Source organism: Canis aureus, chromosome X (genome assembly GCF_053574225.1).
Source record: "Canis aureus isolate CA01 chromosome X, VMU_Caureus_v.1.0, whole genome shotgun sequence".
NCBI classification, from domain to species: domain Eukaryota; kingdom Metazoa; phylum Chordata; class Mammalia; order Carnivora; family Canidae; genus Canis; species Canis aureus.
In genome coordinates, this window is record NC_135649.1 from 101833910 (window position 1) to 102122267 (window position 288358).

General features: G+C 40.0%; 2 long non-coding RNA genes and 1 pseudogene across 2 annotated transcripts; 1 reads left to right on the forward strand and 2 right to left on the reverse strand.

The window, feature by feature from the left end:
- Positions 1-61115: 61115 nt before the first annotated feature.
- Positions 61116-64454, reverse strand: LOC144308418 (uncharacterized). The gene is made up of 3 exons (XR_013374887.1): positions 64185-64454; positions 63364-63464; positions 61116-61386 (listed from the first exon to the last, which is right to left on the reverse strand). It is a non-coding gene; the product is annotated as an uncharacterized LOC144308418 (long non-coding RNA).
- A 2389-nt stretch (positions 64455-66843) lies between these two features.
- LOC144308341 (uncharacterized) lies at positions 66844-217921 on the forward strand. Its single transcript, XR_013374824.1, has 5 exons — positions 66844-67013; positions 86717-86798; positions 147219-147342; positions 199099-199193; positions 216912-217921. It is a non-coding gene; the product is annotated as an uncharacterized LOC144308341 (long non-coding RNA).
- Positions 195327-195710, reverse strand: LOC144308279 (nuclear transport factor 2 pseudogene; annotated as a pseudogene).
- Positions 217922-288358: the final 70437 nt, after the last annotated feature.

Sequence of the window (288358 nt, forward strand, 5' to 3'; positions counted from 1 at the left end):
ATGATATGAATACATTTTTATAATGACTTATAAGGTTTAAGACTCATTTAGAGATTGTCTTGCTCCCTACTGTCAAATCTGATTCTCATAGCAATGCTTATGGGTAGGTAAGCAAATATTATCAATGTTTTAAATGTGAACTGACTGAAGTTCTGAAAGGTTAGATACGTTGCCTAAGGTTACAAAAAAGGCATGAAAATATGAAAAATGAAAACCAAATTTCTGACCCATAGGCCCAAAGCTCTTTCTATCATAGAACTGACTTCCAAGCGCTGGAAGGGATTTCAACATTACTTAATTCCGTATCTCTAGCTTAACAGATGAGTAGTGCAGATCCAGATAAGATAGATGCCTTGCCCTTTCCCTCTCTCAGCCTCTCTATATATTAAAATAAATCATTTGGAAGCTTATTTTCTCCCTCTGGATATTATTTCTTAATGTTCACTCTTTTTTTAAAACTTATTTTTTCATGTTTTGGGACTCAAAAATGTTAAATCTTCTTATTATTTTCTTTCTTCTTCCCCTTCCAATTTTTCTTTGCAGTCATCATCCCTGTATTTATCACATTCCTATTCTTCGACTATGCATCCTAATACTACTTGTAATTGAGATCTACTTAATCCCTGGTTGCTATCTGAAATATAAACTTGTGCATCTGTTTCTTTTATTAAATCTGTTAAGCTTGAATTGTTACTTAAACTTCTTAAACTAGTTTTAATTTGGTTATAAGAAAAAATATTATTTTTTAAAAAGAAAAATGACAACTGCAGCATTTTGCTCTAATAAATGAAAATTTCCATCAAAGTTTAACAAGCATACAAAAAAGTACACAAGTCAGAAGTTATAGATTGATTAATTTTCACAAATAACACCCATGTGACTAGCATGCAGAGGAAGAAATTTAACATCATTAGAAATGATGGGATTTTAATTGGGATTATATTGAATTTGTGACTCAGTGTGGGGAAATTAAAAATATTGAATCTTTTAAATCATAAAAATACTATACCATTCCAATTGTTCGTGTCTTCATTATATTTTGCAATAATTTTCCGCACTTTACAGTGTATAGATCTTGCACATTTTTCATTAAACTTAAACTTTGGATTCTGATATTCTTTGATGCTGTCTTTGGTTTTTTTTTTCTTTGATGCTGTCTTTGGGTTTTTTGTTTTTGTTTTTGTTTTTAATTTAAGTAGTCTCTACACCCAATGTGGGGCTCAAACCCACGACCCCGAGATCAGTAGTTACTTGCTCTTCTAACTGAGGCAGCCAGGTGCTCCTTTGATGCTGTTTTTTAATTTAATTTTTTTCAATGCTGTTTAAAATGGCATTTTTACAGTAATGTAATTTTTTAATTACTCGTTTGTGGCATCTAGGGTTTTTTTTCTTGAGGTTACACAAAGTAATCTTGCTAAACTGGCTAATTTATTCTAGCACAGTAGCTATAGGTCACTTTCAAATGATATAACCACATAAATGTGCAACCTCTGAATATGGCAATTACATTCTTTCCTTTCCTGTCCATATGCCTTTGTTTTTATCTTTTTCATACATTATTGCCCTGTCTAGGGCCTTTCTAAAATTTTGAATAAAACTGGTGATGATAAAACAGACTTGTCTTGTTCCTTATCTCAAGGGGGTAGGTTTTCAATATTTCACCAGTAGTTATTATATTTGCTTCAGTTTTCTTAGTTTCTTTTTTTATCACGTGTGCTAAATTTTGTCCAATGGCATTTCTGCCATACTTTGGGATAATCCTATGATTTTATTCTTTTATTCTGTTAACTTTGTTTGATTTCCAAATGATATAAACTGTGACTTTATTCTTTGATTAAACACTATTTGTTCATGTGTATTACAGTTGATATGTCTTAGACTCAGTTTGTTAAGCATCCTATTTCTTTTGCATTTGGTCATTAAAGAGAAACTTTTGATTTTACTTTCCTGTAAAATTCTTGTCAGCTTGGTGTTTCAAGTAGGTCAAATTAAACTTTACTGGAAGTTTTTTATTGCTTTTATTTTCTGGAAGAGGTCACACAAGATAGGCATTATTTCTTTCCCATCTATATGGAAAAGTTCACAACTTTAGGTACTAGTACCAGGGTATGGGATTCATTTACACGAGGATTTCTCTTTACAGACTCAATTTATTTTTTTTAATTATTTTTTATTTATTTATGATAGTCAGAGAGAGAGAGAGAGAGAGAGGCAGAGACACAGGCAGAGGGAGAAGCAGGTTCCATGCACCGGGAGCCCGACGTGGGATTCGATCCCGGGTCTCCAGGATCGCGCTCTGGGCCAAAGGCAGGCGCCAAACCACTGTGCCACCCAGGGATCCCAGACTCAATTTATTTAATAAATATATGATTAATAAGATTTCCTTTCCTAAGTTTTCCTTTTTAAAGTGTGTTTTCCTTGGAATTTTATCATTTCATCTCATGTCAAAATTTTTTAGTACAACTGCTTTTAATTCCATGTCTGTGCCTCTAGAAACTATAGTGATGATTGCTTTTATATTCTAAAAATAGATTATGTGTGCCTTCTCTTTTTCCTAGATCAGTTCCTAGGTGTTGATCAATTTCGTTAACCTTTACAAAAAAGAAAACTTGGTTTTGTTGACATTCTCTTTGCAAATTTTTTAAATTCATTAAATTTTGTTTTTAATTGTATTGTTTTCTTTTACTTATTTCACTTTACATTACCATTATTTTTTCTTTTCTCTTTTTTTTTAAGATTTTATTTATTTACTCATGAGAGACACAGAGAAAGAGAGGCAGAGACACAGCAGAGGGAGAAGCAGGTTCCATGCAGGGAGCCCGACGTGGGACTCCATCCTGGGTCTCCAGGATCATGCCTCAGGCTGAAGGCAAGCACTAAACCACTGAGCCAACCGGGCTGCCCATCATTATTTTTTCTAAAGCCTTGTGAGGAATAACCAGACCCTCAATTTTCCAGCATGTTCTCTTATGCGTTTAATGTAGGAAATTTACTTTAGACATATGTTTTGGCCTATCCTATACATGAGAAAAGATTTATTGAGGTATAATTGATATACAATAAACTGTACAACTTTAAAATGTATGATATGATCTGATTTGTATATATGTATATATTCATGAAACAAGATAATGACTATATCTGTTACCTGCCAAAATTTCCATATAGAGCTGTATAATCACTCTTCTGACTCCCCTCATGGCTCCCTTTCTAGGCAATGAATACTTTTATACAAATGTCTGTATAGACATATGCTTTAATCACATCTTAAGTAAGATAAAGTAAATGAATTTTTCCTAATAATTGAATTGAGAGTTTAATGCTCTCCTAGTAGTGTATGAAAGTCACAGTAGCTCTGTAGCCTTACCAACCCCTGTAATGGTTAGTCTTTTTAATTGTACTCCTTCTAGTAGATATACAGTGATAGCTCACTGTCACTCTAAATTGTATGGGTGTAACCAATTCATTGATCTTTCTGTCCCAGGCATCCCCAGTAAATGGAGAAAATGTAATCTAGACCTATCTTAATCCTTTTCTTCCATTCATTTTTGGATGTAAGTTATTTATTATTGCAAACTAGGTTTTCTGTACAAAATACTGTGGGGATAATTGGAGGCCAGGGAGCATTTTATTTTGCTTTCAAAGAGCAGTTAGTGTGGGAGCAATTCATCTCCTAACAATGAAGAATTGAGTCCTTTGGAAGCTGGGTGTCAGATTTGGTGAGTTTTGTATTTCTGGTTCATGTTACATTTAGGATTTATCTTCTCAGAGATGTCAAATGATTTGTTGGATTGTTTTCCAGAGGCTTCCCTGCCTGGTGTGTATCAGGTCCAATCTGTATTCTTTGGGCTGGTGAGATTGCTGGAAGCCTCAGTCAGCTGTATAGCTTTTCAGCTACAACTTTCTGCGTTGCATTTTGCATCCTCAATTACCTCTTTTGAATCAGTAAAAGGACTTAAAGGAGAAAGGTGGTACCAAAATTGGGTCTCACCACTTGGGCTTCTCATTTCTCTGAATTCCTGTCTCTTCCTTGGCATTTTGGTGCCTTTGAATAATATCTGTGAAATCTTCTATTTTTTCTGGTTTTTCTCAGCAGGGTGATTGGGCTGAAATGGCTGTTCTGCCATTACTGGAAACAGACATCAGTACAAATACTATCTTCTTAAAAATATGTATTAATTTGTAATAACTTTGCTTCCTAAAGCCAAGTAATCCAAGCTAGATATTAAGGTGAACAAATTCCTTCAAGGCAAATATTATTCTTGAGGATTCAATCCTTTTTATTATCATTTACTTAATTTCCCTCTAATTTTTTTTGCTGAATCCATCAATGTAGCTGAAAGAGAACAGGTATGTACGTGCTCTTACACTCGCATAAATTAATGACGCTCTGTCATATATTAACTCTCAAAATATGTATTAAGGATATCAAAAAAGTTTTACCAAACAAATTATAATCTCTGACCAAGTCAATTGGCCTATCTATTTATCTATCTGATAAAAACAACCTGAATGTCCATCATTTGAAAATTAACGAACCAGAATTGCACATGTCAACATGGATGAATCTCAAAAACATAATTTTGAACCAAAAAAAAAAGAAAAAGTCAGTGGCATGATATGTATTCATTTATATATTTGACATGCTTGATGGATCAATGCTGACTAGGTAAATCAGACCACCTGTAAACTTGAAACACTGGAAGAGAGAGAGACTGAAGAACTAACAAAGGGCAATGAATGGTCTGCCAGAAATTTTTCAAAGTGAACATTCATAGAATTCAGTTGAGCATTTTTTTTAAAGATTTTATTTATTTATTCATGAGAGAGAGAGAGAGAGAGAGGCAGAGACACAGGCAGACAGAGAAGCAGGCTCCATGCAAGGAGCCTGATGTGGGACTTGAACCTGGGAATCCAGGATCACACCTTGAGCCAAAGGCAGGCACTCAACCACTGAGCCACCCAAGCGTCCCTCAGTTGAGCATTTGTAACTCTTTCCCCTCAAGGGATCTATAGGTTCAGGTACTTTACTTAGAGGCCGAACAATGAACAGAGCTTCCAATAAAATCACCAGGCCACGGGGTAAACCAGATTTCAGGATTTGCTAATCATTGTCTATGTACAGTGAACAGCAGAACAAGAGGCTATAAATTCTGCTGGGTTTGGATGGGATATCGAGGGTTATGGTTTGAAAGCAACAGTGAATCTGAAATTGACCAATTTTTACCAGGCTTAACTTTGAATCATTTGAATCTCTGGATTAATTAGATCTGAAAATAATAGTGCTGGTAGTTGCTCAGCGAGAGTGAAATTAAATTTGGATTGTCTCTAAGATTTTCATATATAGTTTCAGCATACAGTTAAAAATGAGGAATTTAAGTAGGACAAAGGAACGTGTTACCAAAATGCATTGAAATAATAGAGAAAAGGGGCACCTGGGCAGCTCAGTGGTTGAGCATCTGCCTTGGCTCAGAACGTGATCCCAGGGTACTGGGATCAAGTCCTGCATTGGGCTCCCTGCAGGGAGTCAGCTTCTCCCTCTATGTCTCTGCCTTTGTCTTTCATGAATGAATAAATAAAATCTTTAAAAAATGAAAGAAACAATAGATAATGGAAATAGAAACAAAAGGTAATCAGGTAAAAGATCTGTCAGATATGCATTAAAATGCCTAACAGTGGGCTGCCTGGGTGGCTCAGTCGGTTAAGTATCTGGCTTAGGCTCAGGTCATGATCCCAGGGTCCTGGGATGGAGCCCTGCATCCAGCTTCCGGTTCAGCAGGAATTCAGCTTCTCCCTCTCCTTCTGCTCCTCCTGCTCCATTCGTGCTCTCTCTCTCTCAATAAAATAAAGAAATAAAATCTTAAAAAAAAGAAAAAAAGAATACCTAACATGTTCAAACAGAAGAAAAAATTAAGAATTTTAGCAAAGAACTGAAAATTATTTTTAAAAAGTAGGATCTTGTTTCATGTACTTTGATGTAAAATGTCCTTTTATATATCCAGCTATATTGTTTATTGAAGTCAGCTTCGTTGGCATTAATGTACCAAATCAAGCTTTCTTATGCTTAATTTCACATGATATATTATTTTTTATATTATTACTTGTCTTATACTTCAAATTACTTCACATGTAAACACATAATTGAGACTTGCTTTTTTTCTAGTCTGAAAACTGCATTTTAATTGGGATGATTAGGTCTTCTTAATTTTAATTATTAATTATTTTTAATACAGTTTACTTTTTTTTTACAGTTTGCTTTAAAATTGACCAACTTGCCCTATTCTATTTTCCTATTTTGTTTATTACTCTGTTCCCCTCTTTGTGCCAGCTTTTCTGTTTATTGAATTTTTTGAATTGTTCAATTTATATTCCTCTTGTGATTTCTATCTGTGAGGGTTTAAAAACATGTTCACACATTCTTTAACACCCGTTCCTTCAAGAGATGGGTCTTATGGCTCCTCCCAGGATTCTGGACCAAGCTTACCAAAGCTTTGTAACCAATACAACCCAACAGTTGTAATGGTACATTAATTCCTGGGCTGACACGGCCACCAACTGACATTACCAATTACCACCAGCAGAGGGCGACATCTTGGCCCTCCGCTGGGCGCTCTTCACGCATTTCTGCATTTCCGGTGTTCTCACTTTCCATCAGGTGCCCTTTCCCTTCAACCTGTAGAACTTCCGGTAGCAACGTAAATTGCAGGTTGTCAACAAATTGTCTTAGGTCTATTTATGTGATTGAGTCTTAATTCACTCTCGTGTCTTGATTCTCTCTCGCATCTTAATTCTCTCTCAGTTTACTAAGACAATTTTGCTGGATATAGAATGTTACTGGGAATCTCATTATTTTGGAATTGAAAAGATTCGGCTCTGTTATCTCCAGTTCTCTGTGCATTCTGTTGAGAAGGCAGCCATCTTTTAAATCATGGTTCCTGCTGAGGTAATGTATCTTCTCAGAGGTTTCGACTTTGTACAGTTCTTTAATATTCTTTGTATTTCATATGAGTACCTACTATTTAGTTTACCACTAAAATATTTTAAGACTTAAATTTCTATTTTGTCAATCCAAACTTTTTCATCAGTATAAATAAAAGGATAATTTATTGTATTGACCATAGCAAAATAATAATAATAATAAAGCCAAAGCAAAAAACAAAAGCAAACCTCGTATGAAAATGAAAAATAGAAAAAGCCAAAATATATTTTTCTTATTAAAATACATACAAATACCTATGTAGATTATACACAACACAATTTAAGCATTTTCTTAAGCAAAGTATAAAAATGGTTTGTCCCAATAATTATTATGATACTAATCCGAACTGAATGAAAAACTGTAAGATAAGACTCTTAATAAAAAATAAGGAAGTGGACACGTATTACCTAGAGCAAGATATTTATATCTATCATAGTTATGTATTTAATAAAATCCTGCTTTGGAAAACATACTCTGTTGGTGAAATGATTTATATAAATAGAGACATATCAGAACCAATTCAGTAACACGGAGTATATAGAATGTGAGTGAAAGTAACAAGTTTATGCATATACATACACATTTATGCATGTACTTAATATGTAATAATTTTGGTATTCAAATAGTTATGAAAGTATATACTCTAAGAAATTGTATTAATAAAATGCATATCTGATATGTACAAAAATCAGTATTAATTGGCAATTAGTATATAATAAGCTTAATACCTAGTGGAAATTAAATACCAAGATATAAACATTTCTATACATTGATACCAGAGTTTGAGGGGTGTATAAAATGGTACTTAGTTTTTGGAAATGAATTTGCTATTTTTTACAGATATTTTAAATTTGCCTCCCCTTTTCTACAGTAATTGCCTTTCTGTGACAGAACTTGTCAAACATGTACATAAAAATATAGATATAAAAAGGCAAAACAGCTATTTTCAATAGACTCTATTGTGTTCATACTATAAATGCTTTGCAAATTTTACATTCAATCAGACAGATTGTAAATAATTACAGAAGATATCTCCAGGACTTATTTTTAATAAAAAAGCAAGCAAATTGTAATTTCTTTCACATGTGTTCATAAGTATTAATTATGTAAATACATAGTTGTATGTATATTTGTTAAATTATACTCTTCATTGCTTATCATAGTTACTATTGTGAAAAGATATGTATCTGCATTTTTTGGAAATTTTACAATGAATGCACACCTTATTTGTAATCAATAGAATAAAATAAATTGTCAAGTGATAGCGTATTACTAATGATTCTTTTGAACTATGTACTTTTTTCATTTTTAAAAGTAGTACAGGATAGTAATAAGTTATGCTTAAAGCCAGAATTAGAACAGAGCTACTAGATAAGAAAGAAATAATAAGATGAAATACTGAAATTTTACATGGAGAAATAATTTAACTTAGTTGTGAAGCATTTATAAGAAGGTGACCTGTAATTAGTCATTAAAATCATTAAACTGAGGACCATAAGTGAAATTGTCACAAAGAATGTTCTTTTAACTGTCCTACTAGGATTAAATGTCAAGTGTAATGTAGACTTTATTTAATATTCAGGGGACTTTGTTGCCATGATATCAGAAAAAATGACAACAATAATTAGGGTTAAAATCCTCTCAATTTTTATCTGATCAGTGTATGTAAAAAGACTTAAAACTATAATCTTGCTGTACAGGGTTTTCATATTAATATGATGTGTATAAAATAGTGAGTATTGCTGTTCTCAGAAAAATGTGTAGATTTTACTGTATAGGACCCAGCAATATTGCTAAATGAAGTTATTTCTAATTTATTACATATAGATTGTTTTTAGACCTTCTGGAAACATAAACATACAGTCTGTGAATAAGGATAGGTTCATTTATTTCTTTCCAATCATTTGAGCATTTTTAAACTTTTCCCTGCGTTAATGGCCTCTGACTTCCATAAAGCGTTGAATAGAACAAGTGATAGTAAGTATCCTTGCCCTCCATCCTGATCACAGGTTCTGGTTTTCAGTACTACATCACTAATGCTGATATTTGCTATAGTTTTCTGAGATTTTTAAAAACCAGTTAACTGGAAAGAAATTTTACCAAATGGTTTCTCTCTGTATCTGTTGTGATAGTGCCATGATTTTGTCTTTTGTTAAAGAGATTTGATTTTAAAATAATAAGCCAGTAAGAATTTATTATTGGATTAAACCCAATTTGTTCATGGGGTTTTATAATTGAAGGGTATTTCAATTCCATTTTTCAAAAATGAGGGTTTTTTCTTAATTTGTTATGATGCATACCAACATTGATTTTTTTTAAAAAAAAGATTTTATTTATTTATTTGAGAGAGAACGAGAGCATGAGCAGGGAGCACACATTGGGGCTGGATCTCAGGGTCCTGGGATCATGACTTAAGCAGAAGGCTGACGCTTAACTGACTGAGCCACCCAGGCACCCCAACTATGGATTTTTTTTTTCAGTTTATTGTAAAATTTATAGGGATCACATTCAATATTTGGCTGAGTGTTTTCACTATTTCTGTTGTGAGGAAGAGACTGTGAAAGATTGTGCAAAAAGCATATTTGCTATTTGTTTATGCATTTTATGGAAAAGGTCACACAATTCATCATCAGACCATGGAAATCATTTGTAGGAATGATTTAAATTATGGATACAATTTAACTATAACATCTAGGATTTTCTAAATATCTTGTTTTGTGAACCTATGTTCTGGAATTTTGTCATGTTGTATGACTTAAAATATTATGCAAGGATCTGAAGCATATGTAGTGATACTCTACATTCCTCTACTCTATATTCCTGGTATTGATAAGGTGTGTGTGTGTGAGAGAGAGAGAGAGAGATCAGTTTTGCCAGGATTTATTATCTTTGAAACTACCCCCCACACACACACAAAATTAACAACTTTCGAATTTGTCGATCTTAACTGAAGTTTTTTCTGAATTTCATTAACTGATTTTAATTTTCTCTTATTTCTATTATTCTTTTGGTTCAAATCAACTCGTGTTCTGTTTCTTTGTGTGTGTGTGTGTGTGTGTGTGTGCTCATTTTCTAAAGTGGATTATCAGATCTTAAATTTTCAGGATTTCTTGTTTCACTTTTAATGCTACAGTGTTTCTTTAGACACGTTTTGGCAGATCCCACAACTTTTTAATATTTTTTTCCGGTATGGTTGAATTAAACTGCACAACATTAAAATAATGCAAGTTTTGAGAAATGTATGTATTTTTGAAACCATTGCCACAATTACAGTGATGAACATATTCATCCTCCTCTCAGGTTTCCATTTGCATCTTTGGATTTCCCACCTTCTGACCCCTCCCAAACCCTTCCCTGTTTTCCATATTATTGATGTTTTATATAATTATGTGCATGTTGACTTTCACTTTTCTTGGATAAACAACAAGGAATTGAATGGTTGAGTCACATGATATGTGTATCTTTAAGATACTTTAGAAAATGCCAAAATGATCTGTAATCTGGTTACATCAGTTTACATCCTACTAGCAGTATATGAGTGGCACTGTTGTTCTATATTGTTGGTACTTGTTACAGTTAGTATTTTTAACGGTAGTGCTTCTGATACATGTGCAGTGGTATCCCATGTCACTCTAAATTTTGCGGTGTCTGTGCCATGAATCTCTAGTAAATGGAAAAGATGGGTTGCAGGCCTAATGCTACTGATCCTTTTAGTTTCCATTCATATTTTGCATGTATAGTGGGGTTTTTTTGGCATGCAGGTATTTATATATAAAATACCATAGAAGTAATTGGAGGTTCTGGGTGATTGTATCTTCCTCCAGAGAGCATTATCTTTTGCTTCTGGGAGACAGTTGGGTAGGGAAGTTCATCTCATTACAATCTGTGATTGCAGCTTTTGAAGCTGGGCCTCAGGTTTTGTGAGTAGTTTCTACTTCAGGCTCATACTGATATTGAGAGACTAGACCTTTATGGTTGTTAAATCAACACCCGGTTATTTTCCAGACCCTGTGTGCCGTAGTGCGCCTTAAACCCAATCTGTGACTCATGGGTTGGTGAGACAACAGGAAGCACTAATTGCCTGTTTGCCTGCGGGTTGTCAGTGTTCTTTTGGCATCACGTGTTCTCAATGACCTCCTTTAAATCAGCAAAAGGCTTGTGCGTAAAAGGGGTAGCAAAGAGGTGCCTGGGTGGCTCAGTCAGTTAAGCATCTGCCTGCAGCTCAGGTCATGATCTCAGGGTCCTGGTATCCACCTATGTGGCTTGTGTAGGGCTACCTGCTCAGTGGGGAGCCTGCTTCTCCCTCTCTCTCACCCCTTTCCAATTCCCCCCCCCCAACTCATACTTTGTGCTCTCTCAAATAAATAAAAATCTTTTAAAAAAGAAAGGAGGTAGGGTGTCTGGGTGGTTCAGTTAAGCGTCTGCCTTTGGCTCAGGTCATGATACTAGGATCAAGTCCCACATGGGGCTCTCTGCTCAGTGAGGAGTCGGCTTGTCCCTCTCCCTCTGTCGCTCCTCCTGCTTGTGTGCTCATGCTCTCTGTCAAATAAATACAATCTTAAAGAAAAAGAAAGAAAACAAAACAAAAAAGAAAAGAAAAGAAAAGAGAAAAGAAAGAAAAGAAAAGAAAGGGAAGTGGGTAAGAGATTCGTGTTTCATCACCTGGGCTTCTCCTCTAGGTCCAGTTTCTTCAAATGCTTGCTTCTTGGGGTTTGTGGTACCTTTGAATAAAATGCTTTATATCTTCCAGCTTTCTTAGTTTTTCTCAGTGGGATGGCTGGGCAGAAATGGTTAGTGTTGCATTCCTAGAGGAAGACAGCTCTGCAAATACCTTTTTTGAAATATATTTTAGTTTTATTTTTTTTATTTTTTTTAAATTTTTATTTATTTATGATAGCCACACACAGAGAGAGAGAGGCAGAGACATAGGCAGAGGGAGAAGCAGGCTCCATGCACCGGGAGCCTGACGTGGGATTCGATCCCGGGTCTCCAGGATCACGCCCTGGGCCAAAGGCAGGCGCTAAACCACTGCGCCACCCAGGGATCCCTATATTTTAGTTTTAGTTATTCTTCCTCCTAGAGCCAAATACCCAGTGTTTCACCAAAATGTTTCTTTAGTTTCCTACCTGTACCAGACCGATAGATGTAGGCACTTGCAGATATATTACTGAAGTATAAATGGAAAACAGACAAGTATGGAGTAAATTATAGAAGATAAGTTTTGTGCTAATTTTTTATCCATAATAATAACCAGAATGTTACCTACATCTGGTTTCTAATTGTATTTACTGATTACTGAAAGGATTGGCATTTGAAATCTTTAAATGATCTTGAAGTTAGAGTTAAGATAGTATCCATTTGTGTATATGTAACATGACAACAATATGAATCCATTCATTCTCTATGCATTTTTGTCAAATATTTTGTTCAAGTATTCTTATTTGAAAACTTAAATTGATTATATGTAATTTAGTTTTGCCCTTTAATTTTCTTAGATTAAGTATATTATATATTCAGTTAAAAGCAAAAATCTTAAGCTTACACTTTAATTTTGTAAATTATGTCTTTTACATCAGAAATACTATTTATCATTTTTACTTCAAGGAATCAGCTTTTTAAAAGGGTGTAAGAAAGAGAAGTAGTCTTTTCTATTTATCCACGTATTTCTCCTCTCCCCTGCTCTTCTCTCCCTTCTGTAGTTTCTATTGGTTTTTTTTTTCTTCCATTTGGCCTGAAAAGCTTTCTGTAGCATTATGTATTATTTTTTTGGACAGAAACAAATTGTCTCAAGTCTTTTTATGTGTCTTTGTCTTATTTCACTCTTAGTTTGGAAGGATGGTTTGGTGGATAAAGAATTCTGGGTTCATAGTTTTATTTTTTTTTCTTTCAGCATTGGAAACATGCTGCTCCATTTTCACCATTTCTCCAAGGATCCTTTTGAGAACACAGCCATCTTTTAAGTCATCGTTCTTGGTAGGTAAGGTGCTTTATTTTTCAGTTTTTGCTGGTATACATTTGTATACTTCACTAGTACCTGTATATTTCACTTTGATGTCTAATATATACTTTACTGATAAAATGTTTTAAAAAATCAATAGCTATTATATCAATCCAAATTTTTCCATTCAAATAAAGAAAGATAACTTATCAGATTAACAATAGCAACAAAAGCCAAAAAAGAAAGAGCTCATGTGAAAAAATACTTAAAAAAAGCCAAATATCCAATTTTTATTTCTTATTAAAATGCATAAAATAAGTTCACATATATATAAATTAAAATGAGCTATGCAAATTCCCATGCAAAATATTAAAAAGCATCATTTTTATTTCTAACTTGATGCTAATATTGACATGTACGAGAAATTGTATAAGAGCAAATAAAACTCTTGATAAATAATAATGAAATCACACATACTACTTAAGGCAAAATATTTTGCATTTATAGCAACTGTGTGATATACAGTAATATTCAATTTGGCAGATGTAGTCTTTATCTGAAAAGATTTACATAAATACATATCAGAATAAGTTCTTAACAGGCAATATATATGTAAGTGAAAGTAACAAGGATATATCTGTATATATATGATTAATATAGGATAATTTTGGTATGTCAAATAGATGATAGACTAATGAATGGAATAATAAAATAATCAAGCAATTCTGGAAAATAAATGGAGACCGTCCAAAGGAGGACAAGAAAACGTTACTTATTCAGAGCATGCTATAGCACGGGAGTCAGCCAGTATCACTTATATTTGGCAGAGACTCAAAGGCAGGCAGTGGAGTGTGAAAGCTTATAGTAGGAAAAAGGGAAGACCTTGAGTATGTTCTGATTGAAGGTTGTTGGCTTAGGGAAGGTAGAGACAGGCTAACTAGAAGTGGTATATTGTATATATTTGGTTAGGGGATCATATTTGCCTTCTTATTCATCCTAAATTGGAAGCAGGGACAAAACTTAAGGATATTGGCAGAGTGAGAAAGGGAAAATACAACAAAAAATATAAGGAAGCTTTGTAGAGAGAATAATTTGTGATCCCCTTAAAAACAAAAGCTGAGGGACGCCTGGGTGGCTCAGAAGTTGAGGGTCTGCCTTTGACTCAGGGCATGATCCCGGAGTCCCGGGGTCAAGTCCCACATTGGGCTTCCTGCATGAAGCCTGCTTCTCCTTCTATGTCTCTGCCTCCCTCTCTCTTTGTCTCTCGTGAATGGATGAATAAAATCTTTAAAAAAAAATGAAAGGTGAAATTTAATCTCTAATTGGTCTGCAAGCTCAATAAACTAGAGGCCATAAGTAAACTTCACAAAGAATACTTCTTTTCAGTATTCCTTTGGAGTAAATTTCAAGTGTATCAAAATGACAACTGTAATCAAGGTTATAATGACTCTTAAAGATTATCTGGTAATTATATTTGGAAAACATTAAAAAAATAGAATTTGTCCTGTAGGGTTTCATGCCATTTCTTAAAATATGTATAGAAAATTTACTAGGAATTGCTATCCTCAGAAAAATATGTTTATGTTTAACTCTATGGTATCCATCAATCTTGAGAAATCTGCTTATTAATTGTAACAGCAGATAATAGATTGTTTTCAACAGTAGCCATTAATGGGTCAGAATAGGTTATTGAAGATAAGTTTTGTGGTAATTAGTCTGGAAGCATAAACAAGCAATTTGTGAAAAAAAGTCAAATTAATTTCTTCCTTTTCAATATTATTCCTTTCTTTTCTCTTTTTCTTGCATTATGAACCTAGCTAGTACCTTCCTAAAATGTTGAATAAAACAGGTGATAACAAGCATCCTTTTCTGAGTTTTTTTCTCAGGGATGGGTTTTCAGCATTTCACCAGCAGGTAGGGTATGTGCTGTAGCTTTCTGAGTGTTTTTTTTTTAATTAATAAATGAGTGGTAGATTATGTCAAGTGATTTCTCTGTATCTGTCGTGATAGTAACATAATTTTATTTCTCTGTTTGGCATGATGGTTTGATTTCAAAATGATTACACAATAATCTTTTCTTGGATGAAATCCCATTTGTTCATAGCTTACTGTAATTGAAACATCTCTGATTTGTTTGCAAGGCAAAAAGCTTTATATTTTATTTATTTAGTTTTTGTGTTTTGCCATGAGACATACAAACTTTTAATAGTCTTCATGTATAATATCCTTATCAGTTTGGTATAAACTTTATAAGTATCTCCTGAAACACTTGAGAGTGCTATGACTGTTAGAAATCTATGGAAGAGGTTGTGCAAGTTTGCCATTTATCTTTAAAAAATGAGAAGATCAGGAATTGAGACATCAGGGTATGGAATTAATTTGTAGGGAGGTTCTCAATACGGATGCATTTTATGTAGTAAGTATAGAATTTTTAAGGTCTTCTAGTTTACCCATTTGTTAAGTGTTTTCTTTCTTGTAATTTCATGATTTCATGTGATTTGAAATTTATTGGCATAAATTTGATTATAATATAATGTATGTGTCTCCAGGACCTATAATGATAATTCCCCCTACATTCTTGTTGTCAGTAATATGTCTCTTCTTGTTCTCATTGTCGTGATCATTGTCTTCTTCCTCCTCCTTTTCTTCTTCTAGTTCTTCCCTCTGCCTCTTCCTCTCTCCCATTCCTCCTCCTTCTTGATCAGTCGTGCCAGGGTTTCTCAATTTTTTTAACCACCAAAAAAAATAATAATAATAATAACAACTCCGACACCTGAGTAGCCTGGTTGGTTAAGCATCTGCCTTTGACTTGGGTTATGATCCCAGGGGTCCAAGCCCGTCATCGGGCTCTCTGCTCAGCAGGGATTCTGCTTCTCCCTCTCCCTCTCCTCTCTCTCTCCCTCTCCCCTTCCCCCTCCCTCTCCCTCTGCCCGCCACTCCCCCTGCTTGTTCTCTCTCTCTCTGTCAAATAAATAAATAAAATCTTAAATAACAACTCTTTAGTATTGTTGACCATTTAATTTTTTTCAGTTTGACTAACTGATCATAATTTAATATCTTTTAATGTTTCAGGCTTTGGCCTATATTCCTGCTTTATTTTCTAATTTTGTGAAGTATATTATCAAATTTTAAATTTTCAAGGTTTAGGCTTTTATATTAATGCTATAAATTTTCCCTTAGGTGTATGTTTTGATGCATCTACATAATTTTTAATAGCTTCAGTGAGGTATAGATTTAAAATAAACTGCAAAATTATAAAATAGTGTTTTGAGGTATGTATTTATGAAGCCATCACCACAGTTAAGATAATTTAAATATCCATCCCCTCTCACCCAACTTTTTTGTTCTTTGTTATATTTTCCCTCCTTGTTTCTGCTCAAGCTGTCTCCCCAATCATATCTATGAACACTTGTGCAGAAGTCTGTGTGTGAATATATACTTTTCTGTTTGTTTGTTGGAAAAAAATTTAAAAAGGAATGACTGGAACCCATAAGAAATGTATATTTAATTCTTTCTAGAACGTGTCAGTGTGTCCTAAAATATGATTGTACTATTTTACATCCTACCGGCAGTGTGTGTTGCATTTGTTCTACATCTGCCAGCACTTGTTATGATTAGTATTTTCAGTTCGAGCCTTCTAATCAGTGCGCAGTAGAATCTCACTGTCACTCTGAATTGCATGGCTATGACCAAGTCTTAGCTCTTTCTGTCCCAAGTATTCAGTAAATGGAGAAAATGGGTCACAACTCTGAACCTAAACTCTTTCCTTCCTATTATATTTTGCACGTATAGTTATTTTTTATGGAATGCTAGATTTTCAGTGTGAAATACCATAGAGATGATTGGAGGCTCTGGATGATTCTATTTTGTTCTAGGAGCATTTTCTTTTTGTTTTTAAAGTCAAGGTGGGCAGTTCATCATATTTCAGTCAGTAAGTGAGTCCCTTTGAAGCTATATGTAATATTTTGTAAGGAATTTTCTATTTCTGGTTCATATTAGCACCAAGAGCATAGGCCATCAGGGATGCCAAATCAATCCTTGGATTATTTTCCAGATCCTGTCTGTCATCGGCTGTTGGGCCATTCATGGTCATTGGGCCATTCATGGTCACTGTGCCATGAACCCAATTTATATACACTGAGTTTGTGAGATTGTTGGAAGCCCTGGTCAGCTGCTTAACTTCTGAGTTAAAGTTTTCTACTTAGTACCTGGGGTTTTCAGTTCATTTGAATCAATGAAAAAGTCTTGAGAGAAAAGGGGTAACAAATTGAGGTTTTACCATCTGGGCTTCTCTTCTAATTCAGATCCAGATTCTTTGAATGCTTGCTTCCTTGCGTTTGTGATGCCTTCAAACAAAATATTTAATATCTTCCAGCTTACCTTGTTTTTCTCAGCAAGGATAATTGGACAGAAATGGCTGGTTTGCCATTAATGGAAGCAGACAGTTTCATACAAGCTATTTTTGAAATATCTTTTTGTTTTCAGTGGTTTTTCCTTCTTTTTTTTCTTTTTTCTTTTTGTTTTTTCCTTCTATAGACAATCTATTTCTATATCAATAAGATAAAGCAAATTTTATGGCATTTATCTGCCCAAGCAGTGGAGCTTCTCTATCTTTACTTGGTTAACATATTCCAATTACATTTTTTTATTGATTGCCTAAATTTTTCCCTAGTTCCCACCATGTGCCAGGTATGCATTATGTGTAGAGGTACGTCACTGACGTATAGCCTAGTGGAAAACAAACCAGCAAATAAGAATATATTGTATATTATAGGGACGCCTAGGTGGTTCAGTCATTTCAGCATCCCACTCTTGGTTTTGGCTCAGGTATGATCTCAGGGTTGTGAGATCAAGCCCTGTATTGGGCTCCTTTCTCAGCACAGAGTTTCCTTCACGTTCTCACTTGCTCTCCCCCTGCCCTACCCACTCATGCTCTCTCTCTCTCTCTCAAATAAATAAATCTTTTAAAAAAGAGTATATATTATATATTATAGATATGCTGTTGATATTTTGTTATATAGCAATAGCATCAGAATATCATTTCTGCCACTTTTTATTATGTTAAGTAGTTGCTCTAGGGACTGGTGTGTGAATTCTTCACTTATTTTGGCCTGCTTCCAGGTAGGATTCCACCACATAGTGTAAATGTAATTTCATAACAGTACAATCCATTTATCCCCCCTTTCCTTTGTTCTCTTTTTGTCATATATTTTAATTAAATATTTTATTGAAACTATTAATTATAATTTCTACTTGCCTTGTAATTTTGGTTAAGGGATTAAAACATTCAGTTAAATAAATCTTCTCATTTGATGCATTTTGCATATGATTTCATCTACAGTTCTACTTAACATTTTTGTTTCGAGAGTCCTTTGTCTTAGAAATAATTGAAAATACTACTTTAATATTTCTCTAAATATTTTTCCTCTGAAGACCTCTCTCCTCCTCCCTGTAGCTCTGTTTCTATCAGATTTCACTTTCCCTCTGCCTGAGGAACTTAGTGTAGTATTATTTATATTACAGGTTGGCCAGGGACAAATTAATCTCAACTTTGTTTATGTGGCTGTGTTGTCTTATTTCAGTCTCAATTTGGAAGGATCACTTTGCTGGACATAGAATTCTAGCTTGAGTCTTTCTTCTTTAAGCCCTGGAAAAGTGCTGGTATGTTTTGTCTGATTCTCCTTGGGTTCTTTTTTTTTTTTTTTTTTTTTAAAGATTTTATTTATTTATTCATGAGAATACACAGAGAGGAGAGAGAGAGAGAGAGACACAGGCAGAGGGAGAAGCAGGCTCCATGCAGGGAGCCCGATGTGGGACTTGATCCCAGGTCTCCAGGATCACGCCCCGGGCTGAAGGCAGCACTAAACCGCTGAGCCACCCAGGCTGCCCTCTCCTTGGGTTCTGTTGAGAAAGATACCATCATTTAAATCATCATGTCTGGGTATGTGTGCAATGTATTATTATTTCTTGGAAGTTTTTGGAAATTATTAGAAGTTGATTGTTATACGTTTGTTCACTTAACTACTATTCCTTATACTTCATATATAGCTTACTAATAACATTTAAAACTTCAATAGCTATTCTGTCATTCCAGAATTTTCTATTTAAGTAAATGAAAAGATAACTGATTAGATGGATAAGAGCAAAAAAAATAAAGTCAAAATAAAAAGTAGCTGATGTTAAAAATACAAAAGCCCTCAAAAAAATAACAAATAAAAAGCCCAAAAGTCCAATTTTTCCAATTAAGATAGTGAAATGTTGGCACAGAGTATATATAAATTAAAGTAATTAAAACACAATTATAAGCAAAATATCAAAATAATTGTTATAATTGCTGATGTATTGGTAATGTTGGCATGCATAAAATAATGTACAAGAACACATTAAAACTCTTGATAGAAAATAATGAAGTGGCATTGGTAGTACCTATAGTCAAATATTTTTTTAAGATTTTATTTATATATTTATTTTAGAGAAAGAAAGAGCAAGAGAGAGCATGCTTGTGAGCAGGGGGAGGTTCAGAGGGAGAAAGAAAGGGAGAGAATCCCAAGGAGACTCTGAGCTGAGTGTGGAGCCCAACAGGGGCTTGATATTGTGACCCTGAGATAATGACCTGAGCCAAAACCAAGAGTCAGATGCTTAATTGACTGAGCCACCCAGATGTCCCATAGTAAAATATTTTATTTATACTATGATTGTGTATAATAAAATATAGTTCTTTTTTGACAAAACATTTTACAGGTGAAATGATTTATATATGATACATATCAGAATCATTTCACTAACAGGAAATGTGTAGAACATATTAATAGTATAATATGCTTAATACTTAGTAGAAATTATATAGTGATTGTCTTTCTATGACCGTATCTGACAGTTTGTTAAACATGTGAAAAAAATATTATACAAAAAGGCAAAATAGCTATTTTTAAAATAACTTACATTGTGTTAATACTGTATAATTTTTAGAGAGTTTTAAAAAATAATTTATTTATTCATGAGAGATAGAGAGAGGCAGAGACATAGGCAGAGGGAGAAGCAGGCTCCCTGCAGGGAACCTGATGCTGGACTTGATCCCGGAACTTTGGGACCACGCCCTGAGTCAAAGGCAGACACTCAACTACTAAGCCACCCAGGCATCCCTCATCCCCATTTCATTCCCTTCCATAGAGAATAGCTGAAGACAGTTACTCAACCATTGAGCCACCCCGTTGCCCCAATACTGAATAATTTTTATACTCAATCAGGCAGATCTTCTATTACTACAGAAGATATATCAAAAATATATTGCTAATAAAGAAAGCAAATTGTACTTTGTAGGTACAAGTATATGAATGTATTACTTATGTAAATATTTCTCTGTATGTTTGCTCATATGCACACTTCACTACTAATCACGGTAACTTCTGTGAAACAATATACATTTCTAGTTTGTGGGAATTTTACCCTGAGCATGTGCCAAATTGATACTTAGAAGAAGAAAATACTCATGTGAAATCATACCACTAATGATTTTTTGAAAGATACACTCTTTTTTTTTTTTAAGGTAGTACAGAACAGATCAAAAGTTGTGTTTAAAACCATAAATAGGGGACAGCCTAGGTGGCTCAGCGGTTTAGCGCTGCCTTCAGCCCAGGGTGTGATCCTGGAGACATAGGATCGAGTCCCATGTCGGGCTCCCTGCATGGAGCCTGCTTCTCCCTCTGCCTGTGTCTCTGCCTCTCTGTCTCTCTCTGTGTCTCTCGTGAATAAATAAATAAATAAAATTTTTAAAAAAACATAAATAGAACAGTTAGGGAAAGAAGAAAATACATGAATAATTGATGTAAAGAAAATAATATAATTTAGTAAACTATTTAGATGTAGCTCACCTCTAATTAGTTGATGAGATCATTAACGTAGGCATCCTAAGTAGACTGGGCATAAGGAATGCTCTTGAAGTTGTTCCCTGAGGATTACATAGCAAGTATAAAAAAAAAAATAGCAAGTATATTGGGAGGTTTGTCATGTATTTGGAGGCCTCTATTACAATAGTAGTAGAAAAAAATGAAACAATAATGAGAGAATGACTCTTGAATTTTCTGATAAATATATAGAAAAAAATATTCCAAATATGACCTTATCTTGTAGGGTTTTGTACTATTTCTTACGAGATGCATAATAAAGTTTAGTAAGAGTTGTTATTCTCAGAGAAATGTGGGTGTAGCTCTATGGAATTGTGCCATCTTGCTAAATTCACTTATCAATTCTAATATATTACTTATAGATTGCTTTTCCATGGCCTGGAAACATGATTGTCTGATCTGCTAACAAAGGTGGCTTCTTTTCTTTCATTTTTTACAGTTTTTATACATTTTCTCTTTTTCTTGCATTTTTTTTCCTGGCTCTGACTGTTCTAAAATATTGAATGGTGATGGTAGGCATTCTTAGTTCTTGTTATCATCTCAGGGGGAAGGTTTTCAAATTTCACTATTAATTATATTTGCTGCAGTTTTCTTTAACAAAACTAAATGGAAAATTTTGTCGTGTGGTTTTTCAACATCTGTGGTGATGGCAACAATATTCTGTCTTTTGATTTACTGAAGTATGTAGTTTCATGCCAAAATGTTAACACAAAAATAATTCATGATTGGATTCTACCAATTTGTTCATGGGCTTAGTAGTGGCAGTATCTTTGGGTTCTGTTTGTCAATTGTAAGTTGTTACGTTTTTGTTTTTGTTTTTCCAGCCAGTGAATGGTGTGGTTTCATGAGGATTATAAATACTTATTTTTACCTTCTTGTAATATCTTTATCATTGTGGTGTAAAATTGTAAAGTTCACATGAAACATTTCGGGATGCATTTGTACTTGGAAGAGCTTATGCAAGACTGGTGTCATTTTATTATTATTATATGCAAGGTGCATGACTTCAGGCACCAGCACTTGGAATTCATTTGTAAGAAATATTTTTTTTCATATGGGCATTTTATTTATGACATGCAAGACAGCTGAGATTTCCTAAGGTTTTTATTTGTTAAGCTGTGTTTTTTTAGAATATTCTCATTTGTATAATACCAAACATATTAGCATAAATTTTCTTATATAATTATGTATGTGTATCTAGGATTTGGAATGAGGATTTCCTTTACAGTGCTGATATCAATTATATTTTTTCCTCCCTCAATAAATATGGCTGTGGGGTTATCAATTATTTTTTAAACCTTTATGAAAATAAATAGCTTCAGATGTGTCCATTTCTACTTATAATTTGTAAAATATAATTCTCTCTGACCTTAATTTTATTGTTTCATATTGTCACCTTTTTCCATTAGAGCTCTTAGCTTATTAAGAACTTACAATCAGGGCAGCCCCAGCGGTTTGGCGCCGCCTTCAGCCTAGGGTATGATCCTGGAGACCTGGGATCGAGTCCCACGTCAGGCTCCCTGTATGGAGCCTGCTTCTCCCTCTGACTGTGTCTCTGCCTCTCTCTCTCTGTGTCTGTCATGAATAAGTAAATAAAAATCTTAAAAAAAAAAGAGAGAACTTACAATCATAGTTGTTAAAAATTCCTGGTCTGTTAATTCTCAAGTACCTGCCATATCTGAATCTAGGTTTCATGCTTTTTGATGCTCTGCCTCATCAACTGAATTTTTTTTTTGTTTTTTTTTTTTTTGTTTTTTTTTTTGCCTTCAGCATGTCTTGTACTTTTCTTTTGAAAGGCAGACACAGTGTATTGGGTTAAAACAACAACAACAACACTGGAGTAAATAGACCTTTAGTGTAAGGCTTTATGTTTCTCTAGTAAAGAGGTAGACTGTTAATTCTTAGCTATAGCTGTAGGTGTCATAGGCTAAAATTTCCTCTGGTGCCCTTGTTTTTTGTTTCCCTTGTCTGAGTTGCCCTAGAGACTTCTTTAATAAAATCTGGAACATTCAGGTCTTTCCACTGTAAAATACCCTTGCTGCTGGCTCTAGTGATGGACTTCTGCTTCTAGACGTCTGCTCCAGTAAGCTGTGATTCTCAATATTTGCCTGTCTCCTCAGTATGTGATAGGTATCATGTGGTCCTGCAAAACCAATTTTCTGATGATTAAGAATTGTTGATTTTCACTTTGTTCAGCTCTTTTCTTGTGAGAATGAGAGTAAGGACAACATTCAAGCTTCTTAACATGTCAACTAGAAACTGGAAGTCTTCAATGTTTATTTCTATATGTTTTTGTATTAAGTCACTGCTTTTTAAACAAAATATTGAGATATACTATCAAATCATAGATTTTCAAGAGTACATTTTGTATTTATTGGTTATAAATGTCCTTTTAAGATATGTATTGGTATATCTTACACTTTACCACAGATTCATTGGAGTATAATTGAGTTTAAAAAGATCTTACAAAAAATAAATAAATAAATAAAAATTAAGAAAATAAAAAGATTTTACAACTTTAAACAAATGTATTTTTTCATGTACATATGTATATTTATATATGTATATATGTATAAACATATATATATATACTTGTAAAACCATTTCCAAAAGCAAGGTAATATACATATCCATGGCTACATTCAAGGTTTGTTGTGAAGTTTTGGATTTCCTTTCCTGATTCGGCCCCATGATGTTTATATCATTGTAGAAATCTTTTCTGTTTTTTTTTTTTTTTTTTTTTTTTTTTTTTTTTTAATGAGAGACCCAGAGAGAGAGCGAGAGAGAGGCAGAGACAGGTGGAGGGAGAAGCAGGCCCCATGCTGGGAACCCGACATGGGACTCGATTCCGGATCTCCAGGATCAGGCCCTGGGCTGAAGCAGCGCTAAACCGCTGAGCCACCCGGGCTGCCCGAAATCTTTGTATATATTTACATCTCCTTAAATAAACATCCAAGGAATGGTATGTCTGCATTACCCAGTTTGTATCTTTCAACTGTTTTAGAAAATGTCAAAGTGTTTTGCATCTTGATTGCACTGTTTTATTCTCTATTAACAGTGTATGAGAGCCATAGGTGCTCTGTATCCTTGCCAGGACTTGTTATGGTCATTATTTTTCATTGCTGCCCTTCTCATGGGAGGTGGTGGTGTCTCAGTTTGGTTCAGTTTGTAAACCAGTAGTCCTCTGTTACATAGACCTTTGTGTCTGTCCATTTACCAATGCTGCATTTTCTTGATTACTGTAGCTATATACACATTTTGAAATTGTGTATTGTGCTTCTGCCAAATTTATTTTTAATTTCCAAAGCTGTTTTACCTATACTAGTTCCTTTATCTTTCCATATAAATATTAAATGGAAATCTGTCTTACATCCTGTCTTACATCTTTAAAAAAATCATCTGATAATTTTGTTAGTAATTAGATTAAACCAGCATATTGATTTGAGGAGAAATGAAATATTGCTGTGTCTTCTCATCCATGAACATGGCCTATCTCTGCATTGGTTTAGATTTGCTTTGGGATTTTTTTACCATTGCCACGAACTTTTTAGCATAGAAGGCCATTACATGTTTCATCTGATTTATATTCAAGTATTTTACTTTGTTTACCAATTAAAAATGTTGTTGTATTTTAATGATGTCTTACATATTCATTGCCAATATATGAAAATATAATTTTATAATTTCATCTAATAGCTTGTGCCCTTAATGAACTCAGTTATTACTTGTAGAAGCTTTTTATATCTTCCATTCAGATTTGTCTACCTTTTAGCATTTTTTCTTTTTTCATTCTGTTTTTTTTTCTTTACATCCCTAATTTTCAGTATTAAGTAACAGTAGGGAAAGCAGACCTACTTGCTCTGTTCCTGAACTTAGGCAGAGAGCATTTAGTTTTTCACCAGTATATAGCTTAAGTTAAATGTTAGTTATAGGTTTCTTATGGATGTTCTCTATAAAGTTTAAGAAGGCTTCTTCTGGGGGTGCCTGGATGGCTCAGTCAGTTAAGCATACAAGTCTTGATCTCAGCTCAGGTCTTCATCTCAGGATTGTGAGTTCAAGCCCCATGTTGGGCTCCATTCTGGGTGTGGAGCCTACTTAAAACTTAAAAAAAAAAAAAAAAAAAGATTTACTCTGTATTTTTCAGTGGGTTTTTTAAAATCATGAATGGCTATTGAATATAGTTAATTGTTTCTCTTCGTAAATTAATAAGATCATGTTATTTTTTCTTTGGGATGTTAGTATGTAGACTACATTGATTTTCAAATATTGAACCAGGCTGATAATCCTGAAATTAAAACCACTTAGTCATGGTGGATAATCTTTTTATATATGACAGAATTCTGTTTAATAATAGTTTATTAAGGACTTTGTGCCTGTATTCAAGGTATATTAGTCTGTTGTTTTCTTTTTTGTGTGTAATTATGTCCCAGTATATGGCCTATTTTGGTTCATGTTTCATGGATTTGAAAAATACGGATATTCTATAGCTGTTGAGGGGGTGGCTCTATTAATCTTGATTAGGTCTTGATGGTTGATGGTATTGTCGAGTCTTTTTTATTATTGCTGATTCTACCTAGTTATTCCATAACTGTTGCAAAAGGGCACTTGACATTTCCGGTAGTAATTACAGATTTTATATTTCTCCTTCCATGTTCATCAGTTTAGATTTACATATTTTTCAGAAAGATTGTTTGGAGCATACACATTTAGGATTGCTATGTCCTCTTATAGGATTGACCCTTTTATCATTAGGTAGTGTTCTTTTCTGTCTCTGAAAATTTTCTTTGTTCAGAGGTTTACTTTATCTGATGTCAATAGAGCCATTTTGCTTATTTTTATTGTTACTAGCATGCATATTTACCCATCCTTTTCCTTTCAGTCTGCCTTTATCATTTTATTTAAAATGAGGTTGTTGTAGACAGCAAATAGTCAAGTCATGATTTTTTAATCCAGTCTGCCCATGTCTGTCTTTAGTTTGTGTATATATACTATTTATATTCATGTTATTATCTATATGCCAGCTTAAGTCTACCATTTTTTCCTTGTTTGTTCTCTCTCTTTTTCTTTTTTCCTTTTTCTGTCTTCGTATGGGCTGTGATGAAAGGTATTGTTTGGGCAGCTTGGGCTGCTGTAACAAAGTCGTGTTGACTAGGTGGCTTAAACAACAGAAATTTATTTTCTCACAGTTCTGGAGGCTAAAAGCCCAAAATCAGGGTGCCAGCATGATTGAGTTCTGGTGAGAATTCTGTTCCTGGCTTTCAGATGACCACCTCCTCATTGTGTACTCACATGGGAAAGAAATGGGGAGAGGGAGGGGAAAGAGGAGAGAGGCAGAAAGAGAAGGAGGAAAATAATGGGAGGGAGGAAGGGAAGGAAAGAGGGAAGGACGGGGAGGAGAGGCATGTAGAGGGAAGGTGAGAGAGTAATGCCTCTCATGTTTTTTTCTTATAAGGGCACTAATTAATCTCATGAGGACCTCACCCTCATAATTTCATCTAAACCCAATTATCTCCCAAAGGCCCTATCTTCAAGTACCATCACATTGGGGTTTAGGGCTTCAACATACATATTTTGGGAAGACACAATTCAGGCCACAGCAGCCATTAATCTCTGCCAAACCTCTTGTGTCACCACTCCACCAAGGAGGGGAGAAGAGCTTCGTGACTTTGCAAGGAGTGGTTGAAATGCTATCCATTAACTCATCGTTGAGGGGAGTGCTCTCTATCATCCATCAAAGATGAAAGCCCCTGTTGTATATTGAGCCATCTCTGATGACTTTGGAGGTCATTTTGGGGTGATTCCTTATGTCCTGGTAAGGCTGAAAATCTAGGCATCTTGCCAGGCATTTGCTGGCATGGATAAGAATGTTGTTTAGCTGTAGTTACATAGCTGTTGATTTAAGTTTTCTGTATTGTTAGGTGGTGCCTTTCCTAGCTCTTTATCTGCAGAAAGGAGGCTTTTGTTGTGGCTTTTTGTGTCTGATCCTTTTGGAATTTCCAGGTTGCCAGATTTCTCAGCTCATTGCACTGTAGTATATAAGGCAAAACCAAAACAAATCAAAACAGGGGGAGAAAAGGGGAAAACACTGTTGAATTGTTCATTGAGTCCTGAGGTCCCTAGCAGTCTCTCATCTTCTCTCCACCTTTCAGAGCTTTCATATGTTTTTTTAGCATGTAATATTTAGTTTTTTTAACATGTAACATTTAGTTGTACCTAGGAGAAATAGGGAAAGTATGTATATTCCACCTCCTTAGAAGCAGATTCCCAAAAATTTTGTGTTTTTTTTTTTTTTTTACCTAGTGATTTTCATAAGTAATAGATTCCCTTTTGCCATCATTTGCTTAAGTTTTTCCAGTCCGGTGATTTCATTTATCCTGTAAATGTTTCTTCAGTTCCCAATACATGCCAGGCATGGGCCATGTGTTGCACTTACATTATTGAGAGACAGCCTCATGGGAAAACAGATAAGTTAATATGGAGTTATATTATAGAATATATATTATAGAAGATAAGTTTTGTAGTAATTTGTTATGTATTACTACACTATTACACTATTTTGTGTTATTTTAGGTGGCTTATCAAAGGATTGGCATTCCTGGGGAATTTGAATTCCTTACTTTTGGTGTTATACCCCTATAGTATCATTTTCTGTAATACATATGCCATTTTGTCTTAACAACATATATTTTAAATTCAAAATGATTTTTATAAACATAATACATATCATCATTAATTAGGTACCATGCAATGTAGAGAACATAAGCAAAAGCAATGAGTGTTTGTGTATCTCTCTATGTATCTATCTATGAGCTTAATATATAATAATTTTGGTGATCAAATAATTAGGAAATGATACAGTACTTTAAAAAGCAGAATTAGTAACATCTATCAAAGGATATACAAAAAATAATATAAATGGGCAACTAGCTATTAAGTACACTTTATACTTGATGTAAATTATTTAAGTAATAAGTAAATTATTTTTATCTTGATAGCAAGTTATTGAAGGAGTATAAAATGATAATGAGCTTTTAGAAAATATTTTGTTTTTTTTAGCAAAATTACACATTTGTCTATAGTTTACATAGTATTTGCCTTATATGACTTTATCAGACAGAGGTACTCACACATGTGCATTAAACTGTGGATGCATAAAATTCAAAACAGATTTTTTTTATAAATTACACTGTGTGTATACTGTGGTTACTATGCAGTTTTTACAAACAGTTAGATGTAGATGTTACATATTGAGTAGATATTATAAAAGACACTTCAAGGTATATTGCTAATATGAAAAAAAACAGAGGGTAAATTACATGTAAATATGTGTACAGTTATGTAAATATATTCATGTTAATATAGTACATCTGTTTATATACACGCTTCTCAGCTATTTATAGTTACTTCTAGAAAGGGTAATGTGTCATTTTTTAAAATTTTATACAGTATATGTACCACATATATGTATGTTACTGACTAAATATTCATGTCCTCCCAAGTGTTTATATGTTGAAACCTAACCCCCCAGTGTGATAGCATTAGGAGGTGGGGACCTTGGGAGGTGATTAGGTCATGAGGGTGGAGCCCTCTGGAATAGAACTCATGCTATTACAAGCAGAGGCCTCAGTGAGCTACTTCATCTTTTCTACCATGTGACATTACAGGCAGAAAATAACCATCATGAATCAGGAAAGTATGCTCTCACCAGATACCGAATCTGATAGTGCCTTGATCTTGGAATGCCCAGCCTCCAGAACTATGAAAAATAAATTTCCATTGTTTATAAGCTCCCCAGTCTATGGTATTTAGTTATAGCAGCCTGAAAGGACTGAGACAATGTGCATAATTAAAGATACAAGCAAAAAAAAAACATTTTACGATGACATGTTAGTAATAATTTTTAAAGGATCTACACTTTGCTTTCTTTTGTTTAGGTAGTATGGAATGAGATAAGACATTAGGAAGAAATACAGGAGATTTACAAAAGAGAAAGGAAAAATAATAAAAATAGAAACAACATGAGGAAAAAATTAATTTATGATGTTGAACTCCTAGTAACATTAGGAAATAAGTTACAAAGAATGATCTTTTTCTCTTTTTTAAAAAGATTTTTAATTTATTTGACAGAGAGAGAGAGAGCGCACGCACAAACAGGGGGAGCAGCAGGCAGAGGAAGACAGAGAAGCAGGCTCCCTGGGGAGCAGGGAGCCCGATGTGGGACTTGATCCCAGTATTCTGGGTTAGCCCCTAGTTAGATGTCTAATCAGCTGAGCCACCCAGGCACCCCTATTTTTTCTGCTGGAATTATATGTTGTGTGTTGTTAAGTTGATCTTACATTTTCAGGTTGCTATTACCATAATAGAATTTTTTTAAAATGACAAGGGTAAGGGTTAAAATCTCAAGTTTTATCTGATCAGTATGTGAAAAAGAACTTTAAAAATATAACCTTGGAGTATAGGGGTTTTGTGCCCTATCTAATAATGTATATAATAAGGTTTATAACAATTTCTGTTATGAGAAGAATGTATTAATACTTAACTGTATGGAATCCAAAACTCTAGCTAAATTTATGGCTTAATTTCAGAGGGAAGTTTTCAGTATTTTATCAGTAGGTATGGCATTTTCTGTAGTTTTATTAGCTTTTTTAAAAGTCGTGAGTTGATGGGAAATCTGGTCATATTGTTTTTATTGTAGAATACTATTTTCCCTTTTCGGTGGATGGTTGCTTGATACTGATAATTTTCTCTCACTAGAACTGATTCTTGGTTTATTTTTTTTTTTATCAGAGTTCAATTTGCCAACATATGGCCTAACACCCAGTGCTCATCCCATCAAGTGCCCCCCTCAGTGCCCGTCACCCAGTCACCCAAACCCACCGTCCACCTCCCTTTCCACCACCCCTTATTTGTTTCCCAGAGTTAGGAGTTTCTTATGTTCTGTCTCCCTTTCTGATATTTCTCACTCATTTTCTCTCTTTTCGCCTTTATTCCCTTTCACTATTTTTTATATTCCCTAAATGAATGAGACCATATGATGTTTGTCCTTCTCTGATTGAGTTATTTCACTCAGTATAATACCCTCCAGTTCCATCCACCTCGAATCAAATGGTGGGTATTTGTTGTTTCTAATGGCTGAGTAATATTCCATCGTATACATAGACCACATCTTCTTTATCCATTCATCTTTCGATGGACACCAAGGCTCCTTCCACAGTTTGGCCATTGGACATTGCTGCTATAAACATCGGGGTGCAGGTGTCCCGGCGTTTCACTGCATCTGTATCTTTGGGGTAAATCCCCAACAGTGCAATTGCTGGGTCGTAGGGCAGGTCTATTTTTAACTCTGAGGAACCTCCACACAGTTTTCCAGAGTGGCTGCACCAGTTCACATTCCCACCAACAGTGCAAGAGGGTTCCCCTTTCTCCACATCCTCTCCAACATTTGTTGTTACCTGCCTTGTTAATTTTCCCCATTCTCACTGGTGTGAGGTGGTATCTCATTGTGGTTTTGATTTGTATTTCCCTGATGGCCAGTGATACGGAGTCTTTTCTCATGTGCTTGTTGGCCATGTCTATGTCTTCCTCTGTGAGATTTCTGTTCATGTCTTTTGCCCATTTCATGATTGGATCGTTTGTTTCTTTGCTGTTGAGTTTCATAAGTTCTTTATAGATCTTGGATACTAGCCCTTTATCTGATAGGTCATTTGCAAATATCTTCTCCCATTCTGTAGGTTGTCTTTTAGTTTTGTTGGCTGTTTCTTTTGCTGTGCAAAAGCTTTTTATCTTGATGAAATCCCAATGATTCATTTTTGCTTTTGATACTCTTGCCTTCATGGATGTATCTTGTAAGAAGTTGCTGTGGCCGAGTTCAAAAAGGGTGTTGCCTGTGTTCTCTAGGATTTTGATGGAATCTTGTCTCACATTTAGAACTTTCATCCATTTTGAGTTTATCTTTGTGTATGGTGAAAGAGAGTGGTCTAGTTTCATTCTTCTGCATGTGGATGCCCAATTTTCCCAGCACCATTTATTGAAGAGACTGTCTTTTTTACAGTGGATGGTCTTTCCTCCTTTGTCGAATATTAGTTGACCATAAAGTTGAGGGTCCACTTCTGGATTCTCTATCTGTTCCACTGATCTATGTGTCTTTTTTTGTGCCAGTACCACACTGTCTTGATGACCACAGCTTTGTAGCACAATCTGAAATCTGGCATTGTGATGCCCCCAGCTATGGTTGTCTTTTTTAATATTCCCCTGGCTATTCGGGGTCTTTTCTGATTCCACACAAATCTTAAGATGATTTGTTCTAACTCTCTGAAAAAAGTCCATGGTATTTTGATAGGGATAGCATTAAATGTGTAAATTGCCCTGGGTAACATTGACATTTTCACAATATTCTTCCAATCCACGAGCATGGAATATTTTTCCATCTCTTTGTGTCTTCCTCAAAATCTTTCAGAAGTGTTCTATAGTTTTTAGGGTATTGATACTTTACCTCTTTGGTTAGGTTTATTCCTAGGTATCCTATGCTTTTTGGTCAACTGTAAATGGGATTGACTCCTTACTTTCTCTTTCTTCAGTCTCATTGTTACTGTATTGAAATGCCACTGACTCTATGTACACAATGGAATATTCCTCAGCCATTAGAAAAGACAAATACCCACCATTTGCTTTGACGTGGATGGAACTGGAGGGTATTTATGCTGAGTGAAATAAGTCAGTCGGAGAAGGAAAACATTATATGGTCTCATTCATTTGGGGAATATAAAAAAAATAGTGAAAGGGAATAAAGGGGAAAGGAGAAAAAATGAGTGGGAAATATCAGAAAGGGAGACAGAACATGAGAGACTCCTAACTCTGGGAAACGAACAAGGGGTGGTGGAAAAGGAGGTGGGCGGGGGGTGGGGGTGACTGGGTGACAGGCACTGAGGAGAGCACTTGATGGGATGAGCACTGAGTATTATTCTATATGTTGGCAAATTGAACACCAATAAAAAATTTAAAAAATAAAAGAAATTAAAAAAAGAAATGCCACTGACTTCTGGGCATTTATTTTGTATCCTGCCACACTGCCGAATTGCTGTATGAGTTCTAGCAATCTTGGGGTGGAGTCTTTTGGGTTCTCTACGTCCAGTATCATGTCATCTGCAAAGAGGGAGAGTTTGACTTCTTCTTTGCCAATTTGATGCCTTTTATTTCTTTTTGTTGCCTGACTGCTGAGGCTAGGACTTCTAGTACTATGCTGAATAGCAGTGGTGAGAGTGAACATCCCTGTCTTGTTCCTGATCTTAGGGGAAAGGCTCCCAGTGTTTCCCCATTGAGAATGATATTTGCTGTGGGCTTTTCGTAGATGGCTTTTAAGATGCTGAGGAGTGTTCCCTCTACACTCTCAAGAGTTTTGATCAGGAATGGATGCTGTATTTTGCCAAATGCTTTCTCTGCATCTGTTGAGAGGATCATATGATTCTTGTTTTTTCTTTTGCTGATACGATCAATCACGTTGATTGCTTTATGAGTGTTGAACCAGCCTTGCATCCCGGGGATAAATCCCACTTGGTCATGGTGAATAATCTTCATAATGTATTGTTGGATCCTATTGGCTAGTATCTTGTTGAGAATTTTTGGATCCATGTTTGTCAGGGATATTGGTCTATAATTCTCCTTTTTGGTGGGGTGTTTGGTTTTGGAATTAAGGTGATGCTGGCCTCACAGAGTGAGTTTTGAAGTACTCCATCCCTTTCTATCTTTCAGAACAGCTTTAGTATAATAGGTATGGTTTCTTCTTTAAACATTTGACAGAATTCCCCTGGGAAGCCATCTGGCCCTGGACTTTTGTGTCTTGGGAGGTTTTTGATGACTGCTTCAATTTCCTCCCTGGTTATTGGCCTGTTCAGGTTTTCTATTTCTTCCTGTTCCAGTTTTGGTAGTTTGTGGTTTTCTAGAAATGTGTCCATTTCTTCTAGATTGCCTAATTTATTGGCGTAAAGCTGCTCATAATAAGTTTTTAAGATCCTTTGTATTTTCTTGGTATTGGTGGTGATCTCTCCTTTTTCATTCATGATTTTATTAATTTGAGTCTTTTCTCTCTTCTTTTTAATAAGGCTGGCTAATGGTTTATCTATCTCATTAATGCTTTCAAAGAACCAACTCCTGGTTTTGGTGATCTCTACCACACTTCTTTTGGTCTCTATTTCATTGAGTTCTGCTCGAATCTTTATTAACTCTCTTCTTATACTGGGAGTAGGATCTATTTGCTGTTTTTTCTTCAGCTCCTTTAGGTGCAAGGTTAGCTTTTGTATTTGAGTTCTTTCTAGTTTTTGGATGGACGCTTGTATTGCGATGTATTTTCCCCTCAGGACTGCTTTTGCCGTATCCCAAAGATTTTGAACGGTTCTATCTTCATTCTCATTAGTTTCCATGAATCTTTTTAATTCTTCCCTAATTTCCTGGTTGACCCTTTCATCTTTTAGCAGGATGGTCCTTAACCTCCACGTGCTTGAAATCCTTCCAAACTTCTTCTTGTGGTTTACTTCTAATTTCAAGGCATTGTGGTCTGAAAATATGCAGGGGATGATCCCAATCTTTTGGTATCGGTTAAGAGCTGATTTGTGACCCAGTATGTGGTCTATTCTGGAGAAAGTTCCATGTGCACTTGAGAAGAATGTGTATTCACTTGCTTTTGGATGTAAAGTTCTGTAAATATCTGTGAAACCCATCTGGTCCAGTGTATCATTTAAAGCTCTTGTTTCTTTGGAGATGTTGTACTTAGAATATCTGTCGATAAACATTATATGTTCTCATTCATTTGGGGAATATAAATAATAGTGAAAGGGAAAATAAGGGAAGGTAGAAGAAATGTGTGGGAAATATCAGAAAGGGAGACAGAACGTAAAGACTGCTAACTCTGGGAAACGAACTAGGGGTGGTAGAAGGGGAGGAGGGCGGGGGGTGGGAGTGAATGGGTGACGGGCACTGGGGGTTATTCTGTATGTTAGTAAATTGAACACCAATAAAAAAAAAAAAAAGAATATCTGTCGATTATAGAAAGCGCTACATTCAGGTCACCAAGTGTATTATTATCTAAGTATGTCTTAACTTTGGTTATTAATTGATTGATATACTTGGCAACTCCCACATTCGGGGCATAAATACTCATGATTGTTAGGTCCTCTTGTTGGATAGATCCTTTAATTATGATATAGTGTACCTCTTCACCTCTTACTACAGTCTTTGGGATAAAGTTTAATTTATCTGATATAAGGATGGCTACCCCTGCTTTCTTTTGAGGACCATTTGAATGGTAAATGGTTCTCCAACCTTTTGTTTTCAGACTGTAGGTGTCCTTATGTCTAAAATTAGTCTCTTGTAAAGAGAAAATTGATGGGTCTTGCTTTTTTATCCAGTCTGAAACCCTGCGCCTTTTGATGGGGTCATTAAGCCCGTTCACGTTCAGAGTTACTATTGAAAGATATGAATTTAGTGTCATCATGATACCTATTCAGTCCCTGTTTTTGTGGATTGTTTCCTTGGACTTCCTCTTTCTATTACAGAGTCCCCCTTAGTATTTCTTGGAGAGCCGGGTTGGTGGTCACATATTCTTTCAGTTTCTGCCTATCTCGGAAACTCTTTTTCTCTCCTTCTATTCTGAATGAGAGCCTTGCTGGATAAAGTATTGTTGGCTGCAGGTTCTTCTCATTTAGGACCCTGACTATATCCTGCCAGCCCTTTCTGGCTGCCAGGTCTCTGTGGAGAGGTCTGCTGTTATCCTAATGCTTCTCCCCATAAAAGCTAGAGATTTCTTGTCTCTTGCTGCTTTAAGGATCTTCTCTTTATCTTTGGAATTTCCAAGTTTCACTATTAAATGTCGAGGTGTTGAGCGGTTTTTATTGATTTAGGGGGGGGATCTCTCTTTCTCCTGGATCTGAATGCCTGTTTCCCTTCCCAAATTAGGGAAGTTCTTAGCTATGATTTGTTCAATATATTCTGGACCTCTGTCCCTTTCGGTGCCCTCGGGAACCCCAACTAAATGTAGATTTTTCCTTCTGAGGCTGTCATTTATTTCCTTTAACCTATCCTCATGATCTTAATTGCTTTTCTCTTTTTTCCTCAGTTTCCCTCCTTGCCATCAACTTGTCTTCTATGTCACTCACTTGTTCTTCTACCTCGTTAACCCTCGTCGTTTGGACCTCCAATTTGGATTGCATCTCATTTAATTGATTTTTAATTTCTGTGTGATTAGATCTAAATTCTGCAGTCATGAAGTCTCTTGAGTCCTTTAGGCTTTTTTCTAGAGCCACCAGTAGTTTTATAATTTTGCTTCTGGATTGGGTTTCTGACATTGAATTGTAATCCGAATTTTGTAACTGTGGGAAAGAGGACTGTTTCTGATTCTTTCTTTTGAGGTGAGTTTTTCTTCTAGTCATTTTGCTCAGTGCAGAGTGGCCAAAAACAAGTTGTACTGGAAAAAGGAGAAAAAGCGAGAAAAAAAAAAAAAGAAAAAAGAAAAAAGGGGGGGGTAAAGAAACAGAAAACAAAAAACAAGGGGGAATATCCTCTGATTCTATGTACTGTAAATCCCTCGACTTCCCCTGGAACTTTCCAGCGCTGCTTGGTCAATAACTTGCTTTTCCCCTGTCCTTCCTGCTGGTCTTCTGGGGGAGGGGCCTGCTGTGGTGTTTCTCAGGTGTGTGCACCTGCCACATGCACGGCTCAGTGGGAGTTGTTTATCCTGTGAGACCCCTGCTCAGTCCCAGGTACAAGGTGACGCCAGGAGGAACAACAACATCGGCGGGGGCCAGCTGTCGAGCTCTGGAGTCAGCTCCCGCAGTAACTACCACAGCTCCCATTCTGCAGGGGCCTGGATGCTGGGGTGGCGGGGGTGCCGATCTGCACAGCTCGGGGTAGCGTCCTCGCTGTCCTGTGACCTCCCCGCGTCTGCTTGTCCCGGGGGGAGCGCCAGATCCCGGGCTGTGTCCCCTGGCGCCCTGGGCTTCGGGGCCTGCGCCGCTGGACTCGCGCTCCCAGCTCCGCGCAGCCCCCTCCGCGGGGAGCCGCCGCCTGAGCCGCTTGAGCTGCTCCCGCGTCCAGCCGTGCTCGGCCGCGGGCTGTGGGGCTCACCCCCGGGGCGCAGGTGTCTGTTAGTGACCCCGGGAGCCTGAGGGCATCCCCGCCCTCCTGGGTCCTGCTCCAACTCCCCGCGAGCCCCTTTCCGCCCGGGAAGGTCGGTGCAGCTCCTGCTTCTCCGGGACGGGGCTTTCCTGTCCTGGGGACACTCGCCCCGGCCTTAGCCCGGCTCCTGGGGGGCCCCTCCCCCTTGGATGCTTTTTTATTTCTTTATTTTTTTTCCGTCTTTCTACTTTGGTAGAAGCACGAACTCTTCTCACTGTAGCATTCCAGCTGTTCTCTCTTTAAATCTCAGACCGAATTCGTAGGTTTTCAGGATGGTTTGAAAGTTATCTAGGTAATTTGGTGGGGACCGGTGACTCGGGGACCCTACTCTTCTGCCGTCTTGCTCCCTTTTTTCTTGACTCTTGGTTTAAACCCAGTATGTGCATGGGGTGCTACAGTTGAAGTGCCTTTTTTTGTTTGTTGAATTGTAACGTTTTTGGGGAGAAGCAGGCACTTTGGTGATTTGATGTGGGAACTATGCCACTGATTTTCCTTATCATTTTGGTGTAAGGTTTATAGGACTCTCACAAACCATTTTGATAAGCATTTTTATTATTTTTATTATTTGGAAACACTTGTACAAGATTAGTGTTACTTCTTTTTCCATCATATGGAAAAGTTCATTACTTTAGGTACCAGCATGTGGGCTTCATTTATAGGAAGAGATGTCATTTATAGACAGTTTATTTGCACAGTATAAGACAATTGAAATTTTGTAAGTTTTATTGTTCATTAGGGTATGTTTTCCTTGGTATTTTTCTCTTTTCATCTATCAAACTTTTTAGGATAAAGTTGCTTACATAATTATGTATGTGTCACCAGGACAGGACATGAAAATTTCCTTTTTGCATCATTGATAGTAGTGAATATATGCTTATGTGTCTTCATCTTTGTTTTCCCATAATCATTCCAGCCAGAGTTTATATAACTCTTCGAAAAATCTAAAACTTCTTTAAAAAAATATTCTCTTTCTGCTATTTAAGATTTTATTTATTTATTCATGAGAGACACAGAGAGAGAGGAGGAGACATAGGCAGAGGGAGAAGCGGGCTTCCTACAGGGAGACTGATGCGGGATTCAATCCTAGGACCCTGGGATCCTGACCAAGCCAAAGGTGTAGATGCTTAACCACAGAGCCATCCAGGTGCCCCCTCTCTTTCTTTTAGTATCACCTACAAACTTCCATTTTGTTTCATTTCTACTGGTTCATTATTAAGTTATGGAGTTTTCCTTAGCATTTTGAGATGGATTTCTCAATCACAAATTTCAGGATTTTTGCATTTATTGGTATAAATGTTCCTTTAGCCCCAAATATTCTTGTATCTCACACTTTACAACAACTTCATGGAAATACAATTGAATTTAAATAAAAGTTGCAGGGCAGCCCTGGTGGCCCAGCAGTTTAGCGCCACCTTCAGCCCAGGGCATGATCCTGGAGACCCGGGATTGAGTCCCGCGTCGGGCTCCCTGCAAGGAGCCTGCTTCTCCCTCTGCCTGTGTCTTTGCCTCTTCCTGTGTCTCTCATGAATAAATAAATAAATAAGTAAATAAATAAATAAATGTTGCAAATTTAAATTGAATGATGTCAGTTTTGACACGTGTGTGTATATTTGCAAAACTATCGCCAGAAGCAAAATACTGTACATATTCATGCCTGCTCTTGAGTTTTCTTGTACAATTTTGTCTTTTCCCCTCCTGTTTCTGTGCACACCTTCCTTCCTTTCCCATGGGATGTACATTATTGTACAAGTCTTAGTGTGGACATCTAATTTTATTTTCCTTGGATGAATATGAAAGAATGGTGTAGCTATATTACATGTTGGGTGTGCCCTAAGTAAGTTACTTAGAATATGTCAGGAGGCTTCCAGGGTGACAGTGCTCTTATCCATCCTGCCAGCTATGTGTGAGAGTCTCAGTTGCACTGCATTCTTACTGCCATTTCTTAGGGTCATTGTGTTGTAGCCCTTCTAATAAACGTTTGGTGGCATCTCAATATCTGTCTAAATCGCATAGATGTAACCAAGTCCTACTTTTTTTGCATGCCTAGTAAATGGGAAAAAAATAGATGACTATGAGGTGGGACAGTTTGGGTGAGTCTTTACAGCCTAGTAATGGTGAACATCTGTCTTCTCCACTGGTCCTCAGCTGTGGTGGATGAGGTTGGTGTTTGGCATAGAACATTTATTGTCTGCAAATATCCCATCTTGTTTGCCTACATCTTTCCTAATCCTTTGTCTGGAGATAACAGGGTTTTTTGTTTGTTTGTTTGTTTTTTGAGGCATGTGGGTTTTTTGTTTGTTTGGTTTTGTGTTGTTTTTGTCTGCACCCTTTGGCATTTTCAGGTTGCCTGATGTTTTTCAGTCCAGATCTAGGATATATGAGGTCAAAAGAAAATAAAACATACAAAAGAAAACAAGGAAACCACCATAGTGTTGTTCCTTGGCTTCTGAGGTTCTTACTCAGTTTTCATTAGTCTCTCTACCTTTCAGACTACTTTTAAGTTTGTTTTTTATATGTACTGTCAAGGAATTTTAGTTTAACTTGGGGAGAGAAATGAGGAAAGTATAACTACATCTTCTAGAAAATAGATATCCAGCTTCTTTTTTTTTAGCTAGGTAACCTTTCCAAGTAGTGGATTCTTTTTTATTTTATTTTTTGCCATCGTTGCCTTAATTTCTTTTAATATAATTATTTCATTTTCCCCAATTTCAAACATGTGCTAAGTACAGGAGATGTACGACAGTTGAAATTTGGGGGAAAGCTTGGTGAGAAATCAAGCAAGTAAGTAGGGATTATAGTGGGGAAAATCAGTTTTGTGATAGTTATCCGGTATTATTGGTTATCTAGTAGTAGTAACTATAATATTATCTGTACATTTTTTGTGCTATGTGTACTGGTTGCTCAAGGGATTTATATTTAAATTCTTTACTTTTGGGATACCTGGGTGGCTCAGTGGTTGAGCATCTGCCTTTGGCTCAGAGCATGATCCCATGGTCCCAGGATCGAGTCCCACATCAGGCTCCCTGCATGAAGCCTGCTTATCCCTCTGCCTCTGTCTCTGCCTCTCTCTCTCTCTTTCTCTCTCTCTCTCTCTCTGTGTGTGTGTCTCATGAATAAATAAAATCTTTTTAAAAAATTCTTTACTTTTCATCATTTCTATGGAAGTACATAGTACCACTTCCTGTAAATGTAACCTCACTACCCCATAACGCTTTGTATGCTACCTTTCCTTTGTGTTTGTTCTCTAGTTTATATCAGTAATATCATTTATCATTTTTTTTGGCTCTAAGGAGTCAGAGGTCAATAATAAAAAGTAGTGAAAGGTAATAGAGGGAAGGGAGAAGAAATGGGTAGGAAATATCAGAAAGGGAGACAGAACATGGAAGACTCCTAACTCTGGGAAATGAACTAGGGGTGGTGGAAGGGGAGGAGGGCGGGGGGTGGGGGTGACTTGGTGGTAGGCACGGAGGGGGGCACTTGATGGGATGAGCACTGGTGTTATTCTGAATGTTGGCAAAATGAACACCAATAAAAAATAAATTTATTATTTAAAAAAAATCTAGAAAAAAAGAAAAAAAAAGTCAAAAGTCTCTCAAAAAATAGTAGAAAATACTAGTCTTTTATGTTTATTTATTTTCCCTATCAGCATTCTTTACGCTTTATTGTAGCCCCATAGTTCTTAATTTCCATCAGTTGTCCTTTCTCTTCAGCTTGAAGAAATTACTTATTGTTGTACTGTGTCACCCTAACAAGTCCTAATTTCCAGTACCTCAGAATGTGCTTTATTTGGAAATAGGGTCTTTGCAGATATAGTCAAGTTAAGATGAGGTCATTAGGATAGGCACTCATTCTGTATGACTAGGGTCCTTAAAAAGGGAGGAGGATGGAATTTGGATACATACATACAGATATGTATGGAGGGAAGACTGTGAAGATATGCTGAGGGAGAGTGCCACGTGAATATAGAGGATTTACAGTAATGATGTTCAAAGGAATGCCACAGATTGCTGGGAAGAGACCAAGAAAGATGCTCCTACAGGTTTTAGAGGGATGCATAGTCCTGCCTACTGCTTGATTTCAGATTTCTAGCCTCAAGAACTGTGAGACAATAAATTTCTCCTTTTTTAAGCAATCCAGTTTAATGTAATTTGTTATGACGATCTTAGGAAACTAATATATTCCTTAAGCATGATTTGTATTACAGTTTGGCCAGCAGATAATTGTCTCAAGTTTTTTTATCTGGATGTATCTTATTTCACTTTCAGGTTAGAAGGGTGATTTTATTGAATATTAAATTCAGGGTTGAAAGTTCTATCTTTTCATTCGTCATTGGAAGAATGCTCCATTTTTCACTGATTATCCATGTATTGTGTGGAGAAGACAGTCAACATTTAAATAATTCCTGGAGAGGTAATCAACAATAGCAAAAAAAAGAAAAAAAAAGCTGCAGGAAAGTACAATACCCAAAAAAAGAACCAATTCCTTCTTATTATAATATATAAATATATCTGTAGTATTTGTATACAACTAAGATTAATTTCAGTACATTTACAAGTACAATGTCAAGAACATTTTAATTATTTCTGATCTGATGCTAACGTTGACCTAAATGTGACAGTGAATAAGAAAGACCAGGCAAAATGTCTTGATAACAACTGATAGAATGACACTTGTATTACATATTTTATATCTTCCATGCTTATATATGATGTATTTTACAGGTAGAATGATTTAAATAATAAAGATAATACACATCAGAATCAATTTGGTACCAAGCAGTGTGTAGAATGTAATTGAAAGCAATAAGAATTTATGTGTAATTATGTGTATGTGTGTATACATATAAATGTTGCCATATAATTTTGTTAATGATTATGAAATGATAAGGTGTGCCAAATGGGATTAATAATATGTATTAAAGAATATATGAATAATAACAAATATATTTGGGTAATTACGGGGTATGCTTAATATTTGGTGTAAATAATTTAAGTAACAAGGTACCTTTTTAAAATCTTGATACCTAGGTTATCAAGGGAATACAAAATGGCAATGAGTTTCGAGAAGTAGTATTTTTTGACAAAGTTGTGAATTTTCTTACTGTTTTACACAGTAGTTTGCCTTTTATAACTATCTGACATAGCTACTCACACATATACATTAAAAGTATGGACACAAAATAGTCAAAACAACTTTTTTGGTAAATTATACTATGTCCATAATATGCTGTGCAGCTTTTACAACTAATCAGGTAGATGTTAAATACTTAAAGAGGACATCTCTAAGATATATTATTGATTAAAAAGAAACTAAATATAATTTATGTATAGATATGTGTATAATTATATAAATATATTATTCATGTATATAAATGTTTATGTTTACAGCTATTTATATACATACTTTACTGCTCATCACAATTACTTCTGAAGAGGGATATATATATATATATATCAGTTTTGTTGAAAATTTTACATCATGTACATGCAATATATCTATGTCATAGAATATATACATCAAAAATTAATCACATGATAATGAAATCCTTCTAATAATTTTTAAAAGCTATACTCTTTGGGTTTTTATTTTCAAGTGTAGAATGGAATCAGAAGTTAGATATACTCTTTGCTTTTTTATTTTAAAGTCAGAGTGAAATAAGAAGTCAATCTTACAGATAGAAGGTTTAGAAAAGGGAAGGGACAAATTAAAATATAAAGAAGATATGAGGAGAAATTATTTAATTGTGAGTCCTTTATATGAAGCTAATCTCTAATTAGTCAATGAGATCATTAAACTAGAGACCATAGTTAAAACTGTCACAGATAATGCTCTTTTTATTGTTCCATCAGAATTAAATGTCAACTGTATTGGTAAAGAGCTCTATTGTCATGATAGCAGAAACATTGAAACAATAATCAAGGTTAAAACCCTTACAGATTTTGCCGACTCATATATGGAAAGAGTCTAAAAACTAACTTTGTAATGTAGATTTTTTGTGCCATTTATTGTGTTGTGTATAAGAACCTTAGTAACAATCACCATTAGAAAATGTTTACTATTAGAAAATGCTGATGTTTAACTGTATGGAATCCAGAAGTTTTCCTAAATTTTCTGTTTAATCCTATGTATTATCTCTAGAATGCTTTTATGTAATCTGGAAATGAAAACAGGAAATCTGTGATTAAAGGTGATTTAGTATCTTCCTGTCCATTTGTTAATACTTTTTTAAAAATTGAAATTTATCTTTTTTTTTATTGCCTTGGCTCTCTTTAGAATGTTGAATAGAACTGGTGATAGTAGGTGATTCCTCATCTCTTTTCTGATGGCAATGGCTTTTCCATTGTTAGTCTTCTTATCATCTGGTATCAGGTTAATAGGGGTTTCATAAAACACTTTCAGGGAACATTTTTACTGAACCCTTTTGTGTCCCACGGGCTGGTGAGTCTACTAGAAACATTACTCAGTTGCCTAGCTTCTAGCTACACCTTTCTACTTATTAGCTTTTTGGGTTTTCATTCTCATTTGAGGAAGAATATCATGTAGGGAAAAGAATCAGTTTTGCTTCTCACCCTCTTTGTTATTTTTTTCCCTGAGATCTATCTTTTCAATGCTTGATTATTTGGGTTTATGGTATTTTTCAAACAGATGTCTTATATTTTTGCATCTTTCAGTTTTCTCACCAGAATGCTTGACCTGAAATGTCTGGTCTGCCATAACTAGAAGCAAGTATCTTCAAAACTATTTTTGAAATACATTTTAATATGTATATACTTTGCCACTTCTATACACTTAATTCAATCTGTATATTAAGAATATACACTATTTTAGTTAACCTTTCTTCTTTGGGATAATTGGGCATTGATTAATAGATGCAAAATATGAGACAGAGATGCCCCGTGTACCCTACCCATTTCCAACCTGTTTAACATATTGCAAAATTGTAGTAAAATATCCCAATCAGAATATTCCTATTGATACAGTCAAGGCATAGGTAACATTTCAATTACCACAAAGACCCTTGTGTTGCACTTCGAGGCACACCCACTTCCTCATCCCTTCCTGTCCCCAAATTCTGGCAGCAACTGTTCTTTTCTAAAATTTTTCATTTCAAGATTGTCATATAGATAGAATCATACTGTATGTGACATTTGGGATTGGCTTATTTCAGAATGTGTAGTTCTCCATAGATTCATCAAAGTTACTGTGTGTATCAGCAGTTCTTTCCAGGTAGTATTTTATACTGTGGATGTACCACATTCTGTTCAGCAATTCTCTCTTTGAAGACTATCTGGTTGTTTCCAGTTTTTGGCTGATACTGATAAATCTGCCATAAACATTTATTTACACACTTCTGTGTAAACATCATCTTCATTCTCTGATATTAATATCCAAGAGTGCAATTTCTGTATCATATACCATTTCCAAGTTTAGTTTTTTAAGAACCTACCTGTTTTCCAGAATGGCTGTAACACTTTACATTCCTATAAGCAATATGTGAGTGATCCAGCTTACTTCTGTCTTGCCAGCATTTGTTTATGTGACTATTTTTTATTTTAGATATTCTGATAAATGTAATGATATCTCACTGTGGTTTTAATTTGCGTTTACCTGGTGGCTGTGATATTGAACATCCTCTTATGTGCTTACTTGACATCTGCACATGCTCTTTGGTAAAATTTTTGTTTGTATCTTTCACTCATTTTTCAAGTTGAATTGTTTATCTTATATTGTTGGGTTTAGAAAGTTCTTTATATATTCTAGATACTACTTCTTTATGAATACATGACTTGAAAATATTTTCTCCAAACCTATAGCTTGTCTGTTCATACTCTTAACATAGGATAAAACCTTTTTAATAGCACAATCTTTAAATATTATGGAGTTCAAATTATCAAATTTACCTTGATGGGTCATGTTTTTCTAACATCATGGCGTGGGCAGTTTGGAGTGATTAGTTAACATCCTGGCAAATAAGGGAGGCCCCCACAAGGCCTTTGCTGGCAAGGGTGAAGATGGCATCTCCATTCTGTCTGTCATGCTGGCTGGAGGAAGATGCTTGTTGTCTTAAACTTTTCTGTCTTGTTAAGCTGTTCTTTTCCTACTTCTTCTCTAACGCTTTTTTGGGAAGGTGGTGTGTGTGTGTGTGTGTGTGTTGTTGTTGTTGTTGTTATTGTTGTTGTTGTTTGTTTTTGTCTAAAGTCTTTGGTGTTTACAGGTTACTGGATTCTTCAGCCGAAAACAGTGACCACCAAGCCCCCAAAAAGAGACATAACAAGGAGTTTACCATCATGTTCTTTTCTGGTTTGTGATGTCCCTAATAAGTCTTGCTTCTCTCCGTAATTGAATCTTGTTATGTTTGTTTTATATATAAGATCAAGATTTTCAGTTGTTTTTAGGAGTTGTGAAAAGGAAAAGTATGTGTATTCCTTTTCCTTGGAAGCCAAGGTCCAGCAATTTTTTTCTCCTAATGTTCACAAATACAGGATTTTTTTCATCATGTGCTTAATTTCTTTCAGATAAATTATTATTCATCCCATAAATGTTTCTTCAGTTCTCAGCATGTATACATGTACTGTGAACTGGAGTTACATTATTGATGGAAAGCCTAGTGAGAAAACAGAAAAGTAAACGTGTGTATCATAGGATTTTTTAAAAAGATTTTTATTTATTTATTCGAGAGAGAGAGAGAGAGAGAGAGAGGCAGAGACACAGGCAGAGGGAGAAGCAGGCTCCATGCAGGGAGCCAGACGTGGGACTTGATCCCAGGTCTCCGGGATCACACCCTGGGCTGAAGGCGGCGCTAAACCGCTGAGCCACTTGGGCTGCCCTATATCATAGGATTTTAATGGTATATAATTTTAGTGTTGATTTGTTAGGCGGTAACAGTAACTAGAATATCGCCTGCATATTTTTGTGTTATTTTTAGTGATTTATCCGGGGCTCAATATTTGAATTCTTTACTCTTCATGTTCTAAGAGTACATCCCCTCCTGTAATAAGCAATACTATTCTGCTTTGGCAAAATATATTTTACATGCAAAATTACTTATGTGAACATAACATATATCAGAAGCAACGATGTACCAAGCAATATATAGACCATATATACAAGTATTTATGCACCTATAGCTATCTGTCAGTATTTCTGTGTGTGTACATGCTTAATTACATATAATGTGTGTGTGTGTATGCTTAATGTATTATAATTTTGGTAATTAGATAATTATGAAATGATAAAAGAGTACTTAATGGAATTTGTAACACCTATCAAAGGATAAATATAAATGGGTAATTACCTCTTAAGTATGCTATATGTTTAATGTAAATGTATTATAGTTATACTAAGTAGGATATTATCCACATTTTTTTCTGGGAATTTTTAAAAGGTTTTATTTATTTATTTATTTATTTATTTATTTATTTATTTGAGAGAGGGAGAGCACATGAACTGGGGGAGGAGCAGAGAGAGAGGGAGAAGCCAATTCCCCCACTGAGCAGCGAGTCTGACTGTGTGGGGCTCAATTCCAGGACCCTGAGATCATGACCTGAGCCAAAGGCAGATGCTTAACTGATTTGAGCCACCCAGGTTCCCCTTCTCCATATATTTTTGTGGTATGTTTGGTGCTTAGTCAAAGGCTTGGTATTTGACTCCTTTACTTTTCATGGTCTATTTAGTTTTACACACTATCGTTTCTTGTAAATATAACCTTACAACAGGACATTTCCATTTATTCCCACTTCCTTTGTGTTTTTGTTGTATTGTTTGCATCTATAATATAGTTTATTACTTTTCTGTAAATAGTTGTCTTTTAAGAAATAATAGAGAATATTAACCTTTTATAATTATCCACATATTTGCCCTATCTACTGCTCTTCATCCATAGCTATATATTTTAGTTTTTATCAGGTTTCCTTTCTCTTCAGCTTGAAGAAATTCCTTGAACATCATTTCTGTTACAGGTTAACCAGAGATAAATTGTCTCAGGTTTGGTTATGACTGTGTCTACTTTCCCTCTAAGTTTGGAAGGATAATTTTGCTGGATAGAAAATATGGTTTGAAAGTTCTGTCTTTTCTTTTGTTGTTGGAAGGATGCTGCCCCATTTTCTTTGGTTCTTCTTGAATTCTGTTGAGAAGGCAGTCCTTATTTAAATCATCATTCCCTGGTAGGTAATGTATCTTTAGTTCTTTGAAGTTTTTGGTAGATATACATTTGTTCAATTCCCTACTATAATTTATATTTCATATATCTAATAAATAGCTCATTAATATATTTTAAAATGTAACTAGCTCCTTTATCCATGAAAATTATTCCACTTATATAAGAAAATAACAACTTTAATTGACAACAGCAAAAAATATCAAAACCTGAAAAGCACTAAAATAGAATAAAATTATTACTTAATAACATTTGCACAGTAATTTTCCTTCCAGGACTATCTCTGACAAAGTTACTTATACATGTGCATTTAATATACAATACAAAAAGGGCGAAACAAATGCCACCAAATTATTTACTTTCAAGTCGCTTATTTTATATGATTTTTATTGTAATATTATGAAACTAAGAAAAGAAGGGAATGAAAGGCAGAACAGCTTTTTAAAAAAATTATACTGTTCCTATACTTTTATTCCTTTGTAGCTTTTATAGTCACTCATTTAAATATTAAATATTTATAGTATTCATCTCCAAGATTTATTACTAATAAAAAGAAAGCAAATTGTAATTTACTTAAGACATGCATACAAATACATAAATATATGATTCACTACAGTACATGTATATTTATATACACAGTTTTGTGCCAATCATTATCATTTCATTATCATTTCTTCTTTTAGAGAGAGAGCACCAGCAGGGGCATGGAGGGAGGGGCAGAGGGAGAGGGGCTGGATCTCACCACCCTGAAATCACGACCTGCACTAAAATCAAGAGTTGGATGCCCAACAGACTAAGCCACCCAAGGCCACCCACATATCATTTATTATAGGGATATGTATTGGCATTTTGTGAAAATTTTACACTGCTTAATATTCAATAAAAGATACATATAAAAATAGTCACATGACAAGCTATTATTAATAATTGTTTTTGAAAGGTATACACTGTCTCTTTTTCTAAGTAGTATAGAATACCATAAGAAGTTAGGCTTATAGACAGATTTAGAAGAGTTTAAAAAGAAAAAATACTCTGAAAATGTAAAAGATACATGAAGAAAATAATTTAACTATGAACCCCTTAAAATAAGGTGAGCTCTGGTTAATGAGATTATTAAACTGTGGGTCATAAGTAAAATTATCACAAAGAATGCTCTTTTTTTATTGTTCCATTTGGATTAAATATCAAATGTATTGCAAATTTTATCTTATTTACTGGAGTCTTACTATGATATCAGAAAAATATGACAAAAATGTTCAGGATTATAACTAGCTTCATCTGATAAATGTAGAGCAAAAGCCTTAAAATATAATATTAGCATGCAGGGTATTTGTGCCATTTCTTATGTATAAAAAATTTATCAAGAACTGATGTTATTAGGAAAATATATGTTTTAACTGAGTGGAATTTAGCAAATCTAATAAATTTGCTAAGCAATCCTTTTTTAAAAAATTTGTTTTTATTGAAGTTCGATTTGCCAACATACAGTATAACACCCAGTGCTCATCCCATCAAGTGCCCTCCTCAATGTCCATCACCTAGTTACCTCTCTCTAAGCAATCCTAATAATATACAGATTGCTTTTAGTCTATAAACATAATTATGCTCTTGAATAAAGTTGTTTTCATTTCTCCCCTTTGTACCTTTTTTCCCTTTAATGTTTAAACAAAAACAGTTTTTGTTTTTTGAGGTTTGTTTTGTTTTCCTGTGTTATTGCCCTGGCTAAGACCTCTGTAAAATGTTTACTACAACTGGTGATAGAAGGCATGCTTTTCTCAGTCCTCATTTCAAGGGGAATATTCTCAATATTTCAACACTAATCATGATATTCTTCAGCTTTCTGAGTTATTATTCTTAATTATAAGTGTATAATAAATTTTGTCAAATCATTTCTCATCATAAGACATGTTTTTGTTTCTTAGTTTTGTTAAAGTTACCATAATATTATATCCATAATAATTCATTATTGGCTTAAACCCAAATTGTTCATGCTGTATTAGGTATTTGAGTATTTTAGCATTCTATTTTCAGAAAAAAAAGATTTGTTGTTGTTTGCTGTAGGCGATATATCATGATCCTCCTTCATGATAATATCCTTAATTAGTTTATGTAAGGTTTATACCGATCCTACAAAAGATTTTTGGAGAGTGTCTTTATTCTTTTTATTCTGTGGAAGAGTTCATACAAAACTCTATTTCTTTCTCAATTATATGGGAGAATTGATGGCTCAGGGCAACAGGCATGGAAATCATTTGTAGGTAGTTTTGTTAGACAAAATTTTCATGATGGATATAGGATTATTGATATTTCCTAAGATTTTTTAGATACATATGTACTTCCCTTTGACTTTTGTCATTTTATATAATTTCAAATGTATTAAAATGAATTTCCTTATAACATGCATCTGTTTTCAGGATCTGTAGGATATGATCCTATCTGTTTTCATATCTGTAATCATATGATCCTATCTGTTTTCAGGATCAGCATATAATAATATGCTCCACATGCTTGGTATTGATAATATGGACCTACGCTTTTTCTTGATCTGTCTTCTCATGAATTTATCACTTTTAACCATTTTAACAAAAAATGAAAACCAACTTGGGAATTTATTGATATTCTCTGTAATTTTGTTCAGTATTTCTCTGATCTTAATATTATCATTTTATTTCTATTATTTTTACTGCTAAATTACTGGGTTTTTTTTCATTTTCTTGAACTACATTATCAGCTCTTAAATTTTCCAGATTTTCACTCTTGAATTTAATGTTCTATAGTTTCTTTTAGACACATCTTTTCATACATCCTACACATTTCATAACAGCTTCACTGAGATTGACTTAAAATAATCTGCACAACAATAAAATTAACAATGTAAGTTTAGAAATATGTATACATTTGTGAAATCATCACACAGTCAATAAGATGTAAATATCCATCCAGTGTGTCCTAGTTTCCTTCTATATCTTTGTATTTCCTCCCTCTTAGTCCTGCTCTCAAGACCTCTCCTCTTTGCCACAAAATAAACATTCTTGTAAATGTCTTTGGGTGGACACAATTTTTCATTTTTTTTAGATAAGCTTCAAAGAATGGAATGACTGGATCATATGATTGATGTGTCTAAGTTATTTTAGAAAATATCAAAGTGGTTTGCAATTTGTTTATCCCATTGTATAGCAACCCAGCAGTGTGTGAGACTTGCAGTTGCTCTACACCGGTATCAACACTTGGAGTGGTCACTATTTTTTTATGACCCCTTTCTGCTCTTGATATGTAGTAATTTTATTTATTTATTTGAAGTGTAATTAATACACAGTGTTTTATTAGTTTCAGGTGTAGCTATGTAATGATTCAACATTTCTATACATTATTCAGTGTTCATCAAGATAGATATACTCTTAATCCCCTTTATTTAACAACAACCTATTCTCTGGCAACTACCAGTTTGTTCTCTGTATTTCAGAGACTTGTTGTTTATCTCTTTTTTCCTTTATTTATTTTGTTTCTTAAATTCCACATATGAGTAAAATCATGATACTTGATTTTCCTTTCTTTATTTTAAAGATTTTATTTATGTATTCATGAGAGACACAAAGAGAGGCAGAGACATAGGCAGAGGGAGAAGCAGGCTCCCTGTGGGGAGCCTGATGCGAGACTTGATCCCAGGACCCCAGGATCACACCCTGAGCCGAAGGCAGAGGGTCAACCACTGAGCCACTTGGTTCTTGATTTTCTTTGATTTATTTCACTTAGCAGTATACCCTCTAGGTTGATCCATGTTGTTGCAAATGGCAAGATTTCATTCTTTCATATGACTGAGTAATATTCCTTGTGTGTGTGTGTGTGTCTGAGTAATATTCCTCTGTGTGTGTGTGTGTGTCCGTGTCCATTCATTTATGGTTGGACATGTGGGTTACTTCCATATCTTGACTATTATAAATAATGCTGCAAGAAACATAGGAGTGCATATATCTTTTTGAATTAGTGTTTTTGTGACTTTAAATAGTAGTGGAATTACTAGATCATGTAATTCTATTTTTATTTTTATTTTTAATTAAAAAAATGTTTTTCACAGTGGCTATACCAGGTTGCATTCCCACCAAGAGTGCAAAATGGTATTTTTTTCTCTACATCCATGCCAACACTTTTTATTTGCTGTATTTTTTATTTTAGCAACCTGACAGGTATAAAGTGACATCTCATTGTGGTTTTGGTTTGCATTTATCTGATGATTAATGATGTTGAGCATCTTTTCACGTGGATGTCGGCCATCTGTATTGTCTTCTTTGGCAAAATGTCTATTCAGGTCTTCTGCCCACTTTGATTACATTATTGGATTTTTTTATGGTGAATTGTTTAAAATCTTTATATATTTTGGATATTAACTTCTGATCAAATACATCATTTACAGATATCTTCTCCCATTCAGTAGGTTGCCTCTTTGTTTATTGTTGATTTCCTTCACTGTGCAGAAGCTTTTTATTTTTATTTTTTTTTATTTTTTTTTAATTTATTTTTTATTGGTGTTCAATTTACTAACATACAGAATAACACCCAGTGCCCGTCACCCATTCACTCCCACCCCCCACCCTCCTCCCCTTCTACCACCCCTAGTTCGTTTCCCAGAGTTAGAAGTCTTTACGTTCTGTCTCCCTTTCTGATATTTCCCACACATTTCTTCTCCCTTCCCTTATATTCCCTTTCACTATTATTTATATTCCCCAAATGAATGAGAACATATAATGTTTGTCCTTCTCTGACTGACTTACTTCACTCAGCATAATACCCTCCAGTTCCATCCACGTTGAAGCAAATGGTGGGTATTTGTCATTTCTAATAGCTGAGTAATATTCCATTGTATACATAAACCACATCTTCTTTATCCATTCATCTTTCGATGGACACCGAGGCTCCTTCCACAGTTTGGCTATCGTGGCCATTGCTGCTATAAACATCGGGGTGCAGGTGTCCCGGCGTTTCATTGCATTTGTATCTTTGGGGTAAATCCCCAACAGTGCAATTGCTGGGTCGTGGGGCAGGTATATTTTTAACTGTTTGAGGAACCTCCACACAGTTTTCCAGAGTGGCTGCACCAGTTCACATTCCCACCAACAGTGTAAGAGGGTTCCCTTTTCTCCGCATCCTCTCCAACATTTGTTGTTTCCTGCCTTGTTAATTTTCCCCATTCTCACTGGTGTGAGGTGGTATCTCATTGTAGTTTTGATTTGTATTTCCCTGATGGCAAGTGATGCAGAACATTTTCTCATGTGCATGTTGGCCATGTCTATGTCTTCCTCTGTGAGATTTCTGTTCATGTCTTTTGCCCATTTCATGATTGGATTGTTTGTTTCTTTGGTGTTGAGTTTAATAAGTTCTTTATAGATCTTGGAAACTAGCCCTTTATCTGATATGTCATTTGCAAATATCTTCTCCCATTCTGTAGGTTGTCTTTGAGTTTTGTTGACTGTATCCTTTGCTGTGCAAAAGCTTCTTATCTTGATGAAGTCCCAATAGTTCATTTTTGCTTTTGTTTCTTTTGCCTTCGCGGATGTATCTTGCAAGAAGTTACTATGGCCGAGTTCAAAAAGGGTGTTGCCTGTGTTCTTCTCTAGGATTTTGATGGAATCTTGTCTCACATTTAGATCTTTCATCCATTTTGAGTTTATCTTCGTGTATGGTGAAAGAGAGTGGTCTAGTTTCATTCTTCTGCATGTGGATGTCCAATTTTCCCAGCACCATTTATTGAAGAGACTGTCTTTCTTCCAATGGATAGTCTTTCCTCCTTTATCGAATATTAGTTGCCCATAAAGTTCAGGGTCCACTTCTGGATTCTCTATTCTGTTCCACTGATCTATGTGTCTGTTTTTGTGCCAGTACCACACTGTCTTGATGACCACAGCTTTGTAGTACAACCTGAAATCTGGCATTGTGATGCCCCCAGATATGGTTTTCTTTTTTAAAATTCCCCTGGCTATTCGGGGTCTTTTCTGATTCCACACAAATCTTAAAATAATTTGTTCTAACTCTCTGAAGAAAGTCCATGGTATTTTGATAGGGATTGCATTAAACATGTATATTGCCCTGGGTAACATTGACATTTTCACAATATTAATTCTGCCAATCCATGAGCATGGAATATTTTTCCATCTCTTTGTGTCCTCCTCAATTTCTTTCAGAAGTGTTCTATAGTTTTGAGGGTATAGATCCTTTACATCTTTGGTTAGGTTTATTCCTAGGTATCTTATGCTTTTGGGTGCAATTGTAAATGGGATTGACTCCTTAATTTCTCTTTCTTCAGTCTCATTGTTAGTGTATAGAAATGCCACTGACTTCTGGGCATTGATTTTGTATCCTGCCATGCTACCGAATTGCTGTATGAGTTCTAGCAATCTTGGGGTGGAGACTTTTGGGTTTTCTATGTAGAGTATCATGTCATCGGCAAAGAGGGAGAGTTTGACTTCTTCTTTGCCAATTTGAATGCCTTTAATGTCTTTTTGTTGTCTGATTGCTGAGGCTAGGACTTCCAGTACTATGTTGAACAGCAGTGGTGAGAGTGGACATCCCTGTCTTGTTCCTGATCTTAGGGGAAAGGCTCCTAGTGCTTCCCCATTGAGAATGATATTTGCTGTGGGCTTTTCATAGATGGCTTTTAAGATGTCGAGGAATGTTCCCTCTATCCCTACACTCTGAAGAGTTTTGATCAGGAATGGATGCTGTATTTTGTCAAATGCTTTCTCTGCATCCAATGAGAGGATCATATGGTTCTTGGTTTTTCTCTTGCTGATATGATGAATCACATTGATTGTTTTACGGGTGTTGAACCAGCCTTGTGTCCCAGGGATAAATCCTACTTGGTCATGGTGAATAATTTTCTTAATGTATTGTTGGATCCTATTGGCCAGTATCTTGTTGAGAATTTTTGCATCCATGTTCATCAGGGATATTGGTCTGTAATTCTCCTTTTTGGTGGGGTCTTTGTCTGGCTTTAGAATTAAGGTGATGCTGGCTTCATAGAACGAATTTGGAAGTACTCCATCTCTTTCTATCTTTCCAAACAGCTTTAGGAGAATAGGTATGATTTCTTCTTTAAACGTTTGACAGAATTCCCCTGGGAAGCCATCTGGCCCTGGACTCTTGTGTCTTGGGAGGTTTTTGATGACTGCTTCAATTTCCTCCCTGGTTATTGGCCTGTTCAGGTTTTCTATTTCTTCCTGTTCCAGTTTTGGTAGTTTGTGGCTTTCCAGGAATGCGTCCATTTCTTCTAGATTGCCTAATTTATTGGCGTATAGCTGTCCATAATATGTTTTTAAAATCGTTTGTATTTCCTTGGTGTTGGTAGTGATCTCTCCTTTCTCATTCATGATTTTATTAATTTGAGTCTTCTCTCTCTTCTTTTTAATAAGGCTGGCTAATGGTTTATCTATCTTATTAATTCTTTCAAAGAACCAACTCCTGGTTCTGTTGATCTGTTCCACAGTTCTTCTGGTCTCGATTTCGTTGAGTTCTGCTCGAATCTTTATTAACTCCCTTCTTCTCTTGGGTGTAGGATCTATTTGCTGTTTTTTCTCTAGCTCCTTTATGTGTAAGGTTAGCTTTTGTATTTGAGTTCTTTCCAGTTTTTGAATGGATGCTTGTATTGCGATGTATTTCCCCCTTAGGACTGCTTTTGCTGCATCCCAAAGATTTTGAACGGTTGTATCTTCATTCTCATTAGTTTCCATGAATCTTTTTAATTCTTCCTTAATTTCCTGGTTGACCCTTTCATCTTTTAGCAGGATGGTCCTTAACCTCCACGTGTTTGAGGTCCTTCCAAACTTCTTGTTGTGATTTAGTTCTAATTTCAAGGCATTGTGGTCCGAGAATATGCAGGGGACAATCCCAATCCTTTGGTATCGGTTCAGACCCGATTTGTGTCCCAATATGTGGTCTATTCTGGAGAAAGTTCCATGTGCGCTTGAGAAGAATGTGTATTCAGTTGAGTTTGGATGTAAAGTTCTGTAGATATCTGTGAAATCCATCTGGTCCAGTGTATCATTTAAAGCTCTCGTTTCTTTGGAGATGTTGTGCTTAGAAGACCTATCGAGTATAGAAAGAGCTAGATTGAAGTCACCAAGTATAAGTGTATTATTATCTAAGTATTTCCTCACTTTGGTTAATAATTGATTTATATATTTGGCAGCTCCCACATTCGGAGCATATATATTGAGGATTGTTAAGTCCTCTTGTTGAATAGATCCTTTAAGTATGATATAGTGTCCCTCTTCATCTCTCACTACAGTCTTTGGGGTAAATTTTAGTTTATCTGATATAAGGATGGCTACCCCTGCTTTCTTTTGAGGACCATTCGAATGGTAAATGGTTCTCCAACCTTTTATTTTCAGGCTGTAGGTGTCCTTCTGTCTAAAATGAGTCTCTTGTAGACAGCAAATAGATGGGTCCTGCTTTTTTATCCAGTCTGAAACCCTGCGCCTTTTGATGGGGTCATTAAGCCCGTTCACATTCAGAGTTACTATTGAGAGATATGAGTTTAGTGTCATCATGATATCTATTCAGTCTTTGTTTTTGTGGACTGTTCCACTGAACTTCTTCTTAAAGGGGAATTTTAAGAGTCCCCCTTAAAATTTCTTGCAGAGCTGGTTTGGAGGTCACATATTCTTTTAGTTGCTGCCTGTCTTGGAAGCTCTTTATCTCTCCTTCCATTTTGAATGAGAGCCTTGCTGGATAAAGTATTCTTGGTTGCATGTTCTTCTCATTGAGGACCCTGAATATATCCTGCCAGCCCTTTCTGGCCTGCCAGGTCTCTGTGGAGAGGTCTGCTGTTACCCTAATACTCCTCCCCATAAAAGTCAGGGATTTCTTGTCTCTTGCTGCTTTAAGGATCTTCTCTTTATCTTTGGAATTTGCAAGCTTCACTATTAAATGTCGAGGTGTTGAACGGTTTTTATTGATTTTAGGGGGGGATCTCTCTATTTCCTGGATCTGAATGCCTGTTTCCCTTCCCAGATTAGGAAAGTTTTCAGCTAGAATTTGTTCAAATACATATTCTGGCCCTCTGTCCCTTTCGGCGCCCTCGGGAACCCCAATTAAACGTAGGTTTTTCTTCCTCAGGCTGTCGTTTATTTCCCTTAATCTATCTTCATGGTCTTTTAATTGTTTGTCTCTTTTTTCCTCAATTTCCCTCTTTGCTATCAACTTGTCTTCTAGGTCACTCACTCGTTCTTCCACCTCGTTAACCCTCGTCGTTAGGACTTCTAGTTTGGATTGCATCTCATTCAATTGATTTTTAATTTCTGCCTGATTAGCTCTAAATTCTGCAGTCATGAAGTCTCTTGAGTCCTTTATACTTTTTTCTAGAGCCACCAGTAGCTGTATAATAGTGCTTCTGAATTGGCTTTCTGACATTGAATTGTAATCCAGATTTTGTAACTCTGTGGGAGAGAGGACTGTTTCTGATTCTTTCTTTTGAGGTGAGGTTTTCCTTCTAGTCATTTTGCTCAGTGCAGAGTGGCCAAAAGCAAGTTGTAATGGGAAAAGGGGAAAAAGAGAGGAGAGAAAGAAGGAAAGAAAAGAGAAAGAGAAAAAAAGGGAAGAGAAAAAAAACGAAAGAAAAAAAAAAGAAGAAAAAGAGAAAGAAAAAGAAAGGAGAAAAAAAAAGGGGGGTGGGGGAAGGAAACAAATCAAAAAGCAAAACAAAACAAAAAACAAACAAACAAACAAACAAAAAAAAAAAAACCAAAAAAAAAAAAAAAAGAACCACCGGGGAGTATCTTCTGATTCTGTATACTTTAAGTCCCTTGGCTTCTCCTGGAAGTTGTCAGTCTAGCTGGTGTTCTGGGGGAGGGACCTGTTGTGCTGATTCTCAGGTGTTCGCAGTTGGGGGAGCTGCTGTGCCCCTGCCTGGTGCAGGGCTCAGTGGGGGTTGTTTACCCCGTGAGGCCGCAGGAGGAACAGCCCCAGTGGCGGGGCAGCTCTGGAGCCCTGGATTCAGCTCCGGCAGGAACTCCGTCTGCAGGGCCTGGAGGCTCCGGGGCGGGGCCGCTGATCTGCTCAGCTGGGGCAGGAGCGTCCTCGCTGTCCTGGGCCCTCCCGGCCTCTGCCTGTCCCGGGGGAGGCCGGATCCTGGGTTGTGTCCCGGCGCCCTGTGCTCCGGGGCCTGCGCTGGTGGATTCGCGCTCCCGGGCCGCCGCCGCGCAACCCCCTCCGCGGAGCCGCCGCCCGAGCCCCTCCGAGCTGCTCCTGGAACCGCGCAGCCCCCTCCGCACGGAGCCTCTTCCTCTGCCCGAGCCCGGCCGAGCTGCTCCCGGGGCCGCGCAGCCCCCTCCGCGGAGCCGCCGCCCGAGCCCCTCCAGCTGCTTTGGGTCCCGCCGGGTCCCGCCGTGCGCGCTGCAGCCCTTAGGGAGCTCGGCGCACTCTCCTGGGCGCGGAGTTGCTGTTACTGTCCCGGGGAGCCCGAGGGCATCCCCGCCCTCCTGGGTCCTGCTCCAACTCCCCACGAGCCCCTTTCCGCCCGGGAAGGTCGGTGCAGCTCCTGCGTCTCCGGGACGGGGCTCTCCTGTCCTGGGGACACTCGCCCCGGCCTCAGCCCGGCTCCTCGCGGGGCCCCTCCCCCTCGGAGGCCTTTGTTCCTTTATTCCTTTTTCCCCGTCTTCCTACCTTGATAGAAGCGCGAACTCTTCTCACTGTAGCATTCCAGCTGGTCTCTCTTTAAATCTCAGGCCGAATTCATAGATTTTCAGGATAATTTGAAGGTTTTCTAGGTAGTTTCGTGGAGACAGGTGATTTGGGGACCCTACTCTTCCGCCATCTTCGGAAATCATTAGAAGCTTTTTATTTTGATGTAGTTTTAGTAGTTTAATTTTGCTTTTCTTTCCCCATCCGGAAGACACATATCTAGAAGACTTGCTAATACTGATGTCATAAAAATTACTGCCTATGTTTTCTTCTAGTTTTATGGTTTCAGGTCTCACAGTTGGGTCTTTAATCCATTTTGAGTTTATTTTTGTGCATGGTATAAGAAAGAGGTTCAGTTTCATTCTTTTGCATATAGCCGTCCATTTTTCCCAGAACCATTTATTGAAGAGATTGTCTTTTCCCTGTTGTATATTCGTGGCTTCTTCATCTTAGATTGATTGACCATATAAACATGGGTTTATTTCTGGGCTCTCTATTCTATTCCTTAATCTATGGGTCTGCTTTTGTGCCATACCATGCTGTTTTGATTACTATAGCCTTGTAGTGTATCTTGAAATCTGGGATTGTGATACCTGGGATTGTGAAAAGAAAAAGTTTTCTTCTTTTTTTTTTCAAGCTCACTTTGACTATTTGGGGTCTTCTGTAGCCATACAAATTTTAGGATTATTTGTTCTAGTTCTGTGAAAAATGCTGTTGGTATTTTGATAGGGATTGCATTGAATCAGTAGATTGCTTTAGGTACTGTGGACATTTAACAATATTGATTCTTCCAAATAGTTGCAATTTTTAATTGTAGCTCTTCTAGTAGGTATGCAGTGATATTTCAGTGTCACTCTAAATTGCATAGATGTAGCCAAGTCATTGTTCTTTTTTCCTAAGCATCCTAGTAAATGGCAATAGTTGATCACATTTCCATTCATATTTTGCTTATATGGTTCTTTTGTATTGCAAGCCAGATTTTCTGTGTGAAATACTATGGAGGTAGGGACGGCTGGGTGGTTCAGCAGTTTGGCTCCTGCCTTTGGCTCAGGGCATGATCCTGGATTCCCGGGATTGAGTCCCTTGTCGGGCTCCCTGCATAGAGCCTGCTTCTCCCTCTGCCTGTGTATCCGTCTCTCTCTCTCTGTGTCTCTCATGGATAAATAAATAAAATCTTAAAAAAAAAAAAAAAGAAATACTATGGAGGTAATTAAAGGTCAGGGAGCATTCAAAAAAACTTTTTTTTTATGTTATTAGTATAGTTCATCTCATAACTATCAAGGATTGAGAAGCTAGGTCACAGATTTTGTCAGTTTGGTCTGTCCAGTTTGTATTGACGTTTATAATAGCCCTTTAGGTATGTTGAACGAAGCCCTGGTGTGTTTCATAGAGCCTCTCCTCTTTGGTGCAGCCTGAGGTCCAATTTGTTTCTCCTGGGTTGCTGAGACTGCTAGAAGCCCCAGTCAGTTGCTTAGCCTCTCTGTTTCTCAGTCACCTGCTGTGAATCAATGAAAGCCTGGTGGGAAAGGAGGTACCAAATTTGGGTCTTAACCACCTGGGATTCTTTTCTAATTGATGTCCTGTTTCTTCAAGAACTTGTTTCCTTGGGTTTGTGATGCTTTCAAACACAAATTTTTAATATGCCTCCAAGCTTTCCTAATTTTTAGCAGCAGCATGGTTAGGTTGTAAAGTCTGAACTGTTATTACTAAAAAAGTCTTTTTCTACAAACACTACTTTAAAAAATATTTTTGAGTTTTTAGCTGGTAGTTTTTTGGCAATAGCCAATTATTCTAATCTATATATCAATTTATTTCAGACAAATGGTGTTCTTAAGAAGTATTTACATTTTACTGAATTTATTTTAATTACATATTCATTGATTAAAGTTAATCTTTCTTTAGTTCACAAAGTGTGCCAAGTACTGGGCCAGGAGATGTAGGTACTTTATTGATGGTAAGTGGGAAAAATTTGAATAAATAGGAGTATATTATAATAGATAAATTCAGTGGTAATTGGTGATTCAGTCATAATACCAGATTATTACTTAATGTCTTCTTATATCATATTTAATTATTGCTCTAGGGATTGGCATATGAATCTTTATTTTATCTTCATGTACAGTGAATTATGATAGCACTACCCCATGTAAATATAATCTCCCAACATTATATTTTCATTTAATACCCTTTGCTTTGTGTCTTGGCATATATTTTACATATATAATACTATTTACCACTTTCTGTTCATGGAATCAGACATATTTCAAAAATAAGGACAAGTTGTCTCTTATATTTATGTGCATATTTTCCCTCTCTGGTCTTTACTCCTCCAGAGTTCTTAATATCCATGAGGTATCTTTTTCTTTAGTCTAAAGAACTTGTAGTATTACTTGTATTACAGGTGGTCCAGCAACAAATGGCCTCAAGTTTGTGTGGTCATGTCTTACTTCATTGTCAGTTTGGAGGGATAATTTTGGATATATGATTCTGAGTTGACAGCTTTATTTTTTCTTTCAACTTTGGAAAAACACTGCTCCATATTCTCCAGTCTCAGTGGATTCTTTTGAGAAGGCAGACATCATTTAAATCATCAGTTTCAAGTAGGAAATTCGTTTATATTCTTCTGAAAATGTTAATTTAAAAAAAAAAGTCTTTGAATCATAGCAGTTTAAGTATGATGTATGCCCGTGAATAACTATTTCTATTTAACCTGACTTGGTTCCATTGATCTTGAATCTGTAATTTGACATACTTCTAAAAAGTTGGGAAGTTTTGCCCACTTTTTTATAAAACTTTTTTTTTTTTTCTGATCCATTTTGGTCCCTCTTCACATCAGATATCTAGGCTAGAAACCTCCCCTGCCCAACACTAGTCTTTGGGCGCTGCAAGATAACTGGTATCTCTGTTCTTCTCTTACTTAGCCTCACATCCACTGTCTGCTAGACCTTGATATGTCTTCTGTACATGTGCAGCCCAACCTTTGACTAAAGACCTGTTGTGAACTCCCACACAGACTTCTGCCCTGGTCCTGTATAGAATTCCTTCATCTACAATAAACCCAGCTGCATTAGCAGCCCTGATTTCAATCTCTACCTTGTCACCTCAGCAACACTTCCACATTGGCCTGGTTTCAAAATTCCTGCAACAGAGGAGTTTGCCCCATGCAGAGGGCCTGGGCAAATAAGGCTGTCTCCTGACAATACCTTGTGTTGATGAGGAACTCTCATATACTGCTTATAGGAGAGGAAATTGCAGCAAAAACTCTGGCAAAGTTTTGGCAGGTTCTTTTAAGCTGAACGTATCTATACAGTATGATGTAGTAATTCTGCTCTGGCTTATGTACATGTGTGCCTAAAGGAATTTAGAAACCCTAAATTCCTAATTCCTAATTGCCCCCAACTGGAAACAATTTGAAAGTCCACCATCTCTAAAAATGAGTAAAAAGTGCTCCATCATACAATATAATATACACCAATGAACATGAACAAACTTTTGCATTCCACATGGATAAGTCCCATGAACATGTTTTTGAGCAAAGGAATCCAGACTCTCCTAAAATCATACCTTTTGAAACTATAGATTTCTAAAACAGCAATTTGTCATGAGTTGAATTGTGAAATCAGGTATGTAAATGTCGACTTTAACCAAATTTTAATTACTCTAAGAATAGAGGCAAGCATTCAGCCAAAATGCACAATATATGAGGGAACAAGAAAGCATCAAACAAAGCCCCTAGTAGTGCTACCCTTATTCCACATCAGGATATGTTTCAGTTTCACAAGTAAAGATGAGTTGTGATGTTGAGTAATGTTCGTAAAAATATTATTTACCAAAGGGATTTGTTTAGTTTTTCTGGCTTATTCATTTTACACTTTTAATTGCATAAAGTCTGTTAATAACACTACTGCCATTCTCCAGATTCCTAACCTCCGAGGTAGTTTGCAGTGAACAACCTAGACAGATAAGGTACACCCTGGTAAAACAATAGCATCTATTAGCACATTTAGAAGGAGTTACTGTCAGTGTCATTAGCAAATTTACTAGGAGTTATTTACTCTTGTCATTAGCACATTTACTAGGAGTTATTTACTCTTATCAGATATTAGGGAATAGTTACAGGTCTGCTCTCACTCCTTTTCTTCACAACAGGCAACATGAGCCTAAGATATTAGGAGTCAGGAAAATGATTACTTGGGGAAACGGAAGACATGATGATGGGAGGTGGAAAAAAGAATTTGCCTTCTTTTTTTTTAATTTATTTATTTATGATAGTCACAGATTGAGAGAGAGAGAGAGGCAGAGACATAGGCAGAGGGAGAAGCAGGCTCCATGCACCAGGAGCCCGACGTGGGATTCGATCCCGGGTCTCCAGGATCACGCCCTGGGCCAAAGGCAGGCGCTAAACCACTGCGCCACCCAGGGATCCCTGCCTTCTTTATTCTTCTGGAAGTCTGAGTATTTTATTCTTCACCTGAATAGTGGTTTACACAGTTGTATTTTCTTTTGCTAATTTCATGTCACTGCTCAGTTAGTGTATGGTACTCTTCTCCATTCATGCCATGCTTTGAGTGACCTACAAATACAATAAATATAACCTCAATAAGCAAGCAAATGATCAACACCAGATTTTTGAGGAGTTTGTGCATATGGGGGTGTGTGCACACCTATGTTTTTCTAGGAGGAGACAGAGTGATAGAATTGGGGAAATGTATATATGGGGACCCAAGGGCATTAGATCTGTTTTCTTTCAGGTGGTTATAGTTTGTCTCCTTTATAAATAATCTTTTTATTTCACATATATGTCAAATATGTAGTTTCTAATAAAATAATTTAAAATTTTCTGAAGATTTGTTTTCAATTAAAATTATTTCCTATATAGGAAGGAAAGCATACCTAATTTGCCTGACAGTAGAAGCAAAATGAAATAAAAAAAATAAAAGGTAAACTATCATGAAAGCCAAAAAAATCCAAGTTAAAAAATTATATTAAGATAACCAAAAAGATATGAATAAGCTACACACAAATTAAAATAATTTAAGCATATTCCTAAGGAAAATTCCAAGAGGAAATGTTCTCATAATTGATGACTCAAATCTAATATTAACCGAGATGAAAAATTACATGAGAACTGGCAAGTTCTTTTGATAAAGTAAAATAACACCTGTGTTATATCAAAATATTTAATTTTTTACGGTAATATACAGTAACATTCAATTCTGGGAAAACATTTTATATCTATAATAATTTATATAGCCTTATTAAGAACATTAAACTTAAAATATAGTACTTTTAATCTGGTCCTAGATTTTGTAAAAAGTATAAAATGGTACTGGATTTTTAGAAAGCTATTTGACATTTTGTAGCAAAATTTGAGTCATAATCCTTTACACAATAATTCTACTTCTAGGACTATATAGCTACTGAGGGAAGTGCACTAAAGCATGGGTACCAAAAAAGAGAACAATTTTTAAATAAATTATGATGTTTCTGTACTATGACTACGGTTCAACTTTTACAGTTAATAAGGTATGTCTGTATATATTCACATAAAACATCTCCAAGTCATATTGTTAAGGGGAAAAAAGTGCACTGTACTTTAATTTCACTTGTGTGCACCAATATATAAATATGTATGTTAATGTATAGTTATGTGTGTATCTGTTCATATATAGACTTTGTTAATCATGGTTACTTCTGAGAAGGAATAAGTATCTGCAGTTTTTCAAAATTTTACTCCGAGCATGCTCTGTATTTCTCACTAATAAAAGAAAAAACATAGGAGCGACTGGCTGGCTTGGTCAGTAGAGCATGTGACTTTGAACTTGTGGTCGTGAGTTCAAGCGCCAGGTTGGGCATGGAGCTTACTTTAAAAAGCAATGTAGAATGTAGTATCACTAATGATTATTTTGGTAAATCTGCTTTCTACTTTTTCTTTTTTTATAAGTAGTACAGAACAGGATAAGATGTTATACTTAAAGTACAATTAGAAAAGAGATACAGGGCAGCCCAGGTGGCTCAGCGGTTTAGCGCCACCTTCAGCCCAGGGTGTGGTCCTGGGGACCTGGGATCGAGTCCCGCATCGGGCTCCCTGCATGGAGCCTGCTTCTCCCTCTGCCTGTGTCTCTGCCTCTCTCTGTGTCTCTCATGAATAAATAAATAAAATCTTAAAAAAAAAAAGAAAAGAGATACAAAGAAAAGAAATGCTAAGAACATATATAAATAAGCTATGTGCAGAAAATAATTTATTTGTGAACCACTTAAAAGAAGCTGGTCTCTATTTAGTCAGTGAGATCATTAAGTGAGGCATCAAAAATGAAATTTTTACTTGGAATAATTTTTTACTCCGCTAGAAGAGGATTAAATGCCATGTTTATTAGGAGGTTTATCTTATATTAAGGGTCTCTGTTCCCACAACAGCAGAAAAATGACAATAAGGGTCAGGATTCTAGTGACTCTTAAATTTTATATGGTAAGTATATAGAAGAAAGCATTAAAGTATAACGTTGTCCTGTTGAGTTGTTGTGCCATTTCTTGTGACATGTATAAATACCTTATGAAGGATTGTTATTCTCAGAAGACTGCATTTATGTTGTAACTGTATGATAGGATCATGGCCAAGTGCAGAGGACCACTTAGGTGTTGTCAAAATCACTGGATAATTCAACATGTTTTGAAAGAAGAGAATATAATGTATAAGAACAACCAGTTCCCAGAAGTAATTTCTTAAAACACAGTTCTTGTTTGTATGTGATTATATATCATAAGAATTGAAAAAATAATTCATTGTGACTCAGACCAAAAGAGAGTCCAGTTCTAGCGTATATTCAAAATTGAGGAAATGATTCTGATGGTCCTGAATTTGCCTGCCTCCTATTAAAAGGTAGGCATGCTTTAAAGGTATTAAAAGGTAAATGCCCACTTATGGAAACTCAGCTTTAAACAGGGTTACAAGAGGTGCACTCCTAGATTCAGTTGTGCCATTGTCTCTTCATGAGCTTGAGAACATCACTCTGACCTTAGTGTCTTTTTTCGTAAACAAGGGAATCAAAATCTCTTAAGTGCTAAAATCTACAGGATATGTATACCCAAGTGCATAGCACAAACATGAACATAACCTACAGCATTTCACAGTGATGGTAACATTTAGATGTTCAGCAAATTACACATCTCGCCTTCTCTATGAGCACGCCATTTTAAAGTAATCATTAAAGTACAGAATCTGCCCCCATGGTTTCAAAGATTCACGCAGAATACTAGGCTACAGAAAATTCAGTAGTTGAGTTATCAGATACCCAAACACTCATAAATGATAGAATCATATGAACTCAGATTTTACCATATAAAGTTAGCTGTCACAGGCCATCAACCTACCTTTAATTTCCCAGTAGAGTATCTTCACCCAGGGTACTCTACAGATTCTACTGGAACTTTTGGGGCAGGAAGCCACAATTTTCAGAACTGTTCTTAACATTCAACAGTAGGTTTTTCCTTCTTTTGTTTGAACTGGAATCTAACTTCGTATTCATTCCCCCCCCAGCCCAATTTTTTATTTATGCCTTTACAGAACATACTAAATTATTGGATATGCTGGGACTTGACTTGGGTTCACACATGTGCTTCAAAGTGGAAAAGTTGATCACCTGAAAAAAAGAATCTTCTGTTAATAAACTTCGGATTCCATTCCAGTTATTCATGTCTTCATTAATTCCTATCCATAATTTTTTATTGTTTGCCATGTAAAGAAATTGCAAATTGCAAATTTCTTTGAAATTTTACTTGGGAGTTTGATAATCTTCAGAGTTATTGTAAATGGTATTTATAACATATTTAGTCTTCTAATTATGTGTTCCTGGCATTTGGAATGACAATTATAATTGATTTCTTTGTTAATCATGTGTTTAGCCATCTTGCTAGATTCACTTATTAATTCTAATATATTGTATGTAGATTGATATTAGTCTATATATACAGTCATCCATTATGAATAATGACACTGCCATTTCTTCCTTTCCCATCCTTATGTCTTTTTGTTTGTTTGTTTTTAATGTTTTATTACAGTATAATTGACATATAGCCATCATATTAGTTTTAGGTATACAACATAAGTGATTCAACCTTTTTTTTTTTCTTTTTCATCTATTGCCCTGCATAAATAATAAATTGAAATGGTGTTAGGAATCCTTCTCTTATTCCTGATCTCAGGGGAAGATTTAAATATTTCAGCACTTGTTATATTAGCTACAGTTTATGAATTTTTAACAATCCTAAGTGGGTGATAAGTTATATCTTTTTTTGTATTAAAATAATCACACTATTTTGTTCCTTTGTTTTATTGAAATGATTTTATTTCAGTGTTAATTCAACACGAATTTATTACTGGATAAAACCCAATTTGTTCATAGTATATCAGACTTGATTCACTGTGTTAAACATACTTCTTTTATTTTTGCATTAGGTCGTAAGAGATAAAAGCCTTTGATTTTCCTCTTTAGGCAATATTCTTCTCAGTTCATTGTAAAGTTTTTATGGCACTCTTGAAAAATTTAGAGGGGCTGCCTGCTATTTATGTTCTCTGTATGTCTTGTGTAACACTGGTGTCATTTCTTTCTCAATTGTAGAGGAAAATTTACTAATTCAATCACCAAAGCATGGGACTCACTTATAGAAGATTTTTCATTATAGTTTCAATTTATTTAATAAACATAGGATAGTGCAGATCTTCTAAGTCTTATTTTTTTGTTAAGCTGGGCTTGACATTTAATATTTAATAGCATAAAAATTTATTTAGCATAAAATCACTTGTACTTTGTCTATTTCCAGTTTCTGTAATGATGACATTTCTCATTTAAGTAATGTGTTTCTTCCATTCCTGAAGAATGAATCCTTTAGTCATAATGAAATGTCCCTCTTTATCTCTAGTTATCCTTTTTTCCTGGAAATCTAGTTTATTTGGCATTGATTTACCTGTCTTACTTGTCTTATGCTTAATTCTGCATTGTATATCACTTTCTGTGCTATTACTTTCAATGTTACTGTATCTTTCAATTTAAATTGCCTTTCACGTAAACAGCATATATTTGGGATCTGCTTTTTTTCTAACCTGAAAAATTTTACATTTTAATTGAAATGTTTAACTCGAAAAAAATTAATGTTTTTCTTACTATAGATTGATTTATAATTGGCCATCTTGTCCCTCATCTTCTGTTTTCTCCCTCTCTTTTTATTTCTTCTTTTTGTGCCTCCTTTATTTATTGAATAATTTTTGTTATTCAATTTAAATGCTTCTTTTGGATTTTTACTTGTGGCAATATAAAAACATGTCTACAGGGCACCTGGGTGGCTCAGTCAGTTAAGCATCTGCTTTCCACTCAGGTCATGAGCCTAGGGTCTTGGATTCGAGTCCCGCATCAGGCTCCCTGCTGAGCGAGGAACCTGCTTCTCCCTCTCCCATTCCTCCTACTTGTGCACGTGCACTATCTCAGTCAAATAAATAAAATATTTCTTTAAAAATACATGCCTACAAATTGTTTGACACTCTCTTTCTTCGAAAAAATGGAGTTTATGCCCCTCCCAGAATTCTGGGCCAACCAAAGTCATTCTTTTGTAAACAAAATGTAGTGGTTGGCAGCTACGTAAATTGTTAGCTTAAATTCTAATCAGCTGACGTTACCAACTGTCAACAGTGGAAGGCGCCATATTGGCTCACCAGTCCTTGCTCTTCGTACCGGGGTCCTGTTTTCACCGCGTGCTGAATCATCACGTGGTGAATCATTCACGTTTCACCGCAACAGGAATTACAATTTTTACGCAGTAAATTGTCTCAGGTTTGTTTATGTGGCTGTGTCTTATTTAACCCTTAGTTTGGAAAGATAATTTTGATAGATATAGAATTCTGGGTTGAGAGTTTTAATTTTTCTTTCAGCATTAGGAAGATTCTTACTTTTCTCCTGTTCTTTATGGATTCTCCTGAAAAGACAGCCATCTTTTATTTATTTTTTTAAAATATTTTATCTATTTATTCATAGACACAGAGAGAAGCAGAGACACAGGGAGAGGGAGAAGCAGGCTCCATGCAGGGAGCCCGACGTGGGACTCCATCCCGAGGTCCCCAGGATCCCACCCCAGGCTGCAGGCGGCGCCAAACCGCTGCGCCACCAGGGCTGCCCGACAGCCATCTTTTAAATCATCTATGTGGGATAGGTAATGTATCTTTATTTCTCAGATGTTTTTGTCTATTTCATTGATATTCTTTATATTTCATATAGATGCTATTCTAGTATATAATAAAATATTTCAGAATTTCAGTATATTTATGGTCACTCCAAATTACTCCGTTTTTCTAAATAAAAGTAAAAATTTATTTGATTGACAATAGCAACAAAATGTAGCAAAGGAAAATCTCTCACAGAAAAAAATACTTAATTTTTATTTCTTATTGAATATGTATCATACCTCCAAATCATATACAAAATAAAATAATTTAAGCGTGTTTTAAGTAAAGTATCAAAATGGTTTTTATAATTGCTCATCTATGGCTAATGTTGACATGCATGAGAAAATATATGGGAAAAAATTAAAAATCCTTTATAAGAGTAATAAAGTAACTCTTGTATTACCTGCATCAAAACACTTGTTTTGGCAAATCATATTCTATATCTGAAGCTATCTATTTAATGCAATACATGTAGTACTATAAATATAGTAATATTAATTCAATAAAGGCAATATATAGAACATAAGGGAAAGCAACAGCATATGCTTATTTTTTAAATATATAAAATGTTTCTTATTTTGAAGAATTATAAAGTGATAAACTAACAAATGGAATAGTAAAATACAACAAACAATTTATACAAACATAAATGTAAATTGTCATTAAATAGGCTTATTAATGAGTGCAAATTAAATAGATAAGAAGATAGTCTTTATCTAAAAGGCAGATTATCAAGGCATTATGAAATGGTACCAGGCTTTTGAAAATTTAGCATTTTTAGCAACTTTTTTTTTTTTTTAATTTATTTATGATAGTCACACAGAGAGAAAGAGAGAGAGGCAGAGACACAGGCAGAAGGAGAAGCAGGCTCCATGCACCGGGAGCCCGATGTGGGATTCGATCCCGGGTCTCCAGGATCGCGCCCTGGGCCAAAGGCAGGCGCCAAACCGCTGCGCCACCCAGGGATCCCCAGCAACTTATTTTTTTTAATGTACTTTTTAAAATACTAATTTGCCCCTTAGGACTGTATCCAGCACAGCTACTCACAATTGAACATAAACATATGTTTACAAAATTGGTAAAGGAGCTATTTTTAAATAAATTATGTTGTATTCATTCCATGGATATTAAACTTAACAACAAATCAGGTAGATCTAATATATTACAAATGATTACTCCATGACCTATTGCTAATAAAAAAGAAAACAACTTATAATTTCACGTGTACATATACATACAAAATATATTTTTATGTAAATACATACTTAGGTGAACATCTGTTTTTATACACCTTATTGATATCCATTGTTATTTCTGAGAAAGAATATGCATCTGCATTTTTTTGAAAAATGTACACTGAGCATACACTGAATTTACAAGTAGGAAAAGAAAATTTTAAAAATAGTCACGTGATGGTATATCACTAGTGATTATTTTTTAACACCTGCTATTTACTTTTTTCTTTTAATAGAGTATAATAGGTAAGAAATTATGCTGAAAACATGTTAGAAACAAAAAAAAATAAAAATGTAAAAAGTTTTGTGGAGAAAATATTTAATGATGGTCCAATTTAAAGAAGCTGATCTCTAGTAATTGAGATAGTTGAACTAGGCAAAATTGTCACAAATAATGCTCTTTTTATTGTTTAGTAAATAAAGTTCAGTAGTATAGTAAAGTTTATCTTATATTTTGGGATGTCTGACACCATAGTATCAGGAAACAAATGACAACAGTACTCCGAGTTATAATGATTGGAAGTTTACCTGAAAAAGTAAATAGAAAATGCCTTAAAAATGTAGCCTTGTCCTGAGGAGTTTTTGTGCCATTTCTTATTATGTATGTGAAAAGTTTATTAGTTGCTATTCTCAGAAAAATGTGTTCATGTTTAACTCTTTGGTATCCATCAGTCTTGGTCAATTAACTTATTAATTCTAATGCATGACCTGCAGGTTGCTTTACATTGTCTGGAAACATATAATCTGTGAATAAAGGCGAGTTCATTTTGTTGTTTCTAAACTTGGTGCCTTTCTTCTTTTTCCTGTGTCATCGCCCTGACTAAATTTTCCCTAAAATGGTGAATAGAAGGAAGTGGTGATAATAGACATCCTTCTTGTTATTTTGATCTCAAGGAGTTTTTCAGTATTTTACCACTAATTATATGTGCTGCAGTTTTTAAGCTGTTTTAAACAAAGTAGGTGGTTAATTATATCAAATAGTTTTTCTGGATCTCTTGACATAATGACATGATTTTACTCTTTTGTTTGTCAAGGTTGTTTCATTTGAAAATGTTAAACCAAGAATCCATTCTTATATTAAACCCAATTTGTGCCTTGTATATTATACTTGAATTCTCTTTGGATTCTGTTTGTCAAGCATCAGGTTTTAACTTATTCTTTAATGTTTGTTGTGAGGCATAAAAACTTTGATTTTCTTTTCCTAAAATGATCCTATTGGTTTGGTGTCAAGTTTATAGGGGTTTCAGAAAACATTTTGGTTAGAGGTTTTACCATTTCTCTCTTGTGAAAGAGGTTGTTCAAGACTGGTTATTGATTTCTCAATTACGTGGGGAAACATCAAGAATTGAAGCATTTGGACATGGAACTCATTTGTAGGAAGGTTTTTCTATACAGATGCAGTTTATTGACTAGATACAGAATCCTTGAGATTTCCTATTTTGCTATAAAAATTTCATCATTTTATGCATTTCAAATCTGTTGACATATATTTCCTTATAACATAATGTATATGTCTTCAGGATCCTAATGATGATCCCTTCTACATTCCTGCTACTGCTAACATGTCTCCTTTATTCACTTGATTTTGAATTTGTCATTCATTTATTTTTCTCATAATTGATATTAATTTTTCAGGTTCAGAATTTTGTTTTAAATTCCCACTCTTGGGGCCCCTGGGAGGCTCAGTCGGTTAAGCGGCTGCCTTCTGCTCAGTCATGATCTCAAGGTCCTGAGACTGAGCCCTTTGTCAGGCTCCCTGCACAGTGGGGAGTCTGCTTCTCTCTCTTCCTGTGCTCCTCCCAGACTTGTGCTTTCTTTCTCCCAAATAATAAGTAAAAGCTTTAAAAATAAATAAATTCCTTCTCTGTTTTCTAATTGTATGAAGTGCATTTTCAAATCTTAACATTCTTGTCAGCTCAACTTGTTATGGTCAGTGTTTTTAATCAGAGCTCTTCTAACTAATATGCAGTGCTATCTCACTGTAGGTCCACTTCATATGGGTAGGCAAAAGGTGTCATTCCCCATAAGTGGAGAAAATGGATCACAAGCCTGATGGTAATTCTTTCCTTCCCATTTGTGCTTTTGCGTGTATGGCTATTCTTTACCATGTGCTGGATTTTTGTTTGAAATATCGCTAAAGTAACTGGAGGTTCTGAATGAATTTTCCTTCCTCTAGTGAGCATTTGTTTTTGCTTCTGAGAGACAGTGAGTATGGGGGCAATTCATGTCATAGCAGTCAGAGAATTCATTCTTATGAAGCTTGATCTCAGATTTTATGAGAGGTTTTTCTCTGTTGGGTTCATACAGATATTTAGGGTAGAGCTTCCCAGGGATGCCACATGGACCCCTGGGTTGTCATTCAGAGGCTTTCTCCTTGGTGCACCTGCAGTTCCAGCCTATTCCCTGAGCTGGTGAGAATGCTAGAAGCCCTACTGAGCTGCTTAGAGTCTCAGCCATAACTTTCTGCTGAGCATTTCGGCTTCTTGATCACCCCTTTTAGAAAAGCATATACCTGGAGGGGGAGAGAGGTACCACAATTGGATCTCATCCCTTGGGTATCTTTTCTGAGATCTTGTCTCTTCAAATGCTTGCCTCCTTGGAATATTTTTAATATCTCCCAGCTTTCCTAAGGTGGTTGGTTGGTTGGTTGTTGTTGTTGTTGTTGTTTTTTCTTAGCAGAATACTTGGCTTGATAGAGCTTCTTGGTTGCTACTGAAAGCAGACAGCTACATATGTGTTATTTTTTTGGAATAAATTTTTCTAGTTGTTTTTCCTCCCAGATCTTATTAATTCAATCTTTATACCAATAGAATAAAAATATTCTTTTAAGACAAATGATCTTCCAAAGAGTGGATCTCTTCTATCCTTACTTGGTTAATGTACTCCAGTTAAAATTTTTCATTGCCTAAATATTTCCCTAGTTCCTAACATGTGCCAGGTATGAATTATGTAGTAGAGGTTCATAAGTTTAGTAGGTATAGCCCAGTGAAACACAAGCAAGTAAATATGGATTATATTATAAAAGGCAACTTTTATGGCAATGTTTTAAGCTACTCTAGTCTAAAATGTTACCTGTACCACTTTGTATTTTGTTTATTGGTCCATCTAGAGGTTGGCATATGAAACCTTTACTTATCTTGGTCTACTTAAAGTTAACAAAATACCAAGTTATGTACATGCAATCTCACAACAAGGAAATGTCTCTTGTTCCCCTTTTCTTTGTGGTCTTTTTATCATTTTTTTATTTACAATGTTACTAAAAAGTGGTTATTGGTTATTATAATTTTTCTTTTAATTTTCTTAAATGAAGTAAACTTTATGTTCAGTTAAATACATGAATCTTGAGCTTACATTTCGGTGAATTTTGCAAGTCGTATATTTTACATACAGAGTGGTATTTAACATTTTTGCTTAAAAAATGATCTTTTTCATTTTTTGATTTCCTATTTGAATTCTTCTTTGACATATTGTTTATGTGGTCTACAGCAGTTTAATTTCCTCCTATTTTTAAATTTTCCAAACTTCTCTCAGTTAGTTTCTCTTGACAGCTTTCTTGAGGTATAATTGATAATCAAAAACCTGCATAAATTTAATGTATAGAATTTGGTGCATTTGAACATATGCGTGTATCTATGAAACCGTCACCACAATCAAGGTAATAAGCAAAATCATCTAATTTCAGTCCATTATGTCAGAAAGCTTACTTTGTATTGTTTTAGTCCTTTTAAGACTATTGAAGTTCTGTAGCCTAGTGTTATATTTTTGTGTCATTACCTTAGTGAGTTCTCTATGATTTAAAATATAAATCTTAATTTATTATAATCTACTTCAAATTTACATTAAATTAATTACAGTAAAATGTAGAACATCAATTCCTATATAGCTCCCTGATTTTTCTAATACTGTTATATATATTATGTTGAAATATGTTATACACCCACCATTACATTGTTATATAGTATAATAATTGTTTTATTTAGTTTTATATCTGTTAAAGAAGCTAGAGGAAAGATTAAATTGTGTTCATAGATTTTTTATATTAAACTTTTTACTTTTTACGTTCCTGAATCTGTTCATTTCTTCCTATGAATTGGTGATACCATATGGTTTTCCTTCTTTACTCCAATATAGATTCATTTACAACTCCCTCTTTTGTGTTCCTTTGTCAAATATATTACATTTGTATATACTATATGACCATATAACAATTTTATAATTATAAAATTATAATTTTATAGATACTGTTTTGTGATGTTGGCTTTTAAATCAGTTATGCTAGGAAAAGAACATCAATGTTTAATTATACTTGGTATTATCCTTACCTACATAATTATTTTACTGGAGGTCTTTCTCTTTTCTGTATGGATTTTAATTGCTGTCTGGTATCACTTTTTTTTCATGCTGAAGAACTTCCTTTAGAATTTCTTATATTGCAGCAGTTGTAACAACACATTTTCTTTGCACATCTCAGAGTTTTGGTTGTTGTTAAAAACAGATCATGTTAGATAATATTAATGGAGGAAAGCTGGAGACTGATTCCCCACTTCCCTTGTTGTTGTTGTTTGTTTTGTTGTTTGATGACAAGGCTGGACTAATTATGTATTTTGTTTCTGCTGCATTCTGTAGTTTCTGGTATGATTGCTTAGATTTTCCCTTATTAAAAAAAAAAAAAAAGAAACAAAAAGAAAAGAAAAGAAAAGACCTGTCAGCTTGGCTTCATAGGTGTCCTCCTCTAATCAGATAAGACATTTACTGGTCAAACGTTGTATACTTAGGTCCCTGTACCAAAAAAGACTTGTGGCTTAGAATACTGCTTTCACAGTTCTGGGTTTAAAATTATGTCTTTTCCTTGAGCATTAAAGAGTCTGCCCCATTTTTCTGGTTCTCTATGAATCCTGTTGAGAAAGTAGCCCATCATTTAAGTCACTGTTTGTGGATTAGTGATGTGCATTTATTTCTCAGGTTTTAGTGGGCATACATTTGTTCACCTCACTAATACTATTTATATTTGATGTAGAATGTCAAATACAATGTTTACCAATAAAAGTTCAAAAACTTTAGTAGCTTTTATGTCAATCCAAATTATTCCATTTGTGTAAATAAAAGGATAATTCATTTGATCCTAGAAATAAAGCAAAAATTATAGCTGGTATGAAAAATAAGAAAAGCCAGAAATTAAAATATATATATTTAATTCATAAAGATATCTGCCCATACACACAAATTAAAATAAAGCACATTCCTCCCAAAAATATCAAAATGGTTTGTTACTGCTAATTGGTTACTACTTGTGACTTGGATGAGAAGTTGAATGAGAACAGCCAGTCTCAATAAAGTGATTCTGTATTGCCTATTGCAAAATATTTTATATCTACAATTATATAATACCATCACGCTTTGGCAAAACAAAATCTGTTAGAAGTGATTTATATAAATATGGTAAATATCAGAACCAGTCACTGACAAGTAATATATAGAAAATAAAGAAAATAATGAGAAGATATATTTAAGAATATCTATAGGTTTAATATATAGTGTTTTTAGTATTCAAATAATTATATAATAGCTGGTTAACAAATGTACTTAGCAGTTGCATCTTGATATATACATAATATAAATGGGCAATGACTCTATTAAATATGCTTAATATTTAAAGCATGTAAATTCATATTACAGTACTTCTTTGTCTTGGTTTTGGCTTATGGAAGAAGTACAAAATTACCCTGGATTCTTGATAGTAATTTGGCCTTTAAAATTTTTTTTCTACTAGTTTTAATATTTACCTACACTTTAACTTTATTAACTACACAGTAATTTGCCTTCTAGTACTGCATCTGACACACTGACTCATACATGTGTGTGAAAGGATGGGTGCAAAAGAGGCAAAACCGCAGTTTCAGAATAAATCATGCTTTGTACCATGAATACTGGGCTGCTTTGCAATAGATCAGGAAGCACTATATATATTTACAGAAGGCAATTTTGAGATCAGTTGCTAAACAGAGAAAGCAGAGTATAAGTTACTTTCAGATATGTTAAAATTTATAAATACATGATTTCTGTGAATACATATTTATGTGTATATCTGCTAATATATGCACTTGGTTGCTAATCATGGTTACTTCTGAGAGGGAATGATGTCTGCATTTTTGAAGATTTTTCACTGAGCATACAATATATGTGTCATTAATAAATGATACATCAAAGAAATAGAAACCAGATGGCTTGCATTTTGCTTTTTTGCCCTTTCTTGAGTTAGTGCACAACAGTAGGAAGTTATACTTAAAAACAAAAGAGTTAGAAAAGAGTTGTACTGGCATTAAATGTCAAGTGTGGAGGCGCCTGAGTGGCTCAGTGGTTGAGCGTCTTTCTGCCTTTGGCTCAGATGGTAATCCCAGAATCCTGGGATTGAGTCCTGCATTGGACTCCCCGTAGGGAGCCTGCTTCTGTCTCTGCCTATATCTCTGCCTCTCTCTGTGTGTCTCTTATGAATAAATAAATAAAATCTTTAAAAAAATTAATGTCAAGTGTTATAAAGTCTGTCTTCTATTCAGTGGGTTCTGTTACCATGCTATCAGAGGAAATGACAACAATAATTAGGGTTAGAGTGGCTCTCAAAGCTTATCTGGTGTTTATAGAATAAACCTCAAAAATAAAACCTTATCCTGTGGAGTTTGAGTGCCCTTTCTAATGATAAACAGAAAAAGCTTATTTAGGATTGTTTTTCTCAGTAATATGTGTTTATGTTTCATTGTTAATGGTATTCATCAATCTTGCTGAAACTTTTAGCTTATTAGTTTTACTATATTGCCTACAGGTTACTTTTAGATAGTCTGAAAACAAACATATCATTTATGAAAAATGGCAGTTTCATTTCTTCCTTTCCAGTTTAAGATCTTTTGAATATTTTCTTGTATATCCCTGGCTAGGACCACCATAAAATGTTAATAGAACTAATGACAGTGGAAATCTTTGTGTCTTTTCTGATATCAGGAGTTCAGTTTTTCAGTATTTCATCACTAAGTATGATGTTTGCTGTGGTGTTCTCAGTTTTCAGTTTTGGGTTTGTTTGTTTTTTAAGTGAGTGGTAAATTATGTCACATGGTTTCTTTGTATCTATTGCAATAGTACATGATTTTCTTCCTTTCTCTTCCTTTGTTTTCTTAAAGTGGTTTGATTTCAGAATGTTAAATCCCCAAGAATTCATTCTTGAATTAACCTTAATTTGTACATTATTATTGATGCATTTTTTATTCCATTTGTCAAACATACGTTTTCTACATTTGATCATATGAGACCTAAACCTTATTCTTACATTATCTTTAGTTTGGTATAAAGTTTATAAGGGTCTCCTAGAACCCTCCTAGAACATTTGGAGGAATGTTTTTGCATTTTGTGAGAGGGTTTATTTTTAAGATTTTATTTATTTATTTGAGAGAGAAAGTGAGAGAGCTCACAGAGGGAGAGGAAGAAGCAAACTTGCCATTGAGCAGAGACAATGAGGAGCTCAGTCCCAGGACTCTGAGATCAAGACCTGAGCCAAAGGCAGACATTTAACAAACTGAGCCACCCAGGCCCCCTGTGAGAGAGTTTATGCAAGATAGTTGTTATTTCTTTCTTATTATGTAGAAAAGTTCAGGAATCCAGACACTAGGCCATGGCATTCGTTTTTTAAGAAGGATTTTCATTATAGACACAGTTTATTTAATAATTACAGGGCTACTGAGATTTCTTAAGATTGTAAAAAATTTTTGGGATGCCTGGGTGGCTCAGCAGTTGAGTGTCTGTCTTTGACTCAGGAAGTGATCCTGGAGTCCCAAAATCAATTCCCACATCAGGCTTCCTGCATGGAGCCTGCTTCTCCCTTGCCTGTGTGTCTGCCTCTCTCACTGTGTCTTTCATAAATAAATTTTTAAAAAGCTTAAAAAAAAGATTGTAAAATTTTTTCATTATTTCATATAATTTCAAATTTATTAGTATGTTTTTAAAAATAATATTATGTATTTGTCTCCAGGATCTGTGTGATGATCCCTTCTACATTTATTTTTATCAATAATATATCTTTAATTTTCTTGATAAATCTTGCGGGGAGTTTTTAAATTTTTATTCCATATTTTTGAGATATAATTGACACAAGTGTCTATATTTAAGGTGTACAATATCACCATTTGACACATATGAGCATTGTGAAATGATTACCACAATCAAGTTAGTTATTCTATTCAAAAAATCCCTTCTGGATTTGTCAGTCTTCTCTTTGCAATCATTCAGAATCTGTTAACAGATCTTCATCTTATTGTTTCATATTTTTAATTATTAGTTAAAAATTTAAACTTTTAAAAAAACTCCTTGAGATGGATTATCAGGTCTTAAGTTTTTGGCATTTCCACTTGGGCAGTTGATGGTATAAATTTTTCCTTTAGACACATACTTTGTTGCAGCTCATATTTTAATAGCTTTATGAAAGTATATAGTTAATTTAAAATAAACTGCACGACTTTAAAATAAATGGTATACATTATGAAATCCATACATATTTGTGAAGCAAGCAACATAATCAAGATGACGTAAATATCCATGTAACCTACCTTTCTAAGTTTCCTTGCAGCACAGTCATATTCCCTTCCTGCTGATGCTGCCCAGGTGCTCCCCTTTTGTGCATGCTGTGTACATTCTTGGACAGGTCTTTATAAGATCATGTATTTTCATGTGTTTGCATCAACTTCAAAGAATGGATGGCTGGATCGCATGATTAGGATTTCTGTAGGTTATTTTACAAGGTGACAAACGCTTTGCAATATGGTGCCCTATCAGCAGTGTGAATCTCAGTCACCTTACATCGTAGTCAGCATTTGTTGTAGTCAGTATTTTCAGCTATAGCCCTTCTGGGAAGTGCACAGTGGTATCTCACTATCACTCTGAACTGCTTGGGTATAACCAAGTCTTAACCCTTTCTTTTCCAGGCACCCTCAGTAAATGGAGAAAACATTTGAAAGGCCTGATGTTAATCCTTTACATTTATACTTTTGTTATGTATGGTTACTTTTATTGCTTGATAGACTTTCTGTATGAAATACTACAGAAATAACTGTAGGTTCTGGGTGATATTTTTCTTCCTCTAAGGACAATTTCTTTGACTGCAGGAAGTCACCTGCAGGAAGTTCTTTTCTTCCTTGAGACCTTTAAAACTGGGTCTCAAGTTTTACAAGGTGTTTTGCATTTCTGGTTCATATGGACATTTAAGGTGTAGACCCTTAGGGAAATTAAAAGAACCCATGAAGTGTGTTTTGTTTCTTTAGCCTTCTGCCTCTCCGGGCCCTAAGTTCAGCATGTGTCCCCTGACATGGTGAGGGTATAAGAAGACCTACCTGCCCAAGGTGCTTAGCTGCTTAGTGTTTTGAATGTTCAGTACTCTCTTTTGAATTAGCAAATCGTTTGTAGATGAAAGTGGTCCTAAATTTGGATCTCACTACCTAGGATTTTCTTCTTTCTGAGGTCCTAGGCCTTCCATGCTTGTTTCCTTGAGTTTGTGGTTATCTTGAAGAGATCTCTTTTATATACTTCCAGCTGTCCCAGTTTTTCTCAGTAAGATGTTTTGAATAGTTGACTGTTTCAAAAAAAAAAAAAAGGTATCTCCTCTCAAACTGCTTTTTGAAATAAGTTTCAATTAACAGGTATTTTCCCCCCCCATTGCCAGTGAATTCCAACTGTATATCAAGATTATAGGTAATACTTTAGCTTTCTCTTTAGGTGACTGTACATTCATTTGCAGTTATAAGAAATGATACAGAGACATTCTTGTACCATTTGCCCAGTTTCACCCAGTTTTAAAATCTTATAAAACTGTATGCAATATCTCAACCAAGATATTAACACTTACACAGGCAAGACATGGAACATTTTAGTTACCGCAAGAATCTCGGTGTTTCCATTTTATAGGTAAACACTACCCTCCCTGCCCCTGTGCCCATCTCTGACTTCTGGCAACTATTCTGTTCTTCATTTCTATAATTTTTCACTTAATGAATACTTTATAAATGGAATCATTCTTTATTTGACCTTTGGGATTGGCTTTTTTTCACTCAGCATAATTATCTAGAAATTCATCACCGTTGTTGAGTGTATAAATAGTTTTTATTATTGTTGTGTTTACTGAGAATTCCATGGTATGGATGTACCACATTTTGTTTAATCATTCACTCTTAAAGACATCTGGGTGTTTCCAATTTTTGGCTCTTACAAAAAAAAAGCTGTGATAAACATTTCAGTACATGTTTCCTTGTGAACATGAGTCTTCATTTCTCTGGGATAAATACTCAGAAATACTATTTCTGTATCATATGGTATTTGCATGTTCAGTTTTTATGGGAACTGCCTAATTTTTTCAGAATAGCTGCATTACATTATAATAAGCCATATATGAGTTTATCTGCATCCTTGCCAGCATTTTGCAGTGTAACTATTTTTTATTTTAGCCATTCTAATAGATGTGTAGTGGTATCTCATTGTGATTTTAATTTGAGCTTGCCTAGTGGCTCTGATGTTAAACATATTTTTGTGTAATTATTTGCCATATGTATATCCTCTTTGGTGAAATTTCTGTTCATTTCTTTTGACTCTTTTCCAATTGGAGTTTTAAAACTTTATGTTATAGGTCAGACCCCGTGGCTCAGCGGTTTAGTGCCTGCCTTTGGCCCAGGGCCTGATCCTGGAGACCGGGGATCGAGTCCCACGTCGGGCTTCCCGCATGGAGCCTGCTTCTCCCTCTGCCTGTGTCTCTGCCTCTCTCTCTGTGTGTGTCTCTCATGCATAAATAAATAAAATCTTTAAAAAAAAACTTTATGTTATATATTATAGATATCTGTCTTTGGTCAGATACATGGCTTGTAAAGGATTTCTTCTAGTATGCGACATGTTTCCAGTTACTTAACAGAAGATAGAACTGTTAGCACAGCAGAAGTTTTAACTTTTGATGAAGTCTAATTTATTAATTTTCCCTCATATGGATTGTACATTTGGTGTCAGATCTGTTGACTCTTCGCTTAGCCATAGGACCTGAATGTTTCTATCCTATTTCTTTTCTATATGTTTTATAGATTTTGTTTTACATTTTGATCTATGATACATTTTAAGTTGACTTTTTATATGAGGTGTGAAGTTTAAATTGCAGCTCTATTTTGGGCTAGGTGTATCCAATTACGATAGCACAGTTTTTGAAAAGATCATTATTTCTCTACGGAATTGCTTCTGCAGCTTTATAAAAAATAAACCAGCCATACTGCATGTGGCTATTACTAGGTTCCCATTCTGTTTTATTGATCTATGTGTCTAGTCCTCTAGTAATACCACAGTATCTTGAGTATTGTACCTGTATAATACATCTTGAAATTGGGTGGAGTGAGTCCTCCAACTTTATTCTACTATTTCAAAATTTTCTTAGGTGTTCTAGTTCCATTTTGTGTTCATTTCAATTTTAGAATGCTCTTGTTAATCTCTACAAAATATACTTTTTTTGTATACTTTAAATTACTTTAAAACTGTATATCATTGTGGGAAGTATTCAAATCTTTCATAAATCTTAAATCTTCCAATCCATGAGCATGGTATGTGTCTCCTTTGTTTAAATATTCTTTGGTTTCTTCCATCAGTGTTATGTAGTTTTTGTATATAAGGTCTATACATATTTTGTTAGATTTGCCTCTATTTAATTTTTGAAGCACTTGTAAGTTCTTTTTTTAATTTCAGTGCACATAAGATCATTGCTAAAATATAGAAATACATTTGAACTTGTATGTTCATCTTGTGTCATATATAGCCTTGCTGATCTTACTTATTTAAGAAATTTGAATAGATTCCTTGGGATTTTCTGTGTAGACATTTATCATCTGCTGATAATAATAGTTTTATTTCTTCTTTTCAGGCTTATACTCCTCTTATTTCCTTTCCTTGCCTTATTGTCCTGTCTCACCTTCCAGCACTATTTTGAATAAACGTGAAAGTGAGCATACTTGCCTTTTATTCTTGAATTTAGCAGGAAAGTATTCAACTTTTAACTATTATGCATAACATATATTTTAGATCTTTTGTATATGCTCTTTATCGAGATTAGGAAGTTCTCCATATTCTTATTTCTCTGAGTTTTTATCATGAATAACTAGATATTGAATTGGTTAATGGCTTTTTTACTTCATCAGCTGATAAGTTTATGTCATTTTTCTTCTTCTTTTTCTTTTTTTTCTTCAAAGATTTCATTTATCTATTCATGAGACACACACAGAGAGAGGCAGAGACACAGGCAGAGGGAAAAGCAGGCTCCATGCAGGGAGCCCAGTGCGGGACTTGATCCCAGGACCCTGGACCACACCCCAAGCCGAAGGCAGATGCCCAACCACTGAGCCACCCAGGTGCCCCTCATTCTTTAGCATGTTAATATGGTACAATACAATGATGGGTTTTCAAATACTGCACCAGCCTTGGATGCCTGGATTGATTGATTGATTGATTTTATTCATAAGAGACACACACAGAGAGAGAGGTGGAGACATAGGTAGAGGGAGATGCAGGCTCCATGCAGGGAACCCGATGTAGGACTCAATCCCGGGACTCCAAGATCATGCCCTGAGCCAAAGTCAGATGCTTTGCATCCCAGGCGTCCCAGGATGCCTGGATTTAAACTCACTTGTTCATGGTGCATAAATCTTTTTCTATGCTTCTGGGGTCTAGTTGCTAATATTATGTTAAGGATTTTGTGTTTGTATTCAAGGAATATTAATTAATCTGTCCTGGGGTTTTTTTGTTTGTCTAATTTTAATATCTTAGTAATACTAGCTTCATAAAATGAATTGGGAAATGTTTCCTCTTTTATTTGCTATTTCTCTATTTCTGTCTTTGATCTCAAATTTTAACATGTTGGGTTTTTTTTTTTCATTTATTTCAGTGATTATTTTTTTTTCCTGTGATCCTTCTTTGACCCAGGGATTTTTTACAAGTGTGTTGTTTTGTGTGCAAAATTTTGAAGATTTCCTGTTATGTTTCTGTTATTGATTTCCCATTTGATTCCATTATGATCAGAGGACATACTCTTAGGATTTAAATTATTTTCAATTTGTGGAACTTTCTTTTTAGCCCCGGCATATATTTTATCTTGGTACATACTCCATGGACACTTGTAAAGAATTTGTATTTTGTCATTATTTGTCACAATGTTATATAAGTACCAGTTAGGTACTGTCAGTTAATGGTGTTGATTTCTTCAGCATCCTGACTGTCTCTGGACATTTGTTCTATCAATTAGAGAGAGTAGGGTTGACATTTCCAGTTATAATTATTGATTCATCTATTTCTCCTTTCAGTTGTATCAGTTTTGCTTCTCAGGTTATAGCTCTATTTGTTGGGTACAGATAACATTTAGGATTACTGTATCTTCTTGTTGAATTGAGCCTATATCCTTGTGTGGTATCCATTTCTGTCTCTGATAATTTTGTTTGCTCTGAATTTTGTTTATCTGATATTAATATTGCCTTGCTTGCTTTCATTTGATTATTGTTGGCATGATGTATCTTTTCCCATCCTTTGCTTTGAGTCCACCTAAATCATATCTAAAGTGAGTTTGCAGTAGGCAGAAAATCGTTGAGCTTTTTTTTTTTTTTTTTTGGAGTTTACTCAGCCAGTTTCTATCTTTTAGTTGGTGTATGTAGGCTATTTTCATTTAAAGTTATCATCTATATATTAGGATCTGCGTGTCTTTTTTTCCCATTCATTCACCCTATTTTTAATTTTTCTGTTTTCTTTTGTCAACCTTCCCATGGATACTTGAACTGTTTTTTAGAACCCAAATTTTATTTATGTATACTGTATTTGAGTGTATCTTTTTGCATTAGTCTTTTTTACTGATTACTCTGGATGTATTATATATCTGCTGTCAATCAGTTAATCAGTTGATTTTTTTATCATTATGAAAATCTGTTATCATTTTGTCACTTCTAATGAAGTGTAGAAATCTTACCTCCTAAAGCACTCCTTTTACTCTCCTCCTGCTTTTAATATAATCGTTTTAAATATTTCTTCTATATACTTTGAGAATCTATATCAAACAATGTTAGAATTTTTGTTTCAGCTGAAAAGATAATACAGTAAACTCAAAAGGAGAAAGAACATTTATTGTATTCATCTATGTATTTGCTTATCTTGTTCTGTCTTCTTTTTTGATGTTTCCGGATTGTTTCTTTTATCATTCCCTTCTATATAGAAAACTTCCCTTAGCAATTCTTTTGGGGTATTTTGCTGGAAATCAGTTCTTTTAGTGTTCCTTGATACAAGAATATCTTCATTTTCACTTCAGGCCTCAGATAATTTGACTGTAGGGTTCTGCGTTGACAGTTGTTTCCTTTCAGCACTTAAAAAATGTGCCACTATTTCCTGGCTTCTTTGGTTTCTGATGGAAAAAGAGACTTAATTTGAATGTTTTTCCCTATAGGTAAGGTGTTGCTTCTGTCTTGCGGCTTTCATGAACCTTTTACTGTCATTAGTTTTTAGAGGTTTGACTCTGATGTTTCTTGGTGTGAGTATCTTCAAGTTTATCCTCATAGGGCTTTGTTAAGCTTCTTGAATCTGCTTAGGTCCATGTCTTTTGAAAAAATTGAGGTTTTAGGCATTATTTCTTAGAGCATTTTTTCAGTCCCATGCTTTATTCAGTCTTTATGGGATTCCACTAACAGATTTGTTAGAATGTTTCTTATGGACCCACAGGTTCCCGAGCCTTAGTTTTTGGGTTTTTTAACCTCCCTCCATCTGTTTCCTCTCTATTGTTTTGACTGGGTAATTTCTGTTTCCTCCTTCAAGATCAGTTATTCTTTCCTCTGGTATTATACATGAAGGGAAAGGTGAAGGCACTGCCTCTATTGCTGGGTTACTGTAGTAGTCTTTGTTCCATCCTTGATCTCTGCTTACTCATGGATGGGGGATGTTTTTGGTTATTGCCAGGTAGCATTGGGAGTTGTGGCTCCCTACTAGACCTTCACTAATTCCTCCTTGATGGGAAGAGTAGAAATGTCGGGTTATAGCCCCTCATGTAGAATCCACTAACACAATACAGAATGACTTCTTTAGCATGGGCTGTGGTGAAAGTCATTAATCTTTACTAGATCTCCTCTGACAGCACCTCAGCAAGGAAGGGAGCAGCATCTCATTAATTTTCAGAGACTGGAAGTCCAGATTTGCCACATGCTCTCCATTGGCACTGAATTGTAATGAAAGACAGCTCTTTACCACCCAGCAGTTATTAAGGTTTCAGTTCCCTGCTTGAAGCTTGTTGGACACCATAGGATGGGAGGTTTAGATTAACTAGTCACAATCTGGTAAGAGTAGACTTTTGATAGTGTGAGTGAGGATGGTGTCTTAGGTTTCCTGTGGCATTTGGGTAAAGGAGAGCTGTTATTCTAGTTAGTTATCATTTAAAGAAATAATAGAAAATAATTTTATATATTTAATCACATGTTTAAGTATGATTATGGAAGTGTAATTTTTTTGCACTTGGAATTCTGAGTTGACATTTTATACTTTTTTTCAGCATTGGAAAGGTGGTGCTTCATTTCTCCAGTTCTCTACTATAAACCATTGATTTTCTTATAATATTCTTGTCGTTTATTGTAGTCTCATAACATAATTGAGGAGTACTTTTAATGGTTCTGTTCTCTGGAAAAGATTGTGCAAGATTATTGTTTGTTTTTAACTGTATGGAAAGTATCAGGCCCTCTGGCACAAGAGTAGAGAATCATTGGTAAGAAGGATTTATTTACAGATGCAATTTATAAAATAGGTATAGAATTGTTGAGATTTTCTAAGTTTTTTTTCTTTTTTGTTGAGCTGATTATATCTTGGAATTTACTGATTTCAGGTAACTTCAAAATACTGTCATAACTTCTGCTATTATGCATGTCTCTCAAGGATCTGTGGTGATAATCCACTCTACACTCTTGGTAGTGATAATTTAATGGTTAGATATATTTTTCTTTTGCAAGTGGAGAGGGTGAGAGATAAGTGTTGTCAAGAGTTTATCATTTTTTGCAGTATTCCAAAAAAGAACAATAGCAGCAACATCAAATGACAACTTTTGGATTTTTACATTTTCTCTTTGTAATTTATTAATTTCACTTATCGATCTTAATTTTATCATTTTATTTCTATTATATTTTGGTTAAAAAATTATTGAGTTTTTCAGTGTCTTGATCATTTAAAATTTTCACTACTTCCTCTTTTGGGATTTAATGCTCTATACTTTAAGACACATATTCGGTGCACGCTGCACATTTTAAACAGGTTCATTGAGGTATAATTGAGTTAAAATAAATTGCACAACATTAAAATTAACTAAGTTTCAAGATATGTGTGTATTATGAAACCATCACCTCAATTAAGATAATGTAAATATCCACTCTTCCCCTTTCGAGGTTCCTTGTGAACTTCATAGTTCTTTCTGACCCTGCCCCAGTCCTCTTCGCTTTTGCATGTTTAGACATTTTTGGAGTTTTTATATGGAGATATAAATTCATTTTTACTAGGAAAAGTTTCAAGAGACAGAATGGATCACATGACAGCTGTATACTTCAATTATTTTACAGTATGTCAAAGTGTTATGTGGTATGAATATGCAGTAGTATTCCTTATCAGCAGAATATGAGAATTGTATTTGCTCTGTTTCCTTGTCATCATTTCTTACGGTCAACATTTTTCATTGTTACCATCTAATAGGTATATAGTGATATCTCACTGTTGCTCAAAATTGTTTGATGTAACCAAGTGTTAGTTTTCTCTGTCCCAACATCCTCACTAAAAGGAGGAAATGAGTCTCACATGTGACGAAACAGGTGTCCTTTTCTTGCCCACTCATTTTTTGTATGTGTGGTTATTTTTTAATGCGAGCTGGATTTTCTATATGAAATACTGTAGAAGTAATTGAAGTTGCTGGGTGATACTATCTTTCTTTAATAATCTTTTGCTTTTGAGAGGCTGTTAGGGTAGAGGTAGTTCATCTCATCACAGTTAGAGATTGAGTCATTTTGAAGCTGGTTTTGAGGTTTTCTGTGGAGTTATTTGAGGTTCATAGTGACATTAGGGCATAGCCCCTAGGGGGTGCCAAGTGAACCCTGGTTTGTTTTTCAAATCCTCTCTCCTGGTGCACTCTCAGGTCCAGTCTGTGTTCCTGAGTTGGTTGAGACTGCTGGAAGTCCTTTTCACCTTCTTAGCTACAACTTCCTGTTTAATATTATAGATCGTCAATCACATCTTTGGAATCAGTAAAAGCCTTCAAGAGAAAAGCAATTGTAAATTTGGGTGGATCATACCACATAAGCTTCTCATCTGAAATTCTGTCTCTTCAAAAGCTCGCTAGCTTAGATTAGTATCTTCCAGCTTTCTTAAGTTTTCTCAGCAGGATGGTTGTACTAAAGAGGCTGGAGTGCCATTAATAGCAGTGTTTTCTCTTCAAAAACTACTTATTGAAATACTTTTGGATCTGTAGGGGGAGTTTTTTCCATATAGTTTTTAAATTTAAATTCAATTTGCCAACATATAGTATAACACTCAGTGCTCATCTCATCATCGTGTGCACTCCTAATGCCCATCACCAGTTATCCCATCCCCCCACACACCTCCCCTTCTGCAATCCTTTGTTTCCCAGAGTTTGGTATAGGGGTTTTGAAAGAGAAAATTAATATAGTCCTATGTCCACAAGATAAATAGTTTTTGGTAAGGCAAGTGATATGCCCAAGGAGTGTATCTTTTTTTCTTATCATTTCACATAATTGATTTCATTTTAAATATTTCATTGACTCAGTAAATTTTTCTTCCCTTCCTGACATGTGCCAGGTACAAACCATGTGATGGTTGTACTCACTGAGGTTGTATTCACTTGAGGAAAACAAAAACAGTAAATAATGAGTAAATAAATTTTGGAAGAACTTGTTATACAGTCATACTAAGCATGTTACTACCTATAACATGTTTAATTGGTGCTTTAGGGACTGACCTGCTCATTGCTATCTTCTCCTGGTGTGTAGAGTTAGGAAAGTACCACATGGTGTGAATGTATCCTTTCCCTATCTTTTGTCATATTTCCAGTGTGACAAATATATCTCTGTCATGTATTTTACATATGCAACACTATTTACCATTTTTACTTCATAGAGATGTATTTCAGACATAGAGAAAAGTTGTCATATTTATCTACAGTATTTTCCCTCTCTAGTACTCTTCCCTTTTTTCCACAGTCTTTCATTTCCAGGAAGGGTCCTTTCCCTTCAACCAAAGACCTTCCTTTAGTATTACTTACATTACAGATTGTCCAGCAACAACGGTCTCAGGTTTGTTGGTATCAATATGTCTTGTTTCATCCTCCGTTTGGAAAGAATTTTGATGGATATAGAATACTGTCTTGACAGCTGTATTTTTCCTTTCAGCCTTGCAAAGATGCTGCCCCATTTGCACAGTTCTCCATGGATACTCTTGAGAAGGCAGGCATTATTAAGTCATCATTCCCAGGTAGGCAATTTATCTTTATTTCTCTGACACTTTTAATTGTTTTTTATTCTTTGGCTCTCAACAGTTTAAATATGATGTACCCACATGAATATGTGTTTTAATTTAACCTACTTTGGTTCTATCGATCTTGGATCAGTAATATGGCATACTTCTAAGAACTTGGGAATTCTTCATTTTGATTTCCACATGTTCATATTTAATATATAGAAATATGATATTTTGTGTTTGACCTTCTATCCTGCAACTCTGCTAAAATCACTTATTCTCAGAGGGTTTTTAGTAGATTGTAATTTTTAACAGAGGCAATGTGTTCTGCAAAATGGGATGATTTTAATTCTTCTTTCCAATATGTGTATATATTTTTTATTTCCCTTGACTTTTTATGGCAAGACTTTGCAATAGTATCTTCAATAAGAGTGGTGGTAGCAGACTGCCTTATCTTATTTTTGAAATTAGAGTGAAAATTGAGGGACCTGGGTGGCTCAATCAGTTAAGTGTCCAGCTCTTGGTTTCACTTCAGGTCGTGATCCCATGGGTCGGTGGGATTAAGCTCTGTGCTCAGCAGGTAATCTGCCTAAGATTCTCACCCACCCCCCTCTCTCCCCTGCCCTCTGCTTGCATGTACTTTCTCTCTGTCCCTCTCTAAAATAAATAAATAAATTATTTTAAAAAATTAGAGTGAAAGCATTCAGTCTTTCATCATTAAATATAATGTTCACTGTAGTTGTTTTTTTAAGATGCTTTTTAGAAAATTGTGGTAGATAGCCCCTATTGATAACTTGCTGAGATTTTTTTTAATTATGAAAGGTTGTTGGATTTTTTAAAAATACTTTTTCCATGTCAATTGTTACAATCATATATGTATTATATATATATATATATAATACATATATGATGTTTTTCTTTATGGTGATGTGGTGGCTTACAGTGATAGATATTTAAATGATGATACAGCTTCACATAGCTGGAATGAGTCCCATTTTGTCATGATGTCTAATTAATATCATACATCATTGCATTAAGTTTACTAATTTATTGAGGATTTTTACGTTTACATTCATCTAAAAGATTGGTCTGTAGTTTTCTCTTGTACTGTCTTTGTTTTTGTTATTGTGGTTACTGGCCTTATTAAGTGAGTTGGGAAACATTCCTTTTTTTTCTATTTTCTGAAAGAGGTTGTATAAAATTGGTGTTAATTCTTTGAATAATTGATAGATTGCCAGTGAAACCATCTGGGCTTAGAAATTTCTTTGGCAAGTTTTTAAAATTTTGAATTCAGTTCTTTCAATGGACATGGGCTATTCAGATTGTCTTTCATCTTGATTAAGTTTAGGTGTTTGTGGTTTTCAAGGCATTGATCCATTTCTTCCTGTCTAATTTATTTGTGTAAAGTTGATTGTAGTATTCCCTTGTTATCCTTTTAATGGCTGTAATGCGTACAATGATAGCTTTTCTTTCATCCCTGATATTGGTGATTTGTGTCCTTTTTTTTTGTCTTTGTCAAGTCTTGGTCTATAGGTTTATCAATTTTATTGATTTTTTTAAAGAATTTTTTTCATTGGTTTGTGTGTTGTTTTCTATATTTTCAATTTCACTATTTCCTGCTTTTCTTTTATTATTCTCTTTCTTCTGCTTCCTTTGTGATTATTTTGTTCTTTTTTTCTAGTTTACAGCACTGTTAACTTATATAATTGACTTAAGGCATTTCTCTTTTTAAAGTAAGCACACCTTATTAAAACTTTCTCAGCACTAGTATACATGTGTCCCACACATTCTGATTTGTTAATTTTTATTTCCATTCAGTTTTATGTATTTTTAAATATCTACTTTCAGACTTCCTTATAGGCCATGGGATATCTAGAAGTATGTGTTTAATTTCCAAGTGTTTAGAGATTTTCCTCTTATTTTCTGTTACTGATTACTAGTTAGATTCCATTATGGTCAAATAACATAATCTGTATGATTTCCAGCTCTTTCTTTAATTGATTTTCTGGTTTAATTTTTTTGCAAACTGAGAGCAGACACTATGATTTCTGTTCTTTTAAATTTGTTAACATGTGTTTTGTGACTCAGAATGGGGATTATCTTGGTTGTTCTTTGTGAGCTTGAGAAGCTGTGTATTCTGATGTTGTTGTAAGCAGGCTATAAACGTCGTTTATATATCTGGTTGATGGTGTTGGGGAGTTCAGCTGTATTCTTACTGATTGCCTCCTGGATCTGTCTGTTTCTGATAGAGTAGTGTTATGGTCTCCAACTATAATAGTGGATTCATCTATTTCTCTTTGCAATTCTATCAACTTTTTGCTCACGTATTTTTATACTCTGTTATGAGGCATATACACACTGAGAAATCCTGTGTTTTACTGTATTATTGACCCCTCTAACATTAGGTAATGCTCCTCTATCTCTAATAATTTTACTTGAAGTTTGTTGTGAGGGAAATTAATAAAGCTACTCCCACTTTCTTTCGATTAGTGTTAGCATAGTATAATTCTCTCCATCCCTCTACTTTTAATCTGTATGTTTCTGTATATTTAAGTGGTTTTCTTGTGAACAGCATATGGCAAGGTCTTGTTTTTTGATCCATTCTGACAATCACTGTCTTTTAACTGGTATATTTAGACTATTGATGCTGAAAGTGATTTTTGGTATAGTTGGATTAATATCTACCATATTTAATATTGTTTCTATTTGCTGTCCTTGTAATTTGTTCTTATTTTTTACTTACACACTTCTGCCATTTTGTTTTTAATTTACTTCCAATTTTATTGAGGTATAATTGACAAATAAAAATCAGATATATTTAAGGTACACAACATCATGTTTTGTTATATGTATACAATGTGAATTAATTGACATATCCATTATCTTACATAGTTACCTATTTTTTTTCTTGGTGAGAACACTTAAGATTTACTCTCCTAGCAAGTTTAAAGTATACAGTACAGTATTAGTAACTGTATCACCTTGCCATACATCAGGTCTCCAGAACTTACTCATCCTGCAACTGAAACTTTAACCCTTTAACCAGTATCTCTGTATTTCCCCACCTCCCACCCCCTGGCAACCACCATTCTCCTCTCTACTTATATGACAGGCTTTTTCATATTCTACATATAAGTGTGGTTTTAATTGAGCATTGTGTATATTCCATTTTCTCTCTTAGGATATTAATTACACTTCCTTTTTACTTTTAGTTGTTGGCTGTCCTAGTATTTGCAATATACATTTACAAATAATCCAAGTCCACTTTCAAATGCAAAGATACTGCCTCATAGGTAGTACAGGTTCCTATGATAACAAAATATTCCTAATTCCTTCCATTCATTGTATCATTGCTGTCACTCATTTCACTTATACATAAGCATACATGACACAAGTACAATGTATGTATATACAAATATATTATAAAATGCATTCACGGAATTATTTTGAACATGTTTTTATCTGTTATATCAATTTAGAAAAGGAAAAAATGAAAGTTTGTGTCTTACCTTTATTTATTCTTGTTTCAGTATTCTTCCTTTCTTTTTGCAGACAGGAGTTTCTGAGCTATATCATTTTCTTTCTCTCTAAAGAACTTGTTTTAACATTTTTTGTGAGGCAAGTCTCCTGAAAACAAACTCCCTCAATTGTTTGCCTGAGGAGATTTTAGTTTTGCTTCACTTTTGATGGATAATTTCACAGGGTACAGAATTCTAGGTTAGTGGTATGATGCAGAAACTTTACTGCCCTATAGCTCCATTCCCACTCACTGTCACTGTGCCACCATTTTTATACATATTATCTCTGTATATCTTTAATACAGCCAATAGTAGATTGTCAAAATTATTTCTTTATGTAAGTATATGTCTATTGAAAAATCTAGTAGAAATGGAAGTATAAATATACTTAACAGAGTTTATTTTATTTTATATTAAACTTATGTCCCATTTATTCCTATGAATTCATGGTACCATTTGGTTTTATTTCCTTACTCCAGTATAGATTCATTCACAACCCTTCCTTTGTATTTATTGTGAAATATATATTTGTGCATGTTACATGACCAAAATACAACTTTATAGATAGTTTCATGTAACTTTTTTTTTTATTTTTTTTATTTATGATAGTCACACAGAGAGAGAGAGCGAGGCAGAGACACAGGCAGAGGGAGAAGCAGGTTCCATGCACCAGGAGCCTGACGTGGGATTCGATCCCGGCTCTCCAGGATCGCGCCCTGGGCCAAAGGCAGGCGCCAAACCGCTGCGCCACCCAGGGATCCCAGTTTCATGTAACTTTTATATCAGTTATGATAAGAAAGGAACATCAATATGTAATTATACTTGCCTAATTATCTACATAATTGTTTTTACTGAGTATCTATTTTTCCCATATAGATTTTATAAGTTTGGTGCCACTCTTTTTATGCTGAAGAACTTTAGAATTTCTTATTGCAGGATTCATAACAGATTCTTTCAGTTTTAGTTCATCTGGGAATATCTTCATTTTGCCTTCATTTTGAAAGATAGCTGTGGTGGATATAGGAGCCTTGGTTGTCAGTTCATTTATTTGTCTCAGCACTTTGAATATGTTGTCCCATGGCATTCTGGCAATGTTTCTCGTGAAATACCACCTGTTGGTCTTATTGGTGTTAATTTCCACATGATAATTCACTCTTGTTTTCAGTATTTTGTCTTTATCTTTTTTGCTTTGAGTGTTTTGACTATGATGTCTCTTGTGGATCTTCTTACATTTACCCTCGGAAGTAGATGAGTTTCTTAGATGTATAGATTAGTGATTTTCATCAAATCTGGGAACGTTTCAGCTGTTATTTCTTGAAATAGATTTTCTGTTCCATTCTCTCTCACTTCTCCATCTGGCATTTTCATTATGTGAATGTTGGTACTCTTGATAGTGTCCCACTTTCTCTGAAAACTTCACTATTTTTTGTGTGTTCCTTAGTTTACATAATTTCTATTGACCTATCTTCAAGCTTGCTGATTCCTTCTTCTGTTGTAATGAATCTAATTTTAAGTCCTTCTAGTGAATTCTTCATTTTGTTTACCATAGTTTCCTACTTTAGAATTTTAGTTTGCTTCTTTTTAAGAAATAAAATAATTTCTAAGTTGTTGATTTTTTTTTTTTTTTGCCAAGGTTCATTTGCCTTCTTGTTTGTTTGTTTCGATTATAGCTCGCATACAATGTTATATTAGTTTCAGGTGTAGAACAATAGTGATAAAAAAAATTTGGTACATTACTCATTGCTCACCATGATAAGTATAGTCACCATCTGCAGCTGTGTAATATTATTACAGGTTATTGACTATATTCCTTGTGCTATATTTTTCATCTCAATGACTTATTTATCTTATAACTGGAAATTTATATTTCTTAATCCCCCTCATCTCTTTTGCCCATAATCCCATCCATCTTCCCTTTGGCAGCCATAAGTTTGTTCTCTGTATTTAAGAGTCTGTTTGGTTTTTGTTTGTTCATTGGGTTTGGTTTTTGGATTCCACATATAAGCATATGCTATTTGTCTTTCTCTGACTTATTTCAGTTAGTGTAATACCCATTAGGTCTATCCGTGTTGTCACAGATGACAAAATATCACTCCTTTTTATGACTGAATGATATTCTAGGGTGGAGTGTGCCTGTGCACATCATATCTTCTTTATCCATTATGTTGATGTGTGTTTTCCTAGGAGGCAGGGTGATAAAATTGGACAAGTTTTGTGTATATGGGTTCCCAAAAGTATTGGTATTATTTTCTTTCAGATGGGTATACATTTATTCACTTTGTTAGTAGTCTTTATGTTACATATATATATATATATATATGTATATATATATATATGTATGTGTTACATATATATATACATATATATATCAAATATATAGTTTACTGATACTTCAAAAACAGGTAGCTTTATTTAACTGGACTTCTATGCTGTGTACTCTTTTGTGTTCAGCTTGTTTTGCTAAGTGTAATGTCTGTGTAGTTGTTTGTAAAATACATTCACATTTTGCTTTCTGTGCCTAATATTCTATTGCATAAGTATTTCATTGTATTGACATTTATCCATTTTACCATTGCCTGCCATTTGAGTTGAATTTTATTTGGGGCTACTTTGGATAAAGCATCTATGTACATTTTTAAATTTTTTTAAGATTTTATTTATTTATTTGACAGAAAGAGAGAAAGAACACAAGCAGGGGGAGCATCAGGCAGAGGGAGAGGGAGAAGGAGATTCCCCGCATCTATGCACATTTTAGCATTGTTAAGGGCCTGGATATTTTAGGTACTAAAATGAGTCTTTATTTTTGTGACTAAGGTGGCCAGACGATATTTTTTTCTCTAAATGAATGAAGAGTTGTGGAACATACTTATCCACAGAGTTTTATCCACAGAGTACAGAGTCTAAATGGTAAACAAATTTAAAATGGCAGTGAAAGGCCCAGGGAATACATTTTTTTGGTCCAGATTGAGTGATAGTTGTTAAATAAAACGGTTATGTTTCCACACATTAGAGAAACACCAGTGGTACTTTGGGATTAATTTACCTTACATAATGTAATAACAGAGTAAGAATTGGTGCTGAAATATCCTTTTATCTCTTGATTATTCACTTTTACAAGCAGGTTAAGCAATGTACTCTTTCCATGACACCATTTTCTGCATTGGCCTTAGATTTATAAAAGGGTGGTATTACTGCCACCTGGCATTTGATTATTGGTGCCAAATTCCACCATTTATAGATAGAAGCAATACAATGAAAATGGTAGCAATCATAGAAAGCAAGGTTATCAAAAGAATGCCGTATTTTGTTTCATTAGGAAATAAACATGACCTTCTCTCAGCATCAGAGGGCACTTATATTCATCAAGAAACAATTATGTGATTAAAGTATACACAGTTTAGGCTTAAAGAAATGGTCATTGTGTTTTAGCTTTGCTTAAATGGATATGCAAATGAAGAGATGGAATCAAAATGCCTAAGAATTGGTAATTTTGAGAGTTACACCTAAGAGAAAACAGTGGTATTAAAAGGGAAATGGAACCTATAGTAATAATAACAGTTCCTAATTTTTTGAATGCTTACTATGTGTGTGTGCTGTGTAAGGAATGTAGAATATATTACTGCATTTAATTTCACAAACACTAATATATAGAGATTAATAAATATTTTAATGATGCCACTGGGATATCAGAAGTACACAATTTGGCCATGGAAACCAATGAAACTGAGTTATATCCAGACACTTATAACACTCTAAGTTTCTTCTTACACCTTCACTGTAGACAATTCACAGATGGATTTTTTTTTTTTTTCCTGGTGAACAGCAGTTTTGGTAAAGATACTGTGGCTAAAATATCCTGGTAATTGTGTCAGATTTTGTCCTCCATTTTCTTCCTCCTTCACCCTTTATTCCTCTTGTATCTTGTCTCCTCCTCCTCCTCTTTCATCAACATCATCATAATCCTTATCTATGATGGTGGAGCATGATTTTTCTCTACAAAATGAGGTTTGCCTACATAATCATTTTAAAAATGGCAATAATTAAAAACTCAAATAAAATTGGCTATCTGCTATGTCAGCTGTAGCTCGGTTCTCTCTGCTATGTGATGAGAGACAAATAGTCTAAGAGAGGGATTCTAACTTAAAAGCAATGCAGAATTCTATGTGGAAAAACAGTCAACATTTCTCTGTAGGTTTAAAGAAAGAAAACCACAAGAAATATATGAAGAGAAACAAAAGTTTTCCCTTTTTAATTATTCTTATTTAAAAAGGCAGATTTATGAAATTTCAAAGTAACCTTTATATATTTAATGTGTAAATTATATATATACACACACAAAATGTGTAAATACATACATAACATATGTATAATGTATATATAGGTATAGTAATATTCTAGCGATATGTGTTAAATCATGTATATTGAATTGTGTAGCAACATATATATGAAATGTGTGTGTGTGTGTGTCTGTGTAGTTATATAGTAGTAATCTTGGAAGTGTATGTGAGAAAATAATAATGACAGAGAAGTACCCAAATCACAATCTGTAAATACTAAAAAACATAATAGATAAAAATTTTCTCATTGTGTGTATTAACTAGATTTTATTAATACAGAAAGAACTCTTACTCTGGGCAAAATATTATAATTCCTTATTATTTAAAATATTTTATCACTGTTAGGTAAGAATGTCTATTAAGCATATCCAATTTCCTATGTCCTTATTTGCATTTTACCTCAAATTTCATTTATAGAGCATCCACTCTTCGAGGTATTGTTTTATAAGGTGAAATAAGGCATAACTTTGTCTCCCATAATCCAGTGGGAGAGATGGAGAAGTAAACAGATGGTGTCTATGGAATAGGGAATGATACCGGATAGTGAAAAAAGGGTGCAGATGATGTCTTGGGAGCAGAGAGAACAAATGCAACAGGCAAGGATGCTTGAAGGTCTAAGTTATGTTCTTAATACATAACAGTGGCACAGCAGTCTAGTAAGTGCATCTGAGGGAAATGCAGCATGATCCATTAGGTTCCAGGAGAAAACCAATAGAAAATTTTCTTTTAAAATGATGAGGTCATGAAACCTGGCAACTGAGTAGTTCAAGATTAAAATTATATAAGATAAAGACTTGCAGTGCCACCCAAAGTAACTTTTTGAAAGTTCTACTTCTCCAACATTTAATACATTAAAATTTTTTGATAATAGGGGATCCCTGGGTGGCTCCGCGGTTTAGCACCTATCTTTGGCCCAGTGCGCGATGCCGGAGTACGGGGATCGAGTCCCACGTCGGGCTCCCTGCATGGAGCCTGCTTCTCCCTCTGCCTGTGTCTCTGCCTCTCTCTCTCTCTCTCTCTCTCTCTCTATCATGAATAAATAAATAAAATCTTTAAAAAATTCTTTGATAATATATATCTTTCTAGTATAAAATGTCTCTAAAGAGTCTATATTAAAGTATTAGGGGGCGTTCTCCCTCTCCTCCCCACCCCCTTGCTCATGTGTGCCCATGCGCGCGCTCTCTCTCTCTCTCAAAGAAATTTTTTTCATTAAAAAATAAAGTGTATTAAGTTCAGTCTGTAATATTATGTAATAAAAATCTAATCTATGTACATTTTTGGATAAAATCACAATTGAATCCTATCTTTTTGAGTTGCTTAAATGCTGATGCTAATATTCACTATTTTAGGCTAAGTCTAATAGACCTCTGGAATACAAGGTGACAAACACTTCAACTAAGGAAAGCTTTATCAGTGTTAGTGTTACTCGTTGAAGCCATAGTATATAAATTTACTTTCTCACCCATAAATAGAGTCTTTCCAAAAGTTATACTTACATCAGGGATTAAGGTAAATTCTTCAAAGGCATTCTTTTTTTTTTTTTTTTTCAAAGGCATTCTTTAGCCTGCTTCCTCTGTCTTCACCCATTTTTCTCCACTGACTTTTCCCATTAGTCTCTAATCATTTGTTGATTCTCAACAACAACAAAAAAAAAAAAAATAGAGAGAGAGAGAAAAAAATAACCATTAACTGGGCTCTTTCATAATCTCCTGGCCCACATTGTCTCCTCACCTTCTTTGAACCATCAAAAATGCAATATTGCCTCTCAGATGGTCACTTGAGGGTGAGTAAGTTGCTCCTGAGCACAAATATCCCAATGTAGTGGGATTTTTTTTTTATTTTTTTGAGTATCTCTCAATTCATAAATCTGAAACTGGGAATTCTTGACTGTATTGTTACTTCTTTGGTAATGAAAGCTTTTTAAGATTACTTCATTGATAAAGATGGTATATATAATCCTCTTCACCATTACCAGTAGACATATTTAACTTGTCCATATTAGACTCCCTTATCCAAATTCTGCATGGACACACATATATATTTAGAGTTTAGATTTTCCTCATGCTTTCTCTGGCAAGACCCAGTATTTATAAACCATGATATGAAACAGTCCATGAATAATCTAGCCTTTTCTTTCTCTACCACACCTTTTTTCTCTCTAATCTAACTAGTTATAAAATCCTCAAGATTCCACCCTCTAGGGCAGCCCCGGTGGTGCAGCGGTTTAGTGCTGCCTGCAGCCCAGGGCGTGATCCTGGAGACCCTGGATCGAGTCCCACGTCAGGCTCTTTGTATGATGCCTGCTTCTCCCTCTGCCTGTGTCTCTGCCTCTCTCTCTCTCTGTGACTATCATGAATAAATAAATAAAATCTTAAAAAAAAAAAAAGATTCCACCCTCTAGATGTCTTATAATGTTATTCCTTTTTCTCCATCCTTAATACTCCAGCCTCAGATTTTTGCCTCATGAACTTTGCTCATTCAGGTACTCATTGTCTCTGTCATGCCCTCACAAATGATCTCAGTACTAGAAATTCTTTGAGTGAAACAAGCTTCCTTTCCCTTCCCCTATTCTGCATATATTATATTTGTCTTATTTCTGGAATGTTCTTACTCATTTGTCTCTCTTTATCATACACTCATTCTTCAGTTATCAAATCACATGTGCCATATACTCATTCTACAGTTACACTCATTCTTCAGTTATCAAATCACATGTGCCATAAAGAAGGATAAACGACATATTGGATATCTTGTGTGTAAGCATTTTGAATGTGCGAGCCTTTGGATACAGGGTAATGGTTAGCCACAGACTCATGCGTCTCTGCTCATCACCTTCAGTTTCTTCTGGACTTTGCAGTGCAAGTCACTTACTACATTTACTTTCTAAGTCAGGAATAACAGATGGTCTCTGAGTCGTGAATTAGTATCTTAGAGGTTTCTAATGTTTCTGAAAGAATATCATAGGTTCCTCCTCATGGTACTTGATGACCTGTCCTCTAAAGTCCTCATGGCATGTCATTTGCATGTATGGTAGTTTCTTGGACTTAAAATTCATTAGAATTGATTCCACTTAAGGAGTATACAAACTATCCTTGGTTTACCCCACACATAGCCTTTTCTAGTTGTTACCACCTCATGTTGGATGTAAATACACACCCTGCAAGATACTCCTGTGTAAGAAAGATGAAGTTGCAGGCATTTGAGTGGCTCAGTTGGTTAAATTTCTGACTCTTGATTTTGGCTCAGGTCATGAACCTCGCTTTCAAGGTTGAAATGCTCAGTGGTGTGTAGCCAGTGCACTGCTTCTTCAAGGGATTGTAGGTGCTTGAAAGAATATTGTATTCATAAGACTCATAGTCTTCTCCCCAAGGGGCTTGATGACCTCTCCTCAGTGCAGTTGCCTGCTCCTTGCTAGATGTCATTTATTTTGCCAGGATAGAATAAATTGGTTACATTTCTATCTAGATGACTCATCCTGTGTTCACTCCACTCAGGACTGTTTACACTCATTATACAACATGTGATACATAATATAAACATACACTCAACAGGATATTCCTTGTGCAAGGAAGATGAAGGTGATACTCTGAGTAGGCCTAGTAATGATTTCCCCAAAACTACTTCTCCTGAGTTGAACACATTCATTTTCTGCTGAGCATGACCGTAATTGGGAAGATTGTGCAGCAAAATCAAGTCACTGTCATGTTATTTATGTTGTTCTTCACAGGTCAGAAAGAATGTTATGTTCATGGATCTAAATCTCTTCTGTTCAGGTGTTTGACATCTGTCTAGTTAAAACCCTGGTGGATTTAGTAAGCCTGGCTTGATATTTTTTAAATCCATTGCATTGAGTTTCTCAAGTATCTCTCTCTAAGTTTATATTATACAGTGCCTGCTGAATTAATACTATAGTTGGCCATCCTAAATTTATGTTCAGACCTGGGAAGAACAGGCATCTCTTAATTCACTGTGGTGCAGATTCAGATGTTCCTCTGAGGTGCAAAGGAATATAAAGACCATTGGGCTAAAATCCTTCTGCTCAAAATGTGTCACGTCCTCTCCTTCACCTCTATTCTTATTTTTTCCCAACTTGATGGCAGTAAGTTGCTTTCATTAAAATGCATTGGATTTGTCCCCCCTAGTCACTTGACCTTTGGTAAAAGGGTTCAGCATTGGCTGGACAATGATCACAACCCCCTTGAGATAATGGATCTCACCAGTCCTGAGAAGAGTAACGAGTGTATCATTTCAGGAGAGGGATGCTTCACATTTTCCTTACATTCTGAAGAAATGCCAGTTTTCCCAAGCCCTTGGAAATGCATTTCTTTGCAAGCACTCAATACATTTTCTATAATGCCTTGCTGTGCGGTCGTTCAGATTGCTGGCCATGAAGGTGCCTGACTGAGAAACTTGCTTGGGTACCATAAACTGTACTTCCACTGTCATCATCTCCTGAAGCACATGCTGGACCATCATCACCACAATCAAACATTTGTTCATGCACATTTCCAGCCCTGAAAAATATGACTGGTCTGTCAGGTCACTGAAATACTGCTTCATATATATGTCGCAGGCCTGAAATTATGTTACTGCCATGAGGCTGAATCCTTTTTTCTCAAAGAGGGTAAGGACCTTTCCAATAAGTTTCCACTATAAGCAGCCACACTTGAAAGCAGTGAAGGTGACAGACTTAGAACGCATTGGATTCTTGTCCTCAAGAATCACTATTGTTGTGTCCACATCCTTCAACACCCGCTGCTCAATCACTTCAGCTGGCCCTGAATCCATGTCGTGCACTGACACTAAAAAGAATGGGTAATCATTTCAATGTAGAGTTTATGAGAAGTTCTTGAAAAGCCCAAAGGGTAGTTGTGTTCATGATTCTGAATTCCTTCTGCTGAGAGTGACTGCTGGCTGTCCTGTGATACCCAGCTTGGTGAGAAAAGGAAAGGTCTTGGTGTAGAAGGTACTAGATTGATCCCCCCAGTGCATGTCTCCTTTTGTGTTTACACCCTTTAATGGCTGCTGAACAATAGCTCCAACTTGCCCTCAGGTCATGTACTTTACCGGCCCTGGGAAGACTGACTGGTCTCGATAGTTAATATATTGCTGCTTCATGGTTTCCTCAGAATCCTTAGGGAATGCCACGTTTCTGAGATGGATTACCTTCTTCTCATAGTGTTTGATGACTTCTTCTGTAAGTCCCCATTGCATGCCACTGGACTAGATGGTAGTGGAGGTAGCTGGCTTAGAATTGCCTGGATTACAACCCCCAGAATTAATCATCCTATATGCACTCCTGTCAAGGCCAGTTGTACTATTTTTAAGTAGATGCTGCCAGCTTTGAACATCTATACTACAAGGGACACAAAGTGGCTTAATGTCATTAAAGGTGCTAGTCTAGAACACAGTGGATTGGTTTTCCTCAGAATTGTTGCCATCTGTTCATCACCTTCTGCTTCTGGTGAACTTGGTTCCACTTGACCCTAAATTCACATACTTTGCCAGGCTTTGCAGAAGGGGCGATTTACCAGATCAGTGTTTTGTTTCATGTATGTTTCAGAAGCTCTGATGATTTTCAGGGTACTGATGCTTAATCCCTGCTGCTAAAACACTTAACCACCACCATAAAGCTTTGCTGTATGTCATTCTGCTGGATGGCAGTGAGGATAGGCTGAATATTTGCCATGGTTGGTTAAACTGGTGGAGGGCTGGAGTGGCAGAATGAGGTTCTGGAACCCGGTTTACCATTTTTAAAGTGCCTTTAAAATTATTATTTCTTTATATTTTTTACAAAGTCTCTGGAGTGTGAATAAGGCAGTAATGGGAGAATGAGAAAACTGAGGGATAAGTATTTCAGCAGAACAGGTCTGTGATTACTGATGTGTTGTTTTTGCTGAGTCAGTCCTTTTTTAAAAGAAAAGTGTTAATTTGTGTCTTCACTGTTAATTCAATTACTTCATTTTTGGTATATGCTTTATTATAATTCATGTAAGCAAATTGATTCAGTATATGAAATGTTTACTCTTGATTTTTATCATTTTTCTCTCCACCTAAGCTGTACCTCTTCAGAGTGCATCTCTGACCATCTGTCTAAAGTATCACCCTAGGTGATTCTCTGAATTCCTGTCAGTCTTCCTGTTTTATCTTTACATTATTTATCAACATCTAATTTTTATTTATATATTTGTTGATGTAAATTTTGGTCAATATGCAGATTCAGTGAGAGCAAGGACCCTGTTTTTGTATCCCCTTCTTTTATCACATTGTAACAGTGTGTGATATACATGCATACAAACATACATATACATATAACTACACATTTCTGCTGAATGAAAGCATGCATGAATTAATCAATTATGTCCACATAGATTTCTAAGGAATATAGAGTTGAGCCACAAAAAGTGCACAGTGGAGTGTAAAGGAATCATGACTAAAATGACTACTCACACACCTACCTTCTATAACCTCACAGAGAGACACTCCTATTAGCAGTTATTTAGCATACTACATAAATTAGCCAAAAATGATTTTGTATTTTGGTCCCTAAGTCTTGTGCTATTTGACAACTGAGAACTTATTAGCTCAAGAGCCCACCAGCCCTGAACTTAAAATTTTTCACATTCATTTGTTTTAAGCATAAACCAAATAGGCAGATTTTTAGCCAATTAGAGCTTGCTTTCTTTGCATACCCTGTGAAACTATGCCATAGATAAGATAAATCCCAGGACTGTGAGGACCATGATGTTGTCCTTTGAGATTTCTGACCCAGTGACTCTTTGCCTTGTGACTGAGTGACATCACCGAAACACATAAGCTTCCGCTCCAATCCCTCTCTCCCCCAGGAGTTTTCTTGCCTTCCTCACCTGCTGGAGGAACCTCTGCACAGTCTCATGCTGTGAGGGACTTCTCCCACATGCAAACCTGTCAAAGCATATTCCAAATAAAGCTTGTGTTGGCTACCTTATTGTGACCTTATCTTTTTCCTTGATCAGCCCTGCAATCCCTAGAACTCCCTATGTAGAGACAAGAAAGGCAAGCAAAGCAACAATGAGATCTTCGATTTATAAGAGTCTTTATAGAACATATTATTACATTTCATATATGTCAAGGAGTTATGGGCTTGGGATGAAGAAATTTTTTGCAAAAAGCACTATGCTACAGCAGTAATTACTTTGGCAGAAGTTTGTGTACAGTGAACTACTAACCCAGCACTTAAAAAAATCAATTCAGTTTATTAAGGATAGTTAAAGTGAGATACTAGTTTAGAAAATTCAAAATCTAAGACATCTGCAGTTTCTCCTTTTCACAGTGAGTGAAGAGTTTTTTTTTTCATTTGTATCCCTAATTATGTCCTTTATATAAATGTTTCTCACCAGTTCTACCAGTGTCACCTGCTTTCTTGCTGTCCATCTGTTGTCCCCTAGAATGTTTTAATGGTTTTCTGACTTGTCACTATGCCTCCAAACTTAAGACTTTAAGGCTCATCATCCATAATCACACTATCCTGATCTTTGAAAAAAGGAGATTTATTCATGGTACGTCTACCTTAAAACTCAGTTTTGGCTCCTGTTACCTTGAGAAGTCCGAGTCAATCCCAGAATGGCATTTATGTAAAGACTCTCTATCTTTAGATAGAGTTGAGCACCTAACTGCCCTTTTTGTATTTGTTACCATTTATGGAGCCCATAACCATATTAAGACCTGTTAGACTCAGCATATAAACAGACAATAGAATGTCTTATCTCTCCGTGTTTTCCTTGTACCTTGTACTGCTTTTGGCAAATGGTAGATACTCAAACATGTTGATGGGTTGGTTGCATCAGTGAATAAATAGAGAATTGAGTGAATGTCTGAAGAGTTTAAGTTTTCATTTAATTAGAATATATTTTAAATACCCATATCTGAATATGTATTTACTTGTGATTCTTGTTGTATCTAGGGCTTGTATCTAGGGCTCATGATTTTAATTGTATTCAGTGAATAATAGGCGTATATGTTTATATACATAATAAAGAAGATTGGATTAAGAAAATATTTTTTTCTCAATCATGTATCTTAGAAAGGTTTTGTTTGATTTTATTACAACTGTTTTATTGGCCTGTTCCTCAGTTTGATATATTAGAATGAATAAAAGCATACAGAATATGGAAATAGATAAAATATCATTTGTTATCTTTCCATCTTTATGAATTGCTTGGTTTCTAAATAAAGGAGAGTTTATTCAACTAATGAAAAATGCCAACAATTTTCTATCACATAAGAGTGGCAAGAAATAAATGATCTTTTGTTTTCTATATGCATATAAATATAAATAGAAGATATTTTCAAAGAGGAATTATTTGTCCAGAAATGGTTTAAATGAAAAGAGTATCCCCCTGCAACCCTCTGTCTCTCTTTCTGAGTTGTTATAACACACCACATTTATAAAACTGGCATTTATCTCCTGAACTTACGTCAGAACAAACCAAGGAATATTTTATCTTTAGAAACTAACTGGTCATTGTGTTTAAAACCAAATGGATTCTCTTCATTCTTTGAAAAAAAAAATTTGTGTGTTGCTCTTTACACAAGCAATGTATAAATATTTACTCATTTTCTACTTTGTAAGTTGGTAGAAAGAATTATTTAGGGACCCCTGGGTGGCGCAGCGGTTTGGCGCCTGCCTTTGGCCCAGGGCGTGATCCTGGAGACCCGGGATCGAGTCCCACATCGGGCTCCCGGTGCATGGAGCCTGCTTCTCCCTCTGCCTGTGTCTCTGCCTCTCTCTCTCTCTGTGTGACTATCATAAATAAATAAAAATTAAAAAAAAAAAGAACTATTTAGTAGTATAATATAACTCTAAAGAAATTTGCTGAAATGAAGTCAGTGGCAAATGTAGGATTAAAATATAAAACATCAGTTCTTCATGAAGTTACATAAGTAATACTTTCTGAAGATTTAGAAAGTTAATTTCATTTGAACTTATCTGAAATTAATGTTCAGCAAGAGTTTTAGCATGGATGACTTTGTTTCAAGGATTTTATATATCCTTTAGGTAAATTGTTTATTTCTCCATTTTGGTAGTCATTTTATTCAGACTAGTTTTTTCCTTTTATAAAAAAATAGTTTTGAAAGTTTTTGGGAAATGGGATTTGCAATTATATCCTATCGTTAAAGTATTCTATTTATTATTTATTAAATGCTTGAACTTGCCTTGTCCAAATACAAAAAGTTCAAGTAGCATGAACTAGAAATGGTCTCTCATTGTTCCTCAAAAATGTCTTTGAAGCCAGTTCAATATGATAGATAATAAATTTTGAAAACACAAAAACTATGACTCTAAACTAGAATCAAGTCCTTTTTAAAATAGTATGTACAAATAGAGCAATAAACTGTACTCCCTTGAATAAAAGTCAGTTTAAATAATTACCCTGTCAGGAGGTACGCTGGATGAAGGCTTATAAACTGGATTGACCCCTTCAGAAGAGTAGAAAACTCAGATTATTTTAAGGAATGTAAGCTTCATGTGAAATGTCATTTTATAAATTATGTTGAAATTTTTAACCTCTCACTTAGTCATATAAAAACTCTTTATAATGAATCAGAAAACTTTTTAAGGATAGCACAGTAATCCCATTTCCTTTTTCCTATTGTTTAAATTCAACATATATAACCCTAACTCCATTATTAATTAAATTCACACATTTACATCAGACAATAGGCAATATATGATATTGGAGAGCAGATTTAATTTGCTGTTCATGTCTAAGGACAGTATAACCCCTTAAGCTACATTATTTGCAATGATAACATGTTATATTTCATTAGAAAAAAATCAGTCATTTATATATATATGACTAGACACTTGCATTTGATTGTTAGAGTAGGATGAAAGTCTAGGTCTATATTAGATTTTTTAAAATATTTTTTATATTTTTTGCAAAGTTACATTTTTTACAAAGTTATATTTTTTTCTCAAGCATCTTTGCCTTGGAAGAACATATAATGGAAAGAATTACAGAGAAAAATGTTATATAGATAGCTGATAATAGATGCTGAAACTTCTATTTTCTTAAAATTGATGGAGTCAGAGACAAAGGTTTTTGGAACCAAACTGTCCTTCATTTAAATGTAGAAAAGTATCAGAAATGGTTTGTAATGAAGATACATGTTTGTAAGAAATAATATACTTTGAAAGAATTGGTGAGTTCACTTTTGTTTTATTTATGTAACTTTACTGAAAGATAGAGGTTAGTAGGACATTAACATTTATGTTAACTACTTTTCATTTTCTGAAATACATCACATTATCATAAAAATTAGCATTTCACAGTCTTTCAACATTGCACTTCATAGTTTAGAGTTTATAATTAAGTCATAGAGATGTCAAACTGAATGACAAATTCCGTTTTACTGCTCAGAGGAGTCCTGAGTCTTTTTTTAACTTCATTGGGATATAATTGACATATAGCATTGTACAAGTTTACGGTGTACCATGTAGTAAGTCTTATTAAAAAGAGAACTATTTTTCGTTTTTCAACACCTTGAGACCAGTGTCGAGGGGAGATTAACAATGAAATATGATAGTAGAGCAGACAAGGGCTCACTCTTCACACTCACATGTCCCTCGCTAACACAACCCTTGGTAAGTGTAGCAAAGAGATAAAATGGAAATCCCTACTGCTTTGAGATCAATAACTATAGACTCTATGCTCCATGAAGTTAGCTAGCACATGTGTCTTGCTAAATGATATCTCTCCATCACTGACCGCGTGGCCAGGCATGCAGAAGATTGTATCAGTTAACCAATTGAGTATGTTTATAAGCAATTGCTCTGAGATCTGAAATAAATTTCATATCAGTCATAGATAATGATTGTTAAAAGATCTGATAATGATTGTTAAAAGACCATGGCTACAAAGAGCATGGTGCAGTGCCTGGTACATTAAATCACTCAAGTAAAATAAAAAGAATACAATAATAATTACCTATATTAAACTGCAAATATACAATGAACATATATTGGCAGTTTCTTAATATAAATTGTAATTTTAGATTTGTCGCAGTGACCTGATTACTTCATTAGGCTCATTATCACAGGATATTTGAAAACCTGTTAACATAAGATTTAATTTGCTGTCAATCAGATATGTTTAAATTTTAATACTACTGAAGATAGAAATTTGATTTTTTTAAAACATCAGCATAAGGAAGAGAAAGAAAACAGTTATTGGGAGTTTTTAAATGCTCTACAGAACTGTGGTTTATTTTAAAACTCATTTAAATTAAAATATATTTTTTTCATTTTGAGTTTTCCCAGTAGTTTAGTATTTCTTACAGAGCAACATAGGTAAAAATGAAAAAAAATTGGCAGTATAGTACACACATTATAAACAACTAGTGATTTTGATATTTCTGACATTTCTTTAGAGTACTTAAATGTAGTTCCTATTCAGCACTTTGTGGGATTGACAAATTGCAAAGGCTCTTTTAGCTCTAAGTCAAACCCTGCTTGCATCCAGTGGAATAGTAATTGGACTATACATCACCATTTTAGCTTTGATAATTGCCTTTTTTATTAGTATATTTCATCTTTGGTTTTTTGTACCTCTTTTGAGATATATGTTACAAGGATCATTTATAAATATAATACAATATGATATGTGTATATGTATTCTCTTAAATGTGTACAAATAAGCCTTATTAACATGATAAATACTGGCTGTGTCCAAAGATAAGGAAGTAGCTTACAGGAAAAAGTTGAATGACTGCTTCAAACACCCAATGAGGGTTTTCATTGTTATTTATCAGTCATCTTTTGCAGTATTCCCCTTTCACGGTGCTTCTGTGAAACTAAGGGAGACAAAGGAAGCTGGACCAAGAATATCACTTCCACACTTACTGTGACGTTGTGTTTTAAATACTAAATGAAAGTATATTTGTAGGATCATTAGCTTACAATCTGTTGAACAGATCAGTATTCAAATATGAGTTCAGAGCAGAGGTTGGAAAATTTTTTTCTGTGAAAATAAATATTTTATATTTTGAGGACCATCTGGTTTCCATCTCAGCTACTCACTATACTGTAGTATCATGAAAATGGCCTTAGATCATACATAAATGGATGAGCATAGTTCTGCTCAAAATAAACCCCTTTTATTTACAAAATCAGGTGGTGGCCAGATTTGGCCTGTGGACTGTCAGTCCACTGGTTTAGAGGATAGACTCTCTCATGTCCATATTTCCCAAGGCAGATTCCATTGACATAAAGTCAGAACAAAACTTTATATAATCATTTCCAAGCTATTCAGTGATACATGAAAATTAAATGTTTATAACTAAAAATTGATATTCAGATAGAAGCTGGGTTACCTGTTTATTAAGTATTAAATTAATTGAACAGAGGACATAATCAATTAAAGAATAGTGGAGATTCATTTGGAAAAAAACAATTTATATATCTATATATCTTTCTGAAAGTATAGATAATTTGAATGTTATACGTTTTTATAAGATGATTATGTATTCTATTATGCTGAATTCATGTATATGTATCCTGTTAAGTTGATAAATGTCAACTAGAACATAGGACTCAACTTTGAATGCACATCTGAGTTCCCTTAGGAGTTTTAAGAATCACATTGAAATACTTTATTTTATTTATGATCATGGCAGAATAACTGATAATATGATTGTGCCCCACTACTCCCCTTCTGCTTCCATGAACAACTTAAAAAGTGGACAGAATATATAAAACATATCTTCTCCCACTCGAACAACTGGCAGTGCTGGGTCCCTGAGACAAGGAAAAGAACCAGGTGATCCCTACAGTAGCCTCAGACTTCAGTCTGGAGGTATTTACCCTCCCTCTGGCTGAGGGGAGGTGATTCCAAACTGAACATGGTGTACTTTCCAGGCTTAAAAGAGACGACAGTTTGGAAGGCTGAAGTGTCTGCAATTTGTGGGATGGAGTATCATAACAGAGAGTTTTGTACTGAATGAGTCTCATATTATCTGAATTTGGTCTTGAATGTTTGGCTAAGTAAATGTCATGTGCATAAAGTGAGACTTCACAAGGTCATCCAGAGAATAACTATCAGAGAGCTACAAACTGAACAGTTCTCAAAGTTCCCATGGGGTTGGAACATAACCAAAATAGAATAGCCTTATTGATAACCATGAGAATTCAGTAGAGGCCTCAGAAAAGCCTCATTATAGGAAGAAGGCTATATTACCTCTAGAATAAAAGCTAACTTAGACCCATCCTAACAAAGCTTAGAAAAAAGTCTCAAGAAGAAAATCCTGTTATCCAAGTACATAAATGTCCAAAGTGAAACTCAATATTCTTTCAAGGAAACCAATGATGTCTAGACAACATTAACATTCATAGTATCTGGCATCCAATCAGCAATTACTAAACTTCCGTGTAGCATGGAACAGTGACTCATAACCAGAAAAGATCAGTTAGAATGACCTAGAAGTGACAGAATAAAATTGACAAAGAATTAAACAGTTATGATAAACATTATTAAGGAAATAAAGGAAACATGAATATCATGAAGAGAGAAATTGAAACTTAAAAACAAACCAACAAAAAAAGAAACTGCAAGTTGGAAGTTGTACAAGTTGGACTTGGGGAAGCTATGCTGTGGCTGCATTCATTCTCTTTTCCTAGCTCACTTTCCTTCACTTGTCAGAAATAAGGAAATAGTTATAGCTAATGCTCTGCTAATGTTGCTTCATTTGGCGTATATAAATGAAATATTATTTATAGTATACATTTATATTCACTTTTACTGGAGATTACTCTGTAAAACTCATGTCTAGTACAATTAGCTGCTGAGATTATTTAAAAGAATTGAACTAATTTGACTATTAAATATATTTCTTAAATCAGCTGCCATATGTATTTGTTAAAATTCCAATGAAACAAAATCATCAAATATCATTCAAGGTTAATTTTTTAAAGTATATAGCTGCACCACATACTTGAAAGTTAAATCTGAGTCTGATTAGAGGATGTTTTTCCTTAATTCACTTTCATTTTCCCTTTCAAAAAGATTTGCGTACCTGTTCTAAATTTGACAAGGATAATTTACTATATTTTTCAAGCAATTTCTGGATGTTCTAAAGATATATCAGTAACCATCATATGCACCCATAATTAATGCCGGAGTTGAGTCAGCATACAGAAAGTGTGGCCTTTGGATGGCAACTCTTGGCTGAATTCCTAATGTTCTGTTTCAATTTCTGATGAGGTGATGAAGTGGAAAGCTTGTACGATGTAATTTTGCCATATGTTTCTTTTGGGATTTTTGAAAGGGGATCAACGGCTTAAAATCACCAGATGAAACATTTCAGCTTTTTAGAGACTAGAATGAGGAAGGTCAAAGCCAATGCTTTTTGAAATTCTACCTGAAGTTCTCAATCCATTCCAAATAAACCCAATATAGTAATACTTATTGGGACTATAATAGTATGATGTGAAATATGGTATAATTCATACATAATCCATATGTTTTGTATTAGAAACAGATACACTACTAGTTTTTCACACAGCAGCATAATACCAGTACTTTAAAAGATAAACATTTCGATCTAAGTAAGCCCAATGCATGATGAGAATTTATGAATAATAGTTTTTAATAATTACCTTTAAAAATCTCTACTGTAATCCTAATACTTGCCAAATAAATTCATTTTGGATGATAGTCTGTAGTTAGGATTTGCTTACATTTTAATCTTTATAATGTTTGCATAAAATGAGCATTAACCCTACAGAACACCAGTTTCTAGGGACACCTGGGTGGCTCAGTCGGGTAAGCAGCTGCCTTCAGCTCAGGTCATGATCTCAGGGTCCTTGGATGGAGCCCTGCATTTGGGCTCACTGCTCAGGGGGGGTTCTGCTTCTCCCTCTCTCTCTACCACTCCCCCTCCTGCTTGTGCTCTCTCACTCATACTCTCTCAAATAAATAATTAAAATCTAGAAAAAAAAAAAAGAACACCAGTTTCTAAATGTTTGAAACTGATATGATTTAAAACAACATTTTTTTGGGCAGCCCGGGTGGCTCAGCGGTTTAGCACTGCCTTCGGCCCAGGGTGTGATCCTGGAGACCCGGGATCAAGTCCCGAGTCGGGCTCCCTGCATGGAGCCTGCTTCTCCCTCTGCCTGTGTCTCTGTCTCTGTCTCTCTCTCTCTCTCTTTCTCTCTGTCTCTCATGAATAAATAAATAAAATATTTAAAAAAATATTTTAAGAAAGGCAATAACATATGTTCATGTTTTTTAGAAAAGAGAACTATAAGAATGTTGATTGAGCGCCTGGGTAGCTCAGTTGGTTAAAATCTGCCTTCATTCAGCTTAGGTCATGATCCCAGGCCGGGATCCTGGGATGAGTCCTGCATTGCACTCCTTGCTCAGCAGAGAGCATGCTTCTCCCTCTCCCTCTGCCTGCGGCTCTGCTCGTTCTCTCTCTCTCTCTCTCTCTCTCTCTCTCTCTCTCTGTGTCAAATAAATTTTTTAAAAAAGAATATTCTGACAACCCATCAGATAATCAAAACATTATATTTTTTTAAGGCATGGAAACCATTTTAAAGACATTCTACTTACCCAGCCAGGATAAATAAAATAATAGAATATTCCAAAGTAATTGCTTAAAACAAAGAAATTAGGACCACTCTAAAGTTACAGAATCTTTCTTTCCTTTAATGTTTCTGATAAGACTGATCTTATTTTACCTGTGTTACTTGTCTATACCTTTCGGTTTTTCCATTAGAATAATTTTATTTTTCTGGAATAATAAGGAGCTGCTATGTTCTGTCTCCCATCCCCACTCTATCAAGAATGTAAATGAATTTTTAGGCTAGCTCAACTAGAAAATAGTTCTACTTTGTGTATGAAATATATATCTTATACAGAAAACAAATGGATATATTATTCATTGTGTTATATTAGCTTTCTTTCTGAGAAAGTATATATTTACCATTATAGAAATTTCTAAGATTATAATGGAACCTATTTATTATTAAAATAGCATGACTTTTTCAGACTTCTGTTCCTTTAATTTTTTTTTAATGATTTTCAGGGAAAAGTACAGATCTTGTTAACATTTACAAAGTATTTTGCACAATTTGATCTGGCTTATCTGTCCTCAGCATCTGAGTATGAAAATTTCCAAGCGTATAGAAAATGTGAAATGCTGGCATAGTGAATATCCAGAAGACACCTACCACTTAAATTCTGCAATTGCTAAGCTAACATTCTTGGTATATTTGTTTTATTTCATATCACATACCTATCCATTCCCATATTCATCCATTCTCATATTCATCTGTTAATCCATTTTACTCACTGATGCATTTTACTCCTAAACACAGCAGTATGCATATCTTTATCTAGAGTTCAATATTTGTTTTTAGACCTTACATTCCTAGAGGTGAAATTCATACAGAGTGAAATGAGACCTTAAGTGTATTATGCCATGAGTTTTGACAAAAGCCTATACTCTGTAACCTCTCAAGATATGAAACGGATACAAGTCCCTATCAAGATTTGAAATACTGCCATCACCCCAGAGAATCCCTGCATGTTTTTCTCAAGTCAACTTCTTAGAAGTAACTCCTGTTCTGATTTTCCCCATAGTTGAGTTTTGAGCTAAGCCTATTTTCTTTGCTTCTAGTTTCCCCACGCCCAAGTAGTTCATTTTTCTTTTTCGAATTATTTTTATTGAATTATAGCTAATATACAATATTACATTAGTTTCAGGTGTTCAGCATAGTGATTTGACAAATCTATGCATCCTGCTATGTTCACCACAAGTGTAGCTATCATCTGTCACTATACAACACTATTACAGTATCATTGACTATATTCCATTGCTGTACCTTTCATCCCCATGACTTATTCATTCCATTACTGGAAGCCTGTATCTTCTACTCCTTTTCACCTATTTTGCCCAACCCCCTTCTCACTTCCCCTCTGGCAACCACCAGTTTGTTCTCTGTATTTGTAGGACTGTTTCTGCTGTTGCTTGTTTTTAGTTTCTACATGCAAGTTAAATCATATGGCATTTATCTATCTCTAATTTATTTCACTTAGCATAATACCCTCTGGGTCTATCTGTGTTCTCAGAAATAGCAAGATCTCACTCTTTTTTACTGGTGAGTAATATTTTTTCATATTTATATACCACAACGTTTTTATCCATTCATCTATCACTGGGCACTTAAGTTGCTTCCATATCTTGGCTATTGTAAATAATGCTGCAGTAAACAAAGATGCATATATCTTTTGGATTAGTGTTTTCACTTTCTTTGGGTAAATAGTGGGATTACTGTATTGTATAGTATTTATATTTTTAATTTTTGAGGAACTTCTATACTGTTTTCCTTTTTTAAAGTTTTTATTTTTATTTATTCATGAGAGGCACAGAGAGAGAGGCAGAGACATAGGCAGAGACACAGGGAGCCCAATGCAGGACTTGATCCCCGGACCCAGGGATCACACCCTGAGCCGAAGGCAGACAGATGCTCAACCTCTGAGCCACCCAGCCATCCCCTATACTGTTTTCCATAGTGGTTGTACCAGTTTGCATTCCCACCAGCAGTGCACTAGGCATCCTTTTTTACCTAATCCTCACTAATACTTGTTATTTCTTGTCTTTTTGATGCTAGCCATTCTGACAGGTGTAAGGTGATATCTTACTGTGGTCTTGATTTGCATTTCCTTAATGATGAGTAATATTCAGTATCTTTTATGTGTCTGTTGACCATCCCAGGAGTCCATTTTTCATACTATTCTAGAATATGACACCACTTCTATAGTGAAAATCAAATACATAAAAAATAATATAAATTAAAAATAATTGACCCCTTTCCCCTTAAACAGCGTTAAACATCATGACATTCCACATCTATTAAAGTTTGGTCCTATACTTCCTTTCTAGCATTACCTATGGCATTCTCCAAAATTCCCACCCATTCTATAATCATATGGACTACCTTTTTATTCCTTGAATAAACCATTAACATTATACTATTATCATGGGTCATACACAATCATTTAACAGATTTAATAGTCATGGTTTTGGCTTTCTGAGCATCCATGACATGTAGTAAATTTAAATATAGCTGAATGACAGATTTGAATCACAAGTTCTGCAAAATTGATGTATGGATGCAAGTCCTACAGTAAGTGAATGAGCACAAGCATCCCCATGCATCTGTCTTTCAGTATAATGACATTTGTTGTACTTCAGATATATAGTTACTCTCGCCAAAATTTTGAAGGAATCACTTAATTTCACTATGTTTTAAAAAAGAAATAGTAAGCTATAGGGAAACACAACTTGCAGGATTCACAGCCTTAGGATTTATTCCTAAGATATACAAATGCTTACCCTAGTTACTTCTTTGTGCAGGAAATAGGAAAATAAACTTTTATTCTTATTCTAAATATATTAGTTTCTATCATAGCCTTTTATGCCTTTTCTTAATTATCTATTTACATGCAAATTCTTCCTTACAAATTAAAGAAAATTAGAAAGCATCCCACATACTTGAAATGCTGTAGATGGCTTTTTAGAATATAGAATTGAGCTATTTCTTTCTAAGATAAAAAAGGATTTTTAGATACCATGATGAATTGGTTATATATAGAAACTAATATCAATCTAATATGTTAAAAATGTATCATATATGCATAATTATTTTCCTTTCATTTATTTTAATTTTTTTTTCTGTTATGCTACCTTATGTGCTATATTCATGCAAAGTCAAGAATAAAATAGAGAGGGATATGTTGTTTTTCCTGATGCTAACAATTTCAGTTAATTTTAAAATATTAGAAACAGGTCTTCAAATATCTTTTTTATGTCTCAGGAATTATCTTCTATTGTACCAACAACAAAACTGCTTGGTTTTGAGAGATACCTATAGGAATAGATAAATGTACAACACATAAGTAAGACAACAAAAATGAACTGACTTGTAAAAGCATGTAAATATTCATAGATAAACTCCCCAAAGCTAGCTACACTGTTGTAGAAATATTTTTTAAAACTATCAAAAAAGTTCATGAGATGAACATGCTATCATATTATCCACACAGTATTTACATTAAATCAGGAAGGATAAGCTATCTAACTTCATTCAAATGCAGATTAGCAGAGGATCTGCACATCCTAATCATTCAGGGACACAAGCTGATGAAGCTCCAAAATGAAATATTTCCATGCCCTCTCAAAGTGAGGGATTGTGGGAAATCATGCATGGGTTTATAAAGATTGCATTTAGAGTAAAGATGCTTTTTGTACCCTGAATTTTAATTGGCTAAAGCAAGTCACATGCCACATTATCTTTCAAAAGTATATGGAAGTGCCAACCTACCATGTGTCTGAAAAGAGAAGAAGAGCAGCATGCAAATAACTTAATGAAACATAAGGAATAGTCAGCAATATTGTGATAGGAATATAATGGGACAGGTAGCTGTCGTACACCTGAAAGTAATGTGACATTGTATGTCAACAATACTCAAAAAAACCCTAAAAACTTTATTTCAAAAATAATCAAATTAATATAACAATGAGGTGCAGTTTTTTGTAGGTACAGTTTACCTCGATCAGCATGGGTTTGAACCATCTGGGTCCCCTTATATGCAGATTTTTTCAATAAATATAATAGAGTACTTTAAATATATTTTCTTGTGATTTTCTTAACATTTTCCCACTTACTTTGTTGTCAGAATACAGTATTTAACAGATATAACATGCAAAATATGTGTTAATCTGTTGTTCATGTTATTGGTAACGTTTCTAGGCAAGAGTAGGCTGTTAGTAGTTGTTTTTAGGAAGTCAAAAGTTACATGTAGATTTTCGATTATGTGGGGAATTGCCGCCCCTAACCCAGGCATTGTTCAAGGGTCAAATGAAGTAATCAAGCAGCAAATGCCTAAAGCTTGAGCATACTTAGAGAGAGTATAAATGTTAATTGCATGCCTATATTACACTTAGATCTTATTTATTGAAAGTATATAATCTTGGGACACCTGGGTGGCTCAGCAGTTGAGCATCTGCCTTTGGCTCAGGCAGTGATCCCCAGGTCCGGGATCAAATCCCACATCCGGCTCCCTGTAGGGAGCCCGCTTCTGCCTCTGCCTTCTGTCTCTGCATCTCTCTCTGTCTCCCATGAAGAAAAATAAATAAATATTTTTAAAAGGTATATAATCTAAATATAATATAGGCATGTAAAATATAATCTAAATATAATATAGGCATGTAATTATAATTTACACTCTCTGTAAGTATGCTTAAGCAATTAATATTACTAGCTATTAATATTGTTTGAATTGGCACTTCTAGTTCTCACAATCTTTCCTAAAAAAATAATCCAAAGTGCAGATTTTCATAAAATAATTTTAGCATCATTTATAATTGAGCACTTATATATATATCCAATTAAACAATTCAAATATCAAAAAAACGTGTAATGATCATTTTATTATTCTTGGTAATTGAAGATCTACAGGTTTTTATGAAAGCCTGGGATTTTTTTTTCTTGCTTTTGCATTTGTAGTTAGAGGACTTTTCATCACCACTGAAAAGAACAATGTACTTAAGTTTTGGAATGAGTTTTCTTTTTTTTAAACTCTTTTCATTATAGCAGGTAACTTCCATCATTCACAGTGTTTTAGCTTTCCATATACGTATTAGCTGAGGGAGGATTGTGAATCTAATGGCTCATCCCATTAATTGAGCAGTAATAATGAATTTGCAGTGTCATTGTACCTCAAAAACCATGGGCTCTTCTTTCCTTTTTGTGCCTTCTTCCATTGTCATAAAATACAAGATGAATCCATCAATTCACCATGGCGCCTTATTATATTTAGCCTTTTCAGACATATATGTTTTTTTCATACATATGTAGAAGTTCTGGGAAAATGGAAATGCATGCTAGTAATATCCAGTGAGGGTTTAAAGGTTTCAGGAAAATAAAATGGCCCAGTTGGGTCTGAAATTAGAAGTTAGGCTTGAAGTGCATTCTAGGAAAATGGGAGCAGGAACCAGCATCTCTAATGGGAAAGCACCACAAACAATTCAGCCTAAGGGAAGACTGGGACAGAAAAGACCTAGACCATGACATATCTTATGTTATGCTAAGAATTTTGGATGTTATCTTGTAAATAAGATAACAGTAAGAAGAACATGTTTTGGATATAGTCTGTGTATCTGGTTGGATATAGCCATTAGACAGGTGGATATTTCAGTTGAAGCTATGGAGATAGCTTTTTGCTGGTAAAATACTCCTGAATATGATCAGCATATAGATGATGGCGAATAGTAGAAACTGGAAATTTTACCCTTGAAAAATTATTTACAGAGAGTATAAAGCAGTAGGCAAGTGATGAAACCAAAGATTCTTGAATATATTATTTTTTCTTTTTGTACTAGTTATAGGGAAAAGCTTACTTTCCCCTGTGATATCTGTGGCCTGCAATTCTGAAAATGACCAGATAGAAGTACAGTGTGCTATAAAAGCCATAATGGTGGAGAGAAGGAGAACAGAGGGTAAGCTATTCAAGCTTATCAAAAAAAAAAAAAAAAAAAAGGAAATGATAGTCAACAGCTTGGTTTTAGTGATTACTATGTAACAGGTACTGTTCTAAATTATGTATATCCTTAATCCTCGTGACACTTTGGAACAGAAAAAGGTTAAGTAACTTGCCAAGCTATTAAGAGTTAAAACCGGGATTTTTTTTTCTTTTAAGAGCATAAGTTTTTACTCAGTCTGGTTCGAGCATCTCTGTTCTCCATCACTGCCTTTCTCTGCTTAAACTAGTCCATATTTTTTAGAATTTAACTAGTGAGATTATCGTGATATTCAAAAATCTCTTTAACTTCAACTGTGGTCTTCCCAGCCTTGTATTAGAAACATCTAATATGGTACCTTTCCTTGCTCCAGTTTGTACTATAGTAGGTTCTGATTTCTAATAATCACTATAATGATATTAACCATAACATATGGAAAGTTAAGTATTACTATTTTTTAATTAACTATTGTTTATTGGAAAAGCAGGAGCAATTTAAACTATTTTTAAAATGAAGAATCCATAAAGGAAGTAGAACTACTAAGAAAATTTAGAATAAAGATGTCCTGTGATAAAGAGATCCAGCTATTTAATCTTTCTGACCTCAGTTTCCTCATCGATAAAATGGTGTCTCCATTACTGAATAGTTTTGAGAGTCAAAGTTGCTGTTCACAGAACATCTAATATGATAATATCTGCAAACTAATGTCTGAGTATTTTGTATACTTCACTTAAAAATATATATGAAATTACAACTCAAAGGAAAGTTATGTTCCAAACATAATGACTACTATAAGCAAGTGAAACATTATTGTTTGGCTATTAGTAGAATGTGAAATTGTCTTACTTCCATTCACCTCACTAAATCTAATTTCATGTAAAATTTAAAACTTAGAATAATGATCTTAGTGTCAGGTTTAGAGTACTTTGACATTTTTAGTTTGAGCATTCTAAAATTATACATATAATTTGCACTGCCTCAAAGTACACTCATAAATCTCTTTCATACATCCAGGTTTGTGAGGTAGAGCTAATATGACTTTAAAATAACATTTTAGTTATAGGTAAAGAGAAAATAAATTTCTCAAAAGTATCCCATTAAGATAAGGAAAGAATAAAATCACTGAAATGAAAATCCCTTTACATAATAGTCTGCTATCATGTATAATTAAAAACTCATTTGGGCTTTAGAAGTCTAGGAAAATATTCCCATTCAGACATAAGCTGCTTATAAAGAACCGGGGAAGATGAAATAGAGGGCTGTATTTTTTCTAATCATATATAATGTCTGTATGTGCATGTTAGCATTTTTAAATTTGCATTAATATTGAAATATTAATTTGAGTCCATTGAGAAAACATTTACTGAATACCAACTCTTTGTGTAGCATTATGTTAGTTTCTAAAGATATAAAGAAGAACTGGTCCCTACCAGTAGGCAAATGACAACCTAGTGGTAGACAGCCAATCAGAAAATCAGTTAACTTCAAGAGCAACAAGAAGAAATTACTGTGGAAACACAGAAGAATGAGTGTTATATTCTTACAAACATGATTAGGAAAAGCTTAATAAATGAAATTGTATTTTACCTGGATTTACACATTCTCAATTGGAGGGCATAGGTACATAGTAGTGTGATCATGAGTAATAGCAGAGGGGAAATAAAAAGGATCAGAGAATCTAGGTCGTAACAGCAAATTATATTTTAGACAATTCAAATGTTCATAATACCTACTTATTAATAATATATATTTATAATTATTTTATGAGAATATGCAAAATATTCCAATTGCTAAAACATTTTAGTTTCATACAATGTTGATTTTGATTTAGTGAAATTATTTTTGTGGTTTTACAAATTATTGAAATGGTAATATGTGAAAAATGAAGGGCACAAACCTTGAAAAAACTAGCACTTTCTTACAGAATATTTTTAAAATGAGATTTTGTCATCTCTTCATACTTTGGTTGTATATGTGTGGGAAGAGAAGGTGATTTAACATGTGTGCAGCCATGATGGAAAAATGTAAAACTTGTGTGATGATATCAGACTTTTGTAAAGAATATAATATATTTTTTTAAAGAAAAAAGAATACAGACTGTATATTGAGTGCCAGTGGGAAACTATTTTAACAAAACTACCTTTTCTAGGTCTTGGTATAAAACTGAGAATTGCTCACCTACCTTGTTAGAATTAGGTCATGACATGCAGTAGCTGCTTGTGGCCAAGAAGATGGTAGGAAAGTAATTAAAACTTTCTAGAATGTAGGATTTTTGGAGTTTATATCCTAGGGCTTTTAGACGTTGTAGCTGCATAGGGACAACTGTTGCAAGTAATGTGATTATAGACTGTGTCTTGCCATGTCATTCTCCCCCCTCCTTGTCCTCCCTTTTTTTTTTTCTCCTGAGATTTAGATACCACATAGTTAGCTGGCGCTCTTAATCATGTACTTGTCCTACACACCCAAACCCACCCCTTGGAGATGGCTTGTATTGAGAGGCATTTGGGTGAGCAGTGACTGTGGAATCAAAGGATATCACTCTGGAAACATAATTATTTAGTAATTTTTTATCCAAAACCTAAAATAGGTCTTATGAAGAACCAGGTTGAACTAAATAGAACAATTACTATTCTCATAAGATTAATAAGAAGATACTATCATCAAAATAACCTAAAAGTAAAGCACTCTTCTATGCAGTTTAAATGTATTGTTTAACATACAAAAATATAGGTATGTAAAACATACACAGACACACACACATTTCTAAACTACAACAAAGATGCTGCTTTGGAAATACACATTTTATTATATCATCTTTCCAAATAAATAACTGGAAAATAGAAAAACTATTTGGCTTGAGAAACTGAGTTCTTCCAAATGTGGATGTTGAGTATGAGCCAACTCTATTAATTTCATTGGAATATCCAAATGCAAGCATCTGGATGTGAGCATATTAACAAGAATCAGCTTTCTATCTAAAATAGCTCAAATATTAGTTTACAGCATTATACATGTTTTAATCCAAAATTATGATTGCCAGTCTATTTTATCTAAGCCCCTAAACAAATATTAGCATTAACAAATTCTCTTCATCCTTCAAGCTGTGACAGATAATGTCTCTTGTCTTTTGTTGTCTTACTGACATTCTGTACTATAGTGTGTACCACACAGGGTGCGTACTGGAAACTACATTTTCCAAACCCATTTTTTAATTGTTGGGTGATAATTTTCTCTCCAAGTATCTTATATTTCTACATGTTTTGCAAGTGAGGCACTAAGTGCCCTATTTTTACCATTTCTCTTCTCAAGGATATTTATATAGCAAAAAGCCACAAAAGATAAAGGCTAAAGCTGCTCCAAGAGGAATATGCATCTTTAATATGAAGCTGATTGTACAGTACAGTTAGGGAAAATTTTAATTAGTAAAATTATAAAGTAAAATGTAATAATATACATCTTCAACAGTATTTTAATAGAGATTTCAACAAGCTATTGTATTCCAGCTAAATTAAACTTCCTTTGTTCTTTTTATATTAAAATTTTATGTATCTGCTTTTATGCATGATATTCAAAGTTTAATTTGGCAAAGCTCTATTTTATTTAGCAGTATATTGAAGCAAAGAATATGGAGTGAGAAGCGTAAGACCTGGTTTACATTTCGCCTTTTTACATTCTATTCAAATGCCTAACCAGAATTACCCAAACATACTTGGTGTCTACTTTCCCAGAAAATTATCGATAAAAAATCTACCCTACCAGTAGGTTTTATTTCACATCCTTATGGTATGGGTCAAATGAAATAAAATAAATGACATGCTTCCATATTATACATCTCTCTGTAAAAAGTAGTTGTTTATTATGTATATTTTGCTTTATTACAGAAAGGATTTGATGCAGTTTACAATCTTAGCAGATTGAACTAATGCAAATCCCCATTGATCCCCTCTCTGTTCACATATAACAATACGACCGCATAGAAGTGTTGGATGAAATAAATTTTAAAATTTCAAATATTTTTACAATATAAGGCAATCTCAAAATAAAAAAGAGGAAATCTACTCCCCAAAATTAGCAAAGGATAAGGAACAGAAGTACAACAAGGAGTGATCGGTGTCATGGAGTTTTAAATAATTAATTTTTGTACCTGAAGGTAGATCTGTAAAATAAATCTCTTCATAACAGCAAGATCTTAGATACATATTACAACATGAATGAAACCCAAGAATTATGCGTTGTGGAAAAACATGACTCAAAGGTTATGTCCTGGGCTCCTGGTTATAGATAGAATGGAATAGATTTATTTTCCTCTGTTTCTCCTTGATAAAGTACAACTAAAAACTCTGTAGAAATTATACTAGACAAATCATAAAAGGACTCTGAGAGGTGGCAAGAGAGCAGGGGGATCTTCTTGTCTTGAAGAATGGCATGATGGTAAGTTGTTTTTTTTTTCTTCTTTTTAAAACAATACTCTATATATCCTGACTGGGAACTGGATTAATCTGTAACTTGGAAAACAAAACAGGCACATACCCGAAAAGCCTGATTTTCAGCCAAAAGAAGAGGAAAAAGGGACCCCAGGCTGAAAGAAACATTTTTGACAAATAATTGCCAAACCCCAACCAAATACCATAGGTACCCTCCAGCTCCCCCTGGCGCCCCCTGTGGACTCAGTGAAGACCTAGTGAGGAGTCTAGACTTCACATTCTTCTCCTCGTGGGGACCGGTGAAGCGCCTCATCCTCTCAACTAGTGAATTGGAAAATCTCAGAGAAAAAGAAGCAGAAGAAAGGGATTCCTTAAATTTGCATGTAAAGTCCTGAGCAGACCCTTAAGCAACCCACATGGGAAATTATTACACCAAAGGGTTTAAGAACTGAAATATAGTGTGGATTAATACCCAGGTTTTCAGAGTGGTGTCTGAGTAGTATTCTTCATAAATGGAGTAGACTAGAACAGTCCTGTAAAGAAAAGGCTCTGAAAATTCTTACTGGATCCAGTAAGTAGGCCTGGGCCTACTTGGTAACCTAAACAGGATGGCTGACTGCTAAAATTGAAGATTTAAATAAGATCTAGAATTTCTTAAATTCAAAATATTCAGGATACAATTCAAAATCTCTAGTCACACCAAGAACTAGTACAATTATAACCAGAAGGAGAAAGATAATCAAGAGATGCCAGTGCCAGGATGTCTCAGATGCTGAAATTGTCCAACAAGGATTTTAAAGCAGCTATCCTAAAAATGCTTCAATGAGCAGTGGTTGAAACAAATGAAACAGAAAATATCAGCAAAGAGATAGAAGATCTACAAAAGAGCCAAACAAATGGCTCAACCCAGGGAAGACTTCATAACCTGACATATTATGGCCATTTAAGATGTTAAAATATTAAAATATTTCATTGCCATGAAAAAGGCCAATACATTCGACAAAAAATGTTAAGAATGAAAAATTGTATATAGAAGTATAGCTTAGAAGTTTAACTTAGAGAAATTCAGAATAAAAAGTAGAAAAAAAAAAAAACCTTAAAAGTGAATCAGTCAAAATGAAGCACTCAAATGAAGCACTTGGGGGGAGCACCTGGGTGACTCAGTCAGTTAAGTATCTGACTCTTGGTTTTAGCTGAGGTCATAATTTCAGGGTCCTGAGATGGAGCCCTTGTCAGGCTCAACACTTAGCACAGAGTCTGTTTGTCTCTTTCCTCTGCTCCTCCCCCCACCCCACACTCCTTGTCTCTCTCTCTAAGTAAATAAAATCTTAAAGAAAAAAATAAAGCACTGTAATTATATGATTTTTCTATTAGTTATTATTAAAGGAAACATAGCCTCTGTCTTATACAAAGTGATTCAGAAAATTGAAACAGAAGAAAAGGATCATTACTATTAGGTTAAAATTTGATCTCAAGTTTTTAACTAAAATTTCATTTATAGCAGAAGTACAGATAATTTAATTCCAAATAACAAAATGCCAAACTCAACCATTAAAAATATGCCTAACATCCAAATATATTTTAATCATGAGCAATATAGGTTACTAAGTAATTAAATTGTTCAGTTTTTTTATAGACTGGTTTTCTATGACCTAGTGAAATTATGGAGAGCATCTAACAGGTGTAATGATTTTGGTTTAGAAATAATCAGAAGCCATTATTCTGGACAGTAATTAGAAAGTGGATCCAGTTTTCTGGTACAGCCATTTCCATGCAGATGACAACAGAATAGACACATATATGACAACAGAATCATCTTTTCAGTTTATGAGAGCGTGCTCACCCTTCTATTTCCTATACCAAAAGCAGGACAAATGAGAATAGTGAAGTAAATAGTTTATTTAAAACTGTTATGAAATCTCAAAAACATAAAGAGCTAGAAGGTGAATGAGAAGGGAACACATCTCTGTTCACTTTGAGGACACTATTTTCTGTTCCTACAGAAATGGCACCCACTAAGCCTTCTGTCACAACAGATTAAGGCACAGGTTCTAATACCAGTTAACAAATCTGTATTGAGTTCTTCATCACTGTTTTACTTAAAGTACTTAGGCATAGTCCTACCTTTAGAGGGATGTGCCAGGGAAATATCAACAAAAATCTCAGTCTTAGTGTAGATGTAAAATGCTATTGCCTTTCTGGAGGCAAATGGACAGCATATATTGAAATCTAAATGTGACTACAGTTTGATTCAGTAGTAATTTTGTTTAAAATTGGAGAGTAGAGAACAGTTGTTAAAAACATTGATTATGATGCCTGATAGGATGTGTGGAAAGCCCAGACCTAGCCCTTACTAGCTGTGTGGACTTAGATAAGTAGCTTTTTACCTTCAGAGCAGTGAGGAAATAATAATACCTTTTTCGCATAACACAGTGCTTGGCACATATTACCTTAAAGAAATTATTGTACAAGTACACCAAGCTTCTTCCTAACAGCACTTTTTCAAAACCTTAAAATAATAAGCTACTGACAGCTTGCATAGAAGTTCCTCCTTATTTGCATTTATATATCTTGGATCACTGTACATAAATGAGATGTATTTCATAATACAGAATGACAAGTGCTTCAATACAAATTGTTAAGTGGGAAAAATTGCAGTTTGACATACACCAAATTACTTAATTTGCCTATAAAATTTTTAAAAACCTGTCTTATTGGTATTTTAATAAATGTATTTAAACACCTAGGAAGAGATCTAATGGTATAGATACCAAATTGATGGCAATAGCTACTTTTGGGAGAAGACTGGAATTTTGGTGAAATCAAGTGGAATTTTTTTGATATATAATATTCTAAGTGTTATGAGATAGATACATGTGTGACTTCATTTTAAAAATTAAAAATTAAAATCGTACATTTTTATAAGTTGTTTTTACAATGTAGTACAGTAAAGGAATATTGTCCAGAAACAATGTTGCATTTCAAGAATAAATTTTGATTATATATTTTAATGGCATGCTCACCTGTTAAGCCAATAGGCCTATGCTTTGTGATTAATAAATGAACAGATTTTTAGAAAATAAAACAAAGTGCCCTTTTAGTGCAAACAACCTCGACCTTACCCCATAAATTAATACATACTCTCAAAATTTGAGGAATAGAAAAATCCTGTCTGGATGCTTTATATTTTTAAGCTTTTGAATCACATATTGAAATAGGATCATTTCCATAGCCCAGGCTGAAGAAGCCTTTTGTATATAAAGTTCAAAGTATTGGTTTTCCTTTACAAAATTTATTTTGCCAATGTCAGAAAAGTTGACAATTTAGATCTGGCCTCCCAGACCCTCTTTCACCAAAGTCACATGACTGATGACTAGTCCCCAGACTTCTAATTTCTAGACTTAGTAGTCAGTATTTAGATGTTCAGAAACAATTAAATGGGACATAAATAATAAAGCTTAAAAGGCAATTTTTAACAGATCAAATATCTTAGGATATATCAATTGCCACAAACAGAATAGTAGAAAGATTGAAATAGATCTCTTCTAACTTGCCATCTCTTCAACTCAAAGAAGAAATGTGATTTTTAGAGGAGAAGCCATGTGATTGAGAATTATATTTTTATTTTCAGAATTAGATGATAAAATCTTACTATTTTTATTGCCTTTCGTTGTTGAAAGTTCTGAAAGTGAATCCAAAAATAACACAATGTCACAAAATTGTGATATTCATGAATATCCATCATACTCATAAATGATATTCATAAATGACCATGTTGTTCAGATTAAAATAAAGAGAAGGTCCACATACTAAAAAGTTGATGGTATACCCTTAATATGTAATAACATTTTAAAAAACATTAAGCCATAGAACAAGTGTAGCATGTAGAACAAGAGTTCTGCTTTTTCCTGTGATGACAAAGCTGGTGTTTTATTGAAAATTCTTAACAAAACTTTAACCAAATTTAGCGTCTATATTTTTCTGCTGCTCTAAGTATTTAGTTTGCTTTTTAGATAAGCTGGCATTAAGTCCTATATAAATATAGAGGAGCTCTGTAAGCACGTCCACGTCCATTAATAAGGGAATGAAACAAACATATGTGGTTCTCATTAGAAACTATTGTCATTTTCCCAAATATGCATATATTCTGATACATAATGAGACATTCTTTTTTTAACTCAGAGTTAAAACTACTTTCTTAAAAAAAAAAGATTTTATTTATTTATTCATGAGAGACACAGAGAAAGAGAAGCAGAGACATAGGCAGAGGGAGAAGTAGGCCCCCTGCAAGGAGCCCAATGCGGGACTCAATCCCACCCCAGGATCACACACACCCCGAGCTGAAGACAGATGCCCAACCGCTGAGCCACCCAGGCATCCCAAAACTATTTTCTAATTTCAAATATTTCATATTAACTCATGTCGGTTTTAGTTTATACATGTTATGTATTTTTTAATATAAAGGTTTTTATTTACCAATATCACTGAAGAAAAAGTTCTAAGTATTTTCTCATTAAAGATAATAGCAGTTGATTAATTCATGGAAAAGTATGTGGATGTATAAATGTATAAGTAGACTGTCATATTACATAGTAGTTGTTATATAAAGTTCTGAAATTATTTAACCAAGTAATTATAAATATATTATACATTTGTAACATTATAGTCAATGTGGATCACATAAATTGACTTTTCAAAAAATAGTTTTTACTATAGAGACCATAGTAAACCTCTTACTGATTGCAAATAAAATTTAGACAAAAGAAAAACATACTATTCCTCCATTTTGAGATTCTTGAAGAATCCAAGTTTGTGTTACCTCATGGTCTCCAGTACTTTGCTCTATGCAGATACAAGAATATATCTACTATATGTTGGTCTGAGTTTAGTTCATATAACTTTAGTGGAAAAATATAAGACTAGCTCAGGTATTGATGGATAAGTTTAGGGATACTTACTGAATTTACATCCATTAATCCACAATTATCAAGATATATAAGTCAGCCTAAATATATCTAAATACATACTTTATCTTATTGTCCTGGGTAATTTGAATACGAGTGTATTTGTAACTCTGAATTACTAATGCAATTATGGTTGTGTGCTCACCCTGGCTAGATGAGTAGTGATTTTGGGCTCCCATTACCTTGGCACCTGTTCTGAGTTAATAAAAATAAAATTCAGCATATTTCTTGTTTGTTTGGTTCAGTTTTCTTGTTTTGTCCTTGTACACCTGCAAATCTGATGGTAGGAAACTCTTATTCAGAGCTGTGAAAATGTTTATGAGAAATCAGTTAAGTACTAATGACATTTATCAATATCATTACCTCATAATAGGTATCTACTTAAACTTTATCAGCCTCCTGAAAGTTGACGGGAAAAAATGAAAGTAACGGAATAATGTCTAAGTAACACTCCAAGTGAGAGTTTCATCAAAAATTATGTGTGTAGGGGCACCTGGGTGGCTCAGTCGATTAAGCATCTGCCTTCAGCTTATGTATGACCCCAGAGTCCTGGGATTGAGCCCCGCAGTGGGCTCCCTGCTTAGCAGGGACTACTTCTTCCTCAACCTCTGCCACTCCTGCTTGTGTACACACGCTCTCTCTCAAATAAAAAAATGAAATCTTTAAAAAAATTACGTGTGTATATATTATTATATATTATACATATGTCATATATAAACACTGATATATTAAAATTAGTGAAACTTTAGGGGAAACTTTAGGTTCTCAAGAACTTAATTGTACCCACATAATATGCAACAAATATATTGCCTTTAAAAGTAGAAAAAAAACTATCTAAATTGTGTTTCTGTTCTAGAAGTTTTTAAATATTTTATTGCATCTCAAAGCCTGCGTTTTACTCATGTACCACTATGTAGCAAACCATCCTAAACTTAACTGTGCAAAATGACAACGATTTTTTTATGCTCATGGATTTTGTAGTACAGGAATTTGGAAAGGGCATATTAAGGTCATCTGTTCCATAATGTCAAAGGCCTCAGCTTACAAAATGAATCCACAACTGGAGGCTGGAGTCATCCAAAAGTTTATTCATTCACAAGTCTAATGTGCTCACTTCGGTAGCACATATACAAGTCTAATGGTTAATGCTGGCCTTTGTCTGTGACCTTAGAAGGGGGTCTTGGCCAGAACACTTACTTGTGGCTTCTCCATGTGGTTTCTTGTGTTTCCTCACTGCATGGTGGCCAAATTCCAAGAGGAAGCATCCCAAGAAACCTAGGTGGAAACTGTATCACCTTTTATGACCTTTAATGACATATTTTTCAAAGTCACAGGATTTTCCCCAATTCAAAAAAGAGGAACATAGACCCTGTCTCTTGATGGTCAGTGTGTAACAATTACATTATATGAAAAGCATTTGAGACAGGAGATATTGTTGTGGCTGTTAATGGTTAAAGTGCAGTCTGGCACAAGCAGATTGGACAGGTATTTCACCAAAAAAGACATACAAATGGACCAATAAACAGAAGAACATACTGTCAGCATCATTAGTCATCAGGGAAATGGAAATGGAAACCATAATAAATTACCATACACCCATTAGAAAGGCTAATTAAAAAGATAGACTATACCTAGTGTTAGTATATGGAGCAACTGGAACACTCATACATTGCCAGTGGGAATGCAAAGACTATAACTACTTTGTAAAATAGCCTGGCAATTCCTTAGAAGTCAAAAATACCCCTATGGCATAATCTAGCAGTTACCACTCTGAATTGTTTACGCAAGAGAAAGTAAGACATATGTCCACACAGATATTTATATATGAATGTTTATAGCAACTTTTTTATTTTGGCAAAAATCTGGAAACAACTCTAAGCCCATCAGTAGGTTAATAGATAATCAAATTTTGCTGTTTCTATGAAATTCTACTGAGCAATACAAGGAATAAAATTACTAATACATAAAACAACCTGGAAAAAATTCAAAAACATTATGCTGCGCAAAAGGAGCCAGATGGAAAAGAATACATATGATTCCAATTATATGAAATTCTAGAAAACAAAAATAATCTATAGTGACCAAGAACAGACCAGTGGTTGTCTGAGGTTGAGAATGGGTGGGAGGAAAGCCACCTTATGGAAGCCCCAATGTAAGCCTGCTTTCTTAGCTGATCATGAACTCCCCCTCAGGAATTTGAATCTAAGGAAATGGTGTGGTGATGGTAGAGTAGTTGGGAATTTAGTCCTGCCTGCTATGACATGTTGATAGCATCCAAGTCTGGCAAAATGATGCCAAAACAGTACCATATCCTGGCAGTTTCTGTAGCATGGCATTGTTTGTGTCTACCATTGCCCAGGATCCCTTTGTTTTATACTCATCGCCTGAGCTTGGCTTTTAAGCCTTCCTATTGATTCTGTAAGCTACAGCTATTCTGATAAATTTATATTCAGCTGAAGTTACTTAGAGTCAGCTCCTGTTGCCTTAAAAAAAAGAACCCTGACTGAAACAGACTCTTAGGTGCTGAATAATGGAAATTTTTCTTATTATGCAGCTGGAAACCTCTTCAGTAGGGAATTCAGTAGGAAAATACTATTGTGTGCAATATACCTAATGATACCATTGTTTCCAGCACACACTGGCTTACATTACAATTATATTCTAAGAATCATCGTACTCAATCTTAATTTTGCAGATGATGGTAAAAATTGCCTGGTGTCTTAATCTTTTAGCTATCAGATTCCCTTATTTGGGAATGCTTAATTTTAAAATTCAGGCTCAAACCAGTATTACTCTCTCAAATAATCTCCCTTCTATTGGAGGATTTCTTAATGTCTGTTGATAATTCTATTGATCAACTTCAAGTTTACCTTTGACACTGATTTGGCTGGTATTTCTAATAACTGGTTCTTGGCTATATTGTTGAAGCCTTTTCTTTATTTTTCTAGTTAATTCACTAGATCCTTGTTATTTCCCCATCTCTGAATAGGCATCTAAGTACTCTATCCCTTTAACCACCTTGATACTACCTAAAGCCTCCATCATAAGGGTTGCCTTTTAATAATTTTATTGACCACAAGTCAACAGATTTTCCTAACACCATTTTCCTGCCAGAACATCCCCTGGCTGTCCTCCAGTAGACATTGCTGATTATATGGGCAGGCTGCCTGCTTGCGTGTCTTTCTGCTACTGCATACTGGCATATTCCCCTAACACTGGAAAAGCTAGTCCCGATTCATACTATTAATTGCCAGAAACTTCTCAGATCATTTTTCTTATAGCTTCACAATGTGTCTAGTTTGTAGGCCTGTTGGTGTGTCTCTTCAGTTCTGAAGGATGATTTGGTAAAATCATAACTTTTGTTTTCATTTTTATTGTAGTTAAAATCCATTATTATTCTTACAATTGACCTAGATAGATTAGATTATGTTTCTCGTATTACATATTCTCTGTCTCTCTGTCTCTGTCTTTCTCTCTCAGTGTAGTTAGAGAAACTTGTCATTATTGAAGCCACTGGGAAATTTCTGGGTACATTATCCAAATTTAAATTTATTCAAGAAGATATTCTCAGTAGAGTTTTTGTAATACTGTGAATTTACTTCCTTTTTCTGAGAAGAGGTACATAACAGGCTGAATTTCAACAGAAATGAAGATTAGATTTTTCTCTGTGTCTTACATATTTTCATTTCATTTTATTCTGATTATGGTTTAGATTAAATTTATTCTTTGGTAAGATCAATATAGTAGAGGGTTGGTGGTGGTCAAAACATGTAACGTCAGTATTTGGAGATAAAGTTTTTTTTTCCTATTGACTCACAAAATAAATATTTTTAAAGACCATGTTTTTAATGTATGTATGTAGAGAAGCAAAATCTACCTAAACATTTTATGTTTTTCATAATGTGAAACCACTTGAAACTGAAACTACCAGGTTTATAAATGCATTCGTGCTGTTTCTCTAGATTGGTGCCTTAAAATGTTTATCAGGACAGAGATACACTCCATATGTCCTAATGAAAGACAGGCAGATGTGGGAATAGGTAATGAATTTTTTACATTAGGATTAATATAAATGCTTGTTTAAAGTTATCAAACATAAGTTTAATTATATTCCATTTCAGAGGATGTTTTATTCTGTTTTTATGGGATTTTATTCATGAAAAAAATCAAATTAACATTATGTATACAGTTATGATTAGCTTTTCTTTCATACAATCATTTATCTTTCATGGACAAAAGTATGAAAACAAACTATCTATGACTACATATTCAGACTTGAGATTTATAAATATGATTGTTAATGATTCTCAGTGTCCCATTGGTTTGATTTGGCTCTTAATATCCCAAAACAGTACCTAAGGAGCAGATTTCGATTTACTTTTACTAAAATTTGCTACAAAAGATTATCTTGACAATGTCTATGCTTATATTAAAACCGTGCATCGGGCCAGTGTTCTTAAAGCACTGAAATGATGATTGTAAATAATTCCATCATTCAGGTGTTTAGGCAATGGTTTACACCTATTTCATTCTGATAGGCCCAGGTTAGAGCAATATTCTTTCCTTTTCTTTTCTACCCTCGAACACCAAATCAGATGTTTTTGATTCTCTATTATTGTTTTCTCATTTAGATAAATTTTTTCACTTTCTTTTTAAAGTTATTCAGGCTAAATTGTCCTTTACCAGGTTTTCTTTTCATCGTATGCTGTGGTATTGTGGCTAATACCTACATGGATGGAAATCCAAATTTGTTTTGAAGGATATTGTTGACCTTGCCTATAATATTTGTGACATTTTTTCTGTGTAAGGATATGGTAAATTTTGGAATGAGAAATATGTTAAGTGCTTCAATTTTCACAAGAGAAAGTTGTGTTTATTTCATACGTATCTGGAGGGTTAAAGTATTTGCAGCAAATAATTGTTTATTTGCATTTTAGGCACACAGTTAACTTTCACTTGATGTCCTTAAGGAATTGAGAAAATACTGTTCACAAAATCCACATTATAATGACAATTTAACAGATAATTGGTTATTCCGGCGGCTCCAGTTTAGATTCCCAAAGAGCAGTGTACTTGCACTTTATTCACTCAGCTGCTTCAAGAAATGCTTTTGTTTTAATAAAGAACTAAGAAAACATATTCATCTGATTATATTTCTGCATTCCCTGCTACCTTTGTCTTTATTCTAAAAAGCTTTTGATCTTCATTTTACTTGATTAATTCCAATAGCATAAAATTTTTCAAACATTTCTAGATACAGATATAAACTGTCTGGTCATTACTCTCCCCTTCCTGGTTGGAGGATTGTCCTATCCTATTTTATCCTAAGCCCTCCAGTACATTTACTTATTCAGTGCAGTATAAGCTTAGTTGCTTTTGCATTTTCTCATTAGCTTCATTATTTTGACTATATTTTATTGAACACGTACTACTATATGCAAGGTAGAGTAGTAAGTGTTGTATTTTTTAATTAGTTTTTTCCCATTAAATCCTCACAACTGCATATTTAGAAGGAAAATAGTGATTGAGAAGTTAGTGGTACTTAATTGACATTTAAAAAAACAGGTGCTCAGTTTGTGGTGCCAGGGAGCAAAACTTTCCTGTCTGCCTTCAAGGTCTTCCTAGCTGGGCTAAAAATCAAGTTGACATGAGACAGATAAATAGGAGAAAATCAAATTTAACAGTGTACATATGAAGAATCCACAAAGACATGGAAATTCCAAAGACAGACAAAATGAGGTATATATGTCATTCTGAACTAAAGAGAAAGGGTAGGGGTCTGGGATTTCAAAAGGAAGGAGTGCAGTTTACAGGAAGATTATGAAGTGTAAGTGTTTGCTGAGACATTGAGGATTTTGAACAAACTGGCCTTACTAGATTCCTCCCCATCTACCTTAACTAGTCCACAGTATAGTATAGTGATCTCTGGTGATTGCTCTTTTCCTACCGCACATCCTCTATCTAAATTCTTTTTAGGCAGCTGAGAGGGAGGTAAAGAGTTTTTCCTGAATCTGCTGGGTTTTGATGGCTTTTTTTTTTTTTTTTTTTTATGATAGTCACAGAGAGAGAGAGAGAGGCAGAGACACAGGCAGAGGGAGAAGCAGGCTCCATGCACCGGGAGCCTGACGTGGGAATCGATCCCGGGTCTCCAGGATCGCACCCTGGGCCAAAGGCAGGCGCCAAACCGCTGCGCCACCCAGGGATCCCTTTTGATGGCTTTTTAATTCAAAATAATCTTCATGGAAAAGTGGTCCATCTTGGGAACAGGCTACTCTTGACCCCGACAGTAGTATGATGTTTAGAAAATAACAAATTAGTTTTCTAACATCCTCTCTAAACAGGCCTTCCAAATTTTTCTGCACTATTATAGTAACAAAATCAAAGACCTGAATATATTGTAAAATTAATTAAAAATAAGATGGACTGATGGACTGATGGATAGATAGAAACATGATAAGGCAAATACAACAAAATGTTATTTGTAGGATCTAGGTCATGCATATATGAGTGTTCATTGTATGATTCTTTCAGATCTTCTTTATGCTTAAAACTTCATAATAAAATGCTGGAAGAAAACCCAAATGCTTGCTTGTTATATGCTTATGTGAAAGTTTTCTCATATTATGTTGGTTCTTGCCTACTCAGCCACTGTGTGTTTGTTGTTCTGCGATTTGTAGGTACCACCTTGCTTATACATAAGAAAGAGCATAGTGGTCAAAAACAATCTCTGGAGTTAGATCTTTTTACTTTTACTTTCTGGCTCCTCCACTTACCAGCATTTGAACTTCAGGGTTTCTCATTTGCATACCAGGAAAAAAATAGTACCTACACCCTATGATCATGGATTAAATGAGAGGATAAATAGAAAGTACTTAGAAGGGGCACCTGGGTGGCTCAGTGGTAGAGCATCTGCTTTTGGCTCAGGGCATGATCCCAGGGTCCTGGGATTGAGTCCCATATTGGGCTCTCCATGGGGAGCCTGCTTCTCCCTCTGCCTGTGTCTCTGCCTCTCTCTCTGTGTCTCTCATGAATAAATAAATAAAATCTTTAAAAAAAAAGAAAGTACTTAGAAAAATGACTGATACATGTGATGAGTTCAGTAAGTATTAGCTATTATTATTGCTTACCTGATGATATAGGTATGGGTATTGCTGATTTTTCTCTGCTGTACTCTTATTAACCAAAAGTAACCATCTAAAAGATAACAGACTGGGGCACCTGGGTGGCTCAGTCAGTTAGCCCAACTCTTGATTTCTGCTGGGGTCATCATGTCAGGGCCCTAGGATCAAGCACCAAGTTCAGCTCTGTGCTCACAGCACAGTCTGCTGTGGATTCTTTACCCCTTCCCTTCCTTCCCCCTTTGTTTCTCCCCCTGTTCATGCTCACACATGCATGCACAGTCTCTTTCACACAAATAAAATCTTTAAAAAAAGATAACAGACTCTGTATATTTTCATTTAACCTTTGACCTTACTCAAAATAGGAAGTGTTGGTAGGACCTGTATATGTCATATTTTTGTGTATTTTAACTTTTCTGTCTTTGGAAAAAATATTATAATCAATGTGAATCTTTAGTTCGGTGGTGTTTATACTTTTTAAAAATTCTTATTTAAATTCAATTTAATTAATGTATACTGTATTATTACTTTCAGAGGTATAGAATTTAGGGATTCATCAGTTGCATATAGTACCCAGTGCTCATTCCATCATGTGCCCTCCTTAATGCCCACCGCCCACTTACCCCATTCCCCCACTCCCTTCCCCTCCAGCAAACCTTATTTGTTTCCTAGAGTTAAGAGTTGCTTATGGTTTGTCTCCTTCTTTGTTTCTTATTTTATTTTTTCTTCCTTTCCCCATGTTCATCTTTTTTCTTTCTTAAATTCCACATATAAATGAAATCATATGGTATTTGTCTTTCTCTGACTGACTTATTTCACCCTAGCATAATACCCTCTAGTTCATCCACGTCATTGCTAATGGCAAGGTTTCGTTCTTTTTGTTGGCTGAGTAATAGTCCAGTGTGTGTGTGTGTGTGTGTGTGTACATACCACATCTTTTTTATCCATTCATCTGTTGATGGACATCTGGGTTCCTTCCATATTTTGGCTATTGTTTACATGGCCAAACCGTGTAACCATTGGGGTTCACGCGCCACTTCAAATCACTATGTTTGTATCCTTTGGATAAATACCTACTAGTATACGAAATCTCTTTTATGTAAGATATGGGAGACTGTTATTAAATTGAAGTCAGCAGCATCCTGAAATAAACAAATATATTAAAATTTGTGATCCACTCTCTCCAATTTCAAATTTTAGATAGGAGTTGACAGTGTAGGAGAGGAAAACCTTTGCCTCTACACTTTTAGTTTGTGTTGGCTAATCTGTTGATTAAATGAAAAAAGATAGATTAACAGGAGAAAAGCAAATTTAATTATATATTTACGGGAACCCCATAAGAATATGAGACTCAAGGATAAGTCAGTCAGTTCCGACTTATGTGCCATCCTGAGCTAAGGAGTGGGATAGGGGCCTGAGTCTTCAAAGAGAAAGAAGATAATTACAGAATAGTAAGAGGAGATGTTTCATAATTAGATGTTTGCAGCACCATACCAATATATATTTCAGATAAAAAAGTAGTCTCTCCTTCTGGGCCAGGCCCCCTATCTAAATTCTTCTAGGTATTAAGGGAGAGGTAAAAGTTTTCCTTGAGTCTGCTGGATCTGGATTACCTGAAGCTCAATATAGTCTATATGCCAAAGTGGCATATTTTGGAGTCATGTATTTTGATCCCCCCTACCTCAGTCCTGCCTTTGAAACTTCCCTAAGTAGTTTTTACAGTCCAGAAGATGAGTTGGTGGATTGTTCCGTCTCAGTGAACCAGTCTCTTAGTACCGAGAATAGGTCAGTTCGGTTAAACAGTTGTTCCTTCTTTCACGATTGGTGATGCAGGTGAGCTCCCAAAGTTAAGCCTGTGCAAGCAGTCAGGTATATAATAAGAGCTGTTTCTGTGGAAACAAAAGGAAACCAATGGTTAATGATTGAAGCAGACTATAATTCCAGTTTCAGAGTTCTAAAGGCAGCCAGTTGAGAAGATTCCTAGATATATGGCTTGAAGCATCTTTAGACAAAATGAAGATGGGCAGTGGCAGCCTGAGAGGTTTTTTAGTTTGTAGTTTAAATGTCTCTGGTGATCTTTCTGAATGGGCCATACAGCAACAGGCATGAGTATTGTTCAGATAGGAGCATTTCTGTAGTGATTTCTCTTTTTTTTCTCTGATTTCTTTGTATCAAGTTGTCCAACTTTAGTTTGAATAAAATGTGGCCTGATTATTTACATAAATGCCACAGAATAGTGATCGACTATATATATCCTTTTAAAATCTGCTTTGTCATCACTTTTCTTAAGGAATCGCAAATTCAACTTTTTAGAGGCCTTTCAAGGCTAGAAAGCTAAGCCAAGGACTTGACATCAAAGTTTGCCTCTGATACCTATAGATTTGGGTTAATTCCTCTCTTTTTGAGGTCCTCAAAATGTCCTGAGGTTCCTGCACCTACCAGGAATTACTAACCTAGAAGGGTCTGGAGAACCATGTAAGCAAGATACCAGGTATATTTTTCCAAGGGATTTTGTTGGCTCCATAAAGGCAACCCTAGTTTCTTAAAGCTATGCACGTCATTTTCAAATATGACATTCCAATCAAAGTCTTGATAATATATCCAGTGTCTCTTACTGTGTCCTGTTATAAAAACAAATTTTTATTGAACTTACGCGAATATCTATATTACCATAAAAATAAGAATAGTAAGTTTCCAAATTCTGGAGGGATCCGGTAGGGAGAAAAATTGTTTCATCTTTATGCACAGAGGTTCATCTTTCCAAATTGTTGATAGCTTAAGAAAAAAGAGAAAAGGTTTCCTTAAATCTAGAAAAGCAAAACAGGGGATCCCTTGACGGCTCAGCAGTTTAGTGCCTGCCTTCAGCCCGGGGCGTGGTCCTGGAGTCCTGGGATCCGGTCCTGCATTGGGCTCCCTGCATGGAGCCTGCTTCTCTTTCTATGTCTCTGCCTCTCTCTCTGTGTCTCTCATGAACAAATAAATACAATCTAAAAAAAAAAAAGAAAAAGAAAGAAAAGCAAAACATAAAAAACAATCAATGTTACAGAGTCATAGGAATTATAATCATGCTCCTCACTTCATTCAATTTTATATAATTAATACTTTTTCTTCTTGAATTCAGTTTTTCCATTAATTCTGAAATTAATAGCCAGCTCAGTTGCATGATCTTAAAGTTATCAGAAACCTGTAGTTGTCAAAAATCCTTTCCTTAAATCTCCTTGAAGGTGAAGTACTTCTGCAAAGCATCAGAGTAAAACAATAACTGTCTGTAAATGACAACAGATTTATAATGTCCATTGTTAAAGAGCTGATGAGAGTTCATTTTAATGGAATTGATAAGAAATTTGGTTATTTCTATGACATTGCAACATTTTAAGATAATAACTAGGATTATGACTGATACTATTATGTCAGGATATATCAGAATTTTAGGAATTTCATACAATTTCTAGACTACTTATATTAATAACATTTACCCATACAATATAATCTAGTAAGGCTTATCATGACTTATTTGACAATGCTTTCCATGTAATTTAACATACCAAGTAAGCCTAATTAGTTTAACATCTGTCTTCTTATAAGGAGAGAAAGCAAATCATTTGAGCTGTTCCAGGGGCTCTCTGAAATACCTTAAACTTAGTTTGAGGTTAAAAAAAAGAAAAAGAATTTAGATTAGATTTTGAGAAGCTTGTCAAAGATATCAAAGGTATGGACAAATGACTAAATAGGATCATAGATCATTACAAAATAAGACTTAATTATCCATTTAACCAGTGTGACAACAAAAAACATCAAAGGCAAACACAGAAAGTTACATAGTTGTGCAAAATCTAGCCTTTTTTAATATTAAGAAGATTTAATTTTCTTAAGCAATCAAAGACCTGATAAAGTCCAGGAAATATTTGGTAAAACATGGAATCTTTGCTTTTTAGACAGAGTACTTAAAAGGTAAAGAAAAACATTCATAATCTCTTATCAGGAGCCAATGTTGTCCTTTTAGAAGATCAAAGAAAATTAAGCTTTAGTTTTACATAAGAACACTACTGGTTTTAAAGCTTAATTTTATAACCCTTATAATAAATTCATTCAATTTTAGCCAAATTAAGCACACAAGATAAAATTTTCCCTCTCTTTCTCTCTTCTCAACTTTCTGTTTAATTTGTGCTTTATTCTCCCCTTTCCCATTTTGAAATAACTAGTTTTACTATGGGACAAATTCACTTCCTTTTCTCTCAACAAAAATTCATCTTCATATCTTCTACCTCTCCTTACCAAAAATAATCTTACTTTCCTTGCATTAAGTTGTTTAGCTTATTATTTCCTGTAGTTGTAACTACAGATATTAATCAGAATTCTTATCCTTAGAAACTTTAATTTCTTTTTTTTTAAGATTTTATTTATTTATTCATGAGAGACACACACAGAGAGAGAGTCAGAGACACAGACAGAGGGAGAAGCAGGCTTCACGCAAGGAGCCTGATGTGGGACTCGATCCCAGGACTCCAGAATCAGGCCCTGGGCTGAAGGCAGAGCTAAACCGCTGAGCCACCCGGGCTGCCCAAGACTTTAATTTCTAATGAAAAATAAGTAATAAGCAATTGTGAACTGTTACACCAGTATTCTTTTAGACTAGCAAATTTATGAATACATTTCATAATTTCTAAAAGCATATGCTTCTTCATAATGGTCTTTTAACATCTCTTAAGACATGGTTACTAATACATCCAAGTTATCTTTAGTTTCTCTGCAATAAGAAGCAAAAGTAGATAAAACTACGCTCAGTAATTAATGTTTCGCTATTTATTTGGAAATGATCTAGATATTTAATAAATTTCCGTCATTTAACTTAACATAGCAAACTCTAGAGTTTTAAGTTACCAGAAAGATTCTGGGGGCGCCTGAGTGGTGCAGTTGATTAAGTATCCAAGTCTTGGGATCCCTGGGTGGCGCAGCGGTTTGGCGCCTGCCTTTGGCCCAGGGCGCGATCCTGGAGACCCGGGATCGAATCCCACATCAGGCTCCCGGTGCGTGGAGCCTGCTTCTCCCTCTGCCTATGTCTCTGCCTCTCTCTCTCTCTCTCTCTGTGACTATCATAAATAAATAAAAATTAAAAAAAAAATAAAAAAAAAATAAAGTATCCAAGTCTTGGTTTTGGCTCAGATCATGAGCTCAGGGTCCTGGGACCAAGCCCATCATTGGGCTCCATGCCCGGCGGGGTATCTGCTTCAGATTCTCTCTTTCCATCTCCTTCTGCACTCCTGCTCGTGCTCTCTCTCTCTCTCACTCTCTCAAATAAATAAATAAAATATTTTAAAAAAATATTCTGGAAGCTATTTTTAAGTACTATAAAATATAATTATTGCTAAAAACTTTACCTGAACTCATCCCACTTACGTGGATCTTAAATCACTTGCTCCCTATGTTTAGACTATTCACAAAAATTTCATGAAACATTAGACAATGTCAGCCATAATCCCAAGCTATTTTTTCTTGCTGACAAATTTTATAAACAATATAATTTGAACTTGTTTGACTGATAAACCAAAGCACAATAAAAATTATATGTCTGCAGGCAGCCCGGGTGGCTCAGTGGTTTAGTGCCACCTTCGGCCCAGGGCATGATCCTGGAGACCCGGGATCGAGTCCCACGTCGGGTTCCCTGCATGGAGCCTGCTTCTCCCTCTGCTTATGTCTCTGCCTCTCTCTCTCTCTCTCTCTCTCTCTCTGTGTGTCTCATGAATAAATAAATAAAATCTTTAAAAAAATTGTATGTCTGCATTATATTCAGTGTTGTAATTCGAAAGAGATGAACTTAGACTAGCTTTAATACTGAATACTTTTTAAGATCATATGACATGAAAAGCATTTGGATTAGTTTAGTTTCTGTTACATTTCCTGAAAAGTTTAAAAATACTTATTTTATAAACACTTAATTTTAAGCCAGTTAAAGCTCTTTATGAATTAATTTTGTCAGTACCATCCAGAGGTAGAGTACCATATCTGTAACATATATATACACATATATACATAAACATACAGATGGATGTAAGCAGAAATCTTATAGCTTTCATTCCAAGGCTTTAGCCACAAATTAGGTACAATACACAGATCACTGTTTGTGGCAGACTGAACAAATTAAGATAACCTTCAAAGGCACAAAGAATGCAAGTTCCTCCAAAAAGAACTTTGATTTTTAAGGACAGTATTTTCAAGCCTTTGAGATAAAAGGAGAAGGTTTTAAGATTGGTAAAAAGAGCAGGTTGGCTTTGAATTGTCCTGAGGCGTATTTCTGATTTTGCAGACATTCGTAGGATAAGGGCACTTGCTTTCAATTTCTCAAAGAATTGGGTTGTAGGTAAAGTGACATCATAGGTTGATCCACCCTTCTAACTTCATTATCTTCAATTTGCCTTTTTTTTATATCAGGTAGCTTTCAAATGTCTTAGTAAATACTTCTACAAAGGCTTCGGAAGGTTTTTCTTTCCTTCTGGGTTCATTTCGCTTCATTTTAGCTTAGGAGAGAGGACCAAAATAAAACCATTCTTCCTTTTAAATATCTTGTCTGTTTTCAGCAGGGAAAAAAAAAAAACGGTAAATATTTCTGGCAGCATTAAAAAAAAAAAGAAAAAAAAAAAAAAGAAAACACCATTGGATGTAAGAGAGGTCGCCAGAGAGAGTGCAAAGGATATTAGCTTCCCAAGATTCTGAGTCCCTCCCAAAGATAGCCAAAAGAAAAAACCAACAACCTGCATATCCCAGTTAGGCAGACAGCCAAGGCAAGTGTTTAAGACACAAAATGAGATAAGAAGTCAGTCCGTAGCAATCCCTAGGAGAGAAAGGATCAATAACCAGTAAGTCTGGATTGAGAAAGGAAGGGACAATATGAAAGTTTATTTTCTGCTGTCCAGGGAATATGGATTCTTTGGATTGGGATCTAGGATATTTCTGCAAAGGACATTGCATAGAAAGGCCTTATGCTCGCAGAGTCTGATTATAGGGCCCAGCAAAGCAAGCCGTACTGCCTGTACCATATGCTTCTGCTAATATCACTTTCTGACTTTCAGCATTTACATGAGTAACCTGTATGCCCTGAGTCTGGAGATCAGGCTGGAGTGCTCTCTGTAAACTTTGTAGGGAAAGGGAAGTTACATCAGGCAGATGGGGTCAGATTTTGAGAAGGCAAATTTACTTTGGATTTAGTTTTTGTTCTATGTGTAATTTCTCATTTTTCATCTTGCTAAGGTTGTCCCTGAAGCTAGATGTTTTATTTCTTTGTATATTCTCTTTAATTTGGTCATTCTCTGAGTACCAATAAGACAATTGCTTAAGATGAGAGTTTCTCTAAAGTTTTTTTCTTTCAAATACAGTTGATTCAAGGGACCATCTGTCATCTGCCATTGATGCATAGGATCTTATATTAATCTCAATAGAGACTCAAACAAATAAATCTTCTATGGCTTAACCATAGGCACAAAAGGTGTCCCCAAATGATAGTGCAAAAAATGCAGTCCTTACAAGAGCCAGAAAGTTCACTCCCAAAGGTAGCCTAAAAAAGATCTAGTTGCATATGGGGTGCAACCCATACTGCTGTCCTGCCAAATCAGTGACAAGACAACAAAGGCCCCATATCGACTGGGATCCCTTCTGTCAAATTTCCCTGGGAGCTGACACAGTTGTATAAAAAGATACTGCTTATCAGATCCACAGCCTCTTTGGCTGTGCTCCAGGTAGGGTACACACTGGTACATGCATCCTCTGGTTGGCTGAGACTCTCAAGACATGGTACAAAATGAAAGGGAATTTTTTTCTCATATGCAGATTAACATCTTTAGCTAAGCCTTGGGTCTCTCAGAGCCAAACTGATAACTAAGAGTGATATGCCACCACTTTGAGGATTGTGTGATATTTTACAGAGAACCTCATTGCAAGGATATTTTCTTGAGGTTGGCAGGTGACCTAGTGTCAGTGTAGCCTGTTCCGTCACCAATTTATCCTAACAAGGGAGTCTTTTGCTTAGGTGGCAAGTACTCTAACAGCTAAGAGCTTGACCCATACTCCCCAAACTGCTTTGTCTTTTGAGATGTCTCTTAGCAACAGTTTTCACTTCGTGTGTACATTAACCCATAGGAAAATTTGCCTAAATATATGCTGGGCAGGTAAGAAGTATGAACTCATCAGTCTGTGAGGCCAGCTTGGTTATAAACAACAGGTTTATAGGGCTTATGCCTGTACCCTACCCTAAGATTTTCCTCCTTTTGACAAAAGACACAACGGAGACGAAGAAAAACAGTGACCACCTATTAGAGGAATAAATCAATACAAATCAAGAATACTTATATCACATTTTTAACAGAGTTGCTATGCCCAAAGAACTAGTTCTACCAATGTTTCCTCTTACTAGTCTAAATTTAGAAAAGGAAAAGACTCACAATTCTCACTTCCACTGGTCTCTGCAGGCAGAGATCTGGGACACTAATGTGGTAAGAATTCATACCTACTGCTGCCTTTTTGTCAGAGGTCTTAGGATCTCTCAGCTACAGAAGCCTTGGAGTGAGTAGTGTCCAACCAGTGAATTTTGTCCCAACTGGGTCACCAACAGTAGGAGAGGTAAAATTTTCCTTCTACCCGTCCATGTTTTTTTGGTTGGTCTATTAATTAAATTTGGTTTTCTCCTGTTAATCTGTTTTATGTCAATGTGATTAATAGACCAGCTAAAAGAGCCTAGAAGGGTAGAGGAAAATTTTTCTTCTACACTCATTTAGGTAAAATAAAGTCAGGGAAGTTAATTGCTAATGACTTTTTAAAAACTAAAACTATTAGCCTATGTTGCCTAGTAACTAGATTATCTTTTTCCACCGATACCAATTCTTCTCAAAAGTGGATGAATTACAACATATTTTAAACAAATGCTATTACAGATCCCTCATTGGCAAAAATGAAATTAAAACACCTTTGCCATTTGTTTGTAGAGAGATTGCATTGGTTAAAAGTATATTTGCTTAATAAGTAATGCTATGAGATCTAAATCATAGCAAAACTAAATGAATACTGATTCAGGAGATGTTTACATTTCAAATGCTCATAGGAAAACAAACAAGAGTCTTCTTTTACAGGTCTACTCAAAACAGTATGCTATGGCTAGCAATATCTTCAAGTGAAGACATTTCTTATATTTCTTTCTGTTGTTACAAAAGGCCGAACAGAGTGATCAGCAATCCAATGCCTGACTGATCACTTGTTAAGTCATATTTTAAAGCCCACCTTGTTTGCAAAAGGATCATGAATATGAAATAACGTGAACCCAATATAAATTATAATAGGAAGCAAAAAGGTTGTTTTCAGTTTTCTAAACTTATCAGATTTGTGATGGGTAAGTATAGTTTTTCAACATATATATTTTTTCACAATCTTAGAAACACTACATATGACTGAAAAGGAAAAGAAAACACAATAGGATGGTTTCTCTGTGCCATATAAATTCCCATTGCAACTTCTGAAACTAGCTTACATACAGTGAGCACTGCATAAATATTTGTTGATGATGATGATAGATTGCACATTTTGTAAGCACTAATGTCAGTGCATGAGCACATTGCTTGTATTTCTAAAACCAAAGCAAGCAGTAATGTTGACAAATGACCACATTCTCAGGTGATTCTAAGTACTGATAGTTCAAAGTCAGGAGCCCTCATCCATTTATCAAGACTATAACTGAAATTCAGCTGCAATGTATTTGTCCAACTTGAGCATTTAAGCATAAATACCATTTATCTGGAGTTACTTCTTTCCTCTTTAGATGGGTCTTGGGGTCAAACTTGCTTCTCAAAGTATGCTGGACACATTCAGAAGCACTGGCTTCTATATGAAGTATGAGGTTTCTGTACTCTAAAAAATGAAAATAGTAATTTAAGAAAAAACTTCCATTATATTTTGTGACGTTAGACTAGTTTATTGCAGCAGTTTATCTTTCACTATTTGAACCAGAATCTTTGAGTCTTATTCCACCTATTCCTACCTACAAGTGTAAAATGCTGCTACTAATAATTCTTACCTCATAGGGTTATGTGAGAATCAAGATGTTATATATACTATGCATTAAACAAAATACCAGTATATATTAAGTACTTTAAAAATTAGCTAAAGGGCAGCCCTGGTGGCTCAGTGGTTTAGTGCCGCCTTCGGCCCAGGGTGGGATCCTGGAGACCTGGGATCAAGTCCCATGTCGGGCTCCCTGTGTGGAGCCTGCTTCTCCCTCTGCCTGTGTCTCTGCCTCTCTCTCTCTGTCTCTCATGGATAAATAAATAAAATCTTTATTAAAAAATTAGCTGAAATACTGATTTGTAGGTGTTTTGATTTTAAAACATCACATCAGGTAACTTTTCTAACTGTCACATTAGTACATTTCCTATTATTCTTGATGTTTATCTAGTCCCCTTCTTGCCCAGAACTTTATAGCCAATTCTTTCTTTAGTTTTCCAAATGTTCATCTATAACCAAGTGCTTTATTAGATTTAATGAAAGAGGACCTCAAGATTAGCACCTTTAAAAGCTTTCTATTATGGGAAATTTTAAATTATATATAGAACTAATATAGAACTTAGAACTATAGAGAAAAGTAAAATTAAGTGACTCTTCATACCCATACATAGCCTCACCTGTTGTCAAACTTTGCAAACCTTATTTGTCTATTTCCTGAGAACTAAGATCATCCATATGAACATGACTTAGTTGTTTTATTTTCTTTCCAGGAAACCTTTGGTCTGGAAAGATGTGACTGCAGATTAATAAATAATTATTTGCTTCAGGAAATTCCTGCAAATCAGTTTATCAAAGATCATAGTCTGTTTTTCTAGGGAAACAGCTCATGTATTAAATAACAATTTACTTATGAAAACTTTCTTAAGGGACTGATACCTAACTAGTCCTGAATTACTATATTATGAACTTTGCCCAATCCCATTCAGTTTCCCACTTTAAACCACTTTAGCCTGAGACACTACTAACACCTTATTGGTATGATGTTCTCCTTACTGACATGATTTTGAACAGACTTAAGTGTTGTTTTATTAATAAGTTGTCTGGTGATACTTTTGGAAGCCAATGACCAGATATATGATGTGTGTATATGTGTGCATGTCCACGTGCACGTGCAAACAAAATTTTTTTGGAGAAGTCAAAAGTAAAACAGATGTCATTTCAACTGTGAATTTTCCATTTGGCATCTCTAAATGATATCCATCATACTTAATATAGCTAATGATTATTTCTTAATATCAACTAATAGTTCATGTTCAAGTTTCCCTGATTATCTCAAAGGTGATTTTTTAAATATTTTTTCTTTTAAAATAGAATTTAAGTAAATTCTATATATTACATTTGGTTACTACTTTTCTAAAACCTCTTTTATTCTGTAACACTGTCCCAACTTTTTTTGCTGTTGTCGTTTAATGCCATTGATTTGTTGGATAAACCAGGTCAATATTCTGTAAAGAAAACCAAAAAACTATGTTCTAAATTTGACTTTACTTTTCTCATTGCATGCTTTCAGTTTCTATTCTACATATCACCCCCCCCATATATCTTATAAACTTAAAATATATAAAGGTTTTATTATATTCAGGAATAATAATTTGAGAAGATATCTTATAGTTGGTATTATGTATTTCCTATTGTATCATATCAGTAGACACATAATGTAGGGTTGTCCAACTATTATATTGAGATTGGTCACTGGGTTCACGCAGTATCAGTGTTATCTCCCATTAGAAATTTCTCTATCACAGCCCTGCCTGAAGTATTGAGCATCCGTTGAAGTTTATTGGCTACTTCCATTATTTCATTAGATTTTAAAATTGCAATTTTTTTTTTAAAGATTTTATTTATTTATTTATGAGAGAGACAGAGAGAGAGAGAGAGGCAGAGACACAGGCAGAGGGAGAAGCAGGCTCCATGCAGGGAGCCCGACGTGGGACTCGATCCCGGGTCTTCAGGATCACACCCCGGGCTGCAGGCGGCGCCAAACCGCTGCGCCACCGGGGCTGCCCAAAATTGCAATTTTTAATGCTCTCATTGTTTCTGTATTTATTCACTGAAATTCTCTTATAAAGAACTTTCCTCATCAGAAATTTGATTACCCTGACATAGAGTGTGTATGAGAAATAGAAGGTAAATGTGGATTCTTTCCTTCTATTTATCAATTTTCAGAGCATAAAAATGATATCCTAGCATCCACTAGTGACCCATAAGGATTTTTGAGCCACATCATGAAGTCATTGATTTTTTTAAAAGTTATATCTGATGTGTTGGCAGCTGAAACAAATCACTCCTTATAGGCCAGTAGAAGCCTGCTTTAATTTAATTTAATTTAATTTAATTTAATTTAATATTTTATTTTATTTTATTTATAATTTAAATGTAAAGTTCGTGAAGACACATTCACAACTCCAAAGTATACATATGGTGAATTATGTCAAAGTGATTATACTTATGTGATCACACCACCATTATAAAAATTAAATGAAATATTAATTTCCCTTTTATGCCTCATCCTGATCATTTTTCCTTACCAAAGATTACCAGCATCATGATTAAACAACAAATTAGTTTTCCTTATTTTTGAACTTCAAATAATGAAATTGTCCAGTATATATCCTGTTATGTACGGGTGTTTTTGCTCAACATTATTTTTATGTGATTCACTCTTGATGATGTAAGAAATAGTGGTTTGTTCATCTTCATTGCATTTGCCTATTACATGAATGTAACCTAAATATTAGTCTATTCATTTCCCAATACCATGCTGTCATAAATATATGTTCTCCTACTTTGTTAAGATTGACTTGGTTTTTCTCTTCCATATAAATTTTAGAATTAGCTGGTTAATTTCCACTCACACACACAAAAAAGAAAAACCAAATTAAAACCTGCTGGGATTTTTATTGTAAACTTAATGGACCTATAGATCAATTTAAGGAAAATTGACATATTTATAATACCAGATATTCCCATACAAAGCCAATTCTGATTTCTGTAAACTCACAAACTCACAAACTGCACATCCTTCTTTGTTAATGAGTATTTTAAGTATTTCTGTCAAAGTAATTTTTACCAATTTTTCTTTTTATAGATCACATATCAATTTTTTATTTTGCTTTTAAATATAAAATTATACTCTAATAGTTAATATGATTTTCCACCTGTACATAGTTTTCCTGTTGTACCTAATTATTCCTGCTTACTCCCAGACCCTTGTGGATTTTTTCCATTAAAGTTAATGATGATAGATATGATACACTTAAAGTTTTAGCAAGACAAAATGTACAATCACCAAACTACTCCATTAAATTTTATGGTGTGTCTGCCTGTTAGATTAGGATACCGTACCATATATGGCTAGCTATTTTTAGTACAGCATTACTGTCTTTTTTGTCTCTAGCTCTATCTGCATGATGTTAGTGTTGACTTATTTCACTAAATTAGTTGTCTCTAAAGCCTTGCAGATTCTGACATCATAGCCTTACCCTTTCCTCGTGTTTTATTATTTTTTTCTCTCTGTCTGAAGCTCACTTTGCTTAGATTAATGCTGAATCATTCCAACTAATGTTTGAGGGAATAGAGGAAGAAAAAAATTTTTTTGAAGCAGCAATTATTTTGACTTGCCTGAAATAATTTCAATCTATTTAGTTATCAGTTAGTAGTTTTATCTGCTTTATCTCTTCTCTACTTGGTTAAAAAGCTTTTATGTCTATTTAGCAGATAAAAGCTTAGCTATTCTTTCTCAAACTTCAGCTCTTCAAAAAGAACAAGTTCAGACAGAACTTCACTTTTTTCCTCAGGTTAGCACATCTGAGTTCACATGTTATTTGTCACTTTTGAAATGTTTTCTCTAGCCAAACCGGCATTTCAGTTCTTTGAGAACATCCTGCCTAATTTTCTCATGTATCACAGATATTTTATTTACAATAAAGTGAACTTTGATCTCTCAAACCCTGTCTCTGTTGAAGATTTCAATCAAGTATTTGATCAAAAGGTCTTGACAGTTTGAAATGGACTATGAATTGTCAGAATCTGCACAGTCAGCCTGGAATTTTCCTAAGGGAAAAATTATGTGGAACCACAGTTCCCACTCATGCCCAATATCTTTAGTCGTTGAAATTTCTCCTTAAAATACTTAAGGCAGGAGAGAGCAGTAAACTTGAGAGCCAGATTTCTCATCCTCAGCACTACTGACATTTGGGGACAGGCAGTTTTTTGTTGTGGGGTGTTTTCCTCATGTTGTAGGAAGTTTAGTAGTATCTCTGGCCCTTAACCTGATAAATGACAGTAACACTAAGTTCCACCCAGTTGAAACACCCAGAAGTATCTCCAGACATGGCTACATGTTCTGCAGTGAGGGTGTTGGGGGGTGCAAAATCACCACTAAGAACCACTACTCTAAAGTGTAAAAACCATGACTATTTAAAAGAAACTTCTTTCTTTCTTAATTTCTCCCCCTGTTCCTATTACAGAAGGAGCTATGAAACTGAAGTTAGATGTAGCAGCTCATTCTATTTGGTAGAAGAGTTTCTGGAAGAATTAAATACGAATTCCTTATCCCTAATCTAACCCATCTCTGAAGGAAGGCAAAGACAGGTAGGTGACCCTATAAGCATATTCTCATGAGAGGGGAACAGTCCTAAAAGTTTAAAGACAGAGCATACATCTGGAAATAATAGCCCATGTTAATCCAACTAACATTTCAGAAATAATTGATAGAAAGAATACAAGAAGACAAATGTTATGTGCTAACATATAAGAAAGCCAGGATTCACCAGGCTTAAATGAATCAACAGAATTAAGTGAAAGAGAAGGTGGATAAAATTAGATGACACAAGACAAAATTAGATATAAGAAAAGATGGCAGGGCAAATAAAATTGAGTAGCAGTTTATAAATTTGTTTTGGAAAAAAAAGTAAAGAACAAAATATACACTATTGTGCATACTTACATACATTTATTTGGTGATAAGTCCCTCGCTTTATATTTGCCATATTATTTAATTTTCACAACAATCTATGCATTAGGTAATATGAACTAAGGCAGTGCTAATGAGCTGTAAAGCCAGATTTTCATTGCAGTGCTCTTTTTGATCTGAGTTGCTTGAGAAGTTTCGAGGGTTGAGAAAAACACAGAGTGATTACTGTGTGCAGAGATAGTTGTGCTGGCAAAGGTGGATAATGTAAATACAAAATATAGAAAAAGATGAAGAGACAAATGACACAGAAACAATAACCAGCTGATCAGTGTTACAACTAATGAGAAGTTGCTTGAACAACAGCAGCAGCAGCAACAAGAAGTCAGTCTGAGAAAAATAAAAAAAGTCATGGTACACCTGCAAAAGCAATGTAAGGAAAGCTACATCTAGTTGTTTTGCTGAATGGGCTAGGATACATTACAAAGTGGAGCATAAAAGTCTGTAAAAATAGAAGACAAAAAAGGGAAATTAAAAATTACCTAGAAAAGAATGAAAACAAGAATGCCTTTAGACTTTAATTTTTTTTAATATGAAGTACCACAGATAATGAATTCATACTTCTGTATTTCCTAGGAGGGGAGATGTGGTAACCTGAGAATTATATAGCTCAAATAAATTGTTTTTCATTCATGGAAACTAATTAACTGTTAAAGAGTAAAGAGTTTAGAAAATAGACTATCCATGTATCTTTCTTCAAAATACTACTTTTAGACTTTTTCCAAAATTAATTAATACTAAATCCCAGACTGGTTAAATTATGACATAAATTGACTTTCTTAACATGCAGAATGCAATTTATCTCTGGGTGATTTATTGCCAAATGGACTGTGCAGCCTAAGTGAATGTTTCTCGAGGCTTGCTGAAGTTATCTTTCTCTGATAATTACAGGATTGGTCTAGTACTAGGGTTTTTTTTTTTTTTTCTTGTTTCTTTTGTCTTGGTTGTTTTTATTTTATTTTATCATGTGTCTCCTAACTCACAGGTTAGGGGAAGATCTTGTTATTTTTGAGGATGTCAAAAACTAATTACTCTTGCTGCCCTAAAAATGTAATTGGTAATGATGCCTAATCTGCTTTGGAGAATTTACTGGATGAAATTACACCTAGAATGAGTTTTCTCTCTATCACAGAAGCAAACTTGAATAGAAAATTATTATAGCCTCACTCTTATTAGACACATGTAATGATTTTGTACGACTTTAAATATTATATCGGATGAGTTGAGCCATTTTCATTATTTTATTTTTGTCCCTACCATTTAAAATCTTCAATGTAGTATTTATGCGTCTTCCCAAGTTATTAACCTTTTTAAAAGTCCAGTAGATTCTAATTGATGTAAACTACATAAAAATATGCAATAACAAGGACAATAAAAAAATGCACTTGAATGATAAGTCATTATATCTCAGTGGTGGGAATTTGAATGATGATTTTCCATCAGTCATTAAAATGTCTGATATTTTTAGAAATAACTTTAAAAAAAGATTTTATTTATTCATGAGAGACAGAGAGAGAGAGAGAGAGAGAGGGAGATAGATAGAGGGAGAAGCAGGCTCCCTGTAGGGAGCCAGATGCGAGACTCCATCCCAGGACCCTAGGATCACAACCTGAGCCAAAGGCAGATGCTCAACTGCTCTGCCACCCCGGTGCCCCTAGAAATAACTTTTATAATAAAATAAGAATTATATATGCAATTGATCACAAATGGTATTCATTAAAAATACATAGCAGAATACAGCAAGGTACAATCGTTTGTCAGGATGGTGTAAAGTTATTGGTATTTTTCTTTCATCTGATTTTCTGTGTTTTCCATTCATATCTGAAGAATCAGCTTCTATCCTTCCTGTACCAGACACAGCAGATGAGTGTCTTTCTCCATCATAAATGGAAAAAAATCTCAAATTGTCTCCCAGACAATGTGCTTTTATCTTCTATGCACTGTTTTTATTTCCTAAGCCACTGCAATAAATTCCTACGACAAGGTGCTTTTTCCTCCTGTGAAAGTCAGTGGGAGACTAAATGTGAGGAACACCATGACTGTCTTTACTGGTCCTTCTGCATCTCTAAGATACAAAGCCATCCTCCCTCCCTCTTTTTTTTTTTTTTTTTTTAAGATTTTATTCATCCATTCATGAGAGAGAGAGAGAGAGATAGGCAGAGACACAGGCAGAGGGAGGAGCAGGCTCCCTGCAGGAAGCCCCATGTGGGACTCCATCCCAGGTCTCCAGGATCACACCCCAGGCCGAAGGCGGAGCCAAACCACTGAGCCACCTGGGCTGCCCCATCCTCCCTCATTCTAATGATTAAGATCAATTACTCCTGTCACTGTGATGACTCTGCCCAGCCTGCCAGAAGTGACTAGGCATCAGCCATAGCTTGGTTTTCTTAGTAAAGGGATTCCAAAATAAAGGGGGGGGGGGCGGTTCTCTTTTCACAAAAGCTCTCCCACTCTCTTCCCTCACCCCTGTCTTGATGATGAACAATAAAACTAAAAATATATTTTCTGATAAAGAGTTTATATAGTAATTGTCACCTTCATCATGATAATGATACCCTTAGGGAAATTTAAAATTTTAATGACTAAAAAGTAGTATATAGGAACAACTAACATCCAACCACTTCTTGGTTCCAAATTACTCTAGTCCTTCTTAAAAGGTTATTGGAGAGGATTAATAAACTTGAGACTGTGGAAAGCTCCTAGAGTGGGCTTGCCATCATATCTGCATATTATAAGTTTTAGTTTCATCATGCTTTTTTCCCTTTGGTTAGGCTAGCTTATGCATGTTGTTCGGAAATTATTTTTCATTGCTACTATTTTGTATGTTGTAGAGATTTCCATTTGTATATGTATTAAATCTGTATAAATACTTTTTCTGATTTATTTTTTGTTGTTTATTTTGTCATTTTTAAATGAAGACATTAATTTCTTTTGTAGTTTATTCCCTTTGAAAGTGTTTGGTGGTTTAACTTTCTTCTCTATAAAACAGCGTCCTGTTTATATTACTCAGATATTAATATGAGTGTCTGTATTCCCACTATTTTTAGGATTTCTTCAGTGGCAGTTGTGACATTTGGCTAACTTATTTATTTAGGATCCTATTGCTTAGGTTTATTTCTTTTTATGCTTTTTGAGCTCTTTATTCCATTGTGCTCACAAAGGTTAATTTGTATCATGTTTACATTTTGGAATTCATTGCACTTGTCTTTGTTATTTAATATTTAAATAATATATATAATATTTAAATGGAACCCAAATTCATCTACCTGATGCACAGCAAAGCCAATCACTGGGATATCAGGTTTGCGGCAAGAAAAGGGTTTATTCTAGGAGAGGCATCCAAATGAGAAGACAGGACAAGTCTAAAATCTGCCTTCCTGAAGGGGAAAGAACAAGTTTTTTATAATCATAGGGGTTGAGATTACATACATATTGATAAAGAGGGCAGGGAAACTTATGACTACTCATGAGGAAAAAATGGAGCATGCGCCTTGAGCAAACATATATGTAGCATATAGCCCATGCTCACTTTGGAGTAGAGACTTAATGTCAGAATGAGGAAAAATTTATTTCCTGATGTTGAGTTTCTTTTAAGGACAAGGAGAAGGGGCTGTGGGTATGCTCCAAGAGTTTATGTAAAGTGAATAGGATCTTGGGTTTGTTATTTTGGGTAAAGAATGCAGGGCCTTGCTTGTTCCTAGACTAGAACCATTTCAATTGACATTGAGTCCAGCTTCTGCAAGGACATCTAATGGATTTGTTAGTGGGGTTTGAAATGGCATAATAGGTGATCAGGAGAAAACAGTTCTCTGAAAAACAAGTTTTAAGTTTTCTACTAGTTTCAACCTCATTAACCCTGTGGGGCATGGTTTCAGTATGGATATTTGTTTCTCTTTGGTGCCTAAAATGTAACTTATTTTGTAGGGCATTGATTTTTAAAAAATCTTTTGCATGAAGTTATTTTTAGTATTACTTAGATTCCTATATTCTTGTTTTATTTGGCTTATGATCTATAAAGAATTAAGATATTTCTATAAAAATCACATAAAAATTTAATGTTTCTGTCAATTTCTTCTTATATTTATAAGTTCTTTATTTTATAAATATAATGGTAAATGAATATGGTACTCTGTAGCCTCACAAAATAAGTTTGTTGTCTTACTTAGTAAATTCTACCTTGAAATCATCGTTGATGTTAATGATGTGTGTTTATTTTTTGTTTCATTAGCATGATGTGTATTTGTTTTCATTTATAGTCAGTTCTTTCAAGGCAATTACTGAGACAGCATAGGTTTGGCTTTTTAGTTTTTTGCTGTTTTCCTTGACATTGAGAGTCCTATTAATTTTTATACATAAATTTTATTCCTTTTGTATTTATTGTCAAAATTGGCTGGTCTCGCTTTTGAAAGATTCATTTACTTTATATTATTACATTACGTTTTCTTTATTTTGTTTTCTATTGTGCTCTAAACTATGTGAATTTTTGTTTTTGTATTTTTATATCATATATATATTTTTTTAATTAGAGCAGACACATGCTGTTTGATATCCTTGGCGTCCAGATATTAAGAATGAATTCTCTAAGCCAGGGGTTCCTTCTTATCTACACACTGATACTCATTTTGTTTTAGTTCTGGTTGTTTCTTTAAAAATTAGCTCTTTGTGGTACAAAAATGATAGACCCCTTGAATCCTTGAAGTTCAAGTTTATTTTTCTATTTCCTTAATTTGTGATAGACTTGTCAGAATAGAATTTCCTGGTAGAAACTTCTTGGTTTTGACTCTGCTGAGGAAATTACGTCATTGGCATACAGTAATTACAGTTGTAGAAGAGAGAATTGTAGTTAACGTAAACTTTTTTTTCTATCCCTCCCTTGGTTAATATGATTCTCTGTGTGATTATAGTATTCTCTTTTTAGTATTGGAGCTGCATAACTTCATAAAATAAGTTTGGTGTGTAGTTAATATTTATTAAATAATCTTTCTAAGTGTTGAGACTTCCAGTTGCGCGTATTTATGTTTTCCCTCATTTTAAGAAACTTTTCCCATTGTATCTATGTAATTAAGACATTTTGTTCATTTGTCCTAGTCTCTTCTTTTAACATACTAATTTTCCTACTGTCCTCTCTAGTATTTATGTTTTGTCCTGTACTGAATTCCATGTATTTTTTTCTACTAAACCTTAAATATCACAGATTTTTCAATTTTTAATAAAATATTTGATACTACTGATTTATACTTTTAATTTAGTTTTCAGCTTTGTAATGTTATTATCTCCCTTAAAAATGTTTTTTTTTTATAATTTACCAGCTGCTTTTGAAGGGAAGCAGAATCTGCCACCCAAAAGATGCCTCTTTTGCACAAGAGTTATTTTGAGTTGTTTTTAAAAAACACAGGAGAAACACAGGTCACAGGAGAAACTCTGAAAACCAGATACAAATTACCCTTTTGTAAGACTCATTTACATTTATAAAGGAAATCTGCATTTATAAGGATGTCCCTTTCTCTGTACCTAAAAGAGGATAACTAAATTTCTAGAAACTCTGAAGGCAAGGATTTAAATTTGCATAACAACCATAGCCTTGTTTACTGTGGTTTTCCTGGTAACTTCCTCTAACTGGTTTGCCACCCAAATACCTTCTTTTGTCTTTAGCTGGAGATGTTATTTAAAGTGGTGGTGTGGGCTATTTCAAGAAGTTACTCAGTTTTAACTAGGTATCTCCCATATATTACAGGAGGTATGTATATTATTAAGCTTCTGTTTGTTTTTCTACTGTTAGTCTTTTATTATGGGCGGGAGATGAAGTCTCAGCCAAGAGCCTAGAAGGGTAGAAGTAAAATTATTTTTTCTCACCTATACTTTCGAACTTATTAACTCATCACTGTCTATTTTATGAGTCCAGAAACATAGAAACAAAAATCTCCCTTAACTGGTATTTTCTTTTCCTTACCTTGTTGATTTAAGTGTCTGTATGGGACAATCATGTTAAGTGTACCTTACCCAACTGGATTCTACACAAATGTGGGTGGTGTTGAGGTAGAAAAATTTTTCCTCTACCCTTCTAGATTTTTTTGCCTGGTAAATTGATAGAACACAGAGTAACAGGAAAAACATTAATTTAATTATGTACATACAGAAGCCTCATAAGAATCTGAGATCCCTGAGGCAGTCAGGCAGTTGGGGGCTATAAATATGCCATCCTGAGCAAAGGAGAAGAGGGTAGGGGTCTGAGAAAGAGGAAGAAGACAGTTCATAGGAAAATGAGAAGCGCAGTTGTTAAACAAATGTTTGCTATACTGTACAGAGACAGTGGGACCCAGAAAGGAATTTGAGCTCTAGGCCCAGCTGCAGTTTCCCCAAACCCCAAACATCTAGCCCATATTCTTTGTGGTTATGTCTGGTGATAGTTCTCTTCCTGGACTAGGCCACCTATCTAAATTCTTCTAAGTATTTAAGGGGGAAATAAAAGCTATTGCTGAGTCTTTTGAGCCTTAATTGACTTTAGCTCAAAGTAATCCACTTGCCAAAGTGCCACATTTTGGGGAGGCTCTTCTGTACCCCTTCAGTGGTATTTGCTTGCCTTTTTTTTTTCCAGATGATGAAAACACTTTTTAGAATCAAATCTTAAAATTTGAACTCCGGAATTAGAAGCTGATTATTTATTTTCCATGCTTAGCTATTAAGTTTTTCAAGGTCATTGAGAAGATCGACTCCCTGATAGCTGCTTCCTGGGATCATTGCCTTCCTATATTTTCTCTCTGAATATTTTGCAAATTATGTTCTGTAAAATTTTAAACCTAAAGGAAAGTTTAAAGAATTGCAACCCAAGCTTCATATTCCCAACACTTAAATTCTCGTATTAACATTTTGCTATACTTTTTAAATTGCACACCTGTTTAGCATGTCTATACCTTAGTTCATTTTATTTGTTATGGATTTGAGATTGAATTTTAGATATTAGTATTCTTTCCTATAAATACATCAACAGGTATATTATTAACTAAATTGAAATTTGTTTGCCATATTTTCTCTCTTGATAGCAATTTTGTTTTACTCTTAAATATACATTCGAGTTTTGACAAGTACATAAACCTTGTGTAACCCAATTTTCTATTAAAACATAAAATATTACAAAATTACAGTAAGTTCCCTCATGCTCCTTAGAAAATCCTAGCCCTTACCCTTCCAGAAATAAACAATGTTGTGATATTTTTCTCTGTCATTAGTTTTGCCTGTTTTAAAATTTAGTATACAGTCATGCAGTATATATTATACCACCTTTGAACATAGGACAGGATATAATATGGTGAAGAACATTGTAGGGAAAAGAGAAAACTTTTCCTTTCTTCGGCTGGTCTAATATTTAAATTGACATAAAATACATTCATAAGAGAAAAACACATTTAATTCATACATATGGGTGCTCATAGAAATGTGACTATCGAAGAAGTAACCAGAGTAGGAGCCTTTGAATCTTTTAGACAAACCATAAATTTGTGAAGAATTGGCAAGATAAAGGGGTCTGGACTTAGGGTAGCAAATTAGTGAAAAAGTAACAAGGTTTGTTTATATAACCATTGTGGCCTTGAATCTTCTATCTCTGGTTACCCTCCAGGTGCAGGAAGAGTAGAGGAAGGTAAGAGTGTCTTTGTACTGACTGTTTCTTAAGTAACTTTAATTCAAAAGAATTAATATGCCAAAGTGGTATATTTTGGGGCAGTGTCCCAGAAGCACATCAGTATGTACTCTTTTGTATAAAGCCCCTTTCGCTCAGCATAATAATTTTGTGATCCATCCGTGTTGTTGAGTATATCATGAAATTGTTCCTTATTATTGCTAAGCAGTATTCCGTTACACAAATATACCATAATTTGTGTGTTCTCCAAGTGATGAACACCTGGGATGTTTATGGTTTTGATTGTTAGGAATCAATCTGTGAACATTTTTTTGCACCTCATTGTAAGCATCTGTTTTCATCTCTCTTGGCTAAATAACTGAGAGGACTGTGTCGTATATATGTATGATATATAGTTAATTTTTCCATATACTTCCAGAGTTTTTTCTGAAATGCTTTATACCATCTCCTACCCCCACCAATATGTATGTGAGTTATGGTTTGCTTGCAACTCCATTGATGTTTGGTTTTGTCATTCTTTTCATTTTAGCCATTCTCCTAGATATGTAATAGAATCTCATTGTTAGTAGACATCTATAGAAAAATCATTTCTGGTATATAGGTGCAGAGTAGTGTTGTTTCCAGATTTTAGGAACTAGTACTGATCAGCCTTGTTTCTATTGTTGATATGTGGTTAGGAAAGAAGCCCTACAGGCCAAACAGCCCCAGGCCTTCCAATATTGAAGGTGTCCAGCAAGGTCCTTCAGAACAAATTCTGCTAGATATTTTTTAACACAGTTTTGTATCAGCTCCCAAAATCCTTTTTGTTTTTAAGTTGAAATATAATTAACAAATGTTATCTTGGTTTTAGATATGCAGCATATTGATTAAGCAGTTACATACCTTACTCAGTGTTCACCATGATAAACGTAGTCACCATTTGTCACCATACAACATTGTTGCAGTATTATTTACTCTATTCCCTATGCTGTATTTTTCATCTCTGTGACTTAATTATTTTATAATTGGAAGTTTGTACCTCTTAATCCCCTTTATCTATTCCACCCATTTCCCACCCATCTCTCCTCTGGCAACTAACAATTTGTTCTCTGTTCCCAAAATCCTCTTTCAACTGGGACCGAAGTGCACTGTATTTTGGTGTAATTGCTTCCAATATGGTGAATGGAGCCTCTTATTTTAGTAATAAATGATGCTTTAGTCTCTATTTTTCATTATTGTCACTAATTTTTTAAAAGAAGCAAGAATTGTACATGGGCATTTACTTAATCATTTCCCTATCTTCTCATAGGGAAATGTTTAAAAGGGAAAAAAGCAACAGGTTATATACAGTTTATGAACTATGAAGCAACATTGCAAAAAGGCCCATTAATTCCTAAATCCATTTTTATCATCATATTCTAGAAGTGAGAATGGAACTGTCTGTAATCCATTTTTTGTCACTATATTAATAAGTTTGAGATGATTTTGTTTTATTTTAATCTCTAATTGAAATTTCACCCCAAGCAGGGTTTTCATATTGAAATTTATAATAAGGAGATTTTCCATGTTGTTGGTAGATTGTGTTTCAGGCTTTTTAATTTTATTTTATTTTTTCAAATAGGAACAATCAGTTTCTAAGCTGTGACATAACAAAAGCTCCTACCAATTCTAATGTACTAAAATACAATTGAAGTAACTTGCTAGCCTGGGGGAAAAAAGAACTAAATAAATGTGCATTATGATATTAACTTTTCATTTTTCAAGGCAGAGATTAGAGTTTATGTCTGAAAGTTAATGTTCTGTTACTAAAAATTCTGATATCTAGTCAGTTTTCTAATTTAAAAGGCCAACTGATTGTCATTGCTTGCACTGAAAAACTATCATTCAACAGTTTCCTTTCTTCCTTCTATCCTTCTTCCATCTCTGTCTCTCACACATTCTTTCTTCCTTTCTTTTAATCTCTCTCTCTCTCTCTCTCTCTCTCTCTCTCTCTCTCTCTCTCCCCCCCCCCTCCCTCTCCCTCTCTTTTCCTGGCTCATTTACACATGTAGGTGTAGGCCCTGGAAGAAGTCTACTGGATATTTGAAAATAACATTCTGATTAAAAAAAAAAAAATCTAGTGGTGAATGTGCTGCCATATGGCAGGTGAAGGCACCCTGCATATGACTCCTATAAACAGGTTCAAATATGCTGGTCCATATCAACCTTGTGGTAGAGCAGCTGTTTAACCCATTCAAACTGGAAATAAATGAATACCAAACAACTGAGAGCACTTAAAAGCTATTCATTTGCAGCTTGCTATAGCAAGAGAGTGAGCCACCATCACTTGAGTTTGGGCAAAGATTCAAAAGCAGGCAGGTGAGGGGTAAAGCTTTATAGAGGAAAAAAGGGAAAGCTTTCAAGTATGCCCTCATGGTTGAATAGAGATAGTGGTCTGAATTTCTCTAAGTCTGACTAATAGATAATAGTTGGCTTCCTGGCCTGATTAGTATAAATAGAAAATTGGTTTCTTGGGCAGGTTGCTGCAGGTTGTGGGTGAGAGTTCTCTTTCTGTGTACGGTTTGACCCTTGTCCGTTTGCATTTCAGTTCTTCAAAACTGAAGATTGAAATCACTGTTTAATGGATACAAAGTTTCAGTTTTATAAGGTGAGGAGAGTTCTGGGTAGTGATGGTTGTACAAAAATATGAATGTTCTTCATACCACTGAAGTATACACTTTAAAATGGTTAAAATAGTGAATTGTGTATTATGAGTATTTTATCACAATAATATAATTGGGAAAAAAAGAAACGTTTGTACAGGAACACAATTTGAATAGAACATTCCTCTCATTATGCAAAGAATATAAAGCTTTGAAAAGAAACTACAAATAGCCCTCATCTCAAAGATTCATTCCATTGCTTATGTTTTTCGGGGTTTTTTTCTTAATTAATTTTTATTTTATTTTAATTCCAGTATAGTTAACCTACAGTGTTGAATTAATTTCAGGTATATAATATAGTGATTCAGCAAATCTTTATATTACTCAATGATCATCATGGTGCGTATACTCTAAATCCCCTTCACCTGTTTCCCCCATCCCCCCCACCTTCCCTCCAGTAACCATTAATTGGTTCTCTATAGTTAATCTATTTTTTGGTTTGTCTCTTTTTTTTTTCCCTTTATTCATTTGTTTTGTTTCTCAAATTCCACATATGAGTGAAATCGTATGGTGCTTGCCTTTTTCTGACTGACTTATTTTGCTTAGCATTATATCCTCGAGATCCATCCATGTTGTTGTAAATGACAAGATTACATTCTTTTTTATGGCTGAGTAATATTCCATTGAATATGCATACCACGTCTTCTTTATCCATTCATCAGTTGATGGACACTTGAGCTATTTCCATACTGTGGCTATTGTAGATAATGCTGTCATAAACATTGGGTGCATGTCTCCCTTTGAATTAGTGTATTTGTATTCTTCAGGTAAATACCTAGTAGAGCAATTGCTGGATCATAGGGTAGTTCTTAACTTTTTGAGGAACCTCCGTTCTATTTTCCAGAGTGGCTGCGCCAGTTTGCCTTCCCACCAACAGTGCCCAAGGGTTCCTTTCTCTCCGCATCCTCACCAACACTCCTTGCTTCTTGTGTTGTTGATTTTAGCCATTTGGACAGGAATGAAGTGATATCTCATTGTAGTTTTGATATGCATTTCCATGACAATAAGTGATCTTGAGCATCTTGTCATGTGTCTATTGGCCATCCAGATGTCTTCTTTGGAAAAATGTCAGTTCATGTCTTCTGCCCATTTTTTAAATGGATTATTCCTTTTATGGGTGTTGAGTTTTAGAAGTTCTTTATATATTTTGAATACTAACCCTTTATTGGATATGTCATTTGCAAGTATTTTCTATTCAGAAGATTGCCTTTTAGTTTTGCTGAGTGTTTCCTTCATTGTATAGAAGCTTTTTATTTGGAAGTAGTCCAAATAGTTTATTTTTTATCTTGTTTCCCTTGCCTCATGAGACATATCTAGACAGTAGTTGCTATAGTTGATGTCAAAGAACTTCTGCCTGTGTTCTTTTCTAAAATTTTTATGGTTTCAGATCTCACATTTAGATCTTTAATACATTTTGAATTTATTTTTGCATATGGTGTAAGAAAGTGGTACAGTTTCATTTTTTGCATGTTCCTGTCCAGTTTTCCCAACACCATTTATTGAAGAGACAATCTTTCTCCCATTCGATATTTTTTCCTGCTTTGTTGCAGATTGACCGTATAATTGTGGGTTCATTTCTGGTTTTTCTATTCTGTTCTCTTGATCTTGTGTCTATTTTTGTGGGAGTACCATACTGTTTTGATCACCACAGCTTTGAAGTCTAGAATTGTGATGTCTCCAGCTTCTTTTTGTTTCTCAAGGTTGTTTTGGCTACTTGGGGTCTTCTGTGATTCCATACAAATTGCAGGCTTATTTGTTCTAGCTCTGTGAAAAATGCTGGTGGTATTTTGATAGGAATTGTATATTTAATATAGATTGCTTTGGGTAGCATAGACATTTTAACAATGTTTGTTCTTTCATTCCATGAGCGTGGAATGTCTTTCCATTTCTTTGTGTCATCATCAATTTCTTTTGTCAGTGTTTTATAGTTTTCCAAGTATAGGTCCTCACCTCTTTGGTTAGGTTTACTCCTAGGTATCTTCTTGTTTTTAGTGCAATTGTAAATGGGATTGATTCCTTAATTTCTTTCTGCTACTTTATTATTGGTGTATAGAAATGAAATGGATTTTTTTTACACTGATTTTGTATCCTGTGACTTTAGTGAATTCATTTATCAGTTCTAGCAGTTTTCTGGTAGAATATTTTTGGATTTTCTCTGTATAGTCTCATGTCATCTGCAAATAGTCAAAGCTTTGCCTCTTCTTTTTGGATTTGGATGCCTTTTATTTTGTCTTGTTGTCTGACTGCTATGTCTAGGACTTCCAGTACTATGTTGAATAAAAGTTATCAGACTGGACATCCCTGTCTTGTTCCTGACCATAGAAGAAAAGTTCTCATTTTATATCCCCATTTAAGATGGTACTAGTTGTAGGTTTTTTCATATATGATGAAAAGGTATGATGTTGAGGTATGTTCCCTCTAAACCTACTTTATTGAGAGTTTTTTATGATGAATATTGTTGTACTTTGTCAAATGCTTCTTCTGTGTCTATTGAAAGGATCATATGTTTCTTCTTTCTTTCATTAATTTGATGTATCATATTGATTGATTTGTGAATACTTAGCCACCCTTGCAATCTAGGAATAAATCCCACTTGATCATGGTGAATGATGTTTTTAATGTATTGTTGAATTCAGATTGCTATTATTTTATTGAGGATTTTTTGCATCTATGTTCACGAGGGATATTGGCCTGTAGTTCTCTTTTTTAGTGGTGTCCTTATCTGGTTTTTGTATGAGGGTAATGCTGGCCTGATAGAATGAATTTGCAAGTTTTCCTTCCCTTTCTTTCTTTTTTTTGGGGGGGGAATAGTTTGAGAAGAATAAGTATTAATTGTTCTTTAAATATTTGGTAAAATTTGTCTGTGAAGCCATCTGGTCCAGGACTTTTGTTTGTTTGGAGATTTTTTAAAAATACTAATTCAATTTCCTTGGTGGTTATCAATCTGTTCAAATTTTCTATTTCTTCTTGTTTCAGTTTTGGTAGTTTAATTTCTAGGAGTTAATCCATTTCTTCCAGGTTATCTAATTTGTTGCCATAGTTTTTCATAATATTCTTTTATAATTGTTTATATTTGTGTGGTGTTGGTTCTTATTTCTCTTTTCTCATTTGTGATTTTATTTATTTGAGTCCTTTCTCTTTTTTTCTTCATAAGTCTGGTCAGAAGTTTATCCATTTTTTTTAAGTTTATCAATTTTATTGATTTTTCCCCCCCAGCTCCTGGGTTTCATTAATCTGTTCTGTTTTGTTTTTTGTTGTTGTTGTTGTTATTGTTGTTTTTGTTTTAGCTTTTATATCATTTATTTCTGCTCTAATCTTTATTGTTTCCTTCCTTCTGCTGGATTTAGGCTTTGTTTGTTCTTTTTTTAGCTCCTTTAGGTATAAGGTTAGGTTGTTTATTTGAGATTTTTCTTGCTTCTTGACGTAGGCCTGTAATGCTATAAACTGCTGCATTCCAAAGGTTTTGGACTATTGTGTTTTCACTTTCATTTGTTTCTATGTATTTTTTAAAATTTCTTCTTTTGGGACGTCTGGGTGGCTCAGCAGTTAAGCGTTTGCCTTCACCCCAGGGTGTGATCGTGGAGTCCAGGGATTGAGTCCCCACATCAGGCTCCCTGCATGGAGCCTGCTTCTTTCTCTACCTATGTCTCTGCCTCTCTCTCTCTGTGTCTCTCATGAATAAATAAATAAAATCTTTAAATAAATAAGTACATAAATAAATTTCTTCTTTTAATTCCTTCTTGACCCATTCATTGTTTTATAGCATTATTATTATTTAGTGCCCCTCTTTGTCTCTTGTTACATTCTTTGTTTTAAAGTCCAATTAGTTTGATATAAGTATTGCCACTTCTCTGCTTTTTCTAGCTTGCTGTTCATTGCATCAAGTATGTTTCTACTCCTGTTTATTGCACAATTCATCTCTAATTCTTTTTTAAATCTTTTATCTCTGTGATAAGGGTCTCCGTTCTTTTCTCAAGCCCAGCGAGTATCCTTACATTGCTTTATTATCCATCAGACATGTTATTTATATCTGTTTCACTTAGATCTCTGACCATGGATTTACCTTCTTTCACTTGGGATAAATTGCTCTGTCTTTGCATTTTGTTTAAGTCTTTGCCTTCTGTGTTAGAAAAGCTAGTTATATCTCCTGCTCTACATAAAGTAGTGAGTTTATGAAAAAAAGACCATGTAGTGCCAAGGACCTGGCACTTTAGGGAGTGTCTCCATTGTGTGCTGCATTCCCTCTGCCGTTGTGTTCTTGCTGCAGAGGCTCTGCTTGCCTACCATGGGCAGTGTTTGGTCCCTGGCCTAACTGGCAAGTTTTAGCTAGGTGTGTCCTGGTCTTCTTGTGAAATGAGACCTGTCACTACATCTACCAGAACTGAAGCCTGGCCATAAGCTCTAGTTGGGAGACATGGTTTGGGTGGGAGCTTGTGCTGGTGTTCTGGGGGAGGGTCCGGACATGCAAGGACTGAGGCAAGTGTTTCTGAATAGGGCAGTTCTACTGGAGCACAGGGGGTAGAGCTTGGTGTAGGCAAGTTAGGCAGCCAATATTGGCACTATCCTGTTTCCTGTAGTTGGCTCTGTGTTCATGAGAGGTGGGGGAAGACAATGGAACTGGCCAGCTCCTTTTTTTTCCCAGAGTGGTGTCTGCATGAATGCTGCCTCTCAGAGACATGCTCTTAAGAGTGAATAATCTCCCCAGTGTGTGCCCGGGGCACTCTACAATTCACTCTTTCTTTTTTTTTTTTTTTTAATTTATTTTTTATTGGTGTTCAATTTACTAACATACAGAATAACCCCCAGTGCCCGTCACCCATTCACTCCCACCCCCCGCCCTCCTCCCCTTCCACCACCCCTAGTTCGTTTCCCAGAGTTAGCAGTCTTTACGTTCTGTCTCCCTTTCTGATATTTCCCACACATTTCTTCCCTCTTCCCTTATATTCCCTTTCACTATTATTTATATTCCCCAAATGAATGAGAACATGTAATGTTTGTCCTTCTCCGACTGGCTTACTTCACTCAGCATAATACCCTCCAATTCACTCTTTCTAGGCTGTGTGCTCCCAGGTTGTTTGCCTGCCTTCTCTCCAGGAACAGGGCAGTACTCTCCAGGCTGTATCCCAGCCAAGTCTGCTGACCTTTAAAACTCCAGGCTTTAAGCCTCACTGGTTGCAGGAACTCAGGGAATTCAGCTCATCTCATTTTCCAAGTCAGTGGCTTTGGGGAAATATTCTCCTTGTGCATTCCCCTGTGTGTTCCTGTCTTTGTCACCCTTCTTGGTAACCATGGCTCCCCCCTCTTCCACAGCAGCCATGGTCCGTTTCTCCCCTAAGCCACATCTCTGTGCTTCCTACTGTCTTCGATGTGGTCTCTTTTCTCTGTTTAGTTGAGCTTTTTCTGTCAGTTTTCAGGTTGATTTCTGGGGTATTTAGGATGATTTGATAGTTATCTAGTTGCTGTATGTGATACAAGGCAAACCTAGGGTCCTATTCCATGTTCTTCTGCTGGGTCTGTTTGTTTTTTTATTTTAATTGCTATACTATTAATTATACTGTTAATATACAGTTTATATTAGTTTCAGGTGCTCAATATAGTGATTTAGCACTTCCCTATAACACCCAGTACTCATCAGAAGTGCACACCTTAATCTCCATCACCTACTTTACCCAATCCCTTATCAACCTCCCCCTCTGGTACCCATTAGTTTGTTTTCTATACTAAGAGTCTGTTTCTTGATTTATGTCTCTCTCTCTCTCTCTCTGTCTTTGCTTACTTGTTTGGTTTCTTAAATTCTACATATTGAAATGGCTTAACAGCATAAAGTTGAACAAAAATCAAAATGGCTACACTAATGGGTCAGCAAAGCTTGGTCTTAAAATAACCTTTTTCCCCTCTTCTGCAAATCTCTCCTCCTCCTTTCTCAGCCTTTTGTTTCATGAACTTGGTACTATCTTGAAAATGACTAATGAAGCTGGCAGCAAATACGTAATTCCTATCAAAACTGGCTAGATCCATATTTCTGTAGAAAACGTCCCAACCTCTTCCTGTGGCATGGGGGTGTGGTTGCAGTTTTTGAAAGCCATAGCCTGCTGCAGCATCCCTTGCCCAGCAAAGCAATAAAGCTATTATTCCTCCGTAACCCAACTTCCGTCTGTATTATATTTTGGCTCTGAAGCACAGAGGTGGGTTTTCAATATGAATGAAAAATATAGTATTTGTCTTCATCTGACTGACTTATTTCGCTGAGCATTATATTCTCTAGCTCTATCCCTGTTGTTGCAAATGGCAAGATTTCATTACTAGATTATTTTTTGAATGTGCAAGCATTGTATTTTAATTATCCCTATTTGAAAGTTCAAAAAGCTGCTTCATTATATGTTACAGTTCTCAAAGGATTTCCCAGGTTTTATCAAATTCATGTTTCAGAGTTACTTCAGGCATATTAGCAGATGCATTGTCAATCTGCTTTGCTTGTGCTTTGAATCTTCCTACAATATTGAAGTGAATAGCATGCTGTAACTTACCAAGCAGATGGTGGGAAGGTCTAGAGGCCCATGATCTGGCTCTTCCTGGTAGCTAGACCCTTGCATTAGGTTTGCCAGACAGGAGAAATTTAAGAGTCCAAATTTGTGTTGAGTTTCATGGGTTAAACATTTATAGAATCAAAGTAGCAAAATACCCATGATTTCAGGAATATAACCATTAAAACTTGGATAGTCACTTGAAGATATATTTCTCAATTTTCTTCACTTTGCATTCATATTATAAAAGATAAAAATCACTGCCATGTCTGGCAATGCTGACCATTCCTGTGCCACCTGCCAGAGTCTTGTCCAGAGACCAAATATCAGGAGTCTCTTGGGTAAAAACCAATCATTGTTATACCTATAACCCAGAAGACATTTGAATATTTCCTTGTTTTTAAGAACTTAAGAGATGCCTCATGTATCGATTTGTATATTTTGTGTTTTGTCAGTGAATGTAAAGGAAGATGACATTGCAGAAACAGGAAGTTTCTAGTTTTCCTGGAAGTTTTATTGTCAAGCTGTAAAAAAAGCTTCAGAGTATCCCTTGAGCTCATATATCCTTTTCTGATAATTCTGGTGTTCCCTAGAGTTCCAATGGGCTATATATAAATATTACATTTCTTTGCAGAGAGCTTTGATAAACTCTTTGAAGTCTTTAGAAGAGGTACTCAGAATAGAAGGTGATCCAATCTGATTGTGAATGCAAAGTAATGGGTCCAAAGAGATGACTCTCTGAATGAAAATCTTTGTTTATTGTTCCCCACCACCTAATTTCTTATATTGAAACATAAGTACTACTGGAAAACAATTTGGAGGGAGGCTCCTCAAAAAAATTAAAAATAAAATTACCATATGATCAATCAATAAGTTGGAGAAAGACAAATACCATATGATTTCACTCATATGTGAAATTTAAGAAACAAGACAAATGAGCAAAGGGGAAAAAGAGAGAGAGGCAAACGAAGAAACAGACTTTTAACTATAGAGAGCAAATTGATGGTTACCAGAAGGGTGGTAGGTGGGGGGTTGGATTTAATAGATGATGGGTATTAAGGAGGGCACTTGTGATGAGCAGGAGTGATATATGCAAGTATTAAATTACAGTATTGATACTATACTATATTGATCCTATACCATAGTATATACTATACTATTACTGTATTGATACAATTCTGACACTGATAGTACACGTATGTTAACTAGCTGGAACTTAAATAAAAACTTTAAAAAGAAACAACAAAGAAAAAAAGAATGGAATAAGTGCTTAAATAAGAATTTATATATAAAATTTAATCTTTTTGAATCCTTTTGTTTAATAGTCTGTTTTTGCTTTCTCATATATTATCACTAGAAAAGCTGTCTGATATACATACTCTACTTGATGCTATGTAAATCTTCAAAGAATATCTAAGTTGAGGAGTCTATATAGTAGGAATAAAAAAGCTGATTATATATTTCTATTTGTTTATTAGAGCTGGGTTAGGATATGAGGATATTTTTCTATAGAAAATAAATATCCAGGACCATTATACCCCTAGACTTCAGGGTGTGAGACAGCATAAAAATACAGAAATTCTCTGGACACTTTACACCTACCTCCTGAAAGAATTCCAACTAAAAACAGAGATCCTGGTGTTAAAGAAGGAGAATAATGGATAATTTGAGACTAGGACCTCTGAGAGCTGGCATAGGGGCAGAATAGTTGTCCCTGTCTTCCTTTCTAGGTCTTGGGCTGATTAAATAATTAAATTTAAATAAGGCAAATTTATAGGAGAAAAGCAAAAATTTAGTAACATGTATACCTCCTGTATGCCTGGGAGAGAGCCAAGAAAACTGAATAACTCTCTGAAATGGGCAAAGCCATCATCTTAAATACCATCTTCAGCTAAGACAATGGATGTTGGGGTTCAGAGTCAGTTATGGAAGATTATCAGGAGAAACATAAAAAGTGAGGGTAGGGTTATTATGCAGATTTAAGTCATTGCCTTCTCTGTTGATATGTTTCTAGACATTTAGAGTCATCCTTCTTTTCTTGGTATATAATGGAGATCTCCCTTATAAATGTAAATGTCTCTTACAAAAGGGAAACTTCTACACAGTTTTCAGAGTTTTTCCAGTGTCTGCTATTTCTTAAAAATAATCATCCTAAAATAATCAGTATGCCAAAGAAGCATATCTTGGGAGGCAAAATGTGCTCTTCTTCACTGTCCTAGGTATAGATGAAGTTAACCTCTTGGGAAGAATAGACTGGGCTCACTAAGGCAGCACCCACATGCTTGAAAGCATAATGAATTGCAGCATTATTTGAATGAGTTGAGGGTGATAAAGAAGATTAATTAAGACTGTAAAGAAAATATAAATGGAGATGTTCAAAAGTGACTAAGATGTATAGAGATAAGGAAGTATACTGTACCATTATCTGCAGAGGTAGAAGCAGTTGAACCAGAAAACCGACTTGACATTCATATTCAACCACCAGTCCAAGACACCTTCACTTACAATGAATGGATGGACATAAGTAATATTTTCAATTCTCTCCCTGAGTTCAGAGAGGAAAATCCTCTCTGAAGACCGAGAAATTGGGATTTTATTCAAGTTGAGGAGAGTAACTCTGCAGCTGAGTTGGTGAAAAAAGGAAGGGCAGTTTTGCAGTTACCTTAGTACCACCATCTTCCCCATAGTTCTCAAAGAGGTGTGCCCAGAATGATGTGTAATTATATACTGTTCTATAACTGTGTTACTTTTTTTTTTATGATAGTCACACAGAGAGAGAGAGAGAGGCAGAGACATAGGCAGAGGGAGAAGCAGGCTCCATGCACCGGGAGCCCGACGTGGGATTCGATCCCGGGTCTCCAGGATCGCGCCCTGGGCCAAAGGCAGGCGCTAAACCGCTGCGCCACCCAGGGATCCCTATAACTGTGTTAATGGTGGTAGTCAGACAAGTGTAGATCATTGAAGGAGACTCACAGAAACCCCAAATAACAAGGTTTACAAATCTACCGTTTATTGCCAGGAAAGGATATAATATATATTAAGTCAAATCTTTAGAGAGTCAGGATATGCATCACAACCACAGGCTACCTCACAACAAGGGATTGGAAAGGTTGTAAGCAGGCTCTGGTCATCCTTCCCAATGGTCCTCCTTTATCACTTGGATCAGGAATTGCCAACATTTGCATGGAGCCAGTGATGCCAAGATGGAGTCTCAGCCAGACCTTCTTACACCTTTATGGTCATATTGCTGTGTAACCAACCCCAGTAATATAACCCTTGTGCAAACTATCAGTAATGCTGCTGTTATCAGGTGTAAATCATCAATCAGGTGCAAACCATCAATTTAACTTAATAAACAGTGCTGTCAAAGTGGCACAAAATGTGCTGAAACTTGCCTTGCGCCTGTGGTAACAAAACAGTACTGGTAATCATTACATTTCATTGACCGTGGTCAGTACCTTGCATATACATGGAATCTCATGTGGTCTCTAGATAGTGTTACACAATTTCTTTTCCTTTAGTGCCTGCAGTTCTCCGTCATGCTGCTTAAAGAATAAAGAGATAGGGGCACCTGGGTGGCTCAGTGGTTGAGCATCTGCCTTTGGCTCAGGGCATGATCCCGGGGTCCTGGGATCGAGTCCTGCATCAGGCTCCCTGCAGGGAACCTGCTTCTCCCTCTGTGTCTGTCTCTGCCTCCCTCTCTGTGTCTCTCATGAATAAATAAACAAAACCTTTTTTTAAAAATGCTTTAAAGAATGAAGAGGTAAACCAGACAAAGAGTAGTGGGCAACAAAGCAAAGGTTATTAAGTGATAGTACAAAGCTCCCGAGGAGGGAGGGGACCTGAGAGGTTTGCCATCAGAGTTTCTAAATCTAGGGGGTTTTATGGGCTTTGTTAGCACACTGTTTTAATCTGATTAACCTTCCATTTGCCTGTCATCCTATCAGGTTTTTGTCCATTTATGTAGAAAAGGGTGGAGGGCTCCTTCCAGGATGATGTAAAATCCTTTTAAGGATGGTTTCCTCTTAGGGCAGGGGAGGGGGGCGGTTTGTCCCTGCCTGCCTTTCTTTCCACTATCCTTCATTAGTAGTATCAAGATTGAGTTGAGTTGTAGAACACCCAGCTGTTGTCTGGAGATTTGCTTGGCGCTGTGTAGGAAACACCCCCTTCCTTCCACACATTAGAAATTGAGTCTCAGAACCATTTGGATAATATCATCATATTATTTTTTCATTTGCTTATTTTTCAAATGTTGCTAATCCTTCCTAAATACAACATGAGCTTATTAAACTGTTTCTCAGTATTATTTTCTATATAAGCACATGTATCAAGATAATTTCCTAGTCTCCTTTGAATTATTATTATCATCCTCATTCTTGGTTGGGCTTTGTGTTCACTGGGTTTTTTCTTACTTTGTTTATTTACATAGTTTCTTGAAAAAGAGAGCATGAGAAAAAGGTAGTATGAGTTATTGTATGTCTAAAATATATTTGTTTTCTTGACGGATGGTTTGGCTCAAAGTAGTTTGAAATAACTGTCCCTCAACATTTTTGTTTCTTTTTCTTCGAGTTTCCTTTGTTGCTGTTGGGAAGTTCATGGTTGTTCTATAGGAAAATTTTCCTTTCTTTTCACTTGAAAGTATTTCGGATATTTTCTATAAGCCACATTCTTTTCTCTTATCCAATTATTTTGGTTATTACCTTCAAAGCAATGTTAATTAATAGTACTAACAATGGACACCTTTTTTCTTCTGTATAACTCTTGGTGGAATTCTTTTAGGTGTCCTTATTAATCACATTAGTTGTAAAATCACCTTTGTCTTCACACAAAATCTTTCTTCTTTCACTATTGACACATTAGAATTGGTGATCCTCCTTATTGTGCTTCATTTCCACATCCATGCTTTGACTTCTGTATGCTCTCCTTTCTCGGTAAGATTGCTCTCTTTATTCACTTTGTTCAGCATTTGAATCTTTACCCTTTCCTCTACAAACCAATAGGGTTTTCAAACATGTGAGTATTTCATATTATTAAAACAATAAAAGTTCTTTGTTCTCATGGTGCTCTTCATATCTCCATTGAACAATTTAGATATGCTCATAGTCTCTGCTTCAAAAATTCCATTTATTTTCCATCAACCACATTCTAGTTGCTATTCATGTTACTGCCTCTAATCTTGTCAATGAAATCTTTCAATATCTATCTTGTTGATAAAACTGGTGGATGAGGGGCACCTGGGTGGCTCAGTGGTTGAGCGTCTGCCTTTAGCTCAGGTCGTGATCCCGGGATCCTGGGATTGAGTCCTGCATCGGCTTCCCCACAGAGAGCCTATTTCTCCCTCTGTCTGTATCTCTGCCTCTCTCTCTGTGTCTCTCATGAATAAATACGTAAATAAATCTTTAAAAAAGAAACAGTGGATGAAACTGTATTTTATAAAACCCAAGTTTTCAAAAATGTTAATCACTTCTTTGTCCTTTAAAAAACTCTTCCTTCATTTTTTTATCACAACGTGTTCTCTTTTCTTTTTATAACTCTGGGTGTTTTGTTTTGTTTTGTTTTTCTTGTTGTTGAGGAATTTTATCCTGCCCATGAATGTTGAAGTTCTTTGGGTTTCAGTCCGAGGCTTTCTCCTTTGCTTGATGGACAGCCCTCTCTCTGGACAGTTCCACTACTCCCAGGACTTCAGTGGCTGTCTGTCACATAGCTAACATATAAACTAACATTTCCAAGTGTTTGCCTCCAGGCCTAGGTATTCCCTTCATCTTCAGTTGCAAGAAGCCAACAGCCTTTAGATATTTCTGCTTGGATTTCTTATAGGAACTTCACCCTAATCATATCCAGGTGATAGGGTTATCTTTACTACCAGAACTGCTCTTCATGAAGTATCTCTACCTTGTTGAATAATGCACTTACTCTAACAATAAAATTAAACCTTTTTTCTTAACTATTTTTTCCACTACATGCCCAGTTTCCAATAAATCACCTAATCTGTTGACTATATATTTTAAATGCCTTTATAAATCTGTCATAAGAAACTAACATTGGTGGATTTGTCATGCCCAGATTCAGACTGAGATTTTAGTCTTTTGAAAACTTTATTCCTAGGACAGCTGGGTGGCTCAGTGGTTGAGCACCACCTTCAGCCCAGGGCGTGATCCTGGAGTCCTGGAATCAAGTCCCACATTGGGCTCCCTGCATGGAGCCTGCTTTTCTCTTTGCCTATTCCTCTCTCTGTGTCTCTCATGAATAAAATCTTTAAAAAAAACACAAAAACTTTATTCCTGTCTGCCTTGGGTTGGTCTCCTTTTTCTTAAGTACCACAGACGTTGTCACTTAATTACATTGTATCGCACAGTATGTCAAATATTGATTTATTGTTTCTATTTTACATTAGATTATAAACTTTCTAAAAATCTGAGCTTTTCTTTCCAGTCATTGAAAAACTAACAACTAGCAAAATGGCAGGTTTAGTGTGCTTAATAAACATAGCTCAAATTATTTAATTAAAGAAAATATCTGAGATGATTTATGATGTGTTACCATTTTAATGATTGTCTCATAGTCCAAAAGAGACAAAATATATTAATTATATTTCCTTAAGAAAAACTTTGCCTGACAAAACCCAAAGATGAAGAAGAGGAATTTTAATATTACTGTGAAACCTATTGGCCAATATACCTTTAAGTGTTATTTTTGTGAAATCATGAATCCATACAAAAGTTTCATTATTTTATAATTGAGACAAATTTGATAATAGTGTGGTCTTTTTGACCAGAGCCAATACTGTGAGTTAAAGAAGGAGCATACTCACCATCAATTTTGTCCCATTGAGTTTATTGAGTTTCATTATATATAAAATTGGATGTGAAGAAATCAAAATCATTCCAAAGATGCCATCCTTAGAAAGAGACAGTTACAGGTAGCCTTTATTTAAGTTTGTGTGCTCCTTATATTTACTTGTTTATTTAGTTATTCATGTTTCAGAGCATGCATGCATGTGGTAGATTACATTTGACTTCCTGATCCTTCACTTCTGCCTGTGTGCACACACTTTGCCATATTATTTGTAGCCTCTCCCCTCTTATCTTGCTTTGGCTAATGAAGTGTTAGTATATGTAATGTAAATAGAGACTTGAAATGAGCTTGCACATTAGTTTATACATTCCCTTGTGCCTCTGTCATTACCATGAAAACATTCCTGACCTAGTCTAATGGAGAATGAAAGATATTTGGACACAGCCAAGTCCCCCAGACAAAGCCAGCCTAGAAGAGTTGACCATCAGATCACACCTCAGAACATGTGGATGAACCCAGTTAAGATAGGCAAAAATGCTGAGCTGACATCCAACAGAGCATATGAGTAATAAATGCTAAATGTTGTATGCCACTGAAGTTTTGTAGTTTGTTACGCAGTAGAAGATAACTGGTATGTTACAAGCCTTTCTGTATTTGTAGTTCATTCAAGGTAGTTTCTGAAGAAACATGGAAAAGTTATTGTCATGCAGGTGGCAAATTTGAAATAAGTTTCTTTAAATCATTCAACAAAGTATTAAAAATATTCTGATTTTGTCAATAAATCATAAAGAAACAAATTCAAGGAGTATTTAATAGTACAGAATTTCTCTTTGAATGTATTGAGCATTCCTCCTTCACTACTTCAGCTCTAAAACAGGCGTCAAATGGCAGAGACAATGTTACCTGTAAAACATTTCCTCTTCTTGCATCCAGATGAATTCACTTACCTCTGTCTGCCTTGTAGTTTGGCTAGAGTTGTGTTCTGAAGTTTTTACCAATAATGACATGTGAGAAATGTGTTGTTTATGCTTGAAGGGAATAAGGATGGATATGGGTTCTTCATGTTCATTGTCTCCCCTTTATGTGTAGCTAAAAATGAATAGATATATTTTAGTAGTAAGTTTTTGCCAAAAAGAAATCCAGATCCACACTGTACTTATGAGGGAAAGTCACTGAGCAGAGCCCCTGGAACTGAATTAGTTAGACCATGGCATGAGTAAGAAATAAACTTTGGTCTATTTGTGTATTATGGCAGCTAACAATAGTTGTTCTAAGTAATACAGGGTTACATTCTCAAACACCTTAAATACTAAGTGGGTGAATATTCTAGATACAATATTGTATTCATTATCTATTATGGCATAACATATTTAATGCAAACTTAGTAACTGCAAACAACACTGTCGATTATTTAACAGTTTCTGTGGGTCAAGAATTTAGGAGTGACTTAAGTGGGTCATTTTGACAGAGGATCTCTTCTGAGATTGCATTCATGAAGTTGGTTGGGGTTACAATCATTTGAAATAAAAGATCCACTTCCATACTCATGTGCTTGTTGGCAAACTTCATTTCTTTGTCATGTATGTCTCTTTGTAGGCTTCTATGAGTATCTTCATGATAAAGCAGCTAGCTCTCCCTGTATCAAATGATTCAAAGAGAGAGAATGCCACAGTCTTTTATAATCTAATATCTGAAGTGATACACCATTACTTCTGCTGTATCTTGTTGACTACACAAGTCAACTGATATGCTGGAGGCATGAATACCAGAAGGGATCACTGGGGAACATCTGAGAGTCAAGCTGCCACAAACAGAATAGAGAATGAAGCAGCCTGAGATACACTGAAGAGTACATGCTGTGCTAGAGTAATTCTAGTTATGCTTTTTACAACACTATATAGTTCAAAAAAGCAAGTCTGCTACTCTTATTACAACTGAAAAGAAGTACTCATTTTAAAACACTGTATGGATCAGTGGGAAAGATGGGTAACAAGATGTTTAGATGAAAGAGAAAATTATATACTATTGGATTATTTGTTGTTTTCAGATTGTATCAAGAGAAAAAAAGAGAAAATATCCTTTTGTGTACCTAATTTGAAATGGTAAGGTCTTCTTTTACTTCAGTTAGAGTTGAGGGGCAGGTGGTATAATTGTCTGTTTTGAGCTAGAGTACTGAGTAGCTATCATTATATACACATTAAGATAATGTAAAAATGTAATTTCCATAAAATACCATCATGGTAATCTTTAAGTCATTTTGCCCACTGTAAAGAAGACCCTAAAGAAAGCATCTGCTAAATTTTAATTCTCAGTACTTGTTGTTTAAAAAAAAGAAACATAAAAATTGTGGTTGTACCTTGATTCTCATGAATATAGCTCTCCTTCCTTAATGTTTCTTTTTGCCATATATTCAATATTTGCAAAAAAAGAAATGTAGGAGTTGGAGGAACATAACTATAAAAATAATTCCCATGTAAGTGGCTCATGAATTGAGGGGAAAGAGAGGTGGGTTGAATATTAAGGAATGTAAAAGGAAAACTCTGTATAATTTCTGGAACTTGGAAAAAATAGAGGTGTATATTTCTAACATAGATTAATGGTATCAAATAATGGCATCTGCATTTGATAGAGGCAGAAGGAAGAACTCAGAATCTGAGAAGGACAAGAAAATTAGATAATAGATTTTGTTCTGTTTGAAATGTCACAATTTTGTTTTTAGTTTACAGATAAATCCCACAGTCTTGTCGCTATGGGTGTATATATATATTTGTATATATGATCTTTAATCACACAGTTAACGCGAAAATGTATACCTGCTTATCTTTCTGTTGTGACAGTTAATTGTCACATTTCATAGAACAATTACCAAACCTCTGTATTGGAAAAATTCACATGGCAGATAAAGAAAATGAATTATAGCCTATATGATATTCCCCTAAGGGAGTTCCGTTAAAATGGAAATGACTATTGAAGAGGTCCAGATTAAGGAAAAATAGTAAATCACAAAAATGGCCACATCATTGTTTTTATTATTATGAATAGCAACTTCAGGTTTCTGTAATGACACCTTGTCTATCTATCAATGATGATAGAAGAGCTGTTCAGAAAGAGAAATCGTAAGGTATCTAAAATATACCTGTTTATGTGCACATCTAAGCAGATTGTTTTAGAAATCAATATATAGGGATCCCTGGGTGGTGCAGCGGTTTGGCGCCTGCCTTTGGCCCAGGGTGTGATCCTGGAGACCCGGGATCGAATCCCACATCGGGCTCCCGGTGCATGGAGCCTGCTTCTCCCTCTGCCTATGTCTCTGCCTCTCTCTCATCTCTCTCTCTCTCTGTGACTATCATAAATAAATAAAAATTAAAAAAAAAGAAATCAATATATAGTGTTGATTTTATGCTCTATAACCATATAATGTTGATTGCACTTTCAGTTTTTCATAGCAACTTGTGGGTCATCATTAAGGTATGATAATTGTCATAGTAGTGATCTTGGATTTGACCTGAACTTGCTGCTCTTATTTTTAGTTGTGCAATATCTGGTGATCTGATGCTCACATCATCAGTTGGGAAATGAAGGTAATAATGCCTGCTTCAAAGGACATTTGTAAGGATTAAATGAGCAGCATATGTACAAATAATTCAGAGTCTGAAAGGCACTACAAAAATTTTGGTTACCACTCATCTCCATCCTGTGCTGGAATGCTGTTTCTCCTTTTTTCTCTTTTCTTTTCTTTTCTTTTCTTTTCTTTTCTTTTCTTTTCTTTTTCTTTTTCTTTTCTTTTTTTAAAGAATTACCTAAAAAACTTATTCTTCTCTTTTGTAATCCTGACTTATACATGGATGTTTTTGGCATTATGCTATTGGTCTAAGGATTTTATTTTATTTTTTTAAGATTTTATTTAGTTATTCATGAGGGAGAGAGAGAGAGAGAGAGAGAGAGAGAAGCAGGCTCCATGCAGGGAGCACAGGATCACACCCTGGGCTGAAGGCAGTGCTAAACCACTGAGCCACCTAGGCTGCCCTGGTCTTTGTTTCTCCTTTTTTATGCATCATTCTCCTTTTCTGCCATCTTCTGCTATTGTCATTGTTCCTGCTGTCATAGAGCGGGTCTCTAAAAGTCCCTGCACTTACAGCCTACTTACAGCCTGCTATTTCTGATTTGCTGGGCACTAAAAATCAAACTAGAACAAAAAACAAACTACCTGAGCAGCTTGCTGAAATTTTTGCGTTAAATAAATAATGCTGTAATTTCAAGGCTCTGGCTTAAAATAGGAGGCAGTGGTAATGCAGTAACGTGGTAGCCTTATTTGGAATGATCTGGTTCATCTACTAGTTATTTACCTTCTAGTTCCTGGTCAAGTTCCAGAAAGATGAAATTCAACAAGTGTGAAACTAGAACAAATAAAATGTTATATAGCGTTGTATTTGGACATAATGTATGAATATATAAACATATTTATAGATGTATAAAGTAACACAGCTCTTCCCTAGATAATAATCTGTCCACATGGAGTTTGCTTACTATTTCTCAAATCTAATCCCTTATCTTGAGTCATTCTCCTATGAACCATCTCAAGAAAAAACACAATTTTATTTCTAACATACTTTTCCATGCACTGCCACACTAAAGTCACAGCATAACGTTAGTGTTGTTAATCATAAGCTGATAAATATGTTTAATATTCAACCAGGTAAATAGTATAATACAGGTATTTTTTAAAAATCCCTTCCATTGTTTCCTTTAGCTCCTGTGTGTACCAGTATCGGACAATGTAACGTCCTGTCCCATATAGGCTGATTTTTTCACTGTCTCCTACACTAGTCTATAAATGCCTCTAGAGCACAAATCATATCCTTGTTCTCCTTGTATTACAAAAAAACCACATAAGACTGGTATTTAGTTATTCTCAATAAATGTTTTTTGACTGGTTGGATAAAATATGGGAACGAAGAGGAGAGATGACTAATACAGCCAAAGGTAGAGAAAAATTCATTTACATATTAACATTTAGGGACACCGGAGTGGTTCAGTCAATTGAGTGTCTGCCTTCAGCTCAGATAATGATCCCGGGGTCCTGGATCAAGCCCTGGGTCCCGCTCCCTGCTCAGCAGGGAGCCTGCTTCTCCCTCTGCCCCTCCTGCATGTTCTCTCTCTCTCCCTCTCAAATAAATAAAATCTTTTTTAAAAAAACATTTAATATCTCTCTCTTTCTACACACCTTTCTCTTTTTGATTTTCTATTTTTTGGATTCACTTTTCTTTTTCTTCAAATCCATGTAGGTGTAATTCACACATCATTGATGCCACCTATTGTAAGTGTTTGATTCAGTGAGTTTTAATAATTCTCTGCAGTTGTTTATCTACCGCTGTCATCCAGAACACATCACACCATCAGGTTTCCATATGCCCATGTATAGTTGGTCCCCACTCCCATTCCAGGCCTCAGGCAACTACTCATCCACTTTCTATATCTACAGTTGTCTTTTTCTCAAAATTCCATACAAATTGAAAATATAATATATGGTCCTTAGTTACTGGCTTCTATCGCTTAGCATAGTGTTTTCAAGCTTAATTCATGCTTGTAGCTTGTATTGGGACTTTGTTCTTTTTTTGCTCAGATGTGTTCCATTGCATGCTATGTTTTGTTCATCCATTCATCTTGGTTTTACAGACCTACTCTTTTTGGGGGAGTTTGATCTTTCTTTGAGCTCTGCCAATTTTAGGATAATTCCTGAGCCTGGCTGCCCTCCAGCTGCAGGAGAGAGAATCTTTTTATAAACTTCCCAGGAGGCTTTCTGGTTTTTACACTTGACTTTTAATTGTCAATTAATCACTATAAGCCTTTAAAAAAAAAACAAAAACAAAAAAAAATGACTATTCCCCAAGTGTCAATTATGTACAACAGTATCTATTTCCAATGTCTTTATAGAGACTACTTCCTTTATTTTTCTCAAATGCCTGATATTATCATCACACCTACTTGTTTATTTCCTTTTACTAGAATACCACCCCGGTTAACCAGAGTAAAAATTCTAAACATTTTACTGTTACTTGTTCCAGGGAATATGTGTGCTCTACCTACATTAGTAGTAGAATCCTCATTACTAGCTCAACAGTCGAAAATACTGGATATCTGACTACTTCTGGCCCAACTATTGAAGGTGGGGTTCCCCAGAAAGCAAACTCAAGGATAAAGATGAATGTGCACAGATTTTATTAGGGAGTGCCCTTGCCATCAACATTAGTCAAAAGGAAGAGGAGGAAAGCAGGATTTCACAGAAAGGGGAGGTCAGGCTGCCGTGCAGGGTCAATGAGAGCTTCAGACAGCAGGATGAGGAGGAGCTCTGGCATTGAGGTGGCCCCAGAAGTGGGGCAAGGGAGGCAGGCCTTCATACCCTACCCCCACACTGACCACTAACAGTGACCGTGAGCAAGCTAACTCCTTCAGTGGAGCCGCTTCTGGAGGAGATCTAGTAGATTAAGGCTATCTCTCTTGCTCACTCTCTTTTTTCTTTTTTTAAGATTTTATTTATTTGAGAGAGATAGAATGAGCAGGGAGAGAGGCACGGGGAAAGGGAGAAAGCAGGCTCCCCACTGAGCAGAGAGCCCAACCTGGGGCTGGATCCCAGGACTCTGGGATCAGGACCTGAGCCAAAGGCAGATAGATGCTTAAGGGACTGAGCCACCCAGGTGGCCCAATTACAGCTGTCTTTCAGCACCACTCAGCATCTGGGGAAATAAATCCTTCTATCCTGAAGGGGGATCCAGGTGGTGTAACACAGCACCCACTACATAGAGCCAAAAAGACTTTGTAGTGATTGATATGAGGGCTGTGAGGTAAATTGAGGCATCAAGGATGAACCCAAGATTTAGGGCCTGAGCAACCAGAAGGATAGAGTTGTTGTTAACTGAGATGGCAAAGGCTTTAAGTGAAGATTTTTGAGGGAGATTTCAGGAATTTCATTTGGGCTGTGTTGGATGTGAGATGTCGATTAAACGTCCAAGTAGATATGTGAAGTTGACAGTTGGATATATAAGTCTGTCAAAGACTCAAGGTGATTTTATTAATAACTGCCAGTATTTTTCAACTGCAGTTTCCAATTCTTGTGTTGTTACTTTGTTTTTGTTTTCTGGTGACCTTTGAAAATATATTCAGTCAACATCTTTAGCTGAAGTACTAGGTGGTTCTATTTACTCAAACCTTAGAAATCTAAGAATATATATATATTTCCAAACTTGAATGGCAACATGAGTGTTTTAATTCCTACGAAATGCTTAACTCTTCTTACCTTACATATTACTGTCTTTTTTCATGCATATGTATTTGTGACTGTTCCTAGACTTTTTCTCTTCAGTTGTAGTTTATTCTCATAGAATCCATGCTTTAATTATTGTTTGTTGACTCGTCCTTGAACATAATCAACAGCAAAAATCTATCTATACCCAGTGTTTGAAGATACTTAAGATACATTGAATGAATCTGGCTCTTTCTCAATCACTGAGGCCAATTAAGAAATTATTTATTAACATGGGGCATATGCTGATATTTAAAAAGCTTAACAGTATTCTTGGTTAATATTGTTGTCCAAATTATGCACATTGACTTGGGATGGTTAATATCAAATCAGCTGTTAATATATTTTTGTCTTCATTATCTCTGTTATTATAGGAGGCCATATAAAATACATCTGGTTTTAGAATATGTTCTCTTTTTATTATTAGTTTCAAACACTCCTTTTGTTGGGCAAATAGGAAGATTAGCAAAGCTTTCAGTTACTCGGATATCTTAATATCAACCTAGAATTTTTTATTTGTGTACTAAAGATAAATAGAAGTTTATCACTTGGATAGGGGTAAGGAATCCAAGTAACAAAGAAGAGTAAGTCCAAAATAATAATAATATCACAGAAGGTTATGTTCAAGGAAATGGGATAGTCAAAGTGAGTATATGGGCAGAAACAATAGCCTAGTGTTGTGCTTAATTCCATATTTATGAAATATTAAAACATATTTGGCTTTAGGTTCACAGAAATTCTTTATTCTTACCCTGTGACACTAACAAGGTAATGAGGATTCTTAAATGCTGACCATGCTTTCATGTATGGTTCTACTATTGAGTTTAGCAGCAGTAACAAAATCCCACAAGTTGTTAGATAGATCTAGGACTTTGAAAGATTACAGGCAATAATTATGGTGAATCTGTTCCTACTCGTTGAGTCCTATGGTCCTCTCTTAGAAATGTGCATTCAGTGACACTTTAGTAACAAGACCATGAATTAAATTAGGAAGAGAAACTAAGTCTCTAAAAAGGTGTTACATTTTCAAAGTCAATGATAGTGACTAAATTGGATTAGAACCCTAGTGCCTTGAGCCCCAGCCCAGAGCTATTTTCAATATACCTCATGATCACAAAATTCAGGGCTTCAATTTGACATTTATTTTCTATTGTGGATATTGATTTCCTAGGGAAAAAAATGAAATGTGCTGTTGTGTTCCTATGTACTTTATTGACCGCATAAACTCTAATTAAGAAGGCTTATGTACTATCCTTTAGTTTGTATATTACTGCAAATTTATTTCAATAAAGCTTCTTCAGTGATGGCTGATTGCAACTACATATATTAATAAACAATACTACGAATGTGCAAACAGTTATTACAGAGTTATCTGTTTTATAGGCCCGCCTTAGCCCAAGTAAAACCTTCAGTGTATTTTATAGTACTTCGTGAGGAGTTTTATAATTAAGCTCATATTTGGATGGAAAGAGGCATGACAATGGGATGCAGTCCTCAAATCCTTCAACTTCTGCTGACTGCATTGACAACTACAGAAGCCAAAGAAAGCTACTAGATATATTTATGACTAAGCTATAATGATACTTTTTGTTTAATATTTTTCTTAAAATGTAATATTTTGCTTAAGTTTAAAATTGTTTTCATCCTATCCAAGTTACTGAAGACTCAGAAGGTATTAAATTTCTCTTCAGTATTTCTTATCTTCACATTCATTTAATACTAGCTTAGTTAATTTTTCATGTGTGTTGATTATTATGAGCAACCTGGGTATAATTTCATTTACTTTGATATGCTAAATTAACCATTCTTGGCTATAGACAAAATTAGTATAAATCCACTTTTCAGAGGGAGACAATACTAGCCACTAAATGGAGACAAAGATGAATACCCTTATGATTTTCCTAGTCTCCATTGACAATATCCACTCTAATAGTACAAAAACCTCATGGAAAAATGATTTTATTATCCTGTGCAACTTCAGTGTTGCCTCTTGTTTGATGTCCTCAAAAGGCTATGTTAATGCAGAAGTCAGAATAGGATATAGAAGCAATGAAATAATGTGTATATTGGTTTAGATATTTTAAGCTAGAGCCTCACTATTACAATCGTGGTAAATTCTCTTCCTGTCATAAACTATATATCAGACTTTGAATTATAAAACAAAACACGGCACACAAAATAACTATTTATTTATTTATTTATTTATTTATTTATTTATTTATTTATTTTAGTAAGCCTTAACTCCATCTACATTGCCAGGATTCCTACTGAATTGCATGCCTCAGGTCTATTTCATTGAAAAATATCCTCAAACAGAATATAATTGACATTTTTAGGACACTCCAGGCAACAGCAGAATACACATTTTTCCCCCAAGTCCACAAGGAACATACACCATGACAGGCCATATCCTGGACCATATAACTAATATCAAAAAATGTTAGTGGATTAAAATCATATAAAGTATGTTCTTTGACTATAAAGGAAACAAACTAGAAATCAGTAATAGAAACAAAAATCTCAAACACAAGTTAGATGACATGCTTCTAAATATTTTATGGGTCAAAGAGGAAGTCTCAAAAGAGGTAAAAAATAGACTGAATATAAATGAAAATGTAAGATATCAAAATTTCTGGGACACAGCTAAAGTAATACTGAGCATAAAACTTATAGCACTAAATATTTGCATTACAAAAGAGGGAAAGCCTTAAATAAAAAATCCACATACCTACCTCAAATACCTAGAAAAGAACAAAATAAATCCAAAACAAGCAGACATAAGGGGATAGTAAAGATAAGAGCAGAAATCAATTAAATTGAAAATATGAAACAGTAGGAAAAAAGCAGTGAAATCAATTGCTGGTTCATTGAAGAAATCAATAAAGTTTTTAACCATAAAATGGAGAGGACAAAATTTACTAATATTAGGAATGAAACAGTGAATATCATTACAGATGAGTAAGGGGTACTCTGTATAACTAAAAATATCTGAGTAGGATTGGTATGCAGGAAACTGCTAAACTCTGATGATGAAATAAATCAAAGAAGATCTGAGCAAATGAAAAGATATATCATGTCCTAGATTAGAAGACTGACCATTATTAAGGTATCAGTTCTCCCTAAATAAATATATAGTTTTAACACAATTAAGTCTAATTTATTTATTTATTAATTAAGATTTTATTTATTTATTCATGAGAGACACACAGAGAGAGAGGGAGGCAGAGACACAGGCAAAGGGAGAAGCAGGCTCCATGCAAGGAGCCTGACGTGGGACCTGATCCCCAGACTCCAGGATCACGCCCTGGGCTGAAGGCAGATGCTCAACCGCTGAGCCACCCAGGGATCCCTAAGTTATAGTTACTTAAACACACAGACTCATACACCAACAGACACTGAGTTTACCCATGTTCTCCATACTGCCATTTCTAATGGATCTTTTTTCAGGTTTTGGTTTTTGTTTTTAATTAGCTTCTCCATGATAATTATTATCTGCCACAACCATGGCAAAGAAAGGTAATTTCTCAAATGTACTGTTCTCTTTTCTCAGGGTGTTTAAAATTTCTTGCACCAAAAGTTAGCTCATGCTAATATTCCTCTGGCAGGTTTTCCTGAACCTCAGCTCTCATTCGAACACTCCCATAGGTGCTCCCATAGCACATTTGATTTACTTGCTATTAAATTTATCACATTATATTGACTTCCTCAACTGTTGAGGTACAAAACTCTTTGGCTATTTTATTCTGACTCATGATTCAGGTTTCATTTATTCATTCATCCAATAAATAAATGTCTTTTCTTTGCCCATATATGTGTTGTACTGTGCAAAGATTTTTAACACCCATCTTGAGTTCCTCACTGTGCTGTAATTTACATATTGGCTTGAGGATAATAGGAAATCCACTTATATTTTGATCTTATTTGATTAAAAGTATAGCAAATTCTTTTACTATTTTTTTCACATAATTAAGGCCAATGGGATATGAATGTAATTGGCAAATATATGTAATTCAATCCTTTGTTCAACAAATATGCATTGAATAAGCCACTATGAATAAGCCAGCATGCTTTTTAAAATCCATTGAAAAACATTTACTGTGTTTTCATGGAATTTAATAAATGATAATTGACCAGATTTTTAGAATTTTTTCATCTTTGATATGCAATCAACATTATAAGAAAAATGCTTTAAATATATTCTTACATTTAGATATAGTTTTCTTTAAAGATTTTATTTTTTTTATTTGAGAGAGAGCACAAGCAGAGGGAGGGGTGGGCAGAGGGATAAGCAGACTCCCCACTGAGTGTAGAGCCCCATGTGGAGCTCTGTCCCAGGACCCCCGAGATCATGATCTGAGTTGAAGTCAGATGCTTAACCAACTGAGTTACCCAATTTGCCCCTGATCAAACATAATTTTAACAGTACATCTGCCCCTAAAAGACATGTGCCTCAAATGACCATTTGAGCAAGAAATTTGATTGAAAAATATGCTTAACTTATTTTAGATTATTTTTCAGCCTTGTGAATATTAAAAATATGGATACATGTTTATCATAGAATATAATTTTGAGCCTCATGTATTTTGCATTTCTAGAATGTGTTAATTTCTAAAGTTTTGATATTTTAAGATTCATGATAGCATTTTAATCAAGTGATAGCAAAAAAGATTGACAAAATCGTAAAATGGTTTTATCTGTAGCTAAAATTATTCTTTAATTGGAAGACTCATCAAAATATGCTGATGTCTTAGTATTACTTACCATTTCAACTGCTCAAGGCTATTTGCATTGAACATGGGAGAGCAGAATCAGCTTCAAATCAACCTCTTAAATTTACTGAATAGAAATACTTGTAGGAGACAATATACCATAATACTATCTAACAAGTATTTTGTTTTGTAGGGTATTAGAAATGTATTTCTTTTTATATTTCTAGTTTATCCATTGTATACATTTTACTATAATTATGTTAATTTTGTCCTACATTTTAGGTATCTGTTATTTACTTAAAACTCTATGTTCTAGGGTGTAGCCAGAACAACTAACTATTTATGTATCTGCTGGGATGTAGCTTTAAATTCCCCTTTAAGGTCTCACTCAGTTCTACATCTCTCTTGCTTTGTTCTTTTTTTTTAATTTTTTTAATTTTTTTATTGGTGTTCAATTTACCAACATACAGAATAACACCCAGTGCCCGTCACCCAATCACTCCCACCCCCCGCCCTCCTCCCCTTCTACCACCCCTAGTTCGTTTCCCAGAGTTAGGAGTCTTTATGTTATGTCTCCCTTTCTGATATTTCCCACACATTTCTTCTCCCTTCCCTTATATTCCCTTTCACTATTATTTATTCTAATGGAAAATATCTATTTTGGGTGTTTGGTCCAGGAACAGATTCCCAAGTTATTTTTTTTAGCTATAGCTAGATAAGACTACTCAACAATATTTTAAAAGCAGACAATAACTATAATATAGAAATGAATTAAATTATTTACATTTTAAAAAAATAAACAAATTGTGATTTATTCATTATATTGTGCACTCTTTCTAATATTTGGATTTCTAATGCATTAATAAGATTAGAGAATGGAAAAATAAATCTGAAACATGAATAAAGTCCACAGTTTTCCTACTCCAAGTTATTTCTGCAAAGGCACAATCAAAAATCCCTGAATCTTTTGTACTAACATCGGGGCTCATTTATAGCTATCACTGAGAAATTTTATTTCCCAAATGAATCTGGATAATCTTCTAAAAAATCTGTGATACATTTACAGTGGGTTTGCCCATTTTGCCAAAGCATCTTAAAAAGCCACTGGCGTACATATTTTTAGAAGACCTTGGGATCCCTGGGTGGCTCAGCGGTTTAGCGCCTGCCTTTGGCCCAGGGTGTGATCCTGGAGTCCGGGGATCGAGTCCCACGTCGGGCTCCCTGCATGGAGCCTGCTTCTCCCTCTGCCTGTGTCTCTGCCTCTCTCTCTGCCTCTCTCTCTCTCTCTCTCTCTCTATGTCTTTCATGAATAAATAAATAAAATATTTAAAAAAATAAAAAAAAATAGATGATCATGCTGCACACTTCTAAAAAGTCAAGTTCTGAAGTTTAAGATCCGTACCTATTGGGGCACTTGGGTGGTTCAGTCACTTGAGTGTCAGACTCTTGGTTTCAGCTGAGTTCATGATTTCGGAGGTCATGAAACTCAGTTCTACTTGAGCTCATGCTCAGCCTGGAGTTGGCTTGAGATTCTCACTCTCCCCCTTTCCCCTCTCCTTCTACCACTAATCCACTTGCATTTTCTCTCTCCCTCTCTCTCTCTTTCTTTCAAATAAATAAATAAATAAATAAATAAATAAATAAATAAATAATAAAATCTTTAGAAATAAAAAATAAAATAAGTAGCTCATTGATAAGCACTGAGTGTTATATGGAGGCATTCAATCACTATATTGTACACCTGAAACTAATATTACACTGTATGTTAACTAACTGGAATTTAAATAAAAACTTAAAAAAATAAAAAAAGTGTCTCTTGTTATAGATAACTACTTTTCTATCATCAAAACACAAATGTGGTTTCCACTCCCCTCTTTTTCTAGAGTTGAATAATTTGAGATTGAGATAGATAGTAGTATATATAGATAGTAGTATATATATGTAATATCTGTGTGTGTGTGTGTGTGTGTGTGTGTGTATATATATATATATATATATATATATATATATATATATATAGTAGATCCTGAGGAGGATGTGTAATATTTACTTTATTTTCAACACCAAGTGGTATAAATTTTTCTAAATGGAATGTGCAGTTAATCTTTTCCTAGTAATATGTCATAGGAAACTCTTTTCAAACATCAATATATAGACTCTATAGATGGATATAAAATATATATAAGCATAAACATATGTTACATGCACAGAATAAAAAGCATGTGAAATTATAAACATTAAGCTTTTCTCTTATGCCTCACTATAAGAATTCTTAGCTCCTTTCCTAAAAGATATTAACATTTTCTGTCTATACTTGTAATGGAGAACATTACTATAATAGTAGCATGTGTAATGCTCCCTGAATCTTTTTTTTTTTTTAAGTTTTACTCTGTTTCATTAAATGGGTGCACATGAGCTTTTAATCATTCTTAAGGTGTTGGACATGTAAGTTGATTTTTGCTGTCAAAATCAGTACTAAATTTTAAATGATACTGAAATTAGTTCTCGTCATAGTTTTTGAATAGGACTGTGGAGTGATTCCTCAGCAAAAATTGCAAGGTCAAGGAGTTTCTGAAGCTTAAATTTTCTTGGACATTGAAAAAAATAGCCTCCAAAAATGTTAAACTTATTTAGATGCTCACAGGTAGTTTTAAAATAGACTCTTTTGGGATCCCTGGGTGGCGCAGCGGTTTGGCGCCTGCCTTTGGCCCAGGGCGCGATCCTGGAGACCCGGGATCGAGTCCCACATCGGGCTCCCGGTGCATGGAGCCTGCTTCTCCCTCTGCCTGTGTCTCTGCCTCTCTCTCTCTCTCTGTGTGTGACTATCATAAATAAATAAAAATTTTAAAAAATAAAAATAAATAAAATAGACTCTTTTTCCATATCATGTGCCAAGTCATAGTTTTACTTAACTTTCATAATTTTATGGTTGAAAAAATGTTGTTTGCATTTCTTTAAGTTAAACATCTTTTATATTTTTAGTCATTTTTATTTTCTTAGCTGCCTGATCGTAAATTTTGCACTTTTTTTCCTATTTAATATCTTGTCTTTTTACACACACAATGCACATACACAAATGCATGCTGCTTACATTTGAAAGTACTTGGAATTTTAGAACAGTTTAAACAATAATGTTGTTATTCAGGGTTCTTTAGCTTTTCTAAATTTTTATAGAATTATCCTAGTGTTTTTTGGCACATGGTGTGGAAAACAGTCCTTTTTAAAACTACTTGTGAGCATCTATGTAGTGTTTTTTCATTAAGCGTGATACTTTCCTTGATTTTCAATATAGACAATTTTTAAAAATCAAGACTGCAGGACACATTTACTACTTGTCTAAGTTTATACCCTTAAACAATATAAAGAAGTCCTGGAGATCTAATGCACAGTATAGTGACTATGGATAACACCACTATGTTATAACTTCAAAATTGCTTAGAGACTAGATCTTAATTGTTCTCACCACAAAAAAGAAATGGTAATTATGTAATGTTATAGAGGTATTAGCTAACTCTATAGTGGTAACCATATTGCAAATATATAAATGTATCGAGTCAATACATTGTACACCTTAAATTTATACAATGTTATATGTCAATTATATTTTAATTAAAAAATCGGTACTATTATTCTGTGTGTTTTTAATGCAACATGTTAATCATTCATTTTTTCTCTGATCTACTTAAATTATACATGTATTATATATGTATTACACTATGTATGTTATTTATGTAGATATACATGTATTATATTATATACATATACACACATACATCTATATTATATATACATATATGTATGCATATATACATATATATACAGTATATCTACACATATTACATATATATACAATATAATACGTATATTACATTATATATATTTATTAGAATTGCCAATTTTTAACCACCCTTGTATTCCTGTCATTATTCATTCATGCCATAATACTTATTGTGTGCCTAAAATGTGGCAGATACTTTCCCAGATATTAGAGACTCTAGTCTAAAGTTATATAATTATTTTAAAATACCAGTGTCTTCTCTTTTTAACACATGATTTCTTACCCAAGTATTGATATTAATAAATTATACTCATTTTAATTTTGTTATCAGTATTTTTCTAATAATCAAAAAATATTTTTAAACATCACCTGAAAATTTTACATTGCATTGGAATTAAATTCTTGATTTAAAATTACTTACTATGAAACCATCTGGACTTCAGTTTTTAGTAAGGTTTTTAATCAAGTATTTTAGAATTAATTTACATCAAATTACTGACTTGTTTAGATTTTCTATTTCTTCTGGGGCTAATTTTGATACTTTATGTTATTTCTATGATACATTTAATCCTAGTTTTCAGAGAATTTTACACAAATTGTTTTAAAGAACTTCATTACATATCTGTTAATTTTCTTTTTTTCCTTTACTCATTTTTATTTATTTTTATTTATTTTTATTTATTTTATTTTTTTAAAGGTTTTATTTATTTATTCATGAGAGACACACAGGCAGAGGGAGAAGCAGGCTCCATGCAAGGAGCCTGATATGGGACTCCATCCCAGGACTCCAAGATCACGCCCTGGGCCAAAGGCAGGCACTAAACCGCTGAGCCACCCAGGGATCCTCTTTTACTCATTTTTTTAAAAGATTTTATTTATTTATTCATGAGAGACAGAGACATAGGCAGAGAGAGAAGCAGGCTCCCTGCAGGGGAACTTGATCCCAGGACCTTAGCATCATGCCCTGAGTTGAAGGCAGATGCTCAACTACTGAACCACCCAGATACCCCTTCCTTTACTCATTTTTAATTTTGCTATCATAGCAATTTACCTTTTTTCATATATTAATCTAATACCATTTTATCATTTAAAAATATATAAACTGGGGCACATGAGTGGCTCAGTTGGTTAAGCATCTGCCTTCAGCTTAGGTCATGATCTCTGGGTCCTGAGATGAAGCCCCAAGTCGGGCTCCCTGCTCAACATGGAATCTGCTTGTTTCTTCCCTCTGCCCCTCCCCCTGCTTCTGCTCTCTCCCTCTCTGTCTCTCTCAAATAAAGAAGTAAAATCTTTAAAAAAAACTAAAAATATATAAACTAACTGGTTTTGGAGTTTTAATAATACTACTGATTTAAGACTTTAAAATTTTAAACTTTTAAGACTTTGTTATTTCCATGTGTATATGTTAGCTTTTTTCCCAAAACTTCTAACATTGAAAATGTAACAATTTAAAAAAATACTATTCCTTATTTAGGAGTATATGAGTTTAAGGCTCTCGATTTTTTTTTTTTTTTTTTTTACTAAGATTAGCTTTAGCATTATTTGTCTTTAAAACACGTCCTTTATCATTATTGTTTCTGTATTGCGTAGTTTTGATTTGAAGTTCACCTTTAATCTAACAGGTTTATAATAGTGTTTTTTCTCTAATTTTTTAATTTCTTGAGATAGTTTTAGATTTTATTTCCTCCTTAATTTTAAGTATTACACTACTGTAGTCAGAAAATTCGGCTTTTTTCCCATTCTTAAATGCATTGTAATTTCCTTTGTGATCTAACATACGCTCAGTTTTAGCGGTTGCCTTATCCTATAGTACCCTGCTCATATCTCTCAGACCTTACAGTTTTCATTGTGCATCTTTGAACTTCCAGTTGCAAGTGTCCGTATCCCTCTGACACAAAGTTTTTCTGAAATTTTAGAAACCTGTTCTGTTCCAATGAGTAGTCCAGAAGCTCTGATTTAACACATGCCCCACAACTCTCAACTGAAGGGATAGAGTATATAAATACCCTAGCTGCCTGGGACACCTGGGTGTCTCAGTAGTTTAAGCACCTGCCTTTGGCTTGGCTCATGATCCTGGGATCCCAGGATTGAGCCCCCTATTGGGCTCTGTGTTTGGTGGGGGGCCTGCCTCTCTCTCTCTCCATCTGCCATTCCCCCTGCTTGTGTTCTCTGGCTCTCTCTCTCTCTGTCAAATAAATAAATAAAATCTTTTTTTTTTAAATACCCTAGCTGCCTCCCTCCATTGGTTGGGAAAATGTGGTCATATTTTATACCATTTCCTGGAGTTTTTCTGTGTGATTAATCTGTGACAGGTAGTTTAATTGTGCACCCTTTATGGGATGCTTGCCTTTTACTATACACCTTTTCTCTTCACTACTTATCTTCCTCGTCTTCCCTAAAAAATACATTTCACAGGAATTCTTGTCTCAAGACTTGCTTCTGGAGAAATTCAAAATAAGGCAATACAAATCCTATTACTACATTTTTTCTTCTTAGATTATATGGTAAACTACTCAAGAAAATTATGTGACTTATTTATTAGCTATTCATGGTAGGCTAAAATCGGTTTCTCATTCATCATTTCCCTTAATTTTGTTATTAAAGTCTATATTTTACATTTTCAACATTTTGTTAGGTTCAGTAGCTAAATATTAATCACAATTTTAGGGCAGCCCCAGGGGCTCAGCGGTTTAGTTCCGCCTTCAGCCCAGGGTGTGGTCCTGGAGGCCCGGGGTCGAGTCCCGCATCGGGCTCCCTACGTGGAGCCTGCTTCTCCCTCTGCCTGTGTCTCTGCCTCTCTCTGTGTGTGTCTCTTATGAATAAATGAATAAAATCTTTTTTAAAAATCAATTTTTTAATCACTATGAATAGTGTTTTTTATAACATGCCCTTTGTTTTCTTCTTTAAGAATTCTGTAATGTCTAGCATTAATATCATGGCACAGCTTGGTTCATACTTTTGCTTTTAAATCATTTTAGATACACACATTAGATACAGCATATATTTGCTAGTGTTACTTTTATCTGTTCAACTTGTTACTTTTAATATGTGAATTTTCATCCCATTTCCACTTACTGATATACAGGTATTTGGTCTTAGTTCTTTTATGTTTTTTTTTTTAATTAAATGTTTTCTTTGTTTTCTCTCTTCGGCTGTGTAAATTGTATGTGGGTTTCTTTTTTCTAGTGTTTAGCTTTATAACCTTAGATGACATATGATGAATTTTGAAGGATGGAAAGAACCTCTCCTCTACAGGTTGACAGGGGGTGAAAATCCTTCCGTGAAGAGAGATTAATGTGTGCCCTTGCACAGGAGGCGAATGTTGTTCTAGAGAGAATGAGAGTAGGTACCGCCTTAATGAAACACTAGTCCTTTCTCTGTTATGTCTTTTAGCGGGGAGGACAATTACTTAAAGGAAAATACTATAATGGGGCCCTTGTAGTTCTGGTATTTAAATCCATGATTTGAAATACCTTAGGGTATCAAATGCCCCACTTTTCAATCCTTTTAAAATAATGCATTAAATTAGTCCAGATCCAAGTGCTTCTCTTCCAGTTTTGAAAAATTTGTTTCTCGATGATTCTTGTTTTCACTTTGGGATGGGTGGCTATGAGTTTGGAGCATTAATAATCATTAGCATGATGTTTGTAAAGTTACTTATCAGTACTTTTCCAGATAATTATAATTAAAAAGAGACACTAGTGATATGTAATATATAGTATTTAGTATTAACAAACACTGGTCCCTATTATTTATATGTAGTAACTCATTTAGCCTTATGAGTTAAATGAGATGATATTACATGCAAGTATGAGTTGGATATTAATACCTATAATTTTATATCTGAAAAAACTGAGTAGCAGAGCCTATGTATCCTGCACAGGGTTTCATATCCCTTTAATATAGTAGAGCCAGGAGTTGATTTCATAATTCATTATACTTGGCTACTGAATTTTTAACTGCTTTTTAAGCATGATACTACATATCCTCAGATAAGAGTAATCTTTTACCGATACATATCTGGGATATAAAATACTTCACTCTAGTCCTTGTGTTTCTTATTCCTAAAACTTGGATAAGATAAATGAAACAAACAGCAGAAGACTATGAAAGGTGGAGAAAAGAAGGCCAATACTGCTAGGGCCCTTAGTATTCCAGAAAGGAGTCAGAGTTGAGTCCCTGGAGAATTTTTTTTTTTTTTTTTTTTTACCTTCTGTATATCCCAACCTGAGTATAAGAGAAGTTCTCAATTCAGAAATGCCAGCCTGGGATGCCTGGGTGACTCAGTGGTTGAGCGTCTGCCTTTGACTCAGGGCATGATCCTGGAGTTCCAGGATGCGAGGAGCCTGCTTCTCCCTCTGCCAATGTCTCTGCTTTTCCCCTGTGTCTCTCATGAATAAATAAATAAAATCTTTTTTTAAAAAAAGAGGTAATAGGAAACAACTTCTGGACTTAAGTGAGAAACTGTTGTAAAATTCTTGTCATTCTAAGGTATTTTCCCATGAAAATCCATGGAAAGTAGTAAAGAAATAAAATTAACCTTTAAAAAAAAACCCAAAAAATAAATACCAGCCAGTCCTGAGAAAAAACAACAACAACAAAGAACAATGAAAAAAATGGAGTAAGTCTGCTTTTTCCAGCCAGGAAACGAGAGCAGTGGTTCTCAACTGGTAGTGATTTTGTTTCCCAGGGGACATTTGGCAGGATGGGGAGGCATTTGGAGTGATCACTGAGGTGAGGGAGCTCTATTGACATCTAGTATGTAGAGGCCAGGAATGTTGTTCAACACCCTACAATGCACAGGGCAGCTCCCCCAAGACAAAAAATTATCCAGCCCCAAATATCAACAGTGCCAAGGTGGAGAAATCCTGCTCCAAGTGGTCCAAGCAGGGATCAGCAAAATATGGTCCTGTTCACCAAATCCATCTACCACCTGTTTTTGTAAATAATGCTTCATTGGAACTTTGCTTGTGTGTGTAATGCATGTGTGTGTGTGTGTGTGTGTGTGTGAGAGAGAGAGAGAGAGAGAGAGAAGAAGAAGAAGAAGAAGAAGAAGAAGAAGAAGAAGAAGAAGAAGAAGAAGAAGAAGAAGAAAAAGAAGAAGAAGAAGAGAGACTTGTTATGGAAAGTTTTAAGAGTGATTATTTTTGTTCAAAATAATAAAAGGGGGCAGCCTGGGTGGCTCAGCAATTTAGTGCCACCTTCAGCCCAGGGCGTGATCCTGGAGACCCTGGATCAAGTTCCACATCGGGCTCCCTGAATGGAGCCTGCTTCTCCCTCTGCCTGTGTCTCTGCCTCTCTCTCTCTGTGTGTCTCTCATGAATAAATAAATAAAATCTTTAAAAAAATAACAAAAGGATTACCATTTAAGCAGAATCTTCTTGCAATATACAGAAGGCTTTGAGGGCTAGCCTTTACTCTATTTTTTGCTGCACTGATTTCACTAAGATCTGGTGGCGATGTTTTCCTGATCAGCATACTCTGGGGGAAAGATACTCTGCTATAGGTCTTGTGGTGTTCTGTTATACTTATCTACTCAGCTGTTTCTCTTTGCTATTGCAGATGTACTAATAAAGTCTAAGAAATAGCAATAAACAGTCTCTCTAGAGGAAAATATTTTGTTCACAGGAAAAATGAAATTCTATTTTAAAGTTACTATTTTCAGTAAAATTTATTACTTCATCATGCTTTCACTCTAATTTCTACATAGAATAATACTTTTACATACTTAACATATATGAACTGATGACACACTGCAAATTCCTCATGAAAATTTTTTCATAGTGTTATAATTATTCTCCCTTCAAGATACATCTTAATTACAAAGGTGAAAATAGTAACTTGACAGTAGAGAAACCTGACAGATACCTCCTTAACCAAGTGATCAAGGTTAATATCATCAGTAACAAGGCATATCAACATCATGAACTAACCCCTTGACGTGATGTAATGAGAAGAACTCTTTACTTCTGTAGCATTCTTGGCAAAATATGTATAACTGTAACTCGTCATGAAGAAACATAACACAAATTCAAATTGACGGACATTCAACAAAATAATTGGCCAGTTCTCTTCAAAAGTGTCAAGGCCATGACACTTCTCCAGGTTGGAAGACATGACAGCTAAATGCTGTGTGCCATTCTCGACCGGATCTTGGAGTTGTAAAAAGACATTAATGTGACATTTGGTGATACTTGATCAAATTTTGTAGATTAGTCAGTAGTACTGTACCAGTGATAATTCCAAGATTCTGGCAATAGCGCAATAGCACTATAGTTATATAAGATGATAATATTTGGGGAAGCTGTATAAAGATAAAGGAACTCTGTGTACTATTTTTGCAACTTCTTTTGGTGGGATATATATATATTATATATATTGCTTTTTCTTCCATCAAGGCTAGCACAGATTGGCAGCTTTATTAAATCATGAATGAATAAATATACATCCATTAGTTTAATCTTACATTTTACTTCTCTGTACTGTTTTAAGCATTTGTTTCTTGATACTAGACCATACTTTCACTTCCATGGAATCCAGTTACTTTTTCGTATACAGAGACCTGCAAAATCCCAATACTCGATTGTGTCCACATGTATTTTCAAAGACTCTATTGACACCGCACATTTTCTGCTAGAAGATATGGCACTAGCAGCTTCTTTAGGTCAATAAGGAAATCACTGATGGTACAGATAACACCAGCAGAATGGTCAGGGCCTTACTTGGAATGCTAGCATATAATTCATATTTATCATTGGACTCATGAACCCCTGTTAGTAACTGGAATATACATTTATATATTTTTAAAATATTAAAACCTTAGCTTTTTAATTTGTTTTACTTTTGTGGTTTTCTTTCATATGTATTGAGGGCTTTTGAATAAACCACTCAGATAAGTCATAAACTTATTCTTAAAGCTGTATTTGTATTAGTATAGTATTTAAACTTTTCATATCTCTCCTCACCTAAAAGGTACTTACAGCAGATACATAAAATATAAGTAATTTCACATGCCTTGTATGTATATCTCTACTTCTTTGCATTCCATATTTTTTGCATTCCATATTTTTTGCATTCCATATTTTTAACAGTTATGAAAGATAAAAGTTATTTTGCTTTTCATAATCTTGATAACTATCTTGACTATTCTAAAAGCATCGTGATGTCATTGAAGCCTCTGGATGAAACAAATTAATTATAAGGTGGTTATCCTTTGGAGTAAAAAAAAATCTAAACCTAAAAAACTTACTGTGTGGAAGCAGCCAAATCTGTTGTTAGATGAGTGTTGATACCAGTAGCTCCATATTTAAATAGAAATTAACTTAAAATTAAATTGTATGTTATTGTCAAGATCAGAACAAAACTCAGCATTGCCTCTGTAGAATCAATAACTCTTATATAGCTTAATTTATTATATTAAAAATATGTAATAAAGTGAATAGTATAAATGAATGGGCTCCCATTCCAGAATTGCTTTAAAATGAAAGGCGGCTTAGTAAAGTTAATTATTTTAGAGCTTCAATGAAGAGTGAGCTTGAACATATTATTATTGTGGTTAAAATAATGGATCTGGTCTGCTGACATAAAAATTCTTAAATGAAAATAAGTTAACTTTCATCAAGAGAAATCACCTCATAGCCCAGTAGGACTATGTGCAATAAGGTGCACATATTTTAGGCAATCTACTTTAAAGACTGTCATCCTGCAGGTGATTTCTATAGTGGAAGCTGATTTTAGTATTACACTCTTAAAGTACCCATCTATGAGAATTTTATTTTGTTAGGAAAATTTTCATGGTTTTGTTGTATCATAAGGCACTGAAACATCTCAACAAATCAGTATGTGAGAGGTGGGTCAGCTGCTTTCTCCTTCACTTCTTTGGGATACTGGGAGCAACTTGTCTGTAGATTAAAAACAAAAACAAAAACAAAAACCTTCTGTGTTATGTAAGTCTTTCCAAGGCATGCGCTGGTACAACACAAACTTCTCCTGTCCAGGTGCAACTAGCCTAGCATCCAGACATCATGCAGAATACCTCAGTAATAGCAGTACACTGCACCTGCTCCCACCACAGGGCTGCTCCTTTGTGTATGATATTTGGAGCATCTGGAGGAGTATGAATGGTATAGGGAAGAAAACGGGGGAGGAAGCAGTGTGAGTACCTGGCTGGGAGAAGAGGATGTCAGTTGAAGTTGTGCAGGGCAAGCCTGAACATGTCATGTGCAAACTCAAACATCTTTGATGTTCTTTAATTAGTAACAGCTGGTGGAATTCCATTACGGGGTCTTCATCGGCCTTGAGCTGACTCACAATCCTGGTGATTGATGCAGCTATCTAGCATGGGCTGCTGATCGTGTGCCATGATGCTGTGCTAGATTTTCTGGAACAGAAGGCTAGACAATTTCTCCACAATGTTAGCTTTCCCCTGGAATCACTGTCCTTCCCACCTAAGGCATGATGGTCAAGATAAATGGCACCTAGTTGCATTCTATCATTTATTAAATAACTGGTTGTAATGTTGAATGAAGCTGGGTCCATTTTGCTCCCAAATTGGCTTGTTTCCCATTCTGGAGCATCACCTGACCTCACTGAAACCTGACGAGCCTGCATGATGTCTGCAGTGGCAGTGGCAGCCCAGCATGATCTGTTGCAGTAAGAATCTTAAATATTGATTTTACTGTAGTTAAAATAACTTCTGACAGAAAATTGAAAAGAAATCTATTTTAAATCAAGCAAGCTTGTAAATAATTACAGGGATGTATATAAATCCCCATTGCTATTAAAATGTGACACAATTTTTTACTAAGATGTGTGTTTAATGGTCCTTCAAATGATTTCCTGAATTGAGGACCTTTACTGACTTTCTATGATGGCATACCAAATTTTTCAAGTTTAAGGTTTTAGTTCTGTAAATTTTTTTCTCCATCAGATTTTACACTGTACAGGTTTTTTTTGTTCTTGTTCTTCTTTTGGTTTTGGTTTTCTTTGTGGTTGTTTTGTACTCAGCATATCTTAAAGAATAAACAGAAGAAATGATAATATGGAAGATTCAAATCCAAAACAACAGGTATTAAAATAAATATAAACAGACTAAATACTCCATTTCAAAAGTTACAGATCGTCAGAAAAACATACATATAATCTTAAAAGTGAACTGCATGGCTATGCAAAAGAATGGGGGAAAATGTACAATGTGACAGTTAAGCAGAGAAAAGTTTTTTTTTTTTTAAGATTTTATTCATGAGAGACAGAGAGAGAGAGAGGCAGAGACACAGGCTCCATACAGGGAGCCCGACGTGGGACTTGATCCCGGGTCTCCAGGATCAGGCCCTGGGCTGAAGGCGGCACTAAACCACTGAGCCACCTGGGCTGCCTGAAAAGTTGGTCTTTAATTCTTAAATTGAACAAGGTAGATTTAAGAGAAGAAAGTAATACTAGGGAAAAAAAATAGGCTTATTTCAATATAATAAGAGCCTAAATCCAAGAGAAAGATCTAACATCCAAACCTTATATTGAGATAATAATATAGCTTCACTTGACAAAGCAGGAAGTGACAGAACTAGGAGACGCAGACAAATAATCACAGTATGAGAATTTAACTCACTTATCTCTGAAACTAATAGAAGTATGGGGAAAAACAAAAAACAGCAATTCTTACTATCTGGGTAACTCTTCTTCAGATCTTGTCCCTTTGGATTCTGCCTTCAAACAAACGTCTTTGATAATTTTTCCAGCTTTCCTCAGCAGAATGGTTATGCTGAAAAAGACTATTCTGCCATTGTTGGAAACAGACGTCTTTATAAACACAGTATTTTTTTGTGGTATGCTACAGTTTTTATCCATAAAGTCATTAATATAAAATTAAGAAAAATAAGCCATTTATTGTAGAGTATGTGATTTTCACCAGCAATGAATCTACTACTATTATAGATCTACTACCTAGTAGAAAAAGCATCAAGTAAATAAGGTATATTTACAGATTCATGTATGTTATAGGTTCCTATTTTAGCACATATTAATGAAACTAAATCATATGCTAGGGCTTAACAAAAATCTGAAGGAATTCAAGGAAATTGTATAAAAGAAATCACCATTTCTGATCAAGCTGTCAGCAGCATATGAAGAACCACAGTTTGAATATTGTGCTCATTTGTATTATGGAGCTCTTCTGATCAAGGTAAACTGGATAAGTCAGACCATCTCTCTCCTGAGTACAACCTGAAAAATTAGAACAGAGAGAGAAAGAGAGAGAGATTGGAAAACTAACAAGGCAAATAAATATTGAAGAGTAAAAATCCACAGAAGTGAACTCAGCATTTTAAGTAGTTTTCATTGAGAGAGATCTGCAGGTTCAGGGAACTTACTTAGAAACTGGACATTAAGCAAAACTAACTTCCAATAAGTGCACCAGGATGTAGGGAGAACAAAGTTTAAGAGCCATTGATCATTGTCTTCTTGTGTGGTGGGAGATGGAATGGATATAAATTCTGTAGGGTTTGGGTGGGACCCTGAAGGTTATGGTTTGGAAGCTATAGTGAACCTGAAATCAACCAATTCTAACCAGGTCCTAAAGCCTGACTTTGAATTATTGGAGTCTCTGATTAAATATTCTGGAAATGATTGTGCTGTGCTGTTAGTTGCAAAGGCGGAGTAAAATTAAATTTGAATTATCTCTGTAATTTTCGTATATTATTTCTAACACACAAGTAAAAATGAGTAGGAAAATTATGAGAAAAAAATATGTGACCAAAACCCAACTGAAGGGTGCTTGACTGCCTGAGTTGGTAGAGTGTATGACTCTTGATCTCAGGGTTCTGAGTTTGAGCCCCACATTGGGTATAGAGATTACTCAAAAGTAAAATCTTTTTAAAAAGTTAAGAAAATTTTAAAAACCAACTGATACAACGGATAAAAATAGGTATACCAAATAACTGTATAATAGTTATCATCTGTGCAATTAAAAATGTCTCATATATCAAAAAAAATTAAGAATGTAGCAGAGAACTAGAAATGAAAACATCAGGTTTTGTTTTATGTATTTGAAGTTCTTTTATATGGTACCCAAATATTTAGGTTTGTAGTATGCCTGTTAAATGGATCTCTTAATTATAATAAAACATCCCTTCTTAAAGTTTATTTTGTCTAGCATCAGAGTAGCTATTCCAGGTTTCTTATGTTTCCTTTTGCTTGTTATATCTTTTTTCATACTATTATTTTATACCTGACCCTATTGTTATATATAAGTTGTGTGTCATGTAAATAGCATTTAATTGGGATTTCATTTTTGTTTTTTCTAATCTAGACTGACAATCTCCACTTTTAATTGGAATGTTTAGGTCTTTTTATGTTTAATTACTATTAATATAGTTTGCCTTAAAGTGTCAACTTTAAATGCCCTTCATTTTCTATTTCCTGTCTCTTTTTGTTTCTCTGGTCTTATTTTTGTGCATACTTTTGTGTTTATTGAACATTTTTTATTTTTCATATTAAGTTCCTCTATTGGATTTTTATCTCAGGCAGTTTAAAACATGTCCACATATTCTTTAATGCTTTTTTTCTTTCAGTAAGTGAAGTTTATGGCTCTTCCCAGGATTCTGGGCCAACTTCATGACTCGTTAATTAACAGAATGCAGTGGTTGTGAGGCTATATAAATTTCTAGGCTGAAATTCCAATCAACTGCCGTTATCAACTGCTGCCAATGGAGGACGCCATCTTGGCCCTCCTCTTAGCGTTCTTTCCATCTATTTCATTGGTTCTCAGTTTCTATCACGTGTTACTTACCTTCAACCAGAAAAACTTCCGGTAGCAAGGTGAATTAGATTATCAAGAGACAAATTGTCTCAAGTTTGTTTATATGAATGTATCTTATTTCGTTCTCAGTTTGGAAGGATAATCTTGCTAAATACAGAATTCAACGTTGATGGTTTTATTTTTTCTTTCACTCTGGTTGTAGTTCTCCACTGTTGCTTTTGAGAAGGCAGCCGTCCTCTCAAAGCCCACAATGACATCGCTTCACAGAAAGCGGCTTGGCTTAGCTTCTAACAAGAGGTTAGTTGACTTTTATTTTATTTTAAAGATTTTTATTTATTTATTCATGAGAGACAGAGAGAAAGAGGCAGAGACACAGGCAAAGGGAGAAGCAGGCTCCATGCAGGGAGCCTGACCAGGATCAGGCCCTGGACTGAAGGCGGCGCTAAGCCGCTGAGCCACCCGGGCTGCCTAGGTTAGTTGACTTTTAAATCATTGTTTACATATTGGTGATATGTTCTTACTTCTCAAGCAAGGTTGATGGAAATGCATTTGTTAATTTCATCAATATTCTTTATTTCATGTGTATGTCAAATATATGCTAAAACTTTTCAAAAATTTATAGCTGTTTTTCAATCAAAAGTATTTAATTTATATAGTGATTAATTTCTATAAATGCAGTTATTTGATAATAACACATAAAGCAAAAAGGTGGGAAGCTAGCATAAAGTAACAAAAGCAAAAAAAATGAAATTTTCTTTTCATTTCTTATTAAAATATATGTTTGAGTAAATTATATACTAATTAAAATAATTTAAGCATATTTCTGAGCAAAATCTCAAAATATTAAAACTTTTTTCCTTATAATTGTTGATCTGCTTCTAACATTGACGTGGATGAGAAATTTTATGAATAGGCAGATTTTTACTAAAGAAAATGAAGCGACACTTTTGTTACCTAGAGCAAAATTTTTATAACTACAATAATTATATAATATTAAGCTTGCACAAACATTTTATATACAGTGATTTACATAAAATAATTCAAATAAGAACCAATGCAGTAACAATTTATAAAACGTAAGTGAAAGTAAAATGAAAATATTCCTATTTATATGTGCTTAATATGTAATAATTTTGGTATTTCAAGTAATAATTGATAGCCTATTTAACAAATAGTACTTGTAGAAAACATCAAAGAATAAATTTAAAAAGTATAAAATACCAGGAAGTATATTATTTTTTTTCAGGAAGTATATTAAATATGCTTAACATTTAATGGAAATTAAATAATAAGATCAATTTTTATATTTTACCCTAGTATCAGATTATGAAGGAATTTAAAATGTTACTGTGTTTTAGAATGAAGTTTGACACCACAAATTTTAGATTTACATGTCCTTTTCATAGTAATTCTGCTTCTAGGACTGTATCTGAGACATAGCTGCTTAAACATGTACTGGGAGGGGGGCTCCTTAAGATAGGAGCTCTTGTGCCCCAGCTCCCTGTTTGCCCCAGCTGTGGCTCTCCCTTCCAGGCTACCCTCTCTCTTTAAGAATTAACTTCAGAAAGGCAGTAGGAGTGGGAAGACTCCCAGACCCAGGGGATGGGGGCGACCTGTCTCAAAGAGAAGGCCTAGTAAGCTGAGCCACCAGCTGAGTTCCCCCTCAGGTCCAGACTGGACCAGGAGGGTTTTAAGTTGTTTCTGGTTATACTGTGTTCCTTTATTCAATTGCAAAAGAAAAAAAAATAATTGCTCCCTGTAGGGCCCAGGCTCTTAGCAGCAGTACAACACTCTCCCCATCTTCTATTAAAACCTGGAACCACTTTTTTTTAAGTGCTTGAAAGGTAAAATAGTTGCAAAATGAATTAAAGTGTGTCCATACTGTGAATATTACACAACTTTTACAATCACTGTTAAATCTATATGTACTTACAGAAAACATCTTCAAGACACAATGTCAATAAAAAAGATAAATCAAAGACTTTCAAATAAGCATACATATGTATAAATATATTATTTATGTAACTGTATATGTGTGTTTGCATATGCTAATACACACGTTTGATTGCTAATCATGGTTTCTTTCCACAAAGGGAAATACATTTGCATTTTTTTGCAAGTTTTACATTAAGTACATGTGGTATTTGTAACTAATGTAAAAGTCAAAGAAATAGTCACATGAAGGCATAATACTAAAGGTTATTTTGAAATATCTACAATCCTGCTTTTTGTTTCTACAGAATTGACTTTTGGGTAATTTTGTGTTAATAGATTCATACAGTATGTGGTGTAATTTGTCTTGCTTCCTTCATTTGGCATGGGGTTTTCGAGGTTCATCCATGTTCTAGCATGTATCAGAAATCGGTTCCTTCTCACTGCTGATTTATAATTCCATTCTGTGGTTACTAACCACTTACTGTTTACCTGTTTATGAGTTGATGGAGAATACAGTTCTTCTCAGATTTTGGGTATTATAAATATAATGGCTGTGAACATTTTTGTAGAGGTCTTTGTGTAGACATAAGCTTTCTTTTCTCTTGGGTAAATACCCAGAAGGATGTGATCATTTGGTGAAGTATATTGAACTTTTTAAGAAATCGCCTAAATGCTTTCCAAACTATTGTACCATTTTGCAATCCCAACATCATTCTATGACGTTCCAGTTGTTCCACATCCATATCAACTTTTGGTTTTGTGACACTTTTAAGAATCACCCCTTTGAGAAGGTGGAATTTGGGATCTGAGTATGGATTTTATTTTTATTTCCTAGGAAGATTGAAGGTGGTAGGAATTTGTTCATGTGCTTATTGAATATTCTCTAGTGACTATTTACTAAAGATAAATTGTGTGTATAGTTAAAAGTTGTTTTCTAATTATTGAAGTAATTCCTTATGTATTCTAGATACAAGTTCCTTTTTCAGATATATCTGTTGTAAATATTTTCTGCAGATCTGTGCCTTGTCTTCATTTTCTAGCTTTTAGAAAGAGAAGTTTATATATTTGATGAAATATAAAAAGATTGTTTATTTTTTTAAAATAATTATTTATTAGAGAGAGCAAGTGCATGTGCACATGAATAGGGGGGACAGAGGGAGAGAGAATCTTAAGACTCCCTGCTGAGTGCAGAGCCTGACATGGGGCTCCATCTCACAAGCCATGAGATCATGACCTGAGCCGAAACCAAGAATCAGACACTTAACCAGCTGAGCCACGTGGGCACCCCACATTTTTCTTTTTTTTAAATCGTGTCTAACAAATATTTTCCTATAGCAAGTTGAAAGATTTTTTCCTATATGCTTTATAGTTTGTACTTTTATATTGAAGTCTGAGTTCTAATTCAAGTTCATTTGTGGGGACACTTCAGTGGCTCAACAGTTTAGCGCCTGCCTGCAGCCCAGGGCGTGATCCTGGAGTCCTGGGATCGAGTCCCACATCGGGCTCCCTGCATGGAGCCTGCTTCTCCCTCTACCTATGTCTCTACCTCTGTGTGTGTGTGTGTGTGTGTGTGTGTGTGTGTGTGTGTGTGTGTCTCATGAATGAATAAATAAAATCTTTAAAAAAAAGTTCATTTGTGCAGTATAAATTTCATGTCCAAATGCATTTTTCCATATGGTTATTCAGTTAAACTATTTATTGAAATAACTCTTCTTTCTTTCATTAGCTTAGTTTGGCACCTTGTCAAAAATTATTTGGCCATATTTCTAGACTTTCTATTCTGTCCTATTGTCTCCTTATGCCAAAGCTATACCCTCTTGAATATTGGAGCTTCATAAGAAGTTCTGAATAGTAAAAATCCTTCAACTTGTTTTAAAATTTTGGACTATTAAAGATCTGTTATACTTACAGATTAATATTAGAATAGTTTTGTAAACTTTTGCATGAAAAGCTTGCTGACATTTTTATTGAGGGTGAATCTTTGGATGAATTTGGAAAGGACAGATATCTTAACACTATAGAGTTTTCCAATCCAAGAAGATGGTGTATCACATTTCCTTAAGTTTCTCCTGTTCTTCTCAGCAATATTTGAGGTTTTCATTTGCAAATTTTGCATATATTTTGCTAATGTTTCCCTGGGTATATCATGTTTCTTGGTACTATTGTATATGATAAAGTTTCAATTTCACTTTTAATGATTATTTGCTGGCATATAGATGTGTAATTGATACTTTGTTTATTGATCTTGTATTCTACAAACATAAATCCACTTATTCTACTTGCTTCTATGTATATTCCTTCAGATTTTCTACATATATGATAATGCTATCTCTGAAAAAAGAGACAATTATGTCATCTTTTCCAATCTGTATATATTTTCTTTTCTTGTATTATTCAATTCACTAGCACTACCATTTTAATTTTGACTGGAAATGATAAGAACCTATACCCTTGTCTTGTTCCCAAACCTGTGGGAAGTCCTTTAGGGATTTTCTTCAAAATAGTATGCCAACTGTAGATTTTTTTATTTATTCACTTAAGATGAGGAAATTCCTTTTTATTGCTGGTTTGTCAAATTTCATCAAATTGCACACTTAAAATTGATGAGTTTAGGTGTATGTAAGTTATCCTTCAACAACAGATTTAAAATGATATCAATACTCTGGTTTCTCTTCAGATTGTATAAATCTTTCACCTTTTAAAATGAGGGGATCACCTTAAGTATTTGCTGAAACTGTTACTCAGGTAGTTAAATACTATAGAATATTGATCATTTTCTCATATTTATTTAATGTGTTTTTCATCTATGCCTACTATTATATGTGCATATATGTAAAATAGGAAAACACAAGTCTCAATTCTAGGTTATCATTACAATTAAGTGATTTGTTTAGGGTGGTATTTTATGAACTATGAGGAATTATAGAATCATCAAATTCTTTCTATTCAGGAAATATATATATGTGTATATATATGATATTTCTGAGTGTATTTAAGGTTTTGATTTCATTGTTATTCTCCATATTTATGTGAAATGTTAGCAATTTGGAAATAAGCAAAACTTCCTTTAGTTGTCAAAAAAGTGAGTTACATATTGTTACTGAAACATTATCAGTAGAAATAAACAGGGCTTGGAAAAGGAACATATTGAGAAAAAAAGAATGCCTCTATATAGTATCCAACAGTGATATCTAAGCTATGAAAAAAAGCATTATTTCTTTCAGAAGCTTCAACAATGATTTATCCTCTCTGAATTTTACCTGTCTCTCATAGTTAGCAATTATTTCCTGGGCATTCATCCTAGATTGTTGCTAAGCAATGACTATAAGCTTGTACCTTGTCAGTTTACCATTTGCTACACAGAATTTCTTGCATAAGTCTTTGCCAAAATACTGCCTTTTTGTTCTAAAAATTAATAAAGTGTACCTATCTTACGTAGAATTTAATTTTTTTTCTCTTTAACACAGTCTTTAGGGAGGCAAAATTAAATTTGTTGGGTCATTGACTCTTACAGAATTTTGTTAATTTGTAATTACTTTTTTTAGTACACATGCACACACACACACACACACAGAGGCAACTGAACAGGATCTACATAAAAGAAAAGCAGACCATATCATCACTATGACATATGGTTCATCTGATTTGATTCAGCTCATTTCCCTGGAAGAGATGCCTGCTGGGAGCTGTATCTTTTCTACTTGTTTTGAATGCACTAAAAGACCAATTATAAACCCTGGCACAACATTTTATAATCTTATTTGTACTCTTATATTCTATTTTACAAACTTGTTTTAGTTTATTTTTCTATGAATCAAGTAAACCAACCAGACTTGTTGGGATAGTGGTAATAATACTTAGCTGCAGTCACAGTACAAGAGTCCAAACCTTGGAATGAGGCTTAATGAGTTCTTAAGCAAATAATTACATTTCTACAAACCTCAACTAACTTTATTGGCAAAATGAAGATAATAATTATTTCCCCCTAAACTTGGGAAACTGTACAAATATATGCAATCCTCCAAAACAAAGTGTGTTGTTATATTTCAGTCAACATATTAGGATCAAGGTCTCTCTCTTTTTTTAAAAAGAAAGGTTTACTTTAGAGAGAAAGAGAGCACGTGCATGCATGCACACATGCATGCACACACGTAAACACACACATGAGTGGGAGGAGGGGCAGAGGGAGAGGGAAAGAATCTCTAGCAGATTCCTCCCTGAGCAGGAAGCCCAGTGTGGGGCTTGATCTCATGACCTTGATATCATGACCTGAGCTGAAATCAAGTTGGATGCTTAACCAACTGAGCCACCCAGGCATCTCTCAAGGTCTCTTTCTTAGAACAGGGAAACATCTTTTCACTTTTCTCCCCTCTTTTAATGTTTCTAATAATATTTTTTCTATGCTGATACCAAGTTTTATGTAGTTCTATTTCAATGACAGGAAAATATTTCACGTCTCTCTATTTATTTAGGTTTCTTTACTAAGTAGGACTTAAAAGTTTGTCCTTCTGTAGATGTTATCCTGTTTTCTTTGCATTACAGATGAAGTTACTCTATTTGTCTTTCTCTTTGTAATTTGCACAGTAAAATTCTCTGAGATCCAAAGTGAATTTAGAATTATAGAGGTACAAGATTTATTTTGGCATATTCAGATTTTCATTGTTTTTCTTTTGATCCATTGCTCAATACCTAAAATTTGATAAACAGTCAGACATATTTATGTTTTTATTGTATTTAATACCTCTTTAAATCACTCACAATATATATTTTGGTGTCTTGTGTTAATAGTAGATAGAATTTTTTGTGCAATAGTCAACTCTTTGTCCTAACACTGTTTAGTAAATAATATTTTTTAAACCACTAAACTGGGGTTTTACTTCTATATCTTAAAATTTTATATATATGAGAATTTCTTTCTAGGCTAGTTCATTTAATCGATTTATGTACCATTACCATACTTTTATTTGTATTAGATAACAATTTTAGTATTTCTTAACCAAGGTTTCTTTTCTTTTTTTTTTTCTTTTTTTTTCTTTTTTTTTTTTTGGTAAAGATTTTATTTATTTATTCATGAGAGACACACATAGAGAGGCAGAGACATAGGCAGAGGGAGAAGTAGGCTCCCTGCAGGGATCTCAATGCCGAACTTGATCCCAGATCCCAGGACCCCGGGATCACGCCCTGAACCAAAGGCAAATGCTCAACCACTGAGTCACCCAGGTGTCACTTAGCCAAGGTTTCTTAGTCCCAATTTCCAAACTTCTATTATAGTTGCTTTGTTCTTTCTTCCTCCCCATTGATTTAAGTTCATCTTGGTTAATGTGAGAAGGTAATCTTATTGGGACCAAATTGCACACTTTTCAAAAGAGATATTTGTAGAACAAATTGAGCCAGTAGAGGTAGAAAAGGAGACTGAATTACCACTTTTTGGAAAAATATTTTCTTCCTTATTTATGTACTGGGCCTTCTTCCGTTGGGAGAAAAAAAAAGGTACAACTTAAACAATAGAGTTTTTTTCATAACTGAATTATTGTACTTGCCAGGTCATATAATAATCAAAGTATAATACTACTATTACTTAGATTGTTATTATTGTATTCCTTTACATGTTTGTTTAGGAGTAAGGACAAAGAATTAAACTATGGTATTGTTTTGGTGATTAAATTCATGGGGCAGCCCTGGTGGCTCAGCAGTTTAGTGCCGCCTTCAGCCCAGGGCCTGATCCTGGGGACCTGGGATCGAGTCCCACATCAGGCTCCCTGCATGGAGCCTGCTTCTCCCTGTGCCTCTCTCTTTCTCTCTCTCATGAATAAATAAATAAAATCTTTAAAATTTTTTTTAAAAATAAATTATAGCTCATAATGTAACCATTCTGACACTGATGCATAAAGATTTCTGAATATGTCAGAGCTACGTTGTTACATTCAGCAAAGAAACACAGACACTTGTTAAAATGAAGAGAAATCAGCAAGTGATGTTTCCCTTTGAGTTTCACATAAGTGTTATATTTTCCTTGTTAGCAAGACAATTATTCAGTCAAGACTCAGAGAGTAAGGCACTATTAAAAGGAAAAAAAGAAAAATGATAAATCAAAGAGAAGGTTCTGCTTATAGAACATTTTATTTTAAATTGTAAGATATCCACATACTACTGTTAATGCATATTAGAATGTGGTGAATGCCAAAATGAAAGTCATTGGGGATGATGGAACTTTAGAGGAGGGAGAAATTACTGTCATATATAGCAATCTGGTATGACTTCGTGGTTGATTTGGCATGTGAGCTCCACCTTGTCAGATGGTTTAGATTTGGGGTTGATGATATGGCATCACTGGAAGAGCTGAGACAAAGCTACTGAGGTGCAAAGACTTAGTATATATCCATGAGAAATTAGGTAATTTATTTTGGCTAGAATATAAGGGTGTGTGAGAAAAAATAGTGGGACATAATTTTGGAAAGACAATTATAGGCCAGATGGCAAAATATCTTTAATAGTAGCTATTAGATTTTGGATTTTATTTTGTTGATAATTTGGGGCCTGTGAAGTATTTTTTTTTAAAGGTGTTGGTGTAAATGGTGCAATGCTTTAGAAGGGTTACAAAAATGATTATCTTCCTAGATAAGCAGTAGACAGGCATTCATACAGTACTAGTGAGATTCTAAGATTCTAAAATCTTAAATCACTAGGTTCAGAAAGGTTTAGATAATGTTATCTTTTTTGTAGATGTTATCTTATCAGTGGTCACAAAAGTTCATCTACTAAGCCATTTCTACTTTTGCACTGTCATGTTTGATGTCAAATTAATATTTTTTCTTCTCTTTCCCTTTAATTAAAGAAAGATGTTAATATCTTTTGAAAGAAGTTAACTGAAGTATAAAATCATTGCCTTTGAAATTATTAGAATAACAAATGTGATATGAAATATTAAAGATTTCTAGTGCATTACAATAATTATAAAAAATTATGTCATTTGAACATAAATTTGCATTGTATTTGTTTCATATATTACATTTTGACTCAATATAGTTATAAATCAGGGCACCTCAAGGTATCTCTGCTATACTCAGATCAAGAAATTGGAATATCACTACAGGTTAATTGAATGTTTCATGTGAGATTATTAGTGTTATTTAATTTTTAAATAAAACCCATGCTCACCAAAAAACCTTCATTTTATTTATCATGTGGATTATTTATTGAATTATGAATATATGCAATTGGTATTCATTTTGATAAACACTAAAAATGTAAATGAAGTCAACTCAATTAACTTGAGTGCTCATGCATTAAAAGAAATGACTAAGGAAGTAGCAAAATCTAGTCGTAACTGCTAGTAGTCCGTTAGTGAAAACCAAATCAATTCTTAGTGACACATAATCTCATTATATTGCAGTAGCTAATGGGTAACTTTTATTAAAAGTCAAATGTCTATAACACTGTTGCTATGTATTTGGTTTAGGAACTAACACTGATGCTGTATAAAAAACTAGCATAGGAATTTAGAACACTGACAGTGATCAGGCTTTGTAATTCTTAGGAAGTGAGGAGATTTTCAAATTTAATGTTTATTATTTTTGCATGTGTGAAGTTTCGGTTGCTGTCATATACTTGATCACTGCTGTCTTTTCAATTTCCAGTTGAAAGCATAAAAGTAAACGGGACTGCTCAACAATACTGAAAAGAGGAGAAATTGGTGTCCTGGGATTAAGGCATGGGTATTTAATCATTGACTGTCTTAGTAAAGGAGATTGATCTTGGAAACGAGTCTAAGGAAAGGCAGCCAAAAAGTATAGAGCCATTCAGAAGATGGACTGCCATAGCAACTCAGGGAGTAAAATAATGAAGAGTGCTACTGAGGGGTGCTGGGGTGGGTCAGTCAGTTAAGCATTGGACTCAGTTTTGGCTAAAGTCATGATCTCAGGGCCATGAGATTGAGCCCAGCATCAGGCTCAGGACTCAGTGGGAAATCTTCTTGAGATTCCCTCTTTCCCTCTGCCCCCTCCTGCCCCTGCTTGCACGTAGGTGTGTGTGCATACTCTCCCTCTCTCTCTCAAATAAATAAAATCTTTTAAAAAAAGTGCTACTGAGATTAGGATTATGAATAATTAATGATAATAATCTTTAACAGTTCTTGAATAATTATTGTTCACTTAGTACTAAGTACTTTATCTGGATTGATTCATTAGTCTTCAGTAACATCATAAGGTGAGCACTATTATTTATTCACAAATGAGAAAAACAGTTTTAGAGAAAGTAAGAAACAAATAAATTAACACAGATAGTAATGTGTGTGTGTGATTAGAACCCAGGCAATACGAGTGAGTCCAGGGATTGTACACTTAGCCTGTATAATCTGTTCCATCCAAATGGTCTGAAAAAATACCCTTTGAATTTTTCCCTATATGTGAAAGATAAACAGGAATTTGTCAATGGAGAAAGGATTAAAGGCTGTTAGGGGTATGGTTTATTCTGCATACATGTGATGTTCTGTTGAATGATAGAATGAAGTGATATTGTTCTCTTGAGCCTCTCAACTTAAGGAGTCATTTAAGGATCCTTGAGTGACAAGAGAATGATATCACACGTGATAATTGTGGTTAGTTCTGAGATTGTCTTGAAGAATTACATTCCAGCTTTCCTATAGAGAATTATGCATCCTGAGATCTCAATTTAGGGGGTTTAAGTAAAGATAACCCCATCCCTAGTTCCACTAGGGTTGCATAAACCCAAGTGTATCAAAAAGAATGTCATGTTCAATTGCCCAAAGGATTGATTGATATTAGTTTCCTTAATATATAAAACTCTGGGAGTGCCTGTCTAGCTCAATTGGTAAAGCATACGACTCTTAATTTCAGGGTCATGAGTCCAAGCCCCACATTGGGTATAGAGCCTACTAAAAACAAAAACAAAACAATTCTGTTTTAAAAAATTTAGGATTCTAACTCTATTAAGATAATATAAAAATCTCTTCTAAATTTGCTGCCTTGATTTCTTCTTCTAGAAGATTAATTCCTTCCTATTTCCCTAATCTGTGGAGATTACAATGTTTTTCTTCTAGAATGCTATGGGATGTTGAGTCAGGCGCATGGCCTTAAGAATACCACAGCAGATTTAGCTGTGGATTTAAGGCAACTGTCCAGAGAGTTCATGTGAGGACCACTCCACACACAATTAGTAATTCCCATGTTATTTGAATTACATGAAGTGTGTTCACATTTTAGCATCATCTATTCCTTCATGTACTGGAGGTCTCTAACATCACCCTCAAGATAGAGAATTTCTTAAAAGAATTCACAAAAAAACAGGAAAGCTATTAAACTTACAGTTATTGCCTATTACAGCAAAAAGATGCATAATAAAATCAGGAAAGGGAAAAAGCACATAGGGCCAGGAGACACCGGGCACAGCTTCTAGTTATTCTCTTCCTGTGGAGTTACACAGTGCTTAATTTTTCCAACAGTAATGTGCTGTAGCACATGAAAAATGTTGACAGCCTTGATCATGTAAGCATGGAGTGTCTCCATTGCTGACCTTAGTTCCTCAGTCTCCAGCCCTCACAGAGGACTAACTGAGACAGGATGCCTCAATGCCTCAAAGCACAGACATATAAAAACAGCTATTTACCGTAAATCACATTGCTAGCATCAACTATCCAGTATGGCCCAAAGCATCAGACATACAAACAAACACATGCTTATCAGGCAGGATATTCTAAGAGCTTAGAGGATACAGATCAGGAGGTGGACAAGGACCAGCCCTGAAGAATTTAGGCAAGTAGAGGCTTTAGGAAATCCAGGCCTCAAAGTTAACCTCTGAGTGCACAGTATATACATTTTTGTTATTTTTATATATAGAATTCTGTCCTATATAATGTCTTAGTGATTGTTTTATTATATATGAAAATGATTTAAAACCTTGTTTTCTTTTTTTTTTTAAATTTATGACAGTCACACACACACAGAGAGAGAGAGAGAGAGAGAGGCAGAGACACAGGCAGAGGGAGAAGCAGGCTCCATACACCGGGAGCCCGATTTGGGATTCGATCCCGGGTCTCCAGATCGCGCCCTGGGCCAAAGGCAGGCGCCAAACTGCTGCGCCACCCAGGGATCCCTAAAACCTTGTTTTCATTTTCATTTTATGAAATACTTTTAATTCCAATTCTTTTACTTCTAATTCTCATGACTTTGAGTTGTCCAGCATTACCTACAAATACATGCAATCATAACTACTTACACATTTACAAAATAGTTCTCTTTGAGTGCTTTCTGATATTGCTAGGCCTTACCTCTTGTTTTTGTCTAATTAAATGAATTTGAACTTCTGGGGAAATGACTGACGTGATAATTTTTTCATTGCTAAATTAAATGAGAAAATAGATAAGCCTTCAGCATGTGCAATAAGTTTGACATGAGAGAAAATAGGCATTTTTTTATGAATTAAAGAGTTATTGTGACCAGAGTTTATTGTGACTCTTATGTATATATAAAAGATTGAAAAATGTGACAGGTCCTTATGCAATTATATTTCAAAAATGCAGAAAACATGAAACAGTAATATTTTTCTAGGAAAAAAAATGATAAACTTTTAAAATTGAGAAGAAACATGAGTGTGACCATGATAGGCACTGAAATAATAAACAAGAAACAAAAACAGTAGACCCACTAGGAAATATTAACAGACATGGCAAAGAAACGAAGGACAAATAATTGGTTAATCAAACATCTGTGTTTTGTTCTTTTCACTGTCCAGTTCCCATTTTTCTGGTGCATCTTTAGGAATCAACCCCAAATTTCAGTCCAAGTTCAAGTAGAGCTGACGCTTCCTTACACCTCCAGGGAGAAGATATGACTCCATTAATCAATCATCCCATCACCTTGGCCAAAGCGCTTAGTCTAGGGGTCAGTCCATAATCCTTGTTAGGTTAGTGTGAGGTCTTTTCCTGACATTGGTGGAAACACAAGTTTTTTTTTCCGGCTGTGTTTGGTAAATTTGGACGGGAGAGCAGTGGCTATCAAACTAACTGCACCCTAAATCCTGAGGGGATTTGTTAAAACCTATTACCCAGGTCACCACCTACATCAACTAAATCAAAATTTCTGGTTTATGAAATCTGTGCTTCACTTGAGTTTACAGACTCCTCAGGGAATTCTGATTGGCATTCAGTGTTGAAAACCTATGATCCAGAGAATAGTGATTCTCAAACTTTGGGATGCATCTGAATCAAGGGTGGGCTTGATAAAAATCTAGATTGTTTAGCCCAACCACACCATTTCTTTTTTGTGAGGTATGGGTAAGTGGGATGAGGAATTTGTATCTCTATTAATTGCCCAGGTTATGCTGATTCTGGACCAGACTTTGAAAAATCACAGCGCTAATCTGTGAAGGTGTGCATATGACGGTGAAAAGTGTGTGCTTTGCTTTTGAAGAGAGAGAGGAAAACATTAAAAATAAAAAAAATTTTAAAAAAAGAAGACTGGGGCGCCTGGGAGGCATCGTTAATTAAGCATTCAGCTCTTGATTTCAGCTTATGTAATGATCTCAGGGTCCTGGGATCCAGCCCCACTTTGGGAGCCCAGCATCGGGCTCTGTGCTCAGCAGGGAGTCTACGTGTGTCTTTCTCTCCCTCTCCCTCTCCCTCTGCCCTATCCCTGCTCTAGCCTGCTGTCTCTCTCTCTCTCTTTCTCTCTCTCTCAAATAAATAAATCTTTAGGAAAAAAAGACAGAAATTTCAAGTAACTGTGGTGTTATAGGTAGACCTTAGTAGCTGGCCTTATGAGAGCTTGCATTTGAAAGATTGCAGTTTATGCCACTGATGCTGTTGAGTGATCACATTTTGAGGTCTAGTAGTTGGTCAGTATGACTAGTGGTGACATCTACTATGTGATATGCTTATACTAAGGCTGCACTAAATCTTAGTGTTTTCATCTCATTTCACCTTCACTACCCAGGGTAGGCATTCAAATATGTCTAGTCTAGCAGTAAAGAAACTAAAGATTAAAATTAAGTATTTTGCCTGAGGCCACAGAAAAAAAAAAAGGGCTAGAACTGAGATTGGAAACTAGAAAAACCTACTCTGAAACCTGTGCCACTGAACAGGATGAGGGGGAAGAGGAGGTTTCATAGCAGATGGAGGTGACTGCCCCATATCCTTCTGAATGGGGAAATCTCTGGTATAAGGTAAATCTGAGGACACAGCAGTATGTAACCACTACTACAATGTAGCTTCAAGTCTGTTTCCACACCTCTTGAAGGAGGATTTAAAATGTATCAGGTGTGCCAATAATTAAAGTGTTCTAAAGTGAAGGTACTGTGGATCAGACATATCCTTGAATAACTGCATTTGTTTGGATATCAAAAGCTCCTGTTAAGTGAGAGGGTGGCCCAGGACTTCAAAGACCAAAACGTTAAAGGCCAAATAACCTATTTTAAAATGAGGTGATGATCTTTCAAAGCACCTCAGCAGAACTGGCTCTGCAACCATCAGCCACTATTCAATGAAGATGTCCAAAAGAGTTGAGATAGAAGAGAGAAATTTTCTTTCATTCTTCTGTTTACTTATCTACATTTTAAAAATTGTAGTTCACATGTGATGTTACATTAGTTTCAGGTATACAACACAGTGATTCCCCAAGTCTATATGTTATGTTATGCTCACCACAAGTGTAGCTACTATCTGTCACCATACAACTCTAATACAATACCATTGACTCTATATTCCCTATGCTATGCTTTTATTCCAGTGACTTATTCAGTCCATAACTAGAAGCCCACATCTCCCACTCTGCTTCACCCATTTTACCCATCCCCACCCTTGCAACCATCAGTTGCAAGTAGTGCAACTCTATGTAGTTGCAGTTCTATGTATTTTGGGGTCTATTTCTGCTTTGGGTTTGTTTATTCATTTGTTTTGTGTTTTAGATTCCACATGTAAGTGAAATCAAATGGTATTTGTCTTTCTCTGACTTATTTCACTTAGCATAATACCCTCTAGTTCCATCCATATTCTTGCCAGTGGCAAGATTCATTCTTTTTATGGCTAATTCATTGTATATATGTACCACATCTTCTTTCTCCATTCATCTATCAATGTATACTTGGATATCTTCCATATCTTGCCTATTGTAAATAATGCTATAATAAACATAAGGGTTCATATATCTTTTTGAATTAGTATTTTTGTTTTTCTTGGAGTACTATATCTTATATTTCTATTTTTAATTTTTTGAGGAACCTGCATACTGATTTCCACAGTGGCTGTACCAATTTACATTTCCATCAACAATGCACAAGGGTTCCTTTATTCTCCACATCCTCACCAGTACTTGTTATTTTGTCTTTTTCATTCTAGCCATTCTGATAGGTCTCTGAAGTGAGATATATATATCACTGTTGTTTAGATTTGTAGTTCCCTAATGATTAGTGATGTTGAGCATCTTTTCATGTGTCTGTTAGCCATCTGGATGTCTTCTTTGGAAAAGTGTTTATTCATGTCTTCTGCCCATTTTTTAACTGGATTGTTTTGGGGGGTTGTATTGGAAAAGTTCTTTATAGATTTTGGATACTAATCCTTTATCAGATATGTCATTTACAGATATCTTCTCCCATTTCATAGGCTACCTTTTAGTTTTGTTGATTATTTCCTTTGCTGTGCTAAAGCTTTTCATCTTGATGAAGTCCCAGTAGTTGATTCTTGCTTTTGTTTCCCTTGCTTCCAAAGCTATGTCTAGTAAGAAGCTGCCATAGCTGAGATCAAAGAGGTTGCTGTCTGTGTTCCCATCTAGGATTTTGATGGCTTACTATCTCACATTTAGATCTTTCATGCATTTTGAATTTATTTTTGTGTATGGCATAAGGAAGTGGTCTAGTTTCATTCTTCTGTGTGTTGCTGTCCAGTTTTTCCAACACCATTTGTTGAAGAGACACTTTTTTTCCATTGGATATTCTTTCCCACTTTTTTGAATATTAGATGACTGTATAGTTGTGGGTCCATTTCTGGGTTCTCTGTTCTATTCCATTGATCTATGTGTCTGTTTTTGTGCCAGTACCATACTGTCTTGATGACTAGAGCTTTGTAATATAGCTTAAAATCTGGAATGGTGAGCCTTCCAATTTAGTTTTGCTTTTTCAGAACTGCTTTGCTATTCAGGATCTTTTGCAGTTCCATATAAATTTTAGGATCGTTTGTTCCAGCTCTGTGAAAAATGCTGGTGGTTTTTTTATAGGGATTGCATTAAGTGTATAGATTGCTTTGGATAGCCTAGACATTTTAACAATGTTTGTTCTTCCAAACATGACCTGGAATGCTTTTCCATTTCTTTGTGTCCTCCTCCATTTTGGTCATAAATGTTCTATAGTTTTCAGAGTACAGATCTTTACCTCTTTAGTTAAGTTTATTCCTAGATATCTTACTGGTTTTGCTGCAATTGCAAATGCGATTGATTACTTTATTCCTTTTTCTGCTGCTTTGTTATTGATATATAGAAATGCAACAAACATCTGCACATTGATTTTATATCCTGCAACTTTGCTTAACTAGTTCTAGCGATTTTTTGATGAAGTCTTTCAGGTTTTCTACATAAACTATCTGTCATCTGCAAATAGTGAAAGCTTGATTTCTTCCTTGCTGATTTAGATGCCTTTTATTTCTTTTTGTTGTGTGATTGCTGAGGCTAAAAGTTCCAGTATTATGTTAAATGGTAATGGTTAGAGTGGACATCCTTGTCTCATTCCTGACCATAGGGAAAAGGCTCTAAGTTGTTCCCCATTGAGGAGAATATTAGCTCTGAGTCTTTTATATATGGTCTTTATTATGTAGCCCTTATATTTTTTTTGAAGAAGAATTGCTCTATAAATAGGTGTAGATTTGGTGTTTCCTGGTGGCAGGTGAATTCAAGTTCTTCCTATGGTGTCATCCTAGACCAGAACTCCTTCACAAAATATTTTTTAAAAGAGTTGTAATGGGAAGATTTTCTCCAAACTCACAAGACAGGGAAAGATGATTTTCTTATTCTCTCAAGCCCAGTGCAAAGGGCTTTAGAACATTTGCCAGCATCAAGGTCAGCCCAGCAGTAAATTCATTATACACATACAAAATGAATGATTATCAAAACTCTGAGAAAAAAAGAATCTCTCCAAGCATTTCTATAGTCCACAAATGGCTGCTTAGATGACTGGTCCAAGGGAGCACTGAGGATAATCCATTATTGACACATTCTCTGAGAATGGTGAGGAGCTCACACTCTGAGAGCTGCAGGAACTCACACCTGTGGCGGTTTTTTCCTGTACATTGTAGGAGGGTAGGATGGAGTGAAGTGATATTATTGGGTACTCTGGAGGCTCAGAAACTTCAGTGGTTGAAAAAACAGAGGATCCCCATCAGTGTTGAGAGGAATCCAGAAACTGCTTCTTCCTGTGCCACTAAGTGGATCTAAAATGTCAGCATTCCCTAAAATCATCAAAAAAGCTTGTGAAAACTCACATTGTTGGGCCCATTCCCAGTGCACAAGGCTGTGATACAATACAATTCATATGGATTAGGGTGTCAGGGATTTACATTTTTAATAAGTGCTTAGGTGACTTTGATTCTGCTCCACTGAGTCACTACTGCTTTACATCTAGTGCCACTGATGGAACAGAATATGTAAGAATTAAAACAGTTTAGGTAAAAAAGGAAACTGGCCATATAAAAGGAATACAATGTGACAATACCTAGCGTAATGCAGAAAATAGAAGATATCTAGCATATTCTTTTCCTCTACTTTGAATGGAATGCAGAAAATAAAAAAAAAAAATGAATGGAATGCAGAAAATAGAGGACATGGGATGCCTGGGTGGCTCAGTATTTCAGCATCTGCCTTTGGCTCAGGACATTATCCCAGAGTCCCGGGATTGAATCCTACAACCGGCTTCCTGCAATGAGGTTGCTTCTCCCTCTGCCTCTATGGCTCTGCTTCTGTCTCTCTCTGTGGCTCTGATGAATAAATAAATAATATCGTTTAAAAAAGAAAGAAAAAAAGGGGATATCTGGCATATTGATTCCAACAATTTAAAGGAATAAATTCCATTTCTTTTCTTTCTAAGACAGAGGAAGAGAGAGAAGCAGGCTCCATAACTGGAGCCCGATGGGGTACACAGTCTGGGAATCCAGGATCACACCCTGGGATGAAGACACAAGCTAAACTGATGAGCTACCCAGAAGTTGCTGAAATTGAACTTGTAAAGAATATGTTACCACTGCCTCGGTTTTGCGGCACTCACGTGTACAGCACGCCTCGGGTCGGGGGAGGGTGGAACACAAATGACTCAGCCTGTCCCGATCATTCTCGCCCAATCACAGAGTCAGTTCCTCCACACCAATATGGACTGGTGACGTATGTGCAAATGCGCAAGAAAGTTCTTGCTACCTGTGGCTCTCCTTTCTCACAGAAGGTGGATTCCTTGCTCCTGGCCTGACATGTGGACATGGCTGTGCTTCCAGGGGAGTCCCATGGAGTGACTCGGCAGCTTGTTCTCCCGAGATGGATGTGTGGACGACGTGTGCGGCATGGCCCCTACCAGGCTCCACTGTGGCCGCTTGAAGCCTTGTGTACGCAGTGAGGGCCTGCTCTCCTTGCTCTGGAGGTTCACGATCTTTTGCTTTTTCATTGTTTTTTCTTTCCTGTTTTTTTCTTCTTCCAGCACGTTCTTGGAATCCGAATTCCATTATTGTAGTTGAAAATTATGGGAGGGGGTTGCTGCCTGGCCCTCTTTCAGAAGCAGGCTGACTTGGGCCCAGCTGATCGGCAGGGCCATTCCAGTGTCTCCTGGGGAGTCCCATGGGTCCTGCTAAACATCATCAACCAAGGATGATGGGAGAATACCAGAGTACCAAGTTCAGGGCATTTCTCCCCGTCCCCAGGTTTGCTTAGCCGATAAAACCAGGGTATTGGGAAAGTTCGTGGGCTATCCTTGACTTCGGTACTCCAGAGTCCTTTGGTATCCTGCATTAGGAAACCTAACTCCATTGATATTGTTGAAGTATCACTCATGAGCCTGCTGCTTGGCCCTCTTTCAGAAGGAGGCTGATTGCTGTCCCTGCCTGGTTTGTGGGATTTCCAGTGCCTCCTGGGGAGTCCAGTGGGGCCTGCTCACCAGCCTTCCCGCCAGGGATGATGTGACAATTCCAGTGTACCTACCTTCAGTGTATTTCCCTCCGTCCCCCAGCTCGCTGTAGCCCATGAAACCAGAGTTGGGTGAAAGCTCCCATGCTGCACTTGGTTTTCGTGCTCGAGAGTCCTTTTGATTCTTCCATTTGGAATCCTAAATGCATGCCTAATGTTGAAATCCCTCTCGTGAGCTGATGCCGGCCCTCTTGGGGAGCAGGCTGCTTACTAGCCCCAGCCTGATCTGTGGGACATTCCACTGCCTCCTGGGGAGTCCCGTGGGTCCTCCTGACCAGCCGTCCCACCACGGATGATGTGAGAATGAACTTGTCCCTACAGTCAGGGCATTTCTCCCCATCCCCGAGTTCACTGTGGCCGATGAAAACAGAGGTCTAGGAAAGCTTGTGCGCTCTCCTTGGATTTGGTGCTTCAGATTCTTTTGCTTTTTTCTGTGGAAACCTAATTCCATTGATATTGTTGAAATCTCTCTCATGAGCCCGCTCCCTGTCGTCTTCGTACTCAGGCTTTTCCCTGGCCCCAGCCTGAACTGTGGCCCGTTCTAGTGCCCCTGGGAAGTCCCGTGGGTCCTGCCGACCAGCCATCCCACCAGGGATGATGTAAGAAGACGAGTGTACCTACGTTCAGGGCATGTCTCCTTATGCCTAGGTTCGCTGTGGCTGATGAAAGCAGAGTTCTGGGAAACCTCACCTGGTCTCCTTGGCTTGGGTGCCCCAGAGTCCTTTGGTTTCTTCTGTTTGGAATGCTAATTCCGTTGATATTGTTGAAATCGGTCTCGTGAGCCTGCCTCGGGGCCCTCTTTCCGAAGCAGGCTGATTTCTCACAACAGCCTGATCTGTCGCTCTTTCTGTTGCCTCCTCGGGAGTCCCCTGGATCCTGCTGACCAGCCGCCAACCAGCGATGATGTGAGAATACCAGCGGACCTACGTTCAGGGCTTTTCTCCACGTCCCCCTGTTCGCTGTGGCGGATGAAACCAGGTTTCCGGGAGGGCCCGCATGCTCCCCTGCCTTTGGGGCTCCAGAGTCCTTTGGTGTCCTGCGTTTGGAAACCATATCCATTGATACTGTTGGAATCTCTTTCGTGAGCCTGCTGCCTGGACCTCTTTCCGAAACAGGCTGGCAGGCAACAGTGTCCGATGAAAGCAAAATGTTTGGAAACCATGCCTTTTCTCCTTGGCTTTGCTCTGCAGTAATCCCTTGTTTTCCACACCTGGTATCCTAATTCCATCCATATTGTTGGACTATCTGACGTGAAGCTACGAGAGCTACGGCCTAGCCCCCTTTCAGCAGGCCGATTGCCCCCTGCAGAGTGATCTGTGGAGTGCAGGGCTCCTGGGGCAGTCCCGTGGGCCGTGCCTCACCTGGTGTGCCCACCGGGCATATGTGAGCACGTGCGCACTTGGCAGTCCCTTCGCCCCGTCCCCATGTTCCCTGTGGCAGCGGAACCCACAGTCTTCAGGAAGAGCAGCTGCGCTTGCTGGCTTTGCTGATGCAAACGACCCTTCTTTCGTGTATCTGCTATCCCCATTCCGTTCGTGTACATGCCATGCCTCTTCTGAATTTGGTGTCCTGGCCTCTTTAGCAGCCTGCTCCCTTTGTGCTGGCCTGATCAAGGCATTTCTGATGCCCTTCTTCAAAAAGTGGAACGTTGAAGCCGAATCTCGTGCGGGTTGAATGTTGAGATTCCCAAAAGGAAGCGATGCAGAGAGTAGTTTTCTCCAACTTCGGCTCTCGAGGCCTCCTGGGAGGGCTTCTCGCAGAACCACGTTGCCTCCAGCCATCCCTCCGTCCTTCTGATTAGGTAGGTCGGGGTAGGTGGGCTGAAGGTTTTGCCATCTCTCTCCCAGTACCGAAGCACGGGGTGGTCGTGACAGGGGCCTCCCTGTGGGAACCAGCGGTCCTCTGGTGTGTTAAGTTCCAGGGAAGCCAATACAACGGTCGTGTGTATTGGAGGCTGGACCAGCGGACACCGTTTGTTCTTTTCTCTCTCTGTCTGTCTCTGTCTTTGCCTCTCGCTCATTCTCTCTCTCTCTGCCTCTGTCTCTCTCTCCCTCACTCTCTCCCTTTTTTTTTTTCTTCTAATATTCTGGTGGGAATTCTCAGGTTCCTGATATGCATTCCAGGTCCGTGGGCATGTGGGGGCCAGCCGCCCCTGCATGTATGGTATAGTTCTGAGAAGACGCTGGGCTCTTAACAGTGCCGCCGCTGTTGGCCATTGCAGTTTGACCGCTAGGGCTTAGCTCAGTCCCCTGTTGAGAGCTCTCCCCCGAGTCTGGAGTCTGGTCACGTGCCAAGTAGCGGGAGCTAGGGTGTGGTGGACCAGGCATCAGAGTAATGCTGATAGTTGTCATCTCATTGCAGCTTCAGAGCCTGGGCAAGGTATGAGCGTGTGACCATCTTGCAAGAAGGGAACCGAGGATCGCAAACACCTGATTTTCTTCAGGCCACACCGCCAGTTGGCGGCAGGGCTGGGCAGGGCTCGGCAGGGGTACGCCATGCTCCCCGAGGTCTCCTAGAATGATGGGAAGACTCACGTCGCCTACTGTGGTGCCTCCAGCTACAGGATGGCCGAAGGCCCTGCGGATTGCCCGTGGCACGGTAAGCCGTCTCCCTTGAGCTGTCGGGTTGTTTCTCAAACGCGCGCGTGCATCGTGTCTGTGCGCAGGGGGATGGCGGGACCCCCTGGTGTACTGCGGGTGTGGGAGCCTCCGTGTGTCCGTGTGGACCTTGGCCTTTTGCACGTTTGAAACGTGGGGAGGGGACGAGCAATGAGAGCTGCTGTGCCGTGGACCACGAGTTGTCCTGAGGCGCTCCTCCGTCTCGTTTCAGTTTCTCTTCGGGGGCCAGGTGTGCAACCAGGCCCCGCGCCGCCGTGCTGGCAGCTGAGGGTCTGAGAGGACTTTGCTTGGGCCACGGGACAAAGAAGTGTCAGACGTCCGAGTGGGACCTGGAGAGCCGGGACCCGGAACCCGTGCTCCTGAGCGGGATGGAGTGGAGGTTTCCCGGCACGCAGAGGTGCTGCCTGGTCCGTGTCCTCCCGGGCGGGGCGGCGTCTTGTCCGAGGTGCCCCTGAGGCCACAGCAGTGCGCAGCCACCACTGCTTTGTGGTCTCCTGTCAGAAAGGACGTGACGGCCCCGGGGGTTGCGTGCAGGTAGAGGCCTGGTGAGTGAAGGTCTCGTGGGTCAGTCGTACGCCCGGAAGCCTGCATCCGAGTGGATGTTGCAAGCGGCAGCTCCTCCACGTTGGCGTCTGGCCCGAGACCGCCGCGGCCGAAGGCAGAAGCTGGGGACTTGCGCGCTCCCCTCCTGTGAAGTGAGGGGACGCACGGTCTTGCCAGAGGACCTGGCCACGGGCGGTGCTGCAGCCATCGGCCCTTCGCTCAGCGAGGCGATGTCGACGGGCTGAGAGCCTGTGCCGGCCGTTGCCGGCCTCCCGGGGGTTTTCGCCAAGCTCAGGAGGCAAGGGGACGAGGCGGCGTTTCCCTTTGCCTCGGGCCGCTTGCCAGGAGCTCCAGGGCCTCTGCCGGCCCTCGGGGCCAGCCCAGCAGTTAAACTCCTCGCAGACGCAGCGCGTGAGTGGTCTTCAAACCTCTGCAAGAGGAGAGGCTGTCTGGGAAGGCAGCCTGTGTCCCGAGACGGCTGTGTTCGGACGCCTGCTGCCAGGCAGGCGCTGCCGAGAGGATCCGCTATGGACGCCTTCCCGACGCCGACGAGGCGCTCACCACTGCCACCGCCAGCACCCCGTCCCCCTCCCGGAGGAAGCCGCGGGAACTCAGAGCTCTGGGGCTTTGTCCTGCCTGCACCTTCTTGGCCGCTCCGGAGGCTCGCGCGCGTTTCCGTGGCCAAGGAGGGTGCTCTTCTTTGGTCACAGCGTCCCGGTGAGTGCTTCGTCCTGTGCTCCTGGGCCTAGATCTGACTGGTACGATTGTGGTTTTGATCACCGGGGAGGCGTGTGACAACTCCCATTGCTGGTCCCCTGCTCCACCCCCAGATTTTCTGACACGGCACACCAAAGGGCTAAGGGGTGGGACGTGGGCGTTCTGCGATTCCAGCGGGTCCTTTGGTGGCCTTGAGGCTGCTCCTCTGGGCCGCCCCAACATTATCTGCTGGGGCTGGTGTTGGAAGGCAGATGATCTGCGAACTTCATCACCACGGGTGACCCGGGAAGAGGGCCGGGCCTGAGCGCCCTCGGTCTGAGTGTCCCCAGTGTCCCGAATGCCCGAGCGGGCAGCAGGCGTCTCGCCATTTGTTTTGCCCCTGGCTCTCCGAGGAATCCGACAAATCCATCTCAAGAGAACACGTCCAAAGGGAAGTGGGATTTCCCACTAGTGCCAATTAGTCGACACGTCTTTATTCTCTGAGCCCCGTCCAACATCTCCCGCAGTTCATCCATTCCCCCCCAACCCACAAAGCACACCAACCCCACCCCCCCCACCCCCCGCGCCCCCGATGACAGGTAACCCATTGCGGCAACGTGATCACGCCGGGCACGCTGAAATTTGCTGTTTGAACAGCGCGTTGCCACTGCCTCGGTTTTGCGGCACTCACGTGTACAGCACGCCTCGGGTCGGGGGAGGGTGGAACACAAGTGACTCAGCCTGTCCCGAACCATTCTCGCCCAATCACAGAGTCAGTTCCTCCACACCAATATGGACTGGTGACGTATGTGCAAATGCGCAAGAAAGCTCTTGCTACCTGTGGCTCTCCTTTCTCCCAGAAGGTGGATTCCTAGCTCCTGGCCTGACCTGTGGACATGGCTGTGCTTCCAGGGGAGTCCCACGGAGTCACTGGGCACCTCGTGCTCCCGAGATTGACGTGTGGAAGACGTGTGCGGCATGGCGCGTACCCAGCTCCACTGTGGCCGCTTGAAGCCGTGAATACACACCGGGGGCCTACTCTCCTTGCTCTGGAGGCTCACCATCTTTTGCTTTTTCATTGTTTCTTCTATTCTTTTCTTTTCTTTTCTTTTCTTCCTCCAGCACGTTCTTGGAATCCGAAACCACTATAGTAGTTGAAAACGCTTTTGGGGAGTTGCTGCCTGACTCTCTTTCACAAGCACGCTGATTCTTGGGCCCAGCTTGATCTGTGGGACACTCCAGGGCCTCCTGCGGAGTCCCGTGGATCCTGCTGACCAGCCATGCCACCAGGGCTGATGTGAGAATGAACTTGTCCGGACAGTCAGGGCATTTCTCCCCGCCGCCGAGTTCACTGTGGCCGATGAAAACAGAGGTCAAGGAAAGCTTGCGCGCTGTCCTTGGATTTGGTGCTTCAGAATCTTTTGCTTTCCTGTGCGTGGAATCCTAATTCCATTGATATTGTTGAAGTCTCTCTCATGAGCCCGCTCCCTGCCCTCCTGGTACTCAGGCTTTTCCCTGGCCCCGGCCTGATCTGTGGCCCATTCTAGTGCCCCTGGGGAGTCCCGTGGGTCCTGCCGACCAGCCATCCCACCAGGGAGGTTGTAAGAAGACGAGTATACCTACGTTCAGGGCATGTCTCCTTATGGCCAGGCTCGCTGTGGCTGATGAAACCAGAGTTCTGGGCATGCTCGCCTGCTCTCCTTGGCTCGGGTACCCCAGAGTCCTTTGGTTTTCTCTGTTAGGAACGCTGATTCCGTTGATATTGTTGAAATCGCTCTCGTGAGCCTCCTGCCGGGCCCTCTTTCCGAAGCAGGCTGATTCTTGGACCAAGCCTGATCTGCGGGCCGGTTCATTGCCTCCTGAGGATTCCCGTGGTTCCAACGCTTGATCTTAGGCAAAAGGCCGATTATCAATAGTCCCTTGGGTCCTGCTGACCAGCCATCCAACCAGGAATGATGTGAGAATACCAGTGGACCTACGTTCAGGGCATTTCTCCCCGTCCCCCTGTACCCTGTGCCGATGATAGCAGGTTTCCGGGAGGGCTTGCATGCTCCTCTTGGGTTTGGTGCTCCAGAGTCCTTTGGTGCCTTCCCTTGGGAATCCTAATTCCACTGATCCTGTTGAAGTCCGTCTGGGGAGCCTACTGCCCGGCCCTCTTTGAAAGCACACTGATTCCCGGCCACCGCATGATCTATCTGCCGTTCCTTTGCCTCCTGGGGAGTCCTGTGGGGCCTGCTGACCAGCCACCCCACCAGAAGATGTCAGAGTACTAGTGTACCGACGGTGAGGATATGTCTCCTTATGCCCAGGTTCGCTGTGGCTGATGAAACCAGAGTTCTGGGAAAGCTCGCCTGCTCTCCTTGGCTTGGGTACCCCAGAGTCCTTTGGTTTCCCCTGTTTGGAATGCTAATTCCGTTGATATTGTTGAAATCTCTCTCGTGAGCCTCCTGCTGGTCCCTCTTTCAGAAGCAGGCTGATTCTTGGAGGAAACCTGATTGCTGTCCCTGCTTGGTATGTGGGACGTTCCAGTACCCCCAGGGGAGTCCAGTGGGGCCTGCTCACCAGCCTTCCCACCGGGGATGATGTGACAATTCTAGTGTACCTAGGTTCAGGGTATTTGTCCCTGTCCCCTAGCTCGCTGTGGCCTGTGAAACCAGAGTTGGATGAAAGCTCACCTGCTCTCCTTGCCTTTGGTGCTCCAGAGTCCTTTTGTTCTTCCGTTTGGAATCCACATCCATGCCTCTTGTGGAAGTCCCTCTCGTGAGCCTGATGCCGGCCCGCTTTTGAATCAGGCTGACTCCAAACCCCAGCCTCTGTGGGACGTTCCACGGACTCCACGGGAATCTTGTGGGGCCTGCTGACCAGCCATCCCACCACGGATGATGTGAAAATGAACCTGTACGTAGAGTCAGTGCATTTTTCCCCATCCCCGAGTTTTCTGTGGTTGATGAAAACAGAGGTCTAGGATAGCTTGCGTAGTGTCCTTGTATTTAGTGCTTCAGACTCTTTTGTTTTTTTTTGTTGTTGTTGTTGTTTTTTTAATTTATTTTTTATTGGTGTTCAATTTACTAAGATACAGAATAACACCCAGTGCCCGTCACCCATTCACTCCCACCCCCCGCCCTCCTCCCCTTCTACCACCCCTAGTTCGTTTCCCAGAGTTAGCAGTCTTTACGTTCTGTCTCCCTTTCTGATATTTCCCACACATTTCTTCTCCCTTCCCTTATATTCCCTTTCACTAGTATTTATATTCCCCAAATGAATGAGAACATATAATGTTTGTCCTTCTCCGACTGACTTACTTCACTCAGCATAATACCCTCCAGTTCCATCCACGTTGAAGCAAATGGTGGGTTGCTTTCCTGTGTTTGGAATCCTAATTCCATTGATATTGTTGACGTCTCTCTCATGAGCCCGCTCCTTGCCCTCTTCATACTCAGGCATTTCCCTGGCCCCAGCCTGATCTGTGGCCGTTCCAGTGCCCCTGGGGAGTCCCGTGGGTCCTGCCGAACACCCATCCCACCAGGAATGATGTAAGAAGACGAGTGTACCTACGTTCAGGGCATGTCTCCTTATCCCCAGGTTCGCTGTGGATGAAGAAACCAAGGTATAGGGAAAGCTCGCAAACTCTCCTTGGCTGTGGTGCTCAGGAATCCTTTGGTTTCTCCTGTTTGGAAAACTCATTCCATTGATACTGTTGAAATATCTCTCGTGAGCCTGCTGCGGGGCCCTCTTTCCGAAGCAGGCTGAGTACTCACAATAGTCTGATCTGTGGGTCTTTCCATGGCCTCCCTGGGATGCCCATGTGTCCCGCTGTCCAGCCACCAACCAGGGATGATGTGATAATTCTAGTGTGCCTACGTTCACGGTATTACCCCCCCGTTCCCCTGCCACTGTGGCCCGTGAACCAGAGTTCTGGGAAAGCTCGCACGCTCTCCTTGGCTTGGGTGCTCCAGAGTCCTTTGGTTTCCTCTGCTTGGAATGATAATTTCATTGGTATTGTTGAAATCGATCTCCTGAGCCTCCTCCTGACGGGCCTTCTTTCCAAAGCAGGCTGATTCTTGGACAAAGCCTGATCTACGGGCCGGTCCATTGTCTCCTGAGGAGTCCCGTGGGGCCTGCTCATCAGCCATCCCACCAGGGATGATGGGAGAATCCTTGGGTTCCTAGTTTAGGGCATTTCTCCCTACCCCCAGGTTCACTGTGGCCAGTAGAAGCAGGGTATTGGATGACTCGAGTGTTCTCCATGGCTCTGGTACTCCAAAGCCTTTGGGTTTCCTGTGTTTGGAAACCTAATTCAGTGGATATTGTTGAAGTGTCACTCATAAGCCTGCTGCTTGGCCCTCTTTGGGAAGGAGGCGGATTGCTGTCCCTGCCTGGTATGTGGGACGTTCCAGTACCCCCAGGGGAGTCCAGTGGGGCCTGCTCACCAGCCTTCCCACCGGGGATGATGTGACAATTCTAGTGTACCTAGGTTCAGGGTATTTGTCCCTGTCCCCTAGCTCGCTGTGGCCTGTGAAACCAGAGTTGGATGAAAGCTCACCTGCTCTCCTTGCCTTTGGTGCTCCAGAGTCCTTTTGTTCTTCCGTTTGGAGTCCTAAATCCATGCCTCTTGTGGAAGTCCCTCTCGTGAGCCTGATGCCGGCCCGCTTTAGAAGCAGGCTGATTCCTAGCCCCAGTCTGATCTGTGGGAAGTTCCAGTGCCTCCTGGGGAGTCCCGTGGGGCCTGCTCACCAGCCATCGCATCAGGAGTGATGGGAGAATACTTGGGTTCCTAGTTCAGGGCATTTCTCCCCATCCCCAGGTTCACTGTGGCCGTAGAAGCAGGGTATTGGATAACTCGAATGCTCTCTGTGGTCTGGTGCTCCTGAGCATCTGGGTTTCTTGTGTTTGGAAACCAAATTCAATCGATATTGTTGAAGTCTCACTCATGAGCCTGCTGCTTGGCCCTCTTTCAGAAGTCGGCTGATTGCTGTCCCTGCTTGGTATGTGGGACGTTCCAGTGCCTCCTGGGGAGTCCAGTGGGGCCTGCTTACTAAATTTCCCAATGGGGATGATGTGACAATTCTAGTGTATCTACATTCAGGGTATGTCTCCCCATCCCCCTGCTTGCAGTGGCACGTGAAACCCGAGTTGGGTGAAAGCTCTCATGCTCTCCTTGGCTTTGGTGCTCCAGAGTCTCTTTGTTATTTCCGTTTGGAATCCTAATCCATGCCTATTGTGGAGGTCCTTCTCTTGAGCCTGATGCGGGCCCGCTTTAGAATCAGGCTGACTCCAAGCCCCAGTCTGATCTGTGGGACGTTCCAGTGCCTTCACGGGAATCCCTTGGGCCCTGCTGACCAGCCATCCCAACGGGGATGATGTGAGAATGAACATGTCCGTACAGTCAGGGCATTTCTCCCCATCCCCGTGTTCACTGTGGCCGATGAAAACAGAGGTCTAGGATAGCTTGCGTGCTGTCCTTGGATTTGGTGCTTCAGACTCTTTTGCTTTCCTGTGTTTGGAATCCTAATTCCATTGATATTGTTGAAGTCTCTCTCATGAGCCTGCTCCCTGCCCTCATCGTACTCAGGCTTTTCCGTGGCCCCAGCCTGATCTGTGGCCTTTCTAGTGCCCCTGTGAAATCCCGTGGGTCCTGCCGAACAGCCATCCCACCAGGAATGATGTAAGAAGACGAATGTACCTACGTTCAGGGCATGTCTCCTCATTCCCAGGTTCGCTGTGGCTGAAGAAACCAAGGTATAGGGAAAGCTCGCACGCTCCCCTTAGCTGTGGTTCTCAGGAGTCCTTTGGTTTCTCCTGTTTGGAAAACTCATTCCTTTGATATTGTTGAAATCTCTCTCGTGAGCCTGCTGCGGGGCCCTCTTTCCGAAGCAGGCTACGTACTCACAACAGCCTGATCTGTGGGTCTTTCTGTGGCCTCCTTGGGAGGCCCATGTGTCCCGCTGACCAGCCACCAACCAGGGATGATGTGACAATTCTAGTGTACCTACGTTCGGGATATTAACCCCGTTCCCCTGCTCGCCGTGGCCCGTGAAACCAGAGTTCTGGGAAAGCCTGCACGCTCTCCCTGGCTTGGGTGCCCCAGAGTCCTTTGGTTTCCTCTGTTTGGAATGATAATTCCATTGGTATTGTTGAAATCGATCTCCTGAGCCTCCTGGTCCCTTCGTTCAGAACCTGCCTGATTCTTGGACGAAGCCTGATCTACGGGCCCTTCCATTGTCTCCTGGGGAGTCCCGTGGGTCCTGCTCACCAGCCATCCCACCAGGGATGATGGTAGAATACTTGGGTACCCAGTTCAGGGCATTTCTCCCTACCCCCAGGGTCACTGAGTCCCGTAGAAGCAGGGTATTGGATAACGCGAGTGTTCTCCGTGGCTCTGGTGCTCCAGAGCCTTTGGGTTTCCTGTGTTTGGAAACCTAATTCAATTGATATTGTTGAAGTGTCACTCATGAGCCTGCTGCTTGGCCCTCTTTGGGAAGGAGGCGGATTGCTGTCCCTGCCTGGTATGTGGGACGTTCCAGTACCCACAGGGGAGTCCAGTGGGGCCTGCTCACCAGCCTTCCCACCGGGGATGATGTGACAATTCTAGTGTACCTAGGTTCAGGGTATTTGTCCCTGTCCCCTAGCTCGCTGTGGCCTGTGAAACCAGAGTTGGATGAAAGCTCACCTGCTCTCCTTGCCTTTGGTGCTCCAGAGTCCTTTTGTTCTTCCGTTTGGAATCCACATCCATGCCTCTTGTGGAAGTCCCTCTCGTGAGCCTGATGCCGGCCCGCTTTTGAATCAGGCTGACTCCAAACCCCAGCCTCTGTGGGACGTTCCACGGACTCCACGGGAATCTTGTGGGGCCTGCTGACCAGCCATCCCACCACGGATGATGTGAAAATGAACCTGTACGTAGAGTCAGTGCATTTTTCCCCATCCCCGAGTTCACTGTGGTTGATGAAAACAGAGGTCTAGGATAGCTTGCGTAGTGTCCTTGTATTTAGTGCTTCAGACTCTTTTGCTTTCCTGTGTTTGGAATCCTAATTCCATTGATATTGTTGAAGTCTCTCTCATGAGCCCGCTCCTTGCCCTCTTCATACTCAGGCATTTCCCTGGCCCCAGCCTGATCTGTGGCCGTTCCAGTGCCCCTGGGGAGTCCCGTGGGTCCTGCCGAACACCCATCCCACCAGGAATGATGTAAGAAGACGAGTGTACCTACGTTCAGGGCATGTCTCCTTATCCCCAGGTTCGCTGTGGATGAAGAAACCAAGGTATAGGGAAAGCTCGCAAGCTCTCCTTGGCTGTGGTGCTCAGGAATCCTTTGGTTTCTCCTGTTTGGAAAACTCATTCCATTGATACTGTTGAAATCTCTCTCGTGAGCCTGCTGCGGGGCCCTCTTTCCAAAGCAGGCTGAGTACTCACAATAGTCTGATCTGTGGGTCTTTCCATGGCCTCCCTGGGATGCCCATGTGTCCCGCTGTCCAGCCACCAACCAGGGATGATGTGATAATTCTAGTGTGCCTACGTTCACGGTATTACCCCCCCGTTCCCCTGCCACTGTGGCCCGTGAAACCAGAGTTCTGGGAAAGCTCGCACGCTCTCCTTGGCTTGGGTGCTCCAGAGTCCTTTGGTTTCCTCTGCTTGGAATGATAATTTCATTGGTATTGTTGAAATCGATCTCCTGAGCCTCCTCCTGACGGGCCTTCTTTCCGAAGCAGGCTGATTCTTGGACGAAGCCTGATCTACGGGCCGGTCCATTGTCTCCTGAGGAGTCCCGTGGGGCCTGCTCATCAGCCATCCCACCAGGGATGATGGGAGAATCCTTGGGTTCCTAGTTTAGGGCATTTCTCCCTACCCCCAGGTTCACTGTGGCCAGTAGAAGCAGGGTATTGGATGACTCGAGTGTTCTCCATGGCTCTGGTACTCCAAAGCCTTTGGGTTTCCTGTGTTTGGAAACCTAATTCAGTGGATATTGTTGAAGTGTCACTCATAAGCCTGCTGCTTGGCCCTCTTTGGGAAGGAGGCAGATTGCTGTCCCTGCCTGGTATGTGGGACGTTCCAGTACCCACAGGGGAGTCCAGTGGGGCCTGCTCACCAGCCTTCCCACCGGGGATGATGTGACAATTCTAGTGTACCTAGGTTCAGGGTATTTGTCCCTGTCCCCTAGCTCGCTGTGGCCTGTGAAACCAGAGTTGGATGAAAGCTCACCTGCTCTCCTTGCCTTTGGTGCTCCAGAGTCCTTTTGTTCTTCCGTTTGGAATCCTAAAGCCATGCCTCTTGTGGAAGTCCCTCTCGTGAGCCTGATGCCGGCCCGCTTTAGAAGCAGGCTGATTCCTAGCCCCAGTCTGATCTGTGGGAAGTTCCAGTGCCTTCTGGGGAGTCCCGTGGGGCCTGCTCACCAGCCATCGCATCAGGAGTGATGTGAGAATACTTGGGTTCCTAGTTCAGGGCATTTCTCCCCATCCCCAGGTTCACTGTGGCCGGTAGAAGCAGGGTATTGGATAACTCGAGTGCTCTCTGTGGTCTGGTGCTCCTGAGCCTCTGGGTTTCTTGTGTTTGGAAACCAAATTCAATCGATATTGTTGAAGTCTCACTCATGAGCCTGCTGCTTGGCCCTTTTCAGAAGTCGGCTGATTGCTGTCCCTGCTTGGTATGTGGGACGTTCCAGTGCCTCCTGGGGAGTCCAGTGGGGCCTGCTTACTAAATTTCCCAATGGGGATGATGTGACAATTCTAGTGTATCTACATTCAGGGTATGTCTCCCCATCCCCCTGCTTGCAGTGGCACGTGAAACCCGAGTTGGGTGAAAGCTCTCATGCTCTCCTTGGCTTTGGTGCTCCAGAGTCTCTTTGTTATTTCCGTTTGGAATCCTAATCCATGCCTATTGTGGAGGTCCTTCTCTTGAGCCTGATGCGGGCCCGCTTTAGAATCAGGCTGACTCCAAGCCCCAGTCTGATCTGTGGGACGTTCCAGTGCCTTCACGGGAATCCTTTGGGCCCTGCTGACCAGCCATCCCAACGGGGATGATGTGAGAATGAACATGTCCGTACAGTCAGGGCATTTCTCCCCATCCCCGTGTTCACTGTGGCCGATGAAAACAGAGGTCTAGGAAAGCTTGTGCGCTCTCCTTGGATTTGGTGCTTCAGACTCTTTTGCTTTTTTCTGTGGAAACCTAATTCCATTGATATTGTTGAAATCTCTCTCATGAGCCCGCTCCCTGTCGTCTTCGTACTCAGGCTTTTCCCTGGCCCCAGCCTGAACTGTGGCCCGTTCTAGTGCCCCTGGGAAGTCCCGTGGGTCCTGCCGACCAGCCATCCCACCAGGGATGATGTAAGAAGACGAGTGTACCTACGTTCAGGGCATGTCTCCTTATGCCTAGGTTCGCTGTGGCTGATGAAAGCAGAGTTCTGGGAAACCTCACCTGGTCTCCTTGGCTTGGGTGCCCCAGAGTCCTTTGGTTTCTTCTGTTTGGAATGCTAATTCCGTTGATATTGTTGAAATCGGTCTCGTGAGCCTGCCCCGGGGCCCTCTTTCCGAAGCAGGCGGATTTCTCACAACAGCCTGATCTGTCGCTCTTTCTGTTGCCTCCTCGGGAGTCCCCTGGATCCTGCTGACCAGCCGCCAACCAGCGATGATGTGAGAATACCAGTGGACCTACGTTCAGGGCTTTTCTCCACGTCCCCCTGTTCGCTGTGGCGGATGAAACCAGGTTTCCGGGAGGGCCCGCATGCTCCCCTGCCTTTGGGGCTCCAGAGTCCTTTGGTGTCCTGCGTTTGGAAACCATATCCATTGATACTGTTGGAATCTCTTTCGTGAGCCTGCTGCCTGGACCTCTTTCCGAAACAGGCTGGCAGGCAACAGTGTCCGATGAAAGCAAAATGTTTGGAAACCATGCCTTTTCTCCTTGGCTTTGCTCTGCAGTAATCCCTTGTTTTCCACACCTGGTATCCTAATTCCATCCATATTGTTGGACTATCTGACGTGAAGCTACGAGAGCTACGGCCTAGCCCCCTTTCAGCAGGCCGATTGCCCCCTGCAGAGTGATCTGTGGAGTGCAGGGCTCCTGGGGCAGTCCCGTGGGCCGTGCCTCACCTGGTGTGCCCACCGGGCATATGTGAGCACGTGCGCACTTGGCAGTCCCTTCGCCCCGTCCCCATGTTCCCTGTGGCAGCGGAACCCACAGTCTTCAGGAAGAGCAGCTGCGCTTGCTGGCTTTGCTGATGCAAACGACCCTTCTTTCGTGTATCTGCTATCCCCATTCCGTTCGTGTACATGCCATGCCTCTTCTGAATTTGGTGTCCTGGCCTCTTTAGCAGCCTGCTCCCTTTGTGCTGGCCTGATCAAGGCATTTCTGATGCCCTTCTTCAAAAAGTGGAACGTTGAAGCCGAATCTCGTGCGGGTTGAATGTTGAGATTCCCAAAAGGAAGCGATGCAGAGAGTAGTTTTCTCCAACTTCGGCTCTCGAGGCCTCCTGGGAGGGCTTCTCGCAGAACCACGTTGCCTCCAGCCATCCCTCCGTCCTTCTGATTAGGTAGGTCGGGGTAGGTGGGCTGAAGGTTTTGCCATCTCTCTCCCAGTACCGAAGCACGGGGTGGTCGTGACAGGGGCCTCCCTGTGGGAACCAGCGGTCCTCTGGTGTGTTAAGTTCCAGGGAAGCCAATACAACGGTCGTGTGTATTGGAGGCTGGACCAGCGGACACCGTTTGTTCTTTTCTCTCTCTGTCTGTCTCTGTCTTTGCCTCTCGCTCATTCTCTCTCTCTCTGCCTCTGTCTCTCTCTCCCTCACTCTCTCCCTTTTTTTTTTTCTTCTAATATTCCGGTGGGAATTCTCAGGTTCCTGATATGCATTCCAGGTCCGTGGGCATGTGGGGGCCAGCCGCCCCTGCATGTATGGTATAGTTCTGAGAAGACGCTGGGCTCTTAACAGTGCCGCCGCTGTTGGCCATTGCAGTTTGACCGCTAGGGCTTAGCTCAGTCCCCTGTTGAGAGCTCTCCCCCGAGTCTGGAGTCTGGTCACGTGCCAAGTAGCGGGAGCTAGGGTGTGGTGGACCAGGCATCAGAGTAATGCTGATAGTTGTCATCTCATTGCAGCTTCAGAGCCTGGGCAAGGTATGAGCGTGTGACCATCTTGCAAGAAGGGAACCGAGGATCGCAAACACCTGATTTTCTTCAGGCCACACCGCCAGTTGGCGGCAGGGCTGGGCAGGGCTCGGCAGGGGTACGCCATGCTCCCCGAGGTCTCCTAGAATGATGGGAAGACTCACGTCGCCTACTGTGGTGCCTCCAGCTACAGGATGGCCGAAGGCCCTGCGGATTGCCCGTGGCACGGTAAGCCGTCTCCCTTGAGCTGTCGGGTTGTTTCTCAAACGCGCGCGTGCATCGTGTCTGTGCGCAGGGGGATGGCGGGACCCCCTGGTGTACTGCGGGTGTGGGAGCCTCCGTGTGTCCGTGTGGACCTTGGCCTTTTGCACGTTTGAAACGTGGGGAGGGGACGAGCAATGAGAGCTGCTGTGCCGTGGACCACGAGTTGTCCTGAGGCGCTCCTCCGTCTCGTTTCAGTTTCTCTTCGGGGGCCAGGTGTGCAACCAGGCCCCGCGCCGCCGTGCTGGCAGCTGAGGGTCTGAGAGGACTTTGCTTGGGCCACGGGACAAAGAAGTGTCAGACGTCCGAGTGGGACCTGGAGAGCCGGGACCCGGAACCCGTGCTCCTGAGCGGGATGGAGTGGAGGTTTCCCGGCACGCAGAGGTGCTGCCTGGTCCGTGTCCTCCCGGGCGGGGCGGCGTCTTGTCCGAGGTGCCCCTGAGGCCACAGCAGTGCGCAGCCACCACTGCTTTGTGGTCTCCTGTCAGAAAGGACGTGACGGCCCCGGGGGTTGCGTGCAGGTAGAGGCCTGGTGAGTGAAGGTCTCGTGGGTCAGTCGTACGCCCGGAAGCCTGCATCCGAGTGGATGTTGCAAGCGGCAGCTCCTCCACGTTGGCGTCTGGCCCGAGACCGCCGCGGCCGAAGGCAGAAGCTGGGGACTTGCGCGCTCCCCTCCTGTGAAGTGAGGGGACGCACGGTCTTGCCAGAGGACCTGGCCACGGGCGGTGCTGCAGCCATCGGCCCTTCGCTCAGCGAGGCGATGTCGACGGGCTGAGAGCCTGTGCCGGCCGTTGCCGGCCTCCCGGGGGTTTTCGCCAAGCTCAGGAGGCAAGGGGACGAGGCGGCGTTTCCCTTTGCCTCGGGCCGCTTGCCAGGAGCTCCAGGGCCTCTGCCGGCCCTCGGGGCCAGCCCAGCAGTTAAACTCCTCGCAGACGCAGCGCGTGAGTGGTCTTCAAACCTCTGCAAGAGGAGAGGCTGTCTGGGAAGGCAGCCTGTGTCCCGAGACGGCTGTGTTCGGACGCCTGCTGCCAGGCAGGCGCTGCCGAGAGGATCCGCTATGGACGCCTTCCCGACGCCGACGAGGCGCTCACCACTGCCACCGCCAGCACCCCGTCCCCCTCCCGGAGGAAGCCGCGGGAACTCAGAGCTCTGGGGCTTTGTCCTGCCTGCACCTTCTTGGCCGCTCCGGAGGCTCGCGCGCGTTTCCGTGGCCAAGGAGGGTGCTCTTCTTTGGTCACAGCGTCCCGGTGAGTGCTTCGTCCTGTGCTCCTGGGCCTAGATCTGACTGGTACGATTGTGGTTTTGATCACCGGGGAGGCGTGTGACAACTCCCATTGCTGGTCCCCTGCTCCACCCCCAGATTTTCTGACACGGCACACCAAAGGGCTAAGGGGTGGGACGTGGGCGTTCTGCGATTCCAGCGGGTCCTTTGGTGGCCTTGAGGCTGCTCCTCTGGGCCGCCCCAACATTATCTGCTGGGGCTGGTGTTGGAAGGCAGATGATCTGCGAACTTCATCACCACGGGTGACCCGGGAAGAGGGCCGGGCCTGAGCGCCCTCGGTCTGAGTGTCCCCAGTGTCCCGAATGCCCGAGCGGGCAGCAGGCGTCTCGCCATTTGTTTTGCCCCTGGCTCTCCGAGGAATCCGACAAATCCATCTCAAGAGAACACGTCCAAAGGGAAGTGGGATTTCCCACTAGTGCCAATTAGTCGACACGTCTTTATTCTCTGAGCCCCGTCCAACATCTCCCGCAGTTCATCCATTCCCCCCCAACCCACAAAGCACACCAACCCCACCCCCCCCACCCCCCGCGCCCCCGATGACAGGTAACCCATTGCGGCAACGTGATCACGCCGGGCACGCTGAAATTTGCTGTTTGAACAGCGCGTTGCCACTGCCTCGGTTTTGCGGCACTCACGTGTACAGCACGCCTCGGGTCGGGGGAGGGTGGAACACAAGTGACTCAGCCTGTCCCGAACCATTCTCGCCCAATCACAGAGTCAGTTCCTCCACACCAATATGGACTGGTGACGTATGTGCAAATGCGCAAGAAAGCTCTTGCTACCTGTGGCTCTCCTTTCTCCCAGAAGGTGGATTCCTAGCTCCTGGCCTGACCTGTGGACATGGCTGTGCTTCCAGGGGAGTCCCACGGAGTCACTGGGCACCTCGTGCTCCCGAGATTGACGTGTGGAAGACGTGTGCGGCATGGCGCGTACCCAGCTCCACTGTGGCCGCTTGAAGCCGTGAATACACACCGGGGGCCTACTCTCCTTGCTCTGGAGGCTCACCATCTTTTGCTTTTTCATTGTTTCTTCTATTCTTTTCTTTTCTTTTCTTTTCTTCCTCCAGCACGTTCTTGGAATCCGAAACCACTATAGTAGTTGAAAACGCTTTTGGGGAGTTGCTGCCTGACTCTCTTTCACAAGCACGCTGATTCTTGGGCCCAGCTTGATCTGTGGGACACTCCAGGGCCTCCTGCGGAGTCCCGTGGATCCTGCTGACCAGCCATGCCACCAGGGCTGATGTGAGAATGAACTTGTCCGGACAGTCAGGGCATTTCTCCCCGCCGCCGAGTTCACTGTGGCCGATGAAAACAGAGGTCAAGGAAAGCTTGCGCGCTGTCCTTGGATTTGGTGCTTCAGAATCTTTTGCTTTCCTGTGCGTGGAATCCTAATTCCATTGATATTGTTGAAGTCTCTCTCATGAGCCCGCTCCCTGCCCTCCTGGTACTCAGGCTTTTCCCTGGCCCCGGCCTGATCTGTGGCCCATTCTAGTGCCCCTGGGGAGTCCCGTGGGTCCTGCCGACCAGCCATCCCACCAGGGAGGTTGTAAGAAGACGAGTATACCTACGTTCAGGGCATGTCTCCTTATGGCCAGGCTCGCTGTGGCTGATGAAACCAGAGTTCTGGGCATGCTCGCCTGCTCTCCTTGGCTCGGGTACCCCAGAGTCCTTTGGTTTTCTCTGTTAGGAACGCTGATTCCGTTGATATTGTTGAAATCGCTCTCGTGAGCCTCCTGCCGGGCCCTCTTTCCGAAGCAGGCTGATTCTTGGACCAAGCCTGATCTGCGGGCCGGTTCATTGCCTCCTGAGGATTCCCGTGGTTCCAACGCTTGATCTTAGGCAAAAGGCCGATTATCAATAGTCCCTTGGGTCCTGCTGACCAGCCATCCAACCAGGAATGATGTGAGAATACCAGTGGACCTACGTTCAGGGCATTTCTCCCCGTCCCCCTGTACCCTGTGCCGATGATAGCAGGTTTCCGGGAGGGCTTGCATGCTCCTCTTGGGTTTGGTGCTCCAGAGTCCTTTGGTGCCTTCCCTTGGGAATCCTAATTCCACTGATCCTGTTGAAGTCCGTCTGGGGAGCCTACTGCCCGGCCCTCTTTGAAAGCACACTGATTCCCGGCCACCGCATGATCTATCTGCCGTTCCTTTGCCTCCTGGGGAGTCCTGTGGGGCCTGCTGACCAGCCACCCCACCAGAAGATGTCAGAGTACTAGTGTACCGACGGTGAGGATATGTCTCCTTATGCCCAGGTTCGCTGTGGCTGATGAAACCAGAGTTCTGGGAAAGCTCGCCTGCTCTCCTTGGCTTGGGTACCCCAGAGTCCTTTGGTTTCCCCTGTTTGGAATGCTAATTCCGTTGATATTGTTGAAATCTCTCTCGTGAGCCTCCTGCTGGTCCCTCTTTCAGAAGCAGGCTGATTCTTGGAGGAAACCTGATTGCTGTCCCTGCTTGGTATGTGGGACGTTCCAGTACCCCCAGGGGAGTCCAGTGGGGCCTGCTCACCAGCCTTCCCACCGGGGATGATGTGACAATTCTAGTGTACCTATGTTCAGGATATTTGTCCCCGTCCCCCAGCTCGCTGTGAACTGTGAAACCAGAGTTGGGTGAAAGCTCGCCTGCTCTCCTTGCCTTTGGTGCTCCAGAGTCCTTTTGTTCTTCCGTTTGGAGTCCTAAAGCCATGCCTCTTGTGGAAGTCCCTCTCGTGAGCCTGATGCCGGCCCGCTTTAGAAGCAGGCTGATTCCTAGCCCCAGTCTGATCTGTGGGAAGTTCCAGTGCCTTCTGGGGAGTCCCGTGGGGCCTGCTCACCAGCCATCGCATCAGGAGTGATGGGAGAATACTTGGGTTCCTAGTTCAGGGCATTTCTCCCCATCCCCAGGTTCACTGTGGCCGGTAGAAGCAGGGTATTGGATAACTCGAGTGCTCTCTGTGGTCTGGTGCTCCTGAGCCTCTGGGTTTCTTGTGTTTGGAAACCAAATTCAATCGATATTGTTGAAGTCTCACTCATGAGCCTGCTGCTTGGCCCTCTTTCAGAAGTCGGCTGATTGCTGTCCCTGCTTGGTATGTGGGACGTTCCAGTGCCTCCTGGGGAGTCCAGTGGGGCCTGCTTACTAAATTTCCCAATGGGGATGATGTGACAATTCTAGTGTATCTACATTCAGGGTATGTCTCCCCATCCCCCTGCTTGCAGTGGCACGTGAAACCCGAGTTGGGTGAAAGCTCTCATGCTCTCCTTGGCTTTGGTGCTCCAGAGTCTCTTTGTTATTTCCGTTTGGAATCCTAATCCATGCCTATTGTGGAGGTCCTTCTCTTGAGCCTGATGCGGGCCCGCTTTAGAATCAGGCTGACTCCAAGCCCCAGTCTGATCTGTGGGACGTTCCAGTGCCTTCACGGGAATCCCTTGGGCCCTGCTGACCAGCCATCCCAACGGGGATGATGTGAGAATGAACATGTCCGTACAGTCAGGGCATTTCTCCCCATCCCCGTGTTCACTGTGGCCGATGAAAACAGAGGTCTAGGATAGCTTGCGTGCTGTCCTTGGATTTGGTGCTTCAGACTCTTTTGCTTTCCTGTGTTTGGAATCCTAATTCCATTGATATTGTTGAAGTCTCTCTCATGAGCCTGCTCCCTGCCCTCATCGTACTCAGGCTTTTCCGTGGCCCCAGCCTGATCTGTGGCCTTTCTAGTGCCCCTGTGAAATCCCGTGGGTCCTGCCGAACAGCCATCCCACCAGGAATGATGTAAGAAGACGAATGTACCTACGTTCAGGGCATGTCTCCTCATTCCCAGGTTCGCTGTGGCTGAAGAAACCAAGGTATAGGGAAAGCTCGCACGCTCCCCTTAGCTGTGGTTCTCAGGAGTCCTTTGGTTTCTCCTGTTTGGAAAACTCATTCCTTTGATATTGTTGAAATCTCTCTCGTGAGCCTGCTGCGGGGCCCTCTTTCCGAAGCAGGCTACGTACTCACAACAGCCTGATCTGTGGGTCTTTCTGTGGCCTCCTTGGGAGGCCCATGTGTCCCGCTGACCAGCCACCAACCAGGGATGATGTGACAATTCTAGTGTACCTACGTTCGGGATATTAACCCCGTTCCCCTGCTCGCCGTGGCCCGTGAAACCAGAGTTCTGGGAAAGCCTGCACGCTCTCCCTGGCTTGGGTGCCCCAGAGTCCTTTGGTTTCCTCTGTTTGGAATGATAATTCCATTGGTATTGTTGAAATCGATCTCCTGAGCCTCCTGGTCCCTTCGTTCAGAACCTGCCTGATTCTTGGACGAAGCCTGATCTACGGGCCCTTCCATTGTCTCCTGGGGAGTCCCGTGGGTCCTGCTCACCAGCCATCCCACCAGGGATGATGGTAGAATACTTGGGTACCCAGTTCAGGGCATTTCTCCCTACCCCCAGGGTCACTGAGTCCCGTAGAAGCAGGGTATTGGATAACGCGAGTGTTCTCCGTGGCTCTGGTGCTCCAGAGCCTTTGGGTTTCCTGTGTTTGGAAACCTAATTCAATTGATATTGTTGAAGTGTCACTCATGAGCCTGCTGCTTGGCCCTCTTTGGGAAGGAGGCGGATTGCTGTCCCTGCCTGGTATGTGGGACGTTCCAGTACCCACAGGGGAGTCCAGTGGGGCCTGCTCACCAGCCTTCCCACCGGGGATGATGTGACAATTCTAGTGTACCTAGGTTCAGGGTATTTGTCCCTGTCCCCTAGCTCGCTGTGGCCTGTGAAACCAGAGTTGGATGAAAGCTCACCTGCTCTCCTTGCCTTTGGTGCTCCAGAGTCCTTTTGTTCTTCCGTTTGGAATCCACATCCATGCCTCTTGTGGAAGTCCCTCTCGTGAGCCTGATGCCGGCCCGCTTTTGAATCAGGCTGACTCCAAACCCCAGCCTCTGTGGGACGTTCCACGGACTCCACGGGAATCTTGTGGGGCCTGCTGACCAGCCATCCCACCACGGATGATGTGAAAATGAACCTGTACGTAGAGTCAGTGCATTTTTCCCCATCCCCGAGTTCACTGTGGTTGATGAAAACAGAGGTCTAGGATAGCTTGCGTAGTGTCCTTGTATTTAGTGCTTCAGACTCTTTTGCTTTCCTGTGTTTGGAATCCTAATTCCATTGATATTGTTGAAGTCTCTCTCATGAGCCCGCTCCTTGCCCTCTTCATACTCAGGCATTTCCCTGGCCCCAGCCTGATCTGTGGCCGTTCCAGTGCCCCTGGGGAGTCCCGTGGGTCCTGCCGAACACCCATCCCACCAGGAATGATGTAAGAAGACGAGTGTACCTACGTTCAGGGCATGTCTCCTTATCCCCAGGTTCGCTGTGGATGAAGAAACCAAGGTATAGGGAAAGCTCGCAAGCTCTCCTTGGCTGTGGTGCTCAGGAATCCTTTGGTTTCTCCTGTTTGGAAAACTCATTCCATTGATACTGTTGAAATCTCTCTCGTGAGCCTGCTGCGGGGCCCTCTTTCCAAAGCAGGCTGAGTACTCACAATAGTCTGATCTGTGGGTCTTTCCATGGCCTCCCTGGGATGCCCATGTGTCCCGCTGTCCAGCCACCAACCAGGGATGATGTGATAATTCTAGTGTGCCTACGTTCACGGTATTACCCCCCCGTTCCCCTGCCACTGTGGCCCGTGAAACCAGAGTTCTGGGAAAGCTCGCACGCTCTCCTTGGCTTGGGTGCTCCAGAGTCCTTTGGTTTCCTCTGCTTGGAATGATAATTTCATTGGTATTGTTGAAATCGATCTCCTGAGCCTCCTCCTGACGGGCCTTCTTTCCGAAGCAGGCTGATTCTTGGACGAAGCCTGATCTACGGGCCGGTCCATTGTCTCCTGAGGAGTCCCGTGGGGCCTGCTCATCAGCCATCCCACCAGGGATGATGGGAGAATCCTTGGGTTCCTAGTTTAGGGCATTTCTCCCTACCCCCAGGTTCACTGTGGCCAGTAGAAGCAGGGTATTGGATGACTCGAGTGTTCTCCATGGCTCTGGTACTCCAAAGCCTTTGGGTTTCCTGTGTTTGGAAACCTAATTCAGTGGATATTGTTGAAGTGTCACTCATAAGCCTGCTGCTTGGCCCTCTTTGGGAAGGAGGCAGATTGCTGTCCCTGCCTGGTATGTGGGACGTTCCAGTACCCACAGGGGAGTCCAGTGGGGCCTGCTCACCAGCCTTCCCACCGGGGATGATGTGACAATTCTAGTGTACCTAGGTTCAGGGTATTTGTCCCTGTCCCCTAGCTCGCTGTGGCCTGTGAAACCAGAGTTGGATGAAAGCTCACCTGCTCTCCTTGCCTTTGGTGCTCCAGAGTCCTTTTGTTCTTCCGTTTGGAATCCTAAAGCCATGCCTCTTGTGGAAGTCCCTCTCGTGAGCCTGATGCCGGCCCGCTTTAGAAGCAGGCTGATTCCTAGCCCCAGTCTGATCTGTGGGAAGTTCCAGTGCCTTCTGGGGAGTCCCGTGGGGCCTGCTCACCAGCCATCGCATCAGGAGTGATGTGAGAATACTTGGGTTCCTAGTTCAGGGCATTTCTCCCCATCCCCAGGTTCACTGTGGCCGGTAGAAGCAGGGTATTGGATAACTCGAGTGCTCTCTGTGGTCTGGTGCTCCTGAGCCTCTGGGTTTCTTGTGTTTGGAAACCAAATTCAATCGATATTGTTGAAGTCTCACTCATGAGCCTGCTGCTTGGCCCTTTTCAGAAGTCGGCTGATTGCTGTCCCTGCTTGGTATGTGGGACGTTCCAGTGCCTCCTGGGGAGTCCAGTGGGGCCTGCTTACTAAATTTCCCAATGGGGATGATGTGACAATTCTAGTGTATCTACATTCAGGGTATGTCTCCCCATCCCCCTGCTTGCAGTGGCACGTGAAACCCGAGTTGGGTGAAAGCTCTCATGCTCTCCTTGGCTTTGGTGCTCCAGAGTCTCTTTGTTATTTCCGTTTGGAATCCTAATCCATGCCTATTGTGGAGGTCCTTCTCTTGAGCCTGATGCGGGCCCGCTTTAGAATCAGGCTGACTCCAAGCCCCAGTCTGATCTGTGGGACGTTCCAGTGCCTTCACGGGAATCCTTTGGGCCCTGCTGACCAGCCATCCCAACGGGGATGATGTGAGAATGAACATGTCCGTACAGTCAGGGCATTTCTCCCCATCCCCGTGTTCACTGTGGCCGATGAAAACAGAGGTCTAGGAAAGCTTGTGCGCTCTCCTTGGATTTGGTGCTTCAGACTCTTTTGCTTTTTTCTGTGGAAACCTAATTCCATTGATATTGTTGAAATCTCTCTCATGAGCCCGCTCCCTGTCGTCTTCGTACTCAGGCTTTTCCCTGGCCCCAGCCTGAACTGTGGCCCGTTCTAGTGCCCCTGGGAAGTCCCGTGGGTCCTGCCGACCAGCCATCCCACCAGGGATGATGTAAGAAGACGAGTGTACCTACGTTCAGGGCATGTCTCCTTATGCCTAGGTTCGCTGTGGCTGATGAAAGCAGAGTTCTGGGAAACCTCACCTGGTCTCCTTGGCTTGGGTGCCCCAGAGTCCTTTGGTTTCTTCTGTTTGGAATGCTAATTCCGTTGATATTGTTGAAATCGGTCTCGTGAGCCTGCCTCGGGGCCCTCTTTCCGAAGCAGGCTGATTTCTCACAACAGCCTGATCTGTCGCTCTTTCTGTTGCCTCCTCGGGAGTCCCCTGGATCCTGCTGACCAGCCGCCAACCAGCGATGATGTGAGAATACCAGCGGACCTACGTTCAGGGCTTTTCTCCACGTCCCCCTGTTCGCTGTGGCGGATGAAACCAGGTTTCCGGGAGGGCCCGCATGCTCCCCTGCCTTTGGGGCTCCAGAGTCCTTTGGTGTCCTGCGTTTGGAAACCATATCCATTGATACTGTTGGAATCTCTTTCGTGAGCCTGCTGCCTGGACCTCTTTCCGAAACAGGCTGGCAGGCAACAGTGTCCGATGAAAGCAAAATGTTTGGAAACCATGCCTTTTCTCCTTGGCTTTGCTCTGCAGTAATCCCTTGTTTTCCACACCTGGTATCCTAATTCCATCCATATTGTTGGACTATCTGACGTGAAGCTACGAGAGCTACGGCCTAGCCCCCTTTCAGCAGGCCGATTGCCCCCTGCAGAGTGATCTGTGGAGTGCAGGGCTCCTGGGGCAGTCCCGTGGGCCGTGCCTCACCTGGTGTGCCCACCGGGCATATGTGAGCACGTGCGCACTTGGCAGTCCCTTCGCCCCGTCCCCATGTTCCCTGTGGCAGCGGAACCCACAGTCTTCAGGAAGAGCAGCTGCGCTTGCTGGCTTTGCTGATGCAAACGACCCTTCTTTCGTGTATCTGCTATCCCCATTCCGTTCGTGTACATGCCATGCCTCTTCTGAATTTGGTGTCCTGGCCTCTTTAGCAGCCTGCTCCCTTTGTGCTGGCCTGATCAAGGCATTTCTGATGCCCTTCTTCAAAAAGTGGAACGTTGAAGCCGAATCTCGTGCGGGTTGAATGTTGAGATTCCCAAAAGGAAGCGATGCAGAGAGTAGTTTTCTCCAACTTCGGCTCTCGAGGCCTCCTGGGAGGGCTTCTCGCAGAACCACGTTGCCTCCAGCCATCCCTCCGTCCTTCTGATTAGGTAGGTCGGGGTAGGTGGGCTGAAGGTTTTGCCATCTCTCTCCCAGTACCGAAGCACGGGGTGGTCGTGACAGGGGCCTCCCTGTGGGAACCAGCGGTCCTCTGGTGTGTTAAGTTCCAGGGAAGCCAATACAACGGTCGTGTGTATTGGAGGCTGGACCAGCGGACACCGTTTGTTCTTTTCTCTCTCTGTCTGTCTCTGTCTTTGCCTCTCGCTCATTCTCTCTCTCTCTGCCTCTGTCTCTCTCTCCCTCACTCTCTCCCTTTTTTTTTTTCTTCTAATATTCTGGTGGGAATTCTCAGGTTCCTGATATGCATTCCAGGTCCGTGGGCATGTGGGGGCCAGCCGCCCCTGCATGTATGGTATAGTTCTGAGAAGACGCTGGGCTCTTAACAGTGCCGCCGCTGTTGGCCATTGCAGTTTGACCGCTAGGGCTTAGCTCAGTCCCCTGTTGAGAGCTCTCCCCCGAGTCTGGAGTCTGGTCACGTGCCAAGTAGCGGGAGCTAGGGTGTGGTGGACCAGGCATCAGAGTAATGCTGATAGTTGTCATCTCATTGCAGCTTCAGAGCCTGGGCAAGGTATGAGCGTGTGACCATCTTGCAAGAAGGGAACCGAGGATCGCAAACACCTGATTTTCTTCAGGCCACACCGCCAGTTGGCGGCAGGGCTGGGCAGGGCTCGGCAGGGGTACGCCATGCTCCCCGAGGTCTCCTAGAATGATGGGAAGACTCACGTCGCCTACTGTGGTGCCTCCAGCTACAGGATGGCCGAAGGCCCTGCGGATTGCCCGTGGCACGGTAAGCCGTCTCCCTTGAGCTGTCGGGTTGTTTCTCAAACGCGCGCGTGCATCGTGTCTGTGCGCAGGGGGATGGCGGGACCCCCTGGTGTACTGCGGGTGTGGGAGCCTCCGTGTGTCCGTGTGGACCTTGGCCTTTTGCACGTTTGAAACGTGGGGAGGGGACGAGCAATGAGAGCTGCTGTGCCGTGGACCACGAGTTGTCCTGAGGCGCTCCTCCGTCTCGTTTCAGTTTCTCTTCGGGGGCCAGGTGTGCAACCAGGCCCCGCGCCGCCGTGCTGGCAGCTGAGGGTCTGAGAGGACTTTGCTTGGGCCACGGGACAAAGAAGTGTCAGACGTCCGAGTGGGACCTGGAGAGCCGGGACCCGGAACCCGTGCTCCTGAGCGGGATGGAGTGGAGGTTTCCCGGCACGCAGAGGTGCTGCCTGGTCCGTGTCCTCCCGGGCGGGGCGGCGTCTTGTCCGAGGTGCCCCTGAGGCCACAGCAGTGCGCAGCCACCACTGCTTTGTGGTCTCCTGTCAGAAAGGACGTGACGGCCCCGGGGGTTGCGTGCAGGTAGAGGCCTGGTGAGTGAAGGTCTCGTGGGTCAGTCGTACGCCCGGAAGCCTGCATCCGAGTGGATGTTGCAAGCGGCAGCTCCTCCACGTTGGCGTCTGGCCCGAGACCGCCGCGGCCGAAGGCAGAAGCTGGGGACTTGCGCGCTCCCCTCCTGTGAAGTGAGGGGACGCACGGTCTTGCCAGAGGACCTGGCCACGGGCGGTGCTGCAGCCATCGGCCCTTCGCTCAGCGAGGCGATGTCGACGGGCTGAGAGCCTGTGCCGGCCGTTGCCGGCCTCCCGGGGGTTTTCGCCAAGCTCAGGAGGCAAGGGGACGAGGCGGCGTTTCCCTTTGCCTCGGGCCGCTTGCCAGGAGCTCCAGGGCCTCTGCCGGCCCTCGGGGCCAGCCCAGCAGTTAAACTCCTCGCAGACGCAGCGCGTGAGTGGTCTTCAAACCTCTGCAAGAGGAGAGGCTGTCTGGGAAGGCAGCCTGTGTCCCGAGACGGCTGTGTTCGGACGCCTGCTGCCAGGCAGGCGCTGCCGAGAGGATCCGCTATGGACGCCTTCCCGACGCCGACGAGGCGCTCACCACTGCCACCGCCAGCACCCCGTCCCCCTCCCGGAGGAAGCCGCGGGAACTCAGAGCTCTGGGGCTTTGTCCTGCCTGCACCTTCTTGGCCGCTCCGGAGGCTCGCGCGCGTTTCCGTGGCCAAGGAGGGTGCTCTTCTTTGGTCACAGCGTCCCGGTGAGTGCTTCGTCCTGTGCTCCTGGGCCTAGATCTGACTGGTACGATTGTGGTTTTGATCACCGGGGAGGCGTGTGACAACTCCCATTGCTGGTCCCCTGCTCCACCCCCAGATTTTCTGACACGGCACACCAAAGGGCTAAGGGGTGGGACGTGGGCGTTCTGCGATTCCAGCGGGTCCTTTGGTGGCCTTGAGGCTGCTCCTCTGGGCCGCCCCAACATTATCTGCTGGGGCTGGTGTTGGAAGGCAGATGATCTGCGAACTTCATCACCACGGGTGACCCGGGAAGAGGGCCGGGCCTGAGCGCCCTCGGTCTGAGTGTCCCCAGTGTCCCGAATGCCCGAGCGGGCAGCAGGCGTCTCGCCATTTGTTTTGCCCCTGGCTCTCCGAGGAATCCGACAAATCCATCTCAAGAGAACACGTCCAAAGGGAAGTGGGATTTCCCACTAGTGCCAATTAGTCGACACGTCTTTATTCTCTGAGCCCCGTCCAACATCTCCCGCAGTTCATCCATTCCCCCCCAACCCACAAAGCACACCAACCCCACCCCCCCCACCCCCCGCGCCCCCGATGACAGGTAACCCATTGCGGCAACGTGATCACGCCGGGCACGCTGAAATTTGCTGTTTGAACAGCGCGTTGCCACTGCCTCGGTTTTGCGGCACTCACGTGTACAGCACGCCTCGGGTCGGGGGAGGGTGGAACACAAGTGACTCAGCCTGTCCCGAACCATTCTCGCCCAATCACAGAGTCAGTTCCTCCACACCAATATGGACTGGTGACGTATGTGCAAATGCGCAAGAAAGCTCTTGCTACCTGTGGCTCTCCTTTCTCCCAGAAGGTGGATTCCTAGCTCCTGGCCTGACCTGTGGACATGGCTGTGCTTCCAGGGGAGTCCCACGGAGTCACTGGGCACCTCGTGCTCCCGAGATTGACGTGTGGAAGACGTGTGCGGCATGGCGCGTACCCAGCTCCACTGTGGCCGCTTGAAGCCGTGAATACACACCGGGGGCCTACTCTCCTTGCTCTGGAGGCTCACCATCTTTTGCTTTTTCATTGTTTCTTCTATTCTTTTCTTTTCTTTTCTTTTCTTCCTCCAGCACGTTCTTGGAATCCGAAACCACTATAGTAGTTGAAAACGCTTTTGGGGAGTTGCTGCCTGACTCTCTTTCACAAGCACGCTGATTCTTGGGCCCAGCTTGATCTGTGGGACACTCCAGGGCCTCCTGCGGAGTCCCGTGGATCCTGCTGACCAGCCATGCCACCAGGGCTGATGTGAGAATGAACTTGTCCGGACAGTCAGGGCATTTCTCCCCGCCGCCGAGTTCACTGTGGCCGATGAAAACAGAGGTCAAGGAAAGCTTGCGCGCTGTCCTTGGATTTGGTGCTTCAGAATCTTTTGCTTTCCTGTGCGTGGAATCCTAATTCCATTGATATTGTTGAAGTCTCTCTCATGAGCCCGCTCCCTGCCCTCCTGGTACTCAGGCTTTTCCCTGGCCCCGGCCTGATCTGTGGCCCATTCTAGTGCCCCTGGGGAGTCCCGTGGGTCCTGCCGACCAGCCATCCCACCAGGGAGGTTGTAAGAAGACGAGTATACCTACGTTCAGGGCATGTCTCCTTATGGCCAGGCTCGCTGTGGCTGATGAAACCAGAGTTCTGGGCATGCTCGCCTGCTCTCCTTGGCTCGGGTACCCCAGAGTCCTTTGGTTTTCTCTGTTAGGAACGCTGATTCCGTTGATATTGTTGAAATCGCTCTCGTGAGCCTCCTGCCGGGCCCTCTTTCCGAAGCAGGCTGATTCTTGGACCAAGCCTGATCTGCGGGCCGGTTCATTGCCTCCTGAGGATTCCCGTGGTTCCAACGCTTGATCTTAGGCAAAAGGCCGATTATCAATAGTCCCTTGGGTCCTGCTGACCAGCCATCCAACCAGGAATGATGTGAGAATACCAGTGGACCTACGTTCAGGGCATTTCTCCCCGTCCCCCTGTACCCTGTGCCGATGATAGCAGGTTTCCGGGAGGGCTTGCATGCTCCTCTTGGGTTTGGTGCTCCAGAGTCCTTTGGTGCCTTCCCTTGGGAATCCTAATTCCACTGATCCTGTTGAAGTCCGTCTGGGGAGCCTACTGCCCGGCCCTCTTTGAAAGCACACTGATTCCCGGCCACCGCATGATCTATCTGCCGTTCCTTTGCCTCCTGGGGAGTCCTGTGGGGCCTGCTGACCAGCCACCCCACCAGAAGATGTCAGAGTACTAGTGTACCGACGGTGAGGATATGTCTCCTTATGCCCAGGTTCGCTGTGGCTGATGAAACCAGAGTTCTGGGAAAGCTCGCCTGCTCTCCTTGGCTTGGGTACCCCAGAGTCCTTTGGTTTCCCCTGTTTGGAATGCTAATTCCGTTGATATTGTTGAAATCTCTCTCGTGAGCCTCCTGCTGGTCCCTCTTTCAGAAGCAGGCTGATTCTTGGAGGAAACCTGATTGCTGTCCCTGCTTGGTATGTGGGACGTTCCAGTACCCCCAGGGGAGTCCAGTGGGGCCTGCTCACCAGCCTTCCCACCGGGGATGATGTGACAATTCTAGTGTACCTATGTTCAGGATATTTGTCCCCGTCCCCCAGCTCGCTGTGAACTGTGAAACCAGAGTTGGGTGAAAGCTCGCCTGCTCTCCTTGCCTTTGGTGCTCCAGAGTCCTTTTGTTCTTCCGTTTGGAGTCCTAAAGCCATGCCTCTTGTGGAAGTCCCTCTCGTGAGCCTGATGCCGGCCCGCTTTAGAAGCAGGCTGATTCCTAGCCCCAGTCTGATCTGTGGGAAGTTCCAGTGCCTTCTGGGGAGTCCCGTGGGGCCTGCTCACCAGCCATCGCATCAGGAGTGATGGGAGAATACTTGGGTTCCTAGTTCAGGGCATTTCTCCCCATCCCCAGGTTCACTGTGGCCGGTAGAAGCAGGGTATTGGATAACTCGAGTGCTCTCTGTGGTCTGGTGCTCCTGAGCCTCTGGGTTTCTTGTGTTTGGAAACCAAATTCAATCGATATTGTTGAAGTCTCACTCATGAGCCTGCTGCTTGGCCCTCTTTCAGAAGTCGGCTGATTGCTGTCCCTGCTTGGTATGTGGGACGTTCCAGTGCCTCCTGGGGAGTCCAGTGGGGCCTGCTTACTAAATTTCCCAATGGGGATGATGTGACAATTCTAGTGTATCTACATTCAGGGTATGTCTCCCCATCCCCCTGCTTGCAGTGGCACGTGAAACCCGAGTTGGGTGAAAGCTCTCATGCTCTCCTTGGCTTTGGTGCTCCAGAGTCTCTTTGTTATTTCCGTTTGGAATCCTAATCCATGCCTATTGTGGAGGTCCTTCTCTTGAGCCTGATGCGGGCCCGCTTTAGAATCAGGCTGACTCCAAGCCCCAGTCTGATCTGTGGGACGTTCCAGTGCCTTCACGGGAATCCCTTGGGCCCTGCTGACCAGCCATCCCAACGGGGATGATGTGAGAATGAACATGTCCGTACAGTCAGGGCATTTCTCCCCATCCCCGTGTTCACTGTGGCCGATGAAAACAGAGGTCTAGGATAGCTTGCGTGCTGTCCTTGGATTTGGTGCTTCAGACTCTTTTGCTTTCCTGTGTTTGGAATCCTAATTCCATTGATATTGTTGAAGTCTCTCTCATGAGCCTGCTCCCTGCCCTCATCGTACTCAGGCTTTTCCGTGGCCCCAGCCTGATCTGTGGCCTTTCTAGTGCCCCTGTGAAATCCCGTGGGTCCTGCCGAACAGCCATCCCACCAGGAATGATGTAAGAAGACGAATGTACCTACGTTCAGGGCATGTCTCCTCATTCCCAGGTTCGCTGTGGCTGAAGAAACCAAGGTATAGGGAAAGCTCGCACGCTCCCCTTAGCTGTGGTTCTCAGGAGTCCTTTGGTTTCTCCTGTTTGGAAAACTCATTCCTTTGATATTGTTGAAATCTCTCTCGTGAGCCTGCTGCGGGGCCCTCTTTCCGAAGCAGGCTACGTACTCACAACAGCCTGATCTGTGGGTCTTTCTGTGGCCTCCTTGGGAGGCCCATGTGTCCCGCTGACCAGCCACCAACCAGGGATGATGTGACAATTCTAGTGTACCTACGTTCGGGATATTAACCCCGTTCCCCTGCTCGCCGTGGCCCGTGAAACCAGAGTTCTGGGAAAGCCTGCACGCTCTCCCTGGCTTGGGTGCCCCAGAGTCCTTTGGTTTCCTCTGTTTGGAATGATAATTCCATTGGTATTGTTGAAATCGATCTCCTGAGCCTCCTGGTCCCTTCGTTCAGAACCTGCCTGATTCTTGGACGAAGCCTGATCTACGGGCCCTTCCATTGTCTCCTGGGGAGTCCCGTGGGTCCTGCTCACCAGCCATCCCACCAGGGATGATGGTAGAATACTTGGGTACCCAGTTCAGGGCATTTCTCCCTACCCCCAGGGTCACTGAGTCCCGTAGAAGCAGGGTATTGGATAACGCGAGTGTTCTCCGTGGCTCTGGTGCTCCAGAGCCTTTGGGTTTCCTGTGTTTGGAAACCTAATTCAATTGATATTGTTGAAGTGTCACTCATGAGCCTGCTGCTTGGCCCTCTTTGGGAAGGAGGCGGATTGCTGTCCCTGCCTGGTATGTGGGACGTTCCAGTACCCACAGGGGAGTCCAGTGGGGCCTGCTCACCAGCCTTCCCACCGGGGATGATGTGACAATTCTAGTGTACCTAGGTTCAGGGTATTTGTCCCTGTCCCCTAGCTCGCTGTGGCCTGTGAAACCAGAGTTGGATGAAAGCTCACCTGCTCTCCTTGCCTTTGGTGCTCCAGAGTCCTTTTGTTCTTCCGTTTGGAATCCACATCCATGCCTCTTGTGGAAGTCCCTCTCGTGAGCCTGATGCCGGCCCGCTTTTGAATCAGGCTGACTCCAAACCCCAGCCTCTGTGGGACGTTCCACGGACTCCACGGGAATCTTGTGGGGCCTGCTGACCAGCCATCCCACCACGGATGATGTGAAAATGAACCTGTACGTAGAGTCAGTGCATTTTTCCCCATCCCCGAGTTCACTGTGGTTGATGAAAACAGAGGTCTAGGATAGCTTGCGTAGTGTCCTTGTATTTAGTGCTTCAGACTCTTTTGCTTTCCTGTGTTTGGAATCCTAATTCCATTGATATTGTTGAAGTCTCTCTCATGAGCCCGCTCCTTGCCCTCTTCATACTCAGGCATTTCCCTGGCCCCAGCCTGATCTGTGGCCGTTCCAGTGCCCCTGGGGAGTCCCGTGGGTCCTGCCGAACACCCATCCCACCAGGAATGATGTAAGAAGACGAGTGTACCTACGTTCAGGGCATGTCTCCTTATCCCCAGGTTCGCTGTGGATGAAGAAACCAAGGTATAGGGAAAGCTCGCAAGCTCTCCTTGGCTGTGGTGCTCAGGAATCCTTTGGTTTCTCCTGTTTGGAAAACTCATTCCATTGATACTGTTGAAATCTCTCTCGTGAGCCTGCTGCGGGGCCCTCTTTCCAAAGCAGGCTGAGTACTCACAATAGTCTGATCTGTGGGTCTTTCCATGGCCTCCCTGGGATGCCCATGTGTCCCGCTGTCCAGCCACCAACCAGGGATGATGTGATAATTCTAGTGTGCCTACGTTCACGGTATTACCCCCCCGTTCCCCTGCCACTGTGGCCCGTGAAACCAGAGTTCTGGGAAAGCTCGCACGCTCTCCTTGGCTTGGGTGCTCCAGAGTCCTTTGGTTTCCTCTGCTTGGAATGATAATTTCATTGGTATTGTTGAAATCGATCTCCTGAGCCTCCTCCTGACGGGCCTTCTTTCCGAAGCAGGCTGATTCTTGGACGAAGCCTGATCTACGGGCCGGTCCATTGTCTCCTGAGGAGTCCCGTGGGGCCTGCTCATCAGCCATCCCACCAGGGATGATGGGAGAATCCTTGGGTTCCTAGTTTAGGGCATTTCTCCCTACCCCCAGGTTCACTGTGGCCAGTAGAAGCAGGGTATTGGATGACTCGAGTGTTCTCCATGGCTCTGGTACTCCAAAGCCTTTGGGTTTCCTGTGTTTGGAAACCTAATTCAGTGGATATTGTTGAAGTGTCACTCATAAGCCTGCTGCTTGGCCCTCTTTGGGAAGGAGGCAGATTGCTGTCCCTGCCTGGTATGTGGGACGTTCCAGTACCCACAGGGGAGTCCAGTGGGGCCTGCTCACCAGCCTTCCCACCGGGGATGATGTGACAATTCTAGTGTACCTAGGTTCAGGGTATTTGTCCCTGTCCCCTAGCTCGCTGTGGCCTGTGAAACCAGAGTTGGATGAAAGCTCACCTGCTCTCCTTGCCTTTGGTGCTCCAGAGTCCTTTTGTTCTTCCGTTTGGAATCCTAAAGCCATGCCTCTTGTGGAAGTCCCTCTCGTGAGCCTGATGCCGGCCCGCTTTAGAAGCAGGCTGATTCCTAGCCCCAGTCTGATCTGTGGGAAGTTCCAGTGCCTTCTGGGGAGTCCCGTGGGGCCTGCTCACCAGCCATCGCATCAGGAGTGATGTGAGAATACTTGGGTTCCTAGTTCAGGGCATTTCTCCCCATCCCCAGGTTCACTGTGGCCGGTAGAAGCAGGGTATTGGATAACTCGAGTGCTCTCTGTGGTCTGGTGCTCCTGAGCCTCTGGGTTTCTTGTGTTTGGAAACCAAATTCAATCGATATTGTTGAAGTCTCACTCATGAGCCTGCTGCTTGGCCCTTTTCAGAAGTCGGCTGATTGCTGTCCCTGCTTGGTATGTGGGACGTTCCAGTGCCTCCTGGGGAGTCCAGTGGGGCCTGCTTACTAAATTTCCCAATGGGGATGATGTGACAATTCTAGTGTATCTACATTCAGGGTATGTCTCCCCATCCCCCTGCTTGCAGTGGCACGTGAAACCCGAGTTGGGTGAAAGCTCTCATGCTCTCCTTGGCTTTGGTGCTCCAGAGTCTCTTTGTTATTTCCGTTTGGAATCCTAATCCATGCCTATTGTGGAGGTCCTTCTCTTGAGCCTGATGCGGGCCCGCTTTAGAATCAGGCTGACTCCAAGCCCCAGTCTGATCTGTGGGACGTTCCAGTGCCTTCACGGGAATCCTTTGGGCCCTGCTGACCAGCCATCCCAACGGGGATGATGTGAGAATGAACATGTCCGTACAGTCAGGGCATTTCTCCCCATCCCCGTGTTCACTGTGGCCGATGAAAACAGAGGTCTAGGAAAGCTTGTGCGCTCTCCTTGGATTTGGTGCTTCAGACTCTTTTGCTTTTTTCTGTGGAAACCTAATTCCATTGATATTGTTGAAATCTCTCTCATGAGCCCGCTCCCTGTCGTCTTCGTACTCAGGCTTTTCCCTGGCCCCAGCCTGAACTGTGGCCCGTTCTAGTGCCCCTGGGAAGTCCCGTGGGTCCTGCCGACCAGCCATCCCACCAGGGATGATGTAAGAAGACGAGTGTACCTACGTTCAGGGCATGTCTCCTTATGCCTAGGTTCGCTGTGGCTGATGAAAGCAGAGTTCTGGGAAACCTCACCTGGTCTCCTTGGCTTGGGTGCCCCAGAGTCCTTTGGTTTCTTCTGTTTGGAATGCTAATTCCGTTGATATTGTTGAAATCGGTCTCGTGAGCCTGCCCCGGGGCCCTCTTTCCGAAGCAGGCGGATTTCTCACAACAGCCTGATCTGTCGCTCTTTCTGTTGCCTCCTCGGGAGTCCCCTGGATCCTGCTGACCAGCCGCCAACCAGCGATGATGTGAGAATACCAGTGGACCTACGTTCAGGGCTTTTCTCCACGTCCCCCTGTTCGCTGTGGCGGATGAAACCAGGTTTCCGGGAGGGCCCGCATGCTCCCCTGCCTTTGGGGCTCCAGAGTCCTTTGGTGTCCTGCGTTTGGAAACCATATCCATTGATACTGTTGGAATCTCTTTCGTGAGCCTGCTGCCTGGACCTCTTTCCGAAACAGGCTGGCAGGCAACAGTGTCCGATGAAAGCAAAATGTTTGGAAACCATGCCTTTTCTCCTTGGCTTTGCTCTGCAGTAATCCCTTGTTTTCCACACCTGGTATCCTAATTCCATCCATATTGTTGGACTATCTGACGTGAAGCTACGAGAGCTACGGCCTAGCCCCCTTTCAGCAGGCCGATTGCCCCCTGCAGAGTGATCTGTGGAGTGCAGGGCTCCTGGGGCAGTCCCGTGGGCCGTGCCTCACCTGGTGTGCCCACCGGGCATATGTGAGCACGTGCGCACTTGGCAGTCCCTTCGCCCCGTCCCCATGTTCCCTGTGGCAGCGGAACCCACAGTCTTCAGGAAGAGCAGCTGCGCTTGCTGGCTTTGCTGATGCAAACGACCCTTCTTTCGTGTATCTGCTATCCCCATTCCGTTCGTGTACATGCCATGCCTCTTCTGAATTTGGTGTCCTGGCCTCTTTAGCAGCCTGCTCCCTTTGTGCTGGCCTGATCAAGGCATTTCTGATGCCCTTCTTCAAAAAGTGGAACGTTGAAGCCGAATCTCGTGCGGGTTGAATGTTGAGATTCCCAAAAGGAAGCGATGCAGAGAGTAGTTTTCTCCAACTTCGGCTCTCGAGGCCTCCTGGGAGGGCTTCTCGCAGAACCACGTTGCCTCCAGCCATCCCTCCGTCCTTCTGATTAGGTAGGTCGGGGTAGGTGGGCTGAAGGTTTTGCCATCTCTCTCCCAGTACCGAAGCACGGGGTGGTCGTGACAGGGGCCTCCCTGTGGGAACCAGCGGTCCTCTGGTGTGTTAAGTTCCAGGGAAGCCAATACAACGGTCGTGTGTATTGGAGGCTGGACCAGCGGACACCGTTTGTTCTTTTCTCTCTCTGTCTGTCTCTGTCTTTGCCTCTCGCTCATTCTCTCTCTCTCTGCCTCTGTCTCTCTCTCCCTCACTCTCTCCCTTTTTTTTTTTCTTCTAATATTCTGGTGGGAATTCTCAGGTTCCTGATATGCATTCCAGGTCCGTGGGCATGTGGGGGCCAGCCGCCCCTGCATGTATGGTATAGTTCTGAGAAGACGCTGGGCTCTTAACAGTGCCGCCGCTGTTGGCCATTGCAGTTTGACCGCTAGGGCTTAGCTCAGTCCCCTGTTGAGAGCTCTCCCCCGAGTCTGGAGTCTGGTCACGTGCCAAGTAGCGGGAGCTAGGGTGTGGTGGACCAGGCATCAGAGTAATGCTGATAGTTGTCATCTCATTGCAGCTTCAGAGCCTGGGCAAGGTATGAGCGTGTGACCATCTTGCAAGAAGGGAACCGAGGATCGCAAACACCTGATTTTCTTCAGGCCACACCGCCAGTTGGCGGCAGGGCTGGGCAGGGCTCGGCAGGGGTACGCCATGCTCCCCGAGGTCTCCTAGAATGATGGGAAGACTCACGTCGCCTACTGTGGTGCCTCCAGCTACAGGATGGCCGAAGGCCCTGCGGATTGCCCGTGGCACGGTAAGCCGTCTCCCTTGAGCTGTCGGGTTGTTTCTCAAACGCGCGCGTGCATCGTGTCTGTGCGCAGGGGGATGGCGGGACCCCCTGGTGTACTGCGGGTGTGGGAGCCTCCGTGTGTCCGTGTGGACCTTGGCCTTTTGCACGTTTGAAACGTGGGGAGGGGACGAGCAATGAGAGCTGCTGTGCCGTGGACCACGAGTTGTCCTGAGGCGCTCCTCCGTCTCGTTTCAGTTTCTCTTCGGGGGCCAGGTGTGCAACCAGGCCCCGCGCCGCCGTGCTGGCAGCTGAGGGTCTGAGAGGACTTTGCTTGGGCCACGGGACAAAGAAGTGTCAGACGTCCGAGTGGGACCTGGAGAGCCGGGACCCGGAACCCGTGCTCCTGAGCGGGATGGAGTGGAGGTTTCCCGGCACGCAGAGGTGCTGCCTGGTCCGTGTCCTCCCGGGCGGGGCGGCGTCTTGTCCGAGGTGCCCCTGAGGCCACAGCAGTGCGCAGCCACCACTGCTTTGTGGTCTCCTGTCAGAAAGGACGTGACGGCCCCGGGGGTTGCGTGCAGGTAGAGGCCTGGTGAGTGAAGGTCTCGTGGGTCAGTCGTACGCCCGGAAGCCTGCATCCGAGTGGATGTTGCAAGCGGCAGCTCCTCCACGTTGGCGTCTGGCCCGAGACCGCCGCGGCCGAAGGCAGAAGCTGGGGACTTGCGCGCTCCCCTCCTGTGAAGTGAGGGGACGCACGGTCTTGCCAGAGGACCTGGCCACGGGCGGTGCTGCAGCCATCGGCCCTTCGCTCAGCGAGGCGATGTCGACGGGCTGAGAGCCTGTGCCGGCCGTTGCCGGCCTCCCGGGGGTTTTCGCCAAGCTCAGGAGGCAAGGGGACGAGGCGGCGTTTCCCTTTGCCTCGGGCCGCTTGCCAGGAGCTCCAGGGCCTCTGCCGGCCCTCGGGGCCAGCCCAGCAGTTAAACTCCTCGCAGACGCAGCGCGTGAGTGGTCTTCAAACCTCTGCAAGAGGAGAGGCTGTCTGGGAAGGCAGCCTGTGTCCCGAGACGGCTGTGTTCGGACGCCTGCTGCCAGGCAGGCGCTGCCGAGAGGATCCGCTATGGACGCCTTCCCGACGCCGACGAGGCGCTCACCACTGCCACCGCCAGCACCCCGTCCCCCTCCCGGAGGAAGCCGCGGGAACTCAGAGCTCTGGGGCTTTGTCCTGCCTGCACCTTCTTGGCCGCTCCGGAGGCTCGCGCGCGTTTCCGTGGCCAAGGAGGGTGCTCTTCTTTGGTCACAGCGTCCCGGTGAGTGCTTCGTCCTGTGCTCCTGGGCCTAGATCTGACTGGTACGATTGTGGTTTTGATCACCGGGGAGGCGTGTGACAACTCCCATTGCTGGTCCCCTGCTCCACCCCCAGATTTTCTGACACGGCACACCAAAGGGCTAAGGGGTGGGACGTGGGCGTTCTGCGATTCCAGCGGGTCCTTTGGTGGCCTTGAGGCTGCTCCTCTGGGCCGCCCCAACATTATCTGCTGGGGCTGGTGTTGGAAGGCAGATGATCTGCGAACTTCATCACCACGGGTGACCCGGGAAGAGGGCCGGGCCTGAGCGCCCTCGGTCTGAGTGTCCCCAGTGTCCCGAATGCCCGAGCGGGCAGCAGGCGTCTCGCCATTTGTTTTGCCCCTGGCTCTCCGAGGAATCCGACAAATCCATCTCAAGAGAACACGTCCAAAGGGAAGTGGGATTTCCCACTAGTGCCAATTAGTCGACACGTCTTTATTCTCTGAGCCCCGTCCAACATCTCCCGCAGTTCATCCATTCCCCCCCAACCCACAAAGCACACCAACCCCACCCCCCCCACCCCCCGCGCCCCCGATGACAGGTAACCCATTGCGGCAACGTGATCACGCCGGGCACGCTGAAATTTGCTGTTTGAACAGCGCGTTGCCACTGCCTCGGTTTTGCGGCACTCACGTGTACAGCACGCCTCGGGTCGGGGGAGGGTGGAACACAAGTGACTCAGCCTGTCCCGAACCATTCTCGCCCAATCACAGAGTCAGTTCCTCCACACCAATATGGACTGGTGACGTATGTGCAAATGCGCAAGAAAGCTCTTGCTACCTGTGGCTCTCCTTTCTCCCAGAAGGTGGATTCCTAGCTCCTGGCCTGACCTGTGGACATGGCTGTGCTTCCAGGGGAGTCCCACGGAGTCACTGGGCACCTCGTGCTCCCGAGATTGACGTGTGGAAGACGTGTGCGGCATGGCGCGTACCCAGCTCCACTGTGGCCGCTTGAAGCCGTGAATACACACCGGGGGCCTACTCTCCTTGCTCTGGAGGCTCACCATCTTTTGCTTTTTCATTGTTTCTTCTATTCTTTTCTTTTCTTTTCTTTTCTTCCTCCAGCACGTTCTTGGAATCCGAAACCACTATAGTAGTTGAAAACGCTTTTGGGGAGTTGCTGCCTGACTCTCTTTCACAAGCACGCTGATTCTTGGGCCCAGCTTGATCTGTGGGACACTCCAGGGCCTCCTGCGGAGTCCCGTGGATCCTGCTGACCAGCCATGCCACCAGGGCTGATGTGAGAATGAACTTGTCCGGACAGTCAGGGCATTTCTCCCCGCCGCCGAGTTCACTGTGGCCGATGAAAACAGAGGTCAAGGAAAGCTTGCGCGCTGTCCTTGGATTTGGTGCTTCAGAATCTTTTGCTTTCCTGTGCGTGGAATCCTAATTCCATTGATATTGTTGAAGTCTCTCTCATGAGCCCGCTCCCTGCCCTCCTGGTACTCAGGCTTTTCCCTGGCCCCGGCCTGATCTGTGGCCCATTCTAGTGCCCCTGGGGAGTCCCGTGGGTCCTGCCGACCAGCCATCCCACCAGGGAGGTTGTAAGAAGACGAGTATACCTACGTTCAGGGCATGTCTCCTTATGGCCAGGCTCGCTGTGGCTGATGAAACCAGAGTTCTGGGCATGCTCGCCTGCTCTCCTTGGCTCGGGTACCCCAGAGTCCTTTGGTTTTCTCTGTTAGGAACGCTGATTCCGTTGATATTGTTGAAATCGCTCTCGTGAGCCTCCTGCCGGGCCCTCTTTCCGAAGCAGGCTGATTCTTGGACCAAGCCTGATCTGCGGGCCGGTTCATTGCCTCCTGAGGATTCCCGTGGTTCCAACGCTTGATCTTAGGCAAAAGGCCGATTATCAATAGTCCCTTGGGTCCTGCTGACCAGCCATCCAACCAGGAATGATGTGAGAATACCAGTGGACCTACGTTCAGGGCATTTCTCCCCGTCCCCCTGTACCCTGTGCCGATGATAGCAGGTTTCCGGGAGGGCTTGCATGCTCCTCTTGGGTTTGGTGCTCCAGAGTCCTTTGGTGCCTTCCCTTGGGAATCCTAATTCCACTGATCCTGTTGAAGTCCGTCTGGGGAGCCTACTGCCCGGCCCTCTTTGAAAGCACACTGATTCCCGGCCACCGCATGATCTATCTGCCGTTCCTTTGCCTCCTGGGGAGTCCTGTGGGGCCTGCTGACCAGCCACCCCACCAGAAGATGTCAGAGTACTAGTGTACCGACGGTGAGGATATGTCTCCTTATGCCCAGGTTCGCTGTGGCTGATGAAACCAGAGTTCTGGGAAAGCTCGCCTGCTCTCCTTGGCTTGGGTACCCCAGAGTCCTTTGGTTTCCCCTGTTTGGAATGCTAATTCCGTTGATATTGTTGAAATCTCTCTCGTGAGCCTCCTGCTGGTCCCTCTTTCAGAAGCAGGCTGATTCTTGGAGGAAACCTGATTGCTGTCCCTGCTTGGTATGTGGGACGTTCCAGTACCCCCAGGGGAGTCCAGTGGGGCCTGCTCACCAGCCTTCCCACCGGGGATGATGTGACAATTCTAGTGTACCTAGGTTCAGGGTATTTGTCCCTGTCCCCTAGCTCGCTGTGGCCTGTGAAACCAGAGTTGGATGAAAGCTCACCTGCTCTCCTTGCCTTTGGTGCTCCAGAGTCCTTTTGTTCTTCCGTTTGGAATCCACATCCATGCCTCTTGTGGAAGTCCCTCTCGTGAGCCTGATGCCGGCCCGCTTTTGAATCAGGCTGACTCCAAACCCCAGCCTCTGTGGGACGTTCCACGGACTCCACGGGAATCTTGTGGGGCCTGCTGACCAGCCATCCCACCACGGATGATGTGAAAATGAACCTGTACGTAGAGTCAGTGCATTTTTCCCCATCCCCGAGTTTTCTGTGGTTGATGAAAACAGAGGTCTAGGATAGCTTGCGTAGTGTCCTTGTATTTAGTGCTTCAGACTCTTTTGTTTTTTTTTGTTGTTGTTGTTGTTTTTTTAATTTATTTTTTATTGGTGTTCAATTTACTAAGATACAGAATAACACCCAGTGCCCGTCACCCATTCACTCCCACCCCCCGCCCTCCTCCCCTTCTACCACCCCTAGTTCGTTTCCCAGAGTTAGCAGTCTTTACGTTCTGTCTCCCTTTCTGATATTTCCCACACATTTCTTCTCCCTTCCCTTATATTCCCTTTCACTAGTATTTATATTCCCCAAATGAATGAGAACATATAATGTTTGTCCTTCTCCGACTGACTTACTTCACTCAGCATAATACCCTCCAGTTCCATCCACGTTGAAGCAAATGGTGGGTTGCTTTCCTGTGTTTGGAATCCTAATTCCATTGATATTGTTGACGTCTCTCTCATGAGCCCGCTCCTTGCCCTCTTCATACTCAGGCATTTCCCTGGCCCCAGCCTGATCTGTGGCCGTTCCAGTGCCCCTGGGGAGTCCCGTGGGTCCTGCCGAACACCCATCCCACCAGGAATGATGTAAGAAGACGAGTGTACCTACGTTCAGGGCATGTCTCCTTATCCCCAGGTTCGCTGTGGATGAAGAAACCAAGGTATAGGGAAAGCTCGCAAACTCTCCTTGGCTGTGGTGCTCAGGAATCCTTTGGTTTCTCCTGTTTGGAAAACTCATTCCATTGATACTGTTGAAATATCTCTCGTGAGCCTGCTGCGGGGCCCTCTTTCCGAAGCAGGCTGAGTACTCACAATAGTCTGATCTGTGGGTCTTTCCATGGCCTCCCTGGGATGCCCATGTGTCCCGCTGTCCAGCCACCAACCAGGGATGATGTGATAATTCTAGTGTGCCTACGTTCACGGTATTACCCCCCCGTTCCCCTGCCACTGTGGCCCGTGAACCAGAGTTCTGGGAAAGCTCGCACGCTCTCCTTGGCTTGGGTGCTCCAGAGTCCTTTGGTTTCCTCTGCTTGGAATGATAATTTCATTGGTATTGTTGAAATCGATCTCCTGAGCCTCCTCCTGACGGGCCTTCTTTCCAAAGCAGGCTGATTCTTGGACAAAGCCTGATCTACGGGCCGGTCCATTGTCTCCTGAGGAGTCCCGTGGGGCCTGCTCATCAGCCATCCCACCAGGGATGATGGGAGAATCCTTGGGTTCCTAGTTTAGGGCATTTCTCCCTACCCCCAGGTTCACTGTGGCCAGTAGAAGCAGGGTATTGGATGACTCGAGTGTTCTCCATGGCTCTGGTACTCCAAAGCCTTTGGGTTTCCTGTGTTTGGAAACCTAATTCAGTGGATATTGTTGAAGTGTCACTCATAAGCCTGCTGCTTGGCCCTCTTTGGGAAGGAGGCGGATTGCTGTCCCTGCCTGGTATGTGGGACGTTCCAGTACCCCCAGGGGAGTCCAGTGGGGCCTGCTCACCAGCCTTCCCACCGGGGATGATGTGACAATTCTAGTGTACCTAGGTTCAGGGTATTTGTCCCTGTCCCCTAGCTCGCTGTGGCCTGTGAAACCAGAGTTGGATGAAAGCTCACCTGCTCTCCTTGCCTTTGGTGCTCCAGAGTCCTTTTGTTCTTCCGTTTGGAGTCCTAAATCCATGCCTCTTGTGGAAGTCCCTCTCGTGAGCCTGATGCCGGCCCGCTTTAGAAGCAGGCTGATTCCTAGCCCCAGTCTGATCTGTGGGAAGTTCCAGTGCCTCCTGGGGAGTCCCGTGGGGCCTGCTCACCAGCCATCGCATCAGGAGTGATGGGAGAATACTTGGGTTCCTAGTTCAGGGCATTTCTCCCCATCCCCAGGTTCACTGTGGCCGTAGAAGCAGGGTATTGGATAACTCGAATGCTCTCTGTGGTCTGGTGCTCCTGAGCATCTGGGTTTCTTGTGTTTGGAAACCAAATTCAATCGATATTGTTGAAGTCTCACTCATGAGCCTGCTGCTTGGCCCTCTTTCAGAAGTCGGCTGATTGCTGTCCCTGCTTGGTATGTGGGACGTTCCAGTGCCTCCTGGGGAGTCCAGTGGGGCCTGCTTACTAAATTTCCCAATGGGGATGATGTGACAATTCTAGTGTATCTACATTCAGGGTATGTCTCCCCATCCCCCTGCTTGCAGTGGCACGTGAAACCCGAGTTGGGTGAAAGCTCTCATGCTCTCCTTGGCTTTGGTGCTCCAGAGTCTCTTTGTTATTTCCGTTTGGAATCCTAATCCATGCCTATTGTGGAGGTCCTTCTCTTGAGCCTGATGCGGGCCCGCTTTAGAATCAGGCTGACTCCAAGCCCCAGTCTGATCTGTGGGACGTTCCAGTGCCTTCACGGGAATCCCTTGGGCCCTGCTGACCAGCCATCCCAACGGGGATGATGTGAGAATGAACATGTCCGTACAGTCAGGGCATTTCTCCCCATCCCCGTGTTCACTGTGGCCGATGAAAACAGAGGTCTAGGATAGCTTGCGTGCTGTCCTTGGATTTGGTGCTTCAGACTCTTTTGCTTTCCTGTGTTTGGAATCCTAATTCCATTGATATTGTTGAAGTCTCTCTCATGAGCCTGCTCCCTGCCCTCATCGTACTCAGGCTTTTCCGTGGCCCCAGCCTGATCTGTGGCCTTTCTAGTGCCCCTGTGAAATCCCGTGGGTCCTGCCGAACAGCCATCCCACCAGGAATGATGTAAGAAGACGAATGTACCTACGTTCAGGGCATGTCTCCTCATTCCCAGGTTCGCTGTGGCTGAAGAAACCAAGGTATAGGGAAAGCTCGCACGCTCCCCTTAGCTGTGGTTCTCAGGAGTCCTTTGGTTTCTCCTGTTTGGAAAACTCATTCCTTTGATATTGTTGAAATCTCTCTCGTGAGCCTGCTGCGGGGCCCTCTTTCCGAAGCAGGCTACGTACTCACAACAGCCTGATCTGTGGGTCTTTCTGTGGCCTCCTTGGGAGGCCCATGTGTCCCGCTGACCAGCCACCAACCAGGGATGATGTGACAATTCTAGTGTACCTACGTTCGGGATATTAACCCCGTTCCCCTGCTCGCCGTGGCCCGTGAAACCAGAGTTCTGGGAAAGCCTGCACGCTCTCCCTGGCTTGGGTGCCCCAGAGTCCTTTGGTTTCCTCTGTTTGGAATGATAATTCCATTGGTATTGTTGAAATCGATCTCCTGAGCCTCCTGGTCCCTTCGTTCAGAACCTGCCTGATTCTTGGACGAAGCCTGATCTACGGGCCCTTCCATTGTCTCCTGGGGAGTCCCGTGGGTCCTGCTCACCAGCCATCCCACCAGGGATGATGGTAGAATACTTGGGTACCCAGTTCAGGGCATTTCTCCCTACCCCCAGGGTCACTGAGTCCCGTAGAAGCAGGGTATTGGATAACGCGAGTGTTCTCCGTGGCTCTGGTGCTCCAGAGCCTTTGGGTTTCCTGTGTTTGGAAACCTAATTCAATTGATATTGTTGAAGTGTCACTCATGAGCCTGCTGCTTGGCCCTCTTTGGGAAGGAGGCGGATTGCTGTCCCTGCCTGGTATGTGGGACGTTCCAGTACCCACAGGGGAGTCCAGTGGGGCCTGCTCACCAGCCTTCCCACCGGGGATGATGTGACAATTCTAGTGTACCTAGGTTCAGGGTATTTGTCCCTGTCCCCTAGCTCGCTGTGGCCTGTGAAACCAGAGTTGGATGAAAGCTCACCTGCTCTCCTTGCCTTTGGTGCTCCAGAGTCCTTTTGTTCTTCCGTTTGGAATCCACATCCATGCCTCTTGTGGAAGTCCCTCTCGTGAGCCTGATGCCGGCCCGCTTTTGAATCAGGCTGACTCCAAACCCCAGCCTCTGTGGGACGTTCCACGGACTCCACGGGAATCTTGTGGGGCCTGCTGACCAGCCATCCCACCACGGATGATGTGAAAATGAACCTGTACGTAGAGTCAGTGCATTTTTCCCCATCCCCGAGTTCACTGTGGTTGATGAAAACAGAGGTCTAGGATAGCTTGCGTAGTGTCCTTGTATTTAGTGCTTCAGACTCTTTTGCTTTCCTGTGTTTGGAATCCTAATTCCATTGATATTGTTGAAGTCTCTCTCATGAGCCCGCTCCTTGCCCTCTTCATACTCAGGCATTTCCCTGGCCCCAGCCTGATCTGTGGCCGTTCCAGTGCCCCTGGGGAGTCCCGTGGGTCCTGCCGAACACCCATCCCACCAGGAATGATGTAAGAAGACGAGTGTACCTACGTTCAGGGCATGTCTCCTTATCCCCAGGTTCGCTGTGGATGAAGAAACCAAGGTATAGGGAAAGCTCGCAAGCTCTCCTTGGCTGTGGTGCTCAGGAATCCTTTGGTTTCTCCTGTTTGGAAAACTCATTCCATTGATACTGTTGAAATCTCTCTCGTGAGCCTGCTGCGGGGCCCTCTTTCCAAAGCAGGCTGAGTACTCACAATAGTCTGATCTGTGGGTCTTTCCATGGCCTCCCTGGGATGCCCATGTGTCCCGCTGTCCAGCCACCAACCAGGGATGATGTGATAATTCTAGTGTGCCTACGTTCACGGTATTACCCCCCCGTTCCCCTGCCACTGTGGCCCGTGAAACCAGAGTTCTGGGAAAGCTCGCACGCTCTCCTTGGCTTGGGTGCTCCAGAGTCCTTTGGTTTCCTCTGCTTGGAATGATAATTTCATTGGTATTGTTGAAATCGATCTCCTGAGCCTCCTCCTGACGGGCCTTCTTTCCGAAGCAGGCTGATTCTTGGACGAAGCCTGATCTACGGGCCGGTCCATTGTCTCCTGAGGAGTCCCGTGGGGCCTGCTCATCAGCCATCCCACCAGGGATGATGGGAGAATCCTTGGGTTCCTAGTTTAGGGCATTTCTCCCTACCCCCAGGTTCACTGTGGCCAGTAGAAGCAGGGTATTGGATGACTCGAGTGTTCTCCATGGCTCTGGTACTCCAAAGCCTTTGGGTTTCCTGTGTTTGGAAACCTAATTCAGTGGATATTGTTGAAGTGTCACTCATAAGCCTGCTGCTTGGCCCTCTTTGGGAAGGAGGCAGATTGCTGTCCCTGCCTGGTATGTGGGACGTTCCAGTACCCACAGGGGAGTCCAGTGGGGCCTGCTCACCAGCCTTCCCACCGGGGATGATGTGACAATTCTAGTGTACCTAGGTTCAGGGTATTTGTCCCTGTCCCCTAGCTCGCTGTGGCCTGTGAAACCAGAGTTGGATGAAAGCTCACCTGCTCTCCTTGCCTTTGGTGCTCCAGAGTCCTTTTGTTCTTCCGTTTGGAATCCTAAAGCCATGCCTCTTGTGGAAGTCCCTCTCGTGAGCCTGATGCCGGCCCGCTTTAGAAGCAGGCTGATTCCTAGCCCCAGTCTGATCTGTGGGAAGTTCCAGTGCCTTCTGGGGAGTCCCGTGGGGCCTGCTCACCAGCCATCGCATCAGGAGTGATGTGAGAATACTTGGGTTCCTAGTTCAGGGCATTTCTCCCCATCCCCAGGTTCACTGTGGCCGGTAGAAGCAGGGTATTGGATAACTCGAGTGCTCTCTGTGGTCTGGTGCTCCTGAGCCTCTGGGTTTCTTGTGTTTGGAAACCAAATTCAATCGATATTGTTGAAGTCTCACTCATGAGCCTGCTGCTTGGCCCTTTTCAGAAGTCGGCTGATTGCTGTCCCTGCTTGGTATGTGGGACGTTCCAGTGCCTCCTGGGGAGTCCAGTGGGGCCTGCTTACTAAATTTCCCAATGGGGATGATGTGACAATTCTAGTGTATCTACATTCAGGGTATGTCTCCCCATCCCCCTGCTTGCAGTGGCACGTGAAACCCGAGTTGGGTGAAAGCTCTCATGCTCTCCTTGGCTTTGGTGCTCCAGAGTCTCTTTGTTATTTCCGTTTGGAATCCTAATCCATGCCTATTGTGGAGGTCCTTCTCTTGAGCCTGATGCGGGCCCGCTTTAGAATCAGGCTGACTCCAAGCCCCAGTCTGATCTGTGGGACGTTCCAGTGCCTTCACGGGAATCCTTTGGGCCCTGCTGACCAGCCATCCCAACGGGGATGATGTGAGAATGAACATGTCCGTACAGTCAGGGCATTTCTCCCCATCCCCGTGTTCACTGTGGCCGATGAAAACAGAGGTCTAGGAAAGCTTGTGCGCTCTCCTTGGATTTGGTGCTTCAGACTCTTTTGCTTTTTTCTGTGGAAACCTAATTCCATTGATATTGTTGAAATCTCTCTCATGAGCCCGCTCCCTGTCGTCTTCGTACTCAGGCTTTTCCCTGGCCCCAGCCTGAACTGTGGCCCGTTCTAGTGCCCCTGGGAAGTCCCGTGGGTCCTGCCGACCAGCCATCCCACCAGGGATGATGTAAGAAGACGAGTGTACCTACGTTCAGGGCATGTCTCCTTATGCCTAGGTTCGCTGTGGCTGATGAAAGCAGAGTTCTGGGAAACCTCACCTGGTCTCCTTGGCTTGGGTGCCCCAGAGTCCTTTGGTTTCTTCTGTTTGGAATGCTAATTCCGTTGATATTGTTGAAATCGGTCTCGTGAGCCTGCCCCGGGGCCCTCTTTCCGAAGCAGGCGGATTTCTCACAACAGCCTGATCTGTCGCTCTTTCTGTTGCCTCCTCGGGAGTCCCCTGGATCCTGCTGACCAGCCGCCAACCAGCGATGATGTGAGAATACCAGTGGACCTACGTTCAGGGCTTTTCTCCACGTCCCCCTGTTCGCTGTGGCGGATGAAACCAGGTTTCCGGGAGGGCCCGCATGCTCCCCTGCCTTTGGGGCTCCAGAGTCCTTTGGTGTCCTGCGTTTGGAAACCATATCCATTGATACTGTTGGAATCTCTTTCGTGAGCCTGCTGCCTGGACCTCTTTCCGAAACAGGCTGGCAGGCAACAGTGTCCGATGAAAGCAAAATGTTTGGAAACCATGCCTTTTCTCCTTGGCTTTGCTCTGCAGTAATCCCTTGTTTTCCACACCTGGTATCCTAATTCCATCCATATTGTTGGACTATCTGACGTGAAGCTACGAGAGCTACGGCCTAGCCCCCTTTCAGCAGGCCGATTGCCCCCTGCAGAGTGATCTGTGGAGTGCAGGGCTCCTGGGGCAGTCCCGTGGGCCGTGCCTCACCTGGTGTGCCCACCGGGCATATGTGAGCACGTGCGCACTTGGCAGTCCCTTCGCCCCGTCCCCATGTTCCCTGTGGCAGCGGAACCCACAGTCTTCAGGAAGAGCAGCTGCGCTTGCTGGCTTTGCTGATGCAAACGACCCTTCTTTCGTGTATCTGCTATCCCCATTCCGTTCGTGTACATGCCATGCCTCTTCTGAATTTGGTGTCCTGGCCTCTTTAGCAGCCTGCTCCCTTTGTGCTGGCCTGATCAAGGCATTTCTGATGCCCTTCTTCAAAAAGTGGAACGTTGAAGCCGAATCTCGTGCGGGTTGAATGTTGAGATTCCCAAAAGGAAGCGATGCAGAGAGTAGTTTTCTCCAACTTCGGCTCTCGAGGCCTCCTGGGAGGGCTTCTCGCAGAACCACGTTGCCTCCAGCCATCCCTCCGTCCTTCTGATTAGGTAGGTCGGGGTAGGTGGGCTGAAGGTTTTGCCATCTCTCTCCCAGTACCGAAGCACGGGGTGGTCGTGACAGGGGCCTCCCTGTGGGAACCAGCGGTCCTCTGGTGTGTTAAGTTCCAGGGAAGCCAATACAACGGTCGTGTGTATTGGAGGCTGGACCAGCGGACACCGTTTGTTCTTTTCTCTCTCTGTCTGTCTCTGTCTTTGCCTCTCGCTCATTCTCTCTCTCTCTGCCTCTGTCTCTCTCTCCCTCACTCTCTCCCTTTTTTTTTTTCTTCTAATATTCCGGTGGGAATTCTCAGGTTCCTGATATGCATTCCAGGTCCGTGGGCATGTGGGGGCCAGCCGCCCCTGCATGTATGGTATAGTTCTGAGAAGACGCTGGGCTCTTAACAGTGCCGCCGCTGTTGGCCATTGCAGTTTGACCGCTAGGGCTTAGCTCAGTCCCCTGTTGAGAGCTCTCCCCCGAGTCTGGAGTCTGGTCACGTGCCAAGTAGCGGGAGCTAGGGTGTGGTGGACCAGGCATCAGAGTAATGCTGATAGTTGTCATCTCATTGCAGCTTCAGAGCCTGGGCAAGGTATGAGCGTGTGACCATCTTGCAAGAAGGGAACCGAGGATCGCAAACACCTGATTTTCTTCAGGCCACACCGCCAGTTGGCGGCAGGGCTGGGCAGGGCTCGGCAGGGGTACGCCATGCTCCCCGAGGTCTCCTAGAATGATGGGAAGACTCACGTCGCCTACTGTGGTGCCTCCAGCTACAGGATGGCCGAAGGCCCTGCGGATTGCCCGTGGCACGGTAAGCCGTCTCCCTTGAGCTGTCGGGTTGTTTCTCAAACGCGCGCGTGCATCGTGTCTGTGCGCAGGGGGATGGCGGGACCCCCTGGTGTACTGCGGGTGTGGGAGCCTCCGTGTGTCCGTGTGGACCTTGGCCTTTTGCACGTTTGAAACGTGGGGAGGGGACGAGCAATGAGAGCTGCTGTGCCGTGGACCACGAGTTGTCCTGAGGCGCTCCTCCGTCTCGTTTCAGTTTCTCTTCGGGGGCCAGGTGTGCAACCAGGCCCCGCGCCGCCGTGCTGGCAGCTGAGGGTCTGAGAGGACTTTGCTTGGGCCACGGGACAAAGAAGTGTCAGACGTCCGAGTGGGACCTGGAGAGCCGGGACCCGGAACCCGTGCTCCTGAGCGGGATGGAGTGGAGGTTTCCCGGCACGCAGAGGTGCTGCCTGGTCCGTGTCCTCCCGGGCGGGGCGGCGTCTTGTCCGAGGTGCCCCTGAGGCCACAGCAGTGCGCAGCCACCACTGCTTTGTGGTCTCCTGTCAGAAAGGACGTGACGGCCCCGGGGGTTGCGTGCAGGTAGAGGCCTGGTGAGTGAAGGTCTCGTGGGTCAGTCGTACGCCCGGAAGCCTGCATCCGAGTGGATGTTGCAAGCGGCAGCTCCTCCACGTTGGCGTCTGGCCCGAGACCGCCGCGGCCGAAGGCAGAAGCTGGGGACTTGCGCGCTCCCCTCCTGTGAAGTGAGGGGACGCACGGTCTTGCCAGAGGACCTGGCCACGGGCGGTGCTGCAGCCATCGGCCCTTCGCTCAGCGAGGCGATGTCGACGGGCTGAGAGCCTGTGCCGGCCGTTGCCGGCCTCCCGGGGGTTTTCGCCAAGCTCAGGAGGCAAGGGGACGAGGCGGCGTTTCCCTTTGCCTCGGGCCGCTTGCCAGGAGCTCCAGGGCCTCTGCCGGCCCTCGGGGCCAGCCCAGCAGTTAAACTCCTCGCAGACGCAGCGCGTGAGTGGTCTTCAAACCTCTGCAAGAGGAGAGGCTGTCTGGGAAGGCAGCCTGTGTCCCGAGACGGCTGTGTTCGGACGCCTGCTGCCAGGCAGGCGCTGCCGAGAGGATCCGCTATGGACGCCTTCCCGACGCCGACGAGGCGCTCACCACTGCCACCGCCAGCACCCCGTCCCCCTCCCGGAGGAAGCCGCGGGAACTCAGAGCTCTGGGGCTTTGTCCTGCCTGCACCTTCTTGGCCGCTCCGGAGGCTCGCGCGCGTTTCCGTGGCCAAGGAGGGTGCTCTTCTTTGGTCACAGCGTCCCGGTGAGTGCTTCGTCCTGTGCTCCTGGGCCTAGATCTGACTGGTACGATTGTGGTTTTGATCACCGGGGAGGCGTGTGACAACTCCCATTGCTGGTCCCCTGCTCCACCCCCAGATTTTCTGACACGGCACACCAAAGGGCTAAGGGGTGGGACGTGGGCGTTCTGCGATTCCAGCGGGTCCTTTGGTGGCCTTGAGGCTGCTCCTCTGGGCCGCCCCAACATTATCTGCTGGGGCTGGTGTTGGAAGGCAGATGATCTGCGAACTTCATCACCACGGGTGACCCGGGAAGAGGGCCGGGCCTGAGCGCCCTCGGTCTGAGTGTCCCCAGTGTCCCGAATGCCCGAGCGGGCAGCAGGCGTCTCGCCATTTGTTTTGCCCCTGGCTCTCCGAGGAATCCGACAAATCCATCTCAAGAGAACACGTCCAAAGGGAAGTGGGATTTCCCACTAGTGCCAATTAGTCGACACGTCTTTATTCTCTGAGCCCCGTCCAACATCTCCCGCAGTTCATCCATTCCCCCCCAACCCACAAAGCACACCAACCCCACCCCCCCCACCCCCCGCGCCCCCGATGACAGGTAACCCATTGCGGCAACGTGATCACGCCGGGCACGCTGAAATTTGCTGTTTGAACAGCGCGTTGCCACTGCCTCGGTTTTGCGGCACTCACGTGTACAGCACGCCTCGGGTCGGGGGAGGGTGGAACACAAGTGACTCAGCCTGTCCCGAACCATTCTCGCCCAATCACAGAGTCAGTTCCTCCACACCAATATGGACTGGTGACGTATGTGCAAATGCGCAAGAAAGCTCTTGCTACCTGTGGCTCTCCTTTCTCCCAGAAGGTGGATTCCTAGCTCCTGGCCTGACCTGTGGACATGGCTGTGCTTCCAGGGGAGTCCCACGGAGTCACTGGGCACCTCGTGCTCCCGAGATTGACGTGTGGAAGACGTGTGCGGCATGGCGCGTACCCAGCTCCACTGTGGCCGCTTGAAGCCGTGAATACACACCGGGGGCCTACTCTCCTTGCTCTGGAGGCTCACCATCTTTTGCTTTTTCATTGTTTCTTCTATTCTTTTCTTTTCTTTTCTTTTCTTCCTCCAGCACGTTCTTGGAATCCGAAACCACTATAGTAGTTGAAAACGCTTTTGGGGAGTTGCTGCCTGACTCTCTTTCACAAGCACGCTGATTCTTGGGCCCAGCTTGATCTGTGGGACACTCCAGGGCCTCCTGCGGAGTCCCGTGGATCCTGCTGACCAGCCATGCCACCAGGGCTGATGTGAGAATGAACTTGTCCGGACAGTCAGGGCATTTCTCCCCGCCGCCGAGTTCACTGTGGCCGATGAAAACAGAGGTCAAGGAAAGCTTGCGCGCTGTCCTTGGATTTGGTGCTTCAGAATCTTTTGCTTTCCTGTGCGTGGAATCCTAATTCCATTGATATTGTTGAAGTCTCTCTCATGAGCCCGCTCCCTGCCCTCCTGGTACTCAGGCTTTTCCCTGGCCCCGGCCTGATCTGTGGCCCATTCTAGTGCCCCTGGGGAGTCCCGTGGGTCCTGCCGACCAGCCATCCCACCAGGGAGGTTGTAAGAAGACGAGTATACCTACGTTCAGGGCATGTCTCCTTATGGCCAGGCTCGCTGTGGCTGATGAAACCAGAGTTCTGGGCATGCTCGCCTGCTCTCCTTGGCTCGGGTACCCCAGAGTCCTTTGGTTTTCTCTGTTAGGAACGCTGATTCCGTTGATATTGTTGAAATCGCTCTCGTGAGCCTCCTGCCGGGCCCTCTTTCCGAAGCAGGCTGATTCTTGGACCAAGCCTGATCTGCGGGCCGGTTCATTGCCTCCTGAGGATTCCCGTGGTTCCAACGCTTGATCTTAGGCAAAAGGCCGATTATCAATAGTCCCTTGGGTCCTGCTGACCAGCCATCCAACCAGGAATGATGTGAGAATACCAGTGGACCTACGTTCAGGGCATTTCTCCCCGTCCCCCTGTACCCTGTGCCGATGATAGCAGGTTTCCGGGAGGGCTTGCATGCTCCTCTTGGGTTTGGTGCTCCAGAGTCCTTTGGTGCCTTCCCTTGGGAATCCTAATTCCACTGATCCTGTTGAAGTCCGTCTGGGGAGCCTACTGCCCGGCCCTCTTTGAAAGCACACTGATTCCCGGCCACCGCATGATCTATCTGCCGTTCCTTTGCCTCCTGGGGAGTCCTGTGGGGCCTGCTGACCAGCCACCCCACCAGAAGATGTCAGAGTACTAGTGTACCGACGGTGAGGATATGTCTCCTTATGCCCAGGTTCGCTGTGGCTGATGAAACCAGAGTTCTGGGAAAGCTCGCCTGCTCTCCTTGGCTTGGGTACCCCAGAGTCCTTTGGTTTCCCCTGTTTGGAATGCTAATTCCGTTGATATTGTTGAAATCTCTCTCGTGAGCCTCCTGCTGGTCCCTCTTTCAGAAGCAGGCTGATTCTTGGAGGAAACCTGATTGCTGTCCCTGCTTGGTATGTGGGACGTTCCAGTACCCCCAGGGGAGTCCAGTGGGGCCTGCTCACCAGCCTTCCCACCGGGGATGATGTGACAATTCTAGTGTACCTAGGTTCAGGGTATTTGTCCCTGTCCCCTAGCTCGCTGTGGCCTGTGAAACCAGAGTTGGATGAAAGCTCACCTGCTCTCCTTGCCTTTGGTGCTCCAGAGTCCTTTTGTTCTTCCGTTTGGAATCCACATCCATGCCTCTTGTGGAAGTCCCTCTCGTGAGCCTGATGCCGGCCCGCTTTTGAATCAGGCTGACTCCAAACCCCAGCCTCTGTGGGACGTTCCACGGACTCCACGGGAATCTTGTGGGGCCTGCTGACCAGCCATCCCACCACGGATGATGTGAAAATGAACCTGTACGTAGAGTCAGTGCATTTTTCCCCATCCCCGAGTTTTCTGTGGTTGATGAAAACAGAGGTCTAGGATAGCTTGCGTAGTGTCCTTGTATTTAGTGCTTCAGACTCTTTTGTTTTTTTTTGTTGTTGTTGTTGTTTTTTTAATTTATTTTTTATTGGTGTTCAATTTACTAAGATACAGAATAACACCCAGTGCCCGTCACCCATTCACTCCCACCCCCCGCCCTCCTCCCCTTCTACCACCCCTAGTTCGTTTCCCAGAGTTAGCAGTCTTTACGTTCTGTCTCCCTTTCTGATATTTCCCACACATTTCTTCTCCCTTCCCTTATATTCCCTTTCACTAGTATTTATATTCCCCAAATGAATGAGAACATATAATGTTTGTCCTTCTCCGACTGACTTACTTCACTCAGCATAATACCCTCCAGTTCCATCCACGTTGAAGCAAATGGTGGGTTGCTTTCCTGTGTTTGGAATCCTAATTCCATTGATATTGTTGACGTCTCTCTCATGAGCCCGCTCCTTGCCCTCTTCATACTCAGGCATTTCCCTGGCCCCAGCCTGATCTGTGGCCGTTCCAGTGCCCCTGGGGAGTCCCGTGGGTCCTGCCGAACACCCATCCCACCAGGAATGATGTAAGAAGACGAGTGTACCTACGTTCAGGGCATGTCTCCTTATCCCCAGGTTCGCTGTGGATGAAGAAACCAAGGTATAGGGAAAGCTCGCAAACTCTCCTTGGCTGTGGTGCTCAGGAATCCTTTGGTTTCTCCTGTTTGGAAAACTCATTCCATTGATACTGTTGAAATATCTCTCGTGAGCCTGCTGCGGGGCCCTCTTTCCGAAGCAGGCTGAGTACTCACAATAGTCTGATCTGTGGGTCTTTCCATGGCCTCCCTGGGATGCCCATGTGTCCCGCTGTCCAGCCACCAACCAGGGATGATGTGATAATTCTAGTGTGCCTACGTTCACGGTATTACCCCCCCGTTCCCCTGCCACTGTGGCCCGTGAACCAGAGTTCTGGGAAAGCTCGCACGCTCTCCTTGGCTTGGGTGCTCCAGAGTCCTTTGGTTTCCTCTGCTTGGAATGATAATTTCATTGGTATTGTTGAAATCGATCTCCTGAGCCTCCTCCTGACGGGCCTTCTTTCCAAAGCAGGCTGATTCTTGGACAAAGCCTGATCTACGGGCCGGTCCATTGTCTCCTGAGGAGTCCCGTGGGGCCTGCTCATCAGCCATCCCACCAGGGATGATGGGAGAATCCTTGGGTTCCTAGTTTAGGGCATTTCTCCCTACCCCCAGGTTCACTGTGGCCAGTAGAAGCAGGGTATTGGATGACTCGAGTGTTCTCCATGGCTCTGGTACTCCAAAGCCTTTGGGTTTCCTGTGTTTGGAAACCTAATTCAGTGGATATTGTTGAAGTGTCACTCATAAGCCTGCTGCTTGGCCCTCTTTGGGAAGGAGGCGGATTGCTGTCCCTGCCTGGTATGTGGGACGTTCCAGTACCCCCAGGGGAGTCCAGTGGGGCCTGCTCACCAGCCTTCCCACCGGGGATGATGTGACAATTCTAGTGTACCTAGGTTCAGGGTATTTGTCCCTGTCCCCTAGCTCGCTGTGGCCTGTGAAACCAGAGTTGGATGAAAGCTCACCTGCTCTCCTTGCCTTTGGTGCTCCAGAGTCCTTTTGTTCTTCCGTTTGGAGTCCTAAATCCATGCCTCTTGTGGAAGTCCCTCTCGTGAGCCTGATGCCGGCCCGCTTTAGAAGCAGGCTGATTCCTAGCCCCAGTCTGATCTGTGGGAAGTTCCAGTGCCTCCTGGGGAGTCCCGTGGGGCCTGCTCACCAGCCATCGCATCAGGAGTGATGGGAGAATACTTGGGTTCCTAGTTCAGGGCATTTCTCCCCATCCCCAGGTTCACTGTGGCCGTAGAAGCAGGGTATTGGATAACTCGAATGCTCTCTGTGGTCTGGTGCTCCTGAGCATCTGGGTTTCTTGTGTTTGGAAACCAAATTCAATCGATATTGTTGAAGTCTCACTCATGAGCCTGCTGCTTGGCCCTCTTTCAGAAGTCGGCTGATTGCTGTCCCTGCTTGGTATGTGGGACGTTCCAGTGCCTCCTGGGGAGTCCAGTGGGGCCTGCTTACTAAATTTCCCAATGGGGATGATGTGACAATTCTAGTGTATCTACATTCAGGGTATGTCTCCCCATCCCCCTGCTTGCAGTGGCACGTGAAACCCGAGTTGGGTGAAAGCTCTCATGCTCTCCTTGGCTTTGGTGCTCCAGAGTCTCTTTGTTATTTCCGTTTGGAATCCTAATCCATGCCTATTGTGGAGGTCCTTCTCTTGAGCCTGATGCGGGCCCGCTTTAGAATCAGGCTGACTCCAAGCCCCAGTCTGATCTGTGGGACGTTCCAGTGCCTTCACGGGAATCCCTTGGGCCCTGCTGACCAGCCATCCCAACGGGGATGATGTGAGAATGAACATGTCCGTACAGTCAGGGCATTTCTCCCCATCCCCGTGTTCACTGTGGCCGATGAAAACAGAGGTCTAGGATAGCTTGCGTGCTGTCCTTGGATTTGGTGCTTCAGACTCTTTTGCTTTCCTGTGTTTGGAATCCTAATTCCATTGATATTGTTGAAGTCTCTCTCATGAGCCTGCTCCCTGCCCTCATCGTACTCAGGCTTTTCCGTGGCCCCAGCCTGATCTGTGGCCTTTCTAGTGCCCCTGTGAAATCCCGTGGGTCCTGCCGAACAGCCATCCCACCAGGAATGATGTAAGAAGACGAATGTACCTACGTTCAGGGCATGTCTCCTCATTCCCAGGTTCGCTGTGGCTGAAGAAACCAAGGTATAGGGAAAGCTCGCACGCTCCCCTTAGCTGTGGTTCTCAGGAGTCCTTTGGTTTCTCCTGTTTGGAAAACTCATTCCTTTGATATTGTTGAAATCTCTCTCGTGAGCCTGCTGCGGGGCCCTCTTTCCGAAGCAGGCTACGTACTCACAACAGCCTGATCTGTGGGTCTTTCTGTGGCCTCCTTGGGAGGCCCATGTGTCCCGCTGACCAGCCACCAACCAGGGATGATGTGACAATTCTAGTGTACCTACGTTCGGGATATTAACCCCGTTCCCCTGCTCGCCGTGGCCCGTGAAACCAGAGTTCTGGGAAAGCCTGCACGCTCTCCCTGGCTTGGGTGCCCCAGAGTCCTTTGGTTTCCTCTGTTTGGAATGATAATTCCATTGGTATTGTTGAAATCGATCTCCTGAGCCTCCTGGTCCCTTCGTTCAGAACCTGCCTGATTCTTGGACGAAGCCTGATCTACGGGCCCTTCCATTGTCTCCTGGGGAGTCCCGTGGGTCCTGCTCACCAGCCATCCCACCAGGGATGATGGTAGAATACTTGGGTACCCAGTTCAGGGCATTTCTCCCTACCCCCAGGGTCACTGAGTCCCGTAGAAGCAGGGTATTGGATAACGCGAGTGTTCTCCGTGGCTCTGGTGCTCCAGAGCCTTTGGGTTTCCTGTGTTTGGAAACCTAATTCAATTGATATTGTTGAAGTGTCACTCATGAGCCTGCTGCTTGGCCCTCTTTGGGAAGGAGGCGGATTGCTGTCCCTGCCTGGTATGTGGGACGTTCCAGTACCCACAGGGGAGTCCAGTGGGGCCTGCTCACCAGCCTTCCCACCGGGGATGATGTGACAATTCTAGTGTACCTAGGTTCAGGGTATTTGTCCCTGTCCCCTAGCTCGCTGTGGCCTGTGAAACCAGAGTTGGATGAAAGCTCACCTGCTCTCCTTGCCTTTGGTGCTCCAGAGTCCTTTTGTTCTTCCGTTTGGAATCCACATCCATGCCTCTTGTGGAAGTCCCTCTCGTGAGCCTGATGCCGGCCCGCTTTTGAATCAGGCTGACTCCAAACCCCAGCCTCTGTGGGACGTTCCACGGACTCCACGGGAATCTTGTGGGGCCTGCTGACCAGCCATCCCACCACGGATGATGTGAAAATGAACCTGTACGTAGAGTCAGTGCATTTTTCCCCATCCCCGAGTTCACTGTGGTTGATGAAAACAGAGGTCTAGGATAGCTTGCGTAGTGTCCTTGTATTTAGTGCTTCAGACTCTTTTGCTTTCCTGTGTTTGGAATCCTAATTCCATTGATATTGTTGAAGTCTCTCTCATGAGCCCGCTCCTTGCCCTCTTCATACTCAGGCATTTCCCTGGCCCCAGCCTGATCTGTGGCCGTTCCAGTGCCCCTGGGGAGTCCCGTGGGTCCTGCCGAACACCCATCCCACCAGGAATGATGTAAGAAGACGAGTGTACCTACGTTCAGGGCATGTCTCCTTATCCCCAGGTTCGCTGTGGATGAAGAAACCAAGGTATAGGGAAAGCTCGCAAGCTCTCCTTGGCTGTGGTGCTCAGGAATCCTTTGGTTTCTCCTGTTTGGAAAACTCATTCCATTGATACTGTTGAAATCTCTCTCGTGAGCCTGCTGCGGGGCCCTCTTTCCAAAGCAGGCTGAGTACTCACAATAGTCTGATCTGTGGGTCTTTCCATGGCCTCCCTGGGATGCCCATGTGTCCCGCTGTCCAGCCACCAACCAGGGATGATGTGATAATTCTAGTGTGCCTACGTTCACGGTATTACCCCCCCGTTCCCCTGCCACTGTGGCCCGTGAAACCAGAGTTCTGGGAAAGCTCGCACGCTCTCCTTGGCTTGGGTGCTCCAGAGTCCTTTGGTTTCCTCTGCTTGGAATGATAATTTCATTGGTATTGTTGAAATCGATCTCCTGAGCCTCCTCCTGACGGGCCTTCTTTCCGAAGCAGGCTGATTCTTGGACGAAGCCTGATCTACGGGCCGGTCCATTGTCTCCTGAGGAGTCCCGTGGGGCCTGCTCATCAGCCATCCCACCAGGGATGATGGGAGAATCCTTGGGTTCCTAGTTTAGGGCATTTCTCCCTACCCCCAGGTTCACTGTGGCCAGTAGAAGCAGGGTATTGGATGACTCGAGTGTTCTCCATGGCTCTGGTACTCCAAAGCCTTTGGGTTTCCTGTGTTTGGAAACCTAATTCAGTGGATATTGTTGAAGTGTCACTCATAAGCCTGCTGCTTGGCCCTCTTTGGGAAGGAGGCAGATTGCTGTCCCTGCCTGGTATGTGGGACGTTCCAGTACCCACAGGGGAGTCCAGTGGGGCCTGCTCACCAGCCTTCCCACCGGGGATGATGTGACAATTCTAGTGTACCTAGGTTCAGGGTATTTGTCCCTGTCCCCTAGCTCGCTGTGGCCTGTGAAACCAGAGTTGGATGAAAGCTCACCTGCTCTCCTTGCCTTTGGTGCTCCAGAGTCCTTTTGTTCTTCCGTTTGGAATCCTAAAGCCATGCCTCTTGTGGAAGTCCCTCTCGTGAGCCTGATGCCGGCCCGCTTTAGAAGCAGGCTGATTCCTAGCCCCAGTCTGATCTGTGGGAAGTTCCAGTGCCTTCTGGGGAGTCCCGTGGGGCCTGCTCACCAGCCATCGCATCAGGAGTGATGTGAGAATACTTGGGTTCCTAGTTCAGGGCATTTCTCCCCATCCCCAGGTTCACTGTGGCCGGTAGAAGCAGGGTATTGGATAACTCGAGTGCTCTCTGTGGTCTGGTGCTCCTGAGCCTCTGGGTTTCTTGTGTTTGGAAACCAAATTCAATCGATATTGTTGAAGTCTCACTCATGAGCCTGCTGCTTGGCCCTTTTCAGAAGTCGGCTGATTGCTGTCCCTGCTTGGTATGTGGGACGTTCCAGTGCCTCCTGGGGAGTCCAGTGGGGCCTGCTTACTAAATTTCCCAATGGGGATGATGTGACAATTCTAGTGTATCTACATTCAGGGTATGTCTCCCCATCCCCCTGCTTGCAGTGGCACGTGAAACCCGAGTTGGGTGAAAGCTCTCATGCTCTCCTTGGCTTTGGTGCTCCAGAGTCTCTTTGTTATTTCCGTTTGGAATCCTAATCCATGCCTATTGTGGAGGTCCTTCTCTTGAGCCTGATGCGGGCCCGCTTTAGAATCAGGCTGACTCCAAGCCCCAGTCTGATCTGTGGGACGTTCCAGTGCCTTCACGGGAATCCTTTGGGCCCTGCTGACCAGCCATCCCAACGGGGATGATGTGAGAATGAACATGTCCGTACAGTCAGGGCATTTCTCCCCATCCCCGTGTTCACTGTGGCCGATGAAAACAGAGGTCTAGGATAGCTTGCGTGCTGTCCTTGGATTTGGTGCTTCAGACTCTTTTGCTTTCCTGTGTTTGGAATCCTAATTCCATTGATATTGTTGAAGTCTCTCTCATGAGCCCGCTCCCTGCCCTCATCGTACTCAGGCTTTTCCCTGGCCCCAGCCTGATCTGTGGCCGTTCTACTGCCCCTGTGAAATCCCGTGGGTCCTGCCGAACAGCCATCCCACCAGGGATGATGTAACAAGTCGAGTGTACCTACGTTCAGGGCATGTCTCCTCATTCCCAGGTTCGCTGTGGCTGAAGAAACCAAGGTATAGGGAAAGCTCGCACGCTCCCCTGGCTGTGGTTCTCAGGAGTCCTTTGGTTTCTTCTGTTTGGAAAACTCATTCCGTTGATATTGTTGAAATATCTCTCGTGAGCCTGCTGCGGGGCCCTCTTTCCGAAGCAGGCTACGTACTCACAACAGCCTGATCTGTGGGTCTTTCTGTGGCCTCCTTGGGAGGCCCATGTGTCTCGCTGACCAGCCACCAACCAGGGATGATGTGACAATTCTAGTGTACCTACGTTCAGGGTATTAACCCCCGTTCCCCTGCTCGCTGTGGCCCGTGAAACCAGAGTTCTGGGAAAGCCTGCACGCTCTCCCTGGCTTGGGTGCCCCAGAGTCCTTTGGTTTCCTCTGTTTGGAATGATAATTCCATTGGTATTGTTGAAATCGATCTCCTGAGCCTCCTGGTCCCTTCGTTCAGAACCTGGCTGATTCTTGGACGAAGCCTGATCTACGGGCCCTTCCATTGTCTCCTGGGGAGTCCCGTGGGTCCTGCTCACCAGCCATCCCACCAGGGATGATGGTAGAATACTTTGGTACCCAGTTCAGTGGATTTCTCCCTACCCCCAGGGTCACTGTGTCCCGTAGAAGCAGGGTATTGGATAACGCGAGTGTTCTCCGTGGCTCTGGTGCTCCAGAGCCTTTGGGTTTCCTGTGTTTGGAAACCTAATTCAATTGATATTGTTGAAGTGTCACTCATGAGCCTGCTGCTTGGCCCTCTTTGGGAAGGAGGCAGATTGCTGTCCCTGCCTGGTATGTGGGTCGTTCCAGTACCCCCAGGGGAGTCCAGTGGGGCCTGCTCACCAGCCTTCCCACCGGGGATGATGTGACAATTCTAGTGTACCTAGGTTCAGGGTATTTGTCCCTGTCCCCTAGCTCGCTGTGGCCTGTGAAACCAGAGTTGGATGAAAGCTCACCTGCTCTCCTTGCCTTTGGTGCTCCAGAGTCCTTTTGTTCTTCCGTTTGGAATCCACATCCATGCCTCTTGTGGAAGTCCCTCTCGTGAGCCTGATGCCGGCCCGCTTTTGAATCAGGCTGACTCCAAACCCCAGCCTCTGTGGGACGTTCCACGGACTCCACGGGAATCTTGTGGGGCCTGCTGACCAGCCATCCCACCACGGATGATGTGAAAATGAACCTGTACGTAGAGTCAGTGCATTTTTCCCCATCCCCGAGTTCACTGTGGTTGATGAAAACAGAGGTCTAGGATAGCTTGCGTAGTGTCCTTGTATTTAGTGCTTCAGACTCTTTTGCTTTACTGTGTTTGGAATCCTAATTCCATTGATATTGTTGAAGTCTCTCTCATGAGCCCGCTCCTTGCCCTCTTCATACTCAGGCATTTCCCTGGCCCCAGCCTGATCTGTGGCCGTTCCAGTGCCCCTGGGGAGTCCCGTGGGTCCTGCCGAACACCCATCCCACCAGGAATGATGTAAGAAGACGAGTGTACCTACATTCAGGGCATGTCTCCTTATCCCCAGGTTCGCTGTGGATGAAGAAACCAAGGTATAGGGAAAGCTCGCAAGCTCTCCTTGGCTGTGGTGCTCAGGAATCCTTTGGTTTCTCCTGTTTGGAAAACTCATTCCATTGATACTGTTGAAATCTCTCTCGTGAGCCTGCTTCGGGGCCCTCTTTCCGAAGCAGGCTGAGTACTCACAATAGTCTGATCTGTGGGTCTTTCCATGGCCTCCCTGGGATGCCCATGTGTCCCGCTGTCCAGCCACCAACCAGGGATGATGTGATAATTCTAGTGTGCCTACGTTCACGGTATTACCCCCCCGTTCCCCTGCCACTGTGGCCCGTGAAACCAGAGTTCTGGGAAAGCTCGCACGCTCTCCTTGGCTTGGGTGCTCCAGAGTCCTTTGGTTTCCTCTGCTTGGAATGATAATTTCATTGGTATTGTTGAAATCGATCTCCTGAGCCTCCTCCTGATGGGCCTTCTTTCCGAAGCAGGCTGATTCTTGGACGAAGCCTGATCTACGGGCCGGTCCATTGTCTCCTGAGGAGTCCCGTGGGGCCTGCTCATCAGCCATCCCACCAGGGATGATGGGAGAATCCTTGGGTTCCTAGTTTAGGGCATTTCTCCCTACCCCCAGGTTCACTGTGGCCAGTAGAAGCAGGGTATTGGATGACTCGAGTGTTCTCCATGGCTCTGGTACTCCAAAGCCTTTGGGTTTCCTGTGTTTGGAAACCTAATTCAGTGGATATTGTTGAAGTGTCACTCAGAAGCCTGCTGCTTGGCCCTCTTTGGGAAGGAGGCAGATTGCTGTCCCTGCCTGGTATGTGGGACGTTCCAGTACCCCCAGGGGAGTCCAGTGGGGCCTGCTCACCAGCCTTCCCACCGGGGATGATGTGACAATTCTAGTGTACCTAGGTTCAGGGTATTTGTCCCTGTCCCCTAGCTCGCTGTGGCCTGTGAAACCAGAGTTGGATGAAAGCTCACCTGCTCTCCTTGCCTTTGGTGCTCCAGAGTCCTTTTGTTCTTCCGTTTGGAATCCACATCCATGCCTCTTTTGGAAGTCCCTCTCATGAGCCTGATGCCGGCCCGCTTTTGAATCAGGCTGACTCCAAACCCCAGCCTCTGTGGGACGTTCCACGGACTCCACGGGAATCTTGTGGGGCCTGCTGACCAGCCATCCCACCACGGATGATTTGAAAATGAACCTGTACGTACAGTCAGTGCATTTTTCCCCATCCCCGAGTTCACTGTGGTTGATGAAAACAGAGGTCTAGGATAGCTTGCGTAGTGTCCTTGTATTTAGTGCTTCAGACTCTTTTGTTTTTTTTTGTTGTTGTTGTTGTTTTTTTAATTTATTTTTTATTGGTGTTCAATTTACTAAGATACAGAATAACACCCAGTGCCCGTCACCCATTCACTCCCACCCCCCGCCCTCCTCCCCTTCTACCACCCCTAGTTCGTTTCCCAGAGTTAGCAGTCTTTACGTTCTGTCTCCCTTTCTGATATTTCCCACACATTTCTTCTCCCTTCCCTTATATTCCCTTTCACTAGTATTTATATTCCCCAAATGAATGAGAACATATAATGTTTGTCCTTCTCCGACTGACTTACTTCACTCAGCATAATACCCTCCAGTTCCATCCACGTTGAAGCAAATGGTGGGTTGCTTTCCTGTGTTTGGAATCCTAATTCCATTGATATTGTTGACGTCTCTCTCATGAGCCCGCTCCTTGCCCTCTTCATACTCAGGCATTTCCCTGGCCCCAGCCTGATCTGTGGCCGTTCCAGTGCCCCTGGGGAGTCCCGTGGGTCCTGCCGAACACCCATCCCACCAGGAATGATGTAAGAAGACGAGTGTACCTACGTTCAGGGCATGTCTCCTTATCCCCAGGTTCGCTGTGGATGAAGAAACCAAGGTATAGGGAAAGCTCGCAAACTCTCCTTGGCTGTGGTGCTCAGGAATCCTTTGGTTTCTCCTGTTTGGAAAACTCATTCCATTGATACTGTTGAAATATCTCTCGTGAGCCTGCTGCGGGGCCCTCTTTCCGAAGCAGGCTGAGTACTCACAATAGTCTGATCTGTGGGTCTTTCCATGGCCTCCCTGGGATGCCCATGTGTCCCGCTGTCCAGCCACCAACCAGGGATGATGTGATAATTCTAGTGTGCCTACGTTCACGGTATTACCCCCCCGTTCCCCTGCCACTGTGGCCCGTGAACCAGAGTTCTGGGAAAGCTCGCACGCTCTCCTTGGCTTGGGTGCTCCAGAGTCCTTTGGTTTCCTCTGCTTGGAATGATAATTTCATTGGTATTGTTGAAATAGATCTCCTGAGCCTCCTCCTGACGGGCCTTCTTTCCGAAGCAGGCTGATTCTTGGACGAAGCCTGATCTACGGGCCGGTCCATTGTCTCCTGAGGAGTCCCGTGGGGCCTGCTCATCAGCCATCCCACCAGGGATGATGGGAGAATCCTTGGGTTCCTAGTTTAGGGCATTTCTCCCTACCCCCAGGTTCACTGTGGCCAGTAGAAGCAGGGTATTGGATGACACGAGTGTTCTCCCTGGCTCTGGTACTCCAAAGCCTTTGGGTTTCCTGTGTTTGGAAACCTAATTCAGTGGATATTGTTGAAGTGTCACTCATAAGCCTGCTGCTTGGCCCTCTTTGGGAAGGAGGCGGATTGCTGTCCCTGCCTGGTATGTGGGACGTTCCAGTACCCCCAGGGGAGTCCAGTGGGGCCTGCTCACCAGCCTTCCCACCGGGGATGATGTGACAATTCTAGTGTACCTAGGTTCAGGGTATTTGTCCCTGTCCCCTAGCTCGCTGTGGCCTGTGAAACCAGAGTTGGATGAAAGCTCACCTGCTCTCCTTGCCTTTGGTGCTCCAGAGTCCTTTTGTTCTTCCGTTTGGAGTCCTAAATCCATGCCTCTTGTGGAAGTCCCTCTCGTGAGCCTGATGCCGGCCCGCTTTAGAAGCAGGCTGATTCCTAGCCCCAGTCTGATCTGTGGGAAGTTCCAGTGCCTTCTGGGGAGTCCCGTGGGGCCTGCTCACCAGCCATCGCATCAGGAGTGATGGGAGAATACTTGGGTTCCTAGTTCAGGGCATTTCTCCCCATCCCCAGGTTCACTGTGGCCGGTAGAAGCAGGGTATTGGATAACTCGAGTGCTCTCTGTGGTCTGGTGCTCCTGAGCCTCTGGGTTTCTTGTGTTTGGAAACCAAATTCAATCGATATTGTTGAAGTCTCACTCATGAGCCTGCTGCTTGGCCCTCTTTCAGAAGTCGGCTGATTGCTGTCCCTGCTTGGTATGTGGGACGTTCCAGTGCCTCCTGGGGAGTCCAGTGGGGCCTGCTTACTAAATTTCCCAATGGGGATGATGTGACAATTCTAGTGTATCTACATTCAGGGTATGTCTCCCCATCCCCCTGCTTGCAGTGGCACGTGAAACCCGAGTTGGGTGAAAGCTCTCATGCTCTCCTTGGCTTTGGTGCTCCAGAGTCTCTTTGTTATTTCCGTTTGGAATCCTAATCCATGCCTATTGTGGAGGTCCTTCTCTTGAGCCTGATGCGGGCCCGCTTTAGAATCAGGCTGACTCCAAGCCCCAGTCTGATCTGTGGGACGTTCCAGTGCCTTCACGGGAATCCCTTGGGCCCTGCTGACCAGCCATCCCAACGGGGATGATGTGAGAATGAACATGTCCGTACAGTCAGGGCATTTCTCCCCATCCCCGTGTTCACTGTGGCCGATGAAAACAGAGGTCTAGGATAGCTTGCGTGCTGTCCTTGGATTTGGTGCTTCAGACTCTTTTGCTTTCCTGTGTTTGGAATCCTAATTCCATTGATATTGTTGAAGTCTCTCTCATGAGCCCGCTCCCTGCCCTCATCGTACTCAGGCTTTTCCCTGGCCCCAGCCTGATCTGTGGCCGTTCTAGTGCCCCTGTGAAATCCCGTGGGTCCTGCCGAACAGCCATCCCACCAGGAATGATGTAAGAAGACGAATGTACCTACGTTCAGGGCATGTCTCCTCATTCCCAGGTTCGCTGTGGCTGAAGAAACCAAGGTATAGGGAAAGCTCGCACGCTCCCCTTGGCTGTGGATCTCAGGAGTCCTTTGGTTTCTTTCGTTTGGAAAACTCATTCCGTTGATATTGTTGAAATCGCTCTCGTGAGCCTCCTGAAGGGCCCTCATTCCGAACCTGGCTGATTCTTGAACCAAGCCTGATCTGTGGGCCGATTCATTGTTTCCTGGGGAATCCTATGGGGCTACACTTGCTCTTAGCCAAGAGGCCGATTAGCAATAGTCCTGTGGGTCCTGATGACCAGTCATCCAACCAGGAATGATGTGAGAATACCAGTGGACCTACGTTCAGGGCATTTCTCCCCGTCCCCCTGTTCCCTGTGGCCGATGACACCAGGTTTCCGGGAGGGCTTGCAAGCTCCCCTTGGGTTTGGTGCTCTAGAGTCCTTTGGTTCCTTCCCTTGGGAATCCTTATTCCATTGATCCTGTTGAAGTCCGTCTCGGGAGCCTACTGCCCGGCCCTCTTTGAAAGCACACTGATTCCCGACGACCGCATGATCTATCTGCCGTTCCATTGCCTCCTGGGGAGTCCTGTGGGGCCTGCTGACCAGCCATCCCACCAGGGAAGATGTAAGAGGACTTGTGTACCGACGTTCTGGATATGTCTCCTTATACCCAGTTTCGCTGTGGCTGATGAAACCAGAGTTCTGGGAAAGCTCGCCTGCTCCCCTTGGCTTGGGTACCCCAGAGTCCTTTGGTTTCCCCTGTTTGGAATGCTAATTCCGTTGATATTGTTGAAATCTCTCTCGTGAGCCTCCTGCCAGGCCCTCTTTCAGAAGTAGGCTGATTCTTGGAGGAAACCTGATCTGCGGTCCGGTCCATTGCATCCTGGGGAGTCCTGTGGGTCCTACACTTGATCTTAGCCAAAAGGCCGAGAATAATAGTCCAGTGGGTCCTGATGACCAGCCATCCCACAAGGGATGATGGGAGAATACTTTCGTACCTAGGTCAGCACATTACTCCCCATCTCCAGGTTTTTGTGGCTGGTCAAACCAGGGTCTTGGATAACTCGAGTGCTCTCTGTGGCTCTGCTCCTCCAGAGCCTTTGGGTTTCCTGTGTTTGGAAACCTAATTCAATTGATATTGTTGAAGTGTCACTCATGAGCCTGCTGCTTGGCCCTCTTTGGGAAGGAGGCTGATTGCTGTCCCTGCCTGGTATGTGGGATGTTCCAGTGCCCCCAGGGGAGTCCAGTGAGGCTTGCTCACAATACTTCCCACCGGGGATTTTGTGACAATTCTAGTGTATCTACGTTCAGGATATGTCCCCCCGTCCCCCTGCTCACCCTGGCCCCTTGAAACTGAGTTGGGTGAAAGCTCGCATGCTCCTTAGCAGTGGTGTCCAGAGCCTTTTGTTCCTTCTGTTTAGAATCCTAAAACCATGCCTATTCTTGAAGTCCCTCTCGTGAGCCTGATGCGGGCCCGCTTTAGAAGCAGGCTGATTCCTTGCCCCAGCCTGATCTGTGGGACGTTCCAGTGCCTTCTGGGAAGTCCCGTGGGTCCTGCTGACCAGCCAACCCACCAGGGGTATAATGAGAATGAACTTGTCCGGACAGTCAGGGCATTTCTCTCCGTCGCTGAGTTCACTGTGGCCGATGAAAACAGAGGTCTAGGATAGCTTGCGTGCTGTCCTTGGATTTGGTGCTTCAGACTCTTTTGCTTTCCTGTGTTTGGAATCCTAATTCCATTGATATTGTTGAAGTCTCTCTCATGAGCCCGCTCCCTGCCCTCATCGTACTCAGGCTTTTCCCTGGCCCCAGCCTGATCTGTGGCCGTTCCAGTGCCCCTGTGAAATCCCGTGGGTCCTGCCGAACAGCCATCCCACCAGGGATGATGTAACAAGTAGTGTATCTACGTTCAGGGCATGTCTCCTTATTCCCAGGTTCGCTGTGGCTGAAGAAACCAAGGTATAGGGAAAGCTCGCACGCTCCCCTTGGCTGTGGTTCTCAGGAGTCCTTTGGTTTCTTCTGTTTGGAAAACTCATTCCGTTGATATTGTTGAAATCTCTCTCGTGAGCCTGCTGCGGGGCCCTCTTTCCGAAGCAGGCTACGTACTCACAACAGCCTGATCTGTGGGTCTTTCTGTGGCCTCCTTGGGAGGCCCATGTGTCCTGCTGACCAGCCACCAACCAGGGATGATGTGACAATTCTAGTGTACCTACGTTCAGGGTATTAACCCCCGTTCCCCTGCTCGCTGTGGCCCGTGAAACCAGAGTTCTGGGAAAGCCTGCACGCTCTCCCTGGCTTGGGTGCCCCAGAGTCCTTTGGTTTCCTCTGTTTGGAATGATAATTCCATTGGTATTGTTGAAATCGATCTCCTGAGCCTCCTGGTCCCTTCGTTCAGAACCTGGCTGATTCTTGGACGAAGCCTGATCTACGGGCCAGTCCATTGTCTCCGGGGGAGTCCCGTGGGTCCTGCTCACCAGCCATCCCACCAGGGATGATGGTAGAATACTTGGGTACCCAGTTCAGGGCATTTCTCCCTACCCCCAGGGTCACTGTGTCCCGTAGAAGCAGTGTATTGTGTATTGGATAACCCGAGTGTTCTCCATGGCTCTGTCGGTCCAGAGCCTTTGGGTTTCCTGTGTCTGGAAACCTAATTCAATTGGTATTGTTGAAGTGTCACTCATGAGCCTGCTGCTTGGCCCTCGTTCAGAAGGAAGCTGATTGCTGTCCCTGCCTGGTATGTGGGTCGTTCTGGTGCGCCCAGGGGAGTCCAGTGGGGCCTGCTCACCAGCCTTCCCGCCAGGGATGATGTTACAATTCCAGTGTACCTACGTTCAGGGTATTTTCCCCCATCCCCCAGCTCGCTGTGGCCCGTGAAACCAGAGTTGGGTGAAAGCTCTCATGCTCTCCTTGGTTTTGGTGCTCCAGAGTCCTTTTGATCCTTCCGTTTGGAATCCTAAATCCATGCCTATTGTTGAAAAGCCTCTCTTGAGCTGATGCCGGCCCTCTTGGGGAGCAGGCTGCTTACTAGCCCCAGCCTGATCTGTGGGACGTTCCAGTGCCTCCTGGGGAGTCCCGTGGGTCCTGCTGACCAGCCATCCCACCACGGATGATGTGAAAATGAACTTGTCCGTACAGTCAGGGCATTTCTCCCCATCCCCGAGTTCACTGTGGCCGATGAAAACAGAGGTCTAGGAAAGCTTGTGCGCTCTCCTTGGATTTGGTGCTTCAGATTCTTTTGCTTTTTTCTGTGGAAACCTAATTCCATTGATATTGTTGATATCTCTCTCATGAGCCCGCTCCCTGTCGTCTTCGTACTCAGGCTTTTCCCTGGCCCCAGCCTGAACTGTGGCCCGTTCTAGTGCCCCTGGGAAGTCCCGTGGGTCCTGCCGACCAGCCATCCCACCAGGGATGATGTAAGAAGACGAGTGTACCTACGTTCAGGGCATGTCTCCTTATGCCTAGGTTCGCTGTGGCTGATGAAAGCAGAGTTCTGGGAAACCCCGCCTGGTCTCCTTGGCTTGGGTGCCCCAGAGTCCTTTGGTTTCTTCTGTTTGGAATGCTAATTCCGTTGATATTGTTGAAATCGCTCTCGTGAGCCTCCTGCCGGGCCCTCTTTCCGAAGCAGGCTGATTCTTGGACCAAGCCTGATCTGCGGGCCGGTTCATTGCCTCCTGAGGATTCCCGTGGTTCCAACGCTTGATCTTAGGCAAAAGGCCGATTATCAATAGTCCCTTGGGTCCTGCTGACCAGCCATCCAACCAGGAATGATGTGAGAATACCAGTGGACCTACGTTCAGGGCATTTTTCCCTGTCGTCCTGTTCCCTATGGTCAATGACACCAGGTTTCTGGGAGGGCTCGCATGCTCCCCTTGGCTTTGGTGCTCCAGAGTCCTTTGGTTCCTTCCCTTGGGAATCCTAATTCCATCGATATTGTTGAAGTCCGTCTCGGGAGCCTACTGCCTGGCCGTCTTTGAAAGCACACTGATTCCCGGCCACCGCATGATCTATCTGTCGTTCCATTGCTTCCTGGGGAGTCCCGTGGGGCCTCCTGACCAGCAATCCCACCAGGGAAGATGTAAGAGTACCTGTATACCGAAGTTCAGGATATGTCTCCTTATGCCCAGGTTCGCGGTGGCCGATGAAACCAGAGTTCTGGGGAAGCTCGCCTGCTCTCCTTGGCTTGGGTACCCCAGTGTCCTTTGTTTTCCTCTGTTAGGAATGCTAATTCCGTTGATATTGTTGAAATCGCTCTCGTGAGCCTCCTGAAGGGCCCTCATTCCGAACCTGGCTGATTCTTGAACCAAGCCTGATCTGTGGGCCGATTCATTGTTTCCTGGGGAATCCTATGGGGCTACACTTGCTCTTAGCCAAGAGGCCGATTAGCAATAGTCCCGTGGGTCCTGATGACCAGTCATCCAACCAGGAATGATGTGAGAATACCAGTGGACCTACGTTCAGGGCATTTCTCCCCGTCCCCCTGTTCCCTGTGGCCGATGACACCAGGTTTCCGGGAGGGCTTGCAAGCTCCCCTTGGGTTTGGTGCTCTAGAGTCCTTTGGTTCCTTCCCTTGGGAATCCTTATTCCATTGATCCTGTTGAAGTCCGTCTCGGGAGCCTACTGCCCGGCCCTCTTTGAAAGCACACTGATTCCCGACGACCGCATGATCTATCTGCCGTTCCATTGCCTCCTGGGGAGTCCTGTGGGGCCTGCTGACCAGCCATCCCACCAGGGAAGATGTAAGAGGACTTGTGTACCGACGTTCTGGATATGTCTCCTTATACCCAGTTTCGCTGTGGCTGATGAAACCAGAGTTCTGGGAAAGCTCGCCTGCTCCCCTTGGCTTGGGTACCCCAGAGTCCTTTGGTTTCCCCTGTTTGGAATGCTAATTCCGTTGATATTGTTGAAATCTCTCTCGTGAGCCTCCTGCCAGGCCCTCTTTCAGAAGTAGGCTGATTCTTGGAGGAAACCTGATCTGCGGTCCGGTCCATTGCATCCTGGGGAGTCCTGTGGGTCCTACACTTGATCTTAGCCAAAAGGCCGAGAATAATAGTCCAGTGGGTCCTGATGACCAGCCATCCCACAAGGGA